The 288358-nt window shown below is 40.7% G+C and overlaps 13 protein-coding genes across 22 annotated transcripts in view; 7 read left to right on the plus strand and 6 right to left on the minus strand.

Moving 5' to 3' along the window:
- Positions 1-11095: 11095 nt before the first annotated feature.
- Positions 11096-73965, plus strand: LOC119546686 (glycine, alanine and asparagine-rich protein). 2 transcript variants are annotated; one of them, XM_037853162.1, is made up of 7 exons: positions 11096-11498; positions 11561-11823; positions 12629-13756; positions 68996-69547; positions 69680-69880; positions 70529-71231; positions 71990-73965. In XM_037853162.1, the coding sequence occupies exons 1-7, from the start codon at positions 11096-11098 to the stop codon at positions 72439-72441; spliced, it is 3702 nt and encodes a 1233-aa protein (XP_037709090.1). In that variant the 3' UTR covers positions 72442-73965. The 2 variants fall into 2 exon arrangements, with proteins under 2 accessions (XP_037709090.1, XP_037709091.1); XM_037853163.1 differs by lacking the exons at positions 11096-11498; positions 11561-11823; positions 12629-13756 and adding an exon at positions 43608-44263 and having other exon boundaries at positions 71990-73956.
- LOC119546688 lies at positions 15144-16407 on the minus strand. The gene is made up of 2 exons (XM_037853165.1): positions 16259-16407; positions 15144-16204 (listed from the first exon to the last, which is right to left on the minus strand). The coding sequence occupies exons 1-2, from the start codon at positions 16313-16315 to the stop codon at positions 15272-15274; spliced, it is 990 nt and encodes a 329-aa protein (XP_037709093.1). The 5' UTR covers positions 16316-16407; the 3' UTR covers positions 15144-15271.
- LOC119546687 lies at positions 16493-17983 on the minus strand. Its single transcript, XM_037853164.1, has 2 exons — positions 17830-17983; positions 16493-17774 (listed from the first exon to the last, which is right to left on the minus strand). Exons 1-2 carry the CDS (start codon positions 17884-17886, stop codon positions 16812-16814), a joined length of 1020 nt encoding a protein of 339 aa, XP_037709092.1. The 5' UTR covers positions 17887-17983; the 3' UTR covers positions 16493-16811.
- Positions 73966-74731: 766 nt separating the features above from the next.
- On the plus strand, positions 74732-76025 carry LOC119547862. The gene is made up of 2 exons (XM_037854894.1): positions 74732-75062; positions 75141-76025. The coding sequence occupies exons 1-2, from the start codon at positions 75048-75050 to the stop codon at positions 75501-75503; spliced, it is 378 nt and encodes a 125-aa protein (XP_037710822.1). The 5' UTR covers positions 74732-75047; the 3' UTR covers positions 75504-76025.
- A 93-nt stretch (positions 76026-76118) lies between these two features.
- On the minus strand, positions 76119-77894 carry LOC119546315 (mucin-2). Its single transcript, XM_037852514.1, has 2 exons — positions 77886-77894; positions 76119-77831 (listed from the first exon to the last, which is right to left on the minus strand). The coding sequence occupies exons 1-2, from the start codon at positions 77886-77888 to the stop codon at positions 76119-76121; spliced, it is 1716 nt and encodes a 571-aa protein (XP_037708442.1). The 5' UTR covers positions 77889-77894.
- Positions 77895-78327: 433 nt separating this feature from the next.
- LOC119548546 lies at positions 78328-96595 on the minus strand. Its single transcript, XM_037855840.1, has 7 exons — positions 96137-96595; positions 82360-82789; positions 82154-82296; positions 79698-81911; positions 79330-79467; positions 79060-79267; positions 78328-78998 (listed from the first exon to the last, which is right to left on the minus strand). The coding sequence occupies exons 1-7, from the start codon at positions 96236-96238 to the stop codon at positions 78688-78690; spliced, it is 3546 nt and encodes a 1181-aa protein (XP_037711768.1). The 5' UTR covers positions 96239-96595; the 3' UTR covers positions 78328-78687.
- A 4611-nt stretch (positions 96596-101206) lies between these two features.
- On the minus strand, positions 101207-154637 carry LOC119546515 (dual specificity tyrosine-phosphorylation-regulated kinase 2). Of its 2 annotated transcripts, XM_037852841.1 has the most exons (11): positions 154169-154637; positions 150027-150031; positions 142159-142223; positions 137020-137067; positions 115173-115386; positions 114400-114754; positions 113060-113232; positions 112720-112997; positions 105766-105904; positions 105529-105700; positions 101207-103397 (listed from the first exon to the last, which is right to left on the minus strand). In XM_037852841.1, the coding sequence occupies exons 5-11, from the start codon at positions 115194-115196 to the stop codon at positions 102367-102369; spliced, it is 2172 nt and encodes a 723-aa protein (XP_037708769.1). In that variant the 5' UTR covers positions 115197-115386; positions 137020-137067; positions 142159-142223; positions 150027-150031; positions 154169-154637; the 3' UTR covers positions 101207-102366. The 2 variants fall into 2 exon arrangements, with proteins under 2 accessions (XP_037708769.1, XP_037708770.1); XM_037852842.1 differs by lacking the exon at positions 137020-137067.
- A 42244-nt stretch (positions 154638-196881) lies between these two features.
- Positions 196882-266971, plus strand: LOC119546396 (laminin subunit alpha-1). 3 transcript variants are annotated; one of them, XM_037852641.1, is made up of 16 exons: positions 196887-197960; positions 212945-213267; positions 221763-223654; positions 224287-225101; positions 258034-259393; positions 259520-259775; positions 259841-260237; positions 260330-262017; positions 262075-262827; positions 262889-263171; positions 263233-263383; positions 263442-264099; positions 265005-265623; positions 265683-265816; positions 265900-266128; positions 266313-266971. In XM_037852641.1, the coding sequence occupies exons 1-16, from the start codon at positions 197543-197545 to the stop codon at positions 266465-266467; spliced, it is 10131 nt and encodes a 3376-aa protein (XP_037708569.1). In that variant the 5' UTR covers positions 196887-197542; the 3' UTR covers positions 266468-266971. The 3 variants fall into 3 exon arrangements, with proteins under 3 accessions (XP_037708570.1, XP_037708569.1, XP_037708571.1); XM_037852643.1 differs by lacking the exons at positions 196887-197960; positions 212945-213267; positions 221763-223654; positions 224287-225101 and adding exons at positions 238161-238886; positions 245668-246821; XM_037852642.1 differs by lacking the exons at positions 265683-265816; positions 265900-266128; positions 266313-266971 and having other exon boundaries at positions 196882-197960; positions 264238-265145.
- LOC119546397 (mediator of RNA polymerase II transcription subunit 22) lies at positions 206426-212657 on the plus strand. 4 transcript variants are annotated; one of them, XM_037852647.1, is made up of 3 exons: positions 206426-206839; positions 211914-212000; positions 212055-212657. In XM_037852647.1, the coding sequence occupies exon 3, from the start codon at positions 212112-212114 to the stop codon at positions 212532-212534; it is 423 nt and encodes a 140-aa protein (XP_037708575.1). In that variant the 5' UTR covers positions 206426-206839; positions 211914-212000; positions 212055-212111; the 3' UTR covers positions 212535-212657. The 4 variants fall into 4 exon arrangements, with proteins under 4 accessions (XP_037708575.1, XP_037708574.1, XP_037708573.1 ...); XM_037852646.1 differs by lacking the exon at positions 206426-206839 and adding an exon at positions 209313-209451; XM_037852645.1 differs by lacking the exon at positions 206426-206839 and adding an exon at positions 209313-209451 and having other exon boundaries at positions 211914-211980.
- Positions 266972-267242: 271 nt separating the features above from the next.
- Positions 267243-272776, plus strand: LOC119546673. 2 transcript variants are annotated; one of them, XM_037853132.1, is made up of 10 exons: positions 267243-267536; positions 267590-267927; positions 267987-269091; positions 269147-269904; positions 270075-270884; positions 271018-271652; positions 271742-271896; positions 271956-272166; positions 272215-272322; positions 272383-272776. In XM_037853132.1, the coding sequence occupies exons 1-10, from the start codon at positions 267290-267292 to the stop codon at positions 272750-272752; spliced, it is 4737 nt and encodes a 1578-aa protein (XP_037709060.1). In that variant the 5' UTR covers positions 267243-267289; the 3' UTR covers positions 272753-272776. The 2 variants fall into 2 exon arrangements, with proteins under 2 accessions (XP_037709060.1, XP_037709061.1); XM_037853133.1 differs by having other exon boundaries at positions 267243-267533; positions 272383-272752.
- A 511-nt stretch (positions 272777-273287) lies between these two features.
- On the plus strand, positions 273288-287101 carry LOC119546502 (non-lysosomal glucosylceramidase). 2 transcript variants are annotated; one of them, XM_037852818.1, is made up of 7 exons: positions 273288-273691; positions 281263-281532; positions 282921-283519; positions 284741-284996; positions 285054-285427; positions 285489-285722; positions 285784-287101. In XM_037852818.1, the coding sequence occupies exons 1-7, from the start codon at positions 273435-273437 to the stop codon at positions 286641-286643; spliced, it is 2850 nt and encodes a 949-aa protein (XP_037708746.1). In that variant the 5' UTR covers positions 273288-273434; the 3' UTR covers positions 286644-287101. The 2 variants fall into 2 exon arrangements, with proteins under 2 accessions (XP_037708746.1, XP_037708747.1); XM_037852819.1 differs by having other exon boundaries at positions 283002-283519.
- LOC119546503 lies at positions 277970-279866 on the plus strand. The gene has a single exon (XM_037852820.1). The coding sequence runs from the start codon at positions 278158-278160 to the stop codon at positions 279733-279735; it is 1578 nt and encodes a 525-aa protein (XP_037708748.1). The 5' UTR covers positions 277970-278157; the 3' UTR covers positions 279736-279866.
- The window catches only part of LOC119546504 (transcription termination factor, mitochondrial), a 1517-nt gene continuing 249 nt past the window's right edge, over positions 287091-288358 (minus strand). The window contains exons 1-3 of the mRNA XM_037852821.1: positions 288107-288358; positions 287467-288047; positions 287091-287408 (exon numbers count right to left, since the gene is read on the minus strand). The exon at positions 288107-288358 is cut by the window's right edge and continues 249 nt beyond it. Coding sequence (XP_037708749.1) covers positions 287169-287408; positions 287467-288047; positions 288107-288358 — 1073 coding nt within the window. The 3' untranslated portion in view covers positions 287091-287168. The remainder of the gene's footprint in view (positions 287409-287466; positions 288048-288106) is intronic.

Here is a 288358-nt window from a genome sequence, read left to right on the forward strand (position 1 = left end):
CACATATGTGCAAATGTGCGTGCAACGAGTCGCGTACATAGGACCTCCCCCCGCATTCCTCACTTACCTCATTACAAGCGAAGAATACATAAAGTAAATGTCAAAAGCGACACACAGATACTCGCGCACGCACACAGATGCACTGCGTCGCGATGTTGCCGATGCCCTTGTTGTTGTTGTTGCTGCTGCTGATTGAGTTTGAGTTGATGATGAGTGCAAGTTGCGACCCCGACCCCGACCCCTGGCACCCCGTTCACCCCGTTTACCCCCCTTCACCCGACCATTCAATACAGCGGCCTACCTCAATATTAGCACACACACACTTGCACACAGCAACTCCATCACTTCGCTAGGCTGCACAGGGAAAAATTAAGATCCTATAGATAAACTTGGCGTATCTGAAGATCACATTTTTTACGCTTCAACACTTCACTCTAGGTACACCAAACAAGTAAAAATGTATGTGCAAAAAGGAAAGAACGGATCCATATGAAAACTTGCCAAATATAAATAGGAAGCTCACCGACTATAAAATCTCTAGAAAATCCATTAATTTTGGATAAGATATAAAACTAGTTATATTAAATATCTGTTTATTTTAATTTTGTTTAAATCTATATAAAATATTTGATTTTTTGTTTTTTTTTTAATTGTAGTCCTTGCGAAACGTACATTGTACACCAGAAATATAAAGATTTCAATGTGAAAGTATTTAAAAACAAACTTGATTCTACATAAACTGCTTGATTCTATACTAAAACCGTTTAAGCCGTAGTATCAACAAAATATTTCGTATAGAATGGGAAACAGCATAGTTTTAATGTCAGCCTTTTCTCATAAGAGATTGTTGTATGAAACTCTGTAATTTTTCCAAAATTTAAAATAATGTTAAGATATTTAAAAAAAAGAGGAAGCTATTTTGGCAAACCGAAGATTAGATCAGATAATTACATGGATATGTTCAAAAACGGTGTTATAATTTGTGCCTATTAGTTTCCGAAAGTTCGCTTAAAGATACATGCTCATAAAATGTTGTATATAACCCGCAGTGTCCGTACTTCTATCTTTTTTGGTGGCAGTGGCAGATAGTGGTTTGAGTTTTAAAAGTTCTACTGTATAAGAAACCATATCTAACTTTAAAGTAGGGAAAACCCAACTAACTGGACCTGAAAAGGTAAAGGAAGAAGTTTTGCAGCTGCAGTATTATATTCGTTAACAAGTATGTAAATTTCTTAATGAACTGTTTCTGCACCAATAATGGTATTTATTCGATGGTGCAAAAGAATTATATAGTCATTGGGAAAATAAGGGCATCTAAAATGAATCGGGGTGCCAGAGAATATTTTAAAAATAAGGAATCAATATATTAATTTAAGTGGTCAGTTATATCACTGCATAAATTATATGATAAGTATAATATTTAAATATTATAAGATCCAGATGATTGTTTCTAACTTTAATGGTGAGTCAATTGCATTCAGTTTAAGACCCCAGACATTTTCCCTCCGTGTAAGTCTATGTGTGCTGGGGGTGTGGGGCTGTCCGCTGTCCGGTTCTTTTGTGACTTCGTGTGCATCTTGGCACAGTCTCCAGCCCCCAGCTTAGCCCCATCGACCCCCGCCGCCCCCTGCTGTCTTGGCCATCGGACTTGCACAATAAGCACAAATTACGAGTACGCATTTCGCCCAAAAGGGAGCGGCGGGCAGGGGCGCCGGGTGGAAGTTACTTAGGAGTTCAAGGGGGGCTGTCCGTGGGGGTCAACGCCGTCGTGGTCGTTGGGTCTTCTCGGGTGTCGTTTCTTATGGCAAAATTTATGTGCAATTTTAATTTATGCATTTGCCGTCACATTCTGGACAGTGTGTGCTGAATTTAACGAGGTTTAAGAAGAGTCCTGGTCTTGGGTGCATATAAGAAGGTGGAGTTGGTTCCGAGAATTCCGGGGGGAATGTTCTACGACTTGCACTTGAAAGTGTACGACAGTTCCTTAGATTTGGTTATGTGATTGCACACAAAAATGTATTCTTGAGAAATTGGAGCTTATTCCCTTCCTTTTAAAGCATAATTTATTTCACATCCTTGCAAAGCGGCTTTTATCTCTTTGTAATTTATTAACAGTACTGATATTCTTCGTGTGGGGAAAAAAGTAAATAAAATAGCTCAAAGCATTTCCTTTTAAATTCAGCAGGGCCTAATTAATCAACATCTGACACCTGGAAAATATATCATTTGAAATACTGTCAAAACATTTAATCTGTTGATGGGAGTTTTTGGATTTGCACTACTAAAACTTAAGAAAGGGGAAATAAATATATTTTGTTAACGATAAACTTAGGTCACCAATAAAGTAAATAGCGACTGTTGCAACAAACATATATATAATGATGATTTTTAAAAATATTTTTCAATGGTTTAAAGACACAGAAGCTTAAAAAAATTAGTGGTATTACCAAAACTGGACAGTTGTATAAGAATGGTTTTTTGCACTTTAAACGTTTAAAAATTCTACAAGTTATTGACAAGGATCTATTTTGTTTACCTTTGATTCTGTCAGATATAAGCTTATATAAATTCTAGCATTAATCGTCAATCAATTGACAATTAGTCTAAAAATCGGTTTCCATACTTACCTCCCAATTAAATATCTCCGGTGGAACTTTTTCCAAGGTATATTATTGAAAAATAATTTTATAATATGCAGATTTTTATATCGTAATGACTATTTTCTTATGATTTTAAGGTGAAACTACCAAAAAACAAATGTAATTCATTCCATCTTAGTGCCCACCAACACGCACTCACGCACACACACACACACCCGAAGGCTTATGTAGTGCAACGCACTTTGTGGTACATAGAAAACTGTACCCGGCACAAGGCACATCCTAATTATATACAGGACGCCACAAGAAGAAACTTATATGTGCCTTATGCCTGGGCCAGTGGTGCGGTGAAAAACCAAATGAAAATGCACCTCCCAGCCACCCAAAAAACACACGCACACTCGCACACACACACTCGAGTGTGAAATGCAACGTCTAAGCATATGCAGTATATTTTCACAAAATGCAAAGACAATGCAAAAGGGGGGGTGGAGCGGAGGGGTGGGCTTAAGACTTTCTTCGAGTGGACAGTGCGAGTTGCAAGACAAACATAATGAAACATTTTTGGACAAGATGCAGCCACCTCACCTATACATACACGCAAATGTCTAGAGATGCAGCTGCATTTTGTGTGCTTGAGTGTGTGTGTGCTGGGTTTACTTTACTCATTTGCAATGTTTTTGGCAAAATGTAAAATTGAATTATTTAAAATTTAATAGAAAATCTTTGACTTGCTCAAAAATACACACACAGCAACACGCACAGCAGCACAAGCGAATCCTGCTCTAAAATATATGTGAATATTTATAGAGAGCCATAGAAATATGTTTTAAGATTTGCTTACGCAAGGTAGGAAAACTATCTCGGGAAGTTCGTCACATGGAAAACTGTGTTTGGACAAAAGTTTTCATATTTTCACTACTTTTAATATTTATAGATTTGTTGGTTTTACGAATATCCCCTTTGATCTTGTCATCTATGGATGCAAATATTATATATAACAACACATGTAATTAATTCAAGTTCTATTTAAAAAAGAAACAAATTGCTTTTGCTGAATTTATGGGCAACATTTTTTATGCATCCCTATTTCATATACAGATAGATAGATAGATTTTTGTTATTCCTAGATTTGTTGGTTTTACGAATATCCCATTTTATCAACTAGGGATAAACATATTTTGTGTACCAAGAGATGTAATTAATTTAAGTTCGATTTAGAAAATCAAAAATTTGCTCGTGCTGAATTTCTGGGCAAATGTTTTCATATATCTCTATTTCTAATATAGATAGATAGATAGATAGATAGATCTGTTGATTATACGAATATCCCCTTTGATCTTGTCATCTAGGGATACAAATATTTTGTGTTCGTGCAATTAAATCAATATTTATTTATAAAATAAACAAACTTCTTTTACAAAATTTCCGTACTTGTAAGGTATTTAAAAATCGCATATTGTATTTTTTGTGCACTTGTGTATTAATATATATTTTATGCTTCACTTCACCCACACAGATGCGTAGGCACACAATCTCTGGCACACACACACACACACGCACACTGGCGCACCAATTTAGCCTCAGAAACATCTTGAGCTGGAAGAGCAAAGTCCAAGATGAAGGACTCCGTCCATTGTCCAATGTCCATCGAAGCCTTATGCGCTCGTAGGCCTTGTTATCATTTCGGTAATTGCATTTTTGTGTTTGTCGTTGTTGTTGCCATTGCACTTTGATGCAGTTTTTGCATCCTCTGCGAATTCTCTAAGGGGTTATTCTGGCAAAACTTTCTCAAGAAAACCCAAACCCCAGCTGCAACGGGCCATAAATTGTGGACCTGCTCCCAAGTTAGGACCGCCCTGGAAAATGCATACAATGTATTGCACACTTTTGTGCATCACTGTTTCTAATTTCGGACGGGACAGAATGGCATTAATAAATATGCACAGCATGCATTATACGATGGAGTGTCCAGCAGGAGCTTTGTAATTTATTTTATGATAATAATATTTTTTGGCCTTATATTTTCCTAGGCCAACCATCAACAGAGCGCGTCGTTTTTAAAAGCAATCCAAATTTGACTTTCAGCTGGTCCTTTGACAAAGTAGATAAATACGATTTAATAGTTTCAAGTGTGGGATTGAAGAACACCTTCTTTTTATGCTGATTTGTTAAAAAAAGAGCATTTTTAGACATATTTTAAATGGCTTGACATGGTTTGAAATGTACATAGAAAAGAGGAAATAAAATAGGGAAAATATGAATAAAATGCTAAAGGAATAACACAAAACAAAATGTTACTTTTTTTTTAACTTTCTGTCATTAATGAAAAATTAAAATGTTTAAAAAATATAATATAAATGTAAAAGTTAGAAGAATATTTTTTTTAAATTTTTAATATGCATAAAGCAAATGTTTGTGTAAAATTTACCAATGTGGATAGTTGCGTAACTGTAAAAATAGTTCAAAATAATTCAAAATAGTAAAATATATTACTTTTAATTTTTAATATGCAAAAAACAAATATTTGTGTAAAATTGACCAATATGGATAGTTGCGTACTGTAAAAATAGTTAACAACAATTAAAAATAGTGAAATATATTATATTGTTGCTTTGGTTACTATTTAACTACCATAAACAGTAAATTGTGTATATTTTCTTGTTGAAAGCGTAACTATTTCGTTTGTCAAATTTACAATTTGCTATGTTGAAACCATTTAACTATTATATTAGCCAACTTAACCTAAAAGTGTTTATGTTTACATTAATACACTTATTTGATTGATTAATTTCTCTGGCCAACAAAATTAGAAATGAAAAAATTCCTCAAAACACCTTCCAAAAAAATAATTCACGTACATTTTTCATAAATAAATTTCTACAATAGCCGCTAAAAGAAATGAAGCAATAGCTAAAATGCATTATTGAAAACAAAGGACATTTTTTCTGGGCTTTCCGCCGATTTTTTAGTTATTATAAAAGAAAGCTGATTGTCTTTTATTGAGCTGGCCAAAACGCGTTAGAATTCATTTGGCTTTGTATATTCGATTGGACTCCCTGGTGGAGTTCGCAGTGCGTGGAAGCCTCTCGATAAATTTCAATTACTAACCCAATTAAAAAATGTTGTGAGCTTTTAGGCGAACAAACAGTGAAAAAGCGAAACAAAAAAAGCGAAATAAAATAATAAATATAGGCATACACAAAAAAAAGGGAAATATTTTCAATATATTTGAGCAGAGCTTAAAAAAGGAGGAAAAAAGGAGACGACAATGCGAGTGAAAAATGCAGCAACAGCGGCTCCAACCATTTTTAATTTATTTTTTACCCCCCGCTGCTGTTGCTGCTGTTGTTGTTGTCGCCCAGCATTTGCCGACATCACACATACGCACCATTGGCCCCAGCGACTGTCCTGGGGTTTTTTATGGTCACCGCTGCCGTCGCCGCTGCAGTTGCAGTTGCCGTCGCTGCTGCAGCCCACCGCTCACCCTTGAAACACCCACCATCCACTCGATGGAGGCAATCAGTGCACCTATGTACCCTGATCCTGGCCATCCTGGCCATCCTGGGCATCCCCGACATCCCCGACATCCGCGACAGGACATTGCTGGCCCGTTTGCTTGCACGCGCTTTCGCATTTGGGCATCTCTCTTGCTTTTTGTTCATTTTTTGAGCGTTCGCTGGCCCGTCATTCGAGGCCAATGGTGGCCGTGGTCGTTCGTGTTGGAGCGGTACCGGTATATATTTTTATATATTTTATTTTTCATTCGCGCACGCATGCAATAAAACTTGTAAAAAACGCGCTGCCGCTGCCCTGCCGGGGAAAAAACGAACAAGAGGTAAATAATGTACAGGCGAACGCGAATCTGAATATTTTTTGTGCATGTGTATGTGACGCTGTGCATGTGTGTGTGTGTGTGTGTGTGTGGGGCAGAACGGGGGTTTGGGTTTGGGGCAGACAGATGGGCGGCCAATGCGTTGCATACTTTTAGGCGCATCGATGCATCCTTACAGGAGGTTTTTTTGGGGGGGGGGGGGGGGAGGGAGGCAGGGACAGCATTTTTTGCTGCATTTGGGGCGTTGTCGGTTTTATTCGTTTTTTGTGCGTGCAGCGGCTGAAATAATGCGCTGTACTGGCACTTTTGACAACAACACCAATGTTAATGATAACAATAACAACAACAACAACGGGAACAACAAATAATTGAAGCGCTGGCAGCGCAGCCAACATTCGCCATCGCCCTCGTCCGCTGCAGGTTCCGTTCGCTTTGTGCGCTTTTTAAATTGCAACTGAAATATGCGTTAATTTATGTTGCGTTGTTAAGCTTACACCCCCCGCAGCAGCAGCAGCAGCAGCATCTGCATCCCACACCCCCCCCATTTCACCCCCCCACGTCAACTCTTTTTTTGTGCGTGAAAATGCGCCTTCCCTTCGGCGTATAATGCCACTCCGCAACCACCCACCGCCACCCCCTTTTAATGCCTCATTATCTGCCTGTCGGAACCGACAACGAATCAGTTTTTCCAGCTGCAGCCCCCAACGATCCCCAGCCCTCATTTGCATTCCGCCAAAGGAATTATATAACCCCTGGTTGCCTTTTGTTTCCTCTTTTTAAATCTCTAGAATTGGCGGCAACAATTTAATAGTTTGCCAAACAATCCATTATTATCAATATTGATTTTAGTTAATTGAACCAGAATTCTTGGTTTTCAGAACTCTGGTTTAATACTTGTTTGATGGCAGCGATTCAGCTGGATCGATAGAAAGTAAGGGTTTTATATTAGGTAAAGGGCATATCGGATAATTTAAATCAGATGGTAAAGCTATGGTTTCTTAATTTTTAATTTACTTGTTATAATTGTGTTCATTTTGTTGCAAATGGGATAAAAAGTATAAAAGTGGGGATCGCACATTCAAATTTATTTTTAAATTAGTTAGTTAAGTAATGGCTATCTGATAGGCGAGGCCCCTGACTAAAGCATAAAGAAAGGGTTTAATAATACGGAAAAAGACATCGTTGATCTTTTAACTCAGATAGGAAAACTAGTCTTAAAATGTTTAAATATATTGTTTAAAATTGTGTTCATTATGTTGTAAAAAAAAGTATATAATTGGGGATCACCCATCCATATGTATTTTCAAGTTAGTTGAGAAAGTAAAGGGTATCTGATAGCCGAGGCTTTCGACTGAAGTGTAAAGATAGGGATTAATACTAGGGAAAAAGACATATCAGATCCTTTAAATCAGATATTAAATCTATAGTTTTTAAATTTTAAATACATTTTTTGTGATTGTGTTGATTATGTTGCAGATGGATACTATAATAAGTTCAAAATGTTATGAGGCATATTTATTTAAAAGTAAGTTAGGAAAGGAAAAATCCCCGTTGATAGCATTCCTTCTTGATTCGTCTCCGCTTTGAAAATCTTGAAAAATAACCAAAAATCTTACCCCGTAACAGGCCATTGAAATCGGAACAGGCTTGGGATCTTTATCCTTTCCCATCAGAAATAAAAACTCTCATGATGGCAAAATGTGTGGACTTTTTATTGGTGTCCTTTGGCACAGCATCGGCAGCAAGATCACTGGAATACTGAGGCAAATGGCAAGGAGTTCGGGAAAACAGACAAAGAAGTGACCAAAACTGGACATTATCTTTGCCGAAAAGCAGGGAAAAAGAGTGATGCGGGCCAAATCATCGGCGAACATCAGCTGGTGTAAAGGGAAACCCACCCCGAGAATGAGGTCCAAGTGACCAGCGGAGGCTGAGGAATGACCAGCGGCAAACTGGTTGCTTTTGCTCCGAAGACGGAAGGGGTTGATCGTCGATTGCTGATCTCGATGCTCATCTTGGCCGGGATGTCAAAGTTCAGCGGCAGTTTCGGGAAGCTGTTGTCCAGTTTGGAAAACCGGCCTGCTTCTGGGTACGAATCCGTTGAAATTTTGATGTGAAAGTTCAGCAAAACGAAGGAGGGAAATCTTATAAAAGTTCCGTGTCCTGCCACAGAAGCGGATGACGATGAGGATGAGGATGCGGATGCTGGCTTCGAGCGTGAGAAAGTTTCCTTGGCGTAGCCAAACTTGTTTGCCTCTAATGTCCTGTCGCAGATGCTGGTCCTTACTGCTGCCTCAAAACCAGTCGCTCGCTTTGGATCAACTACTTAGCCGGGGAGTCTATTTATTCATGCTATTTGGTCAGTTGGCTAATTGCTAACCAAATGCCAAGCAACCCGTCCCAGCCAGCCAGCCAGCCAGCCAGCCAGCCAAACATTAGCTCACCAAATGGGCAAAAGCCATCCATTGTTTGTCTATAAGTTGCTTCGGTAATTGTCCCCGAGCGGAGTCACCATTTAACTTCATCTGGCTCCTGGCGGATGACGAGATGCTCCACCTTATTAGCTTAGATATTCCATTAGGCGCATCGATTACTCAGACATGCATCGATTTTTTCACAACTGACTGCCAATTTCAATGCATAGGCGATGAGGCCACGGCCACTAATGAACCTCGCCTGTCCAACCCCTCATTTCGGAGGAGCTGGGAAATTAAGTGTTTTCGAGGGCTCTATAGTAACGCTGGGTACTTTAAAAAATTATACAAAAAATGCAGGTCAATTTAACCAAAGCTTCTTACTGTAAAAGCAATTTACGACCCAAACAAAATTGTTAAATATCAAAACAGAAACAATATCCTAGTTCTTTAAAAAAATATTTATATATTTACTTTATATTTCTAGCAAATTCTATCTAAAGAAGCTTAAACTGCATCTATAAGGTATTCTCCAGTATTATCATACTACATTTATGGGACATATTTTCACATTATAAGCCCAAAACAACTTTTTCTTCAATTATAAAATAAATAATGTGAATTACGTTGCATATCTCAACATTTTAAGAGTTTCTAGAAGTTCGTTACAATAACCGGCTATCCGCATTTCAATAAATTTATGCAGGCTGCCCGAGATCAACCAGTTTTTGGTACTTTCAATATAATTTCTGGCCGGGTCCAGTAATTAAGCTGAACCCAAGCACTCAGATGCTGAGATGCAGACAGAAGTCACAATAGTTTGGCCAGGCAGATAGAGCCGGTTCTGGGACAGTTTAGCTGACCAATGGCATGACAAGATAAATTTGGGTTCATAAAAAAAAGACAAATGCTAAGAAAACCAAGATAAAGAAGAAACACCCCTAAGAAGTAGTAACCACCTCACAAGGACCATCCCATGGCCGAATAAGATTTAAAGAATATTTTTAAAGCCTGCTTTTTGGCGCGTATAATCAGCAGTAAACTGAAACATTTTTCTCTCCTTCCCCTTTCAGAAACTTTGCTTACTTACTTTCATCTTTGGGACAACACTATTTTTTCCGCACGATAAAAAAGTGCTATTAAGTGACGCAACTTGTGACGCTTCGTTGGCAATCTCCGCGCAAAAACAAACCAAACAATTTGCACTTGAAGGGAGAAAGCAAAGCAACAGGCGGATGTTTGGGAGGATGGTAGGTTGGTGGGTGGAAATTCCGACCTCTAAACGTCATTATCCACTTTTTATTGAGTGAGGACACGACTTGTTTCTTCTTTCTTGGCGCTCTGAAACCGCCTAAAAGTATGCTGTTAGAAATGCAAAACCTAAGCGACCGTTTAGGGGTGAGTTTTGTCATCATCTTCGGGTTGGTCTAGCTCGGCAACAAGAAGTTGGGCCAGGATTTGCTGGCCAGCGGTTGCGCAACTTATTGAGGTAGGCACTCCATGGTTATCTGCGAGATGCTCGGGCATGTGAGGAGCTTGTTCCGAGGGCTGTCTGGCTTTCGGGGCTGCAGTTCAAAGTTCAAAGATGCCCGGTCAACCGGTTTGTATCTGGACCAGCCTGTCTTCGACTGGACCTAAGGACCTTCCTCGGTGGCCAAGCATCCGCATCTCATCAAGATCTTCTCGGCGGGACGTTGATCAGTTGGCCAGTCAGTTGTGTTTGAACTTTCATTCGGTCGCGTCGCGCTTGCTGTTGTTCATTTCTTTATTGGCTTTTAGTTATTTGTTGAGCCAAAAAGATTTGAGCCCTTGTTTTTCGTTTTTGTGGGATTTCTGTTAATTTTTGATATTGTTAAAGAGAAATCTTGTTTTTGTTAACTTTTCGTTGACTATTTGTTTAAAAAAAAAAATTGTGTTGGAAATTATCTAAGCCCGTGCTTAAACATCAAAAAGTATGCATTTTAAGTACTAAGTTTTTATACTTTTCTAAAGTCGTTTATGATTTTGGTGTTGTCTAGTGACTGTGTAAAATTCGATAAATAATATTACTTAAATATTGCAGGACTTACCGAGAAATCCCACCAAACGAAGAATAGAATACAGCTGAAATTCCAATTTCATACAAAATTCTAAACCTAATACCCCATGATATTGATTATCGCTTGGACTTGGCTTTGATATTGCGAGTTTTTTAGTCAAATAAAAAGTGTGTGATTGAGTTGGCCCTCTAAGAAGACATTCGCATCATGGAGCACTCGAATGGTAATCGTAAGCCCAGTACAGATCAGCCCGAGTCACCTCATCCACAGTCCTCGGCGATGATGGGCTCGTCGGAGGGATGGAGCAGCAAACGGAAGCTCTATGCCATCGAGGAGCGCGAGGAGGGCTCGCCGGTGACTGTGGGCAAGGCGGAGGCTGATCTGGCCTACGATGCGGATGTGGACGAGCTGGAGCAGCTGGAGCAGCCGACAGGTGAGCGGGAGATCATCTACGAGCTGTTCCAGCCCTGGGCCCTCAGCACATACGGCGATCAGGCCAAGACCAAGACGATAACGCTGCGCAAGAAGGCGCGAATTCTTAAGGCGCTGGAGGGCAAGGAGCACAGTCGCCCAGATAGCTCCAAGTTTCGCTTCTGGGTCAAGACAAAGGGTGAGTGTGGGGCGGGGGGGATGCAACCCTAAGGAGATACTCATACTGATTTTCCCTAATAGGCTTTACCACCAACCGGCCCGATGGCTTTGAAGAGGCTCCCGGCAGTCGGCGACGCCTGAAACCCCTTCCCAGCTCAGCCATCCTGTCGGATAATCCCGGCGATGTGGACCTCTTTGCCGCATCCACCAGCAAGGGATTCGGTCGCCGGACTTACCGCAAGGTGGCCTGCGTGGAGGAGTTCTTTGACATCATCTACAATGTGCACATGGAACTGGGGGGCCGCAGTGGAATGCACGCGGGCCAGAAGCGCACCTACCGCATTGTGAGTGTAGCGTACAAAATATCATGAAGATTGAATATTACATTTATTAGTTCATCTTAGTTGGGCTTATTTTACGCTCAGATGCAGGACTTTAAATGGAAAAGTTCATTGATTGCATTCCCAAAAAAATTAAAGCGCCTATTTTGGTGATTGAGGGACTACTTCTATTAAACTTAATCATTTTTAAGCACACCTTTTAAGAAATAGGAGAGTGCAGGGTATAGTGTAGTGTAGAAAGTATCACAAAGATTGAAAATTGCATTTATATAATGGGTTTTCAAATGCTGAATTTTAAATATGAAAGTATCTTGATTGGAAATCATAATAGCTGTATAGTGACAAACGATTCTCTTTCTGCATGTCACCATTCCTAAAATCTTTTCTATCTAAATTTCAAAAGCAGGAAGTTGCTGACCTCTTTTGTCCTCTATAAACGCGAAATTTAATTTTGTCTATACCTATTTAAAAGTTTTAGGGTGTGATGACGAAGAGATGAATTCAACAAATTTAAAACTTAATTATTTTTCAACACAATATATAGCAAGATTATATTAATAGAATAGAAAGATAATTTCAATTTTAAAAAAAGGCCCACTTTAGCTGGAAAGAAATAATTAAATATTATTAAAACCTACTGAGTTTGAAACAAGCTGAGAATAATTTTTAAAGATTTCTCGGAAATATCTGCAAGATCATCTTCCTCTACACTCTCCAATAATTATCTATGTTAAAAGAATTTATTATTTTTAAGTCACGTTCATTATCTTTATTTTTCTGTAACCTTGTTCTATTTATCCCAATGCAGATCACTGAAACCTACGCCTTCCTGCCCCGCGAGGCGGTCACCCGCTTCCTGACCATTTGTCCCGAGTGCAAGAAGAACCTGCGACCCTCCTCACCATCGGGGGGCGGAAAGGACTCGGACCTGGCCGGCAACGAGAGCTCCTCGGAAGTGGAGAACTGCCTGAACTATTCATCGCACACGGAGAGCTCGCTGGAGGCGGGACCCACGGCCAAACGCCGTCGGCACTCGAGCGCCGACCTCAAAGTGGTTTCCGGTGGCTTGGGCATTTCTGTGGGTGGTGCCGCTATTGCCAGCAGCTCCAGTGCCACTCAGCTGGATGTCCTGGGCACAGGACCGCCCCAAAGCCGCAGCCCCAAGCCACCGCAGGCGGTACAGGCGGCTGTTGAAAGCACGCCAAAAATCCGGGTCAAGACCCAGTTGCAGCGTCCGCCGAGTCCGCTAGATCAGTCCCCTGCTGCCCCGAATATCAATCTCCAATCTCTAACCCAATCCCAAGCCCATCCCCAACCCGGTAGCCAGTGCTTTGATGTACAGCTGCTCAAGTCGCGGGATAATCTCCTGAGATACTATGACTTTATGAGGCGCTTCTATGCCGGCGAACCGGTTTTAGCACCGCCCATCTACGGCAGCAGCCTGTTGCAGAGCCTCAGCTATCCAACAACCACCGCCATCTCAACCGCGGCCACAGCAACCCCTACTACCCCTACCGCCACCACCTCAGACCCTGGCAAGATGCTGGCCCCTCCCAAGGCCGCATCGCCGCCGATCAAGACCTCTCCGGACAGCTCAGTGCGGGCACGATCTCCTTCCCTTGCAGATTCCACAGCCAGGCCTAGGGAAAATCCCCATACCCCAATAAATCTAACAAAATCTATATTTTCCAGCCTGAAAACCGGTCATCCGGCATCCACATCGACCCCGGTGCAACTGAAACTGGAACTGCCCAGTCCGCCGAAACCACTGCCGGAGCTTCGAATTCCCCAACTGCGAGGATTGCCTCCTGTGGAGCTATCCCTGCCCCTGCCACCGTTGGATTTGGAGCGCCTGAAGCCCATCACCTCGACTTACTTGCAGTTGACACGCAGCATGGGACTCAGCGATGAGGATGCCTTGCGGTTCGACAACCTGGTGAGTAAAGACTTCAAGTACTCTCTTTAGGCTTAAGGAAATAATACTGAATTGAGAGCTGATGATAGTTTTCAACCCTGTTCATTAGCCAGGAAACTATCCGATCTCATATGAGCAATCAAAGTTTAATACTAAATCAATCAATTTACTATTACCTTTTCTTACCATTCTACATTTTATTTTATTGCTGATAAAGGTACACAAAGAATCAGTATTTTTTATTACCCATACTTCCTATTGAATCTATTATATTACATTTAAAAGCCCTTGGCGATTTTAAACCTTTATTACGTTCTCTCATGACAAAGTTTAAAAAAAAAATATTTGAAAAATGCATATTACCTATATATATTTTAATATCGTTATTGACCAGCAAATGCAAATAAAGAATACGCCAATATTGTTTAAATATGTATGCTTGCTGTAACATATTTTATGCCAAGTTGAATTTCATAATGGCGCCCAAGGGCAGGCAATGCTTTTTAATTAGTTCGAGCGCCGTGCAAACATTTTTTGCTTCATGTTTGGCTTTAGCTCCCGTACTTAGACTTAAGAAAAAATGCTTTTAATACGTTTTCATACATTTGATCAAACAACAATTTTTTACTAATCTAGTTTCTCTTTTCTCTGACATGCTTGGCTTATAAATGTAACCCAACTAATGCAATGCTAACGAGCGAGAAAGACAATGACAGAAAAACAGGATACACACCACTACAACTACAACCAAATCAACCATGACCAAAATGCTTTCGGCCACCAAATGCGTTTTGCAATGAGCTGCGCACAAAATTATGCAATAGCCTTTTTTTATACGTATTTTAATCATTTTGCCGTGAAATTCCAATTGAATTTCTCGTTCCGCGCTTCCCCTTTGTGTTTTTATAATTTTGATCTCTTAATGCTTGAATTATTTTTGGCTGCAATTAATTTTTTCCTTTGCTAAAATTATGTTGTTAACCATGCTTAGTCAACTAATGTTATTATTTTAATATTATTTCGTTGATTTTTTTATTATCCCAATTATATTTTTCCCTTTCTTTTAATTTCTTTCAGCTCAGTTGTTAGCGAAAACAAAAAAAAAATTGTTTGTAATAAATTAGCTATACAAAACTATAAATGCTTTTTTAATTAATTTGGCCAACGATATGAAAATAAAGAATATTTAATGTCCCAAAATGTATACATATATGCGAGTAGTTTTTGAACAATTTAGAGCGCTTTGTAGTTGCTTGTATATATTAATATAGATGAAAACATAAGCAGGTGAGTCAACACATATTAAACTATAAACAAAAAACAACCTTATCAATTTCATACCTACATATGTATATATTATATATTTATAAGTGTAATATTCCATCTAAAGATTGACTCCGACCTCCAATTTTACTGCCTGGGTTTAGCCCCAGCTGATAAGCTTTTTATTGAAATGCGTTTTGGTTTTTCAAACATTGTTTACAAAATATTCTCTATTTACTTCAGAAATTTTAATATAACTCTTAAGTGCCCGATTTACTTGGTGGGTTGCTGCTTGGGCTCTTCTTCAGGGCCTTTTACTGTGCTTAGTACATATCTCACAGTCAAAACTCGTCCATTCTTATCCACAATCGTCTTAACCAATTCACCATTTACATTTTCAATGTCCGACGCTTTTAGATCAAGCTTGGCCAAATAATTATCGATCACTTGGTCCGTTCCGTCATCTTCTGGAGGGGGCAGGGTGGGAAGTGGAACTAGGGTTCGCTGTGTGGTGGGGTGGTCTACTACGGGTACGTAGTAAGGTGCCCTGTGACTTGGGCGAGGGGTTGGTCCAGAATTGGAGTCAAATGGACCAGGACGGAATGCTGGAATTGCTCCCGTGGGTGGATTCTGGGCAAAGTCGGGGTTAATTGGACCCGGTTCCCTGGATATATCGGGAAATAGCTGCTCGAACACATTACTTCCCGGCACAACTCTGCCTCTAAAAGTTCTAGTTGTGGTGGTCACCTTTCGTCCCAAATTATCCACTTCAGTCCTGGTTTTGACTTCCGGCGTCACTCCGGCCGGCACCTCCCAGTTGGGAAATATGGAAGGCCTGGATAAGCCTGTGCCAAATATATTGGTATCGAAATTATCTATTCCAAAATTAGATTCTCCTATGGGCCGACGCTGGCTGACGGAATTTGGCACATACTCCCAGTCCTCTTGGGGCTTCGAGCTGGAATTGTCCTCTAGCCTGGCAGGCGCTGATCCCTCTACAACCCGCTTCCTTGCAATCGATTTGCCATCCAGACTCAGTTCAAAGGTCTCCGAAGTCAGTTGACCGGCGTCACTTTGCTTTCTAACAACCAGCGGCTGCCTGGTGCGCCACAATTCACGCAAGCCAACTTCATCCAATCCAATAGTCTGGGCCGCATATATAAGCTCCTGACTGGGTTCCCCAACTGCTGCTGTTGTTGCTGCTGTCTGTAGAAAAAATTTGATGTCACCCTTGGATTTTTAGGTACTGCCATGACCTACCTCCAGTTTTAGGAGCAGCAAACTGGCACAGATTGCCAGAAGATGAGAGTACTTCATTCTCGTTCTTTCCGCTACACTTGTGATCACCTCGATTGCCTGAATCGAACTAATTTGAAATTACGAATCGTCTGAAATTGCCAATCCTATAGGCAGTGGCTAAGCAAAGGTTATCTATAGGTTTTCCCACAATCTCCCTTATCATCGAGTGCAAATATAATAGATTTTCCCAATATTTCAGTTTGAGGTAGAACCAAAATTTATTTGAGAAATTCGTTAAAGTTAATATAAATTTTCAAGCTTCTCGGGTAATAAATGTCCATTTTTCTGTAAAGTGGATGTTGACTTAAAATACAAAAATATTCAAAACATTTCAATTTAAAATGATTTAAAAAAAATATTTTTAGAGTTTCTTTGCAATACGTTAACAATAGACAGTTGGGAATCCATTGCAAATAATCTTTAAACTGAGTTTTTTTCTCGAGCTATATCATAATTATTTAATAGATGTACACTTTGTTATAAAAACAGATACGATTTTAAAGAGGGAGTTTTTCTAATTGGGACTACCCTCTCTACCTTTGTCATCGCTCAAGGCAAAACTGACATTCAGAACTCTGCCTTGCTTATCCACGATCTTAGTGACCAGTTCCCCATCCTCCTCCTTGATGTCCGCGACGGTGACGTCCACCTTTGACAGGAAATCATCGATCACTGTGTCAGTTCCATTTGTCTTGGGAGCCAGAGTGGGCAGGGGTACTAAGGTTCGCTCCGTTAAAGTTGGATCTGGTGACGGCACCCACAGGGGACTCGAATCGTCGAAATTTGGGGGTGCCATCGTGGGACGGGGAACCAAAGATCGAGGAGTCGTAACTGGGTTGGGCATCCATTGATCAATATCATCGGGTCTATTCGGATTACGTTCATATGTGTTGGGCACATTTTGAGGGGGAATATATTGTGGATTCCGTCTGTTCAAACTGAAATCATCGCCGGGTGGTATATAAAGTTGGTCACGGCTCGGAATATATATGGGATCTTCTTGAGGAGGACTATATTCCGGCTTTGGTTCGTTTGGTCTCTGACAATTACAAGGTAGACCGGGAATTTGCGGGATAAACTGATTGGATCCGAAAGGAACAAAGTTTTTAAAAATGTTAAAGTCAGGGAAACCATATCCAACTGGATTGAGGAAGGGATTATTGAAGACACTGGCCAGTCGACGCAGCTGGTTCGATACAAATTCGGCATTTTCTTGAGCTTGTGCAGAGGCAGATGCTCCCACTGCCGGATATGTCCTTTCTCGTCGTATTTCCGTGCTCTTTAAAATATTTCTTCCATTGGGACTCAATTCGAAGGTTTCCGTAATCACCTCACCGGGATTTTTTTTTGTTGTGACAATATACGGCGATTTGGTGCGCCACATTTCATTTAATATATCCTCGGTTAAGTTCCATACACGGGCCTTGGAGTACAGAGAAGGGTCGATTCCACGGTCAGTAGCTCTGGCTGCTCCCATCTAGAGGAAAAAATTGGTTTTAACTAATGAGAGAGTGGGAAATCCAATTACCTACCTCCAGTTGGGAGAACACCAGGCTGGCGCAGATAATTAGAAGATTAGCGTACTTCATTGTTGATATTTCCCGGGCACAAGCAACCACATTGAATGTCTGGTTCAAACTGAACTTGGTTCCGTGAGCATAGCGCACAAACGCCGATCGATGCTGATCACCCTTACTTATAAATAAAGCTTTATTCTTCACGAGTCACGTTTTCAGCTTGTTATTTAGAGGCTATCGACTTGTTGAGAGCTACTTTATCTGAATGGGGTTTTTGCCATGAGGACTTTAATTATTAAGTCTTTATCTTAACGAAAAAGGGAATATCTTTTCAAAAATAAATCTGCGAAAGATTATGTAACATAAGCAAGTTAGAGAAGTTCTGAATGAACTGTGCATTTTTTAACAACTTTGCACGTCTGCTATTCGTCGATAGAAAAGACCGGTTTTTTGCAGTACATGTTGCAAGCTTACACATGAAAAACAAGTCAGGCCGCTCTCGACCTTAAAATACTCATCATCTAACTATTGCTTCGTACTCAGCTAGTAGGTAAACTCGACCATTTAGTACTGCGAATATATGTACCATTAATAGAATCTGATTGACTCAAGATTTTAATTTGAAGGGGTATTTCTCTTCTTAAAACTCATAATAAAACTTCTAGGTTATACCCGGGTATTCAAATTGCTCATCGGCATCTATTAAATTATATTTATGAAGCTGTGTACTTTTTCATTGCAAAGCCTACAATCTCAAGTTATAGATAACGTTGAACAAGTTTTAGAACTACTTTGCTGATTAAATATACATTCATTGCCAGTTCCGTAAATATGTTCTTAGTAATTACAAATTTAAGATTAACAAATATTTCATTTCTGGGAACTTAATAAAATAAAACGTTTGCTACTACATTTTATTACAGCTTTAAAAACACTTCATGCTATAAACATAGGTAATAGCTATTCAAAAGACGATTTATCAAATTTGTTGTTCATAATTTAAAGTAGATTAAAGGCAAATATGGCACGAAGTTCTCAAAATTAAAAATGTTGTTTTTTTTTATTATTTGGGTGTACTTGAAGTCTCTAACTCTTGTTCTTTGCAAAGTAAGCAGCAAACCAGATTACACCGAAATTAAAATCCTTCTAAGAACTAAGGTTCCAATAACAGTATGACAGACACGTTATCATGACATGGTAAAAATAAAAATGTACCCATTGGTCCTTCGCATTTCGGTGGGAGTGAGTCTGCTGATGGGGGCTGAGAAAGGATATTGAAGATGTAGACCCACCGATAGGATAGCATTAGGGTTGGGGGCCACGGTCCAGCGACGGTGGCTAAAGGGTGCAACATCAGGACCGGACTTCAGTCATGGCCATGCAGGATTTACGCTAAAAAGACGCCATAAACCTTGAATGCCAACAGAACGGAGGAAAAAAAGGGACCGAAATTGGAATTTGATAGACGCCCGGTTCTCCGGTCCTCTGGTCCTTGTCCAGGTCCCAGGTTCGTGGCCCCGTGGCTGGTCCCCGTCCTGGCCGGAGTCCTTGCTCGGAGCTCAGAGGCCGTTGCACGTATCCCCAAACCCTTTTCGTCCTTTTCCACGGGGGCGGAGCAAGGAAAGTATTGACGACTTTTTAAAAGGGTCGAACGTTGTCAGGGATAAAGAAGGGTTGGGGTTAGAGCCCGGACGAACATGGCTTAGGGGGTGAGGTGGGCGGAAGGACCAAGGACCAAGGACCGAGGCGCGTGCTATAAACCAACCGATTTTAACGCTTTGCAGGTGAGGCCAAGCGAGGCGAAGGTGTCTGTGTTTGTGAGTGGGCGGTGATTGGGTGGCCGGCCAAAGTTATAAAACTTTACAGTTAACTAGGCTTGGCAATCAAGCTAAAAGCAAAGGCGTCGTCGTCGTCGTCGTCCTCGTCCTGTTGCTACCTCGGCTCCTGTTTGCAATCCCGCCTGGCGCCATCTAGCGACAGTTGCCGCAGTCGGGCGAAAAAACAAAAAAGCGGCAACGTGCCCCTCTAAATGTGGACAGGTCAACACCCACTTGACCGTATGTGGGTGTGTGTCCTCCGAGTCCTCGTCCCAGCTGGGTGAGTCAGTTTGGGTCCCTCACACCAGCTATAGCACCCCATTCCCAAGGCCTCCACCACCCAAAGGGTTTGGCTTGACCAATGCTCCGTGAGTTTGTTCAAATCGCCTTTGTTCCAGTGTTTTGTGGGCTGATTTTTTACCCGTTTCGTTTCACAGATATTGTCAGGTCTACTTCTGTGTGTGATGAAGTCCAATTAGAATTGCGTAACTGAAACTGACTTTTAAATGCTATGAAATTTATTCAAATACACAAGCCCCGCGATGGATTTTAAATAAATTGAATTGAAATGTGATACACTCGCATAAAATCTACAAAATGTTCATAAATGTTTTTACAATTACATTTATTCACTAACTATTTTTGATTAATTATTGTTAAGCTATATTTGGGTAATGCAACTTAATCCGCGTAATATAAACTATGGCATAACAAAAAAAATGAAATAGCAGATAGCTTTTGAGAACATTTGTGTTGAAATACTTATATTTCCTATAAGGGCTGAAATGGTATTTGGATTTTATATAACCATTAAGACCCAAACAGTGGTCCAGAGTTTATGTAAATCCCACTTTAGTGTTAGGGGACTGGGGAAAAAATTGGAAGCCATCAGCTATGGGCACGCACCCACCCCCAGGAGGGAGTCCTTCCGGCAGACCCATGGCCACACACCCAACTCTAACCGAGGGTCCCAAGTCCCAGGCCCCAGATCAACCTCGAAAACTGGGGACCGGAGCTAGCGACTGTCTGTCAGTCGGTCGATGGGCGGAGGACGGAGTTTTAGTGCCTCTGGAACATGGGTCGGGCACTTCTTCATTAATTTTCATGGCGGCACAAGAACAATGCCACGCCCCCAACCGCCCCCACGAAGCGGAGGAAACAGAAATGTTGGAGCGGCGAAAGCGAAAAAAAGTTTCTCCAGCTCGGACCAAAGTTGTGGGTGTGTTTTGTGCAAATGAGTGAAGGTGGAGACGCGTTTCTCGTCCTTTTTGCTTTGTCAGTGTCTGTGTGGGCATATCTCTACGGCTCTCTGTGTGTGTGTGTGTGGGTTGATTACTTTCTGTTTAGGTGCCCGTCCAAGTTGCCACCCCGGCAAAACCCCAACCTTACTTTCGAAAAGGGACTTCTGAAGGCAAAAACGCATTTTTATGTTTGCTCGCCCGCCCGTCGTCTAGCGGTCCTTGGTCTCTTCCCCATTTTTTTTTTATACCGTAAGCAGGATGCGAAGCCCTTTTTCTGCGCCCAGCCACACCCAACGATCTACCAAAAACAGGGGGGGAGGGGAGGGGTGTCTGCCGGGCAGGGACAATCGTCCCAACCCCATCGATGTCTGGCCTGGGTCCTGGAAAAATTGCAATTTTCGCTGAGGAAAAAAGCCAAGACAACGTCTTGGAGTCGCTTTGACATGGCCGGGGACCAGTTACCCCCTCTGCAAACCCCTACCCTAGGGCTGCTCTAATGAATTTCCGTCCAGGCAACTGGGCAGCATCCCTGGTAAAAAGGGAAAAAAAGTAGAAAGCGAAAAAAACAATTAAAGTAGGATTTGGTTGGAAGAATGGGCAAACGCACCCATAATCATAATTGCGCGCCCGAAACTTGTCGATTCTTTAGGACTCCTTTCTTCCAACCAACAATCGACCCCTTTTCCCTTTAATTGTCAATCCCCCTTTTGCTTAATTGTCAACAGGGCTCCCCAACTTGTTTCCTTTTCAAAGCTCTCTTGTTCTTTATTCAGGGTTTTTTGGAAAATTTTCACTTGCTTTTAATTTGTCAATTCGGTTGGGGCATTCTACCCGGTTTTTCTCATTTTTTTGCGACTACTCTGGGACAATTTTCCTGTTTGCTGATGAGTTGTCGAACACGGTGGCAATTACTTATTTTGGCTAGCCTCGAGACTTGCGTTTTAATTACTTGCTGGATTTGAATAAGTGCTGCGTTTATGGCAGGGATTGAAAGGAGCTTCCTTTTGGACCTGTTTAGTTTTCTTCTTCATATCCACCCTACTTCTTAGGATTCTTTCAAAGCTGATTAAATAGTAGAATAGGTATCATTACTTTAACAATTTAGGTTGAAGGAGTTGCATTACATTTCTTTTACATATATTTGTGTTAAAATTATTAGAACATTTTATCATATTGATTATTTTGGAGTTACACAAAAATTAATTTTCGAAATTATTATTATTATTTTTATTATTATTATTTTTTTTTTTTAATTATTTTTTATATAAAAATTCCATAAAATTTGTATAGAACATTTTATCAAAAATAATGAAATAATATTAGAGGAGGTAAATGACTTTTAAACGCTATAAAATTATTCAAATCCACAAATCCCTCGATGGATTTTAAGCAAATCGAATTGAAATGTGGTACAACTCGCATAAAATCTAAAAAGTTTTCATAAAATGTTTTTACAATTACATTTATTCACTAACTATCTTTGATTTAATATTGTTAACCTATATTTAGGTAATCCGCTTAACAAATCCGCAATATAAACTATGGCATAACACAAAAAAATGAAATAGCAGATAGCTTTTGAGAACATTTGTGTTTAAATACTTATATTTCCTATAAGGTCTGAAATGGTATTTGAATTTTATATAAGTATTATCTGTTTTAAAAATAATTTTTTATTTATTTATTTAAAAATTCCATAAAATTAGTAAAAAAAATTTTATTAAAAATAATGAAATAATATTAGAGGAGGTAAATGTACGTAATTTTGACTTTACACCAAATGCCAAATTCGAAACATATGTACTACCTGTTTTAAAAATTCTTTCTAGATATTTACTTAAAAATTCTATGAAATTGGTATAGAACATATGATTTACAATAATAAAATAATATTAAAGGTGGTAAAATGTTCGATTAGGCCGAGGACGCTCTGATTTGAAGGACTATTCAGGAATCGTCCTTTGATCTTATCTTCAAACTCACTTTCCCCAATCAGAAGTCCATCCATGTCAGAAAACAATTTGACTCCAATTACCGAAACACTAAAAAGATGTACCGAAAAGTGGAAAAGGGAAGTGAAAAAGAAAATGTTCATCGCTACCGATTGAACTTCCGATGCAACGAGAAAGCAACAATGTCAGGCGGCACGAACGATGACGTTGATGGCAAATAAACAAAAGATTAAGCCCAGACAATAGTAAACAAACCGCATCAAAGTGGGGAAACCGGAAGCGACAAAAAAAAATGGAGACAACAACAATCAAATAATGAATTCCTTTGGCAAACGACAAATTGATAAATTAAACGGCACTTATGGGCGGAATGTACATGTGTGTGAAAACCGGAAGAAAGTGGAAAAAGAAAGCAAAATAACGGCAAGGACACGCAGTGCAAAAACAAAAAAAAAAGCAGGAGCAACAACAACCGCAAAGTGCACGCAAATTGAGGCGGTAATAAAAAACAACATAAACAAGCAGCGTCAGAAAATAAAAGCAGAAATAAAAGTCAAAGGACTCGCTTCACAAACACACGTCCATTATCTCGCTCGCACTTACACTCAGAAGCACACACACACACACATGCACATACACACATTCGCATACAGGCCAGACGAAAAAAATAGAAGCAAAACAATTAACGTCCTTGACGAAAATGTATTTTTTATTTCATTTTATTTTGCCGCCATCGAAAAAAGCTAAAAAAGAACAAGTTGAAAAGTTGAGCCGTGTGCGGCATAATAAAAGCACAAAAAGCCAAGCGACCAAGAAAATTATCCCCCCGGAAATGGTGAAGTGAGAGGGGTGAAAGGGGGGCAGGTGGGCGTGGAAGATGCACAAAAGAAGACAGGAAAAAGCAAAGTGGAGGCAAAACAAACAAACAAATAAGCAAACAAGTTGAGAGAAGCCGACAATGGGAGAGAGCGGCGAGAGAAGATGATGATGTTCATAGCCTAGAGGCTACTATCACACACACACACACACCCAGTACAATCACTCACACACACATGGGCAGCGGAAAAGAAATGCGAAGGCAAAAGTGTTTGGAGGCGGCGGCAGACAAAAAACAAGCAGGACGAACTAGAAAGCGAGCAACAACAGAAAAAAGAACCGAATGACAATGGAGGAGATGGAGAAGCAACAGACACAGCCACCTGTTGAGTCATCGCGCTCACACACACACACACTCAGGCAGGAGAGAGTCCTGCAGCTCAAGCGGAAATGCAAATAAACAAACACGAGGCGAGAAACGAGGACGAAAAGGAGCAAAGAGAAACTCGCGACGACGACAACGACAACGAAAACGACGATGAGCGGCTTTGCCATTGTATTGGTGGGCCGCTCTCGCTCTCTTTCTCTGCCCAGCACACACACACACACACACAGCCATCCATGACTTTGAATAATATTATGGAGGATCCCGACTTTCAACACTCTTTTTACCATTTTTCTTGGCCATAAAAACAGCAACAAAACAGCCAGCAAAATAAAAACAAGTAGACAATCCAAAAAACAAACAGCAACAGCAACAGCAACGACGACGGCCAAAAGGATGCAAAATTCAACGAGCGAAAGTTACCAAAGGAATTTACGACTTTCGGCGAAATCAATTCGAAAGTGGAGCAGAATCAGCAGACAGCAACAACAAAAGGATCAAATAATAAAAACCAAAGCCAGACAAAGCGGTGCTGCATGGTAAGATATTCCTTTTCTATTTGCATATTCGACTAGGGGATAAAGGATTTTCGCAACGCAGTCCTCTCTTTTTTTTCGCATCGTTTTCGTTTGTTAGCGAAATTTTTTGATTTATCAGTCGAGTCAGTTTTGCGGTTGACGCGAAGTCCTTTTTATTGGTGCATTTGGTATGACCGATTGATTGGGCTGTAATTGGTTTTTATTGAACTCAAATGGCGCTGAAAACTGCGAGTGCAGTAGAGATTTATAACATTTAAAGATTGTCTCGCTTTTCATATTTCACCAAACCATTTAAAGTTTGATGCTTAATGTAGCCCAAAAATAAACGAATAATTAAATGGAAAATAATTTTGGAAATCCGCTCTTAAGACTGTGCAATTAAAGTGGTTTTCCTAATTGCCTTAAATCCCAGTACAAAGATCAAAATAATAAGAGCCGGCAGTTCAATCGATTTTTGTGGAGAGAAAAGGATTGAACATTTGGGGTCCCCCCCCCCCCCCCCCTCAAAGATGCCACACGCACAAAGATGGATGCAAAGAGCCCAGAACTTGAATTATATTTTGCAACTAATTTATAAACTGAACACATCTCCTGCTCCGCTCCAACCTGGTCATGCCCTCTCGCTCTCACTCCCCCTACGGCGTAGACAATTCGAAGAAAATGCATTGATTATGCATGCGTAAAGCCCAAAACTCAACTGTAGATGCATAACTCTGGCCCGAAACCCAGTCCTTTGATCTATCGCACTGCCAGGAGAAGTGGTGGCTTTCAAGTAAAAAGATAAGACAGCACTATGCAGACCATCTCCCTTCATCTTATACCATCCTGGCTCTTTTCCGTCTGCTGTCGTAAGATTTTCCCAGTCTCTAAAATAGCATTCAACTCCCAGCCATCCAGCTATCCAACTACCCAACTACCAAACTACTCAACTACCGACATGTGCTGCTGAATTTTCTTCAAAATTTTGCACTCCCTGGATCCTTTTGTGTGTTCGTCCTGTGCAAATTAAAAGCATTTATATATGTATGTGTTTGTGGGCGACCCCCTGGGAGAAATTACGTCCCCACAACCCTTTCTCCAGCCCTTTCCCCACCCAAACGAATTATGCACAAACGACGTTCGTCCAGCATTGCGTATACGTAACACCCGACCAAGTGTGTGCGTGTGTGTGTGTGTGTTGATTAGATTTTCTTGCAAGAAAACTGACCAAAGAGTTTCCCATACATCAGTTGACCACACACACCCACACACACACACACAAAGGCACGCACACATTGCCATTTATATAGAAAGAGAGAGATTTGCACTTTTGCTTGTAAGAATTTTCGGTGACTCGTGCAGTTGTATGGTTGTATTTTAAGAAGCTGACCACACACTTACACCCAGCTCACCCACAAGTGCATATGCAACACCCCCAAGCACACACACACGCGCACACACACACACACACTGGCAAACCGCATGCAGCTGCAACAGCTTCCGTTTACCACCCTACTTGGCCACCCAAAAAGTTTTCGTTTTGCTTTCTTGGACTTTGCCTAATGCACATTTTTGCATTTTGCTCTAGACAGAGTCGGCATGCAGATTGCTAGAGCGAGAGGGTCTAATTCGGAAGTTTCTTATTAGTGAGCGAGTGAGAGGGAGAGCGAGTGCGAGTGTGTGCGAAGGCAAGGGTCAAAGCGAGACAGATATAGGTACGAAGAAAGTGCACTAAAGTTTTTGGGTGCCGGGCATAATGATTCAAGACCTGGTTTGGGGTTCTATGTGCATCCATTGCTGACCGGGCACAACAGAATCCCAGTTTTTTTCGCTTCCTTAACCACAATTAATTGTTATCCCAATTCTGAAGGCCACCAAGGACTGGCAGAAGAAAGATGATCTCTAAGAATCATCATGTTAAGGCAAATCCTAATTTTACCATTTGTATTAAATAGATTTCAATGACTAACCTATAATTAACTAATGACACAATCATTAAATAAGAACTATATGTATTTCACCAGTACTGTCTCAGGTCATTTGAAGAATTTCCATTTAATTGGTTAAAAACTCGTATCCAAACGAAAATTAATGCCGAATTTCGCATAAATACCAGAGAAAGCCTATCAAAAAACACAGTAAATTGCTCATTTATGTATAGAAGTTGCCACACCCCAAGCACCCAGTTGCATTTATTTTCGTTTGCAAAATCTTAAGACATTCGCAAGTACCACAATATCTCTAATACGAAAAACCCACACCCATTGAAGGCCGAACCGAAAGTGATACATAGAGAGCGAGCGAGATGGGCTTAAAGCTAGAGCGAGACCGAAAAATCGCACGTGTGTTGGTCGAAAATTTTAATCAAAATTTATCTTAAGAAAAATGGATTTCCCCCCGAGTGCGTGGGTGGGTGAGTGTGCGAGTGAGATGACGGCTAAAGCAACAAGGCCTACAAATCGATAGGATTGCCTGCTTTTAGAACTCAAGATTCCTGCTGGACCATTCGAGAAGAAAGCTCCATAATAATAATTGTAAGAAGAACCCAGGGTCTGTTTATCAGGATAGGTAATGGTTTCGAAAGCAGGCAGTCCTTAGCTTGATCTTGGACATCCTTTGGGGGGGAGGACACGTACAAACCCTGGGATTGTCTGATTGGGACAGGCGGGAGGACTGTGACTAGTGCGTAACTCACACCTACTTCCAAAGGGTTGTCCTGTAGGGTTCGCCAGGTTGGTCAGGGGTTATGGGCATGGATATGGTTCTGGTTCTGGGTCTGTGCGTGTCGCCTTTGTTCTGCGATGATGCATCGTCGTCATTATGATTTTCCATATATTGTGCGGAGAGCATTGGGCGTGGGTCTTTGTGTTTGTATATAATTTTCCACATATAAATATGCACATGGGCCCCTGTCTCCTCCACGCATCGACAGTACATCCGTTCGGTTTCCCATCCTCCCACCCAATTTCCCACCCGCTGTTCATCTGTGTGTGTGTGTAAGCAATTATGTGTGCTTTATGTTTGTGTACTCGATTCTTTTTCGCTGGTTGTTTAATGTTTTTATTGGATTTCTGTGTACAGGTTTTTAGCGATGGGACGCTGACAGCACATATGCCTATACGGCTATTCAATTAAACGCATTAACTTGATTTTCAATTAACTTTCAATATGACCGCAACAAGAGATTTTTCATGCTCTGCTCCTAGAAATGATGGGGAAAGATGACGCGAAAAAAGCGCTCATAACCTTTTTGAATTATTATTGTGATATCATACGATATGCGCTTATTATGATTAATAATGTGCGAAGTGGTAGATCAAATAGATCGGGGCTCTGTAAAAATACACAGCACCCGATAAATATGAAGTTCAATCATTTATAAATTAGTTATTCATAACATATCGTATCCGTCATATGTTATTCACACAGTATGCTAAATATATAAAAACTCGATCATTTTATTGACGATTTCCTAGAAAACAACTAAATTTCCTATATGGTTTCGGTTGCTGTGATGTAATCAGTAAAGTCTCGACTATTTTAGTGAAATTAATTTCTGTATCCCAAGTAATAGCACACCCCCATTCACTCCCCTTCCGAAATTCTAAGCTGCTTTCTGATTCACATTAGCATGTGATTCACAAATGACTTGGCACAAACTACTTCCGTATATATATGTAGGTGGAACTTTCAAAGAAGAGTAAGTTCCCATCAGCTCAACCCTTTTGCGGGCCACCCCCGTGTCTTTTCCCACCACCGAATCGAGAAATTTCACCGCTTTTCCAGCATTATTTCCATCAAATACTTGAATGTTTTGCTCGAAAGCCAAACACAATTAACTGAAATTAAACTAGGCACAATCTCAGAGCGAGCAACCCTTACCGAGCACGCTACCGTTCCATCACTTATTCCACTTTTGAGCCTTTCTCTTAGCCCTTTATCCCTGCACCCTTCCTTGAAGGTTTCACCTGCATCTTGGCTTCCCTGCACCCCATCTCCAACCCCTTTTTCCACACTTTTTAATCACTCTGTCACCCCTTTTAAACGAAGCAGAGCAGAACCCTTTTTCTGTCAGGACAACCCAAATGCAAATCAGACACATTTTCCTACCCAAAGTAAGAAATTTCGAACCCAATGTGAATTAAAATTGCGACAGTTTTTTTGTCCAGAGAACTCGTTTGTATACACTTATAGGGAGTACATTAAATTTTATTATTGTCCTTGTTGCAGGAGTTTAGCTTATCAATAACGTGATAAAATTTTTGAAAATAATGATCTTGGTATATATATACATTTAAAATTTTATTCAATACGTTGAACACATTTATTAAATCCCTTTTTAATATAAATCAAGGTATAACTAACTTTTTTCTTTTAAGTAGCGGTTGCTCTATTTTGAAATGTATAATCAGGGCCGGCTTAGAAATTCATTTTCACATCCAAATATGGTTCTTTACAAAAATGTGTAACCAGTCGAGGATCGCGGAAAAACGGATGTCTAAAAAATTATTTCACATATAAACTTACGTCTAAGTATACTTATGTATACGAAAGTAAAAAAAAATGCTACATATGTAAGCAATTTCCAATCAATGATCGAGGAAAAACGAAGGTTTAAGAAATTATTTCACATATAAACTGACATCTAGTATACTAATATATACAAAAGTTAAAGGAAATGGTACTTATGACGCATTTATTAATTTATATGAACCTCATCTTGAAAATGCTGATACACCAATAATAAGAGTATTAAAAGTCTCAACGTTTTAAAAGTTTTTATCATTTTTTTAGCTCTACACTTTAGTATTTCGTTGTCACTTGGTTTTGGAAAGTGAAATGTGTTTTTGATTAGAAACGCACGGCACATAAAATCAGAAGGGACCATGTCTCGAGCTGAAACTACGGGCAGTTCCACCCATTAGGGGTCGCCCCCAGCATCATCAAACTTCATCGCACAAGTTTATCCCCAAAGCCAAGTTCCTACCGAAAAGCAGAACCTCTACCTCCTTGTTGTTTCGGAAGATTTTGCGCCTTGTTGTCATGACGGCGAAGACGAGGGGCGCCAGTCACCCTGTAACAGCCCCACTACCCTTCAAGTACCTCATCCTATCGTGCCACCAACCTCCTCCTATCATACCACCCAGTGCCATGTGCCGTAAGCTTTCCTGCTAAGCGTAAACTGAGCTCGCGTCACCAGAATCGTTAGCGCCGCCAGGAGGGAGGATGTCTTTGTATTATTTTCAGCATTTAATTTGTTGCCTGCGACGACGAGGATGCGAATGGGCGAGGGGCTGGGCGTCCGCGGGAGGTTGAGGTTGGTTTCAGGACGACGTCACCATTTGGCCCGTCGCTGTTACTTTGTTTCACATTTTTCGTGCCCAAAAATAAAATAAAAATGGGCAAAGTTGCACCCCCACAACCACCTCCCTTGACCCAAAGACCACCCCTCGAATCGTTTCCAATGTTGGACGCTCGTTTGCGCTTATGTAATAACCTCGAATCTAATTACTTTTTGACAATATCGTAAGAGAAAGAGAGAGTGTGGGAATAGTCCACCCAAGGCCGAAATCCCACACCATCCCACTCAAGATTTGGCCAGGGTTTCCCCTCTTTCATTTTTATCGAGTATGTAGTCCAGGCGGCCTAAGGGGCATAATTGAAGGACTCAACATGCAGGAGCTCAAATAATATTGCTATTGACATTGAATTGAGTTGGTGGAATGTCCGTAATGTTCGTATACCTAAGTGGCCAAGTTTCAACATTCATTTTGGAGGGCTAAGGCCTGATGACTCGTAAGATAAGTTAGAGGCCATCGAAGACTTTTTTGATAACAATCATCCTCCAGCTAACCTGTCGTGTTTTTTTGCGACTGCTTTCAACCCTGCCATTCATTTCGTGTCTTACTCACATTTTCACTGCCTTTTGTAGTCCTAATTTCGACATCATCTTTGCCATTCTAGAAAAAAAAGCACCCTTGCCAATTTATCGCGTCTTCTTCAAGGTAAGCTGAACCCCATTCAAACTCTTTTTCTTTCGACCGACAACCGTCATTTTATGCAAAACAGCTGGCGAAATATTCGAGGAAAAGGTAAGGGTATGGAAAAACCCAAGCCGAAATCCTCATGAAAAACGGGCGAGCTAAGGAGGGTGGCTCAACCCACTTTTTAGGCCTAAAACCAAACTTTTTTTTCTCGTGTTGGCAGGGAAAAGTTATGAAATATATAAAAAAAAGTTGAAGAAATATTCTGGGACTTGGGATTGGGTGCTTAGAGGTGAGCCGTGCGGTATATCCTTCATTAAATCGAAGAACAAACGAGCAGACGAGCACAGCTGGAGCTGGGGAACACATGTACCCGGGGTCCGGATTCGGGTCCAATAACCTCGCCCCTGCACTTGGCCAAAAAATTGCATAAAAAATAATGATCAGTGGTTTTCCATTAAAAAACATATATCAAATTGTGAGTTTGTGAGGCAATATAGAAGGAAATATCATTGTTTTCATCATCAAATTTTTTTAAGAAATAGCCTTTGTATTTCAAATACCAATTGAGGATTTAAACAGCAGTGCATTCCGTTCCTGTCCCCGGGTTTCTTTCATTTTAGTTTCCCATTTCTTTGCTTGCCCCTGCCTCAAACTCCAGCGATGTGTGCGACCCTCTTCAAATGTGTTGCCTTTGCTTTGGCCAGCCATGTGGCGCTGCTCCTGCCACAGGGTTTCTGAGGAGGTGGAGGACACGAGTGCCAGGACGAAAACGAAGACGAGAGGGCGTCGAGGACGTCGACTGACCCCCTCGCAGACCGATGGACTCCCACCCACCCCAGTGGCTGCAACAACGTTTCAAATTCAACGACAATGATGATGAGGACAGAGTTGGGCGGGCTTCAGTTGGGGGAACGATGTCGAAAAAACTTTTTCTTGGCATTTGTTGAGCAGGAAACGAGCCAGGGACGGGGTGGTTTGGGTGAGTTTTGGGTGGTTTTTTGGGCGGAGGAAATGGCATGAGGTGGATAGGGAGGTGGTTCTCTGGAAAAAAGGCGGTATGCCACCGTGCTAGACGAAGACTGCTCTGATGTGGGCTGGGCCCTGGCCCGCCTTGCCTTTCCCTTACTTTCCTTTCCGATGGGAAAAGGGAGCTGGCTGACTGACGAGCGCGCGTTTTCATTTCGTCTTCGTGAGAGTGTGGGCCTGCACTGGCCGAAAAGTCTATCGAAACTTAAGAGTTTACTCTGGCAATGTAGTTCGACTTACTAGCCAAATTTTACTTAATAATTTCAAGAACTACATTTAAATTTGTCTATAACATTTTTGGTAAATTTGCAGTCCCGTTAATATGCAAAATCTTATCGTTTTAGATAATTTAATTTGTTTTAAGGATCCCTTGGTTTAATAGACTATATCAGATATCAGATAAATATAAAATTAAGAAGTCAAGCTTCGTATATATTATAAAAATTACTGTTCTAAAAATAGCTACTCAGAAAACTCTGTTATCAAATGTACCCTACTATCTAAATTCTTTATAGGTATACCCATGAGCGAATCCCCGGGGGTGATATGGGGGGTAGATCTCCGCCACTAGGGTAAAAACGTATATGTAATGTGTATTTCATTCCAAATTTTTGATTTCTACTTAACAAATCCGCAACCAAATTCTATACCATACATTTAACTGGACTTGTGATCTTGTGATGACAGGATTGCACGATTTAAGTTTCGACTATCCTACTTCTTGACCAATATCATAATTACAATCCTTTTCTTTCTGTGTGTTTTTCTTTTGCCCTTTATTTTTTTGTTCACTGGAGTTAGAAACGCTGGGAGGGGGCTGTATTTTTTTGGGCAAGGCCGCAAGGATCTGCCAGGGGACCCGGGCCAACCGAGTGTTACTTCGAGTCGAGACCCTCTGGCAGCTCGAAGCGTTCGCTGGGGGTTCGCTGCGGTAACCATGTCGCCTGATAAGACACAATGGACATATCAAATTGTGGCTTAACCCATGTGTGTGTGTGTTGTGCGGATGGGGGTGTGGATGGGGCACAAAGGAGACCAACTTTGGGGCGCGGCAGTCAGCTGAAATATAAATGGAATTTATGGGTGGCTGTCCTAAACCGAGCGCCTTTGCCTTGCGCGGAAACCCCCGCACAGGAATGGAGCTTTAAAAAGCTGTACCGATTTCAAATGCTTTATGTATATCAAATACAACTTTGACCAAAGCAAAGGGGGGTTCGGTGGGGGGAGGAGGAGGTTCTGGGCATATTAGGGGGCATGGGCGTACCTCCAATCCATCAACTGTCAGTTTGTGGACGCGAAATGCCGTGGAAAGCATAATGCGCGTTACATGAAATGAGTTTTGATGTGCGGCACGGGTTGGTTCGAGGGCCCATAGCCGTGGGCTCAACCTAACATAGTTATCCTTTATGTGAGTGTGATTGTATGTGCTTGTGTGTGTGTGTTGGAGGGAGCCAGCTCGCTTATGGCTGTGTGAGTGCAGCGGGGGACAATTTAATGGCCTAGGGTTATTTGGGAATAGGTTGAAAACAAAGCGCTGGTCAAACACAGCCAAAGAGGTCGGGATCGGAAGGGGGGCCCAAAAACTAGGCACCCCGAGCAGAAATATTCCCCAACCGAAAAGCGGACCTGACTGTAAAAATAACGAACGGAAAAAGGGGGAAAAATATACGCTGCAGCACAAAGAGCAAATGGTAAAAATTAATGCAACACTGGGAATGGTATCTGGTGGGGACTTTGGCCAGAAGCCAGAAGCCAAGGTAGAGACAGGAAGGGAACTGATTGGGATGGGTGGCCTGCAGCACCGTTTCGCTTTCTCCGCTCCTTAATATCAGGGATCGTCCGCTTCGAAATGGGGTTCCTTCTTCAATCCCCTTTCACACCAACCACTATCCTGACTTACGGCGATGGCAGTCCTGCAAGGCAGCACGGTGGAAATCAAATGCAGCCAACTTATGTAACACAATTAAAACTTTATTAATTGTAAATATGTAAACGACATAATCGAAGCGACGTGTAATACATTATAATGGATAATTTGTTTAAACTGATTACCCGATTTTGTCTTCACACGTACACATTCTGACCCAAAAGTGTTTTAACTAATTTCTAATTAACTTTTTGATTAGTTCTAGACAGTTAAAGTTTTTATTTGATTACGAAAATGGATTGCGAGCATATTATTAAAAAGGTGTTAGAAAATATAAGTGGTTCCTAGGATACTTTTATTTTTTGATACAATTAGATGATGCAATAGTTTTATGTAGTAAAATAGGTCCGATCTTAAAACATAAAATATTTATTATTTTGCTTAATTATCCCTATGCTTCATTATTATTTTCCTTGTTTCATATTTTTATTGGAAAATGCTGAGGACTTAATAACCTGCTGTCCCCACGGTGCCAGCACGGCAACCACCCACTCACCGACATCCGCGGTCCTCCCACTGCCACTTCTAAGCAACCCCTCTCGACCACCCACCCTCTTATGACGATTATTTTTATACCATTTTATACCCCAACCCAGAAACTTTTCCTCCTGCCGAAATTTCAGCGAGTGCTTTCGCCTTCTCCGTCGCCGTTCCACTCGACCCTCCGAACATTTTCCGAGCTTAGCGCAATGGAAAAGGATTTTTGGTCTTTTATTGCACGTCAGACTTTTTGGACCGCTCGCAGGACTTCTTCTGCTGTCCGGGTGTGCCGTGTCCTCCCCTCCATTTTGGCCATAATGCTGCAGAAGCAAGAAAAAATTTAACGTTTATTGCTTGCGCCAATGAGCTGGTTCTCCTTTGGATGGAAAGGATGGTTTTCCCCAACACCCAACTCACCATTTCCATTTCCACTTCCATTTCAGCTTAGTCCTTTCGCCTTAGCGTTTGGGGCGCCAACTTCGCCCCTTTCGTCTCCGTTGCGACCATGGCGATATCCTCAGTCCCCCGTTTCCGTTTCTCCCCCCGCCACCAATCCTTTTGGGTAACCCCCTTCATCCCTCTCCACAACGATTTCTGTGCCCGTTGCTTTTGGGGTTTTTCTTTGGATGCCTTTTCGTCCTTTGGCTGGGAACCGCCATCTTGTTGTTTTGCTGAAATGCGAAGGACATTTGATGTAATGATGCCTGGAGGCAGCCACCACTGTGTCTATATGTGTGTTTGTGTCTGAGGGATCAGCTCGAAGAGGTCCTGCGTCCTTTCCGCAGGAGCACCCCCGAGTCGCCAGCCCGCTTTGTTTGAGTTCACTTAAGTTCAACGCTTGGGTCCAGGTCCTCGATTCCCGTTCTTCTCCGCCAACCTAAACCCATTCTACTGCAAAGTTCTGATGCTGCTGCTGCTGCTGCTTTCATTATCCTTTTGGCGTATCCTTGCCCCGACTCATGTGGGCGTCTTGAGAGCCGTCGCCAAGGCGCAGGGAAAAAAAGGTCACGGGACTGGGCTGCTGGGACAAGGAAAGCAGAATAAAGCCAAGAAGGTGGAGAGGGGTGGCTGAAAGGACAGGAAGAAAGCAGAGTATGGGTCGAAAAAAATAAGATGAATTACTTCTTTTGGCCGCAGCGCCAATGACCAAACTGATTCTGGCAAACACCCCCCGCACCTTGGATGGGAGGGGGTCCTTCCTTCCCTTCCCTGAGCCCAAAAAACTGGACGACGACCAGCAGACCCTGGCCGGTCATCAATTTTCGTTTTGGCCGCAGGAAGAGGAGGACAAGAAGCATTCCAAGAAAGCTGTCCGCTTAGTTTTTGCGAACACTCAGCGCGGGGTGGGGAAAAGGGATTTGGTGGGATGGTAAAAATGGTAGGAGGGTCAGGATCCTAGGCAACCAATGTCCAGTTTCCAGCGAGCATCAGCAGCAACGCTCCGAGATTAGATTTGATGGGTTTTAGGGTGCCCCAGCGCATGTGTCCCATCCCGGCTCATCCTGTTCGGTTCCCTTCGGTCCCGGTTTCCCCCCCTTTTTCACTCTCTAAGTCTCCATCGCATCGTCTTGACTGGCTGGGAGATTTTCGAGGGATATGTCTTACGCCATTATATGCTCCGAATTTTTTTTTCGTCCCGTTTCCTTGTCCTTGCCGCTGGCATGGTACACGCAATTTATACTTGTATTTCATTTTGTTCGCTTTTTGTTGGTTGTTTGGTAAGAGTCTGGAGAAGTTGGAGTATGTGGGGGAATAGGTACAGCTAGGCGTTGGGGAAATACGGTTGAAACTCCCAGTTTTTTCAGAAAGAAATAAAATCTAAAATTATGGTTGGACGAAACGCCGTCGGTAATTTATACAATGATTGAGGGCGGCTGTTTAGCTACTCAAAATGATCCCATTTACAATTTTAAAATAATACCACATTCTTTAACAATTTACAAATGTTCAAAATAATGGTCTGATCTGCTTTATAAAACTAAGAGTAACAAAGGATCTTATATAGCTAGCTGTTGGGGTGATTAAGCAATTACGTTTTCCCATCAAAAATATTTCAAATTTAATTTTCCCTTATCAAAGGTAATTAGGAAGTACTCCATACATCTATCATCATAATATCTGTGTATCAACAACCTAGACTTAAATATTAATTTGTAATTTCAGCACTGGGTGGCTGAACTTGCCACTTGCCAAAGTATATCTGTCTAATGTGCATGAATGAGCGCACAATGATTTGACGAAAATTGGGCAGATCTTTTTACTGCTCAACGGCTGTTTGCAAATTTAATGCTGCCCCCAGAATGTACAGAAAATACTTTGCACAATCAATGGCCGACCAATCAAAAGTTGAACGCAATTAGTCTAAATGCTTTTTGCAGGGAGAGGCCTGCTTAAGAGTGGAGCTTTAATAAACATATATTAAAATTTTAGTTATTTATGTAAATCTCAAGCGGGTTGACAAGGCAAGGCAAAATTCAAATCTCAAAATATATTCTCCATATTATGTACAGGAGATATCCCAGAGAATGAGATATACCCACACACCCACGTCTTGGAAAATTAAATGGCAGGCACATAGGCCCGGCGCCCGAACCTTTTGCAATTATTCACATATTTGAACAAAATTTTAAGAAAATGCAGCAGCAACAAATTTTCCAATCCCAAAAAGACGTTGCAATGCCTGGCCATTCGCCTGTTGGTGGAAGCGAGAAGGTAAGCCGGCCTGTGCGAGGAGAGCAGCACAATCTGGCAGGATCTTAAGAAATTGCACAAGAAATTCGAAGATGCAGTTGCAACGACTGCATCGTTGTAGTTGTAGTTGTAGTAGTCGTTGCAACACACCAGCTTCCATTTGAGGGTCTTGCAGGGCAACCGTGCGTATGCGTAATGTGTTGGAAGGCGCCTAAAACTATGCAAAAGTCGGCCTGTTGTTGTAAGAGTGTGGGTGCAGGCCCCAACTTTTGTGTGTGCGTGTGTGTGTAGGCCCGAAGTGAGTTGCCGAAAATGCAGTCGAAGAATCAGTCTTTTGGGGCCGGCTGGGGGTGTCGTTCTGTTTACTTGACATTAAGTGCATGGAAAACTTATTATTGCAGGCTCTGACAAGCACAAAACGCAACTACAACATAAATGCACTCTACAGCTCACACACACACACACACACAGAGACACAGGCACACACACAGCTTGTACATAAAAAGATTTGGCTTGCAAGTAGGCCTAAAGATCTTGTTGCCAAGAGGAGTTCCGGAGCTCTGGTCTCTCTCTTTCTCGCTCTATTTCTCGGCTACGAGTTTCATTAAATTTTAAGACAACTTGGCTTTTTTGTTGTACATAAGTATCGGGCAATAGGCGTGCATATGGCCATGTATTGGCCGAAAAGGCCCAAGAAAACCCACACTCGGACATCATAAATTTTCCCAAAGAGTCGGGCTTAGTTGGAAAATCACCGAGCATGCTCGGGGGTTTGGGGGAAATAAATGCACTTTGCAGGGGCGGGGGATGAGCTCATGTGGAGGGGGGGTGGTCCTTGCATTTTCCAGCCCCTTGTGCAGTCGACGCAGCTGCAACTGTCGTTGTCCTGTTTCGGGTCCTGAGTGCTGAGTCCTGAGTCCTGCGACCACCCCCTGTCGTCTTTAATGCATTATTTTGTGTGGCAACACTCAGCGGTAATAACCTCGAGATAAACCCACACCTGCCCCGTTCAGCCAGGTGACGTGTGTAAGATGCGATGAGTGTGCGAAGTTTAAGATGTCGTCCATATCTTTGTATTTTCGGACTCTGTCTCTTTCTCTCGTCCTCAGCGTGTGCATCTTGCCACTGGACTTGATTAAAATTGATTGAAGCAAATAAATGAAATTGGATTTTTTATGTGGGCACTGATGGCTTGGAAGAGCTGCGATTCGCAATGAAATCAACCAAACCGATTCGGTGAAAGATTTCTAATTACATCTATCAAGCAGGAGCGAACAAGTTGCATTTGTAGCTTGTAAAGAAGATGAATATCTACAGCTTTGCACTGAAGTACTGCTTTTATAATAATTTTAAAATATTTTTCAAAGCTACAAAATTATTGTCAAGAATCTGAAAGTTCAACTACATTTCCTGTCAAGACCAAAAATAAATCTTATCCTTAATAATATTTATTTATATAAACTTCCTAATATGTTTTGTGGTTGGTCTTATAGCTTTGTTATTCCGTCAATCTCCAGAGGATGTGGGCATTTTTGGGTGTCCTCTTTAATAAATGGCACCTCTTTAATAAATAGTACGTGCAAGCCTATAATTTTAGACCACACCCACATGTGTGGGACTTTAAACTGATTAACAAAACATTCGAATGAACATAGAGTCCATGGTGGCAGTGGAATATATACCGCACTCAACTGCTTAGCCTACCTCAACAAAACGGGCCAAAACAAGCAACAGACCAGCCAATGGAACGCAAGCGGGCCATCACACCACAATCATAACCATAACCGTGGTCTAAGCGGGGGATCCACTGCACCACAATGCACCACTGTGGCACCCTGTGGGCCATCGCGAAAAAAAACCCTTAACCCCTGCTCGCCCCGTGCAACAAAGCCCATTGGCAATTTTTGGTCGAAGCGTCAAAGCAGAAAAAACATCGACGGACACAATAAAAGTTTTGTAGGCGCGTGCATAGAAGAAGGATTGGCAGGGATGTGCAAATTTTTGGGGCAGGAGTATGTCCCTTCCCCACTCAACCCATTGCGTTTGACTTTTTTCTATAGCCCCGCCGCCTGGATGGCGCAAAATATTTCGATCAGGCGTAAAATGTGCGCAAAATTCAAACAGCATTTTCAGCTGAGCGTTTTTTTTTTCCTCTTTTTTTTTGCCTAGTAGCCCACTCTTCTCCTGCCAGGTTACCCTATTTTTTGTGTCCATGTGCATGCCTGTATTTTATTATTTATTATGACCGCACATACACACACACACACGCTTGCATGTATCCTTGCAGTTTAGTGTTGTAGTTGCCGCGGCCAAAAAAATATAAACAAAATGCATTGCGCCTCCCGTGAACCTTTCCGCTTTCACTCCTGGTCAGAGAAAAGGTGAAAAAAAACACTAAAAATAAATTCGAATAAAATTTTTGTTATATACAAAACTGAGCATGTGTGCGAGCAGGACTTCTGTGTGTGAGTGTGGGATGCATTTTAGTTTGCAACTGAGTTGGGGTAGCCGTAAAAAGGGATGCGATCTCTATTCAACAAAACAGGCTTGCATCGTAACTGCATCGGAAGAATAAAATATTTTTGGAAGGTTCCTTTAAATACAGTAACATGGTATTTGAGTTGTTTACATATCGATAGAAAATATTGAAAAACATTGCATACTACATTATATTTTTGGGTCACATTCTGCCCAAACCAATCTTAAAATTATAAATACCTATATCTATAAATGTTTTTCAGTTAGTTTTGCTTTGTAAATAAAAAAAAATTACATTTAGGTATATTGTTTTCCACATGAACCTTCTACAATTTGGGTTTTAGCTAACTGCATTCCTGGTCAGAGCCATCCCGCTTGCACCATTTTTTTCCAGGGGGCTTAAGTGGCAGATTTTTAATTGAATTGGCTGCAGTGGCTGCTGCACTGGCCCTCACACCAAAAGTTGACAACGAAACCCCCTTTGGTTTCAGATTTTTTTAGCATATTACTAACCATTTGTTTTTTGCATTAGTTTTTTGTCAGCTGCTGCCGGGACTAAGGAGAAAAAGAAGCGAACAAACAAATCATTTGACATTTTATACATATTCCATTATATATCCGCAGATGCATATATGCGTGCACATATAGCAATTCTAGGAATCCCCCATCACGCCCCCTCAATAGAAAAATAGAGGCGACTGCGCATTTCACATTTTACGCTGGTTTTATTTTTTATGCAGAGCTGCGCATTTTTGCAATTTATATAAATATTTTATATATTACTTATTTTACACATAACATATTTTTTTAGCTGATTCGCAATTTTTTGCCATTTGGCGCTTTCATTTTGTGCGCTATATAAATATTTCATTAATTCAACTTTTTCTATTTTTGCCTCTCTATTTTTTTCCCGTACGATTTTATTATTATTTTATGCATTTTTGATGAAATAGTTTTTGGATTTTGTGCAACTAATTTTATGGCAATTTTTTCGTATTTATTTTTTGTTCAGCCGGACAGCGTAAAGGGGCTCCGTGGGCAGAGAGGTAAAATCGCTTGAATTTATGCGGTAGCCAGTAGCTGGCAGTTTTAAAAGATTTACGGCATTTACGAAGCGATTCTGGCCATAGGTTTATTATTTCATAAATGCGTTTTGATTTGCCCGCCCTTCTCATCCCGCAACAAAACGATTTAAGAACGGGTTAAAGGTGTGATGAAGGGGTTTCCACACATCAATTACCTTTTCACTCGGTCAGTTATCGTATTGGTGGACCAATTTCCATCAAATTTATTGTCATTTCATATTATGCCTGGCAAACTTAATTTATTTTATATTTTGGTATGCACTAATAGATAAATAACAAGAAGTGGCCAAAGCAATCTAATTTATTTGATAAATATGGAAAAATTTCAAAGGTGTTTTTTACTAATATCTCGTTTTCATAAATGCTTCCAAATGCTTTAAATGGGTTCTTAAATTAAGTTGGTCGTCGAAGTTGGAAAATTGATTTTTTAAGATGTCCCCAACAGCTGAGATCGAATTACTTCCTTGAAATTTCCCTCGCCAAGTATTTAATTAACTCAATTATACGCCACAAACCCACTTGAGTATCGATGAGATAAACACATAGATATGAATGTTAATGAGCATACCAACAAACAGTGAGACAATGGAGTTTCATCGTATTTAACCTATTTACCCAGACAGTGTCTTCTTCGCCAGCAAGTGAGCGAGCTTTAATTATGCATAATCTAAATGGTCAGTTGACGTTAACACTTTGACTTTCGTAAATCGTTGCCACGCAGGAAATATGTAAATAAAGGTACATAAATACGATTCAAAAAGTGGAAGTGGGTGTAAGAAAGATTAAAGGTGTCTAGTTTGGCTGATACTTAACCTATTCATTCTATTAAATGGAAAGCAAACATTTTAATAAAAATTGGGTCTAGCCTTAGCAAAATTAAAAAACAATTGTCCACCCTTAAACTTAATGTTCTTTAAATTATCTTACAAAATTAAATTTTGGAAAATGTCTATAAAATTTGTTTAAAAAGTGTTTACAATCAGCGACGCTTTGTGTTCATATCGGTTGCTTAGAACTTGTCAAATGTATCGAATCGAAACCACCACAATCGCCCTAATAACCGTAATAATGACCATTAAGGCGATATACGGTTAAGATGCGGTGTGTTCGTTAGGGTCAATTATTCTAGCCACTGACGACTGCTGCGGACATGCTTATTTTGAAATTTGGATGGACTTGGCCTGTATAATATGTTCTCATAATTACCTTTGGGACCTGTTGCCCATAATTTATTATATTAGGAATAAAATAAAAATAATAGTCCGTATTCCTCACCTGAAATATTTTTATACCCGTTACTCGTAGAGTAAAGGGGTTTATTAGATATGTCAGAATAAATGTAACCGGTAGAAGGAAGCGATTCCGACCTTATAAAGCACATATATTCTAGACCTGTCGATCTAGTCACTAGCCCGCCTGTCCGTCAATTTAGCCATGCAGATTCTAGAGATTCTTGCGCCCAAAACTGTTGACCTCAACATTTTGATGGTAGAATAAAAATGTTAACTGAAATGTATTGGATTTGTCAATAGCTATCGATTGACCTACAATAAGTTTGCCACGCCCACTCGAACGCCCACAAACGCCCATAACGCAAAAAACCTCATTGGTTGCATTTTGAAAGATTTTTTAAAAGTGTGAATTGGATTTCTATATGTTTATTTATAACCGTCGACAAATCGATCAATTCAAACTATTTATGAAGAAGTTATAATAATAAAATGGTATATTTTTCTATAGGGATAATCTTATCGTCAAATTGTACTAAACAGGTACTCAAACGCTCTCCAAATACACATACATTTTTTCGTCATCCCCACTTGTAATTCGCTTTGGGGTTTTTAATAAATCGACCAAGCACTTCAGTTTAAATCAAAGCCACAACGGTGAAGGCCACCCCCCCTTTGTTTTTCCCTGCTTTGGTAACTGCTCGAGAAATGAGTCAAGTTTTATGATCGTCCCATGGAAACCCTCGAAAAGCATTGAAATAGCGACGGCAATGATGTCGAACCATGCTGGCGACGGATCTCTCTTCCTGTTCAAATAAACTCCCTATAAAGCCCCCCCCCCCCCCAGGCCCCGCAAGTTGGCCATCGCTCTTGACCCTTTTTGCACTCAACCCACGAAAACGGCAAACAGTTGCCCGCCGCTTTTTTCCTCCTTTATTCTTTTCACAAACTTTACGCTGCCCATGGTCACCCTCCACCCACTGAGCCCATCCACCCACTCCATCCTTACCGTTCTGGCAGACAAGCGACAACAACGTTGTCCACTTTCGCAACACCACCCCAACTCCAACCCATCCCAACCCCCCTCCCCCCTACCCTCACCGCCTAAAAGAGCGAGACGGCAAACCAGCGACAGGACGAAAAGGACGAAAGCGATAGAGAGAGAGGGGGAGAGCCGTTCGGAATTCATGCTGTCCATGCCAACAGCAACAACGTAGCCGGCTCATATATTTTTCTCATTTATTTTTCCCGGACCCACTCCCAATATTTTTTGTGCGTTTTTCATATCCGAAACGCCGACAACCACCCATCCCATCCGCCATCCACCATGCCCCATCCACCATCCACACCATCCACAAACCGAACCCAAACCAAAAACCCACAGCCATCACCTACCCCATTCCAAGTGGCTTTCCCTTTCCCACCCCTGGCGGCGATCCAGCCGGCCTTTTTTTTTTTTGCGCCATGCCGGCGAAAGACAACAAAAGCAACAGCCATCGACCCCCCTTCAACGCCACCCCACCTTACACTTGGCAACAAAAAAAAAGGGAAAAACAAAAATAATTGCCGCCTCACTCCCACTGGCGAGCACCCATCCCATTCACAAAACCGTCGGCACTCAGCTGTTTGTCAACTCATCTGCCGCGCCGCCATCCGGCTGATTCCACCCACCCACCGCCCACTCTGTGCCGCTCTCTCTTCGGCTGACCCACCACCCCAAAAAGGCGCCCCCCCCATAAAACCCCCCCTCTACGGCCATGGACAGCGTGGTTCGTTGACGTTGAGCGTCGCGTTATCGGCGTTTCTCTGTTTTTGTACTCATATCCCTCTGCTCTCTCAGTGGGGTGTTGAAGAGGGGTGGGGGGGTAGAACAGAGTCGCCGTCGCAAGGATGAGAGGGGGGGTTAAGTGTAGTAGGGGTGGGGGGGGCAGCACAGAGTGTTGCACACTTTTCGGCGTTTCGCCTGCACACGCACTTTCCGCTTTTGGCGGCGTCCCACATTCCAGTTTCGTCCTTGCTGCGCAGGCGCTGCCACCTAAGGTCCTCTCACTCTCGCCTCTCTCTTTGGCGCTGCCGACGTCGACGTCGCAGGACGACACGGGCGGGCGCCTCGGCTCAAAACCCACTTGGCCATCTCTGTTTTGGTCAGTCAGCAGTTGGCTTTCGTCGTGTTTGGTTCGCCCCTGGAGGAAGCGCTCTGAGCTTAGAACAAAAACAAACCAAAACAAACCAAATCAAATCGCAAATCCTTAAAATATAACACACACACACACTCAACTTGAATATAGAGTTTTTCCTAAAAATCTCTCTACGAAAAAAAAACTCCGCTTTGAAAGTGTGCCAAATCGCGTTCGCAACTGGGTTATTCAAAACTCAAAAACTGTGCAGATTTCCATAGAAATCCCAAACCCCAGTGAACTGTGTAGTAAGCTGCTTAGCGCTTAGAAAAGAAAAAAACCCGCCAAAAAATCAGACAAGTGCCAAAACGTTGCAGCGAACCCAATCCGCACAAGTGTTACAAGTGTGTTCAGTGCTAAAGATACCAGCGCGTCGAGTTGCATCCTAAGCTGCAACTTTGATATCGTCGCATTTTGGCAGCGCCTGCTTCAGTTCAATTGTCTGGTCTTCGGGCGAACACCTCACTCCACGCAGGCCATCAAAAAAACTGCCAAAATTCCGAAGAATCCGAGGAAAACACCAAAAACATCGACACGTACCGCATCGGCAACCGGTGGCGGTGGGGGAGGTGCTGGCGGAGGCGCCACCACCAGCACGAAAATGGCATCTAAAAGAAAAGCCTCGGTGTTGCTGCACAAGGTGAGTCTGGGTTTTCTTAATGGGTTCTAAATATAACTATGAGGGGTAATAGCTGGCGCATCAAAACTTTTTTCGAACCACCAATGTGGCCCACTCACGAACGGCAATTGAACTCTTTCGTTTCGGAGGCAGGATGTAATACTAATTGAGTGTAACAGTTTCCTGCTTCAGGATGTCTTTGTTATTGCTCGTCCTTTTCGGTTGATATGATAGTGCTTCATAATCCAATTATTATAACTTGGGTAACCTCTATGTCGATAAAATATTTAAAATTAAAATCATAAAATTAATTTACAAAGCCTTAATGGTTAGTTTAATTTCTTATTGCTTTATAGAACTATAAATATTAAAGTTTCCACTAATCATCTAAAAATAATCATCTAATCATCTTGTGGCTAACGCCTTAATTTATAAGTATGCTACATGCTTGTAGCGCTGGGATAAAAACAATCAAATAAATAAAATAAAAAAAATAAAAATACTTTCGGATTCCTTAAAAATTATATATATTAACCTTCAACCAACAGAAATATAAAATTCTTAAAAACAAAATTAAAACCCATAGCTAACTGGGTCATAAAAGTTACTCAACCAATATTTGATCATGACATTTCAAAAATGTTCTTAAGACTTAAATATTCTAAAACAATAATTTTGATCTACTCCTCATAAGGCACGTTCTTATACTTGAATTGCTTATTGATTTTCTCGAATAAAATCACAAATATAAGTAAGATCTATTTTTTGGATTGAGCAATACTTGGGTAGTTGAAAGCTTTATGATTCATTGATCTATTTGGTTCTTGGTGGAACAGCTGGTCCTAAGAGGGTCTCACCTCAATTATCTATGTAGCTTCTTCAAATTCTGTAACAGGGCTTCTAAGGCGAGCTGGAGGGCCCATCTTACATAGACATTCTCAGACCAGCATGAGACCTTCTTTTTTCTTTCACCCGCTTTCGGCAAGTAGACCAATATGAAATCAATTTGCCCCCCAACCCAGATATTGCCTTTCCAAGACTCACCGCAGACCAGACACATTTACCCAGCCACAAAATAAACAGATCGAAAAAAAAGACGTATAAATGTGTAGGTAGCGAGTGGGTGGAGTGCAAAAAGGGAGCGGAAGAAACGTAGACAGTTGCAAAAATATTGCTAATACGCCGCGTAGGCAGCTATTGCAAAAGAAAAACCTGCTCATAATGCTTTTTTGGATCACAAAAATAAAAAAAAGCCCAGATGGTTGGGGTGCTATGCCATTAAGACGGGCATGGAGGCACTCTAATGATATACGTGGGTGTCCCAGTGTGGGTCTGCTCTCCACATACGTGAATGCTCCTTGGTACATAGAAGCGCGAATTGTGTGAGTGTGTGTGTGTCGGTGGAGGAAGAAGGGGAAAGGGAAAGGTAAGGGAAGAGGGTGCGGTAGTCAAGTAACGACATTGGGGTGTCTGGCTTAGGGGTATGGACTACGGCTGGGGGGCTAGCCTCCGAAAATGAAACGAAGCACACACGCACACACACGTTCACTCGGCAGCACACCCACACCCACACCCACACCCACACCCGCACCGTCACCCTAATCTCTCCACCCACCCACCGTTTCACCCCCTTTCCCCAACCCCCTCACACCAAAAGGGCGCACATTTGCTCTGCACGGTAATTCATCAAATGACGAAGACGCAGACGAAGGCAAAGGCACAGCAGAAGTGGAAAATGGGTGCGAGGATGGCGGGCTTACTTGGGGCGCCACAAAAGAAGTTGCTTCTTGGGTGGAAGCACCCCCCAAAATCCCCACACCCCCAAAACCACCGCATCCCGAAGCGCCACCCGCAAGACACACACTCACACACACACACGGCAGACACACAAAGCGAGTCCGGCGAGTGACCAGCCCTCCGGTAAACTTTCTTTGCCTGTGTGCGAGGGGTGAACAAATCTCAATTCTTGCGGTCCGGGTAGCGTTACTTCAATATAAGGGTTGCGAAAAGTTACTCAAGGAAAGGCAGGATACTCGATTCAATGGGATAGATTGAATCAATATGATTATTTTCATTCTTAACTTTTGGATGAGGGATAACTAAAAATATTATTTCAATTTAAGTTTATTATAATCCTAGTGCCACAAGTATACCTACTTATACATGGACATATATTGCTATAAGTTCCAAAGCTTATTTTGTAGTTTGTTTAGAAAACCTTCAAGAAACCCTAGTTGAAAGTAACGTCGTTTAAAGTATCATTCACAATCGTTTTTAATCAAAATTGATAAATTGGTTCTAAAAAATAGTTTATTTAGTAAATATAATTGTTTAAAAAATTCTGGAAATACAAATTCTGCGACAATCATATTTTTTTTACCTTCAATGAAACATAACCAGCACAAAAATCAAGGAATTCCCCTATCGGTACTATCATCTCTTATTTATTCCTACAGATAATAATAAAATTGCATATGACTCCATAATCATTGAACATAATCACTTAGCAAAGGTCACCTAGGCTTCGTTTAATCCGTAATAATTCCCGCATTTCTTGCCAGTTTATTGGCGATCCAGTTCCCTTCCCCCAATGGGTTCCCCACCTCCTCATTACCCCATAAGCCCAGCATGGCCCCAAGCCGGCGGTGAAAGCAGCAAAAGCATTGACTTTTGTATATAGCCAGCGACATTTGTATATAAATAGTTGAATCACCATGTATGTGCTTGTGTTTGTCAAAGGAAACCCCTCTCCATTGGAGCCCATCAACCCTTTGTGGGTGGGTGGGTCAAGATTTGCGCCTAAGCGCACATAAGCTGCCGCAGGACAGCGTGTGTGTCCAATGGAATAGAGCGTCTTTGTGTTTAATTTGAGTCTCTAAATTTTCCGGCGGATAAGTTAAAGACTTTGTGGAAAGTTTGAAGATTCCGCCGGCCCCCACTCTCGCCTGGCAAAAGCAAAACTTGTAGTGCTGCTTAGCTGTAATCAAACATGATTCGGTACAGCCAAAATGGTAGTCAGTCATCAGCCCATCATTGAACTTTTTGCAACGAAGGGGTATGCGTTAGAGACTGTATTCCTGGTCCTGATTCCGTTTCTGATCCTGATCCTAGAGCTGTGGCACATCTCAGCATTAGTGTCGCAGGCAGACAACGTGCCAAGCGAATCGAAGACGACGCCAACTTTGGGTGCGAGTTTTGGGGGAGATTCTCGGGTAAAACCAGTCAATGTCATCAACAACGGTCTGGGGACCGGAGTTAAGTCGGGGGATGGAGATAGCAGAGGAGGTCCTGCAGAAAGGAAAGGAATCCGGGGCAGGGGCGGCAGATGGAGCAGCATCTTTTAAGACATCTTTCGACTGTCTTGACTGGCTCTGGGCCTCCACCTCGGTTAGATGTTACGGAAAATTGCTTACGGTTTTTTGCACACTCTCTCGCACACACTCGCTCGTCTACAGGGTAGCACACACATGAACGGAGAATGGATGGCATTGGATCGGTGGGTTGGGGGTTGTGTGATATGCCATCATACAAGCAGACAAGTTAGACAGCCCAAGACCCTCATCTGCTCAGCCATTGCTCCAAAATAGAAATAGATGACAAGAACACCAAAGAAGACAGGGCAAGGGACCCTGGGTGATTGTGGATGGGGATGGGGATGGGGGCAGTGGGTGGAGTGCCGATGGGTGGGGAGTGGGACTCGATTGCGACAACGACTTTGGCTAAGGGCAACGACAAGCTCGACGGCTAACGTGGGTTCCAGGGATAAAACACTGACAAAACCATTCAAATCCTATTCCAAAGACAGAAACTAAGAACATCTTTCGTTCCTTACTCAAAGGTTTTTGAATTATTTCTTCGATAAAACATACAATGATAAATGTATTAAACATTAAATATTTTTATAGTGTTTTTTACAATTATTTCAGTGACTATCTGCACTAAAAATAAGAATTTATTACAAAAGTCATACGAAATTGTTGCTTGAGAATACTTTTTTACCTCTAACATTTTCATTTGGCTAGAAGGCCTTAAGCCGAATGAATAAAATTGTTCTCTATCTTGATGTGTTATACAGCAAAACACATTCGAGGCTATTGAAACCCGATATGTATTGATACTCAACCACCCAATAAACACATTTCTCTCAGTGGCTCCTCTACACTCACAAAAGTATGAGCCATCAGCTTTGGACCACCTTGAAACCCGCTCCTTTACCCAGTAAGCTAGAAAAGGAAAAAAAAACCGAATTTGCCACCCACCTAAAGCGAAACAGACAAACCCAGCAACCTTTACACTAACACACACACAGAGGCACAGACCCAGGACGAGTCGCACAAGCAATCTGCCAACTCAACTCCATCTTGGCCAAAAAAGAGGAGCGGATGGGGATGGGGATGGGGATGGGATGCTATGGGATGGGAAGCTATGGGATGGATAGAAGGAAATGAAGAAGGCAACGATGTATTTCAGCTTCAGCCACAATCAAAGTTGCTTCACAAGATGGCAAAAGGAGGGTCTGATGCCAGACTTGGCTCATCCCCAGCTGCAGATAGAGATAGAGGACCAAAAAGGGAAAGAGAAATGAGTGCCACATCCCACACACACACACACACACACCGAATCCGCACACTCACAGTGGCACACAAAAACAATGCCAAAAGTTTCTACACAAGCGCCTCGACCTCACCTTCATTCCTAGCTGGCTCTCAATGTTGCCAAGCCAAAGACTTTGCCTTGGCATGCATGAACCCAAACCCCCAACCCATCGACTTTTCCCTTATTTCTGCCCCAAATTGTATGCTACACTTTTCGTAGGCACAAAACCCCCTCCCCCTCCGTAGAACAACCCACAACCCACCCCTATGCTCATGTGTGTGTGTGTTTGCGTCTTCGACTTTGGCTTAGTATTTTTGGTTAATTTTCTTGCAGTTTTAGGTTACGTTTTTGGCTTTTACCACTGATGCCAGCTCCTTTTATGCCACCCCCTGCCCCTCCGCAGATCCACCCCTCGGGCCTTTCACTTGTGAAAGACGTTTGCTTAAAAGCCACCACACACATCCACATGCTCTCTGCTTTCACCCCCGCCCACTCCCCATTTCCCACTCGTGTTTAGTTAGTTTGTGATGGTTTTTAGTAAGGGGGACGACTCGAGAACCGAGACATCTTAAAGGGGTGCCGGAACACACACACACACACACACACACACAGGCACACACATCATGAAACCGGAGTCAACCCAATCCCCTAGAAGCAGCCCCTTTTCCCGCCTGTCGCCGCCAGGCAGCATTCGAATGGAACCCACGTCATGTTGCTGCCGAGTCCTGCATCTCTCCCAGAATCCCCCCGCCCCAAAAGGACCCTCCTGATTCCTGCGCCAGCTTACCCTTCATTATTTTCCATTTTGCCACTGCTCCTGCTCCTGCTGATGAGCTAAGCCAGCATCTACAAATTTTTCTGCTCTCTTTGGCTCCGTCTTTGTGCGCCGGGTTTCATCAGCAGCATTTTACATTTATTACTTGGGACGAAACCCCCATTCTGCGGGGTTTTTGGCTTAATGAAAACGAGGGAGGGCCAGGAGCAGCAGCTCCTTGGTCCGGCAATGGCCTCACGATTGATGTGCAGATGGAACACACACAAATACACTTTGGGATTGGTAGCTCCTTCTCCTCCTGCCACACCCACAGGCAGGCAATAGCCTTTACCCAAGTCCTGGCCAGGACTTCGCCCACTTGAGTGCTCAAAACGCCAACACGAAACGATTCATCTTCGCTTGCTTTCGGGCGACACCCAGCCCAAAGTCCAAAGTCCCAAGTCCGTAGAACCCAAGAACCAAAGCACCCGAACCCAAACCCAAACCCCCTCCCCCTCCAAAAAAACAACCATCTTTTCGCTTAGCCAAAGCGCTTGTCTTCATTGTATTTTCTTTTTACCGACTTGGGCCTTCCAATTTTTTGCCTGGTAAGATTTTGGGCTGCCTGGGGAGTTGGAGGGCACAGAAAAAGAAGCGCTCCTTGCTCCTGGCTCACAATAATGCCAACGATGGCCTGGTCCTGTCCTGTCTCCACTTTCATTCCCCGGACATAAAGAGGATATACAGAGGACGAGAAAAGGGGGGGACGGGAAAAAAAGGTTTCCGGTTGCGCCAATGTTCCTCACTTCCTTCGGACAGAGATGAAACTCAAACACAAATTAGAGAACTCTGGGGCCGGACTCGTGGGCAAAAGTTTCGAGGCACAAGATATTGGAAAAAAATTTATGCATAGCCCCCAACGTAATGAATGAATGAGGAAATGGCAAATGGAAGCTAAAAAAAAAAAGTGAAGAAAATGTAAAATAAGGAATTCGTTAGGGGAACTCGGGACTGAGTCGACTTTAAAATGGTCTCTCCGCCATTCTAGCAGGGGCTAATCATATCAGCCCTCGTCTAGCCAACTGAAATAGACAATTAAGCCGTAGTCACACCTAGAACGAAATGGGCCACCCAGCCAAGGAGCAAGTGAGGCCACTTTGATATCACGACTGCTAATGAAATGCGCCACGTAACGTGGCCTGGCAACTTTCTTGCCAGGAGGGGGCAAACTAAAGGACCGCGCCTCTCGTGCCCCCTTATCGAATTACTCAAGTCCCTGAGTTGGACCCCCCTTAACTAGCGCAAGTCAGCAACATTTCAGCTGCTCAACCGAGAACGCTGTCTTGTACCCTTTCAACGCTCTCATATCGCACCCTTGCCACTCCTTCTATTTTTCGTCCCCCTCCACCCATAAACTTCCTACCCTTTGAACGTCCCACACGGACCCCAGCACTACGAAAAAAAAAACTAGAAATGATGAGGGGGTAGATCTATCCTACAGGGCTTTTTATGGGAACGTGCGCTTTACTTTCCACTACGAAGACGTCGAAGAAGAAGGACTCTAGGTTGGACAGTCGGTGGATGGGGCATCCTTGAACACCACTGTCCTGCACAGTGGATAAAGTTCAGTTGGAAGCAATCTTTAACCATATGAGCCGATTCTGATTATTTGAAAATTTATCCATTTACTTTTCAATTATTATGTCTTTAGCCAGTTCAATATGTCTTCTCATTCTTTGAGGTTATAATTTTTTTAAATTTTAGATGGAACTTATAAAACTATCTGATGACTTGAAAAATAATATAGTAATATTTTTAAATTATTCAATAAATTAAATAGTTTCTTCTTACTATTCACCCACAACTCCGATGACCACTGTGTTCTTTTGGCCTGCCTTGGTCTGTCTTTGAAGCTCGATGCTGACGCAGAGTTTTTATTCCACCACTCGACTGCTCCTTCCTCGAACAGGACCATCTCCAGAACCCCTGCCAGCGACTCCTTGTCCCACACGAACACCATCGCAGGGGGATTACAGCCAGACACACACACAACCTTAGCCTAACCCTTTTGCTCGGCCATCCCTTTCCTTGCCCTCAGAGCGCCCCTTCCATTAAAAATCCCCCCCAGCAGGAGGCCACTCCCTTTTGGCTACCCCAGGACGTCTGCTTACTTTGCCAGCGCACTTTTTATACAAAATTTTTTTACCCATCTCCCGGCCCGCCGCCCGCTTCTTACTTAAACCCCACCAACCACTTTCTATGTACAGCTCTTTTGGGGTGTGGAAGTGAGGAGCCTTCCTCCCCCCCCCCCCCCTTTCGAGAGAGTCTCTTGGTAGCGGAAGAAGAGACCGCTCCCGACTGACTCGTCCTTGCTCATCAGGCTTCTACTTCAGTCCCGGTCCTAGGCTCACCACCCCCACCCCAACCCACCTACTTCCCACGCTTGTCCATTTTAAGTTCGAGCCCTGCCCGTGGCACTCATCCAGCGCCGAGTCCTTCAGCTCCTCAGCTCCTCAGGTCCTTGGTCCTCCCAACCACCAGCTATCCGCTTTTGATTCCACCAACCCAACGAACTGGGGGCCTGGCCCTCATTTATTTTGTACCCACGCTGGCAGCAAAGTTTGTCTTGCGTTTCGTTTGGGTTTCCATTTTTTAGATTATTCCTCGCCGCTCGCTGTCCAATGTTCCTTCTATTTTTTCGTCACCCCCTTCATGGCCACCCCCCATCCGATTTCTCTAGCCGGGACTAACGAGCATGTTACTCCTTGCCTGGCCAACGTTTTTCACCCCAACCCTCGGAGCTTTTATTATTATGCTTTGGCGCACATTCCAGCTGGCGGAGGAAAATGGCAAAGCTGTACCCCCAACGATATCCGCCCGGTTGCCAGGACTACTGGCTTCGCAGGGGTTGGGTGAAGCTGAAGGATGGACGCAACGATTGCTCGGGAAAAGTTGCAGTTGTCCGAGTCGCCGGGCTCTGGCCATATAAAATAATAACAACTAACTAAAAATCCGTTCGCTTTAGCTGCAAAATCCTTTTGTTTTCCAGACCTCACTCCAAACGGACCCCCCTCACCAAAACGTCCTCGAAAAAAGTAGAGCCACCCGAAAAACTACTGGGGAAAAAAGAATATAAATAGAAAAAATGTTTGCCCCGCTCGAATTCAATGCAAAAGTTTTGCATCGCCGTCGAGCTACCCACATAAATTCCGAGCCCCACCCTCTTAGAGAACCCCCCCCCTTTTTGGCGTCTGACTTTTTTGCGGCATGGGTCGAAAGTTTATCAGCGCGTTTGTCTGCTCCCATCGTACGCCAGTTCCAGTTTCAGAACCCCGCACCCCCCCAAAAAAAAAAAAGAAATCCCAAACTCGACCGCTTGTTTGTCTTACTTTTGACCTCTATAAGTGAGGAGCAAGCGGTGGGGGAGGGGAAGGGGTCAAGACGGAGGGATAAGGCTGAAAAACAGCCGATAATGATGAATGGGATGGCAAACGAACGAAGTTTCGGAAAGGCTTGTAAATATATCAATTAATTAAATGGATTATATAAGAGGGGCCTTACCATTCATACCTTATTAATTGATCTCCCACATATCTTCTTAAGGATCAGAAACACTCGTGCCAATAGCAGTATCCCATTGATAAAAAGATTTAAGCAAGGCTTGTTTTAACTATAAATATATGTATTCAAGGACTCCCTTAGCTTAAAGCGTTTTAAAGTTATAGTTTTTGTAGCGCAATATCATATATTAAAAGTTGTGTAGACCATTTGTACTTATAAAGATACTTTGCTTTGTACTTTTGTTTAAAAATTGTAGTCCCCTATCTTCAACGTTTAATAATGTTTTTGGCAAACTATAAAAGGCATTCGAACTAATTTTGCAACATTTACTCGTCTTCTCTTTTCAGGTAAGCAAATCAAACACAAGCTATTCCTCCTCAAAATAGTACGAATTCAGTTGGTCTGTGTTGTAAGTGCATTACAATTCGAAACTCCCATTGTCTGTGCCAGTTTTGATAAGCCCAAAATGGTAGTGCCTACCCACCCCCCTCGCTGAACCCCAGCCATTGGGGCAACTTTTGTGTTTAGTGCAAGAATTGCAGGCAGTGCAGGCAAACCCATGACGATGAAATGAAGTTTTCCCAGCCACGCGCAACACAAAATGAAAATGAAAATGAAAAATGTTCTCGTACCTTAAGCAGCTTAAAATTAATTTACATGGCCACGGGTGCTTGTAGGAGGAACCCGCCGCTTTGCTCTGAATGTGGAACTGAAACCGCGGATGGTATGGTATGGGGGCGAAAAGAAATAAACCTTCGGTGCACTGGCATAGAATTATACATTTGCCGGCGGAAGTTGAAAGTGGCAGTCGCGCCACCCATGCAACGTGGAGGGGTGCAACTTACCGTCTAACCTCAAGGCCCGAACCCTCTGAAACCCATCAGAAACCCCATCCTACGACCCTGCGAGCACTTAATAATACGGTTTATTAGCGACATAAGCACATCCGCTGCCAGTGCAGACATTTTAATTGGTAGGCGAGTGCATGGGTAACATAAAAATTATAGTCGTGCGGTGGCAAGTGCGGTGGGTGGTGGGCGGTAGTGCGGTGGTTGCCGCGGGGGCGTGGCCCCAACAAACAGTGACAGACAAGCTGGCAGCAGTTAGCAGGAGGGACGTGGCACGGGGCAGCCTCCGAGGCCGGGGCAATTGAAAAGTAGGATATACACTTCAATCATTGGCAGCCTTTGTCTCTGCCAAAGGATCGCCAAGTGGAGCGGCCGTAGAGTGGGGCACGCGGTTATGTGGCGAGGGCTCCGCATTGCCACAAATTAAAAACTGCTGCGTTTTTTAATCAAAGCTGCATTAGGGGGCAGCCACCGCTCCGCGAATAGGGTGCCCAGCACTGGGCTACAAAAAAAAAGTTTACTACCTACTTTTGAAAAAAGAAAAAATCGGATCCGAATGTTTTATACAAAAATTTCCTTTTGCCAAAGACTGGCTTAATAAAACGACCCTTTTCCGCTTTTGTAAACTTGATAGCATTCGTAAATTTTTTACCATTTTGCTTTTACTTCTGTACATTGATATCATTAAAATAATATCGATAACGTTTTTTGTAAAGTTTACTCACGTTTTTTTTTACCTTATTTATACTGGTGAAAATTTGCAGCCGTTTAATTTTCGATTACAAATTTTAAAAATGTCTGTGTATTTTTTTAAACTTTTTTTAACGGATGTAAGTTCTGTCATTTCTATAAAATCAAACAGTAAAATATATTTTCCTTTCAAACGTACTAATTTACATTTTTAAATAGTTTGGTTCGTTTTAATGTTCGGCGAATTATAAGAAACCTTTTTTTATTTACGATTACTTTTAAAAATTGTGTGTTTTATTTTCACACCGTTTTTAGCCGTTTCTATAAAACCGAAATTTAACCAATAATTTAATCAAACAAATCTGACATTTTCTTTTCGCAAAGAAAAATAAAACAATATTAACGGTTTAAGTAATATAATATATTAATAGACTCTGTAATTATTAATATTTTCTTTACCCTTGTTAGTCATTTAAATTACATTAAGTAAATCTGTCTCAGTTTGAGTTTGGGCTTGCTTTCGAAAATGAGGGAGTTCGTTGTTAAGGATTATAATGCAACGAAATATGTTGCCATTATGGCTGCAGCAGCTTAACGGGCCCCACTTTGTTTTCCGCCCGCTGCAAGACCCTCGAAACTTGGGAACCCTTCTTTACTTTACTGGATTGTAATGGAGGCTGGGGCGCCGAACAAGGAGCTACGTCTGGGGTGGCAGACGTACGAATTTTCCACATCCCTAAATCGCTAATCTGCTACGCATTTTTGCCGTACCACTCACGGCGCGCCTTCCATTTGCCTCCTCCTCCAAGTTTTGTAATAATTTCGTCCTCGTCGGGCGCATTTTTCCCTTTATTTTTTTTTGCACCCGAGCACCAAATCGGTAACTTTGAGCTGGAAAGTTTGGGAGGCAGGTCGAGAGGGTTTCGGGATCGGGATCGGGCCGGGGTTCGGGTTCGGATCTGGACTTGGGTCTCCACCCAAACACACATATGTGCGCGGGTGCGATAAGGCGGCAGAGAAATTGAAATTGTTACCATTTGCGAAGGTTGCCGCTGCTAGACGAAGAGAACGAGGACGATGACGAGGACCGAGGACCGAGGTGTGCTAAACTCCCAGCGGGGTGCCCGGGCAGGTGGTGCCGCCAAAAAGGACGAGACCAACCCGACAAAGAGCCCCGGAGTTGGAGGACACGCGAAGGTTGTAAAACCGCCAACGCCGCCGACGCTGGAAATTTTGTGCTGCCAACTTTCAGGCGCTTTTGCTCCAAACTCAAGTGCGCTTCGGGGATTGTGTTCACAATTTACGGGTTGGGCGGGGTGATGGGTGATGGGCCATGGGCGGTGGTTGTCTGGAGTGGGGGGCTAGCTGGAGGTCGGGAAACTTCCTATGCCGAGTTTTGAGGCGTTGTTGATTATGTTGGCGCCGGCCATCGAGTGCCGCCTGCAGAGACGAGAAGTTTGGCGGGGCCGTGGTTTATCCTCAGCTTCTGCAGACAGGACTTAAATTCATGGAGTACAGAATCAGCAGTAAAAGGAAGAGGGGCACGGCTGATTGAATGACAGACAGAAGGCGTATGAACGATTCTAGACATTTCACGGGTTCACAAAACAAAAGTCAATTTAATTCGAATTATATAGGCCTTGAAATAAGTTCATTTAGTTTAGACACAAGTTCATCGAAAGTATTTAAAAGTACGCAGATTATTTTAAATATGCTTCTATAAAAGAAGAATTTAATAAAAATAATAATTGTTATAATTACATTTCTTATAAAGGACTACTTAACTTATTTCTTAATACATGGTTTAGTTTTCTCAGGTGGAAACTATGTAAGACATGAAATGAATTCATTTAGTTTGGAAGCATACAAGGACATAAAAATTCATTTATAGTACTGAGATATTCTAATATATATATTTCTGAAAAAGAATAATTTAATAATATCCATAATATCAATAACTTGATTTTTACAAAGCACCGCTTAATTGCTATTTTTGAACACATGATGTAGTTTTATGAGGTGGAATCCATAGAAAATTTAAGAGATATTTTGAAGAATTTACATAGTAATAGATCCCCATATGGTACTTAAAAGTCCCAATACCAAATGATATGGTACCTTAGTACAGTTTCTGGAACTTTAACTTTTAGTTCCCACACTTCTTTTTACCAATTGCCCCGAACAAACCTTTTTGGTAAATGAATTCTCAAAAAGTAACCCTTTCCGGACATCTAGCTGCGATCTAGCAACCACCCTCACCCCTGGAAGCCGAAAAAAAGCCCAAGCCGAAATTCTCTTTCAAATTAAGTCTCAGACCCCGCCACCCTTGTGCAGCTACCCCTGCCCCAATCTAGAAACGATGGTGGGAGCCAAATAATAAAAAACTTTTTGCCAGAATGTTTGTTGTATTATCTGCTGCCCGCGGGGAAGAGGGGGTGGTGTTTTGGGAACTGCCCATTAAGGACGCCCATTTTTACGAAAAATATCACCAGCAAAAAAAGGATATTCCTAAGGCCCCAGGGGGAGGCGGGGCGAAAAAAAGAGGAAAACAGAGGGCCCACGTGAGCTCATGCCAGCAAAACGTTTGCCGCATCTTTTGGGATTTCTTGCCTCGTTTAAAAATCATTCAAGCAGCAGACACCGCCACCACCACCAGAACCCAATCCAACTGGCCCGCTCAAAATTCAGACAGTGGCACAAATTGTGTCAAAAACCGTTTGCCTCGGATGGGATCGAATGGGTGGGCGGTTTGGGTTTTGGGTTTGGGTTTTTGGTCTGGGTCCATGGGCTCCACCTTCCGTGAAACGCTTGTTTGGGCTGCGCATTCATTTTTATGTTTTTGCTCATCCAAAAAGACCCAAAGCCATCCCATCGCCCCCGCAGCCGGGGAAACTTTGACGCCTAACGAAAGAGGCAGCAAATAATTCATCATTCTGCCTTCAGACTTCAGAGCATTTCCTCTGCCAAAATCCCGAACCCAAGAGTTAGGAATGCCACGGAGCAGCCTTGTGCCAAGAAGTTTCCACCTCCCATTTCCACGCCGCCCCCAAGCGTCAAAGAGGAAAATATTATTTGGAATGGTTTATCATCAATTTTATGTGCGATTTTTTCCTCTTCTTTTCGTTTTTTCTTTTTGTTTGCGATTTTCTCTCTCGGTTCTGCCATATTCCCATTCCCATTTCCCGACGACTTTGGCAGCATCCCCTTGGTTTTCCTGGAAATGAGTCGCCTTCCTCGGGCTTTAGTTTAGGGAGAAGGCCACTGAGCCACTGCGACTGTCTTTGCGAGTGAAAATCAACTGAAATTCGATTTGATTATGATTTGTTTCGATCGAAGGCGATGGCCTGGTTGGGGGGAAGGGGACACTAGAAAGGGGAACTCATCCACATCCGTTTGCAATGAAAATCGTGATGGCTGAAGTTGAATTTGATTTTTCACATTGCTTGGCATTCGCAGAGGGTGCCCCTGCCGGATGGAATACGTCCAATTGACGGCGGAGGAGTCATCTCGACGCTTTAATGGATTTCTCTAACGAGGTTTTGTTTTAATCGAGAAACAACCCAGACCCAGTCTGAAAAACCGTCTGCTAACAGGGGTTATATAATTGCTTTAAGGTTTATAAATATCACCAAAGGTATGCAGATTTGTGTTAAAAAAAACCCCATGCCACTGTGCCCTTTATTTTTAAGCCCGCCTTGAGTGCCCTTCCCTAACATTTTTATTCTCAATGAATATTATCATTTAAAATATGACATACCTACATAAATTTCGTTGGCATTATCCGAGTGTGTTATTTTCTATAGTTTTAAAAAATAATTCTTTTGCAAACTGACTGATATAAAATGTCAAAAGCAGAAACCACATCAATCAGCACTGTATCCATCACAAAATATTCGCTTTATACGAGTATTTACGCGTATATTTATATAAACGAATTGTTATTTTTCCTGTTTTAGTTATTTTGATTTTTGTTTAATTTGGCATTTGTATTTGTTATGATTTTTTGGCTGCGCATGCATTTAGTTTGCTTTAATATTTTATTTATTTAATATTTAATTGAGCTGCACATAGCACTATTCTATTGTACAGTTGGTTACATAAGTCGGTGTATACATTATTTTTTATCCCCACGACACAACGCAAAAACAAAAATCCATACAAAGAGAAATGAAAGAAATATTTAAAACGCTCGATTGGGGAAAAAATTTAAATGTTTGGTCAGGCGACGCTTTTTCAGGCATTTGCATATTCAAATAATTTTTTATCAAACCTATATATGCACTGAAAAATAAATTCGAATTTCGTATGAGTGATATTCAACATAAAATTGTTTTTATCTAAGCTCAATATTAAAAGAGCGAGTTATAAAGAAGGGCTGTTTGGAAAAGGGGGTGCGATTTCTACATTTTCTTTCTGTGTATGCACACATTCGAGGGTGTACATGAATAATGAAATCAAGGGAGCCGGGGAAGGCTACATCACAGAAATATTCCGACCTGCATTAATAAACAAAGCTTCCGGCCATTCAATGCATCAAAAAGATGATAAAGATATATTACTCAAAATATTTATGTTAATTAATTTTAATTCTGGAAAACTTATTTTGAGGGTACCGTTGAAATAGATTTTGATTTAGATACCAATTAGAGGGAAAGCGAAACCTGTCTTTAAAGCTCCCCCACCTGTAAATCAATAACAGAGACTAATTAAAAGTTATATGCGAATGCATAATTGATATATTTATTTACCAAAACCGTAAACGCCATTATAATCGGTTAGGTGCCACCATTCCGAAACTCTTCTGCTTCCCCCACTCAGATTATGATAATAAGCCCAAGGTGGGTCACGTTACACGATTCACGACCATTGTTCTGGGGGAACTCTCCAAGCCAGCTTAAGTGTAGTCGATTGCTGTCCTTTCTCGCATTTCCCAAACACCCAAACACCCAAACACCGGAATACCCAAACACCCATGGGCATGACATTGGGCTTGGTTTTCGGTCCACCTTGACTGCCGTTTGGCTTTCCCTCTCACCCAAAGTGACAAAGTCTCGCCATCTCGTTTGCCGAAAACGATGCTGTTGGCCTGCTGCACACATGGCGTATGCGGAATGTGCGTGAGGTGTGGATGCACTGGGCCATAGATTTCACTTAACTGCAACGCAGTGCCGACGTGCAGGTGTCGTCAACAGCATTCTGCACACCGCCATCTTCATATCATCATGATGATGAGAATTCATATGCAAATCCAAAGCGCAAATCATCGTCGGAACTTGGGCTCACATCATCAGCAGCAGCAGCATCGCCACTAGATGTCTTCAGAAGAATTTAGAAATGGCTTTGGAGGGGGCTTAAGTAAGGCAAGCCAAGCATTGTAAATAACTCAGCCAACAATAAGCGACAGTTAATTCACTAGGAATCTGAATATTGATTGCAATCATTAGTCGAAATTAGGCTAAAACCTTTTTGGAAGACTTCCACGGGAAAGAGAAGCTCTCTCAAACCATTAAATTAAATCGTTGTCTTTTCATCTGTAATTCCCTCATCTGTTAATGATATAAAGTTGAATAAATCAAGTGCAGATTCATGCATATGACGTGGGCTATAGTAAGTTTTTGGAATAGGTAAATATTCATGCGCGGATCCACGGGAGGATAGATCCCCCCACTCGGATTAAAAAGTATATGCAATAAATATTAACCAAATACTATTTGTTTAAAAAATCTATTATATCGAATTTGGTGGCGGTAATTTGAAAGACAATTATAACCATCAACTCCAACATTTTTCTAGGTTGTATAAAGGATAAGTTAGGATAAAGTATACTTTTATTATAATTCATTATGTAATGGTATATCCAGTTTTGACATATCATTCTTCTGGCCTTGTAATTCCCGGGATTCCCCTAGAAAAATAGAAATATATGTTCCACCATAAGCAAAACCTTTGTCCGCTTTTGGGCGATTCACACACGCAGGCTATCCACCTGTCAGGATCCCCCTGGCCCCTCCTACCCTTTACCACCCCCCTAACCAACTGGGCTTGTTCGGCTAATGCATTGACTAACGGGCACATCATGCGTGCAACTTAGGGGTGATGGTGGGGATTGTGATTTGTAGGGGTAGGGGAAAAAAAACTGGAATGCGTCCGCCATCAGGCGCAAAAACCAAAAATAAAATGCAATTTTTGTTTGCTGTCCGAAAGGGGGGTGTTGAAATTATAGCAGGTTGGGGGTTGGTGGGGCTGGTGGGGTGTGTGTGTGTGTGGGCCGTGTGTGTGGCATGCCCCACCAACCCGGTGGGTGGCATTAACTGGGCAACAACCCAGCGAACCTACAACGCAGCCAGCAGTAGGCGTGCATTTGCGTGGTGGGCATTAATTGTGATGTCTGGCCGGGTCCAAAGCCTGGGCGGATGAGATGAGTAAGTAGATTTCCTTGTATGTGAGCCGGCATTTTTTCAACACCCCCCCCCCCTCCCCTCTCACCCCTTTGGGAAATCGGTTCCACGGCCTCCTCATTGATAATAATGCCACCGCGTTGCATTAACCCCCCCCGATCACCATACTTCCTTTGGTTTTTTTTTAGTCGCATCGGTTGCTGTTGCATTCGTGGTAGTGCTCGTCTCACGTCGGCTGGATACGCGCTTTTATTTTTCCTTTTTTTTTTTGTTGCTCATTTTTATATGGGTATACATATATACATATATATTTTTGCATGCGTAATATTTTTACACGCCAATACAGATGCAGTGGAGCCTACCGCTGCCGCTGTCCAGTGAGCGGCGAGAGTGCGTCGGTGTGCGTGTGTGTGCGTGAAAAAGGACCAAAAAAGCTCCGCCTTTAAAAATGTGTGCGCACCAATTGCCATTTGTGTCTCTGTGTTTTTTCTCCTTTTTCCTCTCACGCATAACGCACGCAGTCCGCTGCAATCGCTGATAAGCGTGATGCACCACCACCCACCCACTCACAACCCACTGACCACCTCCCACCACCCACCATGCACCACCCACACAGCCCCCTACTGCCCTGTTGTTGCTGTAAATGGGGAGTACAAATAAGGGAAAAAGTTGGGAAGGCCGTTACACAAATGGCAAGTGCAAAAAGGCGTTAAAAAACGGCAACCGAAGAAATGTTTTTCTCCTCTAGTGGCTTCGGTTAACTGGTCCATATGGGGCATCCCCGAGCATATGCGGGGTATTCTTTACATACTCGTAGGCGTTCTTTTTTGTATTTTATTTACGCACCTCTGCGACAGATTGCTGGTATGGGATGGTGTTGTTCGGGGGGGTGTTCTTGAGTGGGGTTTACGGGGCATATAGGATGGGATGCGGTTAAGTGGCCAGGGGAAAAGGAGAGAGGGCTGTGCGGTTGCGGTCGCCGAAGGAAGCGGGCATCAATGTCTGACAATATTATGTTTCAATTTCTGAAACGTGTTGCGACGATAGGGGGCGTGTAAAAAACGATATATAAGAACAGGGATAAATTACAAATGAGCCGCTTCAAAGGAATGGCGGAAAACGATTTTGCCTGTCAATGCGAGAAATTTGATTCTATTTTAAATGGAAATAAAATAATTTCACTGCCGGGGAAACAAATTTAATGATAACACAAATATGTTTTAAAATGTTTTTAAAAAGTAGGCAAACTATGTTCCTATTTTAATTAAACAAAACAAAGATATACTCTATAAACTTATAAAAAACACTATTACAGTATATTAAAATCAAAGCATTTTAATGCTTATAATTTAAATATAATATATGTAATAAAATTTCCTGAAACCTTTTTCTTTTTATATGATCTTCGTTCATTTTTACGAACTAAAACTTATTTATATTTATATCTCAGTCATATTTTATAGACCTACAAATATTTCATCGGTTTCACCTTGAAGATATACTTACTTCTAACCAAATTACGTTCTGTTTGTAAATGGTACTAAATCTCAAATTTATTTACAAGTTTGCTAACTATAGTCCTGGTTCTATTAAAACTTATTTTCTTCTACTAAATAAAAATATTCTTTTGTAACTTCTGATAAGTAGAACACATTATTTATGATATATGTATGTTATAGTACGTCTTGTAAACTCATTATTTTGATATTCTCTTCTTTCATTTTGGCAAACTAAAGCTTTTTTATATTTATTTTTTACAGAGATACTCATGGTTTTCACCTTGAAGACTTACTTACTTTTAAACAAATAACGTTCTGTCTGAAAATGACACTAAAACTCAATAGTCAAACTGTAGAACATAAAATATAAACGCCACATTTCCTAGCCCAATCCCATTTTTCGACCCAGTCAACCGGCTGCCTCGTCCTAACCACATCATAAACTAATCAGACCAGACAAGGAAGGAGTCCTGCCCACTCCCAATTCGATTTTGTTGCGAAAGGACTCCCTGCTTTCAGCGGCTTACTTCGCGTTGGTCAACAAAATGTTGCATACTTTATGGCGCTGTGCAAATAATATTCGCGTGCAGCATAAAAAGCGACGGCTGCCGCCTTTGTTGTTGGGCGATTGAGTGGCATGTAGCGTTAGTTACAGTGGCCCCGAAATGTATGTAACAAGCGTAGCGATTACCCGCCCCCTTTGGCGCCCTACGCCCCCCGTTTTTTTTCCAAAACCCCCACCAACCCAAAAATGCGATCTGATGTGAGTAACTTTGACCCGTTTTGTGGCCAGCAACGCGAGTTGAAACGGGAAGCGAGGAAAAAAATCAAATCAAGTGCTCGATGGGAACGATTTTTCCATTGCATCGCTCGTTTTTTATTTGCTAAATAATGTTGCCTACCGTTTGGGTGGGGCAAATGGAAAAGCAAAACATCATCAGTGCTATCAAATGCGAAGGGCGGAAAAGCCAGAGGCTGCGCCTGGGGGTGGACCAAAGCAGCACCATTCGCACACCCTAAATTTACACACAAATGCAATCGGCACTAAGCCTGCTCCCTTTGTTCTCAACACACTGCTCCTAATGCCCTTTGATGAACTATGTAACTATGTTTCACTGGGGTCGGAATAATAATCTCATAAGTAGGTCTACAAATTAAAGGTATATGGCTACTTGAATTTTTATATTTTTGGTTAGTTAAATTATAAAAAGAGTTTAAAAAGTGAGTGTATACCATGTATGGGTTATATCTTTCTCGATTATCATACAATTTCACCTTTCTCTGCAGCTGCATTTTTTGTTGCCAATTGTTATTGCACTTTGTTCTTTTCTCGCGGCAAGTGCAAAGCGTAAAATAAGTACGATGCTGCCACTCCACTCACTCCAGTACTTCAGCCCACTCCCACATCACCTGCAGATGCACTCGCTTTTTAGCCAGAACAGTTGCAACAACAGTTTTCAATGACCCCGCTTCTGAACTGCTCCTCCCTTGGCTTTTGTGCGTGCGTGGCAAAAATAAAAAAAAATAAAATAGAAATTTTAACGGAAACGAGAAAATTTTATAATAGCGCACACAGGGCGTATGAGTGCTGGCAGTTGCCATGGCACCAAATATGCATATGATTCGAGAACAATAGACTGCCGAGATATATGTGCTATTCAAAAATATTTAGATTAGGGTCAGCAAAGGGATTTTGGAGTTATTTCCAAAGTGATATCTCTAAGTTACTATGTATTTTCCATTAGAGCTTTTTTTTTCTAACTATGAAAAATTCATTTTTAATCATCCTACAGCCTTTAAAAATCAATGTGCAGCTTACCCAGCTATAATCCCCGTTTTGGACTATCAAACTCATCTGTTATTACCTGATTCATAACACGCCCTTTGTCGCCTTTTTGGGCGTTGAACAAATAAATAACTTGCCACCCTATACAAATACCAGAGTCACAAACATCCTATGTAAACGCACACATATCACTTATGTATATCGCTTTCAATATTTCATATATATATGCGACAGGGTATTTGTTGTGAGTTGTTACGCTCGCCGCCCATTTGATGGCCCAGCCGATGGCTAAAACCGTGGCTGGTAACTAATTTGAAACTGTCCCGATGCATCCGACCCAAACCATCCGCTGATTTTTTCTATATTCTCAATATATTTTTTGTATCGCTGCACTGGGCTCCATCACGTAGAATGCAGTTCCAGTTCCAGTTCCCATGTTTTGGGACCCACACTTTTTGTAATTGCTTTGACCAGCGTAGATATTATTTTATTGTAGCACTTTTTTTCGGGCTTTTATATTTGCTTATATATACACATATATATATGTATGTTCTATGGCGCAGTACATGCATTAAATGCATTCGAGGGTTGCAGCTGGATTTTTAACCCAAATGGAAAAGAAGCACCTAGGCATCACTGGAATAGGAACGTCGACTGGAATTTGTGCAGATTTCCATTGCCCATTTTTAGGTTATCACAAAGTACTTTTTCATATTTCAGATGGTACAGACGGTACTCCCTTGACAACCCTCTAATCAAGCTGAGGCAACATCTTTCAATTTCTTCTGCCAATCAAGTGCCCTGCAAACCCTTCTTTGACTACCGAAGAGCCGGCCACAAGAATTTTCCTTAATTAAACGAAACTGGTATTGGGAACGAGTCTGTGACTGGCCAAAGACTTTGGGTCCGGGGCACTTGCAACATTTTTCAAAGTCCAAGACTGAGACGGAACCGGAAGAACTCCGTCGGGTGTCTTTGTGAGTGCATGCAGGCCCGATTCTGGGATTTCGCTCGAGCTGCTCATGTACGACTTGGGCTCATCCCAGGCAACCTTGACTTTGCCGGCAGCCCTCTTTGGCAAGTAATTTGTTTTGGCCCTGACAGCAGCCCACGAGGCGTATGAGTAACACCTGCCAGGCAGGAAAGCACACACCCACACACGCACGCACTCTGGAGGAGTGGCCATAAATCCTAGCATTTACTTCCATTTCAAGTCTCGCCTGGGGAAAGGGGGAGAAAGTTGCTTTTGAAGTCGCTCACAGAAATTTGTAACCCTTTTTTGGTAGCGGCCACAAGATGGGAAGATGGCAGGAAGCTCCTCTAAATATCAGAAATATGCGGGCTTGTGGCATCTTAGTAGTTAAAGCAAAGCTACGGGGGGAGGCAGGGCCAGGGGCAGAGTTCAATGCAGAAGGCAGTCCCCAAAACTAACAGCCGATGAGATGAGGTGGCACAGGATATGATGGGGCATCAGGGGGAGGAGCATAAACATGTGCCAGCCTAAAAGCAGACTTTGACTTCGACTGCGTCTGGAGTACAGCACTACAATGCCGGCAACCTCTAAGCACACGCATAATGAATTACCACCCATCCTGCGTCCTTCGTCCTGGCTCCCCTCCCTTTGCCGCCAACTGCCGATGACATATTTCTCCAGACAGAGGCTGCTTGTCCCCTCCACCACCGAGCAGCGCCTAAAAGGCAGCTAAGAAAATTTGCGTTTAACTCATAAGTGCGTGAAAGGGTTGCCAGGACCCAAGTCCCAGTCGCCCAGTCGCCCAGCCCCATCCCTACCAGACCATCCAGAACAACATCCCTGCCAAGGGGTTGCCTCTGTGCACTGTCAAGGAAATTGTAGTTTAAATGAAATGGAAGTTGCTTTTATCAACGGCAAAGGAGGTGGTCTGGGGGCTTAGGGTTTCGGATTGGGAATGGAAATGGTTTGCGAGTGGGGGCTAGTGTGTGTGTGTGAGCTTTCTTAGAAGTTCTCCCCTGGTGTGCGAGTGTGTATATAAATTAAAATGCCTAAACATATGCATTAGTTTTTGTCTCAGTCTCACACCCCCACCAATGTGTGTGTTTGTGTGTTTTTTAGAGGGGGTTTGGGGTAACTCCAAAGTTTTTGTGGTTACGACATTGGTTTTCGGGGGAGGTGCGATCGGGGATGCTTGAGACAAGCCCTGGAACCGGGTGGTTCTTGGTTCTTGGGGAGTGAGCACGAGGCGAACTGTCAGTCTCGAGTCGGTCTCGAGCTGTGGCCTGACAACTTAGTCTAATGAGAATTCAAATTCGAAACCCAACTACGCAATCGTGCTGAAGAAATTAAAAGAAATTGCACATGATGTGCGGCTGTGTGTGCCTGTGTATCGAACTGTATGATATATATGCAAACATGGAAGGCTCTAGGTAAGAAATCAAATATTTGTCTCACTTTCTGGCCATGGAACAGAGAATATTTGTTCAAACTCGACTCGGCAGACGAAGAGTTAAAGAAGATTGTATGGGGCTGCATGGGAAAAAAGGGTCTCATGATAATTAACTTATAAATAAGGAAGGTAGGGTTGATAAAGGTAGGGTAGAACATGGTATACACCTGAACAAAGTGTTACCCATTAAAGTTTCTACATACTTAGAAGTCCGTTTTTTGTCACTGCTAAAATTCCACAAATTATACGTACCCCGGAGAGCCAACAAATTGATGTTAATTAAGACTTAGAGTCCATTCACGTTTAAAGGGAAAAAGAAGGAAGCCTCAATCTTGATGGCCATCCACACGGAACACAGCTTCATTTGTGCTGCCATTCCCAGTCCCAATCCTCAATCTCAGGACACCACCATGGCCCCACCTAAGGACTGTGTCCTTCAACCACAAAAACCAAAGGAGTGCGGAGGAAAAATGCTTGTGTGCCGGACGGCCAACGTCTTGGGCGAAATGTTTCATTAGAGCCATGTTGCCCGCAAAGGGGCTGGTCGGGAACTCAACCCGTAAACGTAAGCCCACTTCCCCCTTAAGTGACCCAAGCCCCGGCCCACTATACGACTAATTTCCAGTGCACAAAAGGCGGACTGTGAAAAAAGGCAACCCCAAGAATGGACAGCCGGGAAAAGGGAGCAGATTGAGGGTGAACCGGACCTGTCCTGAAGATGAAAGCCGGCAAAACTTTCCCCTTGAAGCCCGGTCTGGGGTTTGAGACGATTTCTTTGACGTTGCGTCTTTTTTGCATTCTTTTCAATGCTCTAACGAACTTCCAACTGGTTCTACTTCTAATCATTGGGATTTGGCATATCGAACAAAGTCCCGAAACTTTGAGCTGCGGTCTCCAAAAAGTTCGCTCTTCGCTACCTTAAATAAAAATTATAAAAGGAAAATGGTTTCACATAACAGAAGGGAAAATCTCTTCCGCAAAATTACGTTTAAGGTTAACATTAATAGAGCATCTTAATAATTTACATATACCAAACAGATAATTAACGAATTTTTAAAAAATTAAAGACGATTAAATTCGAAAATTAAATACAAAACTTATATACAAAACAATACACATTTTTAAAATAAGATCACAAAAGCAAGGATCGTTGTTTTTCAGTGAAAATTGGTTCTCATTAATGGAACATTTTTAAATCGTCTTCTAGTGGGAAATTCGATTGGAAGTGATTTCTCTGACACTCCTGTACAAGATTACATTATAATATTGAACTAAAATTGATATTATTATTATACCCGTTACTCGTAGAGTAAAAGGGTATATTAGATTCGTCGGAAAGTATGTAACAGGCAGAAGGAAGCGTTTCCGACCCCATAAAGTATATATATTCTTGATCAGGATCACTAGCCGAGTCGAGTTAGCCATGTCCGTCTGTCCGTCTGTCCGTATGAACGCTGAGATCTCGGAAACTATAAGAGCTACAATACTGAGATTAGGCATGCAGATTCCTGAGATTCCTGCGCAGCGCAAGTTTGTTTCAGAAGAGTGCCATGCCCACTCTAACGCCCACAAACCGCCCAAAACTGTGGCTCCTACAGTTTTGATGCTAGAACAAAAATTTTAACTGAAATGTATTGTTCTCATCAATACCTACCGATTGACCTAAAAAAAAATTTTCCACGCCCACTTTAACGCCCACAAACCGCCCACAAACTTCAAAAAATCGTAAATATGAACGCGGATATCTCGGAAAATATCAAAGATAGAGAAACGGGATTTCAGATTTAGATTCCGTAGGCTTGAGCGCAGCGTAAGTTTGTTACGCGAATATGCCACGCCCACTCTAACGCACACAAGCCGCCCAAATCTGTGGCGCCCACAATTTTTATGCTAGATAAAAAATTTTAACTGAAATGTATTGGTCTCGTCAATACCTATCGATTGATTTAAAAAAACTTTGCCACGCCCACTCCAACGCCCACAATGCTTAAATCTGTCTACCGCCGGTAGGTGGCGCATTTGCTGCTTGCATATCTCCACTTTCCTTTGGTCCCTTTAGCTGAGTAACGGGTATCTGATAGTCGAGGTACTCGACTATAGCGTTCTTCCTTGTTTTTTTGCTGTACCTGCCTCAAGGAAAGAGTATGATAATGGAACATTTTGCTTATACCACCTTTTTCGCTTCCTTTTCTTTCCAGGAAACTATTCCGGCAACACCGGTCGTGAGCACCGACACCGCCGCCAGTGTGGTTGGTGTGGGCGTAGGAGGCGTCGCCGGAGGAGGGGCAGGAGCTAGTGCAGCAGGCGGAGCGGTGGGCACCGGCGGCCTCCTGGGCGAGGTGGTCAGCGGACTGGGCGGTGGCCTGGTCAGCGAATCGGAGGCCTACGCCGGTCTGATGAAGGACGCCGACAAGTTGAAGCTGATGCTACTGGCCTGGAACTACCAGAACTCCACGGCGGTGCGAAATGGGACCGAGGGTCCCGACCTAAGCGTGGTGGGTGGTCTGTGGGCCCAGTACCAGAACGCTTTGGCCCAAAATGCGGCAGCAGCGGCGGCGGCCAGCGGCAAGATGGACAGCTCGCTGTCGCCGGTGCCGCGGCAGGATGCCCACTCGCCCATGGAAACGCAGGACGAGACAAACTCGTCCGGCCAGAAGGAGGAGGACGAGGTGTCCGAGGACGACTCCGACGACAAGCTGGACGAGAAGCTGGCCACCACACACGATCCTGAGCGGCTCAAAGCCTTCAATGTGAGTAAAGCGTGAGCTGTGAGTGAGCTCTGGGTGAGCGGCGAATGTAAAGCCAAGCGTTGCCAAAGATTCGCCAGACATCTGGTCACGGTTCTGTGTGGGCTACTACAGCTTCCCCTCCGCCTCTTTCAGATGTTCGTGCGACTGTTCGTCGATGAGAATCTCGATCGCATCATACCCATCTCGAAGCAGCCCAAGGAGAAGATCCAGGCCATCATCGACTCGTGCGCCCGGCAGTTCCCGGAGTTCAGCGACCGCTCCCGCAAACGAATACGCACCTATCTGAAGTCGTGCCGGCGCAACAAGAAGACCCGCGACGGATGGGAGAATACGGTGAGTTTGGAGTGATTAACTCAGTAATTTGGTAATTGGTATGATATAATAAGGGACTTGAAAGAAAATTGATTTGATCTTTGTTTAACAATACCTAAATAATAGATTTCATATCAAAGGGCAAAATAATCTCACGCAGAAAAAAGGAAATCGTAAGGGGGAACATAGTTAAGAGTCAATTCTAAGTAATTTTGCTCAACTCATGTCTTAAAAATCACTATTTTTATGGAAATAATTGTCAAAGGTTATAATGTAAAAGTATATTTATATATTTTTTTAGCAAAGATGTACTAAAAACTATGAATCCCAATTCAAGTTTGACACTCCACTTCTGCAAAAGAACCATTCTATTATTTTTTGTTCGAAAAAAATTATAGTAGCTATTAAATTCTCAGCTTTCTCAAGGAGCAAAATAGACTTTTCCACATATATTTGCAAATATAATATATTTTAAAGAAAGCAAGGGTTTCTTAAGAAGTCGTACTAAGATATGTACCAATTCTACGTTTTTTGAGCACACATACATTTTGAAAACTCTGCATTCCCTGAGTTTATTTTTCAAGGAAACTCGTAAATCAAACGTTTTTATGCAAATGCGACGAGTACATAACTGAATTTCCAAAAATCTAATGTGCCCTACTTTTCCAGACCCGACCCACTCCCGCCCATCTGACGTCCGTGCAGGCGGAGCAGATCCTGGCCATCGCCTGCGAGAACGAGTCGATGAACGCCAAGCGGATGCGCATCGGCCTGGAGCCCATCACGCATGCCGTTCCCGCTCCCGGAAGTGCGGTGGCCGCAGCAGCGGCTGCAGCGGCGGCCGCAGCGGTGGCGGCTGCCACAAGTTCGGGCGCCGGTGGCACCATCACCACGACCGCCGGCAATGCCACCGCGACCTGCGGCATGGGCGGTGTGGCGGACGCCGCCGGACTGACCAGCGTGGCGGCCTCCGCCCTTCCGTTCGTCAGCGCCGTCGGCTTCGCCCGCTCCACGCCCAACTCGGAGCACGCGGACGTCCTGCCCTTTGGTGGGGCAGTTGGCACTGTGGGCGGCAGCGGGGGCGGTGGTGCCGCCGGCGGAGGCGGTGGCGGGATGAGCTCGGCGCGCAGCTCCCCGCTGGCCCTCAGCTCGAATGCCAGCGTGAGCGGCGGCGCCAGCGTCACCGGGCTGACCCTGGCCAATGGGGCAGGTGCCTCCAACGGCGCCGGACTGCCGGCCAGCAGTCCGTACACCACGGACTTCAGCTCCCCCTCGACGGCCTCGCCTTTCGTCGCCGCAGCAGCGGCCGTCGCCGCCGGCCGGGCTCCCAGCTATCCCGGTTACTTTCCCGGAGTGGCTGGCCTGGGAAATGGTGAGTACATATATTCTTAAAAAGACAAGTAAATTTAGGGACCAGTTTAGGTGCGCCTTAAAGCAGAATCTTTACTAAATATTAAATGAACTAATTAAAGTTATTATTAAATAATGAAAAATAAAATTTAAACTAATTGTGGTCAGACATTTTAAAATTTGCTGTCTTCTATAAAAGTAGGTTAATTTTTAAAATTCACTTCTGATTATTACAATATATAACTTTATTACATATATTCTCGATCAATTAATAAAAAAGTAGTAAGTCCCTGAAAATTTCAAAATAACAATTAAGATTATTAATTTCCTTAAATGAAATCTTAAGTTGACAATGGCTTTTTTTATGGTGAGGGTATTATTTTTCAGCGAATATTGTATCTTACTGCTAGGAGCACTTTGCAACATGGTTTCTTCTACATAAATGTACTCAGTGAAGGTGTTTTGAAAGATTGCATTAGATTATCACATCCGAAAGCTTTAATAAATAATTAATTCAAATAATTGAATTTTGGTATAAACGCATCGATATAACTTTAACATTCACCCCGTTCAGTTTGTTAGAGACAGGATAAGAAAATTTCTGCATATTTAACTATAAAATCGTTTTTTCGACTTATATCCCTCAAATTTATAAACCCTTATTTTCTGAAAAGCTAAAAAATGTATAACATACATTAAGGGAATATTATTTTCCTTCCTTTATTCTTTTTAAGTAAAAGTTTTATTTTCTAAATCTAAGTCTCTTCCTCTCCTTTCCAGTCACGCCCACCGATCTCTCGATGAAGCCGACCAGCCTGTCCAGCGGCCTCGGCGGCAACTTGGTCAGCAACAACAACAGCAACAGCTCCGTGGCCGGCAACATCAGCTCGCAGCTGAGTGCCGCCAACTTGGCCACCCTGAGCAATGCGAACAACAACAACGCATTGGTCACAGCCACCCAGCAGTTGCAGCAACTCCAGCAGCAGCAACAACAGCAGCAGCAACAGCAGCAGCAGCAGCAGCAACAGCAGCAGCAGCAACAACAACTACTGGTGGCCGGCGGCGGGGGCATGGACGGGCAGTCCGTCCGAGCGCCGCCCATCCTGCCGCACAAGCTGAGCGCCAACGAGGTGACCGCCGCGCGGCAGGTGATATCCGCGTACCGCGAGAGTGCCGCCTTCCTGCTCCGCACCGCCGACCAGGTGGAGCAGCTGCTCGTCCAGCAGCAGTAGGCGTGGCCCGGGGACCGAGCGGGGTTGTTCCTATTTTAAATTAAATTTAAAATGAATTACACACACACACACACACTACAAACCAAATGAGACACACACACACAGACACAAAAGCCAAACTAAGCGAAAATAGTCAAACCATATAGCGCAAAAGCAGAGACGGGGTTAAACTGGCTCACTGGATGCAGGGCAGAACCATATGTAGTTAAAGAAGTTCGTTCAAACAAAACATTTCAAGTGTTTTTTCCTCCAACTACGTACAGCATATTTAAAATAGAACTTAACGATAAACAAAAACCAAATGAAATATCAAATATCACAACAGTAAAATAGTAGAGCTGCTACAGTTAGCTGACTTGGTTCTAGCCAAAATTCGAGATATATACTTCTTTGAAGCCTACGATTTCGGTTTCCATAGGCATTAAAAAGTATCCACTCTTCGGATGGTTTCAATGGATTCTTCCGAACTCTTCCGTGTACTTTTCTTCAAACTAATTCCTTGAAAAAAGATCGACGTTAGATACAATTCAGATAGCAAGGCGGCTCTAGTAAAAAAATAAAACCAAGCAGCAGTTCAACGTACTACAGTGTCTACTAAAAGTAAACCTACAATAGCCATACACAAACACTCGCATTGATTTTGTTTCAACTTTTTATTATCGCATATTTTTGGACTCTCGTCCTTTGGAGAGCCGCAGATTCCGGGCCCGATTTTAATGTGCGCGATTTGTTAAAAAAATTTTAAATATAATAAATAAGTTGAAGTATTGTTGTAAATTTTAAGAAAAACGGATAAAACGAAAAAAAAATGAGAAAAAAATCGTAAAACTATGAGAAAACACAGGGTGATACTTTGAAAAATTATTACAATGCATAAGCTAAAAATTAATAAAAGAAAATGTAAAAAAAATTTATGGAAATGAAGTAAGGCATAGATGTTGGTAAATGTGTATTTAAAGTTTAGAAATTACATTTGTATACTGTTTCCAGGATTTATTGTTCTTGATTACTATCAATTGAGTTTGTTTCTTATCTTATTTCCGTTTTATTAAGTGTATATAATTTTAAAGTGTTTATTCTGAGACCGTTTAGGTTTAACTGTTGCTTTTTACTCACATTCGATTATTAAATAGATACGGAATAAAATATTTAAATACGAAATAGCCATTCATGTTTTTTGCAAATATAAATGTGCATGTAAAAATAAGAAAACACTTACACAAACACAAAGAAACACATGGAACATCGGTATGTATGAGAGATCCGCTATGCAAGGCAAATTATAGAATTTAATTATATAAATTAATTGCTAAAATTATTTAACCACAAATAATTATTGACTAAACCTAAATAAATACTCCAAACGAACTTGATAAATGGCTTGTAAGCAGGAGAAATATTTATACGGAATACTTAAATATAATGTAATGTGTGGCATTTGCATTGAAGAGTAAACTAATTAAACTAACACGGGGGCAACACAAATGAAACAAGACATTTTAAAAATCGAATTAATAAAGAATTTATGAGAATTATATGTACATTAAAAAAGGTTGAATTTTCATGGGGCATAATAGCGGCTTATATTTCATTTTAAAGGCCAATTTATTTTTGTATACATAATTTTGATAAAGCTAAAAATGCAATTTTTTTGAATCAAGGCGCCAAGTGTTCTTCCTTTTCTCGATTTGTAACAGAAATGTTAAGAAATGTTAGAAAACGTGCAAGTGCTTCAGTCGACTTCCGCAAGAGGTCGCTAGACTGAAGAGATTTATAAAATATGGTTTGGGTCTAGGCTTTGGCATGACCCCTAGTACCGCTACCGTCCGCTAGGTGTCGAGGCGCTAGCATGTAAATTACATTACGAAAGCGACATCTATGCCCTTCTAAATTATACTCACATATAGGTGGCACACGAAATCTTTTAAAAGCATTATTTTTTGCATATCAGGAATCATTTCCGACCTCATAAAGTATGTAAATTCTTGATCAGGATCACAAGGCTAGTCGATCTAGCCATGTCCGTCTGTCCGGATGAACGCTGAGATCTCGGAAACTATAAGAGCTACAATACCGGGATTAGGCATGCAGATTCCTGAGATTCCTGCGCAGCGCAAGTTTGTTTCAGAAAAGTGCCACGCCCACTCTAACGCCCACAAACCGCCCAAAACTGTGGCTCCTACAGTTTGTTAGTCGAGGCTGTAGACCACAGCCTAGACTACAGCCTTGTTTTTAAATTGGTAAATTAAAAGTACAACAAAATTAACATTATTACACCCAAAAAAAAAACCAAAAGTATACACTTAATAAGCGTTGTGTTAAAAGTATACTAAAGTTAGTATAAAAATGTAAGTATTAACTCAACACTAATTAGTTTCAACTGTATACTTTGTAGTGTAAGTGCTCTACCAAAGAGTATAAAGCGTAAACCTGTAGTGTTATTTTTAAACTAGTCATTAAATAGTTTTTAATGGTGTGAAACTAGGACAATAGCGAATATTCGAACATATATTTTGGTGTAAAACCAGGACAATAGCGAGTATACGAACACAGAAAATGCTACCGGAGTAGGCGTTGTTTGACGCGTTAATGATGATTGTGATTTTATGCCGAGTCAACATGTAAGTAAAATATTTGTTCTAAAATTAAAAAAAATCAATATTATATTGTCCCTGTTGGTAAATATTGTGTATTTTCAGATGCAAGTGCTTTGCGCACGCGTACAGATGCATACCGCGAAGGAGCTAACGAACTCGACGTACCGCCTTTGTGCTGTCAGAACAGCGAGTGCCTTCCGGACGATCTCGGACGACGCAGCGCTCGTCATTGCCGGCCAAGTTCCCCTATGTGAACTGGTGCGGGAGCCACAGAACCAAGACCGAGGTGAAGAGGAGTGCCAGGATGCAGAGCGTCGACAACTGGCAGGCAGCCTGGGACAACTCCAGCAAGGTGGCTACCATTGCGCTAGGCAATACTGCGGTGATACCGCGCAATCACGGCCCCTACTCTTGTTGCTTGTACTTATTTTAGTCTGCATATACGTGTTAGGTAAGGGAATATAAAAAAAAACACGAAGGAGCTAAAAACATGTGTTATGTGTGTTGCGCAAAATATGAATATTTGTGAAATAATAACAAAATAATATGTGAAATAGAAATAAAAGAAAAACAACATACAACTTGATTTTATTGGGTTTGGGATACCACGAAAAACAAAATAGTATAAATTTTATACTACAGGCAACGGGGAAATCGTATAAGTTTTATGCGAAATAGTATCAAATGTATACTAACGATTTCGATAAATAGCTTAAAAAGTATACTACGGCCCTCTAGATTAGTATAAAATGTATACGAAATAGTATAAAACGGAGACTACATAGGATAGCTTTTATACTAAATAGTATAAAAAGTAAACTATCAGCATAAATTTCAGTACACTGAGTGAGTATAAATTGTATACTCGTTAGTTTCACTTTGATAACTTCGAAAGTTTCAGTTTAATACTTTCGGTGTCATAAGGTTAATACGCATCTTATCAAGATATTTTTGACACTCAATAGTTTAGTTTTAATGTACGAATAGTTTAGTTTCTATGATCATTTTTTTTTGGGTGTAGCAGAATCATAGAACTTATTTTATATTGAAGAATACAAATTATTATTATTATTATTATTACTATTTTCCGAAAAAATTTGCGAAGGGACGTGGTAAAGGTGGGAGCCGAGGAAATGCTGGAAGTGGAGGAAGGGGCGGTACAGGTAGTATAGCAATCACTGTTGAATTAGAATTAGGTAAGGATCCGAGAAACGGAAATGGCGGAAATGGTATCCGAGGTGGAAAGGGAAACATTGGTGCCCTAGGAGTGATAGTGGTAGTTGTCGGAGCGGTAGTGGTTGTTGTAGGAGCGGTAGTGGTTGTTGTTGCTAAAGTAGTGCTTATTTCGGTGGTTTTAGTAGCGACTGTGGTTGTTGTTACTCCTTCAGTGGTCGTAGGAGCTAAAGTCGTTGTTGGAGCGGTAGTGGTTGTAGTTGCTAATGTGGTGTTTATGCCTTCGGTGGTTGAAGGAGAGATAGTGGTTGTTGTTATTTCTTCGGTGGTTGTAGGAGCGACAGTGGTAGTTGTTGCTAAAGTAGTGTTTATTCCTTCGGTGGTCGTAGGTGCTACAGTGGTTGTTGTTATTTCTTCGGTGGTCGTAGGAGCGATAGTGGTCGTTGTTGCTAAGGTAGTACTTATTTCTGTGCTTGTAGGAGTGATAGTGTTTGTTGTAACTCTTTCGGTGGTCGTAGGAGCGATTGTGGTTGTGCTTAATTCTTCTGTACTTGTAGGTGCTAACGTGGCTGTTGTTACTTGTTCTGTGGTTGTGGAATCGACAGTGGTTGTTGTTATTTCTTCGGTGGTCGTAGGAGCGATAGTGGTTGTTGTTGCTAAGGTAGTACTTATTTCTGTGCTTGTAGGAGCGATAGTGTTTGTTGTAGTTGTTGCTAGAGTAATGATTATTCCTTCGGTGGTCGTAGGTGCTACAGTGGTTGTTGTTATTTCTTCGGTGGTCGTAAAAGCGATAGTGGTTGTTGTTGCTAAGGTAGTACTTATTTCTGTGCTTGGAGGAGCGATAGTGTTTGTTGTAACTCCTTCGGTGGTCGTAGGAGTGATTGTGGTTGTGCTCAATTCTTCTGTACCCGTAGGTGTTAACGTGGTTGTAGTTATTTCTTCAGTGGTTGTAGGTGCGATTGTGGTTGTTGTTGTTTCTTCGGTGGTCGTAGGAGCGATAGTGGTTGTTGTTGCTAAGGTAGTACTTATTTCTGTGCTTGTAGGAGCGATAGTGTTTGTTGTAACTCCTTCGGTGGTCGTAGGAGCGATTGTGGTTGTGGTTAATTCTTCTGTACTTGTAGGTGCTGACGTGGCTGTTGTTACTTGTTCTGTGGTTGTGGAATCGACAGTGGTTGCTGTTATTTTTTCGGTGGTTGTATGAGCGACAGTGGTTGTCGTTGCTAAAGTAGTGTTTATTCCTTCGGTGGTCATAGGTGCTACAGTGGTGGTTGTTATTTCTTCGGTGGTCGTAGGAGCTAAGGTCGTTGTTGGAGCGAGAGTGGCTGTTGTTGCTAAAGTACTACTTATTTCTGTGCTTGTAGGACCGATAGTGGTTGTTGTTACTCCCTCGGTAGTCGAAGGTGCGACTGTGGTTGTGGTCAAAGTTGCTAGTTCTATTGTGGTTGTTGTCAAATTTTCAGTCGTAGTCGTTATTTTATCCGTCGCTGTACTGGGTTTACATCTTGGCCGTTCGGGAAAGAGTATGCAACCAATCGATTCGTTTGCTGCTGTGGTTTGAGTTGTAGAAGAGGTTATTGAAAGTGCAGTCCAAAGGCAAAGGACCACAATTATGCGATTGATCTAAAATAATTAAAGTTTGTAATACATTTCCAAATCATGCAGGGCCGATCTTACCATCTTGAATTCTTTGGAACCACTGAAATTTTGAAATTTGTGGGAGCTATTTATATGAAATCTGCACTTCAGTTTTCTCTGTTGCTTATAAGATAACCCAATGGAATGCACTTCCACTCCACCCTTATCAAGTACTGACTAATTGTAAAGGAAGTGCACCTAAAACAGTAGTAAGATAACGCCAAAAGGTAGAAATTTGAAATTTATTTGATTCCTATTTGCCTTAAGGCAAGACATTGTAAAATGAAAGTAAATAAGGCAAAGTAATAATATAGTCAAATAAAACAAGGTAGAAATATTTAATTTTTCAATTGAAATACGGAAAGTCATATGTCTCCCTACCATCAGAAGAAATAAAACGAATATCAAATTATTTCTAACTATATTTTATTTATTTTTACAGAATTTTGTAAATTAATTTGCATTTGATTTAATGCCAAAAATAAATTATATGTGAACTTAGCATAGATCCCAATCAGATTCCACCTCTCTTGGTTTATTTTACACATTCTCTGCTCCTTTCTTAAATTGAACTATTTATAATGACTGTTTTATGAAGGCGAAAAAGAAACAATACAGAAAAGTTGATGAAAGCACCGAATCATTGCGTATATGTCTTATACTCGCACCAGTTCTATAATAGATTGTAATTTCTCAAGTCCAATCTAGGACTTTGGCAAGATTTCACTAACAATTTTGGATGTGGTTGATGAAACTCCTCCTCGCTTAAACTAAGTCTTAAGGTTTAAACAATAAACTGCTTGAAGAAGGCCCGCTGAGGGCCCCGGCAGCTCTAATCTCTTCACGCTAGGACACCATCCAATGCATGAATCACTCCGTTGGTGGCTGGAATGTTCGATGTGACCATCTGGGCATCGTTCACCTTAATCTTGCCGGCGGATGTCTTCTGCAGGATCACGGTCTTGCCCGTGGACAGGGAGTCCTTGACCTGGTAGAAACGCATGCCGGCGGAGAAGAGAGCGCCGGGAACAATGTGCTTCATGGCAAACTGCTCGGCGGTCTCTTTGTCGTTGTAGAGCTTCTCCAGGGTGTCGGAATCCAGTTCACTGAAGCTCTTGTCCACAGGAGCGAAAACTGTGTAGGTCTTAACACCTGCAAAGTGCCATAGAGTGTTAAGATTTTTATTTTATTAGGAAGTCCTATTTTTTCCTACCCTTGCTCTGCAGCTTCTCGGAGAGTCCAGAGGTATACAGAATCTTGAGGAAATTGCTAAAGCGACCCTCGCGATCAGACTGTAGAGTCTGAAGAATATCTCCAACTGGCAGTGGGAACATCACGCGATCGACGGCGTGAGCCACTCCCTGTGGGATCTTGATGTCCTTCTTGTTCAGCACAACCATGGCTCCGTTGATGGTGGTGAGCTGTAAGGTATGTATAGAATTTTAGTTCTCCGATTGGGAAACATGCCCGCAGCTTATCTTACAGTCACATCGTTCCATTCCTGGTCATGCATGTTGTACTGATTAACTCGCAGCTGAGTTCCGGCCAGGGACACGCCAGTCATCTCGTCCTGCAGGGTGGCAATTTCAAAGGCTCCGGGAATCACATGGTGGAGCAGCAGCTGGGGAAAAATAAGCAATATAAAAATGTAAATATATTTGATTTTCTATAATAGCAAGTCCCCATTTTTCTTTTCCTTTAGGTGTTTAGGTATTCTTTAATAATTTACGACTAAAACTAATAATTTTTTTCATTGAAACTATATTAAGACTTTGTTTTCTTTAATTCATTTAGTGGTTATAATAATGAAATCTATACCACAAGTCCAAGTATATTTTAGTAACAACTTACCCCGCTCAGCAGCCTGGGATTGGACTGGAATTTCTCCTCGGCTCTCTCTGGTCCGCCCAGCTGAACCAGAAGATTCTTGAAGGCCTTGTCCGTGGGCACGAAGATGGTGTAGGGCCCAGTTTCGTTGAGAATGCTGTCCAGGCCCGACTGCCTCAGATACTTGGCCATGGCAAAGAGACCGTTGGACTTGAGGATCTGAAGAAGATCCTCGCTGGGATTGGACAGTACGGAACCGGTTGAAGGACTGGCCTGAGCCGCCTTCTCAGTGTTCTCCGTCTCCTGGACGAGGGCATCGGCATATTGGGGTAGGGGTGGCAGCAGCTCAGAGTTGCTGACCACATCGGACAACCTCTCCGTGACCACTGGCAGATGGGTGGAGACACCTTCCAGATATGGAGAAACCGACACCGTAGATCCACCGTAAATGGGAGCTGGTGTGGTGCGGATCAGACTAGCCACATTTCCGAGGCTGGTGCTGCTCTCGAAAACCAAATTGTGACGGGCCGTTGTGGGGGCGTTGGTTGTGGTGGTTGTTGTCGAAGTCCTCGATGGGTGGTACTGTCGGTGGTTGCTCGGAGTTCCGCGGGAAACAAAAGGTGTGGGTGTTGTAGTCGTCGTGGTGGTTGTTGTGGTGCTCGTGGAAGTTGTGGTTGGTGCACGGGTGGTCTGGATGATTTTGCCACTCTTGATCTCCACCAACTCATCGTTGGGCAAGGTCAGGCGGGAAACGGAAGGCGGCAGCTTGATCTCTCCGCTCCTGATGCGCTCCAAAATGCTTTCCACCTCGGAACCGGTTTGTTTAGTCTCCTTCTCTCCATTGGCCTTGACTCCCTGGATCTTAAAGCTGCCATCGGTCTGCTCCTCGAGATACACATAGGTGGCTTTCTTCTTGGGCGGCAGAGTTGGTGGTGGTGCTGCCGTGGCCGGAGCCTCTGACTTCGAGCTCAGTCCCTCGATCTCGTAGCCATCGGGAATGAGTCCCCGCTTGGCCAGCTCCTCCAGGGACGGTGGGTCATCCGAATCCGAGGTTATGACTGCCGAACTGGCAATGCTGTTTGCTCCACTACTGATGCCCTGGATGTCACCGGCACCACCGCCATAAAGGGCGGCCAAACTGGACAGATCCACTCCGCCGGGCAGGGATCCAGAGGGCAGGGTGTCCGACTCCTGGGGATCGGGTGATCGCAGAATCTGCACCTTTCCACCGCCGGGCAGCTCGAGGTCCTTGCTCTTGCTGGGCGCCACATCACTCAAACTGAGCTTGGCATCGCCACCCAAAGCCTGTTGGGCCAACAGTGTTTGCAATTGCTCTTGCGAGTACGCCTTCTGTCCCTGAACCAAGTTGGGATCTGTGGTGCGAATCACCTGAACCCTCTGACCATTGGGCAGTACCAAGTCCATCTCATCGTAGGTCTTGTTGCCGGTGAGTGGTTGTTGTGGTGCCTCCGACAACGCGGCCTTCAGTTGCTTAAGCAGATCATCCCGGGCAATGGTCTTCACCGGCTTCTTGCCCTTCGCACTCGGATATTTTCCCAATTCCGATTTCACCTGAGCGTAGATATTCTTCTTTGGCGTGGTGGTGGCCTCAGTGGTTGTGGTTGTTGTCGTAGTGGTTGTTGTCGTCGTCGGATGCTCCTTGTAGTACTGTTGCAGGGCACTGCTGAACTGATTGTACTCCGTGGGATGGGCCACGGGTCTTCCGCGGGCCGGTGCCGCAATATAGGGTGAGTTCTGGTAGTTTCCATTGTGCTGGGTCACAATGGTCGGCAGGATGTGCTGCTTGATCTGGTGCTGTTTGAGCAGGAATTCCTCGTGCTGCTGACGCACCTTGTTTTGCGACTTTTCGTACTGTTTGGCCACGAATTGCTCATGCTTCTGGATCAGTTTTTGCTTGTACTCCTGGTCAGCTGGTTGGGCCTGGGGTTGAGCTGGAGAAGGTGCATTTACGAACTGGTGCTGGTACTGTGGAGGTTGTTGCTGCTGCGGCTGCTGCTGCGGCTGCTGCTGGAAGGTTCCCCTGGTGGGTTCTGGGAATGGTGTGGCCTGAACATTGCTGAAGATCTGCGGCACTGGTAGACCCAACTGGGGAGTCAGCTGATATTGCTGCTGGCTGGGCTGTGGCTGGTAGTTAAACTGGCTCTGCTGCTGGGGAATCGTCTGGAATGTGGGCACTGGCGCCTGGCCGGGCAGCTTCTGTAGGAGGCCAGTCGTAGGCTGTAGGGGGAAAAAGGAGTCCTGTTAAATAACTTATAAGTATAGAATCTCTAAGTAAACATCATATTTTAACATATTTAGATAACTTTTGACGCTACAAACTGACGTTTAAAGTTAAATGCTTACATTCCTGGTTAATACTGCAGTAAAAGACCACAAACTCAACATTGCAGCCCTTAAACTCGGAAGTTTTCCAATGGTTTTGTATATATATATATATTAAGTCACCTTTGTTTTCATACCTTTTTCTGTGCTAGAACTTGGGGTCCGAATTGCTGGGGTTGCTGGAAGGCAAACTGTTGCTGCTGCTGCTGCTGCAATTGCTGTTGCTGGTAGGTTTCCGCTGATGGTTGAGGTGGGAAAGCCGTGGACTGCAGACGGGAATCTGATGGATATAAAAGAGGGGGTTATAGGTTTAAGATCAAGAAAGATCGCGAGTTTTGCGTACCGAATTGCTGATGGCGTTGCTGCTGTGGATGTTGCTGCTGCTGATGTTGTTGCTGTGGCTGTTGCTGCTGGGAGCCGGCAAAGTTGCGTAAGTCCAAGAAGTTTTGATGATGAAGATCTAAGCCAGCGGCGGACGGGGACAACTGCTGTTGCTGCTGGGGGAATTGTGGAGCGGTCTGCAGTTGGTTTTGGGTCGAACGTTGGAACTGTTGATTGCTGTGGGGCTGATGTTGCTGCTGCTGAGGCTGCAGTTGCTGCTGCTGCTGTGAAAACTGCCCGAAGCGATGTTGCTGCGGCGGCTGCTGGTGATGCAGATGCTGACTATGTTGGGCGCGGTGGGGAATGGGCAGCTCCACGCCCGCCTGGACAAAGTTTTGCTGATTGTACTGCTGCAGATTCAGCTGACGGCGCTGGGAGTTGTGAAAGGGCGGCTGCAATGAGGGCAACAAGTGAGTTACAACTTTCCATGCTGGTCGTTGCATCATTCCCGGCCAGTGCAGAAAACCAGCTTCGGCTCGAGATCTCTCGACAGTTAAAAGATAAGTCAAACACTGAGTGAACGCTCCTAAAATGGACATGAACCAGTTTCCCAGGCGCCTGTAATAGCAAACTCCGCTCCAATTTTGCAGGCTTAAACTAGACTGAGTGGCTGGTTTGGCTAGGGGGTCCTTATTGGCGGGCAGTCGGTCAAGTTGAAGTCCATAAAAAATGGCAAACTTGTTTCGACGACTACATACGTATTACGGAAGATGAAAGTGCAGTCACAGCTTGGCCTTTTCTCATTTAAATGATTGCAATCTCGGTCATAAAAATGATTGCCCAAGAAAGTTAATACCTATCATGCCAAAGATTTCAAATCCGAGTTCAGCATAAATTTAAGCGGTGAATAATCTGTCTAGATAATGAGGATCTCATGCTTCCTCCCAATTGGAGTCTGCTCAATTCACTCGGTAACCCACTTGTATTGTTTCCCATCTGCAGTTGTCATTAGTGTTTCTCTCTCACCGACCGACCTGCTTATACAATTTTGCAGACCGTCTTACCCGAACTACCCGTCTATACTTCATATTCCTCATATATCTTATATACCTCTTATACTTCTTGTACGTATTGCCAATTGAGGGGCCAAGCAAATGGTCAGGCATCAGGCCATTGTTTACCAACAGTTATTCAACACAATTTCCAAAGGAGTAGATATTGTATGTTTTCTGTCTATTTGGGCTTATGGCTAAACTGCTGTATGTATAATTTAATTGCGTAGGTAATAAATCTTCTTTTTTCTCCGGGCTCTGTCGATGCCAGATTGAGGCGTTATCAGGCTACTCGAACCCTGACTCTTTCTTTTCGCATGGTAATTATGTTGTTGCCGCTAATGCCGCACCTCATCATGACGCGATGTTGTTGTCTGATGATGCCGTCAAAAGTTAACAGTGGATTATGCAACCTAATCGGAGGGGGCAATGATTAGGTTGGGGAAAAGTTCAGGGGGTTCGGTACGAGCAGGTGAATGAAAGAGTTAAGGTGCTTGCTTGTAATGGAATAAAAGCTTACTCAATTACAAACTCAATCATTCTTGGCTTGACGATATTTTCCCAGCAATCACTTTGAGACAGCCTCAGCCAATCGGAAAAGAAAATATCCAATGCCTTGTCATGCATCTTCATCGTAAATTTTCCTTTTTGTCTCAAACCACAATTTTCTTTCTTTTTGAAGATGACTTTTCCCTACAAATTGCCTGGCTGGTGAAAACGTCAATCAGTCATCAATCAAGTGCTAAAGCAATCAGCATCCCCTTCCCAAAAGCCACTGAACCCCAGTCCTCATAGGGCCATACGTATTTCTCTTTCAATTTCTATCCATCCGCAAGTGTTCAACATGTCGATTTCGTGGTTTAGCGTATTCATTCAACATTTTCACGGCGCTGGCATGCAAAACGCTTTCGTTTTTGAACACCAGCAATCGATGGCAACTGTTAATACGCCGCGCATGCGCACCGAAATTAACCCATTGATGGCAGGTGGTTGTAGCTGTCACCAAATGCCACCGCAGCCCACGTGCTTGATACCCAACTGTTTGCCACTGGGTTGAATGTGTCAAATGACAGACATCCGGAATGTGGGTGTTAATCAAGAGTCAGAAATCAATAAACATTGCCAGGAAACATTAATCACTACAGTGAATGAATAATGGGACTTTTGTAGGATCAACTGAGTTTTTAAAATCGAATAATATAACTATTTTTAAAACCATTTGAATTTAATATTAATAATAGTTTCAATTATGTGTAGATAAATTAATTTTACTAAAAACATTTTGTAAATTAAAAACATTACATAAGATACATTACGAACGAATGTTAAACGAACATCTTCTGAAAAGGATGTCTTCTGAATTTGAAATTACGATCTTTAGATAGAAAAAAGCCTACACTTATGAGGGGATTATTGGAGAATACTTACATATATTTAAATTAAAGGTAGATATCTTAGCCTAACACACATCAATTTCCCCAAATCAAATGCAGACCCGAAAAAAACATTAATTTGTTAACAACTGAAATATTGCCCTAGATAAACAAAGAAAGTTCCATTAAAGCAACAAATGGGGCTGGGCTCCCACAACCAACTCCACTTCGTTACGTAAACATTTCCATTCGAGGGCTGTCAAATCAAATGAGCATTATGCTAATCGAAGATGATATGCCATGAGATAGCCGGCAACAGGTAGAAGTCACTGCATTCCACCGGATCGAAACCAGTTTGTAGAAACATTTTTTACATGTTCACTGGGGCGTTGTGATCCCTGATGTATCTGTCAGTTACATGACTCCGGCTGCCGGCTAATTTGTTAATAATTCATAATTGATTTTTCATCACCGATCGGGTCTAGGTGGGTATTACGGCGTTTCGGCCAGATAAGATACAAAATGAAAGCGAAATTTTGGAAATTTCTTTTCGTTTTCAGACTCTCGGTTTCGTTTCGCAGTGAAAGTGACTTGATATTTAGTAAGCATTTAAGCCGTTTATGTTAATTAGAATTTAATAGACTGAGCCGCCAGACCTTCAAGCCTTCAAGAAATGGTGCGCTAATTAACAGTCACCCAAAATCAGAGGCCGTAAATTCTTCAAATCCCAGTTGCGCAACAGCCAGAGGTATCTGCAAGATGCTTCGAGAGTCGCACAATTCACAAGTTTTCCAGTTTTTCTTTCGGTCATGTCAATGGCCAATGGCATCCGAGCTGGCCTCGTTTTCCCCGATTGCCTTTCGGATTTCCTGTCTGCCCCGCAGTCAACCAAAGAAAAACCAAATGCATTTGCCTTCCAGTTTTGCACTGAATCTCTGTTTGTTCTTTTTACCACTCTTAGTCGCTTGTTTTTGGAGTTTTTGGTTACAAGTTTTTGGCGATTCACGGAGTTTCAAGGTTGTTTTCAGATCTGAGGATCTTTTTTCAGAGGCGATCGAAGACATGTTGTGCAATTTGTGTTCTGACCATAAAAAAAGCTGAACATGTCAGATGTCAGTTTGGGCATCAATCTAATGGCTAATGAGGCTCTATGTTTTTGGGATAATCAAATTTTCTTGTATCTTGTGTTAGGAAAAATGCAGTTTACATGTGCAAAATTAAGTAATTGGGGCAATTAAAATAAATTTGTTAGGCACTTAGCTTTATTTCGATGTGATTCATTGATTTTAAAAGCTAAGTCTAAATGATCGAATGAAAATCTGAAATCCTTTGTATATTTTTACCAAGCCTTTAAAGCGTTGCAACATCCTAGGCCAAAAAATAGAGGGTTTTTAAAGCTGGAATAAATAAGTGCCTAAAATAGATTTATTATTGGGCCGTCATCTACATTTTGCGGCTCATTAAATTGTTTGTCTAGATTATCATCGCAGTCCATCTTGATCTCAGTTAAATCTAAGAAATCGTGCTCACATTATTTCCACATCAGCCTCTCAGATCAATAAAGTCCAGATCTGAGTGCCTCACCAATTCGATCTTGTGGCACTAAACAGAACTGGTTAACTTGAGGGGCAACCTCTTATATTCCCCCTGTTGACAGTTTCCACATGGCGGCAAATGTGCATAATAAGCTTTTGATGGCAGTTGATGGCTTAGTTTTGTGTGGCGGCTGTGGCTGCTTGTTTCGTTTTTTTTTTGGAGAATTGGTCAATCCATAGACTTGGCAATTCCCTTTCACTTTTCCGGACTATCGAGAAATGACTGCGATTTGCAAAGATGGCCCAAAAAACAAAATAGGCGAACAAAATATTTCTTTGGATTTCCTAAAGGCATTTTAATTGCCAACAAAATAGCTTGCTGGCTAAGCAAATAGGTAATTAATTTGCGGCCGCACAAAAGAATGCCCGGCAACAATAGCAACAGCAAAAAGTGAAATTTACATAAAATTGTGTAATTAACTGAGGTAAATAAGAAATTGCCTGAAGCGGGACTTTGGCCAACACCTACAACAGACCAGAAAAAGAGGGCCAGACACATGAAAGCGAAAGAAGCCACCGGCCACCGAATCACAAAAACAGTACAGCAACAATGAAGGGATTCCAGGCAAAAGCCGCCAGCGGTTAAAAAACAACCGAATTGAACAAAAACAAATATTATTTAACCATTTCTTGAGAGCCCCAGAAGAAAAGGAAAAAAGAAACTTGGTCAGCTCGGTAACTCCTCGCGTACGTATCCGCAGATAATATCGCTGGAAATACTTCACTCTTACAATAGCAAGGGAAAAGTGCTTGAAAAACGGTCTACAAATAAGGCAATTTACCACAGAGACTCCAAACTTGTCCATATTTGCGACCTATGAGGTCTGGGCGATTATCTGGGTTGTTACTTTATCGGATGATAAAGAAATAACTATAACTATATAAAGAGTTTTTTTTATTCATTATAAAAAGGTATTCAAGCTTGTCAGATATATAGGGATAATAAAGAGAGGCTTATAAAGTCATATACTCGTTAAAAATAAGTTTTAATTCATTTATTAAAAATAATGTACGGAAACGAACCGCTAGAGTCATATTCCATAACACGCAACTTACAAACAAAATTATATTTTAAATTCCAAGACAATTTGTATCTTTATTTAAATATATCAGCAAATTCTGATCAATTAATTACCTTAATTGACAAAGAGGAAATTAAACCTCTTAGTTAGCCATCTGCTTTGCTTGCCAAAGAGTCAATCAACTTGTTAAATCACTCTCATATTTAATTTCGAAACTTCTGCCGTCTTTTGGGACTCCAACAACTGTTTATCCCAGTTAATTCGAAACTTTGCATCCACAAAGCTCTTCAAGGATTGCATAATCGCTTGCAGCGAGACAAAATTGTGAGTTAATGCAATTGCAAGTATCTTGGCGCTTCAAAACTTGAGTGGCATACAAATTTAATTTAATTGAATTGAAAAAGCAGGCAAATGAGTTTGCGAATTAGGCAAAATGCCAATGGCAAAAGTTGCATAAATTCGCTTCCTGTTAAAGTCGTTGTTTGTATCTGTATCTCAACGCCCACACAGCCCACACAGCCCACACAGGTATCTCAAATCAACGGAATGCATCCGATGACACTCCAGTTCCACTAAAGTTGTTCATGCAAATGGAAGCTCTGTTCATATACCTAATTTGACACACTCTGACACTTTTTACGAGCAGCCAAGATTTATTATATCATTAGCATGGCCAGGGGCAGCATCTGCAGTTTCTTTGGCTGCGGGGTATCTGCCAGATACTTAACTGAACTAACCAAATGTAATTTAAATAAACCCACTTCTTTTTTGTTTTGGTCTTCGTTTGGGGCATGAGAAAATTTGGGTTTATGGGCCATCTGCTTTAGGTAATTAACATGTTCATATGGCTAATTGCAGCGAGCTGAATTTTTATTGTGCACTTTGGTAGAGTCTTATGATTTTCGGATGTCGGTCTTCAAGATAAACAGCCACATGAGAAATCTTTCCCAAAAAGGAAGGTCACTCATTAAGTAGAAAGTGAGAACTTAAGCTCAGACTTGTCTAAAATAAATGATTACTTTTTAACATCTTACTTACTTGAATGCAGGCAGTAATTTATGATTATTATGCCCCGTCAATCGATCACTATCAAAAGCAACATCTTTTCAAACAAATAACTCAATTTTCAAACTCAACACACTTTTAATTTCAGAAACCACAATATCAGCCGACTAATATCATACAATTATTATTTGCAAGACAATCGCCTGAAAGATCCTCATAATTATCAAAGGCAAATTGCGTGCCAGTCGGACATAAAATACAAACCTCTAAAAATAATATTATTGTTGGAAATAAATTTAAATAAGCTGCAATTTTTACTTTCCAATTCAATAAGTTTGGCGCACGCAGCTAAGCGAATTGCGTGCCATATATCTTTTATCTTTTGCCATGGCCAAGATATTTTTCAGGTAGGAGTTTGGCGCCCACATCGTCGAAGGCGAAGAGATTTATATACTCCGCTTTGTTGATGGACAGTAGCGAACAATCAAGAGAACCGCCGGAAAATATTAAAATTTCGCCTTTGAAGAAAGGCGTACCAGAGATTTGCATTTGCAAAATTTCGTAACTCAACTTTGCCGTGAAATTTCATTGACAGTGCCGCCACACCCCCAAAAAACCTTTCCACGCTCATCAACCGCCAAAGTTTGGAGCCTTTGTTGAAGTCATCATTTGTGCAATTTTTCTCCTTTTTATTCAGCTGTCAGTGGGCATTTCAATGGCGCCAATACAGCAATACCTACAAAAGTCTTAAATGCGCATATTTCTTCAAACTCTTGTATTTACTTTAGTGACTTCAGAGCCATTGAGATGGGATTGTTTGTCTACTCATTTCCATGGGCTGTCACTTGAATTGAGCGCCTCGATTTCAATTGATTCAAAGTCTTAAGGTTTTGTCGCGTTTCTTTGAGTTATATGGGTCAGGCCAATGTTTGGTTGGATGGTCTCTGGGCTTCGACCTTGGCTAGCAATTCAGGTTGGCAAATTGTGGGAAAAGTGTGAAGCTATAAGGTCGTGATGGGCTGAGGTGACTGTTTTGACAGATGAATTTCAAATAAATATTGGTGCTTTGGTAATCTCCCGTCACTCAACTCCAACTAATTAGTCACTCCTACCACCTTAAGATCTTTCTAGCGATCCAACTTAACGCCTGTCTAATGCTTTAATTAGATATTAGCATTGCCTGGGATTCCCAGACATGCGATTGCATTTGGAGTTCCAACTTCCCCACCATGTCATTTGTCAAAAAGGGGGCGCCATTGTTTTAGCAGCGGAATGAAAGGTAAAACTTTTGATTTTCTTCCACCTCATGTTCAGTTGGAATTCATAATTTATGGGTTAGCAGTGCGCTGGATTCGAAAGTGAAGTTCTTATGATTTTAATTACATTTACCAAGCGGAGGAACCAATTAAGTCATTTTCGGATTTTCAGATTGTATCGCAGCTAACTCGTTGGTCTTGGCTCGCCAAATGCTCACATTGCTGGGTCTCGTGCCCGGCTCTTTGGTCACGCAAGCTCAGTCATTCCGAGAAATAGACCCCATGCAAATTATGGTCTCTAGGGGGTCGCGGGGTCTTGGGTCTACGGTCTGCGGTCTATGGTCTTTGGTCTGGCAAATGTTTCGAATTGCCACCGGCTCGGAATAGTTGGTAGCCGGAGTCAGTAAACTGTGTTTGCTGCAGTTCGTGACAGTTTTTAGCAATTATCCGGATGGGCCGGAACGCGACAAAGTCGCAGACCCATCTGGTAGGTCGACTGACCATTGTTTAGCGGTTACTAACCCCACATATTGTTCACTAGCGGTTTGGCAGCCGTCTCTTGGGGTTGCTAAAAGTTTCTGTGCTGATCAATAGGTATTCCAAAATTTCTACACCCCAACCAGACCTATTTCTGTTTTTCTTTTATATTTATTTTTGTATTTTTCTCAAAGAAATCGAAAGCTCAATGCATTTCGGCTCGCATGCCCATCTGATGCACTCAAATGCGCAGGCAAAGCCGCAGCGAAATGAGAAGAAAACGTTCCGAAAACCGCCGAGCAAATTAAAATTTATTTTTTGCAACAAAACGAAACACTTTGGGTGCCGCGAAGAAGAAGCGAATGGAAAATGCAACTGAAATGCCAGCTATGGAACTTCTGCGGTGCACAAAATCACCGAAGCTTGCGAAAAGTGTTTTTCTTTTACTGCATTTTACTTCATTTTACTGCAACTCTTGTTGCGTTTTCTTCACTCCATGCCGCCAATGAATTGAAAGTGGCTGACAGAGGCTGCGGGAGTTGGGCCGCCCGAATGCCGTATACGTTTACTTAAATACTTAATACTGCTTAGGGTACTGTACTGGGGTATTCGGTCTGGTCTGTCGGCGGCGATAATGTGGCATGAAGCAGCCAACTGAAGTGCGAAGTGGGTTGCCGCAAGTTGGGGGCGTGTTCGGACCTGACAGGTACTAAGCAGAGTATCTCCCTCTCTGGGGGCTTTGACTTCCTGCCCAGGGAACCCCTTGAAGTGGTAAAAAGTGCCCAAGGAGTTGCATCAGCAGTGGGTAAATATAACAGCCTCGTATGCAATATTTACCATGATCATTAAATTTTAATATTTGTTTTGAAAATTGCACAGGGAAGCACTTCGGGTTCCGCCTCTCTATGCGATTCTCAAAAAGGTTTCCTAACAAGTCCTCGCAAAGATCAGACCACGCTTGTTTACTTCAACGAAAAGAAATCATATTCACTGTTAGGAATAACTCTTATATTTCTTTGATATTTTTGCATTATTTTGTTTCTTTCAGGTTCCGCCTCTCTATGCGATTCTCAAAAAGGTTTCGTTACCTATCCCAGCAAAAGATTTGATGTAAAAGGAAATGAATGTGTAAAAAGTCAAGAGTATTCCATGATTTATTAAAATAACTGCATGACTTATAGGTAAGATGTTACGATAAACCATATTTACTTTTAGGAAATACTCTCACATTTTAAAATATTTCCCATAACCCCTAACCTTTTGGTGCCCCACCCGAGGGATTTTTGCTTACATACCAGACAAAAGTAAAATTGTTATCTTCACTTTTCCATTACACGATGCCGAACCGCAGTAATGTCATTAAATAATTTCGCTGCGCATTTGCAGTGCTCAAAAGCAGAGAAATAAAGTGCAAATCGATGGACAAGTTTTCGGTGCTTTGGGGCAAAGCAGGCGGCTCAAAAACTGTGACTCCCACCTCGCCAGGCGAAAAGGAAAAAACACACACACACAAATTATGCAACTCTTCGTCGGCCTGGCTTGCAACATCTCTGAAGAGACCAACCCGATCCGATCCGCTCCGCACCGATCCGAACCGACCCGTCCAACAGTTGCAGATGCCATTGCAGCAACTGCTGCGGCAGCATCATCAGCTTGTTGTTGGAAATCTTGTTTTGGGAACTGCAACAAACGCTTCTTCATTTTCGCGCAGTAAACATTTCGCCCCAGACACAAAGCCACAATAAGAAAACGAAAGTGCAGCAACATCGGGCCATAACGGGTTGCCCAGTTTGAACCGCCGTTGGGCTTGGCTATTTCTTTAGCCATTGCTATTGCTATTGCTATTACCATTGCATTACGTGCGGTTGGTTCCTCGCCGAGGATCGTTTGACTTTTGGCCATATTTGCGTTGAGTTATGGCGAGAAAGAAGATGCAGCTGATGCAAAACCGGTTACACGTGGCGTATGAGTAACGCGGAAGTTGACACTTGCTGCACTTGGTACTGTCGGTACGGCAAATGTTGGCGGTGGGTGAATATTGCCTTGATATATTTACTGTTTGCCGCCACATACCACGGCTAATTGCGGCATTCGTCAGGCTACTCGCCACTTCCAATTCCTATTTCTCGTCGCATGCAATTAGGCAACAAAAAGAGCGCTTTGAAAAATCCCATTTGGTTTTCTGCATCTTGGGCTTTTTTTACGGTTGGCCAATCCAAGTGACTTTTAATGGCCTGGCAGAAGAGAAGCCATCCATCCGGCCGAACTGTCAATATCCAGCGATGAGTTATGTCGCCGAGCCCTTTTACTTTCTTTTCCCCATCTCGGACGTCATTTTAACGATCCCCACCAGTTGGCATGTGAAATTATTGTTTATAAGCAATCCCATTTTTATTTTTCACTGAGCTAATTTCTTACGATCGCTTCCATGAAATTATGCGGAACCAAGCCTGCGGTTTACTGACCATGTTAATGGCTTAATAATTGAGAAGTTCGCTGGGGTAATGAGGAACTATAGAAAGCGCAAGATGCCCTGGATGACCCCATATATTACAGCGGGAGAACAGATATTCTTGGAAGAGATTTTTGGCAACAGCTTTTACTTACTTTTGTTTTAGTTTTTCTATAATGTGGGTCTCAGAACTTGGAAAGACCTTGCTGTCAATTAATAAAAACATTTTACCAAATGTTTCATTTACAACGCGAATTCTTTAGATTCGTAGAGTCTCGTGTGCAATAAAGTGTAAAATCCTTAATGGCAAAGTCTTTTCTCTGCTTTACGGTCTGCAAGGTGGGAAATTGTAATTCAAACAATTTCATAATGCCGCTTATATCACAGATGCAATTACATTATTCAATTTTGTTTACCAAACAGCCCTTTCGCTCTCCTCTGTCCAATCAGGCATGACACTTTGGTTTCATTCACTTTTTAGGCAATTTTCCCTCCTTCAAAAACCAAATTGATTTAATTCTCAATCACCTCGAAGCCAGTTGGGTGCAGAGCCAATCAAATTAAATCAAACCAGAAAAAAACACCAAAATAAAGAAATAAGGCAAACCGAATCGGACACTCACTGTCCCGTTGTGATTAGCGTTCAATTATTTTATTTGTTTGTGGTTAGCAGCTGGAAAGGCGATCTCAATGGGATTACTTTTGATGCGATCCGATTTAAAGTGGCGCCAGGCTAATGGCAGCTCATTACTTTCCTAAAGTGGGAAAATTCGAGGGCCACAATCAAAGGCGATTGAGGTGCGATGATTGAGGCCCTGAGCTGGATTAGCTCTTCAGCAACGGCAAGTGCCTTAATCATCTTCCCTGCCTTTTTCTCACCACTCGCTGATACTTTCCTGTTCTTTCACAAAAACAACTTTCATTTTTCAAGCTTAATCCATTAAAAGTTTGTCACCTCTCCGCTTGGTTACCGAAATATCTTTCAGATAAATATGCAACCGAACAACAATATTTGTAAAGATCTCTCGATTGACCCACTTTCCATGCCTCGAAAACGGACAGAACGAAACCAACTCGCAAAAAAAAAGAAATTACATTGAAATGCGACTTCTTATTATGTTTTTGCTTTATTTTTTCTGATGGTGGATGTTGTTGCTGCGGCAACAAAAACCAAACCCAAAATGAACAGGTTGTAGGGCCCCCGTCACAGAAATATAAAATTATTGCGCGACGCAAGTCAATGGGAAATGTCTGTTGTATTTATTACTGGCTCGGGGCTACGTTTAATCGAAAATGATAAGCGGGTTATACCATGGGAAGCTTAATGTGAGGGCATTTATAAGTTGTCTTCGAAACAGAGAGAGTGAGATTTATATGATGAGCAGCAATTCAGCATGGATTTTCTAGCAAGTCATATTTATAGATATGTTGAGAGCTTTGTTAATGGTGTGTGGCATTATTATGTTGTTAGTGGCGTTAGAAAGGCATTACTGAAATAAAAATATAAAATCAAATAGTTTTAATAAATGATAGAGTTCTTTTAAAGCATATAGGGTGCACATAATATGTAGCCTAACAAAAGTGAAAGCAAGGCGAGTAAAGTAAACATAAATATGTTAAATAAAAGCAAAAGTAAACAACAACAAAATACGAAACAACCTGGCAACAATTTGGCAGGCCCAGAAAAACATGTTCGCAGACAGCAAATCGTTGTTTCTGCCGGGATGCGGATTTCTGTGAGGAACTGTGGCTGCTGCGCCTGCGCCGTGAACTGTGGAACTTGCGGATGGACATGGACGATGGGCAACAGATGGTACTGACTTCCAGTTGACTGCCCGGCTGCCAAGTTTACACGACACAAAGACACAACTGCAAGCGCTACGTGAGGCAATATATACAAAATAATAAAAGTTCAAATTAAGCAATAGCAAAAACAAAAACTAAAAAGAAATTGCACATCCACCAATAAGCCGACAAATCCCGAAAAACAACAAAAGTCTCTCAGGCCACTGCAACTTGAACATCGACCAGTTCCTGTTCATTGCCAGACAAAAGGAAGATGATGATACTTTTTTTCTTCTGCAGGTTTTGTTGTTTTGGCCAAATAAAAAAAATTGTTAAGATGCAATCGCAGGCCATTGCCACAGCTTATGTCAATAGTGAGAGATGATGTTGGCAAAAATCTGGTTCGAACACGTTTTTCTTACGTTATGGAAAATATTGTGCAAGTTGCCGAAAAGGAAATTGGCAAGTCCACCGATGCACGAAAAGGTTAAGGACAAAGCAAGCCGAATGATGGTTATACTATAATGCTGGTATTGTATCAATACAGTTGACTTCTTTTGTTCACTAATTGACTGCACTTACACTCCCCAAGTAGTTGCGATGATCAGGGCTTTATAATCTGTCTTTCCATTCAACCATAATCCCATATCCAAACATTGCCCGCAGCACAAAACAACATCAAAATAAATCTTTTTTACGTAATCCAAACCTCAATTATAGGCATTAGTTCATCCAAAAATAAAGCTTAACAACGGAGAAAAAAAAGAGGAGACAACAGAGCTGTTGATTTCACATCATAAATTGCTGTGGCTCTTGGCCAAAACTTTTTGGGCCTCAGTTTTAGCCGTGAAAGTGAAAACTGTAACAGCGGATGCCAAACATGATCCGATTACATCAACATAGGAAAATCAACATAGATTAGGGTAATCAATTATCTAAGAGACCTTAAACTTGGCACGAACCAATGAGAAGTTCTGAAAAACCCAAATGACTAGACAGTTTTTTTTTTGGTTTTAAAATAAATTTCGTCTTTGAGATGTTGAGAGATGGGTTTTCTTTTCGATACTTCGTTTCTTGACCACTCCAAGCGAACAGGTTTAAACGTTGTCCCATGACTTTACGGCTTTTACTCTTCCTTTGCATCTTCATTTAATCGAGTCCCCCCACCCGCGACTCGGCGAAAGATAAAAATATTTTTGTGAAAAGGGAAAGTTCATTGAGGCGTTGAAAATCGTTTTCGTTTTCAGTTGCGGTCCTAAATGTTTTAACAATTAATATTGAAATTCCAAAACATATATTTAAATAATTGCATTCTTAAATAGGTTGTCGAGCTTGGGAACTCCAACTGCGATCAGCTGGGGGTTATCTTGTCTTGATAGAAAGTCTTACGCAAGTCTGGGGAATTTCTGAGATAGACGCTTTTAAAAATGTTTGGTTATTTGACATATATTTATACGAGTACAACTCAAAGCATGGCAACTTTCTTCGGCCAATATCTGAAAACTGTGTCAATTTGGTCGGGACAAGCGAAGAGTCCACAAAGCCAGATTTGACAATGAATATTTGCATATGGTTCAATGGAAATGCAAATTAAGTGATAAACATTTTTCTCTCCATTTTTATGATTATTTGGCACATATTTGGGGTGACGTTTATGAGGCATTGCCTTTGTCTAATGGAATGTGGAACACCAGCAATAGGGCTTAAAGTGGAACAACCCAGTGTCGACATAATGAAATATATTTCGAAATGATTTTTAGATCAATTTATTTCCTAACTTACCCCATTGTGAAGCCCAACATTGGGTGGTGGTATAAATCCTTGTGCATCCGCAGCGACCACCCACAGGCACAAAGTGCCCCACAGTGCCAATAAGACTCGCATGGTTCACCAGGGAATTCCAATTCGTTGAACTATTATTGTTTTTTCAATTAATCAGATATCAATGCACTATTTTCTTTCGAAACAAACACGATACCGCTGGAAATATCCAAGGAAAAAAGAGGGCGCGCGAAATGTCAGAAATGTCAGTTATGCGACGCGAAGTAACAACACAAAATCCAAATCAACTTGGGACCAAGTTATTTTCGTTACGTTTTCTATTTGCTTTATGCAAATGATGCAGTTTTCTGTTTTCTTCGCTCTCGGTTTAAAAAATTCCGTTAGCGTTTGAGCCGCGTTTGGGGACTTTTCAAGAGGCAAGTCTCTTTATGGTGGCAGCCGCAGACACGACTTGCCTGGCAAAAGTTCGAAGCTTAACTGAAGATCATTAAACGTTTGGTAACAATTTAAGCCAAGCTCGCGACGAAGATGCCAAAAAGCCATCGCAGTGGCAACGAAGACGCCAGCAACATGCGCACATCGGCAACATGTTGCACGAAGAGTTTTAAAAAAGACTTCGAAGAGAAAGCCAAGAGCAAAGAGTTGATACGCGACCGAAAGAGAAAGTGTTGCGGGGCTTTTTTTGCTAGCAACATGAGGAAATGGCTTGCATCTTATCAATTTACCGTGAATCAGAATCACTGGCTTATCGAATCCAGAAATGGCATCGCCGAAACTTAAGTCGCTGATAGCCAATTTCCACCTGGCCAGCGATTGTGGCCACAACCACGTAGCTCACTCGGAAGTGGCGATAAGAACCCGGATCGGTGGCGTCCGAGAATTTGAGCTTTGGCCAAAATAATTTTATTGCATTGCACCATTTAAACCAAAGACGTGCGGGTCTTACATCTCCGGTAATTTAACTTGAGAAGCCGGCGATTTCATGTTCATTGGCGCATTTAATACTATTACTATGTTTTTTGTAGACAAACAACGCGTTCATAGACTGATTCATATTTGTATGGTTCGGGCATGATTAATAATGCTGAGCTGGAAACTCGCTTGGGTAATTTGTCTGGCGATTCCCGCTGAGATCGCATAAGGCGATCCACTGAACAGCACCCTGATACCTTACATCACAGCCCCTTGGCAGTGAATCTACATATTACGCTTAATTCGATATCTTAATGGAGAGGCACCGTGTGAGCTCGAGATCATCGGATTAGAAGAACACATTTATCATTGGAAAACTTCAAACTTGGGGGCGACACATTAGTTTAATAGATTGGTTAAAAAAGTCTTCCCAACGGAATAACACAAGTAAGAGATGTCTTCCTTCAAAGGGTGTGTAAAAAAAGTTCAAGCTCTTTTATTATAATTTTTTGAATATTTGTTGATATCTTTCATACTTAACTAAAATATATATAACACTATCGATTATTTATTTTAATTAACAATTTTAAATTTTATTTAAAAAAAAATACCCAAGATATCGCAAGTGTTTTACTGAGAACTATCTTGAGACTGTAATAAAATCTCTAATAAATCTCTATTTGTTATATGTAATTTCCTAATACTCCTTTACTGATTCCCTAAGCTTAATTGATCTCGAGCACCAAACTTTCCGAAAGAAAAAAAACTATTTTATATCAGAGAACCATCAACAAATTATTGCATTTTCCGCTTTCCACTCAATTACTTCCAGGTCGTAAGCAATTCGGCAGCGACTAATCAACTAATCCATCAATCAACTCCCCAAATAGTCATTTCATCGCCGGTTTTGATAAATAACTTTTCACATTCCGGACGCCCAGGAAAACAAAAAGCAGTTCCAAGGCCAATTATCTGAGGCCCTAATGCAATTCTTAAAGACCCGACCACAGGTACCTTTAAGTGGCGATTGCATAAGTGGCAAGCGCCAGGGAGCTTATCAGGTCTTTGGCTTCTTTGTTCCATTCACAGACCCCGATAATGACCCATGATGATACTAAAGATCGGGGCTCTCCGTTGTCCAAGTCATCTCTCCTCGGGTCTTTTGTAGTGCGTGCTTAAATCTTATTTGATGGCTTTCTTTGTTGACCGATCGGGCTGTGAGAAAAGACTCTCTGCGCAATCCCCAAAATCGGTGGAAAATATTTTCACCTGTTGCCTGATTGAATTGTTTGCGCAATCCGTAGAAAATATTAGCAGGAAGCTAACCCCTGGTCAAATCCATTTCTAATTACCTGATTTTAATTTCTATCTACTTATTTTCTTTGCCATTTCGGTCTTTCTCTCTGTATATCCCCCGGCGTGCTCGTGTTTCTGTAATTACTTCCCACACACGGCGAAAACTGTGAGTTATAATTGCCAATTTCGCTTGTTTGCTAATGGTTCACCATTAAAATTTTGAGCACCAGGGTCAGAGACAGGGCAATACAAGCGCCAGTGGCAATAGGGATCTTGTCTTCGATCAATTACAATCTATCGAAAATAGTGCGACAAACAAGTAGTGTTTCCAAGTATTTGATTGAATAACTCCATATAAATACAGTTTATTATTTTACTATTTTGGAAAACAACTTACCAAGGGTGTGTTTAATTACTACAGCCTTGCCTTTGTTGTACAACCACTAAGCTGACCTCTGATAAAGACATTTATGGTTTTTGCAATTTAGTTTTATGCCAAAAAATAAACATAAATTTTGTGGGCAGCCGCTCCTTCAGCAAATAAAAATCGTAGTTTTAAAAAAACAGATATACATTGAGCAATACACAAAGATTAAGATGATCAAGGCCTACAGAATGGTTCTTAGCTGCACTGAGAAACGACCAAGAACTATAGATAATTTGCCCTTTTAAAGTCTAGTTAAAATCTTGATGAATGGGTAACCAAAGACAGTTGATGTATGTGCCCAAGATTAATAAAAAAAAACAAAAGCCATTGCCTTACGGACGGACGGCAAAAACTGAAACACCGAAAAAAGACTAAATGCTTTACAAATACCCAACAACAAAACGCTCGAGGGGAAAGACTTTCACCTGGCGACGAATGATCAAAAGAAGCAAAGAAATGTATGAGGAGAAACAAAAACAAAAATCCCAGAAAAAGGCAGGCAAGTTAAGGCAGAAGCGGCCTTCGAGACAGATGCCATGGACCCGAAACCGAAACCAAAAAACCGAACCCGACCTGCGATGGCCTCCACCTGGCAACAACAAGTGGGCAACCCGACGATCATGATCATGATCATCGGCATCAGCAGGCGCTGAAGAAGCCACCATCGTACGTCAATAAACCTTTGACTCAATGACGCTTACGGTTGCCGCTGCCTGTGCTTATCACTCGGTTCCAGACCCTCATGGGGAATTCGGATTGTGGTCGGTGTGAACTGCGATCGTGAGCTGGCAACTTTTACTTTTCATTCAAGAATGGGTCGGGCTTTGGGATTAAGTCACATGTACACATAAGGCTGAACCACTGCGAGTACTTAGAATTCTACTTTCCCCGAAGTCTGACGACTCTTTAACCCCCACGCAGGCACTTGGGAATCAAAAGTGAAAACATAGCATTGAGCATTTGAAGATGTCAAGTTTTAGGACAGGTTGAGATCTTCAACTCCGTCAGTCTTCTTCAATGCTCAAAAGTCCGAGTCATTGAGGATAATCGTCGACAATTTGTTAAGCAACTATTGACAGCATAAACTAATGGTTTAAGCAGATACAGTTATTAGTGAGGGCCCTATTTAAGCTCAATCACAATCAATCTACAAAATATACAAATATTAACAACTCACACAAAAATTGGCATATTTGTTTTCTTTCTTTTTAGATGGTGTCGGAAATTGCATAATTCGTGCGAGCGGCCAAAGATTCGATGAATTAATAACAAAAACTAAATGATTGCAGAGCCCTCGCGGCAATATCAAATGGTGTCACGTAGATCATTATACCCAACACCAAAATTGGGAAAGAGGAAGATGCCGGGCTGATAAAATTAGATTGTAAATAAAGTCCATAACTTTTTGTTACCTATAAATGCTTCCGCTCGGGATAAAGGATAATATAGATCAACTTTCTTTTGATTTTGGTTAACGCTGAAAATAGGGGACACCTTGTACTTTACTTTGTAAAATATGTTATCTTATACAAATTAACTAAATTCCACAAAATATAAATTTAAACTCAATAAATGTCTCATTTTTCATAACCGATATGTAAAATCATTTAAACATTTACTTACATTATATTTGACGCCGTTTTTACAGCACGCCTTTAAGTAGGCTGTATCTTATTTTTTAACAAAAATCTACTGTTCACTAAAAAAACCTAAGAAAAAAACTTTAATTTATTTTAACAAAAATTAAAAAACCTGAACAAAATAAAACTTTTTAAAATCGATTTTTTGTATATATTCTTCAATCGTTTTAATCAAGAAATAAATTCCGATTTTTAATATAGAAATGGAACCCCTTAAAATAAAACAAACACATTTTTTTGAGTACATAGTTTTTTTCATTTATTCGTTTTTTTGTTGTAATTCTTGTAATTGTAATTGATTACATGTTGTTTTTCTCGATCTATACAATTAATATGCGTCATTTATTTAAAATTGATATATCTGTACGTATATTTTTATAATCATAATTTTATCATTGTTTTTAATTAATACTAAACGTTAAATTCGAACACACTTTGTAAAACAAGTTTTGCCATTGGATTTGTTTTTGTTTTTGTCAAAATCTATAATAAAACACATAAAGAAAGTATCAGAGATAATTACGACGAGTGGCAGAGAAAACATTTACAAATAATACGAAACAAGCTCCAAAGGATCGCAGCTGTGTATATATAGGCTTAGGTATTGTAGTCCTATGTGATATATATCCAAAAGTCATGAGCAAAAATTGCAATTTGTGTACAGTGATATCTAACTTACAGGATTACAGGTTACAAACTTCGTTCAAATTACAGTCTGGATTCGGTAAGCGTTCTTACCCAGCTCAAGTTCCTACTAAACTATCCGCCGTCTTGTTTCTTTTTCAATACACAAACTTTAATTTGAATAAAACATTATTTATTTATTGTGTTTTTGCCTCCACTAATACGGTTTACATAGATGTGGCGCTCTACAATTATTGTATATTGGGTTGGTTTATTATTCGGTTGTGATATTGGCCATATTTTGTTTCTCTATCCGTCTAGTTTTAATAGATTTATAGTTCATTAAATATATGTGTTTTCATTAAATTATGACATGTATTCCGTGTGGATAGGGCTGATAGATGATAGTTAATTTATTTCCATGCGGAGAACAAACTTATCTTGCATTGGTAGACTAAGGAGTTGATTTGCTTCAGTGTGATGTATGATGTTGGCCATCGAACCTCCAAGATCTTAAACTACGAATACAATTACAGTTAAGATATAGATACATTTCTGTTTCGCATATGTAACTAATAACAGCCTTGATACTGTTGCAAAAGACATGGAAGCTGTATGAAATTGTTACAAATTTGAGTCGTAACCCTATAAATATGTATGTATCTTTGAGTTCGGGTGAGTGGGATGCGTTGGGTGAATCGTTACAAATGTTGTCTACAACTATGTTTAGTATATGCAATATCTAATAAACTACATCTAGGTTATCTTGTTCCTTTGAGCTGGCTTCTGTTTAGTTTTGAATTTCATTTTTTTTTTCTTATTATCTTTGTAGTGTTGTTCATGTTGAATACGGTGTAAAGGGATGAATTGCAACACCTTGTTAGTTGGAGGGAAGAAAATACTTTTCGGGATAGGTTTGTGGGTGTGAATACGATTGGGAATACCTTTAGCTATGGCAGTAGCGAAATAAAATAGGGTTGAGGAAAACTAAGAATACTGCAAAGTGGACTCTGCAAAGAAAGGACTCCCTCTTAGCTGGTTGCAACTATTTCGAGTGGGCAGGGATTTCCAGGAGCAAGTGGGTGTACAACAGCATTGCGCTCGCATTCAAATACAATTCACACACGTCTATAATTCCTATATAGCTTACATATAACAATAACTACAGCTAGGTGCGAGGAGGCCTATTCCCTCGCCATCGCCTACGCCTACTCCTCCTCCCGCTCCTTGACATCAGCGCAGTGCTGTGGACGCCACTTCTAGCTCCAGAAGTCCATCATGTTGACCAGCTTGCACTTCTTCAGCTCCAGCTTGGTCGGCCTTGCCCTAAGTCAAGCCCGTCCAAAGATGGCCCTGTCGGAGACATCGCCGGTGGACTGTGAGTGCGACATGGCCATGGTGGCTCCTCCCGACGACGACGACGACTGCTGCTGCTGCTGCTGACCACCCGCTCCATGATGGTGATGGTGGTGCGTGGTCGTGGCAATCGTGGCCGTCGACGCATTGTGGTGCGTCACATTGTGATGGTTGTGCGCCAGCGTCGAGCTGCCATATTTCGAGGCCATGGCACCCACAATTCCGTTTCCGGTGCCAGGCAGATGCTTCCTGGTGGCCGCCGACGAGACATGATGGGTGCTGCCACTGCCGACGCCTCCATAGATCCTGTGCAGCGAGTACTGCTGCACGGACTCCAGATCCGAGACGCTCGACGTGATCTTCGAGCGCACCGCCACCTTCTGCATGCTGTTGTACTTGTCGCTGGCACTCAGCTTGATATCGGGCAGGTGTCCATTGGACTGGGCATGACCATGGCTCTGGGCCGGTGGCTGCTGTCTCGACTTATTGGTGGTGGCGATCGCGGCATTGTGCACCGCCGTGGTGCTGGTTATCGAGGCCACCACGGGCCCGTTGGTGCCCGGCGAGATCTCCGAAAAGCTGTAGCAGGAAGACTTCTGGGAAACACTGTTCAGACCGGAGCTGGACGAGCTGCTCGACATGCGGCAGCTGCGATGGCGACTGGAGGTGGAGGGCTGCAGAAACTCGTGGTGGGCCGCCTCATCGGGCGTCATCCGCTCCGCAGGATCCCATTCCAGGCAGCGCTGCAGGAAGTCGATGAAATAGCGGTCCTGGCAGTGCAAAATCTGTGCCAATGACTTGCTGCCCGGCGTCCTCTTGCGTCCCTTAGTGTTTGTTATGCAGCGCGGTGCATCGCGGGAGTCGAAGAACAGGCGGCGCCTCCTGGCCACCGAGATGAGCACCTTGGGCGGCAGACCCAGCACCTCCATGATGCAGGCGAGCTGCTCCACCTCGTTCTCGCCGGGAAAGAGTGGGAAGCCCGTGTACAGCTCGGCCAGAATGCAGCCTATAAAAAAATCGGTGAAGGGAAAGGTTGACATGTAATTAGTATTGATTTTCGGTGCTTGATGGGGGGCAGCAATTGCTGCAGTCATTTCCGGCGGTCAAACAGGCGCATTGACCTTGACTTTGTGGCAAACACGTGTCCCCTTCTGACCGAGATTATTTATCTTCTACTGCACTTTCTAATGGACTTTGAGACTCTTAGTACTGGCATGATGGTCAGCCAAGGAGAGATGTCACTGCCAGATGGCATAACCAAGGCCTTTGACTGACATTTTGTGACTCAATAGTTTTCCTTTGAATAGTGGCCATTCATCGCAATTTTAGTAAATGGAATTGAACACCACAAGCTTGATTTTGTGCCCCAAAAGGTGAATAAGCTATCAAAACTATTAGAGTTAAGTAAGCTAACTTACTTAGAACTTTGTGAAACAAAGCTTGATTAAGTTTAAAGATGACCAGAACTTTTCCTAAGATCGAGTACGATTCTGTGAACATTTTAGCAAAAGAATTGCCAGAGATGGACCTTTTATAATTTAATAAGAGCGATGATAGCTAGGCAGGTACCAAATATATATGTTCTATTACTCAAACTCTCAACAGAGTAGGTTTATTTTAAAGCTGGTCTGCTTAGCTTCCTGCCAGCAATCCGAAATGTCACCTACCAGAAATTATATATACATATTCTATGCTGTTTAACCTGCATCTGGGACTTTACCTCTCCCCGAGACCTCATTTACGTAATGAAGCTGAAGGCAATCAAGCCCACACATATCTATTGCAGATGGCCCATTCTGTGGGGGCGTCGAGTTTGCTAAGAGCTCACATCATTCAACACGTAACCCATTTCCATTGCCTACTATACTTACTGCATATGCTCTGGGCACAGTAACTCAAATAAGTAGAGACCCACATATAGAAACCCAAGACGGGGGATAAAAATAAACTGAGCGGGCTTTTATTAGGGGCCAGAAATAACAACCTGCCACCGCAGGACCTCACGTCCGTGCGCACATTTAATGAGTCCTTTGTTGTCGACGGGGCTCACGATATTTTGCCGCTGCTCCCGCTGCTGTTTCTGCTGACCGGACGTGGCTGTGGTCGGAAATGGGCGCTAAAAGGATGTGCACGATGTGGCCGGGAGTGGCTAAAGGTCCGGGCTGGGCTGGGCAAAATTATTGTATACATAAACTTCAAGTGCGGCGGCGGCACTTGTTGAGTGTGCCCCTTGACCCGCACCTCCGGCACCTCCGTCGATATCTCATTGTTCGCTCGGATGGAGGAGGTCCTTTTCCGCCTTCGCCTTTGCCTGTTGCTACTAATTGGCCTAGTGCGTGTTCTTACACTTGGCTGAGCTTTTCGGTTTTGGCTAGGTCAATTGAACGGGCAAAGTGGAAGCTCCTTACTTAGCGAAAAAGTATCCTGATACGAAGAACTTGGTAGTTTTTTTCTAGTTCATTTTAGAAACTCAAATTAAGAACTCAAGCTTTGTTGAACCATTAATCTTTGCTTGTTCAAGAGATAACAAGCTTGAAGTATTGAAAACTCAGTCATTTTTCTTATAAAACTTCAATGTGAGTTGATATATGATATTCGCATTTATAGGGTATCATTTTAACGATTAAGCAATGAAAACTTAATATTGAGAATAATTATTTCTTGAATTTCTCTTTCCTTGAAAATTCGCTCGAATCGAAAAAGTGAAAAAAGACCAAGATACCGCATCTAAGTAAGAGCGAAACCACAATATTCCAAACTCTCCAAAATAGGAAAAGAGAGAATGTGATACGCCCCGCATCTAGATGGAATTTATACTCAATTTAATAATCAGATCTTCTCAATTTTTTTTTTCTCTGTGTAAGTTCATTTCTTTTTTCCCCCATTTTCTTCGACATAGCTTATGCCCTACAAACACAGAACTTGTCCACGTGCAATATAACCCACAAATGTTTAATATTTAATGCTTCCCACCATTGCCGGGGATATTTATAGGGCCAACGTGTGTGGGCCATAAATTTGCCTGGCAAATGCAGGGCAAGCATTTAAAATTTCATTGCAGCCTGCACATGTTTGCCAGCCCACTTGGGAACACGACTGGACAGGATGTTTTTAATTAAAAGTGGGCACACACTCACCCAAGCTCCACATATCGATGGCGGTGCCGTATTGCAGGCCGAGAATCACCTCCGGGGAGCGATAGAACCTCGATTGGATGTACGTGTAGATTTTGCGATCCACGTAGCATGAGCTGCCAAAGTCGATGACCTTAATAGAGCTGCTACCACGCTGTTTGAGCAAGATGTTTTCCTAAAATTCAGATTATAATGTATTGGTTCTGGGGGTAAATATTCCAATAAATCCAGTGCACTTACCGGCTTGAGATCACAGTGAATGATGTTTTCCTTGTAGAGCAAACGCAGGCACTTCACAATCGAGTTGCAGAAGCGTCGTATGAGACTCATGCTGAATCCATTGTAGTTGTTCTTCTTTATCAATTCGTACAGGTTCAAGCTGTAAGGACAAGGGAGAAATGTTGTATTTAGTAGTGCCAGTGCAACCCTTTCTGCAAAAGTGCCTCGAACATGAGTCAGCGACAAACCCCCATTGGAATCGCAATCGTTGACAAAACAAGGGACACTCTCGCAAAATGGAGAACAAAACAAGGAGTCAAGTCAAATGCCGGCCGCTTTAAGCCCTTCGATGTATACTATAATACCGGCAACATGCACTGAATTAATTCCCATTGCATGTCGGGCTCGAATTTGGGCATACAACGATAACGTTCTACGTCAGCAACAACAATATCGACAATGTCAGTCATGAGCAGTCAGTCGGCAGACGACAATAGAACGTTACTGAAAATGGTGGCACATCAAGCCAAAAAGAGCTGCCAAACGATGACAACAGTGGAACCAGAAATTGTCTTTATTTTAAACTCAAAAGAGTTGGTCTTAAAGATACAAGAGATATTTTCAACCACACAATAGACCATTTTCCAAGTATGGTAATTATAATATAGATATATCCTAGAGTTAGGGTAGAACTAGTACGATATCTAATCTCATAACTAGAAATTAATTAAATAAGCCATTTTTTTAAAGTGGGTAATCTTAAAAAGACTAGACATATATTCCATCTCTTATTAAACCATTATCTAAGTGTTTTGATAGTACGAATTCTAATCTGAAAATATAAAATAATAAAACAAACCATTTTATAATATTCTTAATAAACAAAATTTTACCTAATGACCTGTTCAACTAGATTCTAACAAATTTTGCTTAAGTATGAACGTTTATACTCAAGTTATTTGCACAACAGTTTCCTTTATGTACTATCCATTAGACAAAGACCACTGTTTAAACACCCCTCCTTGGATTCCAAAACTGTCCCCTGACTTTGTCAACCCTTTCGCTGTTTTTTGTTTACTCTGCGATTTCTGTGCCATGTTTACTGTATTCGCAGTTTTTGCATTGGCTGTCGATTAATTAACTGATAACAAAAGGAGTTTCATTGCCTCAATGTCAATGCAACCACAGAAGAGGCAAAACCCCAAGATTACAGCCGGTGGGTGTAATATGCTCGTTGATCAAAAGTTTGGTCAATTGTTGTTGCCAGTGTTTTTGGGAATCGATGATTGATGACTTTTGGTGACATCCGCAGAGGGAAATATATTTGCCGCCTTGCCCTATCTATCCAATAGATTTCCTCTCGTTCATCATCATAAAGATCTCAATTTATTGAACTCGCTTTCATTTCCCTTTTTCTCTCCATATAAGCTGTTATATACATACGGCTATCAATAACTTTATCGCCTGCCATGAGTAGTCCTTTGACATGTTTGACCTATATAAAAGAAAGTGAAAGATGGCCAAAAGCAATAACTGCTTTCGGCATAAAAGGACTCAGGACTTTTGCGTGGGAGCAGATGAATCACAAAATGTTGCAGGTTAAAGCTAAGGAAATGTGAATATGAATTTTTGGTAGCCTATTTGTAAACAGAAAATATTATGAAATAATATTACCCCTTCTCTAAAATCCATCTCTGAATTCTAAACAGTAAAAATGTAAAGGTAATGGTTCACAACTTCTTATTTGCTCTTTTAAATCTTCGCTTTTAAGTGCGAGTGACTTTCAACATTTTAATCGTATCTTGAGGCTTTGAGCCATGTTCTACAGCTTGTACATGCCGTAATCCAATTTAAATTTATGTCAGCATACGGAAAGGCCAACACACACTCACTCCCAAAACCGCCAAGAGTGTTTAAAAGCGCGCTAAGCTGATTGAGCTAACAGAGTGTCAAGGACGTTTTCTCGTCGTTTTTCCCCGACTAAAGCCACATAATGGCATGAATGACTGTCAAATCGTTGGGAAGCACACAGGCTAGAAGGAGGGAGGGGGCGGATACACTCAACGACCCCCTCCACAGACCGCAAAGGTCACGCGGCTTTTAATTTGAAAACTTTCACATTGCAACTGGCGCCTTTGAAAATGCCAAAATAGCAGGCCTTAAAGTGACGGGCTTTAAGGAAAGTCTGAAATATTGATTTTGCAGCCATTCAAAATAGATGACGAGCGGCTGTGGAAGGTATATATAGTATATTCTTTTGGCAAACAGACGAGTCTATAACAAACCAATAAGAAAATCATCAAAATGTCATAATTTCAATCGGCGAATCGGAAGAGTGTACATGTGTATGCTTCGAAGTCTGCATATTATAACTGCATTATGACATGCCACAGCCAATGCCAAAAGTCCATGAATCTGCCATGAACTTGAGAATTGTTTTTTTTTCTTTTTTTGGGACTGCCTGGGGCGTCTTTTTCCGGCCCGTTTTTTTCGTGCCGAAATTCCGCTGGTAATTTGATTGATTATTTGCCCCTGCGACGATGCAACTGCAACATGCAATTGTAACGAGCCACTAATGCCTTGCATTTAGCACACCAAAAATGGAACAAAATATTACCAGAGGCTAGTGAAAGTGAATTCGGATAATAAACAAAAATAGGAAAATCGGATGACGCCCCCAATAAACAAGATATAAAGAGCTAAGCTTGAAGGTCTTCATATGCAACTTATTTCTGATGGTCCTTTAAATCTATACACTAATTTTTCGGCTATATATTTTTTAAATAGCTGAGACTGTCAATTGGCAGAAAATAAACTTGTCTTCGTGTCGAGCATGGTGTGACCTTTTTTTGTGTGAGCCGGAAAGTAAACTTTTTCGTTGCTTTTTGGGCAACTTTTAGCATAAATTTGAAATTGGTTTCCCTGCTGGTTGAAAGCGAAAAGAAAGTGCCATTGATTGACAAGTGAGTGTGGTGAGGAAAAGCTGTACTGACTACATTTGCATAACGAATTTCAACGTGTCACTGGAGTTAAGAGCGGAATTAATTTTACTTTTCGCTTATCAATTTCAAAATATACCTTCCCGAAAAAGTTTGATCCCAGAGGGCTACCATAGTGCCACATTTTCTTCTCAATTTTGTCTTAAATAACCATAAATATTCAGAGTTAAGCGGCTTAACCGAAATGCTGGCAAAAAGCTGCCTTTGAATTAATGATGCTGTCCCTGGCTGGGACGTTTGCGACCTTGGTTTCCATCCCAGTCCCAAGGCCTGGCTAAATTTCTCCACAAAATATCCTTTTTCTGCCCGTCGTCGTTGTGGCATTTTAATTAGTCGACGACTGGTATGACAGCCAGCTACGTAGTCGAACCGTAAATAATCACAGAAATGCAGAAAAATATCCTGACACGGCCGGGGAATGCGGAGTGGACCTAGGGGCAAATTTACCTTTTAGTGGATGATAAATGACTTGGCCTTGGCCAGGCTAACTGGCTTCTATCTGCCACCGCGACGGGCGTACAGCAAAACAAACTTAATGCTTGGGAAATGTCAATTAGCAGTAATTACTGTGCCCTGGCACGGCATAATAATAACCTACATCAACATCCGCGGAACAGCTGACACCGACACTAATGTTTATTCTCCAGGTAACTCAATCCACGAACTCGTCCTTGCCGCTCGTCCCTAATTGCAATTTACGCGCGTTGAGTGCAAAAATTAATTAAAAAGAACAAACTTGCAGGACCTGCTCATTTGCATGACCACGCCCCCTGCTCACGCACGCCGCATGTTGCATTTTAATTAAAAATCATTTCGTCCTGCCGCTCCTGCGTCCTTTTTCGCCACATGACCAATGCCGGCGGATTGCCGACGACATCCTGTCAGCTGTCTATGTCTATGTCTATGTCACTTGCGCGTTGTCGGTGGGCATGTCTGGAATAGTCAATTACATGCCTGATGACAGGCGGTCACATGCTGCATCTGTTTGACATTGATTGGCTTTGAAATGGATAGAGTTGGGGTCCTGAAGTGGGTCACCAGGTGTATAAAAATACATTGGTTTTTTACTGAATTTAAAACTGCCTGAAAGTTTTTATAATTTATAGAGCAATTATTATATTTCATATTCATAGCTCGCAGCATAAAGCATTTAATATAATTTATAAAGACCATAGCAAGAGACCTTGACGATATTTATGCATTGAATCTCACAGATCTAAGCGTTTTATCGATTAAAATACTTATTTATTGGTAAGTTTTATATTGAGTTCTAATTAAAATGGTTAAGATAAGTATAATTGTTGTTAAAAATAATACATTTTCCATAAGTCGCAACATATAGAGTTAAGTTGAATGAAGTAAATCAATAGACGAGAGACCTTGAGGATATTTATGCACTCCATCTCAAAGACTTAGGCCTTTCATCTATCAAAATGTATGTCCAATAATTTATATTCCTGTTAATACACAATACACCATAAGATCTAAGATCTCGTTAACTTTTAAAATTGATTCCCAGACGATTATCGCCAGCATGATCTCGTTAGGAGCCATAAAAATTGAAATTAAATCATGACACATGGCACAGCGAAAACCCGCCGAGTTGAGAGGCGAAGCGAGTGACATTGGAAACTGTGGAGGCTTTCCTCCCGGGCAACATTAGCTGAAATTTATGTGCTTGACACACACCCACAGAGCCACACTCTTTCACACAGGGCGAAACTTGGCCCGTAGTCTGTTCTCTTGGCCAAAAAGGAGCAGCGTCATTCTCGACGGGACAATATGCTGCATAGTTATGGGGGCCCGGAATGTGTGTTGGCTGTCTTTGGCACTTTGGCAGCACTCATTTTATCGCTGTCGCTGTAAATTATGTGGCTCATAATGCTAAAACAAGACCAAAACAGCCGACTGAGAATGCCACCTGCCAGGGTCGAAGGTGGCAAAGCACCCAAATATGGTAGTTCTGTTGTATGTGCTGTGTGCGAAATGTGTCACTTGGCGTCAATTTAGTTCCTCCCATCCCAGGATGTCCTTTTTGCGAAATAGAGTCCTTGAATGTGTCTGGCTTTTGTGTGGAGGTGAAATAAGTGTGTCACTTTGGGGACACGGATTAGGTTTCATATTTGCAGGCACACTGTGGTGTCCATTTTCCTAATTAGCTAATCAGATTGGGGGTAATGCTCGCCTCATTTGCACAGCAGAATTCAAAAGAAGAAATTAGGACACCACAGTGTTTATCACATTTTCAGTTTTTTCTTTGATTTAATTACTTTTTCCCCACTTCTTTCAATTTGGCCTAATCCTATCAGGCAAATTAAATCATTACGTCGGAGAACATTTTACCCCTCATGGCATGGGCATGCAAATAAAATTGCGTGCAAGTAAATTTAATTACGTAAAACTTGCCATACAATTTGTTTACTCGTTCAAAACAAACTTTAAAACTTGCCGCTGAGTTGTCAATGCGGTTCGGTTCCCCATTTTCCCCTGGTCACTTGCAGGCTAAAACTTTGTCCGCTGCGGTGAAAACTTCTTTAAATCTGGATAAAAAAAAAAGTGGGAAAACACTAAGTGCGCACTCCAAGCAAGAAACGGAAACGAAAAACAATTTTGCGGCTAATTAGTCGCAGAGCAAATAATTAATTAAATTTGTGTAGCTGCCGTGAAGAGGGTTAACGATTTAAGGATTTAATTTTGCCTACCCATCGATTTTTGACTGTCGCCTGCAAATTAGGATTATTCTGATGGCGTGCCACTAACCCATTTGGATTTAGAGACCCGAAATCGGTTCTTAAAAATGTCAACTCTACTACTTTTTTTGCCTGCAATTAAGACAAATTAGTCGTCCGTCGGCTGACGGAAATGTCAAGCTCAATGGGAAGAATGGTAAGCATTTATTTTGGAGATGGGGTGGTTATAAGGAAACAACTTACAAGACCGCCGACCTTCACCGTTCGCTTTCTTCAACTTTGACTGTTGCATCGCGTGTTGCTTCCGCCTTCTTTGGGATTTATTTTTACCATATTTGCGTTGCCTGCTGTCTAAACTTTGACATATGCAGTCAGTTTTTATGCCTTCCCCAGTGCAACCCTATATTTTAGTCAACACCTGAGCTGCTCGCCGGATTTCAATGCTGCCAATCAATTAGATTTCTGCCTATACACACACTAAAAATACAACCAGCCCCCAAACACAACAGGTTTTCCTCCGGGCAAAATAACCCGTAGGTGTGAAAAACCAGGGGGTGTGGAAATGCATTTTCCTGCGCCAGCAAGTAGGCCACACAACATTCAACATTTAAATTGAAATTGATGGCCAAGCGGCGTTTGCGGTCTGTTGGCTGTTTCGATTGTGTCTGCGTCTGTCAGTTGTTTGCGCTTTTGTGGCAAGTAAATTACTACCTCTACGGGGTAGGAAATTAAATAGATATTTATATTGGTTACCAGGAAAACATTCTAGTATTAAAGAATCTATCCACAGTCCCCTATCCTCACACCCATTTATAAATTAATTTGAAAAAAACTCGTAAAAAGAATTATGAAAGCCACTTGAGAGCATTTGTGGCGAAGCCAGGATTTATGGGCTTACGAAATGGCAAACCAAAGTCATTGGATACGCAACGCATACACAAGCCAATAAAAGTTAGCTGGAAGACAATGAAAAAACCTGCGGAAAACGCACATATGTGTGCTTGAGGGGCAAAAACGAGGGACCAACTTCTCAAATCGCAATGCGTGCTAGGTACTTGGAGCATGGAAATTAATAATAGCCAAATTTGATGGCCAGGAATCACGCAACGAAAGTTGGCAAGCAATAATTGGCAGAATGTTAATAGAAATGCGAGTTATACGCGCATTTAATTGAAGACAGTAAAAGCCAACTCCAGTTTTACCCCGTGACCGGAAAAAAACAAAGCAAACGCAATTGACGTCAGCAGGAGTTAGGAAATTATGATAATAAATTCATGGTTACTTACCTCATCAGCTCAAAGGTGATGCACAAATGCTTGCGGAAATAGGTGTAGTCGAGCATGTGTATAACATTGTGAGATCCATCCGCATCCTTTTCGCGCAGCTCATCGAGGATATTGAGTTCGACGACGGCCTGGTTGAGGAAACGTTTCTTGTTCCTTATGATCTTAATGGCCACGTGTGTGTTGGTCTTGTGATCCAGCGCCCTGATGACCTGGCCAAAACTGCCTTTGCCAATTACCTCCAGAATCTCGTAACGGAAGGCTATGTGATCGTGTTCGATCTGTTAAATAATGGAATTCCCGTTTAAGTGTGCTCCCAAGTATATTTGCAGACTTTACTTACGATCTTGTAGTTGCCATTATCATCATCATAGCCCATATTGGTGGTGTTGGCTGTGGGGGCGGGTTTGTTGTAGTTCTTGCTGGCATGCTGGCCGAAATACCAGACCTCCTTGTACACCTTAAGTTCCTCGAACTCCAGATCAGTTAGGTAGTTGCGGAACTTCTTTACCAACTCTGTTTTATAAGGAAATGAAAAAGTAATATAATAAAAATTAAATACAATTAAAAAATGTAACTCAATTAAAGGTTTTACAAAGCTGTGTTTTTTAAACCACTCTTTTAATAGATTACATTAAAAAGTTTAAAAGCTTTATATTTTTGTTTTTATTTGCATCCACAGCTGCAATTTAATTTCCGTCATGGCTAAAAGCATTTTCGTGCTTACTACTCTCCACTGAAACAACTCGTCCTTTTACACTTTTTGTAACCAAGTGAACAGGTAATTGAGAATTTTCCCATGTGGCAACTGCCACTCTAAAACCCTATTGACCCTGACCTCAATGGCATTTCGCTCGTATTTTTTTTTCAATGTATTTAAAATTAATTAGAGAGCTGGGGAATGATGGAGTGTGGCCACCAAATGCCTGGAGGGTGTGCTCAACTAATTGGCATTGGGCTGCAGCGATGCAAACCAGCAAACGCACAAAGCATCGCCTTTGGTGGCATTGGTTTGGACATCCTCGCTATCCCAACGCCATGAAGGGTAAACCCAACCCACTGAGGGCAGCTACACACTGTTTCAATTTTAACTAACTATACATTATAATAAAAACCCATTTCATGTTGTACATTTTTAAACATTTTTGTAAAACTAAACCATTATTTATAATAGATCAACCGATATGAATTAAAGACACTTAATCGATTTCATAAATATTTGTTTTTGAAACTAACATTTTCGAAGTTAAAATCCAAGTCTAAGCATTTTTCACTCGTTTTGTATAAATTGTGTTTTTTTCTATTTTAATAAAAAAAGTTTTCTTTTAGAAATTAAATATTAACATTTGTGAGGTCTAGGCCGAAACTTTTTCTATTAATTTTGTATAAACTTGAAATGTATTCTATTCAAAATACCGACATGATCCCAATATTTAAGTGATATACCTTCCCAGTGGCTTTGTCTCCGCAAAATATATAATAATAATATAATATATAATACATAAATAGTTACAACAATATAATTTTACTGTTATTAAAAAATCTTTAAGTTAAGTTTAGGTATACCCCCAGATTACTTAGATAAAGGAATAGGGGACCTTTCAAAAGGACATTGAGGTTTTGTTTTTGTGGAGTCGTATTAAGCCCAAATTAAAGTGGGTTAATAGAGACGGTTCCGCTCACCAGATGGCGTCATTGGCGTGTTGCATTTGAGCTCGGCACTTCCTGTGCTGCTGGCCGAGTTTCCCGAGCTGCCGCTGCCACTGCTGCTATTGGACTTTGTGGAGGAGCCGCGCTCGTTGCCGCCATTGCTGCTGTTTGTTGTCGATGAGGAGACGGGTGATCCAATGTTGTTGTTGTGGTTCCCATTGCTGTTACCATTTCCATTTAGGGATGTCGTCGTCACCGTGGTCTCATTGGCAGCCACATGGTTGTTGTGGCCATCCAATCGGCGCGAGCCATTGCAGAGTTGTGGCAAATCCAGTCGAGAGCCCGACAACCGAACATCCCGTCGCAGCTTCTCGTTGTCCAGCTGGATCTGTAAAGGAATCAGGAAGATTACTAACATACTTTGTACTTTTATGATGTGAAACCATGGCATATAGCATACTTCCAGGCAGCTAAAAAGATCTGATTGAAGAAGCTGATAGCCCGTGACTCTGCGACGAAAAAACAAGCCTACTTTCTGGCTGAATTCCCTCTTTACAAAACGTTTGCGTATCTTTTTCCATTTTATTTTTGTTAATTGTATAGGCATATTTCTTTAGTCTGTTGCTCTCTCTTATACTTGTTCATAGAATATATTATTTATACAAATATATCAAATATTATCTTGACACTGAATTCTAAACTTAAAATCTCGGAAAATAATAAATTTTGGAAAAACTTTTGAACTTGAAAATCTCAGCCTATTAACAATTTGTTTACCTTCTCCTTATTTTGGAGACCATACTTACCGGCATTTCGCATCGATCCAACATTGTGTCGACTTCGCTGTGTTGTCGATTTTATCCAAATAAGAAACGTATCCACAAAGAATAGTCACCCTGAGCCTTAACTGCTTAACTGGTTGAGTTGTATCTCCTCTTCCGGCAAACAATTATTGATAACTTTCGGGGTAATATGTCTTTGGGGCGCACATTTGCATTTGTTTTGGTTGTTGGTTGCCAACTGCAAAGAGGTAAGAAGGTAAAGGTCTATTAGAAATGGACGTCGCAAGTCTTTAAACCCTTGACTTTTAACCCTTTTTCGCGGTAACTAACCAAAAAAGGAAGTCAAAGAAATATTATAATAATAAATAATATAGAATCAGCGGGCGATGCGCATTCCAAGTGCACACCATAAATAAAACGATAAATGGTAAACAGCAACGCCCCCGAAATATCAATGACATGCCGTAGCGCATGGGCCATAGGCCATAACTAACTCAAAATGCCGGCAACAAGAACGCCAGTCCATCAGTTGCCAGTTAGCAGTTAGCAGTTAGCAGTTTTCATTGTCAAGGCGGGCGACGACAAGCGGCCTCATCAAAAGACCCGAAAACTTTATTCATATTTTCTCCACAAGGGTCGTAAAGAACCAGTCGTAATCGTAGACCCCCGAAAAACCCTACCCAGTTCCACAGTTCCCATTCCCCCAAATCGCAACGGCCGGCTTGGCTGACAGGCATAAAAGCTCGGAAACCAAAGTCATGGCCAATTATTGGCCTTTTTCTCTTGCCCTGTGTTATTTTTTTCCTTTCTTTTGGCTCTTTGTGCATTTGACAGTTTGAACGTTTGTTGTAAGGGATCCCAAGCTCTACCCGCACTCAATATGCATAATAATCCTAACCCTTTTCGCAAGACCAAAGCCACCCCAAGTGCAGCGTGAAGTTCAGTTTGTTTGGGAAGTTTCCTTATGAATAAAGGCATAATGAAAGCAGTTTTTCGGATATGCACTGTAATGAAATTATGAAAGTTTGTGGTGGTTTCCACTGTTCCTTAGTATTACAAACTTATCATATCAACAGCTATACATCTGCTTTAAATAAAACTTAAATGTTATAGTATCATAACCAGTTCCTTTAACACTTAGAATCACTCGATTTTCTCTCACTGCACCCTAAACGAGGTCCCAAAAAATTTGTGGTACCCCTGACAGTGGTAACCACTCGACCAGTATCTATTTTACTTAACCATTTTGTCTACCATTTTATTTTCGTTTTAGCTGTCTCTCTCTATATCTTTTGCGGTTTGGCATGCTCAGTTGAATTTATTGGCTTTTAAAACTTTTGTGTCATAAAATCATAATTTACAGCATTCGTTTTCTTCATCAAACTGACAGTTACTGTGATTTTTGAAGGAGTACAAAGGTGGGGGTTGAGTTCGAGGCTTTCCTATAGATTTCGGCGTTGTCTGCTTGTTAAGTCGTTAGCTCTACTTGTTTCTTTTCCCTACTTTTGCCGAAGTTGAATGGAGTTACCTGGTTGGATACCAACATCTTACTCAAACTGTCTGTAAATAAATGCACTTTTTGGGTTTGCCATTTTCCGACTTTTTGACTTAAGACATTTGTGCAGCAGTCCAAGAGCGACTTAAAGACCAGTTTCACATTGTGTCTGCTCAAAGTTTGATAAGCGAAAGTTTTTTGAACCCAACTTCGAACCTAAGCTCGTGGCAAGGTTGAACCATTATGACTAGATTTAGAGGCCCTTGAAAAGGTGTCGTTGCCGACGGTCAAACGTGCGCATTGTTCTCCCAGATTCAAATGACAAATCAATTGAAACTGTGCGGACAGTCAATTGTAAGTATCTCCAACAATTACACGCCCCAGCAATCGAACCATTTATCGACATTTTATGACGACGTTTCTGCTTTTGCATTGATTTCCAATTGAGAAACGTCAAGATCGTTGGGGATCGTTTGTCATTGCTTTGACACCCACCCGATGTCTGCAATTTCTATTAATGACACTGAATTTCAAATGTCAGACTCAATGCTGTACTCTGTGTTTTTTCTTTAATCTTATGTCTACGAAGATGTCTTTGGGTTGATTTGGCATTGAGATTTTGCATTGAACAAGTCAAATCAAACTTCAGAAAATTGAGAAACCTCCAAACGTCAGATCGATATCAGATCCGATTTCAAATCGAATTGGTCAATTCAAAGTGATATCCCACTGATTTATGTCAATTGCCTTCTTAGTCATCTTAATCTAATTGCGGAATTTTGTTTAGGGTCTGAATGCTTAAATGAAAGTTGACCCCCTGAACCTCCTTGGAAAAGAAAATAACAACCGCTTTAATTTGGTAAGCACCCATTTTATTTCTCCCCATTGCATAATCCACTTAGAGTCCGCTCAACTAATTTCGCCTTTGATGATGATGCTGCTGCTCCGCTGACCCAAAGCATTAAAACAAAATATTAAGCCATTAATTTGAAATTTCTACGCCAAGTGTCGGCAGACACCAGAAAAATAAAAACAAAAGGAAAATTGGCCACTCAAAGTAATTGAGTTGCACTAAGTTAAGATTACGTTGCCTGTCTCCGAAATTAACAGTCTCGAAAGAAAAAAAAAAAGGGGAGAGAAGATGGCATGGCTGTTTTGGTGGCAATAAAAATGTCAAGAAATTTATGTGAATAATTTGTCAATTTATTACCGAGACTTATTTTGACAAGTGCGGGAAAATCATTTCAATCTAAAAAACCGTAAAACAATGTATCCAAAATTGTGGATGCACTCACCAAGTGCAATTTGCTTTTCGGCAAACCAACTTCCCAGTCCGCTGAGGCTTTTATTTTTATTTTTTTAATGTTTAATAAATGTCAATTGCTTACTGAGGCGGTGAATTTGTTTGTGCTTTACTGTTCGTCAGCAAGGCAAACTTTGAGGAGGAGAAAAATAAATAAAAACAAAACAACAAAACGTGACATTTGGTTGTTGACTTTTGACACTTGCAATCATTTTGGGCAGACCGAAGCGGGATTTATATGCAAACCCGTTGATTCGATAGATCTTCATGTAAAGTAAGTTCTTCTCTCACATTTTTTATTTATTTTTTTTCTGATGCATTGGAAAAACCTTACCTTCGATGGCAGCTGCAAAATGTCAGACATTGTTAAAGGAGTGCTGCCATTTGTAAGCTTCGTTTTGGGGGCAGTGTCAAAAAAAATGAGGATGCCACCGAATTTGGTCTTCCTCGGCGAAATGCCAGCGGGAATTCTGGCAACTCTCGGCTTTGGAATCTCGATGGCCTCAACGTGTCAATAAGCTGTCAAAAATATTTCTGGTTTGATTTATTGAAATGTTACTTTGATTTCTTGACGCCTCAAGTGCCGCTTGTCAAAAAATCCCTGTCCATGATGCATACAAAGCAGAAAATTTTACATTCAAGAAATATTTTTACAAATATTTCTCGACTGTCCGAAGTACTGACTGCCCGTAATGAGACTTGAAGACATCACGTCTAGGGTTTTTATTTTATAGTCTTACAAGCGGCACATGCATGAAATCGAAAACGACTCGAATCTATTGTTCAATCAGATTTTATTGATTCGTCTGTCTGTGGCCGAGCAATGCCAAGCAATTTTTGACACTTTGAAGTTTTGGGGGTAAGAAACACATTATGGGGCTTTGATCTTTGGGTTTCATGGAATGCCTTAGGAGATTCTAAAAAACAGATGCCAGAGAAAATACAATCATCGTTCTAAATTTTTAAGCTGTTTTAAACAATTAACAGTCTATGATGAGCATTTTGTAAAATGATGAAGTCAGAAGATTTTTGATAATATTGTTTGTATAAAGCTTAAGAAGATGTTATATAATGTTATGTATTAAAAAATTATTGTAAAAAGCTTGGATCTTTTTTCCTTTTTTGACAAGAAATTATTAGCGTTTAAACTTTAAGTTAATTTCGCAATCACTCGTAAACGTAATATCACAACCGGTAGTCTGCATAAATGCCTCTAAAGGGCATGCATGTCTGCTTTAAGCATGCCCATCATAAAGTGCAACAATTTGATACACATTTTTTACAGCCCAACACTAGACATGCATGTTAGACTTCAATTTTTCAAGAAATTCGCAATGGTTTATATATAGAGCTATAGAGCTACTGCTTCGATTCGGTTGGATATTTGGCACACGTGACCCAAATGGGCGTTACTCCATTTAATTATGTGGCACACACCAAGAAACGAGAAAATACATAAAGCATCATTTGTCAACCGGCAAAATTTCGGTTAACTATTACCTCGCGTGGCCCAGAAAGCCAAAAGAGCCAGCCCACGAAAATAGAAAATAAATAAATGCAAAAAGGAAAATAGCGCCAGCCCAGCCAGGCGACATGCTATAAACATTTTTGTTCATTTAATTTCGCGCAGACATGAAACATAAGTGAAATTCATTTAGTTTTCATTATTACGCTTATTTTCGTACGCCGAAAGCAGGCCACAAATTGCATGCACCTAATTTGGTTAGGGCCGCGGAATGCCTTTTCAACCGGCCATTAACCAGCCAACTATCCGTACAGAACGGGCCCCCTAAATGTGACCTCATAAACCATTGACCCACTAACCCCAACCCTAAGTAATGACCCCGGGCGCAAAATGTCAACAAATCCATATAGATTTCAGCTGGAGGGAGTCCGAATGGGGAGCGGAAGTAGCAGCGATTCCAGTCGGTTGGTTGGATAATGTGATGGGTTACCAGAGGGGAACTATATGGTGGTCAGTGCTACAGTTGGCATAGGTTGTTGGGCTTTGCTGAACTAATTCCATCTTTAACTCTACGGACTGTAAATAATTTCATTTTCACTGGTGATTAGCTTATTTAAAATTTGTCAACTGTTTTAAATTCTTCATGATATAAATATGAAAATATAAATTCACAGAATACAATACATTCTAAGAATGGACTCCTAACCATACAAAGTAACATATCAAATATGAGATCCTATGGCATTAGAGTACACCAATAAAGTATCATATGATGTCAAAGCTTTGGACCTTTATAATATTAATATGATTTGGTATAACACTTACTACTGAAAAAACTATCTTTAGATCTTAACTCTTATTTTGATATTTCAGATATTTTAAGGAAAATATATTTATATTACTTTTTTCAATTATATTTTATAAGATGGAATATTGCATCATCCTTTTCATAATCTTCTCAGTGTTATATTCGACTTTCCAACTATTTTTATCACGGAAAAAACTAAGGTTCCAATTCCATATATAGCCCATACAAAAAAAACAAAAGCAACAGATGTCATAGGGCCTGGTTGTAAGAGGTGTGCGCCTGACATATAAACCCTAATACCGCCACAACGACACTCAACAATGGCCAACCCCCGACTGTGAAAAGGGCCAACACTGCGTATGGGAAATGGTGGTCAATGCACTGTTTAAATCGGAAAAGCTCCCCAGCCGTAACCCCCAAGCTGGGGTGCCAGTGAAAAAAAAGCAGCCATCCAGTAGGAAAACAGATAGCAAAAAAACAATAACCATTTTAATAACTTCCGTTCTAGAAACACTTTTGACTGGCTATCGAATGCACAAAGACAATGGTTCGAAATGGGGAGCCTTTGGGGGGAATTGGGACTGGAAGGCGAAACAAGTGCAGGGGGCTAACGGATTTTATTGCCCATGTTTCTGGGCATTATGCTTTATTGGACCCAACTGTGTGGCGGCAGCAACAATCGTGAAATCGCTTCAAGTGGCAACTGCCCGTTTTTGGGTGGAACAAACTGGATCGCCGGAGTTTGTCGCTTTTGTTGTCGGAAAATGACAATTAGCCGTGTGTTTTCCTCCATTTCTTTCGACTCGCTCATTTGACAGTTGACTGCATTTCTCTTTGCCCACAAATGCAAATGGGGAATGGAAAATACAAAAGAAATAAGCGCACAAATATAGATGCATTCGATGTTGATTTTTCGTAGCTCGTCGCGGAAGTCTTCGAATGTAATTCCAGATTGAGTAATAAACATCCAAGTATCTGTGTGTAACAGCTGCAAGCGCATTGCAGATTTTGGTTAATGGGTCTGTCGACGTCGAGATGGAAAATGCAGGAAGCGAAGTGAAACTGTTACAATCTGAGTCGAAATTAGCCGCGGGGGATTGTTTGTTTTCAAAATAGAGTTAACAATGATGAGAGCGAGCTGAGAAAGACGGGGGAAATCGGGCGGAGATTGAGATCCCCAGTAACCTTTCGACTTTGATTGATAGGTGGATGTTGCCTATGGATGGCGAAGTTTCTATTCATTTTGGGATATGAACTCCAAATGCCATTTATAATACTTTTACTTCTAAAGAGTCTGATCGAAGTAAATTTAAATAAATACAGAGAGAATTTTAACGTTCTCATCTGAGTTGAAAATGTTCTTAAAAATAGATCGTTGAAAATGTTTTCTTTGTACTTGAATCAAGTTGAATTGGCGGTATTTACATTGCTTAACTCAACAACTAACTATTAGTCCATTCAGAAGCTTATACTCATATGAAGTTGTTAAATACACTCAATTTAACTATTCTCTACTCACTATTTTGTTCTAATATTGAGAACTAACAAGGTTTTAAGAACGAATGTTCTTAGTTCAAGAACAATGTACTTGAATATTTCCCTCTGTGTATTTTTTGATTAATAACAACTTTCAATATGGATTAGATTTAATTTCAAGACAAAAGTTTTAAAACAATCATAAGTAAATCATGTAAAATTCATTACAAAATCATTTTTAAGCAGTTTGAGTGGCTGGGATTATGTGCCGCCACTTTTATCACCCTTTTAATGCCCCCCTTTTACAACCCGAGATAACAATTACTCCAAACACATTGCCATATGCTTGTCATAATTTAAAGACACCCCAAAAAATAAAAGAATCTTTGCCACTTATTCAATTCTCGGTTAATGGTCTTCGCAACCTTGATGTTCATTAACCCACCCAACCGCCTCAAGTTCAATCCCAAAGCCTCGGGGCAGGCCAAAATAAAAGAAAAACCAAGAGCAAAAGATATATGAACTAATCAAAATGTCACACTTTCCATACAGAAAGCGGAGAAAAAATCTGCTGACAGCTGACAAAACCAAAGCAACCAAAACCAAAAGCCAGCAACTACAAACTATGGGTTTTGGTTTTGGTTCGGTGTGTCTAGTTTTTTTTTTGGGCGGGGAAACGGGGCGTTGGCGCTTTACAATGAGCCATGGAATACTCGAGCAATTGCTGGTGGGTCTTATGGTGGGTCTGCTGGGTGGTGCAGGGTGGTGGGGCTCAGATTACAGTGGACAGGGGGCCAGGAAAAGAGCCGAGCGACGTTGACGAGTCGCGACAATTGCCTCAACTTTGGCGTTAATGAACATGAGCACACTTTGCCAAAGCGAGACGAGAGTTTTTCATGGCTCAAGAGGCCCCCTTCACGCCTCTCCATCGCCATTTGCTCTATAACCATCCCATTTCAGGCCCGATTCCAAGACGGCGCAATGAATTGATGTGGCTACTTGCCATGGCGACGATGATTATGATGGGATCGAGACGAGGCGGGAAAAGCGTAGATGCGGGGAGGCCAGTACTGGTCCATAATTTGTGAGTGAAGCAGCGAACAAAAAGCATTTTAACGTTTAATAATATGAAAATAATTGAAGCAATTATTAAAAGCAACATACACAAGTGACAGTGCGAAGGCACGATGAACGCAATTAACCATTTTGTAGTTGCTTTATGCGACAATTGTTATATAAAGGAAAGGAGAGATCGTGTGATAGCTATAGCATCGATAAGTTTAATTAATTCTGAAACATTTATTTTTAGGGAACTACCTGTCAACATTTTTTTATTAATACTTCTATCAATCTTTATTTTTCCTCCATCCCGTATGATTGCAATCCAATGTACAGTGGTCGGCATATGTATTTTGACAAAATAAAAGTTAAGTATACTCATAACTTGAATTTACTTCTTGTAAACTATAGGCATCAATGGAAAGGTAATTTCAATGCCGTTTGAATGATACAATACATTTCTTTACCCATTCAGTACTTATTGAAAAGGACAAATTTGTGTAAATCAACTTTTAAATTTTTTTTAAAAACTTTTTTCTTCGTCTTGAAAACTTAAATTTTTTGATGCAAAAAGTTTCTTCAAACAAAAACAATAGTAACTGCAAAAAGAATTTTTCAAAAATCATTTTTCTTATATTTTTTATGAATTTTTGAAAATGCTTAAAAACAGGCATTTGAGCCATATTTTTCTCTTTTTCATACAAATTTTTTCCGACATTGTCACCTTCAAAAAATCATAAAAAATATAAGGAAAATGATTTTTGAAAAATTCTTTTTGCAGTTACTATTATTTTTGTTTGAAGAAACTTTTTGCATCAAAAAGTTTAAGTTTTCAAGTCGAGGAAAAAAGTTTGAAAAAAAAATTTAAAAGTTGATTTACACAAATTTGTCCTTTTCAATAAGTACTGAATGGGTAAAGAAATGTATTGTATCATTCAAACGGCATTGAAATTACCTTTCCATTGATGCCTATAGTTTACAAGAAGTAAATTCAAGTTATGAGTATACTTAACTTTTATTTTGTCAAAATACATATGCCGACCAGTGTATGTCACTGATACCTTTTTATATACCGATTCAGCCCTTTGTCTGCCCTTCGGTTAATGATATTACCTCTGTCACTTGCTTTTGTGGCCGATTAGTTAACCAGATCGACTTACCTGCCTTTAAACTAGCTCAACTACAGATTTTTACCCTCTTCCTCTCCAATCTCTCATTCTTGCAGTTACTACTTACTGGGAAAAGCAGAAAACTAAACCAAATAAGTGAAGAAAAAAACACAAACCACAAGCAGAAACAATTGACATTTGATTGACTGACAGTTGTTTGTCAGTTTTTTGACAATTAGGCGTCAAAGTGAAATTGCTTTCGATTTCATATGAAGACGGAGACAAATGCCCCACAATTGCCTTGAAAATTGATTGGAAAATTCTGGGACTAGCCTTGATTGCCGTGGAGCTATTTTTAACACAAACCATGTTCAGTTTACTATTTTTGCCGCTAACCAAAGACAAAAAACAGAGAGAGTGCTTACCCGAAATTGGGTCAAAATTCTCCCACTTGGCATGTGAAGTGAAATGGCAAAAATGACGACGAACCGACAAAGAGAAAGACAAACGGTCTAAATTTGAATATAAAACTAATTAGGGGTTGTGGGCAACAGTCTTCTAATAAAATTATCAAGTGGTCGGCGATCTTCCATCGGCAATCATGATTACCCTCATCGTTTGAGAATGGGGATTTTCGTGAGCTCAGCGGAAAGAGGGGCTTCAGAGTTCCCAAGAGACCATAGCATTGAACCAGTTTTTGTTTGCCCACAGACGGTTCATTATGAAGATAAACACATCAATCGGCCAAATTTAATAGTATTTATTTGGTCTTCCTATTTTTATTGCTAATTTTCACAGCTTGTGCTTTGCTTTATTACATTTTCGAAAAATAAATAAAAGAAAAATATTGGTTGGATGACAAACAATATGGGATCGTGTGAGTCGGCTCTTGTTTATAATGCCAAATTTAGGGGTTCACTGAACCGAACCGCTTGTCGCGTGGATTTGAGTAGAGGTAATTAGTGACTATGGCATCTGGTCTGAATTCCTCTGATGCCGATCGATCGAACTAGTTTATTTTCCAGAATCCAACTGAGTGCTGGTGTACAAATAAATGAGACACATCAAGCTGCGGCTTCAAAGGCATCGATTACGTGCGGAGAATCCGTAACGAGTTCTCAGACAAAGTGGAAGCCACAAATTGCATGGCTTGCACACTAAAACCATTCACTGCACTTATAAAGTGGTGGGTGGTTTTTCTTTTTGGCGGGGTGGAAAAAACATCTTCTCGAGTGCTGCTGCACCTGAGCCAAAAACACCCACACGAAAAATCTATTCGGGGAGTGTTTTTTATTACACTCTTCAAGGCAGCCGGTGCGGTGGTGGTAAGCTCATGTGCTCAAATATTCAGGGACAAAATAAAAATGCTTTCAGGGGATTTTATTTTAAGCATCCCGAATCCATTGTTTCCGATCAGTTTCCTTTTTTATGTTTTGTTTACGCTTGCGGCCATTAAAATGCGCTTTTATATCGCGGTTTATGGCTAAATTTTATTTAAATCTGGTCCGTTTCCGAGAGTTTTTCGTTGAGGCTGGGCAAGGTTTTTGCTTTTATGCAACAGCAAGAGAACAGGCGAATTTCTTTGTTTACTTTTCGTGTGCGCGAAGAATCATTAAAAACTTGACCCAGTTTTGTGGAGTGAGTCAAGCCCGTGCCAATTTCTTGAACTTTGGCTATTTCGGTTGCATAACTCGCACCTGGCGTGCACCGATAACGATTGAAAATTGCGATTTCTATTCCGATGACCAACCACTGAGCTCAAAGCTCCGGCTTAAAAAGCCCGACTTTGCCTTTGTTTCTCATTTGTTTGCCAGCCAAGGCTGTGGCAAATCCATTCACTCGCTTTGCCTTTGCAGTTCCAGTTGCAGTTTGGGTTTCAGTTTTTCGTTCATCTTACATCTTTTCAACAATGAAAAATTGGCAATCGTCATGAAAACCAAAAAGAAATACGAAAAACCAAAACGAAAAAAGTGCCAAAAAGCCCGCGAAGCGCAAAGCCATTAGACATGCAATTCTCGAAAGTACAAGTAATGTCAAAGTTGTAATTAAAACACGTTCGTAAGTAAAACTGTTTAAAATTTGGACAGATCATCGCGATGAGGCAACCAAAAAATAAATATAATTACTTGACACGCTCCTAAATGGTTGAGCCTCAATTGTTGGCTATTACGGCACTCGAGATGAGCTCCGTTATACAACTCCCGAAAGTGACATTATTATGCAGGCAAACTATTCATACCATTTAGGCTAAAGTCAAACCATATATCATTTTAGGCGTCGGGCCACTCAACGCAGTGCAGCATCGTCAGAAAACCACAGCTCACAAAAGAAATACGAGGAAACTCGTAAATAAGAAATGTCACAAAATTTCCATTTGAAAGGCTTTCTTTGGGTAGAAAAAAAAAGAGGAGGTAAAATAAAACAGCCGGAAAGTGGAAGTATACATATAAGAGCGGGCTAAAAGTCAAGGTCTGTCAACTCTTCATCGCTGGAACATTTAAGGCGAAATAAATAAATCACAAAGAAAAGCAATGAAAAGCTGAACAAAAATGGAAAGTAAATGAGTCGGGAAATGTCTGGCAGCAATTCAATAAAACCCAAAATTTCCACAACGGAAAGTGCAAGTTAAAGGTCTGTACATTGATTGAAAGGGGAGAGTAAATACTTAATGAGAGTCAATGTCTGTCAAACTATTTGTGAAAATTCATTATGAAGTTGTCAATTAGAAGAAGAGAAACCTTTTTCAAACCGTTGTTAAATTAGCCAAAGTTTTGCTAATTGTACTTGAGTTGGGGGGACGGAAAAGAGGGGCTCTGCTAAAATCCCTAACAAGTTGCTGGCCAAAGACGAAGACCTGAACTCCTGGGGTCCGAAACTTGCTAAACTGGCTTCGGAGGCTTTAGCTTCTTTCACATGGTCTTCGATTGCAGGTTTTTGAAGATCATGGTCCAGCGAGCTAACAACTTGTTGTTCCCCTTGTTGTTGTTGTCGCCAAACGCATGTAATTGTTGTTGTTTTTGGTTTGTTGGTGTTGGCGTTGCACTTAAGTGGCTAAAGATTTTTTAAGGTTAATGCACTTGAGTTCGTTGTCGCTTCTTTGCTGACCAAACTTGGTTGCCCGGTTGAAGTTGCAGTTGTAGTTGCAGTTTAGTAACTCCTTTCGTGATCTTGTCGCAATTTACATTTTCATGCACCAATAAATGCGTAAATAATAATTATCCGTTAGGCTCTGCACATAAATTGCCAGCAATTTGCTTTTGGATCTTGTTTTCATGTTTTCTCTCATGATCATTTTTTGCGGCTTTTGATTTTGACAAATATTACGCATACGCAACGTTGCACATGCGACATGCAATTCGGCACTTTCACTTACTCACATCGGATCGGCTAATTTAGCAGAGAGATTATTCAATTTGTTATGACAAAGTGAGAGAAGGCGGTCTGCAGAAAAGTCCAAGTCAAGTTTAACGACATTGATCAGAGATGCAAAACAGCAGGTTAAATAATTTGAAATATTTCATGTATGAGTCAAAATATTTGGTTACAAGTCTTTAAAGATATTTTCCTGACTAAATTTCTGCTGAAAATAAAACTAAACCACAAATTGATTAGCATGAAATCGTTTTGCATTAATTTTGCATCACTTTTGCTTGTTTATTCATACAAATCGTATAATTCCAACCACCGAAACGTGATTTTATATGCAAATAAAAGTATTTTTTTTGATTTTGGCGTTTAAATGGGTCAGTGCTGTCAGCAACCGTTTGATTTGGGTCAAATGTGCCCACAGAATACTAAACAAACAGTCTTTTTTCGGCAAAGGAAGAAGGAAAAAAAGAATAATAATTATTATTACCATTCGCATGGCTATAAAAACACACACAAAAAATAATAACAAGAGATCGTAGAAACGAGAGAGGAAGTGGTTAATTAATACTCAAGACAAGAGAGCTGGAAAAGCTTCTGGGGAGCTCCGTTGCTCGGATCTGGCAAGTCGGGTTTTTTAATTAAAAACTGGAACCGCTTGGTTCTTCGTTTTTATGTGTGGCCACAATTCTTTTTTATGCACGGGTAATTTGGTTACATTCGAGCTACTCCCTCGAGGGTCATCAACGAATTTCCTATAGATGCTACATAAGTAGGGAATTAATGGACCATTGTCGGACTCTTCGTTGGGTGAAAATAGTTTGAAAACATCTTTGGTTGCATGTGGCAACTTGGCTTATTATTTTATCAACACTTACATAAGCTATAATTGTTTTTCTTGCCCATTTCGCTTACCTGAAATTAGAAGAAAATAAATTATAAATTAGTAAATTGGTATTTTCAGTTTATGTAGATCGTTTTATTTTGAAAGCACATTTTGTTGTATTACTTTTCTTTCCCATTGCAAAGAATTTGCCATTTCCGTCATTGAGCTCATTAGGAAGTCAGTTCGCCAGCTACTTTCTATTGATTAACCCGTTTAGATAGACTTCCGCCCATTTCCTGTTTAGTTGCATCTCTTGACTCGATTTGTATCCTAAAAGTTGCCTATCTGTCTGGCCGCATAACTTGAAAACATCCAAGAAACCAAGCAGAGCGTACTGCCGGCATTTTAAGGGCAGCCAGGGTCGTCATGGCTATTTTTAAGTACCTGTGCGTATTTCTGCCCAAGTTTCTAGTTCTTTTTCGCTTTGTTTTCCTTTTGGCATGCAATAAATTTGTGTTTTCTGGTCACTTGCAAAGACATAAAAAAAGGAAACACGCTGACAGCTGTCAGTGTCTGTATCGCGCCGTCGAAAAGCATCTCAAAGATACGTATAGCCGAATCCGAGAGATTCGCGCACTCGTTTGAATTGATTTCCCTGCTTTATATCCGCTACAAATCAAACTGCAACTTTCCAGTGATTGCGACAAATGTTTTCACTTTCCATTTCCCAAACAAACAGCCAACGCATTTGACAGCCCCGCCCATTTCCTTGGCAATTCAATCCAACTGCAATTGATTGATTGATGCACTGGCGCGAGGTAATCAATTAAATATTAACTGCCATTGTCAATCAGTCGGGCTTACATCATTCGGAGTCGCATTAATTACCAAGACGAGCCGTGACTTTAATCAATCTGCAGTTGCATCAGTGGAGCTAAGTCAACGAACCAACCCAATTTCCTATCAATTGCCGTCAGTTTCTTTTATTTTCCTTTTTTTTCATAACAACAAAAGCAGCTCTTTAATATATAATAGACAAGATCGAGTTGAAAAAAATAAAACCAAAAAAAAAAAATATTGAAAAAGTGGAAGCCTTTGATTTAACCACTGCCTGCAGCCACGAGCATGGCCAATCAATTTTTCTGTTTTTGTTTTTATTACTGCTGCTGACCATTGACCAGCACCTCGACATCATCGGTTCGAAGCCGCTGCTTAATCATAGTGGAGCAGAGCCAAAATCCCATCCCATTCCGACCAATCTACTCTACTCCAAGACCAAAACCAAAACCAAAAGCAAGTCTGCAAGTCGAACAAGGAGCTAGCTTCATTGTGCCAGCAGCAGCAATTTTTTGCAGTCCGTGCTGCATGCAGAGAAAAAAGTTGATATGCTACGATGATCATTTTTATAAAATTCAGTATTAAATATTATCAGATATAGATTTTAAATTAGGAAATCCAAAAAAATACCATTTTTTAGTATCAAATTTACCTTACAGATAATAAATATTCCATGCTAATATCATGATCCTTACTTGATTTTTTTTCTGTGCAGCAACAGTTGCCATGTTGTCGCTGCTCCGACCATTGGCAATCATTGAATCATTTCACCCTTTCCCCGATACTCCTCCTCCCACAAAACCCATCTATCTATCTATCTTTTGTGCCATCTATCTGAACGCCTGCTTTCGGTTCGATTCACTGGCTCTGACCTACGATAAGTTTCGCTCTGCGCCTGATTATACTCGTAAAACTTTCGTATCTTTCAGCCAGGGCATGCATAATTGTCTGCTTCGGCATTTTGGTTAGCATCTGAGGTCTCGTTTTTGTCCATAAACCTTTTCTTTTGTAGGTCAACGGGGTTGAGTTTGGTTGAGATATGGCTGAATTGGTGGAGCACCGTAAACATTTTGCATTTGTAATTGCAATTAGATGCAAATATGGGCGGGTAGCGGAACCTATTTTGATCACAGATCGCTTCGGTTAAGTTTACATTAAAATAAATTGGAAAGTCTAACAGGACTTGTTTTTTCTAGACAGCTGCGGCTAATACTTTTTACTATATTTTTTTGATGTTAAATATATGATTTAATTATGAGTTTCAAGACACGTTCTCTTGCGTTGCTTACTAATTTTCCATTTCAAATTTCCTCAACCATTTCCTTTCAATTGCACAGCAATTAGCCCACTTATAAACCGCCACCTGTTAACCACAAGCAAATGTTTCTCAATAATCTGAATAAATTGCTCAAGCAATGAGAAGATTCAGCCAAAAGAAGCGTCTGCATTGACTAAGAGCTGAAGCATCTAAATAGGTAAAAATAGATACAAATCACAGGCGGACTAGATATTCCAGGGGGCAAGAAAATTAGTAAACAACCGGGGAGGTGGCACAGTCGGACGTGGGGTTACCTGATGTCTAAGTAAATAAATACGAGTGCGGCAAAAGCGGCGGGATGGAGTTAAGATCGTGCGGTGGCCCCCAAAAGATCGGCCGTTCGAACCCCACACACATAAACTATGTAAGCCAGACGCCAGCGAGACCGACCCAGTGACCAAGATATATGCTGGTCTAGAGAGGATGAAGCTGAAAACGAGGTGGAGAAAGGAATTCACATTCCCCGCAGTGTAAAAAATTTATGAGAATTTTCGTTTTGCCTCCCAACGAACACGTAACGCGGCGATAATGAACGATCATCGTTCATAACAGATCTGATATCTAGAACGTGCGATTAATGGGAACAGTTTGGCTGCCTGGGTGCTGTCTGTGAGTGTGGTGTGGCGCCCCCTGGCGTCGAAATTGTCATTGCATTGAAAATGAAAAGCGCCTGCGCGAACGAGTTTCGGGTTTTCCACAAAGTTTTTCCTGCCGGTTTTTGCTTTCCTATTTTCGCAGTGAAATCGATATCGACGATGTGTGTACGTTTTATAATTTTCCCAGTGAAATTTTCTTCTTGCATAGATGCATCTTCTGCATCTTTAACTGCAATATTGCTTTTTTAGTTTTGCTGCTAGTTTGCTTTTGTTTCTGTTCGCTAATTAGCGCTTCTTTCTGTCTATTTGAACTGCTTTCCAATTGAATTGTATTTTTTCATCAAACGAAACAATTTTCACGCGCCAATTCCTGGCATTGTTTAAGCGGCACGTAAGTAAAAAGTTTTATATTTTTAGAAATAAAATGCGAACAGATATGCTCAACACCTAAGGGGATTTAGGGGATTTAGGGGATTACAGAGGAAACAAGGGAGAACGCTATAGTCGAGTACCTCGACTATCAGATACCCGTTACTCAGCTTAAGCGACCAAAGGGAAATGGAGATATGCAAGCAGCAAAGCGAGATTTAAATGCGCCACCTACCGGCGGAAGACAGATTTAAGCGTTGTGTGCGTTAGGGTAGGCGTGACAAATTCATTGTTCAATAGAATAAGTTAGCCGCGCACTTTGCTCTCTCTGAGCGCCGGCAGTGCTTTTCTCTTTGCCGCTAAGTTCGGCCGGCAACTATTTACATACACACACATACACGCGTAAAAACATTTCGCACTGTCTGGCTCTGACGTCATAGCTTTTTTTCTTGGGAGGTTTGTGGGCGTTAGAGTGGGCGTAGAAAAATATTTTTTTTGGGTCAATCGATAGGTATGGACAAGACTAATACATTTCAGTTAAAATTTTCTATCTAACATCAAAACTGTAGGAGCCACAGTTTTGGGCGGTTTGTGGGCGTTAGAGTGGGCGTGGCACTCTACTGAAACAAACTTGCGCTGCGTAAGAAGCTCAGGAATCTGCTCGCCAAATCTCAATAGCCTAGCTCTCATAGTTTCCGAGATCTCAGCGTTCATCCGGACAGACGGACAGACGGACAGACGGACATGGCTAGATCGACTCGGCTAGTGATCCTGATCAAGAATATATATACTTTATGGGGTCGGAAACGCTTCCTTCTGCCTGTTACATACTTTCCGACGAATCTAGTATACCCTTTTACTCTACGAGTAACGGGTATTAAAAAGCTCAAATAGAAAGAAATAAAAGTATATATGCTGACTAACGTTAATGGGAACAGGCTAATTTTTCTCAACTAATTATTAGTCTTATTAGTCTATTTGAAATTATTAACTAAAGAACATTTTCTAACGTCTTATATTCATTCTCCAAATTGGTTTATTAAGACAACAACTTCCTTTGGGTCAGTACATCTGGGCCCATCTGGTTTCTTCATTTCTCCAAGAATGTAGACAGCACTTCCATCTATCAGCAGTAGTCAAGTTGTAAATTTTCAACAAATTTGTCAAAAATGCCATTAAGTTGCTTAAGGGTCTCGAAACACATTTGCATTCAAAAAGAACTTAAACAGCATGTGGGACAAAAAAAAAGAAACCCGGAGGGGCCACACACAGTAACAGCAACAGTCCAAGCAGAAACATAAACAAAACCGCCGCCAATTTATGACACTCCACAAAACACTGACAAACAAAAAAAAGATTTCCAAATGCAGAGAGTGAACCCCCTCAAACTAATTGCATTTCCTGTCGGATTCTGGGGACGGGGTACTTCCACAAAAACGCATAAATTAACAACAAGCACAACTTCCGATAGACAATAGAACAAAATAACATGGAATAAAATGGAACAAATGAAGCAGAAGAGAAATAACAATAAAATAGGGGAGAACAATTCGAATTCCATTCATCCCAAAGTGGAACCAGAGACTTCTATTTGGAACACATTCCAGTCAACTCGAGGGGAGTTGTCAGAGCCGTTAAAGCGTGACGAGCGGAGTTTTGACTGCAGTTCTGCCCCCCATCAGTTTCGATCGTAAATGACCGCCAGCACAGGGGCGTACGTGGGGGAAGATGAAAAGGGGTTCAACTTTCCCCAAACATGCATTGCTATTATTGCATTATTATGCCCGGAAATGGTATAGTATTGTATAGTATGTAATATTTTTGATATTATAATAATAATAGTTAGAAACTCCAGGTTTGTGATAATTTTAAAATTACCCCTACTACGAACTCAGAACCCCCTCGTCGGTTCTGCACTATAGATATCCCCACATGCTGCACAACTCCATTGGATCCCAACGAAATGGGAATGTTAATTAGTTCTGCTTTGGCTTGTTTATGTTGTTGTCTGTAGTTTATGTTGCTTAATTTTAATGCGCAGTGTAATTACATTCCTGACCAGTGTTGAACCTCAACTCCTTCGCAGCAATAAAAACAAGACGAGTGTGTAAGACTCCAGACCATTTTTTATAACCCCCTAAGACTACCCAATGACATTCAGAACGGATGCTTTAATATTACACCACCAGCGATTTCCAACAGTTTTCTAGCTAAAGTCCATAAAACGAAGAATACTTTCGAATTGAGAGTCATTAGAAGTTGCTGAAGCGTATAAAAATGCAAAATTTGCATAAATTATATGTTGTAATTGGTAAAGGAAGGAATAAAGATTCATTAAGATTCGTTTACACTTATGAGCAGTGAAGCGGTAAAAACGATTAAAAAGTCTATCTCATGGAGTTTTGTAATAAAATGTATAATTTTAAGACTACAATAAGCCAGGGAATGTCAATGCGGTTTAATAAAATACAATACTCTATAATTATTTGATATATAAACATCAAAGCTTATTAGTAATTCAGCATGTTTTGCGCCTTTTGTTTGCAATCACTTGATAGCATAAGGCGTTACTTTTTCCTGCCTTGATTTGCAATTTCCTGTTTATTATCCAAACAATAATAATAAACTGACATAAATTTATTGCAATGAAAAATATGACGCATATATCTGTGGATTATTATGTATTTTTTAACTACTCATGACTTAAGAATCGAAAGCCTTGACCACTTGCCAGTCGAAAAGACCTTCGAATGCAATTGCAACGTCATTTTTGCAGCTATTAGCTAACAATTCGATGCATGCAAAAGGTATATAAGTATCTCGAATTATTTATAGTTTTTTCGCTCGCCTTATCTAACCCATCTGTTCTATATAGAATTACGCGTGGCACACTCACAGCATCCATCGGCCAACGAATTTCGTAATCTTCTGAGAAAAGTGGGTTGACTTGGGTTGGTTACGTTTCAGTCGTCTGCTTTTCGATTAGTGTGTCAGTCTAAATATATATGTTCGTACATTGTTTCGCTGCATTTCAATTGTGCATTTCATTTGGGCACTACAATCTCAAGAGATCTATGCCAATTGATCTAGAGATGGACGGGCAGGTGGGAGCTGTGCAGAGCCAAACGTCGAACTGTTTTAGAAATGGGTTCTTATCGCCTTAGATATCTTCCCATGTGAATTCGCATTAATTTGTGGGAATGAAACGGGCGGCATTGAGTTGATGATTTTTCGGGGGTAAACTGAAAACAAAATACACAGCAAACTGGTTCTAACATTGTAGAATATTAAAAAAAGTGAATATATATTTGAGGAACAGCTTTTTTATATCTCAGACCCTAAAATATACCCATAATTTTTACATGGTAACTTTTTACAATCTCCAGATTATAACTCATAGAGCATTTCAACTTCGTTAGTTCAACATTTGGCGACGATTTCCATGTGATATCTTTTAGCTTAATTGTTGCTACGTGTGTTTTGAGAAAAATGTTTGTTGTCTTGGGGTAATTGTTGCTTATTTGCCTGCTTGCCTGCCTGCCACTCTGCTGATCGTTTGACCGATCCGTTTCGCTTGGCTGTTGTATAATGTCAATTACTTGTGATTTACGACAGTTTAATGATAGACGGCGATATAAACTCATAGGTTGCATGCGTTGAGGGTTTTCCAAGGAGAGGAAGGACGAGGGGCCGTGTCGAATCGCATTCACATAATAGCTGCTACATGATGCGAGCTTAGCATGTGATGGATGCGATATTTCAGCGCTCGAATGGTGTGTTCTTGTGCCCAGTGTTGCATGTAATTGGCTCATAAAACTTTGCCCAAGAAAAAAACAAAAATGAGAGAGAATAGCCTTTGATGGACGCAGAGAACCGCAACTTTCAAAAGGGCAAATCGATTAGGTGGCCAGGCTCACTTACATACTTAGATGTCAATAACTTTTCTCATCAGTTAAGAGTCGAAGAACGTGTGTGACGCAATAAAGTTAGATGAACCTGAACTTAATCTAAACACGATGCCTCATCATTTGATTATTCATGAGACAAGTCAAAAACTTCAGGTGTTGGTGGCTCTTTCAGTCGCACTAAATAGCAATTAGCCGCATAAGGAAAAAGCTTTTTTGATTTATTTTGCATTTCAAAGCTTAGCTAAGTCCCCTATTGGGATAACGAGTTTTTGAAGAGGGGGCGCCAAAAATTTCACTTTGAGATACTGCAAAAGGCGGAATCTTTAAGCCACTAATCAAGTGGAAAATTAAATGGAGGGTGGTACGAAATATTAGTGCAACGAATTCAATATACTTTTTAGCAATATGGAAAGATAATTGATAATCCTAAATTTAAATAGGTAGGAAGCTAACTGTTGTGTGGAAAGTCATTATCATAAATTCATAAAATATTATATTATATTATCATATTGGTGTTATAAAATAATATTATGTAAGTCATAAATCGGAATACTAGATAAGATAAACAATAAGTAAATAGGTAACTGAGGGTTTACAACTTCTTTATATGATATGCAAAGCTACAACATGAGTATGCCAACAGGTTCTGTTTTAGCAAGGTGTTTCACCTTGTTCTTTTTTCCCCGTGTCTCTATAGTTGTCTCTTTTGGGTTCTAAGCTGAGAGACCGACTACCGAAAGGGAAACGAACTCATTGAAATTCTTGACAGACTAGATGCGCGAACTGTTTGGGATAACAAAAGAAACACATCAAACCCATCACGGGATAGAATTAAATAGAAAGGGGAACCATGGAGAGCCGTCTGTTCCTAGGAGCTATCCTCTCCATATGTGGGCCACACCTCCCACTTTTTCCGCCCCTTGACGCTTTCCCTGTTTTCCATTTAAGGCGCCGCCAATAAGCCCACTAAGTCCATCGCAAAGTTAATTTCCAACTGGCTTGACACACAGTGGGCCACTAATAAAAGCAAAATATTGCCAAAGTGTTGAGCCCCATAAAGCAGAAAAGTTTTAATTAGAAAAAAAATATCAGAGTATTATAAAGGGAAAAACTTTTTCAGCAAAAGCTTTAAAGTTTTTTGAAATAAGAGGGCGTTGCGAGGGTTAAAATAGGACCAAGGACCTGGGACAAAAGATAGAGTTTGTGGCAAGTATCTGCCAGTTGGCAGACAGTAAAGTTGACACATATTGGAGTGCATTCATTGTTTTTTATCGCATACAGGAAGCCGGGAGAACTCTACTCGGGGTTATTACACTCCCCAGCTGGAAGCTTCTGTCAGCCAGTGAGTGCACTGATTTGTAATTCTTCTTTTTTTTTTATTACAATTCGCTTTCTATCTCCGATTCATGTGTTTATCAAGCCGCAAAGTTACTGGCTGATTAGAGAGTCGCGTCGCGTCGCGTTGTCGTTGCCACTCAGAAGTGGGTCACCGATTTGTAGACTCTAAAGAGGCGGCACTATAAAAAGTATCACTTTGCGGCAGACACACATATTGATAAATCTTTGGGTTGCATTATGCATTTGGTTTCTTTGTACCAGTGGGCGACACTTTGTTGTCGCTGGTTTTATGGAGGAATTTACGATAGTTGTAGGAGTGCTGATTCCATATCAATCAATCGTTTTCGTAGCACTAGGTTAGTGGAGCAAATGGGGCAGAAGAGGTACTACATAGATAACGTTGATGTTGATTGGAGGCTAATTTGAGATTATTGACTCGGCGACCAATGACCCTTGTTGGGGATTTCGAAATGCCGGCTTGCGCAAGAACTTTATTAGCCATTCGATACGCCCCGCAACAAAATTCAATTAATTATTATTTTTGTGTTCCCTTTCGGGCAACATGACACTCCAATCGGACTGCCAAAGTTCAACTCACCTTGTCCAAAAACAAAAAGGTTTACTCTTGCGCAATTTCTCAAGACGTCTGCAAAAAACGGAGGGAAAAACATACAGACTATGGTTAGATAAATGCCAGACAGAATTACCATTCAAATAATAATAATTATTTATTACAGTCGTCGAGACAACTTGTTTTAGCGAGGCTATTAAAATTAATCAAAGTCGTTACGATACAACGCAGTGCCATGTAGGAGATAATAAATTGTGGTACTTATTCTACCTGAACCACATAAACAAAGTGCTACCAACAACCACCGGGAACACCCACCACCGACCAGGCAAAACTTGTCAACTGTAGCGCAAGACAATCAACAAAGAATGCATAAATTAATATGCAGAGAAAACCATGAAAAAACCGTCTATAATATGCCTCGGAATGATATCGACTGCGATGACGGGCCATGTAACTACTGCAAAGTATCATAAAAGTCGGGCTTATTTACGGGGAGGTTTGTACGTACTTATGCGTAGAGGAGGGAGTTCTGTTCTATAGGCAGACTAATTTCATGCTCGGTGGCGCAGTATCTTTTATAATTGATAGAGGTTGGGGCACAGCCAGTAAAAGCAACTTTAACCGAAAGTGGTTACATGATATCACAGCCATCACAACTTGTCAAGTGCCAGACAGAATTTCACAGACTGAAGGAAAAGTTTGCCAACTTTGTGCCAGTTAACTTTCATGGAAAACAAAAAGGATGTGACATTCAAATTAAATATGCTTCGAGTATAATGGTAGTTAAAGTTCTTTACTTGTTTTAATTTAAAAGAAACCTTTTAAAAACTGTAAAGGAAATATGATATCTAATGTTCCATTTTCTCCAATTTGCTTGCTATATAAAAATCATGTAATGGTCTGTGACTCTATATATAATAGTTGTGATTCGAGAAATCCTAACAAGCGCACATACAACCCCCATTAAGATATCTATTTTATGATCTCCATAACAATCACTTACGCATTATCGCTCCTCTGACGCACTCACACTACATCTTTCTCCCTTTCTCCAGTCGTAACCTCAAGTTCATTAGCACCCATAGAACCCCTCCTATTAAACTAAACTCGGGTAGTTACTACAACAAATTGCCAATCAACTTTGTCGTTGTCCTCGTCGTTGTCGTTCGTTGGCCCCAAAAAGGCGGACCAACCACCACCCACAATCCGCAATCCACCCTGCTGTAACAGCTGATGACACGCACTTTGCGTGTTTATTTAATAAATAAAAATTTGCATAAATTTGCCAATGTGAGCGAACGAATTGCAGAAGCCTTGTTGACATTTCTGCCTCGTTTGTGAAGCGTTGACGCAAGTCGAATAAAAATCCAAGCAAATTTATTCAGCTATTCCTCATGGAGTCTTGCAAAAACAAAGAATAGAAAAGGATTCATTGCGCTAGATAATCTAAGTATAAAAGTATACTGACATACAATAAGTCATAAATGCAAAATGGTTATATTTATGAGCAGCTGAAATGAGTTAAAGCTCAGCTTAAGATAAATATCAAATGACAAGCTATATATATTTATGGTGCTCTGACATTTTGGGTAAGTTTAAGCATGATAATTCAAATTAATACGAGTAATTAAAATCTTTTTTAAGTTAGTAAAGTTCAAATATTGTACTTTCATAATGATGCTGAAACTTAATTCTTATTCTCTGTTAATCTGGGATTATTACTTACATATCAATGAGTTATGACTCAATCTCTCATAAAAGCTTTTGCACATACATACATGCACCTATACTCAAAGAATTAATCTCGACTTAGTGGAGCACTTCCCACAATCCATTAGCCCCATCGGAGGTCTGTTCTTAAGCCGTGTCTTCGATTGCCTTGAACCCAGCCAAGCCCCAAGTCTTGTGTCAGCTCGAGTTTCTTCGCAGCCAGCCACTCATCATGTAAGCGATCAATCCCCAACTGCTTTGCATCATAACTCAGACGAACTAATAACCCGCCATCAGATTTCTCGGCGCCCCGCTAAAGTGTAACTAATATGCGATCTTTGCGATGGCTAGACCGTAGTGCCTTTTGATTAATGGATGCCGCTACTGTTTTGGGAAGGGGAAGAGTGGTTAAGACTTACAAAAGCATAGAAATTTATGCGCCTTTTGATTCGAGACGCACGACGATCGCAACCATGGATCAGATCTCAAAACAAAGAGAAGAGCCAGAGGCGCAAACTACAAAATTATAGAAGATCGAGTTCTCGATCTCATTCTTGTTCGGTGTGGGCTTTCATTTGGCTATGGAGTTTATCGAGATTGTGTGTGTGTGTGTGCGCCTTAAACGGCCAATCTGCAAAGTTGAGCAAAACCATTTATCTTCCCCTCGATATCTAAAGTTAGAACCAAGCTGGTTTCCTTTCCCCTGGTCAAACTTAAGCCACAATTAGCGACAATCATTTTTCATTTGTCAGCAATCAGATAACCGAGTCATACATACATACAAAATATGACTGGTTAACTGGTCATTATAGCTCAGTCTCAATGTCAAGTCAAACCGAACCAAAACATAGTTCTGTTTGCCCAATTCACAGTGCAATTTTGTATCTTACAGATACACATAATAGTTAAGCTCTTGTGAAATATTCGTTATTATATAACGGGTTTTCTCTCTTTTGTTTCTTGTTGCTCGCTTCGGAATAATTATGCCAAATATTCAAATAAATTATCAACTAGAACAATTGGGTTGGGGAAGGGGTTGGGGGGTTGGGAGAGGTTGAACAGCTGCACAGTAGCTAGTAGATTTTCAAGCTTTTGTTGTTCACATTGTTGCACAAAAGTTTTACATGATAATAAATTTAGGTATGCGAGGGTGAGATAAAGCTAGAACTGCGGGGCTATTCGCCTTTTCTTTCCTATCTTCTACGAGGGGTTTTGAGATGGGACTATTGTTTGGCGGCTTGGCTTACAATAAAGTTAGAACATGCATTTTGCAGGGTGTCGGCTTGTCAAATGACAAAAGCGCACAGAATGCGTACTAATGGATATAAATTAGATTACAGAGGAATTCAGAACGAATAAAGTGAGTTACTTAAATGGATTAGTGAGGGAAAAATGTTATAAGATAAAAATAAAATGAATTAGTCATGAAAACTAATTTTATGATAAAAATAAAAATAAGAAACATAGGTTATAGGTAATTTTCAAGTGCCTTTTAACCTGAGAATAAATAAATAAATAAAAATATAATAAAATAGCACATTTTTGTTTATAAAAATATGTTTAAGCCATTTCGAAGTGTACTAAACTAATATATTCTTTCATACATCGAAACCTGAAACCTCTTCAAAGATAATTAGCCATGCCCATTTCCGGATATTATCTTTTGCATATTGAAAAGCCTTCAAGACACGCTATTAGCGTAAATAATAATTCATATTCATTATGGCCATTAGCCATAAGGCTGGTGAATGGAATAGTTTACACTTGTCTACACTTGATTTTTCCTTGTCTTTCCCCCTATTTTCCCCATTTACGGCATGGAATTTTTCCGAGAGGGGCCAAAAAGAAAATGCAAATGCCTGTCGAATGCCAAGCAGTTGCCTTGGGATTGGAGGTGTTTTCTTGGCACTTGATTAAAATGCAGCGACTGCATTTCGATGGCCATAAGTGCCACTGCAACTGCGATCTATGGGCGTTGCACTTGTGATAATTCTTGATCCGGGAATTGGCGGAAGTTTCATTATACTCAACAAACAGCTGGTGGGTGCGGTTTGAGAACTCTATACCTATTTCATACACTCAACCCTCTTTTCTCTTTTCTTTTGTAGTTTGCCGACCAGCTGACATATCAAATATTTAATCATCGCATGTTTTACCTTAAAATTTATTCTTTTGCGGTTTGTTTATATATATATATATTATGTTTTTTTGCCTTTACGATCGCTTCTCGTGTGCAATAACCTTGCCAGCAAAAGCTCAACAAACTTGACATGGCAGCATTTCACACAAAAAACACTGGCAAATCGCAACAAAAAAGGAATAAAAAGAGTCAAAAGCGCCATCTAAGATAAGTTCGAATTGGCTTTATTTTTGATGTTTTTCGTTTTTTAAACCGATCTTATTCAGCGCGGCAAGCATGAAAAGTGGCTCATTGAATTGCTCTTGTTTAGCTCGACTTTATTGTATCCACATATGTTCGTATTCGTACTTTACGATGTTTACATTTCACTTTGTTTGTTTGTTGCGATTTATTTAACTTCCTAGCCACACAAGGCTGAGGTTGACTTTCACGCATCATGAAAACGTCCGTCTCGTGTTGAATTCCATTTCATTACCTCCATTTACAGTTCTGTATTATTTTGTAATTCGAAATCGATTTCGCTTGGCAATTTGTGTGGAAGTGTCTGAGCAACAAGGTTGTTCGTTTACTCATCAAGCTTTATGGTTTTGTTTTACGAAAGATCTTATCGCAAAGGGGTATCAAATGATACCATGTAATAGGCTACGATTTCAAGTGGAAGGTTCTTTTTAATAAGAACTTTTACACAAAGAAATAATCTAGAGTGGTTTTGATAGAAAAAATTGTTTAGTTTTCATATGTACACATATAGTTTGGCTATAGAAATATTTTTTTAAGCCATATGTTCAAGCAATCATATGGGTATATTTCCTGAAACTTTTTTTTCGAAACACCACTTCCGCCTGTTCTTTTTTAATGAAACTTTTTCTTATCACTACGGCCTGCTTCCAGCTGTTCTCGCCATTTACATTGAAATGGGCATGAATTGATATCGACAAATGGTCACAAAGCAATAAACAAAGCTGTGATTCCATATTATCGTTTGAGAGCATATTGCGCCGCCATCAAGTCATAGAAATGCGTTGTTTATTCAGTATTTGTAGGAATTATCTAAAAATGCAATAAATCGCAATTATTTTTGCATACATTTTTGAAGCCCAAGATAAAGTCAGATTGAGAAAAATGAGTCTAGTCTGAATGAATTCACTTGTTATTCACTGCGCAGCTATTTGAATTTCATTAACGCGCAGTAATGCTTGAAAAGCAGTTTAATCTTCGACAGTTTATTTGCATAAAACTCAATCCAGTAATGCAGAAAGTATGTTAGAATATTAGATATACAAAATATAAAAATAGATTTGGAAGAAACTTACCTAAAATTGCATAAGTTCGTACTGAATAGTTTCCCACAATATGTTCTTATCAAACATAAAGATTTCTGTAAAGATAAGAAGTGAATTTGATATTAAGGAACAGCGAATTAATCAATCCAAATTTATATATTAATAATCCCTTGCCACCCGAATTGTCGACCCAGTTATGTCACTTCTATGATGACCCTGTTGTTACTGGCAGCACACATGTTATCTTTTTACAAACAGTATCCCAAAATAAACAATTGTAAAATTACTCCGCATTTAAATTATGAAATAAAACCAGTAGAAATTCCGTATATATACCTAATTCCATCTACACCTTATCGAGGTGCGTGTCTGCAGCGTAAATATTTGGCTGATAAGCAAGGGGTAAATCAAATCTCCGGAATACCAACTTGCCTAATCAGTAATTGGGGGCGTATGTGAGTCAGTGCTTGATAGCATGTGGGAATCCAATTTGTTATCACTTTCGTTGCATTATTCATAACATAAAATATGCGTTGCTGTTATAAGTTAACTAGTTTGTAGTCAGAAATCAAAATAAAGTTACTCTGGAATGCAATATTGTAATGTAAATCCTTTGTGATTGTAATAGGCATTAAAATTGTTATGGATTATCATTTTAATACTCAAAACAATCCATAAACCTTTAATAAAAATTTTTTTTAATGCGTTATTAGTGAAATAAACATTTGTATTTTTATTTTAGAGAAATCCCACAATAAATACGTTAATCAAAAACTGATTAAGAAACATAAGTACAACAGAGGAAAAGCTAAAGACAAGCAATAAATTAGCAACTTAACTTCAGAGATTACCCCTCCTTAAAAAAGGCAAAAATCGAAAGGGTCGACGGACTGGGAAACATTTTGCAAGGCTCACAAATCTTGAGATCGTGTTGGGTCCGGTGTTTATTTGCTTGGCTGTGAATCACGTCGGAGATCCAATATATTGCGTTTTGTTTCGTTTAATAATTTGCATGCTTGGGCAATTTTTCATTTTATATTTACTGAGCTTCCTTGAGTTCCACGTATTGTTTATGTTTCGATTGCAGCTGGCAAAGTCCACCAAGCCCCTAAAAAAAAACTAAATTCAGAAACCCAAAATATACCCAATAAATTGTTGATATCCCGTCATTATTACTTTTAAAAAAAAATATGATAAAATATAATTTTATTGCTTTGCTTTGCATTAACTGATTTGTGGAACTTAAAAATAAAAAACTATATATTTCCTCTTTGGACAATGTGGCCTCGTAAAAATCGGAAAACAAAATTGGCAAGTGAAAGCGCCAAACAAAAAATGGCAAGAAATAATACGATTCGAATGATAATATTGCTCAGCTTGTCCAGCATCTCGGGAGCTGTTTCAGTTTCAGTTTATTTTGATTTTGAATCTATTTTATGGTCGAACCAATGGATTTTTGACTGTTCGCATAAAGTGAGGCACGTAAATAAAGTCGATTTGAGAGCCACTCCGATTGCTGGTCGTAAAAATAATAATAAATCATTGCCATCAATCGAAGACGTAATCAACAGTTGCGAAGATCATTAAGTGAATATTATTATTTTGGTTTCAAATTGCTCGCCGACACTTTCACACTTGCACTGAAAGATATCTGTTACGAAACAGTTCTCAAATCCAATTGACACTTTGGACAATGCCAAATCAGAGCGAACTCAAAACAGACATGGCAACAGTGTTTGCCAAGACGGAAAATCCAATTAGTAAAATTACATAGAGTCAGCAAAGCGCGTAAAACCAGAAAGACCCCGACAAATAAATGTGCGAGCAGAAGCGTCACTTATCTACAAAGTCCCAGAGACTCGAGGAAAACCCGAAAAAATAAAAGGCAAACGAATAAACAAATCTCTTTCAGTCGTTTTGCGTATTGAAATATAGTATCCTGTAGATACAAAAAAAAATATATGCTGTCTGAGCGCAGCTGTTAATTTAACAACAGACAGACGGGGAGAAATATGATTAACCGCAGAGTAACGATACAAAATGGGTGTTGCAACTCGCAGACCAAGTGTGCAACTGGCAACTGCCAAGAAAAACCAAGCCGAAATTGCATGATTTTTCCACTCATAATGAAACCGAAAGCAGACAACAACTGCTGCGAAAATCTCCTCAACTGTTTTGGCGTAAATTAACGTAAAATACTCGAAAGCTGTTAGGCCAAGACAGCAGACACATTGTACAGCCCCCATGGAGAGTGAGTTTGGAGTGCGGATTGGAGTTTAGCCTAGCTGGCAGCACACCTTGATTTACCTGCGCACAGAAGTCTAAAGCTCTACCTACCTCTATACCACTACCTGTATCTCAATCTCCAGCTACCGATCCCCCAAATCTGGCCAGCACGATCATTATGAGGAATGAACAGCATCTAAACGATTATGGTTTGGCGACTGGCAGTAGTTAAATTTGTCGCTGGCGTATCTGCCATCTAAAAGGTATCCTAAGGTGCTCAAAGCACGTGCAAGCTGGCGATCATTTTGATGGAGATAGCCAAGGTAAGGGAAGTCATATAATGTGCACTGAAACCATTAAATACTCTGCTTTTTAACTAAACAAGTCGATTTGGATAAAGGAAGGAAGGAAAATAATTTTTTTTTGAGCGAGTAATTAACTTAAAGTTTAGAATTCCAGTTTATTAAGTTGTGCATTAAAAATTAAAAATGTAATTGCTATTTATAACCACTTATGACAAAAATGGCCATATTTTATTCAATCCATTTTTATTATTATTTTACTTCTCTTTATATATTTATGGTGTTTAGTGACCTATTTTGTTTTTAATAATTAAAAACACCATCATTTATTTTTTTAAGTATCCCATTTTTTATTTTATAACTTTTAAAAGACTTGATCATTACCATTTAACAATGAAAAAATACATATTTTTTATGTTTCTTAAAGATTTTAAAGCAAAAAAATGTTTGAAAGTGCGGTGAGTAAAATGTATAAACTCATTAACAAAGTATTTGATTCCTCATTACCAACAGCCAACGAAATCGAACAAAGATTGCCCAAAGAGCCAAAAAAAAAGATATATAGAAATAAAACAATTTGTTGCCTGCCTTTCAGCAATTTCCAAAATACATTTTTATCCAAAAAGAAACTGAAGAAATAAATGTTAAAAATTATGGTGCGCAGCAAAAACAACTTTTGTGTAATTATTTTATAGTTTGAATTTCTTTGGCTGCCCCTCCACCTCCATTTCCACCCACTTTGACGCCTATCGGCGAGGTGAATTGCGAGTACGCCTACTTTTTACATCATTTATTATGTGGGCAAACTAATAATGAATGCGTTTTGGCCCAAAGGGGGGTAGATTTTTGGTATTGGGGGGAACTGACTAGAAATATTGCATGTTTTCTATTGGCACGCTTCGCTGATTACTTCTGCGTTTGCCAAAGCACTCGGCTGCAACCAAAAACACCAAATGTATGATTCAATAAATCTCTCTTTGAGTCCATGTTTCGGCTTAAGTAGCCAACTTATGGGTAGGATTTTTTACCCACAGATACACTTGTGTATAGTAGTATACCGAGTATCCGTGGGCGTCTCTACCATTTCGTGAGCTCGATGAGTGTCAAGAACTTGTCTTGGCCATAAAGAGAAACCGGCAGAAATGTGCACCAAATGCAGCAGTCAAACAATTTTGATTTTAGTTTCAGTCTTTTTTTTTTGTTTTGTTTTGCAAAAAGTTTAACCAGTTTCCCCACTAGTTGACAGTTGGCAATTGAAGTCTTTTTATGGCAACTTGCAGAATGAGGAATACGTTAACTGGCTGACAGCCAAATGGAAGAGTAGGCCGCAGCTCAACCAAAGGTTGCGATCATGGACCATGGAGCAGTTGGTGTTTTGTATTTTAGGAAAATAACTTAAACATGATCTACTAATTTTATATTCTCGAGAAAAAAAAAAAACCAACAAACAAAGGACAAAGTCAATAAACTTTGGATCAGGTTAACCATCCCACAATAAAAACAGTGCAACCATAAATCCCGCTCTCAGAACGGGTTATAACTGATTCTGCACCACGATCTCCAACTGATAACCCCCACAATACCAATTGCAGGTAAAAATTCTAAGCCTGGCAAGAATACAAACAAATCAAAACTAGAAGTGCAGCAATAAATGAGAGGGATATATACAAAAGCTATAGTCGCAGACTGAGGCGACTTTCAACAAAGCATCGCCTATGAACCTGGCAACCGGTTTGGCTCCTCCATATAGACAACAAGCAAATAGTGTAAAAAGCACAACCTGAGAGGCCATAAAGCAAACGAGCGAGTCGCAAAGGGCAGGCCGCAGAGTACACAGATCTCAAAAAGCTTGGCTTACACGTACAAGTGATTAAATATCATATACTGCTTTTTTACAATTTATTTTTTGTATATTTTGATATCAAAATCGTGTGATATTAATATTTTAACATTCAATTTATACACGTAATACTGATTAAATATCAAACTGATACTGTTTTGGTTATTTTGATACCATAATCATTAATATTAATATTTTGAAATATTACTAAACATTATCTACAAAATATTATCATATCGTATTAATACATTTTTCTCTGTGTACTAGTAGTACTGAGAACTGCGACCGAGACTTGAGCCAGACTTGAGATACTCGCACTTTTGGGGTAGATACAAAATCGAGTTTCTCCCGCTCCAAGAGAAGAAATCCAGGAGCTTCGCGACGGAGGCTCGGGCCTTTTGGTCAATGACTGCCGGAGAACCTCGGTTGCCCCCTTCTGAAAACAGTTGACTTGACCATCATTATCATCATTCATTTTTCATGGCTGAGTGCCTGGCAGGCAGTTAGCTCTGATTGTTTACAGCTGCCGTAGTACAAGTTAAAATCTAAACTGGTTTTCCGCCCAGCTGTTAGCTCCAAGCCAGGGTCCAGAAACTCAAGAAACCCAAGAGACCCAAGAAACTCAATATGCCCAGCGCACACACAGGATGCAGACGGTCGTCAAGTGGCTTGGCTGGTTGACCAAGGAGTCCAATGAGCCGATTTGCGAGCGGGTGCGGTTGGGTTTGACTTGACCCAAAACGCTTCTCGAAGACACCGTCGTGTTTTTTTTTTCGGCCCGGTCTGCGGGCATGAAAATGATGAAATTCTCGGGTCTTGTCTTTGTTCTGCCTTTTTTTTTGGTGCTGTTGCAACTCATTATTTTGCGGTTGAAGAACCAACTTTTGTTATGGCGTTCAAGTGCATAAACATCTTCCTCTTGGCCTTTTTAAACGGTAAACGATATATACGCCGATGTTGTTGTCATGGCATAATCTCCAAGGCATTAATACAAGTCCGCAGTCTTAGTCAGAGATCTCCAGTGAGATGAAAGCGGTTGGGTTCTTGTGGGTGATGAAATGTGATGATCGTATTTGCGGTCACCGAAGTGAGTGGGACAGAAAAAAGAAGCTAACGGAACACAGTTTTTTTTTATAATTTATGGATGAGTATGCCAGAATCGGAAGGTAAAAATACAGTGCGTTTCAGAAGAAAAAAATAAATTTAAATTAAATTTGGGGGTAAATATTTTGGTTAAATATTTGGGCGACTAAGTATATCTTAATTAAGTTTATAATATTACTTGCAGCATTTACAACATAAGACTTAAAAATAATAAATACATTTTTTCGACAGTTTTTTTTTTATACCTATAAAGAACCTTTTATAAAAACGGTCAGACAAGTATGATACGCAATGCCTTCCAATGATAAATTATATAAGCGTTTCTTTTTTCGGTTTCTCTTTAATTGAAGTTTGGGTCAGTCGAGGAACTTCGTTTCTTTTCTTCAGCGTCATTTCCATTTCTGTCAGTTATAATTAAAGTTAATTTACAGCCCCAAAAAAAAGTAAAGTCAAAATTTTAATTAATTATGAAAAGCGATGATAACGAAGTAGAATGAAGTTTAATTATACAATCAGCTAATCAAATCACGATGCTGAGTCACGGTTTCCGAGGAGTTTCACTCATGTTTGGAAATACCAATTACACTTTCTGGAATCTTGCTGAGAATATCAAATCCAAACCAAGCACTCAATCATATCGATGCAAGCCCACAAGCCCGGCTTAAAATATGCAAGTTTTTCAATTTACTGTGATTTCCATATTCTTTGACAAATTTCGTTGCCAGGCAGGGGGAAAAACTTAATTAGGCGTTTCTCTCTCTTGTTTGCCAGTGGGCAGCCTACTGCTCACCTGCCTCCTCACCTGGTTTTCCTCCATCGAAAACGCCTCGTTGAATGTTTGAGCAGGTTGTGTAATCTTTTGAGCTTAACTTACAAAAACAAACTTGGACCTGACACCCTACTTCGATGCTAATGGCAATTTGAAAATAACACAAGGAAAATCTAAGAACTTGCAATAATTACATAGTATTTTTTAATAATATTTATAAAATATGCAAACATTAAATATAAACTAACGATACATAAATACCAATTATTCTAGCAAAACATACTTTGCAGACTCTTAAGGTTAAACCAAACTTAAAACAACTCTATAAAAAGTTTAGCCCAAATAATAAAATATTCCTCGCCCCGTCTAGACAAAAACCAATGCCAATCATTATTATCTTGCCAAGGTGTTAACATTAGAAAAAATACAAATAAATAAATAATTAAACAGTAATTACGACATCTAATCGGTTGACAGGGAGAAAATGCAAATCACCAGCTGCGACATGGAAAAAAATGTTGACTAATTACAAAGATTCTTACGACAAAAGTGTAAGTGATAATTAGAAAGAGGGAGAGAGGCAAAAGCGGGGTCTGGTAGACAAAGCGTCGATAATTAAGAGTTAATTACAGCTTTTAAAAACATTTTGCGATTTCACTTTTTCAAATGCAGAAATAAAAGGAAAAACGCTTTAGACTTGACCCACATATCAACAGAGTGAGTGGTCCGAAGAGAACCGAGAATCAAGTAAAATTGAAAACCGAAATATCCAAAGCACTTGGGCCAGAGTTTACTCATCGAGTGCGTTACGCCCTCGTGCGTATTTCTCTCACGACCAAGACCCAATTTTCGATGACAAAAAGAAAACGAATTCTCATTGAGACCCCATATTGAATGTCTTTGCGTGGTCTCGATTACAAAGGCAGAAGCTAAAGAGCAGCCAGAATATCTAACAAAGATCTTGGCGACAATAATGAAAAAAAACAACCGAACATGAGTATGTTTCTATAAAAACTCTGGCCTCAAACACGCAAATCTCGTTGGACTTTTGCTTATGTATCTGCCCACTGATGGCAGTGCACTTGAAGTAGTTCATCACCATGTTCCACCCACGAAAATATGAATATTTTAAACATGGAAAGTCCATCGAAGGCCTCCTTTCCCTTGTCAACATTATCTGCGGTTTAGCATTGGGGGAAATTCCTAGAAATCTTATATGAAAATACAAATTTAACATTGAGATTTAGATACTTAACCGTGTTAAAACATAATTGGTTGTCAAGTCAAAATCTTTGTTTTTTTTCTCTGTGGTTTTTGTTAATTAAATAAGTGCGTGGATGATGTCGTCTCCATAATCAATTTCAATTGAAGGTGTCAAGCTGGGCCCAACTGAAATAGAAACTGACGTAGGCCGGCTTAATTGTTTGCCAGTTGGAAATTCGCCCAGAGAAGGTTATCTGTGCGATAGAATTTCACAGAGTGGGCGTAAAATCAAGGGAGCTCATTTAACCGAAATTAGGGCAATCAAACTGAATATTCTGATTTGCACCGAACCCAAGGGCAATTGCTATTTAGAACGCTTACCCAATTCAAAGGAATTTAACTATTATCCCATCATCAGAACCTTAATCACTGTTGATTCGACAGGTTGACTCACCGAAACTGCAAATAGAAAGGGAAAAGGGAAGTTAAGATCTTGTTCATAGTAGTTTGTGATTAATTGTTTCAACAAGGTATTCAAGTGCTAAGGGAAATGCCAATTTCTTTATTTGCCTGAGATGTATTGTTAACAAGTCACGCGTTTATTTTAACTTGGAAAAAATGTATTAGTTTAGTGTGTGAAATAATACTACACCAATCTTGATTATTTCTATGGCGATTTATCAACTAGTTCACTGTCTATCTAGCTCGTTTATCTATCTTATCTTTCCCAGATACCTTATGGAAATTAGTAATTCAATTTACATAGCCAGTTTCTGAGTCTGGATAAAATATTCGCCAACAAATTTATTCCCAGCGACACATGCTACTAGCAATTAACAAAATGTTTTTATTCATTTTATCGTTATCATGCTTGGAGATAAAGGAAAACTATGGACTGATAAGAAAATTGAGTGTTTGAGAAAAAGAAGGCAGAGAAAAAATCTAGAGAGACGCAGCGGAAATAGCACGCTTTGAACGTATAGCAAAAATCAGCTGATTTATTTAGAAGCTTGAGCTTAGGCTAGATCAAGAAACCCTATAAATATATGTACGTATACTCACATAAAAACACAACGTGCTCGGCGTTTACTAACTATATGCGAATCTTTCCTATAGAAATGCTCAGAGAACTTTGACGCACTTCTCTCCCAATGCTCAATGCTAAATTTAACAATAGAGAAAAGCTAGATGTGTAGAAACCATTTATTATTTTGCGTGAGTCTCCCCTCACAAGATTTTGTTGAATAACCAGCTGATCGCATAGTCTCTCAAAGACACCTGCTCTTATTGGCTGATTCTTCAACTTCGTGGGGATTTTCTCATGGGATTCATCTCAAAATTCATTGGAACCATAAAATTTGTCACCCAATATAGGCATATGTTAAAAACCACTTTGCCTTCAGCTTTCTTCAACATTATTAAGTTTATTTTACTTGATAACAGGCCTGATTTCTCATCAATGACGTAGAACGATTAATCGAAATCTGGTTTTTGCCGTATGCCGACTATTATGTTGGGTGATAAGACGTGTTTATCTGCTATGGTCAAATTCAATTATTCCCTGACTACAAACAACGGTTTTTTTGTGACTTTCAGTAGTCTATCAAATTGCCGTCAATAAAATGCCTATTTGGTAAATAGAACTTTGGCTCTCCAGTTCAGTTATGGTTTTCTATTTTATTCTGATAACCATAAGGGTGTGTGTTTAGTCATTGGTCATGTGTGCATGAGTGTTAAAATATAACCGATTGTACTTCAATGTCGAGTATCTAAGGACGGAACTTTTTTTGTTTACTTAAGAGGTTAAGATTATTTCAAGTACTCGACTTAGTTTGGGAACATCAGATTGTGGCAATGACCCGAAAAATAAACATTCTTCGTGTAGGTTCGTTGGTCTCAACATAAACAACATAAAATAGTGTAGGATATAAGACAACCTAATGGAAATGTGTAAATATTTAATGGGATTTTATAAATTGATGGATAAACCAGTATGTTAGGGTTATAATATCGCTCCTTTTGGTTATTGTAAACTTTCCAGCTTCATCTCATCTGGCATGCTTCACTTATTCTTCGTTCTTAACAGCCACTCAGCATTTTCAGTTTGATAGTTTTTCTTTTTCTTTATTGCCACATTTCATGCAAATTGGTTTGGCCCCTCGAGGTTTGGCTGGGGTCACCTAACGGCTGTTTCATCGCTGTTTATTTGCACAGACCCGAAAACTTACTCGACTTCTCTTGAGACGAGGCCGCATAAACTTTTTTTTGCGCACTTCATAAAAAATTGCGCAAAACAAGGTAAACAATGAAGAAAACTACAAAATAAATACTTATAATAATAACATTTTAGGGTCCGTTAGGAAACCCCTTGTGGGGCCAATGTGGGTTACTTTTTTATGACACTTCACCCAGGCCGGGTGAGGGATATGTAGGTATGAAGATCCATATGCAAATATGGCTACCCGGCGTAGGAACCAACCGAATCACACCTGAGGGCATCGCATAATTGTGTCGCTGTGAGTGAATTTCATTAGAATTTCTGAGCAGGCTTTCATCGGAACGAGCCAGCACAAAAAAAAATCCATTTAATTTTCTGCCCCGTATTTGCATAAGTTGATGAGTTTTGCCTCTTTGTTGATAAATATGAAATTCAAGTTTAAGAAACACGCAACTAAAAAAATCTCTTATCCAATAAGGAACTACCTAAACATCTTATTATAAAGAGGGTTTAAAACATAGATACAATACTAAGTGATCTTAAAGCATTTAGTTTTTAAAAACCTTCAAAACATTCAGATTTACTATATACCAAAGAGTTCCACAGCCATCAGCATTTGAATATAATTAATTGCGTTTCTCAAATCCAATTAGCACCCAAAGTAAACTTTCGAATGCTGAAATGTAAAGATCATTCGATAACCTTCTCATGGAAATGAGAGATGAGTTTCGGAACACGAAATAGATGGTTTTTTCGGGGCTGCCGGCAGACAGAACATCACCTGAGTGAAATGGAAAGCTAATAGCTAAACAAAAACATACAAAACGTGTTGCAAATTGTATGCAGGCCCAGAAAAAAAATCTAGCGCTCTGGACACGATTAACAAACCCGAAAAGATTAATAACAATGGCTAAGAGACCTGAGACAACCACGCGTTGATTAGCCGGCCCTAGGGTAACAAACAAAATTAGGAAAGTATCTGAAATTTCACAGCATCATGTTTCTCTTGACTTGGTATCTCAATCCGATTTCGTGAGTTTGGTCGGCTTTAATGTGAGCCAGCCGATTTTAATCTTCATTTAGTGCCTCAGATCGTTATCGACAGCTGGAATCGCAAATGGCATGGCATTATAAAGTGGTCTAGTCCTCAAAGTTCTTCGATTTGTTTTTTTTTTTCAATCGCCTACTCGCTTGTATTCTTCTCTGTTTTGTTTTCCTCTTGTCGATTGTTCTTAAAATATGTTTGACTTTGAAAAGCAGAGGCAAAAAACAAAATTAGAACACGAAATCCATTTATGTCTATCCTCGAGCAAAATCTTTCAGTAGCCACTCGGGGCAAAAGGTCATAAAATCGATATTAGCTTTTAAGCATACAATTTTTATGGTATTTTAAGTTCATAAGCGTGGGATACGAGAGATTTTAAAATAGCAAAGTTGTATAGATTTCCGTACAGTTGATAACAGGTGTCATATACAAAGTCGCAGTATTAGTAGTGTTCTTCTCTCATTTTAAATACTAATCTCATCTGCCGGCTGAGGTGTTACAGTTTTGTTTATAAACATTCGAGGGCTTTTTAAGGGAGATTAGCGAAATTCGAGTGAGCGCAAACATTTGTCAAAATGTGTGATATAATACCAATTATAATACACGATGATTGTACATTAACTCATGCGATAATGTACACTTGATGTCAATGTACTTGGCGAATATGTAAGGCAAAATTAATTCATATTGTTTTAAATGAGATAATTAGCATCAGCTGAGATCGCTACTGAAGATTAGCAACTTACTAACAAAATGAAAATACATTATTGAGGTTTTTTTTCCTGTTAGTATTCTTTTTTATTTAGATTAAATTGTATCAGAAATTTTTTCACTTCATTTAAGAGAGATGTTTTGGAATATTATCATAACCAAATTAGATATTACTAGACTATGTAGTTCCATAAGCCCCTATAATTTTCCTCCTCTTTTCTCTATGAATGATTTCGTTTATTTGAAATTTTTTCTTTTATTTTTATCCCTTAAGTATTCAATCCCCTTTGATTTCCGTCACTTTTGTGCTCGGATTTCAATTGCTTGCCGCTCTCATCTCAACTTCTATTATTGCCAAGGACATTATTGCAAAAGTTCTCATGCACACACACACACTCTCAGATTCGCATCCTTGATGCTGCACAACTCTCGCGCTCTCACTCTAATTTTCTCTCGCTCGCTCTCTCTCGTGTGTGCGACAAAAAACTTCGTTTTCGGAGTTTGTACATAGATCTCTCACATCTCTCGCATTATTGTTGCTTTTTTACGGGGGTTGGGGAACCGAAAACTCCGCGAGTGTGTATACCTCTATGACAGACCAAAATTCACATATAATTCGTACCTTCTTTCGTCTATCTCCGGATCTCTGTTTTGGTTTCTGGTTTTCTCAACTTATTGCACACCAAATCACCGATTTTCCTGTTATTATTTGTTAAACTGTTAAACACTTTAGCATCTGTGCTGTGCGAAATGCTAATTATTAAGATCAGAAAACTTTAAGCGGTTACTTTAATTTTTTGCAATTGAATTGGATTAATTTAGCGGGATTTGTGTTTGCTTGCTACTCCATTCAAAAAATCGCGTTTGCCTTTGATTTACCGTTGCTGCGACGAATTTCACTTTCGACTCGCGAGCGTTATGAGTTGGATGTATTTTGGTTGGGTTAGGGATATTTTTTATTCGACTCCGATTCCGAGTTTTGAACGCCTGCAGTTCTCCAAACGAGCCTCAAACAATGCGCCCGAACAGAAAAAATTGAACCTCGCTGGTTTTTCCAACTCGTCCGCTCCGCAACCGCACAAGCGCGATATTTTCAACCGAATGAACGACTCGAGTCGACCAGAAAGCAAACGCACCCCAAACAACAGTGATGACAAAGTTTTGGCGATAAAATAATACTTATATCTGGTGGGGATAAATTTTATACATTTATATCACTGTATTCCTGAACTAACTTTAATAATAGAAACCTTTATAGGTGCAGAAAAAGTTATACCGGTTCATGTTGTTTCCGATTGTCAGATTAGGAATCCATTCACCTTATTTGTGCAAAATAACGGTACTCTTCTTTTATTTTATACTTAAACATTTTCTTATCAATTTATTTAAAAATTGCGCCATAAACCAAACATATTTTGAAGGTTTTTATCTGTCGTTATAAGATAAATTTTAATCTGCCAGCTTTTTCTTATTAGCCTTCTAGCTTCTTACCGCTAGAAATATTGTCATCACTACCAAACAAAGGCATAACGAGAGCGGAGAGAGAGAAAGAGAGCCGCAAAGTAAATGAAGAGAGAGAGAATGGAGAGCGCCTTGTGTTTTTGTTTATTGTTGTTGCCTTTGCTGCTAGCGGGTTTACTTTTGTTGCTGTTTCAAACGACGAGGGATTGAGAACAAAGCACAGTGGGTCATATTGGAAAATGTGAAAGTAAAGCTCAGCTTTTAGGAAACAAAAACAAATTAAACTTTTTAAAGAACATTTTACAAATCAAAATCATTATGCCATTTAATGTCCTAAAGTTTATCATTTTGTTGATGTTATTCGTCCTATTATTAATATTATTATAAATATCAAACAATCAATTGTTTCCCTTCCCTGAATCCATGCCTTTAATGGAAACAGCCACTAAAACCATAATATATTGAATAGTAAAGTCGTGGTAATGTCAATTGCCATATGTGCATCCTTCATCTGTGGTGGTTCTCACTAACTTCCCCATTAGAAGTTCCACCCCTGCAGCCAATTTCCCAATTCAGTCAACAAACCACAACAAACATGACAAAGCCCACATTAAATATGAATTACCATTAGGCAGATCGATCATGTTGCATGCCGCAATCTCCAAAGAAACCACCCTCATGGGTGTGCGTAATGACAGCTCATTACTTGGTTATTTCAGGGGGAATGCGATACATGAAACTTGAAACATGACAAGATACCCGCATTCGACCGATGGCCATTGAAATTGCATTATTACGAGGTTGATTGGCCTTCGAATTCGAATTCCACCCCACGGCTATTGACAATTTTAATTTTCCAAAGAAAATCGCTGATCTCGAAAACCCAAAAGACAGTAACAGTCTGGCAACTCTAAAAGAAAAAGACAAAATGCAAACACAACTTCATCTGCAGACTCTCTCAAACTAAGCAAACACAGAAAGTAAAAGCAAACAAGCAAAGTCGCTCTCTCTCTCGCTCTCCTGCTGTTAACAGCGCTGCGGGTGGTAAGTCACACTGTTAACTCAACAGGGCTTCTGGTATCAACAGCTTTGTTTTAAGCGATTCCAAAATAATAACATAAATAACATAATTAATTACTACAATTGATGTATAGCCGGAATTGCTTTGGCTTGACATTTAGCAATCGGTGCTGATAATGCGCCAAGAAGAAAAGAAAAAAAACTGGGGGTCTCGCAATCTTCTGCGGCTCATTTCAATTCTTATCAAAGAAAAAAAAGAAAAACTCAGAAAAAACAACCAGCGATCGCAATAACAACAACATTTTATTTATTCAAGTTACAACATATGTATAAACAGCTGGGCCTAAAAAACCTAAAGTCACAAGGGCAAGCCAAAGTTGATATACCCTTTATAAAGTTTCTTGATAAAATAATAAACATATTCTTCATTAATAATAAAATAGGTCATATTGCACCGTTTGATTTTTTTTAATGAGTTAGGATACAATATCCAAAATCTTTTCTTTAACTGGGAAATTGAGAGAAATTAATAATACATATGTATCTGCTTATATTTCAATCGTCTCATAAAAATTAGAACTCTCCTTAAAAGTGTATAGGAAAGCAAGCCCAAGAAAACAAGAAATCAAAACAAGTCCACAACTTCACCAGAGAAAAGATCAGCAGTGAAATTATTGAGGATGCGCCTGGAATATTTATCGTACAAAATCGATGATAAACGCGATGAAGACATATGGTTTAGCCGACTTTCCGTCGACATGATGGATCGACACGCCTACATAACGAAATGAGGTCTGTCTTAAAGTCTGGGAAAGTAAAGAAAACTAATCAAGCATAAGAGCTTGAAAAGGCAATTTCAGGGGAAGAAAAAGAAGAAGATATTTTAAGCATTTAGAGCCTGATTATAACTCAAATAAACCTTCTTTTAATAGACGGCTATACTTTGGATCCTTTTGTAGATTTGTAAAAACAAAGAAATACTAATTTCCTAGTGACACAATTCTCACAAAATTCTTATCACTATCCGAATGCAGCCAGTTGCAATCCCATTCCAATTGCATTCTATCCAGAACTCTCCCACAATTCATAATTGTAGTCATCTTGGGGCTGCCAGAGACCTGAATCTTTGCACATCAACAGATCCACCCGGGCCAAAAACGCAACTTGAATGATAAGTCAAAACAGCAGAAAAAATGTGTAAGAAAAACTTAAAGACAAGCAACCACTTCCATTAGGGAGATACTGAGGGAGCTGCAGGCCCCAGAGCAATGTTGAACGTTTTGGACATATCTTTTGCTTACAACATTTACGACAGGAAGAAATCCATCAACACGATTCTTTTGGCCTAGGCCTGCCTTCGGGCCAAAAGACTTTCCACAAGAAAAAGGCCGAGAGAGAGAAAAAAAAGCATTAAATAAAAGTTGCATTCAACACTCGCTTTCTTTGCGAGTCATGTTGTAATGGTCGCTGGAGGGCCCGCAGACGACTGGTCGACCCTTTAGCATTAGTTAAACCCTACACTTACAAAAATTGGATAAAAAAATTATCATATATACTTAAGACATTTAGTGTTATAAAATATAAACTCATGTTATTTTAATAACTAAATATTATTATAGACATTTTTTATTAAAATGTATCATATATTTTTGAAAATTTAAGATATTAAATTAGGTTTTAAAACAAACTTATCTTAAAGGTCTTTAATATTTCAACTTTTTTAAAATAAGTAAGGTTCTAAAAACATTATTTTGATTTTTTTCGAGTGCGTTAGCACCCCATCCTTAACCCCCTAAAGCACATTTTACACTGTCACGGGAAATTGTTTGTTTAACATGCGCGGCGCGTTTAAAATTACATGATGAGCAGCGTTTATCAAAAAAAAAAATCCTAAAGAAATCAAAACAACCAAATGGGTGTGATGCATCGGAGGGGGGGTTACGGATCAGGGTGTATGGGGCCTGTGCAGCTGCATTGTCTGTGCTTCATCTTGCAGATCCTACGCAACTTTGTGCCTCCACTTCATTTCTTCCTCGATTACAAGTATATTTAGCTGCCTGTCTGGGGTCGTCGTCGGGGTCTTGATTCAATCGAACGAACGAACGACGAGACAACGATCCCCCTTTTGCTCCCCGCTGAAGACCCACGCCCCTGGGCAATCATTGGCGCTGCGATCCAAGTCTTGTCTGGCGACCTATGCTGATTTCTCGGAAATAAATTATGATATTTCTTGCGGTCATTCGATGATGAGTTGCCATTGTCTCATCGCCTCTGGAAACGTAGAAAAGAACTTCTGGCTTCTGTTGATTTTTCCACGGATACCTCCCACTCTCTTAAAGTGAATGGTAGACGGGCGGTTTATTACTTAATTGGAGCAATCGGAGGAATATTATAATTGGACCTCACTGCAGTTTTTAAATATATGGTTGAAAAGGTGAAGAAGGAGGAACTTCAAAATTAACAATTAGTATTTATGGTCTTTAATTTAAAAGGCTTCTTGCTCAGTCACCCAATCATAATTCTATTTTTAAAAGGGTATGAAGTGGTGAGAATATTTACTATTAATTATTTTTAAGTCGGAACCGGCTTAACTTTATATATACAATCCTTATAAAGCAATGTTCTAGTTCTATAGTAATAGTCCACAGTTAACAAGCAAATAATTTAGTTACCCTAATTACGCTTTACATCACAGATTCCATTTCAGTGAGTCAGGTCTGATATCCACTGAAATTATAATGGGATAATTAAAGCTCATTACGATCAGCGAATGGGAAAAACTTTGCCAAAAGAGTCCGTCTCCAGACAGTGTTCCACTTCCTTGGCTCTGGCTCCATAAATATCCGAGTCGGCTGCGGAACGTAAATCTTCATTTAGTCTGGTTTGTTCCGAACTTTCCCTTTCCCCGGCTCCTTTCCAACTCCCCCATACCGTAAGTTACGCCCTTTGTGGATAGTTGCTTGAGCTCAAGTAAAAATATATTTTCCCGCCACACCGCAAATGTTGACAATTAATCACGAAATGTATGGATACGGGTATATGTGATTATACAGTACGTTTCAAGTCGATAAGTTCGGCTGTAAACGTTTTTATCAGAGGTTTTAGGAAAATACACAAGTTTTACATTACTATTTTCTTTATCCAATCGATACCCTTTAAAACTAGAAAGTGGATTTAAAAATTAAAAGAAAAAGTTTTCTATAGAACCCATAGAACCTATAGAACCCTCTTACACTTATGTGTTTCAGTTCCGAAACGGTCTGTATACTGGTCCGGTCCATAATTACAAGACTCGAGTTCCCCCTCCATGGGGCCCTCCCCTTCGCACTCGCAGACACACCCATACTCCCCATCCGCACTTGAAGACTTGAACTTAATCGGCTCTGAAAGCGGAGATAAGACAACCAAATCCCCCCGTAAATCCCCCGGTTCTCATTATCAAGTAACGGTTAATGTACGCATAAATTAATTATTTCACAGGGCAATCAAATCCGAAACTCGTACCCAACCAGAATGTTTATTGCCAGATCCAGAACCAAAACAGAAATAGAAATGAAAATGGAAAGAGTAGCTCAGCGGAGAAATGTTTTGGTAATGTAAACAAAGATCAAAGTGTTGGCGATAAGATTCTCAATTCTCCATTTTCGATTCTCGGATCTTGAATCTTTAATCTTAGTTCTATATTCCTTAACGAATCTCAAGTACCCAGAACCGGTTAGGTTGGAAGTTCATGACAGCAGCGCATCAAACATCAAGACCCCGGTCAAAGTCCAACCATGGGAAATTAGTGAAATAAATCAAAATGGAAAATGGTTTTTAGGATGAAATATGTAAAAGTTCTTTGGGGTAATGAGCATGGTGGGAAATGTTCAGAGGGCAATAAAAGAAATTCCGTTATGTGTGGCAAGTTGATTAATTGCGAGTCAAATCTAGCCCTCTTCAGAATGGCAATCAAAAAATGTTCCAACTTTGACTGCAACTACTCTTCAAGTAGCTACTCAACCAGTAATTCGATATATCATGCTTTCCGCACATCATGAGTGAAGGGGTAGTAATGTGCATCGTCTAGTCTGCGTTGATATGATTTTTTACGATTCGTTGCTATCACAAATTGAGCAAAAAGAAGATATAACGATTTTATGGGGCAAAATAAGATTGGGGTTGCATAAAAATGCAAGTGGGTTAGGATTAGGTATTTGTTATGATGCAGTTTGGTCAATAGACTAAAAATGCTATACCACTATATACTATACTGCACTATACTTCACTAAAGATTAATGTTAAACTAATTAATAAATAAATCCAACAATCCAAATCCAATATTTCCAACCTTCGAACTATTCCTGATCTTGAAAATGTTGAACTTAAGTACACACATGTGTGAGCGCAAAAATAGTCTTCACCACTTGACCTACATCTGTGCAATTGGCGTAATTAAAACCTTCGAATAGAGGTCTCCGGTTTACAGTCCAGAAGGCACGAACAACAAGTGCGACCCAGACATAGACCTTACACAATCGCCGGGGAGATCAACGAAGCGATCCCCGAGCACCGACCCACATACCATTGAAAGGCCGAAAATATGAAAATAGGAAAATTACTACATTTTCTCGGTACGAACAACATAATCGCAAAGTAAGTGAAATTTTTTCAATTCACCCAAGTTGATTTGCGTCATCTACAAAGGTCGCTTTCTGCACACCCTAATGGGTTAATTACGGTTCAAGGGTTAAGCTGGCAAAGGTTTAAGGCTTGCCACACACATCTCTTTTTGCTTTTTTCATTGCATACCTAAATATTTGGCTTTTTGCCTGCTGACGGACTGGCGTAAACATGAGAAAAATAGAATGCATCGTAAAGTATTCTTACTTTTGGGTTGCATTCCTTGCCCCTAGAATGGCGTAAAATTAGCCTAAAAGCGCATAGAAGCCTTTACTCCCACGGTTCGTTCACTCAACAACTCGGAAACTATAAAATGCACGCGTTGCAGTCGAAGCAAAAAAAAAAAACAAAAGATTTTTCCACAAGCTCGTGCAACGCGAACAGCGAAAGCAAAATACATTTTTGAGGCACGCACTCGGATGAGCCAGATGGTTCGAAAAACTTTTCCGAGGCAGGAAAAGTGTGAAAATAATGGCGCCATATAGGGGCTGGCGATTATGATCTAAGCAAACTTGGAAGAATGTAAAAAGTGCAAAAATAAACACGGAAGCTGGGTATTTTTTTCGGGGGTTTTCTTTGGAATGAAACGATAGAGCTCTTTCATCTTAAGTATATCATCTGCATTTATTCCATCATTTAATGTATAGCTATAAAATGCAGGTGAATAATACATTTGTAATGGAGGAAAATTTAAAACTTCTGTGGTGATCAACTTCTCAGTCTTAAGGTAAAAATATTCCAGTGATTTAGGTCGCATTGGAAAAAGGGTAAGAGAAGAAAAGTCCAAGCCAAATGCTAACCCACTGAATTTATGTGCATTTTAAGAGCTTTGTATATCAATTGCAGAGTGGGGAAATTGGAATGCGAAATTCACTCGAGAAATGTAGCAACAAATAACGACTTGAAGAAAATTGTTGCGAAATGTATTTACAAGTTGATCCACCTTTTCACATGGGTGTGTGTGCTGGACAACCTTGAACTTTAGCTAGTGGCAGGCAGAGAATCAACTAAAAGTGACCCAACCTCACGCTCCTAATGAATACCCATTAATTTTAATGTGCACTCATTTGGGGGGCTTTTGGGAAGGGAATGGAATGAAATGGAAGGTTTAGCAGCACCTCATCTGGAATTAATGAGCTGCTACTGATGCATCATCAGAATCCGAAGGGGGAGTCTCTCCACCATTCACGATATCCATCTTGCGATTTAGCTCCCAGTCAGTCTGTCTTTATGTCCCTCGGTGTTTGCAAATGTCAGGCACTCAATCACGTGCGGATTGCCAAGATGCGACGGACTAAATGTGGGCAAATCGAGGGACAAACCAGCAGGACCAGGCCTATTTTCCGACTTCCTTTGGGATTCATCTGTCAGTTGCAGACTACAGGCTGTGTAGAAATAGTATAGATATGCAAAGCCAGCTATAGATGGATGTACAGAGATTGGATGGAAAGAAAAGGATTAATGGCATTCAGTTATTACTAATAATGTTCTTTTGTCTATGTTGCGGAATTTATACCCAAAGATTCATCATCTTGAAATAAATCTTATAAATTGAGAGTCCTTAGAAAACCTTATTAGCTAATACTAATTATCTCTTAAGTTATTAACAATTGTTGATTGAGCTAATTTATATATAAAATATATAAGCTAATATTAAAAATACGGTTATCCCCAAACCCTTAAAATTAATATACAAAAGGTAAAGTCCTTAATTGAATTCCACATAAACTCATCTTATAACTTAAGTCCCCAAATGAAATGATACCATTGAATTGGCCATCTCATTTATAATCATAAAAGCTGTTTCATAAATTTTCAGGGAATTCGTTTTAATTGCTTTTTAAGAATCTCTTTATTGAGACACTTTCTGTTGGCCAACCAAATGAAAAGGAAAATAATTCCTAGAACGCATGATACACCTGACAAATTGTAAGGCAAACAAAAATACTCAGAAATACAAGAGAAAAGCTTAAGATGATTCAATATATTTGAATACGCTTTTTCCGTTGTTTTCATTACAGTACGCGGAAGCCGGTTTCGGATGAAAATAGCCACACGTATATATTTTTCATGATATATTTCACATTACTCAATTAATTTTGGGGGAGAGCCGAACGGGAAATGTGCCAAACAAAGCACAAGGAAATGGGAAAGCGGCGGGAAGGTCAGCAACCTGAACCCGCGGGGAGATTCGCTTTTGCCTATTAATCAACAAGTGGACGACTGTGACATGTCCAGACAGGCGCGGCTCACACTTCATGAATCCACGTTCGACATTGTGAGTAATTCATAATATATTTTATATCTTATATACTATATTTCTATCCAAGCAAACAAATAACTCTCATGGGGCTTTTCGAGTCACGCAAAAGTTTTGTCCAACTCAGAGTCGTTGAACGTCGAAGGCGGAAATCACAGAGAGTTCGATAAAAAACGGAAGTCGTCGCATTGTTAAGGATAGCCAGTAAAAGTATCTTATGGATAGATTGCATGCCAGCAAAGTGCTGCGAAAAGAAATGCCCCGTCCAGGAGTGAGAAACGAGGATTGGGCGATCGCCCGTTGAAGCTACAAGGTTTGCGTGTTCAATTTTTCCAACTAAATTAAATTATTAAGGAGTCTGCAAAGGCAATTCATTGTTGGCAATCACACACCAAAGAGGGGAATGCTCTATCACAGACTTTTAATTTCTTTCGATTTTTTATACTGACATTCCTTTAAAATTGTATTTTAACTTGAAAATATAAAGAAATTTCTCCCATATTTGGTATATAAAATATTTGTTATGATCTTAATTTAATCTTAAAGTACCATATCAAATGCTTCTCATAAGAAATTAAAATTAATATCTTAATAAAGAACATTGAGGCATAGTTCTTCAGTATAGAAAACTTCACTTTTGTGATTTTTTTATACCTTTATTGTTACTATTATTTAATTAGTTGGAAAACTACTCATTCATGGTAATACCCTGTTATTTATTTAACTTGCCGCCACGCTAACTGCAATTAACAATCTTTGTCCAGCTGCCAAAAATATATTTTTAATGTTGGAAATGCCCCAAACACCGTTTACCAAAATTATTAGAGTGCGTCAACACCGGCACAACATGAGTAATGGCCAATAGATGATCAAATTTGTTGTTGCTGCGACGGCATTCGTTGCCCAAAAAAAAAAATATGTGATCATTGACCGTCACGCCCGACGCCCCAAAAAACGCTTTCCAAAATCGTGTGCCGTTTGTTGAGTGGGTGCCAAATGGCTGGGGAATTGCGACCAAGAGGAAAAGAGTTTCGCAGAATAAACTAAATGAGATTTGCCACCCGAGATTTGCATTTCTATTGGCATACTACAGGTTACACAGAGATACAAAATCCCCGATGGGAGTGCGCCATGGAAAATTAAATTATAATAAAAAGAGGCAAATTTGCCGCGAATGTGAATAAACTTTTGCGTTGAATTGAAGGCGGAACGGCGGCGAACGGGGCGTATGAGTGACGACGATGCTGGCGAATTTAGCGAGTGTCGGCATGTTTAGATTGAAATTAATTGATTGGGGCAAGCGGGAAGGGGCAAATGTTCCCCAACGCGTTGCCATGTGCGGATTTATAGCCACGTTAATAGTTCACACACAAATTATATCGGCAATTTCTGGTTTGACGCCACGGTGCGAAGTGTAGCAGATTAAGATAAATTACAAAATGAATTTTCGGTTAGATAGGCTTTTTGTGGGGCTAATTTTTGTCTGTCAAGTAATTAAGTTTTGATTCTAGATTCGACATGGCAATGCTTTTAATTTATTTTAATTGGAAGCATAATGTTATGACAATATTTTAGGTTTATTAAGCGGATGGCATCACCTATAAATGCTGGGCACTGTCAATAATTTATCTGTTAAAATATTCAATAAATATTATTCCTTTTTCACAAACATATAGTAATTCGGGTCTTAAAACCAATTTGTATCTTTCTGCACTCTCAGTTCTTAGAGATAAGATGAAAATTCATGTTTAAGGCCACAAATGGCCATTCTCGAATTGTCAAGCATTAGGAAAATAGCCCCAGGCTCAACTTAGAAATCCCAAACAGCAATCAACAGCCTTCTTTGACCAAAGGCATAAAAAATATATATACAAGAAAGTACTTATATATAAAGTGTAATTCAGACACACTTTATGTATCACTTTCTCCTGTTCCAGACGCAAAGTGCTTTCCACATACACACAGAGCGGAGAAAAGGAAAAGAAAGCCAGAGAGGATGGCAAGAGGGAGCGATGTCCTGGCAAAAAGCCTACGTCAACGGCATCCAGACCATGTATCCCGAAAATCCTGGCAGACAGCTGCCTGGATGAGTCATCGTCGACATTCGTTTCAAAACAGGATACAGACCGCCAGACAAGTCAGCATCCCACATTTTCAGTGCTACAACATTTTAGCCTAATTAGGCGGAAACTTGGCAGTACTTTCAGTTTCACAAAAAAAAATATGGGAAACTGAAATGCTGAAACCATTTCTATGCTTTAGCCAAAACCTCAATTTCGGTCCCTTTTTAGACATTTTTTGCCCACTGGCCACGCACATACATACCTCCCCCTAACTTTTCCCATCGTCTATTTCATTCCGTTTGTCTGGGGGCTCCTTTTTGGCATCCTCTGCTGACTGTAGTCTTTTAATTTTATCGATTTGTATCTACCACAATGTTGTTCTTGCCACCGTCTGTTGGGAGTCCTTATAGCTGGTTTTTTTGGCCGCCAAATGTGTTGGGTGAGGTTGGGAAAACGGGATGCCAGGGTTGCTGGGGTGGTTTGATTACGACTGTTGGACCATACAATGTGCTTTTTATTGGCCATGGGCAGCCTTGAGTAAGCAAACAGGAAAAGCAAAAGGAAATGCTTTTATTTTAGCTTGGCTGAGGGGATTTTGCAACTTAAAATGAAAAACAACCAGAGCAAGAATGTATCATCTTAATCAACCACTAGTAGTTTTAAATCAGTTTTTAAAAGGAAAATATAGAAATTTGCCTTTATAAAACCTTTAGCTGGAAAAACAAACTAACTAGAGAATCATTTTAGCTGCTTTGACCTTTTGCGGCTTTGTAAATAATTGAAAAGTGCGAATGGGAAACCCTAGATGGTCAGCTGACGGAACTGTTGCCTACCTAGATGGGCTAGGGAAATCATAAAAAAACCTTTTTGATGTACCTACACACCAGGGCATCCTCGAGGGAAAACTCAGGGAATTGCGATGGCCTCGGAAAATGTTGAGTTCAAGGGGACGTCACTGATGAAGTTCTTATGCCCGCAGCAGCATCCACAGCTGTTCGCCAAAAAGCCGAAGGACACTCACGGCGTATGCGCAATATGGCCTCTCTCTCCCTCTCTCTCTCCTTCTCTCGCTCTCCCTTTCTCAAAGTTTCTCCATTCAAACTGCATCTCTAAGCACTCAACAGTTATGCAATGTTACCAACATTGCGTCTCTGTTACCAGCAAATCTCTGTGGCTGACAATAACATTCTTCTCACTCACTTCCCATCATCAATGACGTCAGATGGGTGCGCAGTGGGGAGTCTGTTATACAAGAGTTGGAATTCTGCCTCTGACACTTACTCAACACTATGACGTCAATGTGGGACGTGGAAAACTCAAATCCCTCGATGGTTTGAGCCTCCCACACAGCATCGGTTGGCAGAAAGTCTAGCAGGGATATTTATAGCCTGTAAGAGAAGAATTTTAATAATTGATAAACTTTTATGATTGAAGGTACTGTGATCTTATTAATTGGAATTATTATTCAAAGCTTCATATTTTATTTTGTGGGGTTCTCCCTCTTTTTAATTATTTAACAAATTATTTTTACGATGAGTGGACTACTACTTTTGTGAGAACTTTTAAGATTTCATTTCGTCTTCTCAATAAACATGAATGAAAGGCATTTTTTAGAAAACTAAAAATGTGTTTTCCGATTTTTGTTGTATTCCGCGTGAGTAAAAAGATATTTTTATACCCGTTACTCGTAGAGTAAAAGGGTATACTAGATTCGTCGGAAAGTATGTAACAGGCAGAAGGAAGCGTTTCCGACCCCATAAAGTATATATATTCTTGATCAGGATCACTAGCCGAGTCGATCTAGCCATGTCCGTCTGTCCGTCTGTCCGTCTGTCCGTATGAACGCTGAGATCTCGGAAACTATAAGAGCTACAATACTGAGATTAGGCATGCAGATTCCTGAGATTCCTGCGCAGCGCAAGTTTGTTTCAGAAGAGTGCCACGCCCACTCTAACGCCCACAAACCGCCCAAAACTGTGGCTCCTACAGTTTTGATGCTAGAACAAAAATTTTAACTGAAATGTATTGTTCTCATCAATACCTACCGATTGACCTAAAAAAAAGTTTGCCACGCCCACTTTAACGCCCACAAACCGCCCACAAACTTCAAAAAATCGTAAATATGAACGCGGATATCTCGGAAAATATCAAAGATAGAGAAACGGAATTTCAGATTTAGATTCCGTAGGCTTGAGCGCAGCGCAAGTTTGTTACGCGAATATGCCACGCCCACTCTAACGCCCTCAAGCCGCCCAAGTCTGTGGCGCCCACAATTTTCATGCCAGATAAAAAATTTTAACTGAAATGTATTGGTCTCGTCAATACCTATCGATTGATTTAAAACAAGTTTGCCACGCCCACTCTAACGCCCACATACCGCACAAGCCTATGGCGCCCACAATTTTCGTGCTAGATAAAAAATTTTAACTGAAATGTATTGGTCTCGTCAATACCTATCGATTGATTAAAAAAAAACTTTGCCACGCTCACTCTAACGCCCACAACGCTTAAATCTGTCTACCGCCGGTAGGTGGCGCATTTGCTGCTTGCATATCTCCACTTTCCTTTGGTCCCTTTAGCTGAGTAACGGGTATCTGATAGTCGAGGTACTCGACTAAAGCGTGCTTCCTTGTTTTTTTTATATTTCTGAATTTCATAATAAAAAGTAATGAATAAATCTAATGCCAGAAAAACAATCTCAGAACAACGGCTATATTCCGAGTTTTAAACAAAGGCCATAGAATAACTACTATAATACTTGCTTATAAATATAATTAGTAAAAAGGTTTCTTTAAAAAAAATGAAAATAGAGGTTTATGGGAATTTTGGGTAGGAGAGCTAAAAAAAAATAATTTCATGACTATTACTCTTATGCAGATTAATTTTAAGCCTGTTATATTTTGTAAAATCGTATTTGTTACTTGCAGTCTCTGGTTTCAGCAGTCACCTTACCTTACCTTAAATTGTCAAAATAAAAATTTGAAAAACGATTTTTCCTATTTTTTTCTTAACAAATTTTTCTGTAATATGATAATAATTGTTCGGAGCAGATCGCCAGCGCCTAGTCATGCGCGCATAGGTGTACGACGGCACCTGCATAGCTCTCTGCTTATCTTTCGCCTTCTTTCTTATACCCATAAAGCTGTCGCTTATCTATTCAGCAACTACTTTGTAAGCCTGCATATGTCTATATGAAGAGCTTGGAGCCAAGCTTTTTATACATTCACAGTCCGTCTGCCGCTCCGAATAAACGCTATACATTTTAATATAACCTATTCGTGCGTTATTAATTATAAATATAAGGGTGGCATATTTGTTGTCTTCCCCACAAACATTTGGTGACCCCGACGTGATAGCAGTTTTATCGGAGTCTGCAACTCGGTCTCGCGATTGTTTAATATAGTTTAAACAAACGCTTTGTTTCGCTGTCGTTTTCGTGCATTCGGTCACAAACATACGAACATACATACATACATATGTGCATATAAAAGTGCACAGCCGGCCGTTGGATTTTTTGTACATTTTGCGCTGTGAAAAACACCAAAACTGTGTTGTGCAAATAATTCTTAACAAAGTGAATTGCATTTAATCTTTGTTAATAGCGCATATTACATATATATATGTACATATAGCCATACATACATTCGTTTGCCAGTTACATAATCCGCTGTTGCTAGGCAGGCAATTTATCGACAAGAACAACAACAACCAAGTTAAAAGTTCCGGTGCATCTCGGCGACGCTTGTTAACCTTCACGTTTTCGCGGCAAAGGGTATACGGTATTTTGTGCCTCTAACGCGGTCGGACATTTTATTTTATTTCATTTTCATTTCATTTTTTTCCATTCTCGTAATTGAAAAATGTCTGATACGGAAAACTCGGTTCGGGCTCAAAATGAATCCACAAGTGACGTCGACTACTACCGAGTCAAAGCCCAATCTATTTTGCGGCAAATGAGCTCGATGAAATGTTATTTAAACGCTGATGCGGTTAATCAGTTTGACGAAGCTGATTTGCTGGCGCGAATGGAATGGATCAATTCTTTAAACCAGGCATTTGATTCTGCGCAGACATCGTTGGAAAGACTGGATTTTGCAGAGATCTCAAGCGACCATCGGATTGAATTTGCTGAAGTCTTCATGGATGTGAAGGCGAAACTAAACCGAGGCTTGGCGGCTCATCGCAAGTCACAATTGCCGGCTTCAACCGCTGCAAATTCAACATCTATTGACATCACTAATAATGCGGATCTTTCTTTTCGATCTAGGAAGCCTCGGTTGCCAAATTTGGAAATTGCTCGTTTTCATGGATCCTACTCTGAGTGGCCGGATTTTCTTGCGACTTTCACTACGGTCATCGGAAATGATGATGAGCTAAGCGACATTGAAAAATTACAATATTTGCGTTCGAGTTTGGGCGGCGTGGCTCTGGAAACCATACGCTCGCTCGAACCCTCGAATGCGAATTTTAAAAAGGCTATGAATTTGCTGGTTAATCGATTTGATAATAAAGTTTTACACTTTCAGGCACATGTACAGGCAATATTCGGTTTAAAGGGTGTCGAGAAGGGATCTTCGAAGGGTCTTCGGGAGCTGAGCGATTGCATGAATTCGCATCTGCGAGCAATTCGAACCCTGGCCAATACGCAACAAATTTTGGATGGACTTTTAATTCACATCGTCACTCGGAAAATGGATCAGAGGACGCGGGAAAAATGGGAAGAGGATTTGTCAATCACTGAGCTGTCTACCTGGGATGCTATGGAATCGTTTTTGGAAAAGAGGTGCAGGATGATGGAAAACTTGGATCAAGCCTTGGTAACTCAAACACCAGGCCAGCAGGTGGGAAAAAACTTGCACAAATATAACCAAAATACACTTATTGCTTCTGCTACTAACTCAAATCATTTGACATGCCTATTTTGCGATGCACGGGATCATTATTTGCCAAAGTGTTCTCGATTTTTAAATTTGAGTCCGAATCTTCGATATAGAGAAGCAAAGAAGTTGCACCTCTGCCTCAACTGTTTGCGCAAGGGGCATAGTTTGCAGCAATGCAAGTCGACTCACTGCAAGTATTGTCGCATGAAGCATCATTCATTATTACACATGAACCATGACCCATCCGCAACATCAACCTCATTTTCATCTCCATCATGCGATCCATCCTCGAGCTCTCAGCCATTACCATCTACTTCATCAGCATTAGTATCATGTTCGCATACATCATCGCATCCTGATCATCATATACCAAGCCCTCCACCCAAAACCTTAAATATTTTGCCGATCGACTACGTGTTGCTTCCAACTGCTATTATCTACGTTAGAAATAGAATTGGAGCATTCATGCCTTGCCGAGCAATTTTAGATTCGGCCTCCCAGCTAAACTTCATAACCTCTCGCTTAGCTAGCCAACTAAACTTGAATCATAGAAGATCGCAAACGTCGATTTCTGGGATAGGAGAATCTTCCATGATCTCTGATAAGACTGTCGATATTCTTGTGCAATCACGGGATGCAAGCTATCGTGCGGCATTCACAGCGGTTGTGACTCACAGTATTACTGATTATCAACCCCATTTCAATATAAATGCAACATCGTGGAGGATACCGCAAAACATTTCACTCGCTGACCCTAATTTCAATCAATCACAACGAATTGACCTTTTACTCGGCGCTGGGTTGTTTTTCGAAATAATTTCTATGGGACAAATTCATTTGGATAGGGCTTTGCCAACTCTTCAGAACACCAAGCTTGGTTGGATAGTTTCTGGAGGGTTATCATCGAACATGCCAACTCATAAGTCGGTTTTACAAGCCAGCATCAAGGACCCAGCTGATCATTCCGATGACACACTTTCCGCCATTGTAAAGCGATTTTGGGAAATTGAGGACTTCACTTCGTCTAAGCCATCTTTGTTGTCGGAAGACTTCCGATGTGAGCAACTTTTTAATGAAAATTGCATTAGACTTGGAAACGGCCAATACTCTGTTCGTCTCTTGTCCACTTCCGGATTCGAATCTTTAGGTGATTCTTATTGCTTGGCTCGTCGTCGTTTCAAGAGTTTGGAAGCTAAATTAGATAGAAACCCAGCCCTGAAAGCACAGTATTCAGCATTTTTGAGGGAGTATATCGATCTAGGTCACATGTCTCTTGTAACTAAGGAACCGCCAGAAACACAATTCTTTTTGCCCCACCATTGCGTACATAAGCAGGAGAGCACGAGTACGAAGCTTCGTGTCGTTTTTGATGGATCTGCTAAAACAACTTCTGGTAGCTCTCTGAACGACTTACTTCTGGCAGGACCAACAATTCAACAAAAAATCTTTAATATACTGCTTCGCTTTCGATTTTTTAAAGTTGCTCTTTGTGGAGATATCTGCAAGATGTACCGTTGCGTGCGTGTCTCGTACCCGGATGATTTCTTGCAGTGCATCGTTTGGAGAGAAAGCTCCACGGAAGAGTTGAGTGTTTTTAAACTGAACACGGTGACTTACGGAACCAAGCCAGCTGCCTTCTTGGCTATAAGAGCCATGCATCAACTCGCTTACGATGAGGAGGAATCATTTCCTATTGGAGCAAAAATTGTTCGTAGAGATTTCTATGTGGATGATTTAATATCTGGTGGGGACTCAGTTGAGGAGGTGAGAGAAATTCGTCGTCAGGTGAAGGAACTACTGTCGCGAGGCCACTTTCCAATTCGGAAATGGTGTTCGAATGAGTCAGCAGCCCTAGACGGAGAGTCTGAATGCGACAAGGAGCAGTTAATCAAATTTCACGATGGATCGGATGTCGCCAAGGCATTGGGACTAGTCTGGGATCCATCTTCTGATCAGCTCCTATTTCATTTTTCTCAACTGCCAACCAATCAACGACCCACTAAGCGGGTTGCATTGTCGACGATTGCCAAATTCTATGATCCACTCGGTTTAATAACTCCTATTATCACAAAATCTAAGATTTTTTTGCAATCTCTATGGAGTGCGAACGTGGATTGGGATGATGCACTGCCAGAGCCCATTCTTTCGTCATGGGGGGAGTTGACCTCACAGTTATCGGTCGTACAGAACTTAAAATTCCCACGATTCGTACTGCAACCAAGGGCTTCCGTTGAGTTGCATGGATTCTGCGATGCTAGCATGTCAGCTTATGGAGCGTGTCTATACTTGCGATCGGAGACCAATGGAGAATCGAAAGTCCATCTGCTCTGTGCCAAGTCAAGGGTAGCTCCATTGAAGGCCTTAACAATTCCAAGATTAGAACTTTCCGCAGCGCTTTTATTGGCTGAGCTAATCGTAAACGCCAAGGAAGCCATAGATTTCGATTGCACCTTTCATTGCTGGTCGGACTCGTCCATTGTGTTGGCGTGGATTCGGCAACCTCCGAGGGAGTTTAACGTTTTCGTATCAAACAGAATCGCGAAAATTCAGGAGATGACGAAAGACATGTCTTGGCATCACGTTCCTACAAACTTGAACCCGGCAGACGTCGTATCGCGAGGATGTACCCCAAGAGAATTGTTGGAACATTCCCTTTGGGCTAACGGGCCTCCATTCCTTCTGCAAAGCTCGTCAAATTGGCCGTCCCTGCTAGACTCAGTAAAGGATCTTCCAGAGCGCCGTTCTGTGGCTCTAATTGGGGCCGTTTGCATAGACAGTTCATCAAACTGCAAATTCCTCAACTCTTTCGATAAGTTGCAGCGCGTATTTGCATACATTTATCGATTTATTTCAAATTGCAGAGCTAAATCTGCGCCGTTAAAAGGTCGACTTTCGGTGGAGGAGATCAACTCTGGAACTGTACTTCTTCTGAGGAGCATCCAACAGGTTAACTTGGCGAAGGAGTATGGATCTCTTAGCCAGGGCAAGCCGTTTCCACAGAAAAGCAGGCTGGTTTCGCTTAGACCTATACTCGGCTCCGATGGGTTACTTCGCGTGGGTGGAAGGCTTCAGAACGCAAACTTGGACTACGACACGAGGCATCCGATACTGTTGCCCAAGGATCATCCAGTCACCAAGGCGATCATCGTTTATTATCATGAGAAATATTTGCATGGAGGATCGCAGGCGCTGCTTGCCGCATTACGGCAAAGGTACTGGCCGATTGGAGGCCGCAAGTTCGTCGCCAGCGTTATCAACAAATGCGTCCGATGTTTCCGAATGAAGCCTGTTACTTGGGAGCACGTCATGGGTAGCCTTCCCGCAAATAGAGTGCAGCCTAATCCAGCGTTTCATACCACAGGAGTGGACTATTGTGGGCCATTCTATCATAAAGCAGAGGCCAGAAATAAGGCACCCCACAAGTGCTATATCGCCGTCTTTGTCTGTTTTTCCACGAAGGCTGCTCATTTGGAAGTGGTCCAGGATCTTACGACGGATTCTTTCATCGCAGCGCTGAGGAGATTCATCAGCCTTAGAGGCAGTCCGCGTACCATTTGGAGCGACAATGCTACAAACTTTGTCGGTGCAAAGAGAGAGCTTGCCGAGCTGAAAGAGCTCTTTTTGAGCGAGCAGCACACAGCATCGATATCTTCCGTCTGTTTAGCTGATGGGATCGATTGGAAGTTCATCCCTCCGCGTGCCCCGCACTTCGGTGGTTTATGGGAGGCCGCTGTGAAGTCAGCTAAATTTCACTTCTACAGAGTCGTCGGTGCATCCATTTTAGCCATCGATGAATTAAGAACTCTTGCATATGAGATTTCTGCCATCCTTAACTCCCGTCCACTCTGTCCAATTTCAGAAAATGCTGAAAGCCTTGAGGTGCTAACACCGGCGCATTTCCTGAAGGGTTCCAGCTACACTAAGTTTCCTGAGCCTGGCATTACTCATCTCCGCGAAGACCGCCTCAGCAGATGGCAGCGGGTTACCCAGATGCAGCAACATTTCTGGAAAAGGTGGAGCAGCGAGTATTTGTCCCTACTTCAAGAGAGGAGCAAGTGGCGCGTCGAAACGTCTAACATCAAGGTTGGACGCATAGTTTTGCTTAAGGAGGACAACGTTCCACCCTTGAGATGGCAGCTTGGGTGCATCCAAGAAGTCATACCCGGCGGGGACGGAGTCATCAGAGTAGCTATGGTCCGTACAGCTACGGGTCTGATCAAGAGAGCCGTCGCCAAGCTAGCCGTTCTGCCCATCGATTCCGAGATAGTTGGAACCTTACCTCTTCCAACGGGGGGAGTATGTTCGGAGCAGATCGCCAGCGCCTAGTCATGCGCGCATAGGTGTACGACGGCACCTGCATAGCTCTCTGCTTATCTTTCGCCTTCTTTCTTATACCCATAAAGCTGTCGCTTATCTATTCAGCAACTACTTTGTAAGCCTGCATATGTCTATATGAAGAGCTTGGAGCCAAGCTTTTTATACATTCACAGTCCGTCTGCCGCTCCGAATAAACGCTATACATTTTAATATAACCTATTCGTGCGTTATTAATTATAAATATAAGGGTGGCATATTTGTTGTCTTCCCCACAAACAATAATATTACTAATTATATTATAAAACATAAAAATCCGAATAGGTACCATAACTTTAAGTTTCTGGATAAATGTTAATTAAATAAAGTAAACAAATACCTTTTTAATAATGTAAACAAGTTGATCTTAATGTAAAGAATATGACAATGAGCCATAGCATGATAGTCATATTTTTCACCTTGGCGATCGGCAACAAAGAAAATATTTTTTCTTCGCGCCTAAACAAGGGAAACTGACGAAGCAGCCGCGAGTGGAAATCAGTTATTGAGTTGCCCCTCATGATCTTGTTGAGATATTGCTGCCGCTGCAACAACAATGAGTGCAGTCATTGACTGACAGTAACAACAGCAAAAAAAAGCAGCATCATCAGCAACAGGCACACTAACAACAACAACAACAGCAACAGCAACTAGAGATAATAACAATAACAAAAGGCTGCAATTGTAAACAAAACGCACGCGCCATCGTCAAGAAAAAAAAGAGAAGTACGAGTAAATCCAATTTTGGTTTTTGCTACTTCAAGACGAAAAACGAAAATTTCACTGCCTCATATGGAAAATTTCACTTGCACGCTTGAAAAAGTGCAGTCTGAAAAAGGGGGGTTTTTCAGAGGGGTTCCCACAGCTGCTGCGACCGTCGAGTGCGGTAATCAGAGACTTTCAGTGGCGGCGAAGGGGGGCGATCCAAGTGCAGTGCGTTTTTGTTTATTTGTCAGCGTATCTCACTCTGTATGCACAGAAAAAAAACAATGCTTAAATAATAAAAGATTACTCAAAAATTATTATAAATATTATATATACATTTTTTTGCTTTTAAAATACAAAAACGTATGGCGAAAAATGTAAAATATTTTCTAAATAATGTAGTTACTTCAGAAACCAATACGTTTTATCAGCCTTGCTATTTCGTAACATATTTTTAGTGGAAACCTTAAAAGAATCTTAGATTGAAAAAGTATTTATCAACCTTTAGAAAGGGTTGATATTCATTAATAAATTATTTCATTACCACAAAAAATTTGTATTATATTTTAAAAAATTTTAAATTCCAAAAATTTTTAAAAAGGTTTACTCACAAAGCAAATAAAAGGATGGGTTCCGAATCTTTAACAGGTTTTCGATCCTCTTTGCCAATAAAATTGGAAATCAAAGCGAGTAACTAGACAATTTCTAAATATTTTTTAAGTACGAATTATGAATTATTTATACAAGGTAATGTTTTCTTTCAGTTTGTCTATTTTTCTCTAAGTACAAAAATTTCTCTCTGTGCATCTCAATCTTCTTCATACGTTTTGGCACTTTCACTCTCCAACACCTCCCAGACTTTGGTCTGGTTCGCTTAGTTTCGTTTAAATATTACGTTATGTTTTGGGTCGGTTTGCTTTTTGTTGTGTTGTCAGATAAGCGCCATTTGGAAGTCGGTTTTATTTTAGTCTTGGTTTCTCGTTCCGTTTTCTTGTTACCGTAAATATAAACAAGAAACGAATGCAACACATGGAAATTGAATTGAATTTCGAGTTTATGTGTTGAAGTTTAGACGGAGACTAGTGGAATCGGTTGTCTGGTGGCCAAGGTTCAAGTCTTCTCGCATAAATATTCATGAAAAAGTTGCATTGCAACGCTTTTTAGTGGAGAAGCAGTGGGCGACTTTTGATTGGATCGATTTGAATTACTGGATGGGTTTCCATATTTCTTTGATTGGGGTTATGTAAGGGTTAATCAATGCAATGATGATATTGAAATGAAGTTCAACTGCCCATTTGCAATCTTATCAGGAGCTTATCTAGATATCTTAAAACGTTTTTAAATTGATTACCCACACAATCTAAAATGTGTAGGTGGCATGGTGAAATGAAATATTTACTTTTAATACAAGATTATTAAAATAAATAAATATTGTATTTTTTTAACCCATAAAGAATGCTTTTTCAAAAGGCATTAGGTTTGTATTTTTAAAATAAATTAAGATTGAATTCTATCCTATTTATTAATTCGATTATAAACTCTGTATTTAGCCAATTTATCTTACTACGCATTACCTCAAAGAAGAGTATATCTCACGCTTTCTTGGCTTTCCACACATTACAGTTGACCATCTGCGGAGGTCACCCACCAGCCAACTTATCCAAACAAGGTGAGGCCCAGCCGCATAATAAATCTGGAGCAATTTTCCATTGACTTGCATTAAGGTTAATTCTGTTTATTGCCTTATTGGCTTACGAACAATAAACACAGCCGGCCAAGGAAAGTCTGAGCAACGCGAGAAGGAAAATAAAACCTTGCAACGATAATACAAATTGCACAAGGCAATCAATATGTGGCACCCTTCCTTGGAAAATCAGGGGGTTTCACGGAGGATTTGCAACCAGTTGAGCATCTGGGTGCCACATGGTGCCACCGGTGGTACATGGTACACAGCTTCATTCAACTGTCAGCGCAATGAAGTAAAATTGCGTTTAATGCAAATCTGCGAAACATTTTTCACCCCACTCCTAAAATCGATTAGAAAATAGATGCACTAGATTGCAAAATATTTTTCCACCCAGCTCAATAAACAATATTTCTAAATGCAAGTGCAACCTCATAGACATGCGAAGAGCATTCAAAGTGTTTCTGTCAGACCAACCTGACTAATGGTCTCCACGCATTTCGGGGGCGAACGATTTATGTGGGGGCGTGGTCGCTGTCAAACGGCAGCGTGTGAAAATTGTTAACAAATTGCGGTGTCGAAAAGCCTTAGAAAATAAGTTTTCATTGACCCTATATTTAGAAAATATTTATAAATATTTCTATCTGCCTTGCTTGGCTTTTTGGTGGTTGAGAAAATGCATTGGGTCGGTGCACTCAAAAGTGAAATGTGTGAAAAATTAAGACCCATTTATCTTAAATTTTGGGTGCCACATCTCGTTGGGGTTTTTTGTCTTAAATATTCGGCGTGGGAGGAAATTTTGGGTTTTAATTGACAATTTCCTGGGCTGAGTTTGACTAATGGGATTGCCCGGAAGAGTATCTGTCATTATAAATTTCTTATGAGTGTGCTAAAGCGCTATATTGAGTTTATCGAAATGTGTTTCAAAATACAAATGTTATTATTAGATTAACCAATCTTGTTAACCTTCAAGGAAATTGTATAAAATTTATTGAGGATAAACCAACAAAACCCAAGGGCCATCTTTATTTGCTCTTCTATATTCTACTTTTATATTTGATGTCTTCCATAATAATTCACACAATCATTGACAGATCGACAAATAAATGAACACGAGTTCTGCCTGCTCACTCAACACCAATTTGGGTCACCACCAGCAAAATTGATAACAATTTACACCTTAATATGGAACACTTTTTGCAATTAACCCACTTTGGAGAGGTGATTCCGTGCCTGGAGCAGCGATCCTCCTTCTCACTCAACTCATTGCGGGCTGGGGTAATTTGTGAAAATTACGACTTCCCATCAGTCGGGCATTTTATTGTCTTTGTTGTTAATATAACATTTAGGCTACATGAAATACTTTCGCTTTGTAACACCCTTTTAAAGGGTATAAAGATTTTAACTAAAGGTTTACGAATAAAGAAGTGAATAAATATTATACAAGCACAAAACTTGCAAATCAAAAAATTATTTAACTCTTAGTTAATATAGAAATCTAGTTTGTTATAAAAATCAATCAAAGAACCTTAAACTAAAAAATTTATTCATCCATTAATTAAAACGCAATTCTTATAATATGTTTATAAATCTGTTCACAATTTTAAGACCATTTTTCCTATGGGTATTTATAGATCGACCTCGAAAGCGTATTTTCTTTCCGGTTTTGCTTTCATTGCTTTGATATTTCTGCTTCGTTTCGCACTTAATTTGTACTTTGCTTTTTCGCATTCTACTCACACGCACTTTCTTTCACAAAAGCAGCCCACTTGTCTTGAATTCAAGAGCAGAAACAAGACCCATTACGAGACATTACGAGACGAAGAGTGTCTTCTGGCACTTCCATCTTCCAGCGGTGCTGTAATTTCGCAAGATTTTGTAATTTGCGCATGCGTCAGGGCGTCGGTAACCCGGTTTTCACCGTTAGCCGGTTAAATCTGTTGCTAAATTCAAAAATAAATAACAAATGCGAGCGCACATACAATTTGCGTAAAGCATTTTGCGTTCGCATCCGATGAGTAATGGGTATCTGATTCATTTGGCCGGCGTCGCTTGTCAATTTTGACAGCTATTCCCATTGTGTGGCTTTTTTCTCGACCGTTTTGTGGAGCAAGGACGTAAAACCCGTCGATTTGGCCAGACCTTGTATTTCCTGCTTTCACCCAATGTCTTTTCTTTTTTGGCCCGCCCCCACGTGCGCAAGACGACCAAATTTGGTTAGGGGGCAACTCGATCGCGGTGTCTGGCCAAAAGAAAAAGCCCCATTAAAATAAATCAACTCTTTTATATGCCCGAAAGGTGTGTAATCGAGGCGTGAATTGAGGCGACTTAAAAAAAGGGGCGGGATAATGACCATAGGTGGCTGAGGCTGCCAAATTCAATTTGCATTTGTGGCAGCTGAACTTGCATATCAGCATTACCACTTGGGCTCAAAAAGGCACTAACTCAAATGGGTTTTTTTTGCTGAAATACGATCTAATGTAACGATCACACGTAATGCAAAACAAGACCGCGAATTCTTCAGAACAGAGAATCCAATATTTATGAAAAGTCATAGATTGATGTGTGAATGAAACAAGAACGCAAATTCTTTATAATAAGAGGAAAGAGTCAAATGGTTAGTTTTTTTAATAGTATCAAATTGATATAAGTAATATTAAATTTATTATCCCTCAGACTCATTTTGAATGCCTCCTTATTATTTCACTTCACCTCACATATAATTTCAGAGAAAATTCTAATTGCTGCCACTGATGGGTTTCATTTAAGGCTCTTCTTTTCTGAGAAAAGCACTATAGAAACATCCTTTCTTTGGCAAAAATAAACGTTGTTCTCACCTTTCCAGCAATTAGATATCAACCTTCTCGAGTACAATACCCTATCGATTTTCTTGAGGCGGCGACAACATCCAGACGCAAAAACAGACACTTGGCCGGGGACTCAGCTTGCAAAGTCAAACTAATCCGCTTAAAAGCCTCGATTTCCGAGCAGAAGCTGAAACAGAACCAGAACCAGAATGGAAACCAGAAAATGAACCCAGACAACGAAAACCTGGCGTCGACTGGCCATTTGCGATTGAGGCGAGAACTAAGCTCCGGCCGTGCGGATTTGAATGGATATTGATTTCCAGCTGGGGAAATAAATGAAAAGCGACTTGGCCAAGAAAGATGAGGTGGTGAGCGAGGTAAATGAGGTGGCCAGGAGGCACGTGACAACGCAGGTGCCAGACATGTGATTGTATCTCATAGAGGGTTAACCCTCTAAGCACCGCAAATTAAACGAAGATAATGTGAAATGTGATACATATAGGATTGCTCTTCGCATAGGTAAACATTATAGGTGTTGTAAATGCTTGTAAATTAGATTATACAAGGGTGGTCAAAAGTATTTTCACAAAAAAAAAGTTAAATATATTCATAATTTGAACTTACATCTTCTTAACTTTGGCATCAATGGAAAGGTAATTTAAATGCCGTTTGAATGATACAATACATTTCTTAACACATTCAGTACTTATTGAAAAGGACGAATTTGTGTGAAAATGTCCTTTTTGAACTTTTTTTCTCGACTTGAAAACTTAAATTTTTTGATGCAAAAAGTTTCTTCAAACAAAAATAATAGTAACTGGAAAAAGAATTTTTCAAAAATCATTTTGCTTATATTTTTTATGATTTTTTGAAAATGCTTAGAAACATGCATTTTTGCCATATTTTTCTCTTTTTCATACAAATTTTTTCCGACAGTGTCACCTTTAAAAAATCATAAAAAATATAAGCAAAATGATTTTTGAAAAATTCTTTTTGCAGTTACTATTATTTTTGTTTGAAGAAACTTTTTGCATCAAAAAATTTAAGTTTTCAAGTCGAGGAAAAAAGTTCAAAAGGGACATTTTCACACAAATTCGTCCTTTTCAATAAGTACTGAATGTGTTAAGAAATGTATTGTATCATTCAAACGGCATTTAAATTACCTTTCCATTGATGCCAAAGTTAACAAGATGTAAGTTCAAATTATGAATATATATAACTTTTTTTTTGTGAAAATACTTTTGACCACCCTTGTATACTTTACTTTAGCAAATTTTCATGGTTTTTCTAGGCTAACATTTAGCTTTAATTTAACTTGCTAACGGAAAAACAGCTCTTAGTACCTAATATTAAACTGGAAATTTGTGAGATTGATGTTATATAAGATGGCATTGGTATATGTTAATATCATGTAATGTAAACACTTGTTGTACATTTTCTTAACTATTTAAAGAAACAGAAATTTAATTAGTATGTTGAAAAAATATAAGACTCTGGTCAGGCCGATGGTGATTTTACAAGCTGTTCCCATGTTTCACTATCAAATTTTGTTTGTATTTGTTTGGATTCAACCCCGTCTTTATAATACAAATGTTGATAGTGTAAACCTTTAATTGTTCCACTATTTATTATTCAAGTCAACAATTAGGTTACCATTATTTTTGGCTTAGGCTTCATATTAATACATACCTAATAAATACGGAGACTTAGGAATCAAATAAAATCCTCTTTCATCAGTGAGCAACAATTAAGTAACCATAATTTTTGGCTTAGGCGTCATATAATAATTAATAATAAATATGGAGAGAGATCAAATTAAAACCTCTTTCACCAGTGCATGACCGCTTTTTTGACAGGTGATTAATGGGTTAATGTGTCTATTTTTATGCGCCCAGCTGGCACTAAGTTGGCTTTAGCTGGGCCCGGGGATAAGTGGCCAAGAGGCTGGCTAATCAGGCCCAAAGCCAGAGCCATGAACCACCAGCCACCCAAATGCCCCACCCATCCGCCGGTGACCCACTTGAGCATGCACCGCTCGTGACATTCGGCAGGGAAACGTGCAGAAGCGACGGGAAATCGACAAAGAGACAAACAAAACACCAAAACGTGCAGAACGTCACTTTTGAGCCGCCTTTTATTTTGCGAGAGATGCGTCACAGCGAAAAGTGTTCGAGAAAGAAATGTGCGGAAAATCAGGAAATGTAAGCGGTGAGAAATGCGCATTTAGTACCGCATCGCACTGCAAAACGCACGATAGACGTTGAGACCAAATATAGCTAAAAACAGCAGCGTAGACAGCCACAATGTTGACAATTGTTGGTACTGACAGTTTGACGTTTTAACTCACGCGCCAAACGTCAAACGGCAGCAACAACACAATGGCCACATCCACAACTATGTATGCATTTACAACAAAACAGCAATCTAGGCAAATCCACCGAGCAGACAACTCAATGAGCCATTTTGATGGACACCTCCGACGACAGCTACACGGCGAACGAATATATTTGACAATTATCTATGCCTGATTTCTGCAGCATTAACGGATCGATAGTGAAAATAATGCCTAGAAACAGAGGTCAACAAGTTGATCTGTCAGCTCCAGTCGGAAATAATTGTTAAATAATATTGTTATGTTATTTGGGATGGTTCAAGGTTGTCTTGCTTGTTTGTAGTTTGACATTGTTAATGGAAAAAATTATCTATATTCTAGAACATGAAGAGGAAATCATTTTAGATTGATTAAATGTTTTAACTAATTGAAATATTATTATACCGTAATATTATAAAGGTTCTTAATCCCTTTAAAGGTATTTAAAAAATGTTCAGGCTTATAAAATGTTGTGAAAATAAAATATTGTTTTTATTATTCTAAATGGAAAATGTATCTTGATTCTAGAACAGAATGTAACTAGAATAAAAAATGAATCATTTTATTGAGGAAATGCTTTTACTGATTAAAATCCTATAACACCATAATATTAAAAAGTTTCTTAAACCCTTTAAAGGTATTTTAATAATTCTCAGGCATTTAAAACATAAATTAAGATTTTGTTATTATTATTCTGAATGGAAAAATTATCTTTATTCTAAAATATGAAAATAAAATCATTTTGCATTGAGGACTTGATTTTACTGATTGAAATATTTGTATACATTAATATTACAAAGTTTCTTAAGTCCTTTAAAGGTATTTTAATAATGTTCAGACTCAAATAAACTGCTGAATTTAAACGAGTTTTTAAGATTGTTCATATTTTTCTACAATATTGTACACCTCTTATAAAGTCATACAAATTTCGTTAGAGCCAGAACTTAAAAAGATCATAACGTTGCATTCACAATGCACCATTGCCCCAAATGACCCACGTTTGATAAAAAATACCTAAACCAATGGTTAGGAATGGGAATGAACATGAGAATATTTGGTTCAAAGAATGTGACATGAGTCGCGTGCGATTCGTCTCGATGATACTTTTATTATTGTGTCTTGCCAGCTATCTGCTTTTTATAGTATAATTGACACTCTCTGTCCAGAACTCATAAATTAATAGCAATTGGCGCAATGTGCAACTGTAAATTGCTGGCTGACCAGTAGAGAAAAGAAAGAAAGATGCAACGACCCGATCGGAGATCTTTTTGTGTGGGTTGACTACTTATAAATAGAGGAATGCCATGGGATGGAAAGGCATTCGGTTCATCATACGTAGTTAGAAAGAAAGTCGAGTGGAAATTAGTCGGACAATGGAGGCTGCAAGTGTAAGTGAGTTGTGTAAATGCAACCAGGAAGAAATGTCTAGCACTTTGTTGTGGTCTCAGTGCAAATTATTCAATGGTGGCAGAATAATAAAGAGATCTTCTGTGTAGGCTGAAGCTTGCAATCGCAATAGTTGCAAGACTTTTTCAATTACAACAATTTTAGCACATATTCTTTGGTAAACAGTTCGCATATTAATATTCCTTGGTACTAAAGTCTTTTTTTATCGTCAGTAATTACTACCTTTTAGTTCCCGCAATTTTATTACCGTAGTTCTCACATTTTAATGTAATACCACAAATTTTGATTACGGCTTGTTAACTTTTCAAGAACCCACGGCAGCATTTTCGGAACTTCTTTTGCGTTTGGTAACCCGCCAGTAACTGAAGTGGAAGCCAATTGTTGGCGGTTGTTGCCTCCGATTCGATACGTATACGCATTATTCACACAGAAATCCATTGTATGCTTAGGACAATGACGACAGCAGCGACCTAGAATAGAACAAACATATTCCATATAATTGGCTGAGCGTGTCAGTTATTACATCACACAACAAAGTACGTATAAAAGGGAGGCTCAAAGAAATCGTAAACCTCTGATGTGAATTTTCCCTTCCTTCAGGATTTTATTTTCCCGCATGTTGCATACTTTTAGGAAGCGAAGAAAATTTGCATTTTGTGCGTGCGTCAACAGAATTTAATTTGATTTATTCTGCGTTGCGAAAAAGTTTTCTTACTGCCGCAGCAAAAAATAAGAAAAGTAAAAAAGTTTGGTTGGTTCATTATTTATGAAACCTGTTGGCAAAATGTTTGAAATTGATAGATGAATTGTGCCCAGAAGTTTGTAGGACTGGTGTGTAAAGCTGGTATTTTAAGCGTGCCCATAACTTTAATAAGTATTCTAAATATTTTAATAATAGCCCTGAATGAGTATATATAATGGGAAATATTTAAATATATATTTCCGAAGTTACTATAAATTTATGGGTGAAAATAAAAAACAAAAACTTCAGTGACTCTAACACTGTCAGAAATAGATTTTTCAAAATGTTAACTAAGTTGTGTCTAAAATTTTATATATATGAACCGATATCACCCCTATAATTGACCATAGAGAAACTTGCCTTTAACGTCTAATTAAAAATAACATTATCTGCTGCTAAAAGTATAAAGACTGCCTTGTAAGTATTTTGTTGTTTCGGATCCTTGGACCAATTTTGAGCTCAATACAATTTAATCTTTAATAACAAAAAGTCAATAAGTTTAGTTTATTAGCTTTATTTTCAGTATTAACGGAGAATATAACATCCGTTTAAGAAATAATTAAAACATGAAATACAATTTCAGTTTAGTTATCTCTAGACATCATTGGGATCGGGTATTGAAATTTTCCATCTCTGGTTTCGCAGGGAGGCCAAACGCATCCTTCCACAGATCCATAGAGGCACACAGCAATTATTACAGCGAGTAAAACAAATGCGAATTTTGGCATTTTAAAAAATAGAATGATGGCACTATCGTGTTAAAATTGTTACTGAGTTATTTGTCTGTGCTGTTCTGCTTATATAGGATCTATCTGACGTCAGGGCGCAGAATAAGCAGAGGCGGAGTAAGGGGTGCAGATAAAAACTGCTTTAATTATAATTATAGTTCAATGATTCATTTTTAAAAATTCCAGGGGACTTTTATTAGTTTAGTCTAAGTAAAATAAAAGGTACGGATATAATTGGTTCTTGTAAAATAAATTATTTTTTTTCTCAGTGCCCCTGTGAACGTTTTCCTACCTGAAGAAAATTTCTGGGTGGCTGTTAGTCCCCTTCCCACACGGTTACGGCGTCTCTGAACTAGGTATTCAAAGTCCGCTGATATTTTGAGTGAACGCAGTTGCTTATCAAAAAAGATTTACGAGTGTCCTGACCTCATTAAATCCAAAAATTTGGTATATTTCCCACCGAACAAGATTATTTGAAATACAAAAGGCAACAAAACATATTAAAACTTATATGTTTAAAATATGTTTATTATACTCAGAGACTTATTGGAGCCAACGAAATGTCAAAATAAAAATTCGTTGTTTATGGTGCTTAATATAAACGTAACATTACAATTTTTGGGAGATATAAATATATATTTTAGGAAATATGTATGTACATTTTCGGATATTTTCGGATATCTGTTGATCAGATATTGATATAAAAATATATATTTCTTTTTGAATAAGTATAGTCTTTTTGAAAAAGAACGTAGTCTGCGGTTAATGCTGAATGTCCCTTACATATTTCCATGAGGTTTTTTATGGAGCATACTTTCAGGCTTACGTAAGACCAACAAATGCAATGGCTCTCAAACTGTGTTGCTTGGATTAGTCTATTTAAACCAATAAAAGACTATCGTTAAAGTAATTTAACGTATCTTAACATTTTGTTTTTTTGTTTAAATAGAAAACGTGGTTTTAAAAAAAATTATACTTACTTATGTTTAATGGAAATCAGAACAGGAAGGGTATCTTTAGACTTACAACGGAATCTGCCTTGTCCTAAAGAGAGTAGGTAGTTTCCTTTTACAGTTCTATAGAGGCTAACAGTAATTAACTCGATGAGCTAAACTAAAATAAATTAAGTTCTGTAAATCTCTATATATATAAATATATATTTTAACAAATCAAACTCATTTTTATTTCAGAACTATGCTGCCCTTCTTCTCAAGGTTTTTTCTAAGCCCCAAGAGGAAAAGGTAGGATCTGCCGCAGAGTCCCTGGAGACTAATTTGCATGTAATTTGTTGACTCGGCACCTTGGCCCTATTTCACTCACATTTTTTTTACTGCCACAAGATAATCGGCAGCAAGTCAATATTTTGTATTCGGAGTGCCAGACAGATGGTTATCATGGTGACAACAACGACCGAGCCAAATTGGACTGCAACTGGTGCTCCTTGGATTCCTTTGAGCCAACAACTTTGCATATTCCTGGGTCTGCAAAAAAATATCAAGTTCATGCTGTGCGCTGTTTGTGTTACCTGATCTCCATTGTTGGTGCGGAGGGGATCATGTCTTCTTTTGGGCAAGCTTAATGCAAGATCATTGGCCCAGTTGGCAACCAGAGCTTATGGAGGATCGAACCCGGTGGATCCCACTGATCTGTTTTCTTTCCGTAATGCGGAAGCTACTGTTTTAGTGTTTACCTGCGAAGGTGTCATTGTTCGCTTCTTGGCCATGATTGATTGGATGGGAAAAGTCGGTTCTCTGGCTTTGTTTTCAGACTGCAGATGTCATATCTTCGGTGTTTGTTAGGGTAATGAGAAGCGAAATTGTGTGGGTGGTGTGCAAAGCAGAATATAACTCAAGGAGATCCTGAGATTTTGACTTGGAATTAAGAATAAGTAAAACTAAAAGAGAAAACTTTTATAATTTAATTCGAAAAGGATTTTTTTAATGGACTCATTTTACGTATAAAGGTTGTTTTACAAAATATGTATAAAAATATACAAGTAAAGAAACTGTAATTTATCCATGCAATCCTGTTTTGGCCATATATTTTCTCCCAATTATTTCGGAACTTATTTGTTATCGATCTCCAGACTTTCTGCTTTCTCCACCTACTTCACACCCAAGGAACCGTTGGTTTGCACCAACCCACGTCTGAAGTTTTCACCGCACTCGCAAACTAAACGCTCTTGGCCAACACTTTAATACCTTTAATTACGCCCCAAATATTATGGCTACCTCTTCATAACCGATATGCGATACAATCTGGTGTTTAATCAGAAAAGTAAAGAAAATAAAATGCAGCCAATGGATGGGGAGATGGCAGGCCGAACTGCGAAGAGGACTGGAATGTTATCAGACGCCTGGGATCGGAGCATGCGCCACAGCCACAGCATCTGGAAAAGCAATTACACGCCGTGTAAGAGTAGCCGACTTACTATATATATATACATATATATAGTATAAGGCCCACTACACCTGACAATGTTGCATATGTGCTGTCTCGGCTTACCTTGAACCCCATGCTTTTGCCACTGAAACTGCGACTTCAACTGCTGCCGTTCGGCATGCAAATTGTTTCCTTAATAGACGATAATGTATTCCGTGCTAATTTACAGTTTACATTTCGCCATTGCTGCCCACGCGACCGAATCGTAAATATTCTTTAGTTATATGGTGTGCTTTCTTACGATCTTTTAATGGCTCACTTTACGCTTAACAGAGGTATAATATTTTATAGGCTGAGCTGCGTGAGCTGTGTCTAAATATTTATTTGTAGGGTCTGTTTATTGATATGACTCATTGATATCTAGGATGTGCGATGAAGGTAATCCACAAAGAACTAAGAACATATATAAAGTGCCTTTTAAATATTTAGGTATCTTATAATATTATATTATTCTTATTAAAATGTTGTTATAGCAATTTATTTTCGGAAAATTTAAATACTTACAATGTGGAATTTACGTATCCATTTAATCCCTTACCTTTTGGTATTCCTTATATTTCAGTCATTTGGAACCCCCCACTACCTTGTCATCTCACTGGCATATCAGTTTCCAAACAAACGTTAACCCATTTATGACCTCGATTCATTATTGGTGTGTCTAACAATGGCAATTAATGGACATGCAACACAGACGGCAACATTTGCCATGCTCCAGCAGACTCCAAACACAGAACAGACAACTTTATTAGCTTAATTAAAACTCTTCAAAAGGTTCATCAGAGCCTAGGGGGCCTAGAGTAGAACATAACCGAGCCGAACCGAAGTGAACCATTGGTTTCGCTTCTCTTGAAAAGAAAAATGCGTTGAATGCCGGCAATTTAGCAACTTTACAGCTCCACCGCTCTCTGGTCAGACCTTGCAGCTAATAATGGAAGCCTATCCCGAGTCCGTAGTGTCCAGTTCAGTTCGGTTCCCAACTCCCCAGTTGAATGACGTTTTACTTGATTGCAGTTAATTTTTTTCCCTCTTTCTCTGTCCCAGGCTCGAATGCAAATTCCCCAGCTCCAGACCCTCCTTTCACCCCTTTTTTCCCTTGGTTTTTCTCTGGATTTCTGTGGTCTTGTGGCGCTGAAGAATCTGAAATCCAATTGAAGCCACAAACTTTTTTTTGTGTCTCCCTGTCCCAATCCCAAACGTAGAGTGGTCATAATAAAAGGAATTAAGTTGTAAAATGTGGGGAAAACGTGTTGAAAGATTTTGAGGCCTAAACGAATTTGCATGCATTGAAATTTTATGGGCCATTTACGGAGATTTTGTTAAAGGGTTTAGGAGCTTAGAGCTTTTGTATTTTTTAGAACAAAAGTAAGCTTAGGTTATGGAATGATTTGATAAATGGAACTTGTGCGGTATGGTATAATCTTAATGGAATTAGGTTTTCTTATATGATTTTGAATGTTAGAACGGCGAAAGAAATGTTTGTTGCATAACTTTTTTAAAAGCGTTTATGGATTAAGTCATGAATTTAAATTGTAAAATAATATATAATTTACAAAGCTAATATTGTTCTTTTAAAATCTAACAAGCCCTTCCTTCGGAGCAGTGAAAAATGTGAATTTCATGACTCTTTTATTGCTGGCCATTGCACCGCTCACCATTGAACTATTGACCTGAATAGTTTTCTTCAGTTGCCCACGAAGTCGTCAAGCTGATGACGTCGATGCTGATGATGCAGTTGTTTCGATGATGACTCGGGACTGATTTCAGCATGACTTTTGGATTGAAACATTTCGCCAATCGTCGAATGCAAAGGTGACAGCCAGGTCAGGCCAACAATGGGAGGAAAACCCAATGAAAGGAATATGAAAATGGCTCTTTGATAAACCAACTCAAAAGCTGGCCAATTTGCGAGGCCAATTAGATGGAAGGACAACTTCCGTGAAGAGAGAAGGAAACCCGTTTCGGGCGAGAAGGAAAAACGTGTTCTTTCCGACCAATATCAATTACACAATGTGGGGGCTTGTAAAAAATTAATATTGTATCAGGCAGCATGGGCAGAATTCTTCGGGCCTAACTCGCTTATCTAATAGAGTCATAAAAAAAACCCACACACACCGATAGCTCAGCTTATTCACTAGCTCTAAAGATTTACCAATAATGCCGACCAAAAAATAAAAAGAGGAAAACCTTAAGTACCATTTATGGGAGCCAACATTTTTGTGGCAATTAACAGCGTCAGAGTTCGATGCACAATTAAACGAAACTGTCAACAATTTATCTTCGACGACGTGACTTCCCAGGAAGACTTTTGCGCCGCCTTAACGGGGAATAGACGTGGCAATGAGTGCCATGAGTGGTATGGACACTGGGCACTTAAAAGTAAAAGGGCCTCTAATTGGCACCAAATATGGGGCCAGAATCTTAGCTCAAGGCTGAAGGAATTTCCCTTGGCCATATGAGTTATGTCAAAATGTGACAAAATGCGTGTAGTTGAGCCTTTCTCCTTTCCCGATAAATCCCCCGATCACATTCCGGTGCGATTGCCATTTAAGGTGTTCATTAGTCGCAGGTCGTTGGCAAAAAGTATGACCTACGGGCCAAAAATGGTTATAAAATCTCATCAGCCTGAGATCACAGAAGACGAAGATCATCATTATCGGCCATCGCGATGATGAAGGCAATGATAATGTCGACGATCGATCAGAGTCCAATCAGCTGACTATATATATATATGGATTTCTGTCCTTGCCTTTGTCTTTCGGTTGGCATAACAGTAAACTCTTTTCACCAGCTCCCTCGATTGCCAAAATTGGCCTGTAAACTTGTCCAGTTCGAGTACGAAAATTAAGCGATTTTCGTTGTACAATTTACATTTTGAACCGATTTTCGATTATTGTCTGGCGATCAGTTGGCTCTGAAGGTGTTATGCCCAAATACCGAGTAACTTTCACTTCTCTGACGAGCAAGACATGCCACTTGTGCCGCAGGACAAAAGGCTTAAATAGCCTCTGAAATGTGGATGGTATTAAGCGATTTGTTTACACTTAAGTGGTTAGTATCAGAGTTACAATACGTAGCTATCTTATAAAGTTTAAGTAAAATGTGTAATTAAATCAAGGGAAAATTAATGTTTTCTATTCATAGTCTCCATTTATTTTCTGGCAAATAAATTCCCAAAATTAGAATTTTTAAACATGTAATTTCCTAAGTGTACAGGTAAAAATAAAATAAGAATTTTCGAATTAATGGCTTTCGGTAGCTAAAAGCCAAGTTTCAAGTAGACCGGTGTGGGAGTCGCCAGCAAGTGGCGTCTGGTTAATCAAAATATTTAAAACAGCATCCCTGCGGGCAAAAGACTGGACCATGAGAACGAGTAAGGGGACTATAAATAGAGGCAGATGGTAAAGGATGAGCCGCATCTTGTGGCCCAACTGGCTTTATGAATTATGATAAAAAATAAAACCGAATGGGGTCTCCCTGCTGCTCCTATCCCTTTTTTCTTCTCGTGACCATTTCATAATATTGCATTAAACAATATGCAAGTTAACGAATGCGCTTAATCATCGAAACCAGGGGGAGAATGTCGATCCGAGGGAGCGGATGAGAGGGGGGCGTTGAAATGACTTTGTAATTGCGCATGCGCGACATGCCCCAAGTGGCGGCCCCTTTATATCTGCCTCGTATTCGTATTTTTCGTATTGATAATGCCTTTTACGCGGGCTGCATTGATTGGCCCCAAATCACAGCTCCCCCTTCTGGGGGCATCTCCATCGCCCTGGATCTGGGGTCTCAATCCGAGTGACCCACTAAACGCAAAAAGGTTGCCCACATCTCGTCACGCAACATCGAACCGTTCTGGGCGTGATCTGGCATTTCCCTTTCGTTGAGTCGAGCTTGGATGTTTCTAAAGCCATAAAATAAATATATATCTCTGGTATTAATAGTTTGGTTACTGTGTGCTAATATATGTCATTAAGAGAGATCTAAGCTAACTTTATACTCGGTCCGCACAATGAGGGTTTGAGGGTCAGGGTTTCAGGTTAGCTAAATTAATTTTAATGAATTTAAATACGGGTAAGCGAAATATTTTCTTTTTTGTTATATTAAAATATTCGGAAATAATTTAAGATTACCTTTTGTTATCTAAAATACATTTTATTTTGGTATCCCAAGCTATTTCACATATATTCGGTTATTCGGTCCGCACAATGAGGGTTTGAGGGTCAGGGTTTCAGGTTAGCTAAATTAATTTTAATGGATTTAAGTATGGGTAAGCGAAATATTATCTATTTTGTTATATTAATATATTTGGAAATAATTTAAGATTACTTTTTGTTATCTAAAGTACAATTTATTTTGGTATCTCAAGCTATTTCACATTTAATTTTTAGGGCTCTCGTAAAACATGTTCCAAATTATCCACTGCTCCCCACATAAAAATGCGTGACCTAAGACAAACATTTTTACCACACTTTAAACACTTGTGCTCTTCGCTACATGACTACGCATAACAAACATTCCTAACGATCTTGCAGTCGAATAAAAACGAAATAACTCCTTCCAAATATTATGCACAGACGCAACCTGCCCCAAAAAGTTCTTTCCAGAAATTCCTTGGAAACGACCAAATTATGCAAGCCGAATAACTAATCAAGTGAGGGTAGATGCATCTGGAAAAAAGGAGAAAATAAACTTCTTAAGTAGGCACTCGAATCTTTGGGCACTTCAAGAAAGAAAACATCGACCACCCCGTGAGTTGAAAATGTGTTCACTAATTTTTCACTGGCTCTACAATAGGACGATGTTAACGCCTGTTTTTCCCAAATAGAAATTAGGGGTTCATCCAAAATTTACGATATTTTAAGTGCCATGCTGCGTTTTTCGATATTGACACTTGGCTCGTTTAGGTAAGGTATATAATGAAGTTTGGGTCTTATAGCCCCTAGCTGTGCCGTAAGCGGCGCTTTGAATGCAGCTTCTAATTAGAGATTTTTATGGGAAATTAATTTGTCCACGCCTCTTGAACAATGCTGTAAAATTAAGTAATAGTTACCGGTCAGGTTTATATTTTTTAGAACTATTCGGGGTTGAGATGAACCTCAAATATGCCGACGATTTTATGGCCTGAAGTCTGCTTAAGAGGCGTTAACTTTCGGTAATTCGATTAGCTAATCCTTTTTTCTGGGGATAACATAGTTAATCCCTATTTAATGAGTAAATATAATATCTTATGGGTGCATTGAAATAATAAAATGAAAAATAATATATATTTTTGATGATGTAAAATATGATGATGTAAGAATACGTCGTAGACATAAGTTATCAAAAATTAAATGGGTATTTATGTTGCGTTGATTATTATGTAGTGGATAAGAGATCTCCTAAAGGTTGTGTTCCCACGCCTCAATTGAGTAAGCTATATCGTAACTCATCGTTAATTTTTAGGAAACCCAAAAATCTTGCAAGGCATTTCTTTTTTTTTTAACCCAGCAGAATGGCTACCTTATGGTCGCGATCGTACTTGAAATGCCTTGTTAGCACTGGGACAGCACTTCACCCGCAATACGAAAAACGTTCGGCAATTTACATAACAAGACCAGTTCCCAAGGCAAAAGAAACAACAACTGGAAAAGACAATCAGTGGCGCTCTACAAAACTCCCGAAAGCCTGTCAACGCATAATCCATCGAAAGCAAAACGGAGGGACATGTGAGATAGTTAACAAGCGGGGAATTGTGGTGGCAACTACTAGAAACAAACATTAGGGGGGTTGGCTGGCAATGGGAATGGGTATACGGGTATGCTATATGTGTGTGGAGACCCCCTCTGGACGATCGAAATCAATTTGGCGCTTTACCACACGAACATGCCCCACACCCGACACGCCCACCCGTCCGTCTGTCCCACTGTCTCACTGTCTATCTCCATTCGGAGTCGCACAAATGCCCCACAGGAATTGCTCCAAACAGGCCTGGCTAAAACGGGGTAAAAACAAGTAAGAACTATGTTTGCCATGATTTCAACTAAAAGATACCCGATACGCTGTATTAAAATATGTATTTTCATTTACTTCACTGCGATTTGCTACATTTCTGATTTTTCAAATCTTTAATTTAAGGTTAGATATATGCAACCCATGCATGTTTATAATAGTTCTAAGTCTCAGAAAACTTTAGTGACATTTCATATCTCAATTTTAGGATCAAAATGAAATTTATTCCAAAAGGGTGTTATGTGTGATCTATTATTCAGATGGTAAAAGAGCGTGTTTTAAACTTTAAATAGATCTTTCCATGATTTGATTTGAAGTTGTTAAATGTATAAAATGTTTCTTAAGGATGAACTGTACTCCTTAAATGTGCAGTAGAACAATTTCTTAAGCACTGTATTTATTTTTGTTCTGTACAATATACCCCTCAGTTATGAGAGTACTGGGTATCCTAGTTTAGTCCGAGCCCGAGCAGCCACCTAACTCTAATTGGGCATAATTTAAATTCCGCTCGTGAGCGCCATGAATTGTATTTAACGTTTTGGCGCTTCCCCAACTTGGGATTTGGACTCTCTTTGGGGCAGCTATAGCTGGCTCGATTGGCGGTAAATTTCATTTGATTTTATTTGGTTTCACTCGGCCTGGCTACCGATGCAAGGCGGTAGGCCCAAGGAGTCTAGATCGCCGACGACGATCCTCCTGAATACTTCCTTATTTGTTTCCACCTTTATGTCCGTGAGTGTGTTTGTTTTCGATACTCCGCTTAATTGGTTTTGCGCCTAGAGCTGCCTGAAGACCAGACCCACACAAAGATTTTGGGGGCGAGCGAGGCTATTGATAAAAGTTCGATGCCTCAGTTTTGATTAGGAGGCGGCTATTAGAAAATTGAATGTACGTTTGTATGTGGGATTGGCTGCTGGCCTGACGGTGTGTGAAAGTCGTTAACAAAAGGTTGCTATATGATTTTTATCCAGTAAATGGTTTCGCAATTGCCAGAACCTTGCAAACGATCGTGCAGTTTTAGTAGGTCGATGTGAGGTGAATGGATGACTGGGTAAGTGGAAAATAATTTCCTAAGCTTGAGTATTAGGTGCATAAAGCGGATGTAAGTACATTCTATACAAAAAAAATTAACAATAATTAGATATTATCATTTTATCTTACAACAATACTAAGAACTGTTACTCAAGGTTCTCGTTTGTTCTATCTCACGTATCAATTAATATTATGTAATAAAAATAAAATCCTTTTCAATCGAAATACGTACCCCTTCATTCCTAATACTTACCCACTTATTGAGTAATCAAATTTCAAAGTGATTGCTAACAGGAAGTCCTGTCTGTTGTTTGGAAAACATTCCTAACTCAAAGCAACCTTTCCATTCCAGGAAATCCTTTTTGGAACCCGACGGCCACCACTTCTTTTTGTATAATCCCAATCCCTTTTTTGGTGCACTTGTGCCAAACAATTTGTAAGCCATCATTTCAATTAAGATGCATAAATCACGCCGAAATCAGCAGCCTCATCAGGGCAGCAACGGCAACATCATCACCACCGCCATGATTATCCGCCGCGTACACATCGTTATCCTCAAGTACTTCGGGCACTTAAGGCCGGGCATGCGCACAACCTGAAGAAAAACCCTTTTATTTCCTTCCAGTCCCTCGTCGGAGTTCGTTTCATTCGATGCCGCCTTGGGTTTGGGCCTTCGATTCTGTTAAACGAACCAATTTAAACGGCGCATCGACAATGGATAAAGTGGCAGAAGTGTGCGGGTGTGTCTCAATCCTTTCCAGGGGCCAAAGGGATCGACGATTGCAGCTCTTTTTAGTCGGCTCGTGAAACTGCTGTTTCACGCTTCACCAAATGCTCTTCGAGCCACAGCAGCTGTGGAGGCATCAACAAATTGCAGCAGATACAATGCAGAGATGCCAACAGTCCTGTTCTGGATTCCACACTTATTTATGGGTTTCAAATTTAAATAAAGTAAAGGGAAACGATCCTTATTTGTGGAATGAATATTTTACAATTCGGAATTTCCAAGAAGTTTCAAGAAATCAATTTCATTTGATTTGATTGGGAGTGCACACAATTTTTTTCTTAATTTAGACCCAATCATAAAACATATCTTTAAGAAAATAATAATCTAAATATAACCAATTAATATAGACGATTTTCTGAACAACTAGTTCAATATTTACAAAGTGAATTGAGAATTTAATATTTTATAGAAAGTTTAAATAAATTGGTGAATTTAAAACCGAGAACACAGCTTTGCCCACACTTTTCCCAGCTCTGAGCCCTGAGAACCGGCATATGGAACGCAAACTTATTAGGGAGAACGAGGTATTTATGTGAGTGCCACACGATTGGGCTGCAAATAACCGCGGGCAACATGAAACGTGCGCCACCGTAAAACGTCCAATGAGTATCGTCGTATTAGCAGGAAATATCTTTGAGGGCCTATCTTTAGGATGCATTCGAACTGGCGTTAAGTGCCCCAATTCGCTCTACTCACCAGGGGCTCATTTCACCTGTTGAAATGCCGTGACGACGTAACAAAGGCACCGCAAGGATAATCGGAAATGACCGTAGGACATCGAGGGTCTGAACAAAGTAGCGGCGAAAAGGTCAGGACTCTCGACTCAACGCGAAACTGTCAAAACTGATATAGAGTGGAGAACATGTGGCGAAGGCTGGAAGGGAAAACAAGGGGCAGACAACAAGGATGGTTCAAGTGCAAGGTGCTCGCAGGACTATAAATATTTTTCTTTGGCACGCCGGGAATTTCCCGATTTTTACCTTAGCCACTTGCAGCCTGTTACCTGCCAAAGTCAAACGAATTGGCTTGCAATATCCAGTGAAGCAACAGGTAAATCACCGAATGCCTGCCAGATCTTAAGAGAGATCTTAAAAAAGGGCTAAAGAGAGTTTTTTTTGTGCAAGAGAAACCCACATTTGTGGATCGTATCTTGCCCTGATAGAGATGTTAACGATGCAGGTGATAAGCCGGCAATGAACTTTGGAAATGCTACGGGAAAATGGTAGGTGCAAAAAGGGTTATATGTTCAACTTGATTTATTTGCCCTTTTATAAAAAGTACAATGTATTAAAAGGGAATACTTTTAAATCTCTGGTATTACATATTATTTCCTTTTAAGATACTTTGAAGATGATTATATATGTGCAAATGCACTTCGAAAACAATTAACATGTTAAAACAAAATCCACTTTTGTGAGAATACATACATAGAGAAAAACAGGATTCTAAGACCTGGTACTTAGTTCCCAAAAAAGCATTGCATACTTTTGAACAAGAATTCCAATATGTTTTAGAAACAATCTTTATCACTCAGTTAACAGTTTCCCAACCTCCTCTCGAATGAAGGCCATAGAGTTTACGATCGGCCAAGATCAATAAAGTCCCTAATTAGAACCCATAACTCTTTCCGAGGTGTTAGATTTCTTAGAAGGCTAGTGCAACTTCCTCGGGGCTCTGCACATTTGTTGCCTTGCAAGGTTATTTTCGTCTTTCACTTCTTACTTGTAAAGATAAGGTTAAAAGAGCTGATATCGCAAAAAATATAATGGTATGATTGTAACATTTTATATTCATCCTTTATACTTGCAAGAAAACCCTATCAAAATTGCTTTAAAGGAACCCAACCTCGAATGCGATCCACAAAGTCCACTCACTCACGGATCTGGTCTGAAGTGCAACTCTCTGCGATCAGTTCATGTTTGGCGGTCGTTTGCGTAGGAAGCAAGACACGCGACGGGTCCCGAGTGCTGCGAGATGGGTGAATTCTAGATGATAGTGCCATCGAATAGTGCGGCTGCTGCTCTGGGCGATTTATTTATGTGTCATAAAATTAAACGGCAATTATGCGATAAGCCACTGCTAATAAATAAGTGAATGCGAATTTCTGTATGCCATTTCCGAGTTAGCCCGCAACGCAAGATCGAACGTATCGGGCTCCTTTTTTATTTTACACTTTTTCACCACTCGTCGAGGATACGAAAATAGCTGCCGAGAAAAATGTTTGCTTGTCGCTGAGCAGGAAATGTGTCTGAAACAAAAATAAAATTAAATAGCGCAAAAATGTTGAAGTAGCAAAGTTACAAAAAGTCTACGCAAAATAGAGCAAAATAAATTGAAAGCAAGCAGATTCGCAAGAGCAAATGCGTAAAAAAGTGGAAAAAAAATTGCGAACGGAAATCGTAAATGATTTGAAAAAGAAATAGTAAAAAAAAAGAACAATCTGTGCAGTGAAAATAAGAAGATTATGAATGAAAATACCAAGCAATAAGTGCCTGCATTTCAAGAGGTCTTATTAAAAGAGCAGAGAAATTAAATCCAAGTTCAAAGTCGATCGGAATAAAATATGTGTGTTTAGTGATCGTTGAGTAATATAGTTGGTTCAGTATGCAAATCGGAAATTTTGTGAAATGGCCACTTGGCCTGCTTCTCATCTTGTTGGCCATCCACTGCCAGGCCAAAAGGCAGCGGAAACGAATGCAGGGATTCTCCAGTGCCAAGGATCTTCAGGACTATCGCCTGCCGCTCAACGACAGCTCCTTGGAGCTCCAGCAGAACATCGTATCCTGGACAGGAACACGTATTGCAACCAGTACCGAAAAGAAGAAGAAGTCTCAATCAGCCCAATCATCGAGGCGGCACAAAACCAAAAGTGGCCTGATCATTGAAAGTAACATTGCCGACTCGGATTCGATATTGGCCAATGGCTCCTCTTCGGAACCCGTCACCAAGAAGAAGTCGCCCCAGCGTCGTCGCAACGGAAAATTGCAGAAATCCGGCGGAGCAGGAGGAGTTGGAGGTGGAGGTAAATGTCTATAACTATGGATGGGGTCTTCTAAATATGGTTCCCTGATCGATTGTGCAGCACCAGAAGTTGCTCGCATTGCTCGCCTTCAGTTTCCTGGTCGCTGGTCGTGTTTCTGCCATATTTGGCCGCTCAAGTTGAAAGAACTTTCATGTGAAAGTTGTGACAGGAGGAAGAGATTCTTTAATTTTTCCTGAGCTGCTCTTTATTTTTCTTCTGTTTTTTTTTTCTTTACTGAAATTCTATACGTTATTACGTGAGAGGTCCAGTTATGGTCCGGCAATGTTGCAGTGGTTGTCGCCCAGGTCTTGGCCAGGTCTGTTGGCACATAGTTGCCCTGGCCTTGTGTTGCCTTTGTTGTCGTTAGTTGGAAGTAAAGAAAAAACTTGGCTTTTTGTTATGTGAACTTTGCCTATTAGGAATATGAATCGGCTCGTCCGCTCTAACCAACTGTGAGATGATAGATCTCTGGTTATGGCATCGTGAACTCTGGTTAGTTGGGGGAAAAACAGTCAAAGTGTGTTTTTGAATAGCAGGCATAGGTGCAACAGTTCACTGAAAGTTTACCTCCTAAATTAAATACTGTTAAAAAGCATATAAGCTTACAAACTTTAACTTAAATGTCTGTAGTAGCTAAAACTTTTTATATTTTTTAAGGAACTAATATCTGTATTAATACTCGTGAATAAATAAAATCAAAACTTGGTAAAAAACTAATAGTTATATTCGCAATTTAAGATCATTTAGATATTTAACTGAGTATTATTAATAAAGACTCAACTCGGTAACATATGTAAAAGCTATTTTCAACATAGAATAATGAATGCATTTTTTAAAAATGGATAATGTTATTATTATCCTCCCGGTTCATCTCATTAAAATTAATCATAACATAAATTTTAAAACAAATTACTTCCTTTGTTCAACAATTGGTAAGGCAATTGAACCGATAAACATGGTGAACAAAAGCGATCAACAAAGATGAATAGAAATACAATATGCGCATGTTTACGGCTAGATGTTCTATGTAACCCTTGGAGATTGTCCCCGAGCGTGTGTGTGGGTCCCTGGGCACTTGAGGGCATTTGTTTGTCGAACACATGACCCCGAACCGCTCAGAAATAACAGATTGAGGATTGAGGACAACAATAGCGCCAGGGTCTCTGGTTCTGGTGTAATTGTGGTCGATTCCGAGAGGCGATGGAGGTGAAGTGTACTATACAAGATGCCGTAACTAGGCATCTGCAACAATGGTCGATTGTTAGGCAGGTCGCCTTTTCCCTGGAGAGGATAATTGATGGAGGCATGCGTAGCGCACCGCCTTCTGGAATGCCTCACGCGCTAATGGCAACATATGTTTCCCAAAGAACCCAGAACCCACACACATGGCCACAGAAAAAGGGTTTATTAAAATATCTTCTCCACTGCCATGGTTATAAAACTTAAGTGGCTTACTGTGTCGACTTCTGCCTCACTTTTTGTCGTTAAAATTAGTTATGGAATACAACAAAGCTAGAGCAAATTGGTTCTGCTTCCAAGTTGCGTGTGGAAATATTTGGATACATTTCATTTAAAAGCTGCCTTAATCACTTCTTAATGCCTTAGTGTGGTAAACAGAAATGGCCGATGATTAGCCTAGAAAGATAATAAGATAATATTATGTGAGAAAGAATTTGGAGAGACTACGAACCAAATGATAAGCATGTAATGCTTAAATGCTTAAATGCTCACTAAATCTATTCAGATAACTAAGCTTAAAATTGCAATTTATTTAATTGAATTTACTCAGAAAAGTCTCTTTTTTATTTGATCTCTTTACCCAAATTAAATCTTCAGGAAAATGTCTACCTCAAAAAACACTAGCTAGGGGCAACTTTTCAATGTGTTGTCAGTTAAGTGATTTCCTGATGCCATAATGATTGCAAATCAATTCTAAATCATTCGATTGTAAATCGATGCAATGAAACACTTTTCAACAACAAAGCCTTGAAGACATAAACGCGAATTGATCGAGCAAATTATTGCCCAGTTAAGTCGCATTTATAACGACCGAACGAGGCGATTGGCATTAATTGATTGATTGGCTTGTTTGGATTAGAGAAAACGAAAGTTTTTCAATGGCGAAATAGGTCACAGATACAGATACCGAACAGATCCGAAAGATACGAATGAATTGGGTTTTGTGGGATTGTCGGGTTGTTTTCCAATCAAGCAGCCAGATACTTGGGCAAACACGCACACTTTATCAGCTCATTAAGTATCTTGTGGATACATTCTTTACACTGGTAGCCATAAGTCATGGCCAACTCAGATCCCAGCTGCTGTTTGCTTTTCGCTGTCGATCGAAAAGTGTTTGAGAAAATGCATTCTTCATTGATTTTTCTCTTATACGTTTATTTCGTTTCGCCTTGCTTTATTTTTTGTTTGTTTCTTGTTAACTGCATTACACAATGCTCAGAGATGAAAAGCGCACTTCAGTGCCCATCGGCTGCTTCTGGAAATTTAGATTTGTGGGAAAATGTTCAGCGGTCGGCTGTTGCCTGTTGTCATTGAGTTTTATTTGTTTTTAATTTTTTATTGACATGTGAAGTTCGTAAAAGTTGAGTGAACTCTGCTTTATAGTTGCTTTTCTATTGCCCGCGACTGAAGCGTAAAAAGCAAAAGTATTGATCTTGAAGAGGCTTAAAGGAGTTGGTCAAGAGTTTTTGTGGGGAAAGGAAATACACATTTATGATGAAACTAATGCACTTAGATGATGAGATGGGTGGGAATATTTCACCAAATTTGTGCTGTAAAATATGTGCTAAGATGGACAATTGTTTTACCAAATTTATGTTTGAAGTGATGAAAATGATGAAAGAATTTCTAGCCGAATTCCGCGGTTTCTTGTTCAAGATCTACGACTGCAAAGTATTCCCTTTGTAACTCAGACTTGTTTATCGTTTATAAATCTCTCATTCTCACCTGCATTCATTCCTAGGACCCCACTTCTCTCCCTTTGTTGTCCACTTGGCCCTTTGTTGTGATAATTTATTTAAATGCACTTTATAGATCGACGAAGTAACACCTGGCCGGGGCCATAATTTGCGCTGTCTTAACGGAAATGCACAAAATGATGGATGCAGCAGGCAGCTGGCCAGCAAAATAAATGCAACTTTCGATGGTTCGGCCTACACTCAAAGAAAGCTTCCCCCCATTTAAATCAACACATGTCAAAACTGAGCCAAAACAAAGGCCAGAGCGATGGGAAAACAATTGTTGAACTCATTAAAACCGAACAAAAGACCGTGGAGCATTGTTCTTGCTCTTCGGGTAATTTGATATTGAAACTTAATATATCTTTCAAATATTTCTGTCCCAGCCTTTTGAAGTAATCGGGCACTCCGGCCACATCAAGTTAGAGTTGAAGAACCATTAAAATAGTTTTATAGACCACAAAACGGAACACACCAACTAAGAAGCCCAGAAACTCAGCATGTAAACAACGCGAACAAGAAGAACTGGGGGGCGTTTGTAAACAAACAGTTCTGTGGACCAAACAAAAGGAAGTTTAACACCAAACTCGGCTGACCAACAGACGCCACAAATGATCTATGGAAATTCGCCTCACAAATCCTATATCAACATGAGCGAATCAAAACGATTTGGAGTTTACACAAGTGGAGAGCATTACTCTTTTTGAATTTAACCCATGGGATAGTACCAAAAAATATAAAACAACAGAACACAACAACTTAAGGGACTTTGAAGTGGTCTACCTCAAAAACTCTCCCGTGTTTGCATTGGCCATAAATTAATGTTATAGACCAAGTTTTGATAAGACATTGACGCCGTCTGCGAGGCGGCGACGTCCACAAAAACCCGGGATAAAACTAACAGCCACAGAGGGAACACTCGTAGAATGATGACGGCCACCGGAACATTTAACGGGTCAGCGGCTGTTGATGTGCAGTCACACGTTGGTGGGTCAGAAAATGGTAGATAGGATGGTCATGGGAATGGGTGGGGAGTCGGGAGTGGGGAGTGGGGGCCACAGTCTATAAGCAGGGGCCTTGCACAGAGTGTATAACAAATTCGAAGCTCGTTAGTGCAGACACTTGAGATAAGAAGACGAAGATGGGCGAGCGAATAAATTGTTTCTAGTTTTCAGATTGTTTTCTTCTGGAGAAAATGTGGGTCAGTTCGAATGGGATTGGAGGGGAAGCAGCTGCAGTTTCTATAGTTACTAAATTAAAAGAAAATAGTTATGGTTTCTTAAGTAGTGAATAAATAAATATAATTAGGTACGATACCACATTTCAGGGAAAATTAAAAACAGACTTTTTGTATCTTGATTTCTTATCATTTAGAACATATTTGTTTTGAAACTACACTATCTAGCTCTATTTGTTGAAAACGATTTAAATAATAGTAATACTAAAATATTAGTAACGATATGATTATGTCAGTGGAACCATACCGTAAGTTATTGGAACATTTCTTATAGAATACCCACAATCTCTTTGCCGCTATCATTCACAAATAAGCTCCTCACCCATCTCAACAGTATCGGGGTGACAACCAATGGCATATATCCCCGAATGATCAGCAGGTTGAATGGAACATTTTCATGTTCCTCTTGGTGAGATATCTTCTGTCTTTATCTGCCTGCTTGTCAATACTTTCGAGACAGATAAACGATCGTTGATCGAATGCCACGGCAACTGTCATTGAACTTCATTGATAAACGCCCTTAGGGGGACAAGTAAGACTCCTCAGTCTGGAACAAAGTATCGGTTTGCGATGCAAGTGATAAGCTAAACACATATACGATATCCCCCGAAAACTACCCGTATCGGTTTTCCATTTCTACCTGTTACGGTGCAACGTCTCCAAACGTCGAGCCTAATGACCTTATGTTGCGGTGTAAATATATCAATATCAAGCCCCTCCTTGTCAACACATCCAATTTCCTTCCCCCCATCAAATCCCAATTCACACTCCCCAGAACTTTGGCAGAGATGAAACGCTTTTCGCTTCTGGGAAGGGAAATCCCTGCTTTCTTTTGCCGGAATCTCTTCTGAACGGAACCAGGGGAAAAACACTTGAAAGTGTTGTGTAAATATTATAGAGGGTAAGTCGGGTGAGCTGTCAGTCCCCTGGACTAATTATGCTTTATGTTCGTGCTAGAAGAAGTTCTTCTCCACGTCCGTGGAAGTGAATGTTTGGAAAAGGCTTTTCTTTGAGGTGATTTTGGTGTTTTTCCTCCAACTAATCTTTCTGATGAAAGCTTCATTAAAAATGAGGTGTCTCTGGTTGATCGTCATGTGGTCTATACCTTTTACAGTGAAATGGCACGGGATGTACATAGTTCTTATAAAAGCAAGTAGGACCACCCGATCGATTGATAGAGTATAAACACTATTTTTGGGATCCAGGAAGTAAAGAGCTTTGGTGGTTTTAGATAGTAGGTATTCCAATTCTCATAGATGGGGTGTCGATGAATTGTACTTCAAAAACCCTGATCCAGGTTAAAGCCCAATGATTGGTTAACCCTATTCAACTCTGTTTAATTTATCTGAGAGACACCCAGACGACCGCCTCAAGTATCTTTTGTTGTATCTTTAGTCTCACTTGTCTGTATCTTATGCACATTTACAAATGTGCCGACAGCCAGGGACAAGTTTTCGCCAATCTATTTTGAATGGAGTAGACGATGGACAAGTGAAGGCGCAACGGTGGCTCATCCATCAGCAGACTGGGTTCAGATCCTGGAACAAATGGGCATTTTTGAGGGGGGGCACCAACTGACAGACAGACAGCTGCCGAAACGTGCCTCCGAACATGAGTCACGCGTAGAGTGTGAAAATCTTGGGGCAACCACCTGAAAATTGCGGTAACGCCCACTCGGATTTTCCGCAAAACACTTGCTGAGTAATGGAAAAAGAGAACTACTCTGAAAATACGTTTTCCACACACGTTTAAATGCCAAAATCAAGTTGGAGTCTGAGAAACCAATGAAACGACAAAACAAATTGTCTGTAGACACGCGTTGCCAACATACGCTGAAAGCTGGAATCCTAGAAGATCAGGTTCGGGCTCGGATTCGCATTTGGGTTCAGGTTCAAGTCCCCTGGCAGCTTGTCTTCCTGGCTTACAGTCTCTGACAGCTCGAAAGAATTGAAACATTTTGGCATTGCCATTGATTAGTGTTCTAAATAACGCAGGTCGGGACCAATCAATGAGAAATTGTCGCATTGCATGCAAAGTGGCCAGGAGAATCTGATCCGATTTAATCCAATATTGGAGCCTTTCGGGGATTGGGATCAGAGAAGGCGACGCGACACGATGCCTGACAAATTGCTTAATTAATGCGATTCGAAGGCTATTTGTTGATGAAACCAGTTATTGGCATTTTTTTAAATGAACATTCGAGTTTACCTAAAATTTTGGAACGGCGGTCGGTATGCTATAATTGTATTGCGGTTTTTTTGCCATCCTTGAAATAATATTTACGAGCTTTCAGCTGGCTGCCAAAATATCTGTTTGCTAATTATTTTTGGACTAAATTAATGTGCATTTTATGTGCAAAGTTAACAATGCAACTAAACCGCAAATCAATCACTTTTATAATTTATTCGCTTTCAAACTATATTTTTCTTGAATTATGTTTTAAAGCATAATATACTATTCATTTTTTAATTGGTAGATCAATGCCAGCTTTTTAAACTTTGACTAGCTTTAACATTAAGATATCAAAGACTTTAAGTTCCCATTAAATTTTGGTATCTCCGTTAAGTTTCCTACTTTTCCAATCACTCGCAATCGTAACCATATTGGATTTGCAATTTGCTTAACCAAAATTGTTAGTTTAATAATCAACATCGCATTGGCTTAACAACCACTCCACTCAATTCGGCTTGAAAATTTCTCAAGCATTTTCGCATTCAACTTAGGAGATAATTCCACAGCAGCTTGTTCAATAAAATCGTTAATTGCCACTCAAATGGCAACATTTTTTGTGACGCTGACGCGACAGGATAAAGGCTTATCAAATGGCAATAACACAAAATAGCCTGGACATGGGATTTTTCCTGAGGCCAAAACTGGTTGGATGAGTAAGTCCGGCGACAAGGCGATAAAAATTTGTAGTCAAAATGAGAGATACGAATCATCAACAGCGTCAGCCGACATGCAACGTAAACAAGCGAAATTAATGCAATTTCTTCAATGTATAAACAATTAACCAGCTCTTGGAAAGGGGTCTTGGTGACTTGTGGTCCGACTGGGACCAAACAATTGACCAACTTTAGACCGAAGTGGCCAAAACGGTGGCGGCGCCATCAAATGGCTAAAATGGCGCCTGCGGCGCGATCGTGGGTTGACTTCCCCATGACTTGGTCGGCGCCTTTTTACAACCAAAACTAACGCGCTTACGGACCATGTGCTAATTAAATAGTTTACAAGTCAACTCTGATTGCCAGGAACCCAGTTTGGCTGCCGCCCAAAACTCCGCCAGAGATTTATTGAAGTTTGTCCAAAAACATCGATTCGGGGCGTTTCAATGTTTTTATTATAAAACCCGAATGGGACAGCTCTCTTGCGGGTAAATGATTTGTTTATTGCCGATCGCGTACAGCGTGTGCCATTAATGGCTGCCATTTCGAATTAACAGGCACTCGATGCCTGCGGATGACCGGACGACCCAGTTAATGTCTGACTTAACTGCCGGTTAGGTCGTTAAAATAGACAACATGCCATTAAACAAGTAGTAATGAAATTATGGGTTGTCTGACAAAATCGGTCAAAGGATATCAAAATTAGAAGAAAATTTGATTTGAAACCTTAAAGTTTTATTACCAGGAACGTAACATTCGTAGATTTTAAGTTTCAGTAAATAAAAAGTATTTATCTTATCTATTTAAATGTACATTTTTAATAATCTTATAATTAAAAGATAATCGTTTTTAGCCTGCTCTAATGGTAATATGTTTTAAAACATCCTTGATTTTACAAGATTTTGTAATAAAGTAAACCATAACTATTTTAAAATGGTAATGGTAAACCGCACAAATGCAGAACAATCTGACGTCATCTTGCATTCATGCTTTAATCATATCTCGTTTCCCTTTTTGTGGCCACAAAGAATTCCACAACTCCACCTCGACTTCCTGTAGTTTCCCTTTTCTGCATTTTGCATTTCCTACAGCAATAGCCCAATGCCAGACATAATCTCAGTCTGTCTAGACAGACGACAATGTCGGCGACACAACTTGTCAGTCCCTGTCCGCTCGAAGGGGAAGATGACTCAGAGTTTATAAATTTAATTATGACATTACTTATTATGCGACTCTCGCCTTGGCCTGGACACAGAAAAGAAAAAATATAGGAGCCAACCAAGTTATTAATAATATCTGACAGCTAATGACAAATTAACAGTGCACAAAAAAAATATCTGAAAGTGATTCCGAAAAACCTCCCCAGGAGAAGTGTGGGCGACTCGTGTCTCCTCGAGGGGCTTTGCCAGATATCGAATATCATAAAGCTCACCCAAAACCCACTCAGGCGTAACTAATGAGTGCGATATGAGAGGAGACCCCAAAAACCCCAAAACCAAGCCGATCTCAAGATCTCGTTTGCGCATGCGCAGCATTCGGAGCAGTGTTGGTTAACGTGGGGCAAACATTGACTGGGAAAACGAAGCTGAAAATGCATTTCGAGTGATTGGCAAACACACGGTGGGTCCATTTGTCCACCTTTCCCATCTAATGGCCCCCAATGCTTTTTGGCTAATGGCTGAATGGGCCTTTCAACGCCTTTTCGTGCAATGATTGCAAGTGGATGATAAGAGCTTTTGACTCATAAATCGTGATAATTATCTCAGCACAAGTGCAGCGGAGGTGAGCTCACCTTAAGCCCCAAACATTTTAATGTTTTCGTGGAGCTTATTAAATTATTAAGTGAACCGCTACACGAAAAGATTTCGCAGGCAGCTTACACAATTCTGATTCCCGATTAGATAAAAGTTGCCAGCCTCTTTGGCACTCGAGCAAAACAAGTCGCTTAATTAAGAGCCAAACTTAATGGTTGGTCGGGAATTCTCTAATGTTATTATCTTTGTGGGCAACGAAATATATTAAACTACTAAATTTATAAAGCTAGTTGATAGATGAAAAGGTTTTCCATTATTCACATGTTATTTTTAAACCAAAATATCTGAGGCATTTAAAATAACACGCCTAATATTTATATAATTTTATATAATCAAATGTTAATCCTAAATATTATCTGAAAAGTGAACTATACCAAAAATAATTTTGTTACCTTAGATATTTTTACTACACTATAAATATTTACACTAGCAAGCAATTCTTAAAAGAATCTCAATTTGTGAAGTCTACATTTTAATATTTTATTTCAATATTTATAAATTCAAATGATAAACCCAAGTATTGCCCTAAAAATCTATATATTTAATATTTATGTATCAAGAGATTCTTAATAGAAAAGACACAGTCTACATCTTAAGATTATATTTCTTCACTTCATCGGGTGAGCACTGTTTTCTGATATATTTAAAAATTAGATCAAACCCGATTGTGTCAACACTTCATATGGAATTTCACACGTACAAAGATTTCTGGTAAACAATTTCCTTTCCTTTCGCAACCAAAGTTCAAATCAAACATCCGCAGAGATGAAAGGGGAATGTAGCTGCAGGGCTTAAGAACTTTTCACCTGGTGTGTGGCAGGTGACAATTTCAGTCGAACTTTTACGATGCTCGATGGGCGGGTTCTAACCGTATCTTTGGGGCTGGAGGGGACGGTACTGGTTTCGAGTACTCGAAAAATTAATGTACCCGGTCGGTGTTGGCAGCCAAACGCTTGACTTGTCCTCTGAGGTTCGGGAAAAATGCATAGACAAATGTCAAATATTTATTGAAAACAAACAGAACTGGCTAACAAACCAACAACTGACAAACACGACGATGGACATGGGGTTTTCGTCTTGGCGAGCTGCGTCAACACATTTCCAAGAAAAGAAATAAAATGAAAGGGGGGGCACCAAACTGACCAGAACTGAAGATGTTTGGTCATGCATCGGTGCAGCGCAGCGTTAAAAGCCGGGAAACAGTGGGAACCGAACGGGTTAAGATTGGATGGGATGGACATGGACTCACGGATGGATGGTTGGTTGGCTGGATGACTCTGGGGCCAGACGGATGCCGAGTTCTTGTTGGGTCCCGTCAGTGGGTGCTTCAAAAGCTGCTGACCGATGGTGAGAAGAACACATGCTCGGTCTGTCCAGCACCACCAACTCTTTCTACCAACTGCCAACTGCTGGATACCGGCTACCGGCTTTTCCTGACGTCTTCAAGAGGCATCCCATCCAGTCCGAGTTCTCGGATCCATGTTCGAGTTGTGTTTTAGAAAAATATTTATCCATGCCCGGCCTGGTCGGCCTGGTCGGCCCGACGATCGCGATGATGATGTTCATCTATCTTGGGACAATGTGGTCGATGACTCCGCTGGGTTATGCAAGTAATGCTTGATTTGGTATTGAAGACTGGTAGCTGCCACTCAATGGAGTTCGTTGTTGTTTGGATGACTCACAACAACAAGCGCGACGTGTGGGTGATGCAATTAGGGGGAAATGGTGTTTGAGGAGCTATGTTTGCAGTTTCCCATTTCGGGGTGACTTGGGAACTTGGAGAGGTGATGATTGTTCACAACTTAATTGAGTAGACTTTATTAAAAAGATAGTGTTATTTGCCGATAATACATTCTAGGTATTTCCTAATCGTTGGGTTGCTAAATTGTTGAAAGTTCAACAGAAAATTTGGGAAATTGAAGGGACAACCTTAAATGGTTCCTGTTAACAGCTGTGGTAATTCTTACAATTTTTTGAAAGTAATAACATGAAATATTTTATTTTTTATTTTGAGTTACTGTCTAAAATTTTTAACAAGGTAATATGTACATAAAATACCCTTTCTAATTTGATTTTAAAGTAGTGCATAGTGAAAATACCTAAATTTTACAGAGATTCCATGGCTTTTTATTAAGGTAGGGTGATTGCTATGGTTTCCCTCAACTGTTGAATTGTTGAACTTTTGATCAGCCTCGAGGTTGTTTAAATGCTGAAATTTCTGGAAATGGAATTCATCAAAATTCAACAATTTAACATTTTAGGGAATTCCCTAATTACTCTGGATTATTTCTCGATGTTTTCCTAAATATTCGATGATTTAAAAATTGTGTTTGTTTTAATTATCGATTTTAAATATCGATGCATAAATTATGTTTGCCAGCCCTATCCTTATTTCTATTAATAGAGATGGGAAAATATCGACGCTGCCAACATCAAATTGTTATCGACTTTTGATCCAGCTCTAACCAAAAGTCATAAAGTCGAATCATTCTACAATTTTCGGCGAATTGGCTCATTTCGACGTGGTCAATCCAAGTGCAGTGTCAAAAATATACCTACATATTTGGTGATCAATACTGGGTAAGTATAATCCTTTATGAACGCACACGGGAAAAAGCAAAGAACAGTCAGGGGAATTCTTCGGCGCACGTGCTTGTGCAGTTTAAAAGCATTTCACTGTTCTGCATTTTATTCATATCGACATGGCGCACACGGTACAGAAATATTTCCACTATTTTCGGACGGGCTGCCGGGGATTTGGCTATCTGGGCCCCATGGGGTCGGTTCCCTCCCAGCCATTCTTGTTTTCCTTCTGGCCAATTATGCACACAAACAGACAGCTGGAGGCAAAAATTACAGTGGAGCGAAACGGGGCATGGCATCTCCATCTCCTCCATATCCAGCTGCTTATTAAGTCGTTGCAATTCGCAATCCAACTTCAAAGATGGCAATGGAAATTAACCAATTGCTGGAATAGACTAGCCGGCTGTTAAGGTAATCTCCAGTTAGTCAGCCATTCGAGTGCTTCCTGTCAAAGTGAAATCCTCCTGTCCAATCAATTCTGCCGACTGCTTTGCATAACCAAATTGGCTTCAACTTGCACACAAATAATGATTTTCGGTAGCTGAAAAAATGCATATATTATTTTATAAAGAGTAAACCAAAAAAGAAGGACGCCGTGAGGAAAGCAAACTTTATGAGTTTTGACAGCCCGCTACTGAAAAAGAGAATGAATAACCCGATGGATGGTTGGGGAAGCAATCAAAATTACGGCCATAAATAGGTTTCCCTGGAGATTGACCCCTCTTGACTTTGAGGACTTTGTGGAGCTCTTTTGGCAAACGGCTCAATTACAAAGAGGGCGACAAAGAAAAAAAAAAGAGTTGAAGACAAAGATGATGGGCCTCGAGTTTATACACATATATACCGACAAAGAGGCGAAGAGCTCTTGAAATTAATTAAATATTTAATTATATTTTTTAAAAAAGCCTGCCAAATAATTTAAACTTGGGCGAATTTAATAACAAAAGAATGATACATGATGTGTCAAGGGATCAACTGTCAAAATTTAAACAAGTAAAAGCCTACCAACAACAGTTTATTTCTTTAGATATACCATCCTATGAAATCTGTTTAAAGTACCTTAACTATTTCCAGTTCAAGAAAACCAATTAATTTTAACAAATCAATACAAATAACTTCCCGCAGTCATCAATAATTGACACCAGACATGCCAGCCAATAATAATCTGAAATAAAGTGAGAGTATCACTTTCACTTTGAGAAAAACTGAGAAAACTAGGCTTACCAAAAATTGATTTAAAGCGATCCCAACAAATGTTTTCTTCAAGTCAAAGCGAAAACCAAGAAACACTGCTCTGGGCAAAGTTCAAGCATAAAGTGTTAAAAGCGTGAAAGAAAAACTTATCGACAGCTGTCAAAATCGCCCAACTCAAGAGGAAACCGGCAAATGGCATTTAAATGTTTTGACAAATGACAAATTTGCGGTAGCCAAAAGCAGGGAAAAAGAGAGAAGTTAAATAACTGGCGACTTCAGGCTGGAGGTGGCCTTTTCAACGGCTGTTCGGAGTTATGTATAGGCCTCTTAGCTCCCACTACGCCCCTCCGATACTCCCAACCCCCCACAAAAATATATTCACGTTTTCCAGCGCTGACAGCTTAAGTGAGAAAAGTATTGCTGATTAAATGTTTTGACAAATTGAATGCGCCACAAAAAATGAAAATATTTATACACTATTAAAAGGTCTTATACAAGTTGAGATTGGCACTGGCAAGACATTTTTAGAAATTTTTCAAAATAAATTAAAGTGAGTAATACATTTGCTTTAAAATTTGCAATACTGTTTCATTGCCTATTCTTCCCTCACTTAACCCATTGAAACTTCAGAGACCAGCCTGAAACTTTTCTCATTCGACCAAAACTTTTCTGTTGATCCTTCCCTATAACTTATGTGCCATTTTGCTGCAATTACGTCAACATTTTTGTCTTGTTCACAAAGTTTTGTGTTGACAATTGCCAAAAAAGCTGGGCAGCCAAAGGAAACAACTGCAAACAGCAGCAGACTGCAATTTGGAGCTACCAAACATGCAAATGGCATACCAGGTCAACATCTGGGCCCCAACTACAACTCAAACTGCAGGCTGCCGTTTGTTGTTGGTCAGCGATAAAGTTTATCTCGAAAGTTGCCCAGCTTTTGGTCATCTGGGCACCGTGAGATACTTGTACATTTTTCATACAATCCAGCCAGCCAGTCAAGTCAACCAACCAATCAATAATTCTCATGGCACAAAGTTCAGAGCAATCCAGAGCAGCTGCCCCAGTAGGTGATTTATTGGCAATGTTGTCTTGAGGGCTTGTTCTCGACTTGTTCGGTTTGAGCAATTTAATTGATTGGCCTGGGAAAAACTGTCAGAATTTGAATAATGGAGCTAAGGAAGCTGATTTCGGCTGTAGCGATTTGATTTGTTACAATCTCAAGTAAAGCGTCTCATTAATCGATTTTTGATTTATCTCGTTTTCAGTTCAATTGAAGACCTTGAAGAATTAAACATTTAAGAGACTTAATTCAAGGGAATCAAGGATATATCGGTTAGTTGTGGAGCATTAAGGTTGTTAAGAAGAGTATTGTATTTATAAATTAATTAAATGGTTTTATTACTTAGCTACCCGAATTAAGATATATTAAGTACAAGAGAAAGTTGGCGAAATAAGGCAAGAACATGGCAAACACCCCGCAGGCGAAGAATGCCCTCCTGATGTCCTTCAAGTCCCAGTTGTCATCCGACGTTCGCAGCATGTTGGTAAACTTTGAAGAAATCCTGAAGATGGCTTGCAGGGATAGAAACGGTCAAATTCAGGAAACCACTCAGTACGAAATTGATGCTCTGGAAATGCAGCTGCGTGCCGCCAATGTGGTCCGTGCTGCAGATTCCCTGATGAAGCTAGTGAACGACCTCAAGGAATACCACATTCTGTATGATTTCCCGGGCATCGACGAGGAAATCAAGAAGAACTGTGAACTAATACAGGCCAAGACACTCGAGTATGACGAAAAGATAGGCAAATTGGCCCAAGATATGGCCGATGAACTGGTTGCCCTGGAGGAGGAGTTCTATGAGTACGGCAGCCGCAACTTGGATTAGTCTTATTAACTGGACTACTACCTAATCTGTTAGGGATTTTCTTTTACACTGACAACGATTTTTGTATCTCAAAAGCATATCATTTTAGAAGACAAATAAAATAACCCCCTAAACTACTTATTATTTTTGTGTATTTTATGTTTTAAAGTTTTGGTACTTATAGTCGACATTTTATTGATTTGGTAAGCAATACACCTGTTCACAACATAAAATAACGAAGAACTGAAAGTTTTCTTACTTGGAGAGATTTGGCGATTATGTACTTCGTAATCTTTTGGATAAGTGATATGACTAGCAATTTTAGAAATTAAATAAATGGTATTTTTTAAAATTATGTACATTTATAAAATTACTAGCTTATTTGTATCTCACTTTGATGTTTCACTAAAGACTATACTGTCCACTTGCAGCCCTTCGATTGCTGAAAACCGACGACTTGTACTCATTTAGTGACTCCGGAGGCCTCTATCCGCCGCTCTTCAATGTGATTCCCCGGGCTGAGATATCCGTGAATGCGACATGCGGCCAGAACGGAGCCGAGGAGTACTGCAAACAGGTCGGTGCCAAGCCATGTGGCATCTGCAATGCCCATTCCTCGGATCAGGCCAAGCAGCGCTCCATACAGTCGCTAATCTCGACGGTCTCAGGACTTGAAGAAGGCTGGTGGCAATCACCGACTCTGCAGGGTGGCCGGCAGTTTGAGTATGTGACCATCTTATTGGATTTGAAGCAGGTAAGACAAACTTGTGTCAAATGGAGACCCATCTCTCGTTCAACCCATCCAAAATTGTCGGGCCTAAGCTCTTGTGACAGACGAGCTGTGATCCAGTTTGTAATTAAGCCGCTGAGTTGTCACTCATTTACAAGCGATTTAACGCCGGCTCCATGATCCATCGCTAAACATGCTTTGGTCTGTCCCATTGGAACTTTGAAATATGATCTTCTCGGTGTTCGGTGTTGGACAGAAACCAGTTTGATGCCTATTCAGTTCTAATGCTCAAAATGGCATATATAAATTGGTTTTGATGGGCTCTTGATTAAGTCATATTGGTTTACATACAGATATTCTGTAATATCCACTTTCTTGCAGTTGAGCAATTTAGACTTTCGTTTCCGCAGTTTTTCCACATTTCAAATAAACTTTGTGTACTTTCTTCAGTCCTTTAAAATTACACAAACAGTTTTTCTAAGATGATTTTAAAAGCAAATTTAAAAGACTTACCCAATTAAAATAGCTTAGACCTCCCAGAAGGCGTCTGTTACCATATTTTATTTCACACTTGCCGCGGATCTTTAAATCTCTATTGGGTGCTAATCGTCCGCCGATAGTGTTAATTGGAATTTCAAAGTGCACTCGAGCACAGAATCCCTTCAGATCCACACTTCTCCCATCGACCCTATTGGCCAATAATGTGCTAAAAACGGAGAAGGAATGAAACGGAAAATGTATATCATCTGTTTAGCATCAGCCGACACAAAGTTGACATTCAAGTGCGGCTTGCACTCGAATCTTCCAGCAGATATATCAATGTTTTGATATAATTTCCCCACTGCCGTATACCATACACCATAAACCATATGCCACGGGACCGGACCATTCCGGCACACAAAGACAGAGTATCCCGGACCCAGGCAAAGGCATTGAGTGTGCACTTAATTAAAACGAGAAGCAGCCAAGAAGGAGGAGCAATATCCACAGACTGGAAGTGATTTAAAATTAAAAACATTGTTTTTGCATATGCCTTAAAGTATGAAAGATTTATGACAGCCATGCGTTGCTCTCGGAGTTTATTAATAAATTCCTGCACGTCTCTTATACAAAAAGGGGACTTTCATACAGTAGTATTTAAATTGGTCTCTTCACTTAATTAATTCTGACAATACTTATTACTAGTTGCCAAACAGAATCCAAATATAAATGGCAAACCTTTTATGGCATCTGCTTTAGTCTATGTATATGTCAACCGCTTGGTCGTATTTTTTTTAATGCAATTGTGGCATGTTCTACATTTTTGGTCAGACAACGACCACAGAGTTTATAGGTTCCCATGATTTTCCAGATATGGACAGAGCGGATGCCGAGGGAACGAAGTCAAATGAGGGGCATGTGTCAAAATTTACACGCTCTCATTCCGTTGATTTGCTTGAGTGACAAAGAATATTCACAGCTTGTCTGGTATTTTGAAAATCGTTTCGTTTTTTATGTTTTTGTTTTTGAAAACAGTTTAAAAGCGGAATTTTTTAAGAATTTTTCAAAAGTTTCAGACTTTGCATTCTTAAGACCTTTAAAAATCAAGGAAACAGGCAGTTTTGTGACTAATTTTGTTTCATTTAAAATATATATGAAGATAGGTAAAACTTATGATAGGTACTTTTTATTTACTTCATCTGATGTGATGGAACTAGCTTGTACTGTGATCTAAAAAACTAGTTTCTTCTTTACTCCTTGCCGTTCCCCAAGTATTTTTAACAGCTGCCATCGGTCCCATTCAATAAGCATCAACACAAATAATTCTCCCCTAACAAGTTCACTAATTAGCTACATCTCCACAATTAAGTGTGTTGTGTGATTTGGCTGTGAAAATATCTTAGCATTTGTCACAACTATTTAGAAACACATTAGAGAGATCCCCCTCTGTCTGTTGTTTGTTTCCCAATGCCAAGCCAACCGAAACAGAACACGATTTATGACCTCAGAGGGAACTTGACATTGACGTTGGTCTGTCTATCTGTCTCCCCAATGGGCGACAAAATCTTTGGGACTTCCAGGCTTCAGCGGATTCTCCACCCCGGCGTGGATTTTAACAATTAGACTAATCGAGTGATTTACAACAACAACAGCCTCGGAGACAAGATAGAAACGACAGGCGTGTGTCAACGATTTGACAGCTTAAAATATTTCTCTTCGCGCTGGGAAAAAGGCGACAGACTCGGGCAGTCCTCGCAGACCGGTCAGAACCGTAGACATAGCCAGGGATTGTCCGTCCAAATGTCGCTTTGTCAGTCAGTCAGTTGGGCAGTCAGCCATCCAGTCTGTCAGTTTGCCAGTAAGCAGTCTGTCAGCCTGTCTGTTCGTACAACAATGTCTAGATTTATGCTTGAATGGCTTTGGGGCGCGCGTGACTAATTGAAAGTCTAGCGAGAATTCTACGGACAACTCGGCCAGTGGCTCCCAAACTGTGACTGCAGTTCGGCAATGGAAATGTTCTGAAAAGGAAAGCCATTTCAGCTTGAATAAATCAAAAGATAATAGTTTAGAAGAGTCTAAGTTATTTTCTTAGCTCAATAAGAGTTACATAGAGTTTTAAAAAAAATCTATTTTATTTTTTTTTAATTTAATTAAAGTTGTCTAGCTTACACTTCCAAAACTTCTATCTGATCTGACCAATAATTTAGTATATATAGTCTTTGAAAGCTAAGTGATTCAGGTCGTAGAGTCAGTATTGGGTACTTGGATGGTTCCTGAATGGGTACTTCTCCTTGAAGTGTTTGAAAAAATGGTCTAGGTAGAAGAATTTTTGATATATTTAAAATGTTTATTTATATTACCAAGCAAACCATCATGTAAACTTAAAATATCTTTCGAAACGACTTGTTATTGGACCAAAAAATATAAATTTCATAGGGCATAGCCATGAAATTTAATCGAAGATAATAAATTCCCAAGTTCCTTAATTCTGATTTTATAGCAATAAAATGTATTACCCAAAAAGTCTAAACCATAAAAATATTTGGCGGCAAACATCATACCAGTCTTACAAATACGAGTATTTCCAATTTGAAATGTTTAATGTTTGTTGGTGTGTACATTTTTTATACCGACATTTAATTGCTTCATTAAATTTAGCCAAATTTGGCCAATGGAAAAAAAGAAATAAAATGCGAGGGGCCGGTCATTTGGCATCGCTATTGGTTTCGTAACTGTAATTCAAATGTTTGACAAGTTGTTGCAACATTCGCAGCGCCAACAGAAGCAACAACAACTGCCTGCCGAAGGAAACAAATGCAACAACAACGAGCAAAGCGTGTTACAGCCACGTTCGAGACGCATTTTAGGCACAGCAATTATTTTAATGGTCAATTTATTTATTTGTTTGGCCTGTGATTTTCGTTGCTTTTTTCTCGACATTTTCCCTGAATTTGCCTTTTAAAGAATGCTTCCTCAGTTGGTTGCATTTGCATGAATTTCCTGCATGGCTTTTATTTTTTGGGTCGGGGTCTTAACGTGATTGAAGCTTCGCTTGAATTGTTTTCATGTCATTTACCAGGAAGCGGATTGTATTTTTAATGGCCAATGGCACAGGGCGTGCAAAAGTAAGAAACGAAAATAAGTAAGTGATGTAAGAATTCGATGTATTTAAATTAAGGTTGAAGAGCTTCACCCTCATTAATTTTAAAACATATAATAATCAAGCTGATGACATAAACAAATAAGGGTTTAGACGATAGGTGGCGTGTTTATATGGTGTGCAATATCGGAAACCGCAGATTTGCTTCATGCATATCTCCATCTCTCGCACACCCCGCAGCTGAGTAATGGGTACCTGATAGTCGAGTTCTTAGACTGTTAAAATTTGTTTAAATTAAGGTTAAGGAGACACAACCCCATCATTAATTTAAATAAAATTAAAATAATTAATCTGATGCTATAGACACAAATATTTGAGCTGCACCCAAAGAATTATTCAAAACCACATTCCATTAGCATTTAGAGCATGAAGCTTTACATTCAATGTAAGCCTCACACCACAACTGCTACTTGTTCAATTCGGATAATACATTTTTATTTCTTAAAGTCCAAACAAGTTATTCCAAACTTTTTTCATTCTTTAGCCGCATTAATGCGCCAATTTTCAGAGATAAAAACTTGCAGCAGACACAAAACTTTGCGATTACTTCAGTGCGAGCAGCCAAAAACACGTCGGAAAGTCTGAGTGAACGATATAGGGAAAAGTAAGAAAATGTGCAAAAATATATGGGAGAAACATGTCTGCCATGTGGGTTCATTCACCATGTTATCTAAAAGCGTGCCAAAGCGAAAAATCGGACAAAAAAGTAACAGATTCTGTTTCTTCCAATGGGCCACCTCCACACCACTGTATAATTTGGCAAAAAATATGCTGAGATAAAATGCTGTCTGGCACAGAGGCCCAAATAAAACTAAAGGCAAGCCCTAAATTTGTTGTCTTTTATTTTGTTCCGTCTCACTCTGTCTACTTCAATTTTTTGGTTGTTTATTTTTAAAAATTTTACGATGAGTTTCCACGTTCTGTGTGTTTTTTGGCAATTAACTGAGCGTCCGTGTTGGTTTTCCTTCTTTTTTTTTGTGCTTGGGCGCAGAGGAAGTTTCCTGTCGGTTATGCCCGATGGATTTTCTTCATTGAGCGATAAATATTTGATTGCCATAAATGTTAATTCGTGTAATTTACGACATGCATGAGGGAGCCCCCCACTTGCCACTCAATTTCGTTTATCAACTCAAATTACCCCGCTAAGTTGGTATCCCGTATCCATACCTCTCGTTCCCACTGAATATTTTAGCAATTTTGTTAGTCTCTCTTTGATTTGGCCTTATCAGTTGACAAGCATCTGGTAACAGGTTCCAGTGCATAAACAATAACTCACTCCCTCCGTGCAGGAGATTCCACTGACCAAATATTTATACTAAGAGTGATCTCCATCGGTGCGTTGTAAACAAGTTTGCTGTGTGTGCCGTCAATTGGTGGAAACTGATAAAAACGTCAAAGTGTTACCCCTGAGGCCTTCACCTGCCGCTTCTTCGATTGCAATCTACAACGATTTTCACATCTCCACGGGTTGGGGCAGAAGAAGGCCACGACCACGAGGTCTTTTCATAGTTCGCCTCCTTTATCTGGAACTTGTTTTGGCTCAACAGGCACCAGGAAGTCACTTCGGGAGCATGGCTTGCTCTCGAGCTGATTGCAATCAAGGACCTGGACAGATATTTGATGGGGACAACATAATTCACTAGAGATACCTTATCGCCTTAACTCGAGTGTGTCAAGCTCAGTGGCTCCTTAGCGAGCAATCGGAAGTACACTATATGCTTCCAATCCTATAATCGAAACGGCCAATGTGGGTGGTGATTAATCTTTATTATGTGTATCAATACATAAAAATAAAGATATTTAGAAAGAATTAGGATAGGTAAATTACTTTATTGTATTTACTTACGACCAATAATTCCCAACTACTTACATATTTGGTTAATTACAATATTACGTATTAATTTTGTTTATTATATAGCATATTTTATTGGTTTTCTAAATATTTTTAAATATATTGTAAATATTTATTTATAAATTGTATCTAGATAATTGTATATGTAGATAATTTGAACAAACTGGTATCCAAATACGCGACTTTTCCGTTGATTCGCACCTTAATTTATATTTTAAAGCATTCAAAATTCAACTTACATCGCGATTAGTTTAATTTAATATTTTCTTGTTAGATTGTGTTGCAATTGAACCTTGTACGCATTTTGCAAGGAAGATATTAAGATATATAATAAATATGAGACTTTTGCTCACTTTTGTTATTTTAGACAAATAGTAAAACTACTGAGTCGCTATTAATAATATGACACATAGCTATACATACATATATTTTGAGCTTCAGCTGACTAAAACTCCAAAGTATTAGGAGATCTGTTTCTCTCTCTCTCTGTGTTTGAAAAAAATCAACATTTTAAAAAACTTTGAAGGACATATTTAGTTTAAGGCACATTATCAGAATGCCACGATGAATTTTAATTGAATTTTAATACTGCTAAAATAAGTGCAATACTTTATAGATTATGGTATAAAGAAAACCTTTTTAGGGTGCAGTTTTCTATATAGCACCAGCGTCTCTCTGCCTCCACCTCCTTTCCTTTCCTTTTTTTCTCATTATTGTGAAGATAGACTTTTGCTTTTTGGTATACTTCCAAGTTAGGAACCGTAACCAGTCCGTAAATGAGCAATTTTTCTGTTCAACAATAAAGCTTTGTAAAGTGTTTTTAATATTATTTTTAAGGAGTTGCCATATCATTGAATAAGTACTTGAACTTGGCACCTTGGGCGGACATGGCTTTTGCTTTGAAAATTTTGTAGTCGTGTGAAATATTTGTCTGTTGGTCGGAAACTGAAATGGAAAATGCTTTGCTCTTCTTATTTATACTTTTTTATATCCTTCAACTAATCCCTTTTAATTGCCATTTATTGAACCGACATCATCAATTATAAATTTTATTATTCCAATTATGATTTCTTAACCATATGTTAGTCCTTGAATTTATACTAATACCTTTGGTACGTGCGGAATAGTCAGCAATTAGCGGAGAATGTGATGCACTTGGGCTGCTTCAGCAAAAACTTGTCAGTTAACTAGAATGTCAGTGGCTCCCTGAAAAGGAAAATCCTAAAATCCCTTAATCCCTTAATCCCATCGAACAAATATTAGAGGAATTAACACAGAGAGTAAATATAAAGGCTAAAAGATTAAAACAATAGTGTATGAATGGATTTATAGGTCTTAAAGTCTCTGATGCTGTTACACTCATATCGTAAATTTTTGGTTTCACTTCCACATCCCCTATTTAAATCCCCTTACAGATTTATTTTTCGCCGGTCTCTTTCACTTGTTCATTTTCGTAATCTTATCAGCTTGACAGACGCCGTTGTTGCTGTAATCGAATACAGGCGGCACTCAATAAGGAGAACGCACGCATGCGCACACCTCCTTCCACTCTCGCTGGCATTTGACTTCTTGTATTTTTGCATTTTATCAGCCTTGGAAAATCGGGGAAAATGTGTGTCTGCTGCCGATGCTGATGCCATTAGCTACTTAGTGAGTTGTGGGTAAACAAGTGGCTTTGAAATTTGATAGAGTTGTTTTTGAGTAGGTGCTACAGGGCAATTGCTCTGCAGATATCGTTTTCTGACTTGTCCGCGGATTTGCTTTGGACTCGCGATGACTAGCGAAAAGCTAAAGGAAAAATTAAAAAATAATACCAGCCACATATCTGGTTAGATGGCGCCATGTGGCTGCTCTAAGTCAATGCGTCGTAATCAATTATACACCTGGCCACACCTTCGCCACAAGTCGCCCGTCGGAAAATTCAATTGCATGCCTTTTATTGATTTCTCATTTTGGCCTGCCTTGGTCTTTTTGGCCACCGATCTTCGATAGGCGCAACATTTTCAGCGTCTCGAACACGCGACGTTTTTGGCATTTCGATGTGGATTTGATATTTTTTATTCCTTTTTTTACAGCATATACGATTTTTCCAAATATCGTTTGTCAGCTGGTGCCGCCGGCCACGTTCAAAAGGAGCCACAGTTGGGCGGCGGTTTTTGTAGGGTTGCGGTTGGTTGACAGTTCGGGAAATTTATGACGCAGCGATGGCAATGTTGGGTTATAAGATTTTGCCAGTACCACACGGCATTAGCGGTGATATGCAGGCAGTTTGTTGGTAGTCACAGATGCAAAGATATATGCCTGCGACTGGATAGAAACATCACTTGCTGACAGAAACACTGACATTTGGGTGCGTAGATAATTTATGGCTCATTTGCCCATTGGCCATTAAACCGAAACGCCGAGGTGTGATGGCAGTTATGTTTATGGTGGGAAAAGAGGTTTACCCAAAGATTAAAAAAAATACTTTTAGTTATGTGGGGTATGCGATAATTAAAGAAATTTATCAAATGGGGATATCATATATATAATTTATCATATTATAAAAGGCAGTTAAAATATGAAACCATTTAATATATAATAAAGCTAAAAACCTTGCTTTCGATTTTAAACAATGCATCCCTGTCAAAAAAAAGATAAGCTTAAACATAAAACTTTATGGTGGGAAAAGAGAATTACCAAAATTTAATCAAATATATTCTTAAACAAATTAGGGTATAGTTTATTACATAAGGATAGAAGCCTGCCATTCATCTTATAGAAAGCCTTAATGAAGGTTTATCAATATTATCAAATATGTTAACCTAATTTTTGCTTCGAAGCAATATATCACGGCTTTTAGCCAATGTTTTCCTGTTTATTCCATGATTTTTGTTTTAATTTTATGAAAATGTATACTTTTAAACAATTGTGGTTTATTTTTTATTGAAGTTATGTTATTAAATTATATCAAATGCTTCTGCCCTACTCTTGAAAATAAAAATATCTTATGCATAAACTGATGTGATATTTACTTCTCTTTCACAGACCTATCAAATCTTTTCGGTGTGGCTAAAGTCGGCCAATTCCCCTCGTCCAGCTTCCTGGATACTCGAAAAGTCCCTGGATGGCATTAACTTTGAGCCCTGGCAATACTTCGGGCTGAGCGATGCTGACTGCCAGAGGCGATGGAACCTATCCGGACAGAGTGGCAAATATGTGTTCCAAAACGACACCGAAGTTGTGTGCTCCACTCAGTTTTCCAAACCGGGTCCTCTGGAGAACGGAGTGCTGCATGTTTCCCTGCTGAAGAATCGCCCCGGAGCCACGGATCAGAGTCCAGACCTAATGAAATTCATAACGACGCGATATATAAGGATTCGGCTGCAGGGCATGCACTCCACTGCCAATCTCGACAATAGTTTGGACTGGCTGCTGGACTCGCCGTCGCTGGAGAAGCACAGTTTCTACTCGCTGTCCCAGTTGAAGATCAGTGCCCGCCTGGATTGCCATGGCCATGCGAATCGCACCCAGGAATCGCCAGGAGATCCCCTGCTGCAGTGCATCTGCCAGCACAATACCTGCGGTGATCAGTGCCAGCAGTGTTGTCCTCTCTTCCAGGACCGACCTTTTCAGTTGGGTGGAGAGTGTGAGGTCTGCCAGTGCTATGGTCATGCCGAGAGCTGTTCCTACGACTCCTTCCTGGACAAGGGCATCTGCCAGAGCTGCTCGAATCACACGGCTGGCAATGAGTGCGAGTTCTGCGAGAGTGGATTCTACAGGGAGCCGGATGCACCGCTCACCGAACCCTGTTTGCCCTGCTCCTGTGATCCTGCCCGCTCCACGGGAAACTGCCAGCCGGATGGAGGTGCCTGCTACTGTCTGGAGGGCTTTCAGGGCCCAAACTGCGAGGAGTGTGCTCCGGGATACTATGGAGACGAGTGCAAGCGCTGTGAGTGCGACGAAAGGGGAAGCCTTCCCTCCAAGGGATCCTGCTCGGGCAAATGCCAATGCAAGCTCAATGTGGAGGGCAACACCTGCTCCGAGTGTGCACCAGGATACTTTGATCTGAACGGAGAGAACAGCGAGGGTTGCACCAGCTGCTGGTGCTCCGGGGTCTCCCAAACATGTCACAGTGCCAAGCTTCAGACCCTGGCTTTCGAAACCCTCAACGATTGGAAGTTGACCGACATTCAGAGAATGAAACCCATTTCAATACCCGTCGATGCCGAAGAGAACCGATTGATCTTTGCCAATGAGCTGGACGAAGTGGAGGCCATCTACTGGCAAGCTCCGTTGGGTTATCTGGGCAACCGGTTGACCAGCTATGGAGCCAGGCTGCAACTGCTTCTGTCCTGGGTGGTGATGAGGGGCGATACGTCGGGAAAGCCCACCACGGGGCCCAATGTCATTCTGTTCGGCAAGAACGGACTGAAGATTGCCTTTGGCGATGAATCCCTGGAGGGATTGCTGGTCAGCCTGAACGTAACCCTGACAGAGGAGGGCTGGTATCATGTTCCACCCACGGTCAAGGACATAAAAACCAGGCTGCGGCGAACTGAGGGCGGTGACTACCACGGAGAGTCCGTGACCAGATCGCAGTTCCTCTCCGTTCTCGTTTCGCTCGATGCCATCCTCATCCGAGCAGCCTTCCACACAGATCAGGTGGAAACTTACCTGGAGAGGGCTGTCATCTATTCGGGCGGCCTGGAGTTGGGCGGTGAGTCCTCCAGCCGAGTAGAGCAGTGCCTCTGTCCCGCCGGCTATACAGGGCTCTCCTGCGAGGGCTGCGCCTTTGGCTACAAGCGAATCTACGAAAACACCTCGGACCACCAAATCCTGAGCAAGTGCATCCCGTGTCCCTGCAACGGACACTCGAACTCCTGCGATCTGCAGAGCGGAAATTGCGGCGACTGTATGCACAACACCTTTGGAGATCGGTGAGTAGGAAAAGAAATACTTGCTTTGATATAAAATATTACGGCCTATAAACATAAATTATACCTAAGTACCCTTAAATTACAATTTTCTAAAATTTCCAATAATATTAATTTAATTCAGTTGGCTGTGTTTAGAACCTATGATTTTTCTTTGTTTTTAAGATGTTACAAATGTTTTCAAAAATTAAGACTTACAAAGTACCAGGAAATGTTGGGACTATAATTATTATGAATATTTTTTTTAATTTACATATAGAATTATAGACTTAACTTGAGTGATGCCAAACATCTTTTTTTCATTGTGTTTCTAGGTTTTATGGTATCTGGGAATAGTAGCAGAAAAAAAATTTAACTGTAGCTTTAAGTAAATAGCCCAATATATTTTATTTTTATGTATATTTGTTATTTATTAATTTTTAAGATTTCTAGTTACTTCAATTTAAAAAACAGTGCGGACACAAACCCTAAAGAATTGTGGTGAATAACAATACAATCAACATTACAAATTCCACAGCCAGCAGAGTTATAAACCCATGTTTGGTGTCCCCACTAACTCACCACTGCAAGCCAGGGCACACACCATCAAGCCGAGACTCGACTCCGTTAAAAATTCAAATTCTTTTATTTTTCAGCTGCGAACGTTGCCAGTTGGGTTACTACGGGAATCCCCTGCAGGGAACCCCCAACGACTGCAAGCGATGCGCCTGTCCGCTGTCCGAGGACTCCAACAACTTTTCGCCCAGCTGCCAGCTGAAGAGCTACAACTACATGGACTTGAATCCGCAGTTCGAGTTGATCGAACATGCGGAATACATTTGCACCCAGTGTCCGGAGGGCTATACGGGTGACCATTGCCAGGTTTGCGACGATGGGTACTTTGGCAATCCCCGCCAGCTGGGGAGCAGCTGTCAGCGCTGCGATTGCGCCGGCGGACCCTGCAATGTGACCACTGGCGAATGCATCACCTGTCGCGGGAACACCGAGGGCTGGCACTGCGAGCGCTGTAAACTGGGCTACTGGGGTGATCCGGCCATGGGCTGTGATCCCTGCCATTGCCATCCGGAGGGATCGGAGAGTGGACTGTGCGACAGCACAGATGGCCAATGCCTATGCAAACCCCGCTATGGAGGTCAAAAGTGCGATGAATGCGATGTGGGCTATGCCAATGTGGAGCTGCACTGTCCAGCCTGCAATTGCGATCCCCTGGGCTCCCTGATCCCCGACAGATGCGATCCCCGGACAGGACAATGCCAGTGCAAGGAGGGAGTGATGGGAGCAAAGTGCCATGAGTGTCAGGATGGTTACTTCGGCATGAATGCCGCCGCCGATCGAATGGATGATCTGGCCGCCTTGCGTGAAAGCTCTGATGGCGATGACGATGATGATGTCTGGGAATTGGTTCCAGATACCGAAGATCCCAACAACGACTCTGCGGTGGCCTGTGAGGGTAAGTATCCCAGATTAGAGCTCAAAGCGTAGCGTCTAAGAACAAAGGAATTCCTCGGAATGAGTTCACTCTCTCTGCGATTAATCGGATGCACCTATGAAAAACAGATGTGCCAGAGGTGGGCGAGCAGTCCATCAATAACTCGGAAAACATAATTAAATTGGTGCTCTACTTTGTGCCGCTAAGTGAAGCGTTTCGGGTGCTCCGCATTGGCCTCATTTCAAAGAGCTTAATGCACAAAACAGTCAAGTTCTGGGTGGGAAGTGCATCTGTTTCTGGGTCCAATAAAATGTAAGATCGCGTGAGGTATTATAAGCATATTTCAGACTTTTTCCCTTGTACTAATTATTAAATCTGGTTATTCTTACAAGTATGCAATATTCATTAGATATATCATGCATCTTTTCCTTTGTAATGGTTATAAAATGTTGTTATATCTTAAATGCCTTTGTTGTATTTTAAGCACCTTTTCCCTTATAATGGTTATTAAATCTTGTTCTTCCAACATTCATTAGTTATATTCAAGTACCTTTTTTCGTTTAAAGGTTATAAAGTCTTGTTATATTCTATATATTCTTCTAACAATGCAACATTCATTAGATATATTTCAAGCACCTTTTTTTCTAGTATTGGTAATTAAATCTTGTTTTATTTCAAATATTCCACCAAGTATGCAACATGCATTTGTTATATAATCAAAACTCTATGCATATTAAGCTTTGCTCAATTATCTCCAAACATAAGACTCAAACATTAGGCCACAAAATTACAATTTTTCTTGAGGCCATCATCGCTTCAAATTCAACTCATCCATCATACAAAATGCATTACATACACTCTATTGTAATGGGATATTTTTGTTATCCAGTTCTCCTTGAAGTCGGTTTTTCTATCTTTTTTAACACCATTTACAGACCGGACAATGGGCAAAAACCCGTCTCAAATAACCTCTTGGTTTGTTATGAAAACCAAAAGCGGCTGCCTAGAAGATGGCCTGGTGGGTTTATTGAGTTGTACTTGAACAAGAACTCGGATTGCATAACACCCTGAATGGCTATTCTTTTTATTTAAATTTACTTTTGTAAGCGATATTCTCTGCGGTTTTTTTTCTTGTTTCTCGGTTTTCTAATTGTTTGTCAGTCATCTCTTCGTACTTTGGGTAGTTGGCCCTTGGCTATTCTCTACCTTTTTTCATCTTTAGTGCGGTTTTCATTTATCCACAGTCATTCTACGAAATTTATGGCATTTGGGACTTTACAGGAGTCTGAACTTCTAGTGCTTTTTGTCGACCCAGTGATGGTCCTAACAATAAATTTCATAAGGTTTGTAAAGAAAAATGTAGTAGACCTTTTAAATGTATTGCCTTAAAATGTAAACTTCAAAACAAAACTATATTTTGTTCAAAAAATACATCAAAAATGTATAACGAAAACTAATTTATTTAAAAACGTTTCAAACTTTCTACAGTTTAGCGTTTATAATAAAGGCCTCTGATCATTCACATTCAAAACTAGCATTGTCATTTTTACGTTATGTAAGAATTTGTCACATTAATATCTTTTTTATAGTACCTAGTAATACCAAAGCACAATGGTTAAAAAAAATAACCAACCCACGCAATGGTTAAAAAAATCTCAAGAATTATCTTAGCTTACAATTTCTGATGATCTGAACTAAGAAATTGTTTTATGAAAAATTTATTTCCTGTCACATTCTATTAGAATTGTAAAGAGCCCTTATAAATAGTTTTTAAATATGGAAAAAACTAAGTTGAAAATGGCGATAAGGTCTATAGCTGGCAACTAAAAAGTAAGAATAAAATTCTATTCAATACTTAGGAGCATTAAAAGACTGAACCCTAAACTCTCGGCATTAACGTTAAGTAGACTCAAAGAAAACGCCCCTGGCTATAATTCCACATTTGTATGTTGACTTGGCCAGGCACTTGGCCGCCGGCCAAGAAAGAAACCTCTAAAGCCACCATTCCGAACAGTAGCACGTGCGTTTGGACTTGAGCTCGCTGGGAATTTATAACCCACGCATAAAATTGTGCAGCTATCTAAGAAATTAAGCAGCAAACTGCGAGATACATTTAGCCGCTGGTCATATTTTGTAATCAGTTCCATTTGCCGCTCACCAAGCAGCAGCCGAAGCTGCTTTTAAGGCAGACACACTTTTGTGTTGACCACAGACTCCGGCACAGACTGCATGGAGCCACGCTGGCCTGGTGTCCAGTTTTCAGACCAAGCCCAAGAGCCAGCCAAGCCAAGCCAGGCCAATCCAATCCAACCCAGCCACTTTGGCAATTCAAGCCGAGCGGCATATTTTCATGGGGCTGAGGCTCTAGTGCATTTGCTGCTGTTGTTGTTGTTGCCGCTGCGTTGACATTTTTATGGACATCGGAATGCTCCAACCGCCGACGACGACTGACTCTCAGGCGGACCCCGAAAAAAGCCATCGAAAATCGTGGCCACTTTGACTTTGCCCCCTTTTTGCCCCGTTTTTAGCCAACTGATTAGCCAAACAATTTCAAATATTTGTGTTAAATAACTTGACAATTAATTGCATTTCGTGGATGCGGTTGCGTTTGTTGTGGTTTCGATGGGCTTGGTTACTCGCATTTGCGGATAGGGGCTCCAGTCCAAATGAAGTTATACGATTTGAGAGCACATTTTGGTGCGGCATTGGCGGCGCCTTCAAAGGAGTTGATGGGAAAATGGATATTGCTATAAGTATATCGAGGAGAGGTCTACAAATATTATTGCAAACCTATTTTTGGCTAAAACAAAGCATTGGGTGTATGGAAAATATGAGAGACCTCTAAATATTTTTAGAAAAAATAATAGGTATAATGATTTGGTAAATCTTTTCTTAAACAAATTTATCTTAATCACTCCGCAACAAAAGCAAATTTAACCACAAGAGCAAACAATTCGAAACGACTCAGCTGCTAACTAGGCCTTGCAATTACAAAATTGTACTCGCCAAAAAAAATGAAGAAAAAATGTAAGTGGCGCAGTATCTTTTTCACAAAGCTGCAACAACGATGAGACTGAAAAATTGCCATGAAAAAAAAGCATCTTTATAGACAAGACGAGCCACGACTTGCTGGACAGACGGACTGTCCAAGGTAATCAAGAAGCGTCTAAATGGACAAAATGGAGCAACAACCACTGGTTTTTCGCTGTCAACGCATCATTCGAAATGGGGCATGAGGATCCGATCCTCGGAGGCAATAAATTTCAAATAATTTCCAAGCACGGACCAACAAATGTGACATAAATCGTCTGAGTAACGGTAACGGAAGCATGCAAAGCCAAAACATTGACACTAATGAATGTGGCCAACACAAATGTAATTGTCGAATGACAATTTGTTTACAATTGCCAATGCAAAACCAACACACACAGGAATTTATTACTTTGATAGACAAAATCGTATAGGGATTTCGACGAGGTGATACCCAATATATGTTTAGATATACATATAGTTATTTATAATTAAATCGATACCATGTCAAGAAAACTAAGGTATTCTATTTGGAATCAAAAACAGATCGATTAAAGAACACTGGATTTAAAGTAATAACTTAAATATACACATAATCTCACATAAATATGAAGAACTTCCAAAAAATGTAGTAATCAGATCTCAATAATTTATTAGATTTTTTAATCTTGTGGGAACTCTGTAATAAAAATATAAAACCAAAACTCTAATACCCCCATCAATGGTATAGTAAACACCGCAGAGGCTTTCAAACTGTAACCGGGTCATTATCGAAAACACTTTTTGCGGAGACGGGGCAGCAGAAGTTTGGCATTTTGATTTTCTAATTTATGGCCCAGACTTTCGCTCCAATCGAAGGCCTGTGCCTGTCTCTCGAGTGTGCCCCTACCTCTCCTAAGTCGCCACAAGATCCCAAATTGTATCTATATCTAGTTGCCTGGTTGCCATGTTTCGCTATCGCCAGCGTCCATGTCGTCGTCTGCTTCTCCTTTTTGGTCGTGGTGTGATTTTAATTGCTCTTACAAATGTTCTTCGTCGCGCATGCGCCGCAAACTTTTCGAGTGCAAATCTATGTAGCCCAGCTTCAAGCTGGAATTAGGCAAGACAAAAGCCGGAGATTTATAGCCAGGCAGCCATATGTTCGAGAGGGAATTCTGTCCTATTTTTGGGGATACTGCATGCAACGTTTTCATTTTAGCCAGCTTGTGTGGGTAGAGGCTTTAGAAAGTCCTCATGTTGGCTAGATTAGAAGGCTACTTTGGGCCCAAACGTTTGCAGAAGCTTTTAATACACAACCTAAAATGTTTGAAATATAATTATTTTAATTTAATGACTTTGCCAGTAAAAAATCGAGTAATATACCAATAAGCCACATAAACCACTGCCTCTCATAATCACTATTAATAATCATAAATGCATTTCGAGTCCCATTTTGTCAATTAACACTTCGCATCACTGCCACTGGAGTAAACAATTGGCTTAAGTACTGTAGCCACTAATCATTTTCCTCGGCGATTGCAAAAGCTCCACAATCAGTAGTAAAATGCCACCCATACGAAAAATCCATTATAAATAATCTTCCAATCGTTGACCAAAAATATTAATTTGAAAATAATATTCTCGGAGATACTTGAATGAAACCCCCAGTCAAGCGCATACAATAATTAATAAATTATTTCCAGTCAATAAACTTTTCAGTCCCCGGGCATTGCAACATATATTTTCGTTGGGTCTGCAACATGGGGATTTTGTGATTTGGTGAGGGAGGGGGAAAAAAGAAACCCGGCACCCCGCGGATGAGCAAGCGCCGCACCAAGTCACTGGACTCGCTGTGGAAGTCGCCCCATGTCAGTTCATTAGGGTCAGCCAGAGAATGGGAAACTCGGAGTACGGAGTCTCTGTCTTGGCGGTTCATAAAAATTAGTTGGCTATAAAATTAGCCTGGCTGTGGAGGAGGGTTTTCAATTCTCGTAAAATCAACACAAATTGAATTGCACTCCATTCATGGAAATCAAATTGCGTTCGCCGTCCAATATGTTCATACTTTATTGCTGCCACATTTTCTGAATAGAAATGGAATTAAAAATGAAAATAAAACGCCAAACTCAGTTCACCGACTGTCTATTAACACTCGAAAATTAAGGAAGTGAGAAGCAGGTGCGAGCCCTGTACAAATATATAACCCTCTGGGCAGGTGAGTTTGGATTTCGGTGTGACTTTTAGCTGCTCGTAAACAGAAAAGTATCTAGGAGATGCAAATGTTCTGCCAGACAGAAATCTTATTTGGGGGAGGAGGGAATTGAGTGCCAGTGACAACAAAGTGCTTTCAGTGATGGCTCCTGGGAAGTTCCGATTTCTATGGCATACCCATAAAAAAGGATTGTGTGGGAAAAATATCTTAAAGATGGGAAACTTTTCTTTTAACTTTGTATTATGAATGGTAATTAAAAGATCTTTACTTGTAGTAGGTGAAAAAAATGATGTTACTTAAAGCTTAAATTGTTTTACCTATGTTCTACGCTGTTTTAAATTCATAAACTGCCAGAAATGTCAACGCCGTATTTCTAAGTTAAGTACTTTTGATACCATCTATCACTACTTATCGCTGGCACATTTTATGCCCACACGATCATATCTTTTCCTGCGCCTCTCTAAGTTATTCCCCTTACTTTCTGGCCAAACTTTCCTTGTAGGATCTTTAAAATTCGCCATACTTTCTCCAGGGGCAGTATGTATCAGCAAGGAACCTTCTCTGAACTAAATGACAACTCGTTGGACTCTGAATCTTTGGTTTTTAGCCCGAAGACATGGCCACAAAATATTTTGGTCTTGCTTTTTTGGTTTGTGGCTTCTAACAGCACATTGATTGATTACAAAACGTGCGCCAAGCATTTTCACGGCAGCAGCAGCAGCAGCCTCAGCAGCAACAACAAGGTACGGCAATTGTTTTTCCGACTTTTCCACAATGGCATTTTCTTCATTTGCGCCTAACAATGGCATCACTTTGTCACGATTTCTGCGCTCACAACTAACAAGACACACCGGCAACATGTTGCTAGCGTTGGATTGGATGATGGTGGATCTTGGATGTTGGATTCATTGGTGGATCCATTGTGGCTGCTACCATTTAACGTGGCCGTGGCAGCCGCCGCCGTTGAATTATCACCGCGCATGTGTGACTAACCTCCCGAGGCGGTGGACAACAAAAAGCCAGGGATCTCAAAGCTCTGAACTCCGCCGTGGTCGCTTTTTCGGCTCTTCTCCAGAGCCTGTCCACGGACACCAAAGCCAGCCAACCTGCTGCTGCTGCTGTTAATGTTTTCCTCAGACCCAGTCATAATTTCAACTGCCAACCGCTGAATCCCAGCGAGGAGGACGGGCGGGAGATTCCTTTTTTATTTATGGAAACGGCAGATGGTCGCCCCATTCTCCTCCTCCTGATGATGTTGCCGCCGTGGCTACTGTGGCGGCTTTGAATTTTGACCGTCAGCAGCGGCATGTGGCACGTTAATGATCTTGTTACCCTGGAGACTCGACTCCGTTGGACCCTTTTGCATAAAACCATTGAACGAGGTGTGCAACTAACGAGCGGTGGCTTCAGCCCCTGTTCTCAGCTTCAATTTGAAAGCTACGAGGTGTGAGATGATGAATCTGTGAGTCATTAATAGCTGGGAGGAAAGTTCTTTACACAGAAAATATGAATGGTGTCTGGGAACTTAACAACTAATTGTATCTATTTTTATGAACATCATGTTAGGTATTACTTTTCCAAAATAAAAACATATAAGACAGGTTCCTTAAATAGTGAATTAATGACTAAACTACCATATAATTTCAAACAATTTCAGAAATGGGTGCTTTACGGAGGTGGAATTCCATCACAGCGGACGTAGTTATTAACCCAATTATTATTATGACCACATTAATCACACTTCCCTTAACAAGTTCTAAAAATGTACAAATAAGCATGGTGAATTTTCCCTATAAAATGATCGCCTTCATGGCAGCTCCCCTTTAGAACTTTGATCATTTATAAGGCAATGCATTTCTAACGTGTTTCATGCTTTGGACGATTAGCACATCCCATGTTGCGGTTTCACTTGAATTTGTTTAGACTGCTGCACTTCCGTTTGGCGGCTGTGATTTTGTGTGCCAGCTGCTGCTGAAGTCATCTGACTATGAAAGACCCACAACATCATCCACATCCACATCCGAGATTCAGATCCAGAAACAAACAGACACGACACGTCATCAACTTGACATTTAAATTGTGCTCCTGATAAAGTTGCCAACATTTTTATGACACAGCCAGGGGAAAAGGTGGGAATATAGTCACGGATACAGTCCAACAGTTGGACATTTTGTTGCAACAGCACACAATGCAGATCTCTTGGTCGACCGTCATATTCCCATGGAGTTTTGCAGATCTTCGTGTGGTCCCAGAGAAATATATATCACGGCAGACAATTAATGTCAGCTGGGGTGACAGCTTTTTCTTTATTCTTGTCTAAGCTTTCACATGGAGATGTATCTTAAGAGATTTGCCTTGTAAACTTGTTTTTGGGCACAAGTACCAAGGCTATTTTTCACTTACTTTATATGTATCCTAAGAAACTATTTTTATAGTGAAAAAAGAAAGTTATATATATCATTGGCTGTTTTCCTTGATTAATATATACTGATAAGTAATTACCCAAGTTTCCGTTAGAACTCTTTTGTAGTTTGATCAATAATGGGATTCCCATAGCTTGAGTCATTCGAAAAAGTTTTCTAGTTCCCATTTTACGGTTATTAGAATGCTTTCAACGCATGTCAAGCACATTAAAAAGTCGTAAAATCGTATACTAAGGTAGTTACTTTTAGTACACACAACGCTGGAGAGCTGAAAGTTTTGCTGTGCCATTAGTTTTATATGTCCGGGTGGGGAGAACTACTCCGGTGATCGCCGAGACATGTCAAATGCATTTAGATAGTGATTGCATTTTGGCCCAGAGCATGGCTTCTTTCTATCTCTTTTCTTTGGTGGGCGTTACCATCTCGCGGACTTTCCCGCGATGCGTCCAATCAATCACCATTTCTCAGGCTGCACGCAAGCCAAAGTAAATTCGAGGCGTTTAATCAATCCGGCCGTGTAAATAGTATGCCTCCCTCGATCCCCCAGTGGGATCCCAAAACCATCCCACCATCCTTCATCGCCATCCGCCTCGTTGCGTGTGTTGACACTTGAAAACGTAAATCACAAGTGCAATTAACAAGGCAAACGGCCAAGATCGTCAAGCAATCCATTTGCAGTTGGCATCGCCAACGGAAATTGTTGTTTGCTCAATAAAAGTAAATTGCAATTAAACAAAATTGCTAATTTCAATGATGACAGGCGCCATAAATTGGTGGCTGTTTGGGCGGAATATTGTTACAAGATGGTAATGGATACAGATAAAGGCAGAAGAGGAGCTGTGGACTTTTCATTTTTAACAGTTGTCTATTTCGGTAAAGTATCCAATTTAAAAAACGATTACATTTATGGTGCTTTAATTTACAAGTCGGTTTTAAAAACGTTTATACCTATGTTATTTTAATTAGGAAACTTCTGTTTTTAAATGAAAAGGTATTTTATTTACAAATCCATTTAATACTACTTTAAAAGTACTTAGCTATTGTATTTTAATTGCTCTTACTTATCTCGCCTAACCACTTTTTTAATCTTGAACATATATTTTTAGCCAAAATTTCGGCTATGATAAACTTTCACCCCATAGCAACACGTTCTCTCACTACTTAAAACAAAGATTTTGCCGCCAATTTTAGCAAGTTGAAAAAAATCAATTAAAATCAAGACGACAGATGCCGTCGCACCAAAAAAAACAAGAGAACCGCAACAAGCAAAGCCAACATTTGGCCAACGTCAAAATTTAATGCATTTGCACTTGACACGCAAAGGAAGTTGCAACAGTTGCAACGGCGGCGATGCAACAGTTGCAGCCACCAAAAAAGTTGCCCCTGGCCAAAAAAACACATTGGCTAAAAATGGGGAAAAAAGAGGAGAAAAGCTGGCTGTGGAAACAAGATCAAAAGGTCGAAGATTGCGCTAACCCGAGGACGCCCACTTTTTCGCACGCTCCACGCCGGATACGCGGATACGTGTCCATAGATAAACATGGTGGATGTGTGCCCGGGTTTAATCTACAAAAGTGCCTGGCGAGGCTGCGGATGGAACACCGAACAAAGAGATATCCTAGGGGGCGATCAACCTCGGAGTTAGAAATTGAAAAACTCTTAGAGCCGCCGGTGAAATTCTATCATCAACAGGCGCTTTGGGTTAGAATCGAATGAAAATTCAAAGGAAGGAGGGATTAGCAGTTAGGGTTTATAAAAATATCAGCTCGTTAAAAGAGGGTTGTCATGTGGTGTGCTGAAAATAAAAAGCTTGAGAAACATAGCTTAGATGGTGTTTTATAATTTAAAGTTCAATGGATTTCACAAGAAAAGCATTAACCTTTATGAACCTCGATACTTTAGTTTTATTTTGGTGATTTTTCAATCAAATACCTTATTTAAATTTCTTCATGTTCATACAATGAATATTCTCCATAAATGTCCCTTATTGTAAGTTCGCTATTTCAAGCAGGTGCCACACCCTATAATATATACTTTTAAAGAACTCCTGACAACCCTGGTGAAAGCCATGCGTAGCAGCCCATTCAGCTGGTATCTTCCTGGACAGGCCGAAGCCAAAACAACCAATAAATAGTATCAATCACAAATGATCGCAAACGAGGAGGCCTCGGCTGCACCCAGCGGCACTCAGCTGGCCAAACTTGCAGCTGTCTGTGGCCAAGGAACCTTCCCTCCCATACCCCATCCATCCTTTTGCGATCTTGGGCTTAGCACAACAAATAATGATTCATGCGAGAAAAGTAGCGGCAAGAACAGGTTCCAAAGTTTGGGGAGAAAGGGTTGGCAGACCTTGCACCGAGAGCCGGCTCCAACGATCCCATACCATCCCATCCCAAACGATCCGATACGATCCTTTTGCGGCACATGTGCAGTGCATTGGGACTCCGGCATTATGGTTCAATAGGTCAACGATGCGTTGAATGACGACCGAGGACTCCGAGAATGGGAGGCCGTAAAAGAAAAGATCATTGCATGAAAAATTACGGTAAGGCACGTCAATCGTCAAACCGATCTACCAAACGAGCCATGTAATGGACCTCGAGAACGAGAGTTCTCCTGGAGAGCAGGAGTAACTGGAACGTATTCCAAACTCCATAACCGATTGCGATCGCAGCAAATCAGAGAAAAGTTGTCTTAAGCGCGACTCGCGTCCGTTCTTCTTCTCCAATAAGCAATGAGAAATGGGGAAATGAGAAATGTGTGTGCTTGTGTGTGTCGGGACCACCAAGGGGAATTTGGGAGACGAGATCGACGCGAAAGGATGGGGTTCGGTTCGCAGTTTGTCAAAAAGATGTTGGCGTTTTGATAATTTGCTGCACAGCTTAGAAGCCTATGTGTAGGATTTCCTGTTTGCGACCCAAGTATTTTCTCCATTTTCCTTGTTGTTTTTTTATAGCTTTTCTTTCACTCTTCTCGCGGGACCGCAACAAATCTGCGGCTGATTTAAATCTTTGCATTTACTCTTTGTTACCTTGCAGTTAGAGGTTTATGAGATATGCACGTAGGGGTCTGCGAGTATGTCAGATTTTATTTGATATTTTACTAGGCCTGACTTTGAAATTTCTGGCGTAAAATCTCTTAAGTGATTTCCTCGTTAGGTTTAAGAACAGATGGGATTGGATTATATTTTCTCTAAAAAGTTAAGTATTTCAATGCTATTTTCTAGCATCGTGTTCAAAAATTGGTAACCTTTTGAAAGAAATGAGAACACAAGTGCAACCATTTGACCTTGTTTTTCTACTTCACCCCAAAGCAGTGGCCATGATTTCAGAAATGCCTTTACCTATTTATAAGCATTTCTTATGGGCTTTAATTGTTTCAATTGTAATTTTGGTGGGCTGCCGATAAGATCAACAAAGTGCTTTATTTTCGGCTGCACTTCGGCACGTGTTGCTATGTAGACCAGAGCAATATCTGGTTCCAGATCAACTCCCCCACCATATCAATCCACTTCTGGATTCGTCTGAAAAACACACCCTAACAATGTAGCTGTGGGGTCCCCTAAGCGCATTTAGCATACGTAATTTTCATCCATGGATGGCTAATTAAGTTTTCTGCGTTGTCCGTAGCAATTCGGCGGAAAAGAAATCACTGAAATGTTAATACCAGGCTTTTCATTATGCGGCGCTCGTCCGATTATAGCCCATAATTTAGAGCAAGTTTTTCGAACTTTTCCAGTATTTTGTCTTTTTGACATTTTTATAGCTCACTTAGGCGGAGCCTAGCTAATTGGTGACAAAAAGGTTACGAAACCCGACGAGCCACATGTGAACCACTTTGGCGCAGTGATCGTTTGGCTCTTTAAAATGCCTGGCACGTTTCCAAGACGATTTGCTATATTGGAAAAAGTAGCCGACCATCAGAAGATCGAAGAAGAAAGGAAAGAAAAATGAATTTTCCCGCTGCTCTCTGCACACAGAATGCGGACACACGCAGTGGACTCGAAGTTGGACTTGAACCGGCTGCATTTTTATTTTTTTTGCCATTTTTTATATATATAATTTTTTTATTTTTTTTTTGCTCAGTGCGGCGGCAATTAAAATATTGACAGTTGTGTTCATAAGAGAGGAATAATAATTTGAGTGTGTTAGATTTCAAATGCATAAAGCTTATGGCCATCATTTGTCGCGGGCCCCTGCTGTGGGTTTTTGGTTCTGAATCTTTGGCTTGGCCAGAAACGAAAGGTTAACGCGACATGTTCATGTGACAATATCGGGAAAACTGCCGGCACAACTGCCGGTCCGTCGAAAGTCCAGACTGTCCCGTCTGAAGCGCATAAATAACTGCGTTTGTGACATGGAATGTCTGTTTCGACCAAGTGTAAAAGGCCCAGTCGTAGGCCAGATCTCACTGCCCGCCAGTCTGGCCATGTCTGGTGCGGATTGCCGGGATTGCCGGAGTATCTCAGCCTTGGTAGCTTAGTAGCAAGGTGCGGTGCCCATATGCAGACAACCCAAAAGCTATTTGTAGCTTGTAGCTCGCTGGCTGATTATGGAAAAATTGCTAGATGTTTTCCTTGAGTCGGTTTCTTGTTAGAGTTTTCGCAGCCTCGTCTCTAGATTCTTCATCTTTTACTTTTCTCCATTGCATCATGGGGATGAAGAAGCTACTTCGAAGAATTCAGTGGGTTGCAGTCGGATACATAATATTTTGTTGGTACATAATGGCATTTGGTTTAGATCACTGGGGATTTATAGGCAATCGCAGATGCAATCATCTCTGGTTGAGGAAAGACTGCAAACCGAAAAAGACTGTTTAAGTACAGCAAACATATAAAGACCAAAAAAGTAAATTATGTATTATACTGCTTTTTTTAGAAGTGTTTTTAAAGGATGAGATTTCGGAATAGAGCTTTTTAAAGCAACTTTACCCTCCAATATAAATGTTATGCCCACGTGTGAATTTTTTCTCGGTTTTCCGATAATACTTTTGTAATACCTATTTTGATTTTGAATATTGGGCTTGTCTGTAAAAGAAAATTATTCGTACTTGCAACAAATGTTGCTAAACTTCAGCAACATTCTGCACCGCTTGCAACATGATCAATAACTTCATACCTTTTTTTCATCTTATCGGAATGATTACTATTCAGACAATATACAAAATCCTAAAATATAAACAAGTATTCAAATATAAAGCGAGACAATTGTGTAACCCTAGGCAAAACCCCAAGTTATAATAATCTACTCCAACAGGTGAAAGATCCAGAGCTCCAAAGAGTATACCCGGCTAAGAGAATTAAAAGGGAGTATTTCTGGCGAAGAGAATGTAAAGCGCACGAAGACTGTTCGGGTTTCTCCACCGAGCGGCAAGAAAAGACCCCAACATCGCGATGGAAACTCGAAAAGTCGAATCAGTTGCAATGGGACGACGCGCGCGTTTGGATTCATGGAAATCGGCGGCGATCGCGATCGTGGGAAATTGTTAAAGCCCCCAGTGCAGAAATAAGTCCGAGGAAAAGACTGTTTTCCTCTGTATTTTGTATTTTTCGGATTTTGTGTGTTGTGTGCAGTTCTAAAGAAATGGCAAAGAGGAGAAAAATCGATTCAGCACTAAAATGTTGACATTGATTTTCGTGAATTTCGATTGATTTCCACCGGTTCGCCGTGCACGTTCGGTAGATCAAGCCAGGCCAACAACAAACAGGGAGTTGGCTGAGAGCGATTGGACGGATTGATTGCTTGATTGATCTATTTTTGCACTTGATTTGCGACGCACGCGCCGTGAACGCGACGTGACTGGCGCTTCACTCCACCTGAAGTTGAAGTTGCAGTTGAAATCCATGGGCCCCACCTCGTCCACTTTTCTGGCCCCCCAACACCACCGATTCGCCTTTTGTCGGGGGCAATTATGTTGATTTGTGCACCGCATCGTCGATTTCCCAACGTTGATAACGAAAAATTTGCAATGCAAAGAAAGAAAATTGATTTGATGATCGCCCATCTTGGCGCGATATCGCTTGATCGTGACACGCCCACTATTTGATTATAGCAAATGTGTATGTGGTTTAAAAAAAAAAGTGATCATTAACCAAAAAAAGAAATCAAGAATTTATTTAAGTGCCAATACAAAAATATATATTATGTGAAAAAGCCTAGCAAGGTGAATAATAGTGAAAAAAATTTTATGTGATCCTTCTATGTTGCAATATTTTGGAAAGGAAATTATATTAATATGATAAAATGTTGAAATTAAAAACAAGCTTTGACATTGTTTTTAGACTACTAGAATTTTATTTCATGGATTGAAATTAATAGTTGTCTTTTACCTGAAAAGATTTATTGAATGTTTCCTATATATTTTGATGTGGATATTAAAGCCCTTTTAGATTTTTTTTGCCATATGAAACTTCTCTTAAAGGTTCAAATTTTCGATTTAAAGTTACCCAAGGCATTATCTTGTTATATTAGACGCCTCTGCGTTTATGGATTTACATTTGTAATCACCATCACATGGGGTTTAGTAACCAGCTAGCCAGGCTAAAGAGACAGATGGCAATAAAAGCTGCTTAATTAAAAGTACAAAATCAGTGAGTGGAGCGCTAATAGCCGAAATGATTACGCAAAGCCACAAAGACCCATAACTCATTAGCCGACGCCCCAGAGGTCCATATTCCTATTCGGTGGTAGCCCAGCCGCTGGTCTTGCAAGTGATGATTGGACTGGGACATCATGATGATTAATGGGTTGCAGTGCTGAGAGCAGTGAGCAGATTTATGGATGAACAGCGTGGACTTTCTTGTTTCTGGTTCTGGGTTCTGGGAATGCTAATAGAGTTGCAACCTGGGGCGAGGCATTTTGGCCCCCTTTATTTCCATTTCCATTTGCTCTTCGCTTTCCCTTTCCTTTCCCCGGAAACATCCACAGTAGTTGCCTTTTGTCTAAGAAACTCTATTTGCCAAGCGGAGTACAGAATAGATAACATTTACAAGACGCTTTTCCCTCTCAAGATGAGTTTTTCCATCAGCGGACTCAAAAGATACTGACTGAGGCAGTTGGTGAGTGTTTGCTTTATGATAAATGTGGAATGTGGCTCTTTAAACTTAGGCAAGCCCTATGTCACATTTAAATGAGTCTAGGTCTATAATAGCAAAACCTAACGCCTTTTTATATTTACGACCGGTGACTCAAATCCCAGGGTTGGGCGCGTGTTGCCAAAAATAAAGAGAGATCGGTAGAGGGGTAACCATAATCAAAAGGCGGTAATCCAATTAAACGGCTCAGGGTCTCAAGACCGGCTGACCCAATTAGACCCGCTCCTCGATCGATCTGGAGGATCGTCGTCGTCGTCATCGTCATCGGTTCGCATCGCATTGAACTTAAAAGCGGCGGCGCCTGGCCATTGTTTTCCTACTTGGTGGAGAGCCACAGCAAAAACAAGTTCTTAGTCCCTTAATAAAAGATCGCATCGGGTTCGATCTAACGGCCGCCCTGCAAGACTCTTGTTCGGCGTTTCAAATTGTAGATCAAAGATCAAGCAAAAACCAGAGAGAGAAACCACAAACGAAAAATGCTTAAATTGGCATACCAAACATACAGAAAGGCCTGCGGGAGTTCGAAGTTGGGGTACCCTATAATTTGGTTCTTGAGAAAAGAAGCGATCATAAATGTGATCCTCAGTTGGGTGATGAACATTCATGTACGATCACATACATTGAGAATGTGGGAGAGAGTCTTCATAATTCAAAATCTGAATCTTCTTAGCTTCAAATTCTTTGTATTGGTTTTTAGATATAATTCACAAATTATGGTAGGGTTAGGTAATTTCAAGACTTATATAAATCAAAAGAAAAGCATTTTGGAATTAGAGTGGAACTATTTTCTTCTAAATACATTTTTTGACATTTTTTGATATAGGTTCTTGGTTTTGCTGTTCAAAAAACTCCCTAAAAGGCTATAAATCCCGATCGCGATTTCCTTGGCGTTTCTCTTCAAGTGATTGCTTTAAATTCCCTGATCATATCGCACTGGAATCGATCAGAGGACCTCCCACAAAAGCCAAGGCAGGCACATAAATCTTAATTGCTGATCAGTGGGGGCTATCTGACACACACATTGTGTTTGTCCCACTCGAAGATCATCTTGTGATCTCATCAAAACCGTGCATTTGGCACATTTATATTCCAGTTTTCAATTGTTTACTCAAGTGCGGCCAGGCAGATGGCAGTTTGAAAGTTGGCATCTGGTGGTCAGTCAGTCGGGACAAGTGCAATCAAGCTGCACAAGTGCCGTGGCATATTGACTGGGTCAGTCAGCCCGTAATATGCATATGAGTGCCACTTTCTACACTCTATGGGAAAAGTCCCATGGCCCACGATGCACACGATTAATCAGATGGCTCGGCTAAAACACACACAGGCCCTCTCGGAGGCGGCAGCCACGATCATTGATTGTTATCGAAAGAGGCATAAACTGACACAAAGTCAAAGTCAAAGTTAAACAATGCAACAGGCTTGAACTCTGGACCAGACGAACTTAGCTAACTCTCCTGAAGAGCCAGCTTTCCGATCATGCTGTGTGCGATCTTAACAATCAAGATCAATATCATGCATTTACAATGTACAAATATTGCCTTCTCTTGAGTCTCGTCTGGTGGAAGACTCTTAAACGCTGCCCTAGGGTAGAAAATGGCAAAAAACAAGTCGATGGAAATAAGTCTTTGGTGTAATGAAAGTCAAATACTCTGAATTGGAAGGAGACCAATTTATAAATATACTTTATATTCCTTTTAAAATGATTTGTATGTGATTTCATAACTCAGTATTCTGAATATACATCAATTTAAAATTAGTTAAATATTTTTTTATCAGATATATTATTAATTTAAGATTAGAAAATGTTGTATTATACATTTACCTGTTCATATTTTACTAGATGGAGAATGGTCACTAGACCTTTTCAAAATATTTAAAATATTTTAGAATTTATTTACATACGTGGTGCAATCATATGAACATCTTCGTAACACCTTCCTCCAGAGTATGCCGCATATTATGTACAAACAATCGATTGTGTTAAAGTTAGAGGAAGGAGAATGTTAAACAAATTAGCCTGAACCTAGGCCGGGCCAGGAGGAATGTGGATGAAGCAGTCATTGGCTGGCCGGAAAATGCTATAATTATGCAATTCCTCAAAGGCGCTGACGGTGGTCCCCTGCATCCTATGCACATATACCCGTCACCCAGCTGTCTTTATCCCCACTCTCCTCGGGTTGGACCAACTCAGACATATAATCTGCAAACGATTCGCGTTTTGGGGGCCTCAGAAATTATTGACTAGCAGTCATGGGTTGAGGCCTTCAAGTAAATTGCCGTAAATCTTTATTTGTGCAGCTACTTAAAGACCGTGCCCCGTACTCCCCGAGAAACTCCAAGTCTGTTTAAAGCAGGAGTCGGGGCCTTAGGCTGGGGTTAACAAGCCGCCAGCGATTAAGTCATTTCTTATGTCGGTTCATTATTTCTATTTTCCTTTTTTCTTTTTTTTCCCCCTACCCATTGCATGCGTAGCTACTGGGCTTGTCTACCTCCCAGTTTCGATCCCCATGGCCAAATGCATTGCAATTTTTCTTGGTCTAAGCCCAAAATTTAATGTTACGTGTGTGTTGTGGAAACTCGTTTTGCCCAGTTGATTGCCATTGCAACTTTGTTAGTAAAACATTTCGTAGCTTTTCGCATTTATCTTGACAATGAGCGCCTGGAAAGTGTCACTCGGCTCGGCTCCTTCGAATGTGTTCTAATTAGACGTGACAATTCTACGTAATTAGGCGGCGGGTCGTCTTCACACTTGAGTGCTTTTCTAGATGGTAAATCGAGAAGGCAGAACCGAATATCGGATTTCTACACTTTACTGATTTGGTTGTTTAGTCGGATTCGATAATGCGTATTGACACTTTTGCTCCTGTGTTTTATTCAATGGTTACTTTACTTGGAATGCATATTCTAATGTTAAAATGTATTTTTATTATTTAAAGCACTTTTAAACAAACAGTAAAAAGAAATTTAAAGTCTGTAAAGTCTTTAAGGGAGCTTAAAACCCTTGCTTTTGGTTTAAACCTTTATATTTCCTATAATTTGTATTTTCCTTGCAAGCGCTGGTTCATATTTTGACCATATATGGTTATAGGTAAGCCTTCCGCATTCTTTTTTAGCCAAGATTTTTCACCTGTTTGCCAGTTTGCTTTCATCCAGCCATCCATAACTTCATTAAATGTAACCCACTTATAGAATCTGTTGAACACTTCGCACATGTCCAAGTGTTCACAATTCACACCACAAAAACCCGCCAACGGGCCGGGCCACTGGGGGAAACTCATCATTTAACGCCTTCATCTTTCCACCGCTGAAAGCAAATAGAGAAAATGTGGAAAAGTGCCACGGAGTATTTGAATATTTTCCAGAGCTCAGCCACTGGAGCAACCACCCGCTGACCCGTTTGATCGGACTCTCAACTGCTGGACATGGCCACATGTTGATTCGCAGATGGAAGTGGTCTTTGGCTTCGCTTCCTTTGGTCTGCGGTTTTCCAATCTTTATTGCATAATTGCAATTGAATTGTTTATCGAGTTTCCATTTCGTTTTTCACTCCGTAAATTTGAAAATGTGTTAATGAGTTAATGTAGTGCCCCGTGGGCTACCAGAGATCAGCAAAAAAAATGTGGTCCATGTTCCGTCATAAGCCCTCCTTATGAAATATTTATTTTTGTTACAATTTTATTTCAGCAGAATGAGGAAATGATTATCTGGATTGGTTTGTTGTTGATGAGCTTAAATTATACGGGGGCTGTTTATTTCCTTTTTACTAGATTGATTGTGTAATGATGTAGGACATTATATATCCATCGTGACACAGCAGGTGATTGGAGAAAGGTTATCTATAATTGAGAATGAGGTCATAGAAATGGGGCTAATATTGTTGAAGCTATAATGAAGTTCTTCGATCAATTGATTTTCGTTTTGGGATCCATCGCTTGATCATTTAAGGCCATCAATAGTGTTGATCAGCGTTAATGGTTTTTAAAGTTTAGTTTATCTTTCTACATATCTTAACTTATGTGAATATGCTTCAAAAAAATCTCTATGGTCAGCAGGGATTGTAAACAATTTCCTTGTACACTTAACACAAGAGTGTACTTGATGCGTAATTACATTCTTAGCTATTCTTAACTTTCTTCTCATGTATTCCCCACAAATTCCAATCCCTTCTCTTTTCCCCGACCAAGGACCAACCCATGTCAGAAATTATTGGAGTCTTTCTGGGAGACAGAGACCCCTGAACCATTCGAAAAACTGGTCGTGGCCCGCCCGTCACATTCAATTAGGTCCAATTTGAGAAATAATTATATACGCACAGAGTTCTGACATTTTTTTGAAAAATTTTACATTAATTTGGCACTAAACTGTCAGATGTGGAATGCCATGGCATTCAAATTTACCCCGAAAGGTAAACGGCCCAGGTACTCGTAAAACGGTCCAAGAGTCGAAGCTTTTGAACAAGTTTTCTTCAAATTTAATTGTAATGTGAGAAATTTAAATTAGGTAGCCAAGAGGCTGCTCAAAAAATGAACAGCAACATAAAGCCAAAAAACAAATAAAAAGCCCAGACTCTGACAATGACTAAGAGACCTCAGAAAGCGGAAGATGACCAAAGAAAACAAAAATTATGAAAAAATGTTGCTCTTTTTTCAGTGGGGTTTGTTCAGAGGAGTAGAAAAAAAAAAAGATCAAATAACTGAAAGCCGCTAAATTTTAAAGGAAAACAAAAACTTGTTCACTTATTTGAAATTTTGTTGCCTTTTCAACTAATTTTCCACTTGTGGATATAAAGAGTGAGATGAGGTTGCTTAGGGTTCAATTTATGTATGGATTGTTCATTTCGCTATTTGTCAGTGGATATTTGATTATTTACGATCCCCTATTCATCAGTGGATTTCGGTTTGCGTCATTTGGTTTCTGGGTTGGCTTTTTATAGATCAACAATACCAAACAAAATCGCCAGGCATTTTGTTGTTCACAGCTTAACTTTTTTTATATTTCGCTTTGAAAATTTATTACATCACGATTTCAAATTGGTTTCCTTTACTTCACTACATCTGTGGGTTCTTGAGTTGTTCGAATCGTTTGTATTTTTTATCTGCTCGTGTGTGTATATTCTGTATGCGAATTTGTTTGCAGCTGGGTTTCCTGGAAAATATTTATTTCATCTAGCGGATGCTTCAGTTCCCGCAACAGTGTTATGGAGATCTCTCGCCGACTCGATCCCTTTTATAATGAAGTTTTCAAATATAAGTTTATGGGATTTGCCCAGCAAATTTATGTCGTTTTCTGTGCAATATTTTTGTTTGGTTTAATGCTTCCTTATTTATGGAATAGTTTGCATCGGTCTCAAGCGACCCATTTTTGCATAGAACTCCCACTGGTATTGGGCCAAAAGTTTTCAAGCTGTTTATATGTTTCTTGATCTGCGGCCCCTCGAATTTATGAGCAAATAAACACCCAAGAGAGTTCTACAATTTGTAACACGTTTGTTTAGAGTCTATGCTATTTTTGTGTATCTTTACTAATTAGCTTGCACACCCCACATCAACACATCTGTGAACTGCGAACTGAAACTGTGAATCATTATTTGTTTATTTACAAATTGTCAAATGTTGTTTCATTTAAATAAACATTTATCACCAGCTGATAAATTAGCTTTTGCAATGTGGCTTCAAAGTTTGTTTTTAAGACATTTTACGAGGTGTAATACTGTTTCTAAGCTAAAAAAAATTAAACACTTAAAGGAAAAACATAGAAAGTGTGGGATTCTTTACAAAGTATTGCAACTGTCGGTTAAAAAAGTAAAGTAAAAAATATTCTTCTACAAATTAACAAATTAAACTCATAAAGGGGTTTTCCGTGCAAACGAAATATTTTCAAACCGTGTCAAGCCGCAAACGAAATGGGACCCATGCCTAATAGGCTAAACTCATTGAAAATGATTAAATACTAATTTGGAAAACTCGCTCAAAATCCGGGCAAACAAAAGAAAATGTCAGCGTCTGACAAACGAACTGTCAAGATGTCAGATGCGTCAATAAAGCCACGTAAATTACAAAAACATCTGCGGGCAGCAGTAAAGCCCCGTCGCTTTACAACAACAACATTGTTGCACCTATGCGTCTATCTATTATGCATAACGCAAACGCTGCAGCAGCAGCAGCAACACCGACAGCAGCAACATGGCCAGCCCGAGGGCAACATGCTGCAGCAACATCACCAAACCAGTGTAAATAGCAGTGTAAATATCAATATAAGCAGGCAATTCAATGAAATTATACAAACGGCAACGGCCAGTGCAACGGCCAGCAGTACCGGATCGGTTTCGAGATCGGGAGCAGTAACTTTTGCATCAGCAACGGCGGCAACAACGACCATAACTCCAGGACGTCGAAAGCTGCGTCGCAAGTTCCAGACCCAGCAACAACATCGCAATGTGACCTTGGGCAGGAGGAGAAAATTGCGATTGCATCCCTACCACCGTCGCAATTCCACACATGCAACACGAACCACAACGGTGGCAAGTGTCTCTGCCACGGCAGCAACATTGATACCAAAGATGCCCCAGCAGCCCTTCAACTATCACACCCACCTGCACTCCAGCTTCCAGCAGCAGCAGCAGCAACAGCAGCAACATATTGCTGGTGGGAAAATTACCCAACAGCAGCAACAGCAACAGCAGCAACAAGTGCATGTTGTTGCCGTAACACCGCGCCCGCTCCAGAGGCAACAGCCTGGATTTGCCTTAGTGCCAGCAACTTACTATCAGCAACACCAACAGCAGCAGCAACGAACATTGCTGGGCAACCTTACCCAGCAGCAACAGCAGCAGCAGCAACATCTCCTCCTACAGCCGGCCCCAAACATTTTGGTCTACAGCAACTTGGGCCCAATACCACCCTGTCCGCCGGGCCTGCTTTCCGGATCGGGAATGCCGGTCTATACGCAACAGCAGCACTTTATACCGCTGCGATCCACAACGACCCCGCGGCCCCGACAACTTGGTAAGCAAATCCTCGCCAGGCTCAGGCGATTCCTTGGCCAATTATTTGTCCTCACTCCTGGGGGAGAGATGTAGAGAGAGGCCAAAAAGGTGTTAATTACGCTAATAAAAGCCGCATTCACAGCAGTTTATGGCATTTAATGTGGTTAAATGGATGCCAAGTCCGCGACTGGCGCCTTCATTGCCTTCATCGCCTTGTCCAAGTCGTGGTCCAATAATTACCCCCAGCGGCGGTGCGCATAGAAAGCCCGCCTAATTGGTCAAAGCAATTGACTTCAATTTTGCGGCAGCAGCAACAGCAGCGGGATTTGAAAGGTGTCAGAGAGGATTGCTATAAAGCGGTAAAGATGCGGTACCAGTTTCGTATCGAGCCAAGGGAATACTTTAATTAAGTTATCCAACTCATTTACGACTGGCATTAAAGTCGGACTTAGCCAAAAAGATGTTACCTCTATTTGTATAAAAAAGTATTTACAAAAATGATAAGCAAGTAGTGTTTCTAATCTCTGCCCATTAATTTTTCATCACTTTTCAAATGCCAGTACACAGTGTGATTAATAAGTCCCATTAGAAAATACAATCAACAGCTTGTCAAACATTTTCCTTATCACTACCAACTGTCAATATTTCAAATGTATACACAAATATTTTGATTACAAGTTGTTTTTCTCAGTTGGTTGTTGTTAATGGTCAAGTATTAAGCAAGTCTGTGCTTCGAATCAGTTGACAGGCTCTCCACTAAACGAATATATAAAGTAGTTGGCTTTAAAAAAAAGATTTTAAAACTCGTTCAAGAAATAGATTTTGCAAATGCAGGTGGTTGAGAGATGAAGAAGAAAAATCAATTGAGCAAATTATAAGTTTCCCGCATTAATTTTTATTGATTTTCTCTTGCCAATGGTTTTTTTTATTTTATTTTTTTTGGCTTATGCAATGAACTCACTCAACAAATTTGCAAGCAAATCATATTACACACACTTTAAAATGCATAAAATCTGTAAGTTGGTGTGGTTAAATGTTTTGCGAAAGCTTTTACAGCCAGCTACCGCGCGAATTGATAGATTGTCCCTGGTGGTGGACACACATTTGGCGCCTGCCTGGTCGGCCTGGCGTTCAATTAGCATTTCGGATAGGAGAGGCATCATGGCATCATGGCATCCCTGGTCCAGACATGGCCCCAAACCAGCACGAATCTGGCATTATGTGTATCGAAGCGGAGGAAAACAGTCGCTTGAGCGAGCCAGTTGTGGCCGCCTTTAGGCCATTTTTGGTTATTGGTGTGTAAAGTGGCGCCCAGCAGGAGGCTCTGATGACATTCTCCCCGCTTTTTGATCCGATGCCAAACGGGGCTTGTTCCATTTGCTTTTGTAACGCCAAAACATCTGAATTCACAGGGGACAGACGCCCCAGCGAACTATGCAAATTTTCGACTTGCATGTGAATTGAGGGTTCATCAATTATTCCCTCGGTTATGAATGATTTATTCAAGCCTTGAATGCCATGAAGCTGATGCAGATTAATCAATCAACTGATATTATATTGCTTTAAAATATATGGCATTTTATCGATCTCTTGTTTAGGCTGTGCAAATTTGTGATTGGTTTGAATAAATTTACTATCGAAACATAATTTATAATAATAGCTTTTGTTTAAGACAGTTTGTTTTATTAATATTATTTGTGTGATTTGTTAGGCTTAAAGTTACTTCAAAAAACGGCGAAAAATCTGACAAAAAAAAAATCGAACCAAATAATTCTTACTAAAAAATCCTTGGTAAGATATATTTTATTTCATTTATTATAGCTTTGCATTGTTAGACCGGTAACAGCTTTGCGCCTGAAATTTGAATTTCAGTAGTGATCAACATAAGGAGGTTCATATTATTTCCCTAGGCAGTGTTGAGAAAATAGTTTTAAAATATTATTTTGTAAACTAGTTAATATAAATATTGGTTTTGTAATTTGTAAAGCTCTAGCCACATTAAAACCCTGAAAGTTTAGGAAAGGGGAACATTGATAAGTACTAAAATTTAGATATGGTCTGTTATATATTCCACATAAACGGGAACGTTTAACTTTTATGACCTAGATAATTCTCCGTTCAGTGGTTTGCCACAGAACACCCAGACTCCCAGTAGAGGAATGAAAACCGCATCAAAATCTCACATAGTCATTAACATAAAGGCATGAACGAGCAAGCAAAGGTAAAAACAAAACAAAAATCAACTGGCTGGTTAGCAGCAGCAAATATTGACATTTCCAGAGTCTTAGATCTTCTAGCGCGACTCAAAAGACAGAAAGACTGCGATGGAAATTGGGGGACAGACTGAAACACCTACATACATCGCAGGAGATCATGGAACTGGCCAAGTCAAATCTTACCGCACACAAAACATGTCGCGGGCAAAAAGGCGATTTTTTAATTACAATGAAACGTGCCACACAAAACAAACAAACAATGCGCTCGCTAATTGCACATAAAGCCCAAAATCACAGACACAAAATAACCACCAAAAAACATAAACAGAAAACAGGAAAAAACAAAGAAAATTCAAGGGGTGGCCAGGGAAAGAGGTTAGTTTCGGAGCTAGAGAAATACTGTAACAAAACTTGTTGTTAGCCAAGCAAATGGACGGATAAACAAACCCTAACAACAAACAAGCAAATGAGCCGAATGACAAATGCAAGTGTCAATCTTGTCGGCTCAGACGCAATTTCAGCTCGACATTAAGCTGCCTTTGCTCACAAACTTTGAAGCCTACGGCAGTTGAATTTGTTGAAATTTATGGATCAAAGTTCAATTGGTCGAGGGCCATTTGTTTGTGTGTGGTACCTGAACCTTAGTGTTGTGAAACCCGAGATTGGAAACCATTTTACTTACTCTATTTTGCATTTACAAAAATATGACTGGTACACAAAAAAAAATATGTAAAGCATAAGAAATCCCACGAAACTTGATTAATTACCAAAAAATATGCCTCCCACAATCAGTTCTCATAGCATTTCAAAAAAAACAAAACAAAACTTAAATGGCAAAAAGCCAAGTTCAATAGCCTCAGACAAAAATAATTTAAAATTTTATCTCCTAGCATTCATCTAACTCATAAAAAACATTAAATCCCATATTTTTGGGTAGCCAGCTTCTGGGTGTTAAAAACATTGAAGCAAAATATTACGGCAGTTTCGGACATTTTTTTTAGCCGATTGCACGCCTGATAATATTTATTATTCAATTTTCATTAAATCTGATTATGGGAACTTGTTTCATGCTTTTTTTGGCCGCCTTGCCAACGGCTGAGTAAATCGAAAAAATGCAGGCAAATTATTTTTCTGACGCTTAAATTAAGCATTAATTTTGCAACGGCAAAGACTCATAAATATCTCAGCGAAAATGTTTATAAAGGTGTTGCAACCGAGAAAAATAAAATCCAAATTTATATTGAAATGCTTTTAACTATTTAAAGCTTGATTTATCGTAAAATGTTAATTATATGTCTAATTAGTGAACTATACAAAGAGTGAAAAGACAATAAATCAGTTTCCAGTTAAAAGCTAGATTACAGACCGGAAATACGAAACCCAGGGCAGCTGCCTTTTGTGGTTTCTCAAACGGGAATCGAGGTTAATCAGAGAGAAAATTAAAAAGTGGCATGGGTAAATTTCACTATTTAATCTTTTCATGGGGCACCTCTGTTTAAAAATGTAGTTTACGAGTTCAAAAGTCTGTGGAGTATTTCCAGACTTCAGCTTAAAGTCACGTTTTTCATATTTATTTGGCAGTTTCGGTTGGAAAACAAATCTCCCACAACGTGTGCCAGGTTGTCTGAGGTCAGAAACGACAGACCAGGTCCAAAAAAACAACAAAAAAAACCGAATAACCAATGGAGAAATCCCGCAGTATCAACACTCCTGCCTTGGCGCCTCTTCGGTCACTTTGATCTATGCACTTCAAATGATTTTGTTGCCGTTGCCGTTTCAGTATCTGAATCTGTATCTGTATCTGTCTGTGCCTCTGTTATTGTTTGTGCCGATGCGTAAACAACGAAGCGTCGGTTTAAATGATACGGCAACTTTTTCTCCCATCTGAAGCAGGCAAGAAGTTGGCACACAACATGTGCTTGAGTTTGCTGAAAACCAACCCAGAGGGAACTAGAGGGAGATTCACCATATAAGATGGACGAGGGGAGTATTAGGGACGCTGAAGCTCGGAGAAAGTGACAGTCTGTGGAAATCTGGAGACTGAAGGCGACATGTGCCCATCCAAATGGATCTCAGGATGGCTTAAGGATTATAAAAACAACTTACGATTTTTCTTAAATTTCAGAAACGTATTTCCATTAAAAAAAATGTTAAGAACAAGATACGATTTACTTTGAGAAGAAGTTATTCTAACATATCATTTTAATTGAATTGGGGTTTCGCCATATTTGTGCTTAAATTCCTAGGATAAAAAATGATACTCAAGACCTAACTTCCGACCTAATTGTCTCGAGATATTTCCCCCACCCTTCCAACTCTGACCTCAATCAACTTCGGTTACCGCTTCTAATGGCATGAAACAAATTTTGCGCGCTTAATTAAGCAATTCCAATTAAAATCAAAGATATTTCACTTGGATTACGCCCACCAAAGCGGCAACACCCACAAGCACCAAAAAAAAATGAGGCAGAAAAGGAGAACTGAAACCGAAAATCACATGTGTATTACTCCCAATAGACTTGTGTACTTTCGCCTATCAAAAGCTAAACGCAGTCAAAAGTTTAGCGCACTCAAATTGCATTTCCTGTCACTTGGTCGAGATCGCTTGACTGCTCCTGCCCCGAATTGGCCCCTTCTGCTCCGGCTCCTTCTCCTGCCCCTCATCCATGCTCCATCCTCCTGCCCAGAGCACTGGAAATGGGTGTGTTCACCGTCTCTTCGGTGTCCGGATCTCTGGGCTGCCTGGCTGTCTGGGGCGGTTCGCATGGGTACATGGGACATGCAAAGTTACCTGTATGTCAGCCCCAGTATGTGGGAGTGTCCATAGGCGTGTGTGTTTCCACAGGCCGGCGAAACAGCATCAGATTCAACTTCAACACCAACACCAAAACCGGCATTAAACTGAGGCCAGTTACTGTTACATGACACACGGTGTCAAAATATGAACAGTAATCCAAACGATACAAAACATATTTGCAGAAACCTATTAATACCCTTGCTTGAGATTAGGTACCCATATATTATTTTTTTGGTATGTGATTTCTAACATATGCCTAGAAAAGCATCGACTGCAATGTGTAACGAAGTTCGATTTTTTAAATGATTTTTAAGTCTAAAATTAGCTAAAATATTTCTACTTGAAAGAAAAGATTAAATGATCCAAATTAATTGGATTTAATAGCTACCCAAAGGTATAAATTCTATAATTTTCAAGTTTGTGACTGTTAAACTATATGGAAACAAATTATTTTTTACTGTCATTACTTTAAAAAACTAATTATTTTTATAACTAGGTACATATTTTAAAAACGACCATCATTTATTTTTTATGCGTCTATTTAAAGAAACTACTTAATCACCGTTTCCAAAATGAGCGAACAATAGTTAACATTTTGAACATTAATACAATCTTTTTAATTACACAACTTTAACATAGAGGTTTCCGCCCCTTCCAAAAACAAGTAATCAAAAAAGACTGTGGCTACATAAATGTGTTTTTGGCTAATTGCAGTTGGATTTTAATTACAACTGGGCTGCACTTTCGGCTATTTTTAATTAACTTTTAAGGCCCGCACTTGAAACACCCTCATACGGAAGGCCTGCCGAACTAATCCCTATCTTTATTAGTCACATGTATCTCTAATTTTAAAAGCAATAGCCATCAAATACGTAAGCCGCACTGAAAGTCCAGACTCCTTTGTGGGAATTGTGTGGCTAAATTGAAAATGCTGCTGGCCAAAACCAAAAAAAAATACTCGATAGCGTGCCAAATTCATTGAATGTACGAGTACCTAGTTTTATTTTGATCAGAGGAGTCCAAGGGGCGGCAAATAGTTTTGTTAATTGAAATAAAATTCAATTTGACGTTTTTATGGCATGTGGAGATAGTTCGGCTAAATACGTGAGAAGCGGTTGGAGCAGATGCGAATTGCAAATCTGGAGTGTGAAAGTTGTTAGAAAGAGGCAACCATTCGAATCGCTTCTTTACGATTCATTTACGATGTGCGATTGAAAAACACCCCGGGAAATCTGGAACTCATATTCATTGATGTTTAATCGCTTTTATTATTTATTCATCGTTATAGCTTATCCTAACGGCCTCGAATTTCTGTCTTCCGATAAAGTTTAAATGTGGGACTACCGAACAGTCCGAAAAATGTTTATTCCATTTTACGCCTTTTTAATTTCTTACTCAAGTCACCAGCTGCATTTGTTTTTTGCGGTCATGAGGGGGGCTTTTAAGACAAGTGGCAAGTGGCCATAACATTTATGCGCTTGCACATATTTAATCCCCATATGCAAATTTGCATATGCGGGCTCAATTTTCCATACCATAAACTTTGGTATTACCCACATGTAGGTTTTTCTCTGCTCACACTCGAGATTTTGCAATCCACCAAAATGTAGAGGCGGTCGTCAATCCGAAATGCTGTGACCTTTGCCAATGCTTGTCAAACTATACGCTGCATGATAGATTGGAGTTACCTCAAATGAATGGCACATTAATTTGCATTTAAATGTGCCAAAAATATTTCTCGCCATTTTCAGCATGTCATTGACTAATGAGCAAGCCGCCGAAAATATTGTAAATTACAAGCAGCAAAAACGAAAACGTTTTTGCAACTGCAGGAAACATAAATAACAAGTCCCAGACGAAATGGATTGCAGTGGTGGTTTCGCTATAGGCACAGCAGCACCAACTTGGATATGAAAAATATGAAAAACATGTTGCAAATGTCACATTCGCATGGCTATGAAAACCGATCTGCGAGCCAAATTTCAGGCGCACCCCCCTTGGAAGCACCAATTTGAGATATATATTTTAGTTCGAATGAGGCGTTGGCGGCTTTTCAGGCTTCAGGGTATTCAAGAAGTATTGAATACTATTGCCAAAAATACTTGGTATCTGATTATATTTTATTTTTACGAATTTAGAATTTTGAAAATATTATTTTACAAACATATATGAAAGAGCATATTCATTTCGGCTTTGTCACTATTTTTTTATTTTTAGCTGTGCGTGTCAATTTATGCACATTAGTTTTGAGTTAAAAATTCAAATCTGCTTTCGGCACATCATTTGAAGTGTCTTCGTTCGGAAATGCTAGCAAATTATTTGCGCAAACACTTTGCAATCGTGCGCCTCAAGTGATTTTATTTATTTTGTTTCAATTTATTGCTTTTTCTGTCGGTAGTCTCTTAAGTTTTTTGGATGCCATTTTTTTGGGCTAGACGATTGTTTATATGGAAATGATAAAAGGATGTTTGGAGTGAGCCATAAAGAATTTTTAGCGCCCACATGGTTTTAATATGGTTGTTAGCTTTTTGAATTGCTTAACAAAAACTTTTTATTACAAGAATATTTTCAAAATCTTTTAGTGTTATTTAACTTTGAAGATTTATTAACAGTTCTTCCGCTACTTTGATCGATCCGTAAACATATATTTTCTTAATGAAGCAATAGGACTTTAAAGATAGCAATCTTGAATACAATTTTATATCTCAATCAATAAAACTTCCGTTTCCGTTCATTTGGCTAAACGATATAATAATCACACTTGCCAGCCGCAATAATCTGCAACACGATTTCCCCATCTGGCCAACTCGATTCGCAATGAAGTCAACAAAGCCAACACGGCTCAGATATTTATAAATTGCATACGCGATCGGGCCTAATGTGGCCACTTTAATAGACGCCGCCACTTATCGGGCGCCGCTGATCCAAACACCAAGAGCCAGACACTCGGAAACCATTTATTATAACAAACAAAATGCTATAATTAATTTTTTCTATTATTTTCTCAAATACACCCCGTCATTACCGAGAAGTTGGTGGCCAGAACGTGGCCAGTGAGGAGTCAAACCCAATTTCCTGGCCAACTTAATACTCGATTAATTTACGACGGGCACGAAAACAATTGAGTTGGAGGCTGAGCGGCTGGGACTGGGACTATTATGACGTGCCGGGCCGAGTTCGATCAAAGAAAGCATAAATAATGTCCCGACAGCCGGTCCGTTCCGCCGAGGAGTAGAACTGGTTCGGGATTTTGTTGGTGGCCCGCACCGAAAATTTATGCAAACGGGTTAATTAACTAAGGCTAAAAAAGAGCAGGAAAAAATCGACGAAATTCGGAACGGCTGTTAGGAGGCAGACATCAGCCGGGTGGTCCTCCCCCATCCCACACTCCAATTACTCTCTCCTTCGTTTTAAATGTGGGTCAACAGTGGGCGGCTAACAAGCCAAACAAAAGCCAACTAACCGCATTTGTATCCATCATTTTCGACAGTTTAAATGTCATTTTATATATATAGAAGTCGTCGGCAAGTCAGTCAGTTGGTCAGTGAGTCAATCATTCAATTGAATGCCATTCATTCACTCACTCATTCGTTTATTGATTCACTTATTTATGCAGTCAGTCAGCCAGCGTGTTGCCAACAGATTTTATCGCAGTTGCCTACAGACGCTTAATTGCGGCTTGATTACTTGTGGAAGTATCGAAATTCAATCTTTAATTCAATCTTTTATTGATATGCTCTTTTGGGAAACTGGGAAACTTAACAGTATTTATTAGTATTTCATTTTTAACATATATTATATATCTTCATAATAGGTTGAAATTGGAAATATGTTTAGAAAATACTTAAAGACTTCTCACTTTAAAAATCATTTAAAAATTTTTTGTATCCCTCTTACGTCTATATAAGATTAATGATAATTGATTGCCATCCATCAGTGTTTTTTATAACTTTTCATTGCTAGCATGCATTACGCATACGAAATGGTGTCCTAGAGTGCAGTGAGCTTACCCATAAATCATTTAATCAATATTTTGTCGTGTCGAGTCTAACATAAGGTATGTGGCCCGCAAAACACGTGCTCCAAATTGAAGCTCAACAAGTGAGCTTAGAGCTCTTGCATTTTTCTGCAATTCGTCCAGTCTATTATTTTTGGTAGCGCTCAAAAGCAAGAGACTTTGCAATTAAACTGTCAATTCATTGGTATTTTCAGAATTATTAGTATTTGATTGTTAATTTATTGCAATGCATTTGATTTGTGACCGCGTTGAATGACCAGACAGCTTGGTTATTGGTAGTCGCATTGTGTATAAGCCATGTTGTGCAGTGGAAATGACAAGCCCCAAGGCCGCAATTGAAGTGAGACTAATGGTTGTAGCTTGATTTGGTGCTTAGAAGATTAGATACGTACATAAAACATAAAAAAGGGATAAGTCTTAATCAACCGCCAATTTTTCATGCCATTCCCAGCAGACAAGGCAAATGGCAATCTATCAATCCCCAACTATACCGCCCATGCAAATGTGAAGTGGAACCCTAAATTTTACGCACATTCAAGTCGAAGACCGTTAAACGAACGGAAGTACTCTTAAGACGGCCCACACTCGAGATCCCTGACCACCGGACCAGTCTGGCGATCGGCAGCCAGAAAAGCGAGATATAACTGAAGGGGAAAAACAAAAACAGAAAACAAACAAAACGTGCTCATTAATAAAAAATCAAAGAAAACAAAATTGTCAATAAAACCAAAGGCCCGAGAGAGAGACTAACAACCTAACGACCAGAAGAAACAGACTCAAGACCCACGCAATAAATCTCCAGTGGGTGTGCAAGTGACTCTCAAACTGTTGTGGCATGACAAACGCATTTTCAACTAAAGCAGCCAGCATAAGGCCAAAAACGATCGAGGAGCAGGCGAAGAGTCGTGATTCCCATTGTTAACTTTAATGACATCATTTGCCCAGGCGAAACATCTGAATGGCGTCAGTTGATTGAACTTTTTATTGGTGGCTCCGTCTGAAGGAGTCGACTCGTAGGCCTTTCTCTCGCCACTCATTTCATTCATGAAAATGCAAATCCCCCGAACGAACCGAGCTGCCAAGCACTTGACAGCTGCACTATAGTCAGTCTTGAGTCTTCAAGTCCCAGCCATATGCCAAGTGCCTTAAGGCGCAGCTTCCTTCTCCCCCCCGCCCCAAAAAAAAAATCTTCAGAGACTACGAAGCAGCTTTTGAGTGGATCTACTATCACCTATCCTATCGTGTCGCGTGCTAAGCTTGTTCATATTTCCATACTTACATTGGGGATACCCTAGGATTGGTAAAAGTCTGTTGCCAATCAGCATTGCATTCAACATTTTATAATTTTATTACAATATTATCAAAAGTACAAAACAAAAACATCATAACATACCTTATCGATATCCTTATTTTTGTCATTTTTGTCATTGAACCATTACTTAGGTAGTTCTTAAAGTAAAGTTTCCATTTCTTATTTATTATATCAAAAAAGAGCAATAATTTTTCGGTATTTCAGTATCCCAATTCTCATCCAATTTTGCATGCACTTTTTGCCCATATTTTAGCTTTATTTTTTCTGTACAGATCGTGCAATCAATTTGAAAAGTGTTTTTGCGTTGGTTTTACCGGATTTATGAATGAATTTATTTTCGTATATACCTCCTGCCTGTCCACATACTCATGTGCTTGGCAGACTTGTCTGGCTTGTTCCGACGTCGTCGTCTCCCACAGTTTTTTTTTTTTCGGGGTCCAACGTCCGCTGGTCCGTCGTCGCATTTGTCGTTTGTCGCCCGAATAGGAAACCCAATGCAAATGTGGGCGGATTTTGAGGCGCTGCCTACGCGCAACCCACAAACCCACCAACTGGCTAGCGGGTCTGGTGGGTCTAGTGGTTCGATCTAGTGGGTCTCCGCGCACCACTTGGTGGCTGTTTAGGTGCAGTTAGCTGGCTGCCACTGACAGTGACGTAGTTGTGGCCCAGTAACCCAAGACGGGGAAAGCTCACAGGAACGTGATTAATTGGTACTGTCCAACATCGATATTGATTCATTGATTATATCTCTATTTTAGAGAAATAAATAATTTAAAATTTACTTAGAAGATCTCGATTAAATGTTATTGAAATATGGACCTTAATATATTTAAGTTTATATGTTCTAATAACTCTGAATAATAAGAAATGTATCTTTTTTTCTTTCAGAATGTCACTGCAGCAGTGTGGGATCCCTATCTTCGGACTGTGACAAGCGAACTGGACAATGCGCCTGTCTGGAAAATGTCACTGGAAGGAGGTGCGACAAGTGCCGAGCGGGTCACTGGAACCTCACCGCGGGTGAGGGATGCCGGGATTGTCGCTGCGATCCCCACGGTTCCCGGGGACACGAGTGCAACCCGTGGACGGGTCAGTGCGACTGCAAGATCGGGGTCGGAGGTCAGCACTGCAACGAGTGCACGGAGGGCTTTTATGGCTTCAGCACCGAAGGTTGCCAGCGCTGCTCGGCATGCAGGTCAGAGGGTCAGGTGTGCGATCCGCACAATGGCCGCTGCATCTGCCCCAAGTTCACCCGTGGCCTGGGGTGTGGACAATGTGTTCCGGGCACTTGGGGCTGGCAGGCACGACGGGGTTGCCGGGAATGCGAGTGCGATCACATCGGCTCCATTGGTCAGCAGTGTGCCACCAGCGATGGACAGTGCCAGTGCCGTGAGGGATATGCGGGCAGGAACTGCAACACCTGCTCCGTGGGTTACTTTGGCTATCCGGAGTGTCGGCGATGTGGCTGCGATCCAGAGGGATCCTTCACCCAATCGGATGGATCCATTGCCTGTGACTCGAACGGTCAGTGTCCGTGCAAGTCTCTAGTGGTGGGTCTCAAATGCGACACCTGCATGCAAAGCACCTTTGGACTATCGGCCCTTAATCCCGAAGGCTGTACCCGCTGCTTCTGCTTCGGACGATCCGGCGAGTGCGAGCAGAGTGATCTGTCCTGGGGTCACATTCGAATGCCCGAGTCCCGGAATCTCAGCATCCAGCAGATAAGACCGCAGAACGTACCCAGCACGGATTACGAGTACATAGTGGTGGTCCAGATGGAGGGCAGTGGTTTTCACCGGGAGGATGCTGAGATTCAGCGCATGAATGATCTGAGCTTAGTGCCCAAATCCACGGGGAATGTCTCCATCGGAGCATATGGACATTTTTACCATCCTCTCTACTTCCAACTGCCACCTCAGTTTTACGGAGATCGGACAAGCAGCTATGGTGGCTTTCTCTACTTCACTCTAATCACCGAGGGTGCCCATAAGCCATTGGAGCGAAATGTTTTGGGTCAGTACCCACTGGTTCAATTGCACGCCCATTCCAAGTTACTGCTGGACTTCTACGAATACGAGGAGTTCGAGTACTCCTTGAATGTGACCCACCGTGTACCACTGCACGAGTCCTTCTGGAAGTACCACCACACCAGCCAGGCTGTGGATCGGAACACTCTGATGGCTGCCCTCCAGAATATTCGGCACATCTTCATTCGTGCTTTTGCCTTTTCCGATTTTCATGAAGTTGTGTGAGTATATCTTGAACCGTTGTACCTTACAAAATGTAAACGTTTAATAAAGATAATTCTGGATCAAAGTTTTCGAGATAATGAAAAGGTTTCCCCAATGTATAAACCTTTGTTTTTATTTTTCAGCCTCCAGAATGTTCACATGGATGCGGCAATCTATATAAAGGGTTCTACAAATCTAATAGCCAAGGGAGTGGAACGCTGTAAATGTCCCAAGCGCTTTGCTGGACTGTCTTGCCAGGATCCGGGCAGATCCTTCTACAGGTGGAGGAACACCACCGTGGTGGAGAGTGTATTTATTGAGGATCTAATAGGAAGATCAGCTCCCTGCCATTGCAATGGCCGCAGCAGCGATTGTGATCGGGAAACTGGAGTCTGTCAGGTAACTGAAACTTACTATGTGAACTGAACCCAATTTAAACATCTCACAAATGTCTTTCTCCGCAGAACTGTCGGGCTAATAGTGGCGGTGATCACTGTAATCAATGTGCCGAGGGATTCTACGGCGATCCAAACTCGCCGCACGGCTGTCAAGCCTGTCCGTGTCCGGAGACCAACAGGAACTTTGCCCGGGGCTGCAATGTGTGGAATGGAGAAGTCAGTTGTGTCTGCAAGCCGGGGTACACAGGACGATTGTGTGAGCGGTGCCAAGCGGGATATTTCGGAGATCCGATGAGGTATCCAAACACTACTTGCCAGCCATGCAATTGCCATCCGGATGGTATCCGAGCCGAGGGCTGCGATTCAGAGACGGGAAGATGCTACTGTAAGGAGGGAGTCACAGGGCTGAAGTGCGACAAGTGTCAAGCGGAACGGTTCCATTTGGTGGATAGCGGATGCAGGAGTAAGTCAATGTGCCAAGTAGATCTAAAAAATATCAAAAATAATTTGTCCTTATATTGACAATACATTTAATTATATTTTTCTTATCGACAGTTTGCGACAATTGCACCCTTCTGCTCTTGGACTATGTGGAACTGGTGGGTCACAAGCTGCGTCGCGGAATGCACAACATGGATCTGACCGGAATTCCAGCGCCGTATCGAAAATTATCACAATACGAAAGTGCCTACGATGATTGGAATGAACGCCACAGGGACTTTAGCCAGGCCAAGAGGCGCCTTCAGGATTACGATTCCGCCGACATCCTCAAGCTCGAGGCGCATGCCGAAAATCTAAAGTTCCAGTCCCGCAAAGCAGTGGCTACTATAGGAAAACGGGAGTTTGCCATCAAATCGATGCATGACGATGCTGTGGCCCAACAGCACATTGTTGGCTCAATCCGCGAGGAGATTCATCAATCCTTGTCGGATTTGCGAGGCTACGGAAAGAGTTCCCATCATCTCAGCCTGCCGACGGCTCTGAAGCAGGCCCGTTTCTATCTCCAGGCCATTCGGGAGCACGACCAAATGGTCCAGGGAATCCGCAGCACGAACGACTGCGCCTGGCGGCACTTCTACGCCATGGGTAATGCCTCGGATGCTGCGTTCGACGAGAGTGCCCGCTTGGAGATGCTCTGGAGGGATTTGAATCAGACGAATCATCGGGTGGTGGACATGCGGCTGCAAGTGGATCGCGTCCAGGAGGTGGAGAGCGAAGCGGAGGATGTACTGGAGCATGTACGCAACTTGAGTGTCTATGTGGGTGAATCTCACCAGGAGCTGAATGACCTTAACCAGCGGATTTCCGAACACCTTGATCCGGGCTATCTGGAGCAGGGCGAGGGCTTGGTGAGGCTGACACTCCAGCGGCAAATCCTGCTCAATGGCCATCTCAACCAGCTGGATGGTTCGAGGTTGGTACTAAATACCACCCTGGGTGTGAAATCCGAGCAGCAGAGGGAGGTTCGCAAGCACTGGCTTCCCAAGGCGGAGAAGCATGCCAATCACCTGCTGGCTCGATCCAATGAATACGCCCGTCAGTTCCAGCCCACCAGGAATGGTGCCCGCATTGCCATGCTGGCCAGTTCGGCACACAGTAACATAACCAAGGCCATTAACGATGCTCGACAAGCTTCGATTTTGGCAAAGGTTAGGGTGTACGAGGCCCAGCGAACTCTCTATCCCACCGATGGCAGCTCCATGATCGTTCGAGCCCAGCATTCGCTGGACAGATCACGACAACTCCAGCAAGAAGCCCTCAAGCAGATGCATAAATCCAATGTGCTGAAGGACAAACTGCATCGACAGGAGCAGCAGGTGGAGGGCATTAAGGCCACCATATACGATTCTGGCCACCGCACGAACAACATATCCGGACAACTGCAGGGTCTGTCAGAGGGTTCAGCCCGTCGGCAGGCCAAGGAGGGCCTAGAATTGGCTGAAAGGACGGGGGAACAAATGCGAGCCGAACTGCGATTGGCCAAGGAGATGCAGGAGTCTATCCAGAGCATGCGGAACTCGTTCTCCAATCTGGAACCCGACTGGGAAATCAAACTGGGCATGGCTCAGGAGAACATATCGCTGACCCAGACCAACCTGCGGCTGGCCAACGTATCACTGAGTTACCTGGAGCAGCAGGCCGAGAAGGAGCAGCAGGTGTTCGAAGTCTGGAACAACAGCATGGCCCAGCAGCTGCAGAGCCTCAGAGATCAGATTGCCAAGGCGAGGCATGCGGCAGAAGCGGTAATATAATTATACTTTCCACTTTACAATATATTTAATTAAAGATCCCTCTTACAGATCGATGTCTCCCTGGAGTCCCTGGGCCCGAAATGCAGTCGTTCCTACCTGCCCGCTTCGTATGGCTTGAGCACCTCGAACAAGCTCCGCATGAGCTTTGCATTGTCCAATCACCTCGAGAGTTCTCCGCTGATCCAATTGGTGAGCAGCGAAGGACGTCACATCACACTGGAGCTTTACAAACGCCACGTGCGCCTGGTGTGGAATCTTGGAGGCACAACAGCCACCGTCACACATCCCATGGTGGTGCAGACACGGGATCCCAAGTATGATGACGCTTGGTACCATGTGGAGGCCAATAGGACTCTCAATTTGGGCAGCCTGATGGTGCGTCGGATGAATAACTATGGTGAGCTAACTCCGGCCAATCCGGTGACCATCACTGGATCCACAGACACGGAACGCACACGTTTCTATCAGTCTCGAAACGATCGCATATCGCTGGGTGGTTTTGCATCCAAGGATTGGCAATTCACACCGGGACTCAATGTGGTGGTGCACCAGGTGGAGGTGGACAACAAGCCGCTGGGTCTGTGGAACTTCGTGACCAGCGAGGGCAGCTGCGGGGGATCCATGATAGGGGCTAAGGAGTCCTCCGCCTCATCCACTGCTCGCCATTTCAATGGACTGGGCTATGCCCAGCTGATGAAGACCCGACCGCGACCCACTCGCAAGAATCTGTTCTCTGTGCAGATGACCTTCCGTACGCTGGACGAGAATGCCTTGCTCTTCCTGGCGGTTGATGACAAGAACGTAAGTGTATCCCACTAATTTGTTAAGTTCAAATGATATGTTATTATAAATATAATTGTAGAACCGCTCGGTGTCGGTAACTTTGAGCCGGGGTAGGATCATGTTCCGCATCGACTATGGCGACGAGTCCAAGCTGGAGATAAACACCACCAAGAAGTACAATGTGGGCCAGTGGATCAAGATAGAGGCTGCGCGAGAGTTCTCTGCCAAGCGTAGTACTGAGAATGGAATGCTACGAGTAAACAACGATCGACCTATTTCCGGAGCACCCACCCTACCCGTAAACATTCATCTGCTACCAGATCTCTCCAAGGCAGTCTATTATCTGGGCGGTGTTCCACCAGGTAATTCTTTGAACTCTATTCTAATAGAATATGCTTAAATAGTTACTCATTCTTATGACAGGTTTCACCTCGGGCACCTCCAAAGCCCCTGGAGCCGACAATCCCTTCCTGGGCTGCATGAAGGATGTCCAGGTGAATGGCGAGACCTACGATCCTCTGGAGAGTTCCAGCATCTATGGCGTGGAGTCCTCCTGCAAGGAAATGATCACCAAGTCGGTAGCAAACGTTAGTTGTAATAGAAATATTATCTAATATATAAATCCTTTCCAGGGCCGGTTTCTCGGGCAATGGCTACTTGGAGCTGCCATCACAGTCGCTCCGAAAGCGCTCCAATACGGCTTTGGTGTTCCGAACCCTGCAGCCGGACTGCCTGCTGCTCCTGGCCGCCTATCCGCCTGAGGTCCTTGCCGACTACGATGCCAAGGACATCAAGGGCAACTTCTCCATTAGTCTGGTGGATGGCCAATTGCATGTGTGGGTCAATTCGGGACGCAGCTTTGTCAAGATGTCATCGAACTTCAGTCAGATGAACGATGGCGAGTTCCATGTGGTCAATCTAATCAAGACGGGTCGCAAGCTGGAACTAATGGTGGACGATGAGCTGCAGGAGACCCGCAACTTGAATGGCAATCCCACGGTGGTCAGCCTGCCGCGAGACGCAGGAGGCCTATATATCGGAGGAGCCCCGCCCCACGAGAGCTATACTCCTTTGGCGCCCACCTTTGTTAACCTAGAAGGAGCCATTCGGGATGTGGTGTTCAACAATCGAACCATGAACTTTAACGATGCCCTGACCTTCTCCAATGTTCAGATCGGACGCAATGGTCCCTTGATGGGCAGTCTCAAAGGAGGACTGTACGATGTCCTGCTGAAAACGGAACCCATGATTGGAAAGAGTTTTACAGCCTCGCCTGAGGGCTGCAAGCGGGTAAGTGTATAAAATGTTCCTACTTCTGGATTGGTTCGGTTGGGATTAAAGATTTTATTGGGTACTGTCCATCTACTGCATGTAAATATGTGGCTACCTAACTCTGTTAAACTTAAACGTTTCTTTTTGTTCTTATAGGATTTTAGTTGCTAAGCAATTATGTCAAAAGCGACTACGCTATAAGCTTCAAGCGCTGCGCTTCAAGAAAGCTCATTTGTATACTAATTTCGCCTAAAACAAAAACAAAAGCTAACCAAACAAGCTACTCTATGTGGTCTACATGTGGATTAATATAACCAACCATCATCAAAGATATAACCTCAGTTCTTGCATTAAAGGCATTGGGAAAGTGGGCCCATTAGAGCATTATTATGACAGAGATTTTATCTATTCAAAAATCCTGTTAAGAATATGTTCATTCTTATGGGCAGACTGATTTAGCTTTAAGCTAGCGCATCCTGGTCCACAGATAACTAAAACCTAAAATGAGCCATATTCTTAGTTAATAATTATCTTTTTAAACACATTTGCAATTTTGTATATATTTCATACGACTTTTTGCTATTCGTTAAGCCTCAAAGCTCAATTTAGTTGCTAAGATTCACCATACTCATATCATACACATCACTCATCAACGCTTTGTGTACGTTTTTGCTTTCATGAATGTATCATACAATTAACATTTGCTTACTGCAACATGGACATTTAATTGTTATCACATTTACCTAAATAAAACATTTTTATAACCAAAACAAACGATATCATGGCAAAGTTTTTATTTTATAACTCATAATCGCTGAGAACGCAACGCAAAAGCTCAGAAACTAACACAAAGTCGTCGGGGTGAGTTGAGTTCCAATAGGAAGAGTGATAGTCCTGGTCATGATAGGATTGCTCTCTTGCAGATCGGCAGCTATTCCTACGAGCCGAATGCCTTCAAGTTCGGGGACGACATCTATAGCTATTCCCAGCTGAAATTGCCGGAGCGTCACTTCTGGCAGCGGAACTTCCACCTGACCTTCGACTTCCGCTCCTTCTATCCCAATGGTATGCTGTACTTATCCCCGGGCAGTAAGGAGAAGCCCAAACACTATGTGGCCCTTATTCTCAAGGACGGACAGCTGGTCCTTGTGGTGCGAGGTCGTCGGCGCGAGGAGCTCCAGCTGACCGCCAAGCTAAACGATGGCGAGTGGCACCGGGTGACGATTAGCTGCCAGGATCGCAAGGTCACCATGTCCGTGGAAATTGGGCGTACCGACCAGAAGACCTCCGCCCAGATGAAGCTGCCCAAGAAGATAGGCGCCTCGCAGTTACTGCTGGTTGGCGGTTTGCCACAGTCTCCGGTCAAGGTCTCATCGGAGATGTATGTCCGCCTGGAGCCATTCAAGGGCTGTCTGCGAAGGGTCAGCATCAACAACAGCACCCAGGATCTGGCCCGACCCGGCAAACACTCCAATGTGGGTCAGTGCTTCCCTACGGTGGAGAGGGGCAGCTATTTTCCCGGCGATGCCTATGCCATATACAGTGAGTTACTACTAGGTCCAACTTGGATAAAATATAACTTTAAATTCTTAATCCCGTAGAGAAAAACTTTAACGTGGGCAAGTACCTGGATCTGGAAACGGAATTCAGAACTTCGGAGCTATCGGGAATACTGTTAAGTGTCTCTGATCCAAATGGTTTCCCAGCCCTTTCGCTAGAACTGTATAATGGCAATGTAAGTTGAACTGACTTAAGTGTTAGAACTTTTTAAGTAATACTTTTTATCTATATTTTATTAATTTATTTTTCCTTTGGTAGATAATATTCTCCTGCGATCTTGGAAATGGAGTGCCAATGCGTGTGGAATCATCTCTGCCCTCCAAATATGCCTTGTGTGACAACAAATGGCATAATATTTCGGCTCTATACGACGGCGAGCAGATTGTGTTGAGGATCGATCAGTTGCCAGCCGTGATTAGTGTGGGAAATCAGAGGACTGCAGGGAAAGTGCAAACCCGCTCTCCACTCTATATAGGCGGGCTGCCAGGTAGGTCCTTAGATCAAATTTAGCTTAATTATTGCGTGAACCAAGTTTAAAGAGTATTCTTAAATAAGACACATACATTAGAAAGTATTAATAGGTATATAATTTATTTATAAGCAAAGTTTCATATATAACCAACACTTTATTTTGAATTTGTGATACAAACATGGACTTATCTCCTTTACAGAGACTGCTCCCAGTGGATCCCTGATGTCGCGGGAGAACTTCAAGGGTTGCATCCGGCACGTGTCCATCCGGAACGAGCGACGGGACTGGATCGACATGGAGGACCTGAGGAACGTGCTCCTCAGCGAGTGCCTCGTGTCCAGCGATGATAGCTGAAGATCGGTTTCGAAATTCCGGACCGCTTTCCGAGCGCTTCTGGTTCCTGTTGACGCCACACCAAAACTTTTTCCAAATGTATTGTGATCAATAACGAGTTTAGAGCCAGTTATTTATAACCCTTCACTGCCATATAAGTTAGATTACTTTAGGATTAAGTTTACTTATTTGTACATTTAACTACAAATTTAATTGCCAGTGACTGCATTTTGTACTTCGAAATCTGATTCATAATTTATTTCGCCTAATTATAAAGTTTTTTATTTTTTCCATTATTAATTTTATGTTTCAAAAGAGGCTTTAGGTTTGTATTTCATTTGGCATACAACTTATTTAAAATTTGTGTTTAACGAATCTCCTGTTTGTATAGTGCGCAACGAAAATTACTTAAGTAGCTATAAGTTCCATTATTTTCATATGTAAATAGAAATGCCATTTAGTAAGTATTCATCATAGCACATACATATGTACATTTAATATTCACATATTAATAAATTAAATAAAAAACCCCTATTATTTTAACTAAACTTTAAATATAAATTGTGTCTATGGGAAGCATAAAACATTAACATCGTGGGGGTTCTGCCTTTTTACAATGCCTATCTTCCAGATAAATATTTAATAAAATAAAACAGAAGTTAGGGATGTGAGATTTAAAATATATATATATTATATATATATATACTTAAAAATTGTTTATAAAATCAGTCATTCTTCAGTTAGTTCTTAGCACTTCTTCTGGGAGTTTACTTTCAGAAGCTCGGATCATAAGTTTGTAGACTCTCCATACAACATTACCTACATATTTTTTTGTACCACACAATGAGTATAAGCAAATCCAGGCGGAGCACCCGACGGACTCGAAGATCCATAGCTTCCGGGGTCGATCTCCTGGGCCCCTATATCTACTGCGTCAACTTCTACGACAATGGGTTAAAGGCGGTGCGTGATGAGTTCGTGAAGCGGGTGATAAGCGGCACTCGTCGGGCCGTATTCGTCATCAACTTGGATAACGAAATTTTGGAGGCCAACTTACGGTTTGAGCGAAAGTCGAGGGTCAATAAAGGTGGTAAGTTTTAGTTTAGCCACTCGACGAAAAAGGTACTCAATTATGTCTTTTAGGAGGTTCCCTAGATTTTAGGGCGTTAGATCCGGTTAACATTGCGCTGCAATGCATTGAAAACTGCGTCGAAGAGTTTGATAAAATAACCAAGAAGATCGAGTCCGAGTCAAACTTTGATCTTCACGCCTATTGGCAACGTAATATTCCCGCTCAGCTCAAGAATCTAGTGCCCAAGAAAAAGGCTGGTGCAGAGACCAAGCGAGGTGAGAATACAGCCAGGCCCAAAACGGGCAAGACGTCCAGCGACAAGGTGCGCCTGGAGAAGATCAAATGCTCCTCCGTGACAGCCAAGGAGCACCACAAAGTTGGCAAGGGAGTGCCGGTGTCCAGGCGAGAGGTAAGCGATGGTATGATATGATATCAAATGATATTTCATATCTCTTTTATCATTACCAGTACATCAGAGACAATCCGCTCTTTACAAAAATGTTGATCCTAATAGTGGGTCAAATGGACAACGAGTTCTATAAGAGTCTGTTGGCCTACGAGCAACCGCTACGGGCAATTATTCACTTTATGCCCGAGGAGAGTGCCTACGATCAGCTGGTGCCTCGTCCTCGGCGGGAACAGCAGCTCCAGGAGGCACTGGCCAACATCCAGAAGGACATCCACTCCCTGCGCAAGAGGACGCCCTCGAAGCCGGTGGGCATTTTCCAGCATAAGCTGCCTCAGATGTCCGCCTGCATGGCGGCCAAGTTCACCGACGATGTCTTCGACCAGCTGAGCTGGTACATGTACGATGTGGAAACCCTGCGCGAGTGGTACCGCATGTTCTACGTGGAGCCTTACCGGGAGACGAATGTTAAGATGGATCCCGCGCTGTCGCTGCTGGAATCATTCCACATCGTCGAGTCGCTGAGCATCCAAGGGCATTATATCAAGACCCAAATGCCAGTGTCGCGGAACGATGATAGCACTGTCTATTTGTACATGGAATCGCTCATGACCACCTTTGGCAATCCCAGGGAACTGATGACCGAGACGGAGGTTCTGCTCCTGGCCAATCCCACGCCATCGGTTCAAACTCGAGTCCTGGACAAGGTGAAGGTGTATGCGAACTCATTCAAGAGCATCGTTAAGCTGAACAAGAACGATCGCATTTTTGTGGAGCAGGCTAATGGGCTGCTGTCTAACCTAATGTCCTACATGGACCAATCCCTGATGCGAAACGTCTACCACGGCTGTCTGGAGTACAACCTATTGCGGCGATACTTCACTTCCGGTTATATCAACCACTCATTGGCTTGTCAGCCGTACAATGGCGAACTGGAACCGATCTATCTGCCCAAGTTTGCCGAGCTCTATCTCACGGATGACTCGGTGATGCAACGCGTCATTCAGCTGGTCAAGGAGTACGATGACTTTAGCGTTGAGGAGGTGCAGCCCAATGTCCATCTCTACACTTTCCGTCGGTCCCTAAACGAGGTCTTCGAGCAGGAGAATCAAACGGTCATACCCACACGTCTTTGCTTCAGGGACTTTACCCTTTACGAAATGGAAGGTAGATAATAAACAGGTGCTATTTTAATCATTGTATGTATTTTATTTAATTCCAGCTTTTCTCGACGACTTGGTCACCCCGCAAAAGTTCAGTGAGATCACTGAAAGTTATTTATCACACGAGACCCAGAGCACCGAGATGATTTTGGGACACGACCCGTTAATGGTCAAGTGCAATGAGGACAACGGTCGTGTGGCCATTGATCCCAATGTCTTTATCAGAAAAAAGTCGATTAAGGGGAAGTTGGCTAGTAACAAGGAAAAGAAGGAACAGGCAGAAACCCGGCCTGTCAGTCGCAAAGAGTCAACTATTGGAGAGCTTATGATGCCATCGCGAATCACTAGGCACTCTGGAAAGGCAACGGCAAGCGAAACACATGGTTCCGTTTTACAACCAAAAGAATCTACAGTCGACACGAAGCAAGGATCACATTTTTCCGTGGGACTAGGTCGAGGTCATCCCATGCTAGACGGCTATAATTTGGACGACACCCGGCAGACAATCAAGTCCAAGACCTCCAAGTACTTCTTTGAAGAGGGCAGGATGATGCTCTATGAGGAGAGATGGAACTTCCGCCAGATGAACAAGTGTCTTGCCCTCGAGATTGGTGGCCAGGAGGTGCACTTCCGGAGTGCCGACGAGCCCTTGGGAGCCACTACAGCAGATGCCAATGTGAGGATCGTATCGAAGAACGGCATTAGTCTCCGGGTGATGGCCAGGAAGATCGAATGCGCCAAGGCGGTGCTGAACTTTCCCAACGGACTGAGCACTTATTGCCATGACACCCACACGGAACACCTGTGGCAATACCAGGTCAGGTTATAAGTTCACATGCTTCATTTCCAACTAAACATAGTAATTCTCTCATATCAAAGTGATACGCCCCGCATCTAGAGAGAATTGAAACTAAATTTCGTAAAAATGATCATTATATCATATCATATCATATTAAAAACTAAATATTACTTTTTTTCTCTGTGCAGGATAACGAACTGGATGAGAGTCGGCGTGTCTGCACACCCTATGGCTGTGTGATAGTCTTCTACCAAAGCACCGACACCATTTTGATTATGCGATACAATGGGGAGGTGTACCATCTGTACAGCTTTACGGAGGCCGACAACGAGGAGGAGGAGGACCTAAACTCTGAGTTCATCAATGCCTGCTCCACGCAGTCCGCCTACTCCAGTTACCAGCCCATTCGAGAGCCCAAAAATAAGAAGGAGAGAAGCCGCGACGGTTCGACCCAAAAGAATTTGATCAACCGCAGTGAGGGTGGAAGGGATACCGTTCTGCGGCCATCAACTCAGAGTGTCGGCTCCAAGATAACCCAGAAGAGCCTGGGCTCCAAGGGATCGAATTTGGGTAAGCGGAGGAGCCGGCAGCTCAAGGAACAACAGGCGGCCGCTCTATTCGAAAGCATCAAGTTCGAGCTAACCTATCTCAACTTTATCATGGCTCTGTATAAGCTAAGCTATCGACACCTGAAGTTGATCACCTCGCTGGGAAGCGTGGTCCATGTGCAGCGTGATGGTAAGATCTGGTGCGGTAAACCCTACCGGAACACCGAGTGGCATGACTATTTCGCCAACGAGTCCTATTCGATGCGAGACGATGGTGTCAAGATGATCTGGACGGTGGGAGAGTTAAGGTGTTATCACCACGACGGAACCGTCATCAATTCCGGAACCATCGACGGCTGGGACCCCGGCACGGATGTCGATGAATTCGACATTGAAATCAGTTCAAGCAGCTCTCACGCCAATGCAGTCACAAGCCAACTGTTGCGAAAGGTTGTATTTTATCTTAAATAATTTTCATTCGATTGTTCAGAAGAACATTTAAAGATATAGGAAGATTTTATCCTTACCAATTTTCTAGTTATTATTCGAAGATATTGAGTAACCTTACCGTTTCTTTTGACAGGAGACCATTTTTATCAATGCTCCGGATGGTTTGCCATTTACAGAAGTCAGTCTGCACTCTTCATTAAATGGGGAATCTAGAAGTTTAAGCCATAGAAGTAAACCTTTATCTAACAAGAGCGATATCATGCCTGAGGAAGAGGAGGGGGAGATTTTCTTTGAAAAAAGCTACATAACTTACAGGCCAAACAGTTTCTTTATAAACCACAAAGTCTATGCCGGTATCCACTTTTTGTTCAGCCACATCACCGATGTGGATCTAAACCTTGAGACCTCGATCTTCACCTGCGACAATCTCAATGTTCGGGTGTTTAAAGATCGTGTATCAACGGAAGCGCAGTACAATAATCCACCCATGGAGACTCCATCTTCTGAGGCCGATTCTGATGAGTGGACAAAGGCTAAAATTCGAAAACCATCCGAAAACCCCGAAACAGATGCTCCTTCTGACGAATCACCCTCCCCCACCAGTGGCGAAGAACAAAAGCCTGAAGGTTTTGAGCTGATAGAAACCACATGTGTGGAGGTTGAATGCGACAACCTGGCTGTAGCTTTATTTGAGGATCGGGTCACTATACAAACCCACCTGCGAAAGTTTGGATGCGACGAAAACGCAAGGTGTGACCTACAAGTGCGGTAAGTTAAAAATTGCATTACCTTTATTAACATTTTTGTTTTATTTATGTTTTCTTACTAATCTCTTAATCGACATTCAAATATTCCAGTGACGATATCGAATTAAAAGTACATTTTGCCGAAAGTCTGTCAACAACTTTTCGAAATTGGGTTGACGAGCTAACCAGTTTTATCAATTGCTTCTGTCCCAAGCGGCGCACCCTGTATTTCCTGGAAACCCAGTACCCATCGTGCCAAAAGAAAGGTATCTTAAATATAAAATATAATTCCTATTTGAACACAACATTCATTTATTTTTGCTAGGATTTGAGTTGATGAAATCGGTGCCTTCTCTGGGAAAATATAATTTCTGCTCTGGCAACTACTTTATAGATGTGAACGAGCTGACGTCGGTGAATGCGCAAATGAAAAACCAGTATGATTGGTTCGAAAAGGATATGCAGAAGTTTCCCCGCTTTCAACTTGTGAAGAAACCGCCTCCGCCAACCGAATTTCCTATGGTTCTGAACACCAGGTAATGAAAAGATAGTCGGGGATATATTATAAATTGTATATACTTTAGAATATATGTGCAATTACCTGCTCAACTTGCCAACACCGATCGGATCCACCAGTTTGTTAGCGCGTTCGACGCAATCAAGTTTAGGAAGCAGCGGTTTCGCTTTACGGAGTGAGTTATAAAAAGAGTTTTGTTTGACTAACTTTGTTATATGTGGCTCAACCTTCTCAGGGCTATTCTTTTTCACTTGCATCCGCGTCTACGTCTCCTTGTTCAGATGGAGATTAGCAAGCGCAGTTGGAAGAGTCATCACGCCGAGCATCGTCGCCGGATGTTCATAGAGCAGCAGCGCCTTAGTCTCTACATGGCCATGCTGAAGCACAAGGTGTATCCCAACTACTTCCAGTTCAGGGACCAGTTCAACTCGCATGTCAGGAACATCGAGTTCTTCGAGTTCATGACATCCAAGTGCAGCGAGAAGGCCCATCCCGAGGAGATTGTACTCGATCCACCCGAGGAGGCAAGTCCGCCACAATCAAGCAAAGCCAAATTAAAGAAGAACAAATGTGTCTGTCCCAAGTATCTCAAATCCCTAGATTAGAGTCTAAACTTAAAAAAAACGAATTTTTTAAACTGATTAAAGTGATTTAAACGATGAAAAATATGCATATTATTACCGATTTACTTATCATAGTTGGGAGAAACTTTCAGGGCTAAATTGAAGGAAGGAAAATAAATTAAGTCTAATATAAATGTTACAATGTCAGTTATTTAAAGATTTCCAGTTTCAGCAAAGCATATGAAATTTTGTATTATTGGCTTAAAGTTTAATAAGAAAGATCCAGAAAGTCGAACCTTTTTATATTTTAAAGGCTTAATGTGTATATATTTTATTACATATTATATTATTATATTTTAAAATACAAAAAACATTAAAAAATATTAATATACTAAAAGGTTAATCTTTTTAGGCCACCACAAATACTTGTTTTCCCTGCCTTACCATCTCTACCCAGAAATTTGAAATTGGCGCTTTGTTTCTTTTTCACCACGTTATCGAATGGAGCTATCCCCACTTATTCGTTTGGCATTTGGTTGCTATCCCCACTCGGTCATACCGAGTTCCTCAGATGTTGTTGTTTTTTCGGCTGCTCCGGTCGCGCGTTCGTGCTGCTCTCGAAATAAATCAGATATAGGCGAAATATGAATTAAAAAGTCGCCAGATAATAAAACATAGTTCCGTTCCCAACCGAACACGCGATCAACGAAACCGAACTCTCGAAATGGCAGAACCTTTGGCCACGGAAACCCAGGCGCTGGGCAATGGAAATGCCAATGGGAACGCGGTCGGAATCGCCGAATCCGCCAGTGCCGTCTTTCAGGAGAAGATGAAGCTCCAGCTGGAGGAGCCCAACGAGGTGACGGCGGTGCCGAAGTACGGACTCAAGCTGAAGTTCGACCATGTGTGGCCGGAGCGGAGGATCCAGAATGCACGGGCCTCCATAAGGCAAACGCTGCCCATGGTGCCCCTCGTCTGCAGGTGGGATATAAAAAGCGGTCTAGATTCAAACAAATATAGACTAGCGACCCCTAGAGGTCCCCTAATTCCTGGAATTTTTGTGTATAAGGTGTACATTAAAATGCAGTCAAACGAAATTTAGAAATAAAAGGGGACTTAACCACATATATATTTCTTTAAAAATATGTACACCTGTTACTCATAGCACACCTAAGGGCTTATAACGTATAGTGGAGCTCTTAACTAGACTGTTCTGTTCATATTTAAAAAAAAAGTTTATTTTCTTAAACTGGAATTTATCAAGCCTTTAATGCAATTTAAACTATTTTAGTTATATACAAAATCTTAAAAATTTATAAATATCTTGTACTAAAAAATTCGTATAAAATGATATATAGATAGATTTCTATTTTGAGCATGTCCTGTAAATATCCCCTGATTGCAAAAGTAACAGTGTATTGCTTTTTGATGCTGGGGTATGGACACCTTATCCATCATTAATTAGGGCACAATAATGGGAAATCAATATATGGGCCTAATAATACCTCAACAGGAGTGACATCGAGCCAGTCCCTTGCCCCTCTCCCATGGCCTTCGCTTTCTATATCTCTCGTGCGTGCCAAATATAGCGCCAGGTCCTGGCCAACACACACAGAGACACAGTCGAGTAGGCCCCACTCATAAATTGAATTCCATTGTGGTCCCCGTTGCCAACTAAATGACATTAAAAACGTAAGCGCAAAGGACTCGGGGTCTCAGAGGACTCGAACACGTAAGGACTTAGTACAGGAAGTAAGAAAAAAGGTTAGATTATCATGGCATAGATAATTTAAAGGAATAAATAATTCATATTTAATCAAAAATGTATAAAGGAGTTCTATATACATAAGTGCACAGTTCGTATGGTCGTATTAATATTCAACAAAACTAAAAAATTATTATAGACGGGGTATTTAAAAATAAATTAATCGCATGAAGGCAGTAAAAAAATATTAAATTTTTAAAAAATAGACCTTAACTAGCCACTTCAAAAGGTTGTACATTTTTTATCCCCACTACTCACATGCTACAGATCGACTTCAGCATAATCACTACCTTAGGCGGTTCCCTATTTTGTGTCTCCACCAAAAAAAATCCCGCATAGCTTGGCGCCACAATGTTTCCTTTGTCCCACCACCCTGCTCCATTCCTGTCTGCCCGCATTGGCGCCACGTTGGGCGTCCTGTTTGCGTGTCCTAGCCACATTTTCAGAGCCACAAACGAAAGGACTCAAACACACAAATACAATAGTTAACTTTTCAGCTCCCTTTTCATAGTTCGCGCTGACTGACGTTCTGCTAAGCCCGCATTTTCCCGTGTAGTTGTCCAAAATCACAGCATTAACTGACCCAACAAATGACCTATATCACAAAATGTAAAAGGTGCAATGAACTTGTGGGTCAGTCATTAAATCATTGCTTTAGTTATTCAATTTACACATATATGTATTTAGCAAGCTTTTCAAATTCAAAACCTGCGGTAAAAAGTATGACTAATTCTGATAGTAATGTGTATGACGTGTGCGAAAAGGTTAACTTTTTGTCTATGCCAGCTTATCAGTTCATTATAAATTTTTCCTTTCTGGTTAACTGATAACTCTTATTTATGCACTTTAAATGTGATAAAAAAAGTGAATATTCTCTTTTAGCTAATAAAAACCTTACTTAAAGATTTATTTTTAATTTTCTATTTAGTTTTCATAGAATAAATAACAACTACTGAGTAAGAAGTCATGGTTTTATTCAGCAAAAATATTGGTGTTTACCCCTAAAAAGATAAAAGTTAGTCTACTAGCATAAAATAAAGATAAAATATTTTAGCTGTTACTACAAATACCTTATCACAATATGAGAAATGTTATGTCATGCTCTTGGTAGTTAAATCTTTACTTTTTAGGTCAATTCCATAGAAGCTTATCAAAATTCGTTAATACATTTTTAGCTAAAGTAAAAACTAACCTATCTCAAGACATTTAAATTCGCACTTACACATTAAATTTCCTTTGACTAGCTATTGTTTACATTTATTTTTGTATTTGTCACTTCAGCTGTGTCAACATTTTAAGCTTTTATAGCTTGATTTAATTTTTATATTGTACAATAGTATATACGGCGAGGCGCGATTAGAAAAGCCTCATCAAGGTTGACTAAGCGATTTACCAGACTGAGAGCGTTCTCATAAAGGCTTGATAAGCATTTTAAAGCAACCCCCTAACATGTTGTGTTTATCAGTGTGCTTATACTGTCGCAAATCAAATAAAGTACTGTATTTGACTAATTATTATCAGCATTGGGTATGATATATGTACCCTTAATTAATCATTGAAAATTAAGCATTACTCCATAAAACAAGATGTGTGTTATTTTTGTTTCCCCCTTCACTATCTCTTCACAACACCTCCAGGTTCCAGTTCAATGTATCTTTGATGACACAGTTCCTGCAATTTCCTTCTTCCTTATTGCCAACTACTTTTCACACAATTTCAATCCAAGTTAGGGGAAAATACGGCGCCAGAAAAACATACATATATGTAGTAAATCCAACTGCTATTCCGAACCACCCATCCAGCCTGTCTGTCACACATCAAATGCTTTTGGCAAGCTCCCAAGGCGTGTGCCCAATGTACTCCACGATTCTCCTTGGGCGAACTAAGACCCCTCATCTCGGTTCTACATGTCTTTGGAACATCTCCAGGATATCCTTATAGTACATTTTAAAAAAATCTGTGAATGGCCCTGGACTCCTTCGAGTCATGTGCACTCGTAAATGGATAATAACACAGCTCGTTTTCCTTTTATTTTTCTCTCATCGCGCACTCAAATCATATGCCCATCCAGACGGAGCACTTTTCGTTATTGTTTTCTCGTGTCAGAACTGAAAATGTTGTGGCCAGATGGAAATCTTATACGAGTCGTTATAAAAACGAATTCCCCTCAGAGAAAACATTTTGCTTTGAAGCATTTTCCCTTTTCCTTCTGTCTTTCAGCTTGTCACATTTGGTTTATTTTTGATGCATCTTCCAGAGTTTGCGTTGCCTTTTTGTTCGGTCTGTTTTTTTAGATTGGAAATGCATGCACAGGAGATTTTGTATTAATAGAGTGTTTCCATTAAGTTCCAAAAACAAACTGGGTATTCCTAAAACTAAGGGAAAAGAAAATTCTGATTATGGACTGTATGACGTCCTTAAACCAACTAAAGATAGAGTATTTCTATTAAGTTCCAAAGATAATATGGGTATTGTAGATTCCAAAAATTAAGGAAAAAGCAATTCTTGTTATGGATTGTATGACGTTTTCAAACCAACTAAATATAATTTATTGTCTCTAAAGTGTCCCCAACATCAAGCAATAAACCCCTAGGGCCCAAAAGTGTCTTTTTATGATATTATATTTAACCGCTTTGGCAAAGTTGGCAAACAAATTAAACTTGAGCAATATGTCAGCTTAGGTCAAACTAACATAACTAATTCCCGAGACGACAACAAAGTTGTATATTAATTTCAGGCAGCAATTTATCCAGGTGCACGGACTACGTCAACTAACTTCATTAGTTGTTTGCCACAAGCAATTTGATTCCCGTCCACTCCTCCCCAGTTTTCCTTCTCCTGCAGATTCTCTTGACCCACGCTGACCCGAAAAAAACTTTTCTCCAACAATTTTGCAAATTGTGTGGAACAGGCAAGTTTGTTACACAACCCGAAAAAAGAACGAAAATACATAAAGCATGGACTTTTCGTACGGAGTGTGGTTGAAACCTTAATTGGGCGTCTGAGTTTCAGTTCAATTAAAAAACTATTTACATGTCAGAAAAGGTGCCCCTGGTTAGCACTTGAAGATCAAAAAGGAACCTTATTTAAGCATTACAGTTTTTAATTTAATATAATATATGGGAAATCAGAGGGAAATGTATCTCATCTTATGCTAGGTATATTCATTTATATGCTCCTAACATAATTGTATTAATTCCCTAACTAGTGGTTAGGCTTAAATAACCATACCTTACCAAATTTTAGAATTTAACAGATCACTCTTACCATCCCTTAAAATATCGTAAGCTGATCTAAGACTTTATTAAATATAAATCTCCAAGGTATTATAGCACTTGCTTCATTTTTGCCTAGCATACTGGATATATTTTTAATAAATAAATAAATAAAACGTCTTTTATCCAGGTCGCCATGACACTAATAAAATAAATCTAGTAAGTTGGGCGAAATCAAGCCAGTGTCATAACACCTTTCGTGAAACTGGTCTTACTTTTCCATCAAGTGGGCTTCCAAAAGTCTGTCTAGCCAGCCCTGCTCGTTACCCTTCTCAGTTTTCAAGTATTTTATTGAGTGAACGTTGCGTGGATTTGTTGACTTGAAGACTTTTCGAGCTCGACGCTGGGGAACTGGCAACTGGCAACTGGTGATCCGATCCTGGCCAAGAAGAAGCTGGTGAATCACGATGAACCGTCACGAGGGCATCGTGTGCAAGGGATGCGCCAAGGAGTCCTTCCCGGGCAGATGCTATCGCTGCCTGACCTGCCGCCAGTTTGACATTTGTGAGGATTGCTACAACAATGACTTCACCACCGGCGAGCATCCGTTCGACCATCCGGTGATGTGCATCTTCACGGCGGCGGATGTGGAACTGTACTTTGCTGGCGAGTACATCAGCAGCGATCCGCCGCAGAGCTATCGCTGTCCGTACTGCAAGAGCTGGGGCCTAAACGAGTCCACCTTCCTGGAGCACGTTTCCTCCATGCATCCGAATGCCAATCCGCTGCTGGTCTCCACCATGGTCACCCTCTTCGAGCAGCAGCAGGCGGCGCGCCTCTTCCTGGAGGACGAGCAGTTGGCCTCGATAGTCGCGACTGCCACATCGCGCAACGATCAGATGCGACGCACGGTGGGCTCCCTGGAGCTCTACCTAGTGCCCCTCAATCGGGATGGCAGCTACCAGAAACCAAGTGGCAAGGAGGTAGCTACTCCGGCCTCCAAGAGCCGTGAGATGTCGACAAGGGAACGGATCTTGCGCGTGACACGCCGAAATGGTGGTCGGGTCCTGGCGCCTTCAAGATTCCCTCCAGCCCCAGCATCAGCAAACAGCTCTACCCCTGAGATACCAACGGATATCGAAGACGATATGATCGCCATTGCGACCAATCCTCGCCTGAATTGGATACAACGCAATGTGGCGGCGGCCTTTGCCCTTTCGGAGGCCGGATCCAGCTCCAACTATGATCTTCCGACCACAATGGCAGCCCCTGCCCAGCAGCAGCATGCTGCCCCAAGCCTAGAAGTTGCAGCAGCAGCAGCTGCAACTGCATTTGCAGCTGCACCCGTTGCCGCACATCCATCCATAAACGAGATAATGCGTTTCTATCGCGGCACTGGCCTTCAATTGTCGCCGGAGCAGGCTCCCGCCCGAGGCAGCCGCTCCAGGCCCGCGAACCCAGCTCCTCCAGTGGCCAGCAGTGGCAGCAATAGCCGGATTATAAGCGTTTATGGACCCACTGCAGCTTTGGCACAGGGACCAAACAATTCTCGATCTCTTTTCATGCCCCCGGAATTCTTTCCGCGTGACGAGCGGCGTCGGTCGGCCAGGTTGCCCACCTTTCCGGGCAATACCGGAGGACTCCAGCGACTGGGAGCCAATGTCCGTGCCTTGACCGCTCGCAACGTGGACTTCACTGATCTGCCACCGGAGGAGAACGATATGGCCGACTACGAGACCCTCTTGCGCTGCCTGAAGGAGGAGCCGGCCAAGGTGGTCAAGCAGAGGGAGCAGGAGCGCAAACGCTATCTATGCTATCGCTTCCTAACGCCCAGGAATTCCAAGCGTCACCACGACCACTTCCTGGTGCTGCGTGCCGAATTTGTATCCCAACTGCTGTGCTCCACCCTATTCGAGGAGGATTTCCAGGGAGTCTCCTTTGCGGCCATGAGAAGCATCACCCCGAAACGAAAGATTCTTTCGGGCAGCGAAATCGCCGGCGCCGGCGATGCTGAGAAGAACCCTCCTCGTCCTCCTCCCCCATGAATTATCAAATCAGTTTTCTGTACGATTTGTACCATTTTGTATTGGTTAAATTTTCTGTTTATATCGAGATAACTTTGGTAACTGTGGCTCTAGGCGCCAGTAAATTTATGGCATTTTTGGATTATCTTTAAGATAGACTGGTTCGCAATTGTTCAAGCTTTTTGTATGTCCATAGGTTTAGTTTGGGAACATGGTTCATTAAAAATAATAATTAATAAATTAAAATAACATGATAGAGCAGGATTTAAAAAACATACATTTAATTACCATAGCTCTAGATAAGATTTCCCCCAAAGAGCTCTTCAAAGCCCCAACCACTCGGAAAACTGCCACCCACAGCGTTTGCACTTCACAGCAGCACTTCTCAGAAAAAAAACCCCTGCACTTTAATTAAGCTTAATTAAAAAGTCAACAGGCTGCCTGGATATCCAAGATTTTGCTCAGGGCCTTGAATCACAGCAGTTTTTCTTGATTTGCAATTGGCCAGCGGGAGATTTTCTAGCTTTTCAATTAGCCCTTTCATTGTTGTCGAGTGATTTTCCTGACCCCATAAAATGATGTAAGTGAAATAAAAGCCTTATAATCTGCAAGATGAAAATGTAATTCTTTAATTGAAAATAATTGGATAATTGAAACTGGAGCGCATCTGTGCGTAGCTTATCTTGTTGGGTGACGTCAAACGAAAGTTCCTTTGAGACTCAATTGAGTCCCAAGCCACCTCCTCGTCTTTTCTTCTGTGGCAATTATGAGGGTTGTTGAATACAAACCCTGCTGACAATTTTATTTAAATCACATTTTAAAGCAACATTAAAAAAAAGGAAGTTCATTTTACAAGTATAAAGTATTTACATAGATATAAATATATATTTGTAGGCTTTAAAACGAATAATTAAATATAAAGTCTTTAATGACGCATTAACATACATTTTTCATCAAGAAAGAAGGCGCGTCTATTTGTTGTGGGCTCTGAACAAAGTTTGCTGAAGGTGCGCTCTTACATAGCACAACGAATTTTATTGTTTAACCTTAACATCTGATAAGAAACCCCTAACTTGCCATTGAATATTTTTTAAATTATTTTTGAAACGAATGTATTAAATTTAAACAAAATTCGATGGTAAAAACCCGAATCGATTGCCATTTGTAAATCCGTATACGATTTCTCAGACTTTACACGGCTCATTAAAGTGTCTGTCCCATTGGCTTTCGCAACATTTCCGTATGGCTGACAGCATTCTGGCCATGCACTTGACTTTGGCAACCCGAGACACCCACTGACCTTCAAAGAGGGCCTAAAGCAGCCCCAGGGGAGGGCAAAAACGGAACGTTAAGCTGTCACTGCCACAAATGCCCTGTGTGCCTCTGCTGAAAACTTGGGGTTTTCGGGGGGGAAAAGCACTCACAATTATGACATCATCGGGGTCAGGGCACGCAATTGGATTGGGATTGGAAGTGAGAATGGAAATGGGAATGGCAAGAACATTAGCTACAAAATCTAACTTTGTCTACTCTCTCTTCTTGCCATAGATATGCGGCCTACTACTGGAAAGTGTCGCGTGAAGGTCGCCGGGTGTACATGGACTACTATTATATGGAGAATGGTAAGCAGATCTATGGAGTACCTATCGGTGGAATCGGAGGTGGCACCATTGGAAGGGGCTATGCCGGTGAGTTCTGCCGTTTCCAGATGCGCCCCGGCATCTATGAGTACAATGTGGTCCAGGCCAACCAGTTCATTGTGACCATCAAGGATCCCAAGGGATGCACCATCTTTCAGAGCCTTCTCTCCAAATGCAGGTGAGCATACATTTTCCAAGTCGATCTATCTGTCATTCTATATCTTCCCTATCGTTGCAAAGAGGGTTTTACTTTTCCAATGTTATGCACTTTTATTTTCCTCTCGTATTCTCTGTTTACTATGCGTGATTCGTGTTGATTGCATGATTTCAATACCATTTCTATTCTATAACTCCCTCACTCGCTCTATAATATATATTACCATTGGTAGTCTTTGACGGCTTTTAGCTGCTATTATTTTTATTGCTAGTTATCTGTTTTAATGGGTTTTTTCTGTTTTTCTCACTAAACATACATAGATAATTTTGATGTAGGCTAGCCTAGAATTTTGATATATTGGCAGGTGGGTCAACGAACTTTCTGTTCATAGCATGCCAAAATTGTAAGGGTCATTTGAAAGGGAAGTTATAAATTATAACTTTCTTAATAAAGTGTCGGGTTTTTTTTAAATATTTTTTAATATTTTTAGATTCATTGTAATAATATGAAGTTCATTTTTGTCATTCCACTTAATCTATAATGCCTATTAATATCAACATTTCCACACTAGACAAAGGCTTTGTTTTCTTTGACTCTACCAAAAAAACGTACACCGAAATAAAAAATGAAAGACAAAGGGGTTTTCAAAACACTTGATAAAGCTTTTAATTGTTGTTCTATACTAATAAAGTTTGTACATTACCAAACTTGACAAAAAAGTATTGCTACGGACTCGTGTGGTAAAAGCATTCTAGGATACCCTTTTTAAAATATTGCCAAAGACACAAAATATTTCTTACGTATCGACAAAGTCATAGGTCGACTTTCCCTATAAATGTACTTTAATTCTTACTCTTCAACACACCCTACTGCTTACTTCCAAACCAATACTACCTTTCTAATGATCTTTTCTACGATTCCCATTAGTAACATGTAAATATGTCTCCACCTTAACCCTTTAACCGAAATGTGTGAGCTTTCTATGACCCTACATCTCTTCAAGTGCTAACCCCCCACTCACCTTAAAAATAGGTGTCGGTTTACATATATGTTCCTAAAAAACCTGTAAGAAACAAAACGTGTTTCAAATAGAGATTACAACTTCAACATTAAATATTTTTCTCTAATTCTTGATACACACATAAATCGAATTATTAAACACGCAACTCTTATCGACCAAAAAACTCACCGCCAACAATCACCACATGGATATGTTAAACGTACAAACCAACCGATTCGGGGTTATTTTGGGTTATCTGGCGCGACGACAACGGTTTGATTTGGAATGGTATGGAATGGTGGACGTTTTACCTTGGCTTTCTTATGCACTTTGGTTACGATTTGGTTTTGCTTTGTTGCTTTGCCACTCCCGCGCCATCACACATACACCATACACCACATCCATCCAGCACCAGGGACAAGAGCAGCAATCCGGATGCGGATACCGATCCGGATGGGGAAAGAACTAAATGTCAACTGCCCAATTGCAGCAGTCGCGCCAAGCAGCCGCTGAGTGCCTGGCACTCGAACATCGAGGACTCCCGATGCAGCTACACGGGACTCTATCCCCGCTCCTGGACGGAGTACGATCTGTCCCACTATGGGGTGCGTTTGACCTGTCGCCAGGTGTCGCCGGTTATTCCGCACGAGTACAGGGACTCCAGCCTCCCCTGCGCCGTCTTCGTCTGGAGCGTGGAGAACGTGTGCGATCAGGAGCGCAAGGTGTCCATCACGTTTAGTTTCAAGAACGGCACAGGGAACAAGAAACAGGATGCCGAGGGCGGTGCCGAGTCGCAGCTAATCAGCGAGGGCAACGCCAAGGGCGTGTCCATCAGGCAGAAGATCGCCGATATGCCCTGCAGCTATAACCTGGCGTGCCGAGTCCTCCCAGAGATCAGCATCACGCGCTGTCCCCAGTTCGATCCCGCCGGCAACGGGGAGCAGCTGTGGGGGCAACTTAAGGAGCACGGCCAGCTCAGCGAGCAGCCCACCTCGGAGTCCCTAAAAAGTGAGTAAAGGGTCTTTTATAGTGGTATTTTAGCTCTAACTATGGTTGTCAATAATCCCAACAAAACTTGGAAATGCCCTAATATATTTATGTAAATTAGAAATGTATTACTTCAAAATGTATTCATAGTTTTACCTTAAGCTTGGTACTTTACTTAAGACTTGTTCTAATTTATATAAAACTGATTAAAGTTCATCCGAGTTCATACCAAATCTTAATCGGAACGGATCGATTAGTAATCGTTTAGTTGTGCGGATCCTTTAAAAATATTTAATATTTTAAATTACTTAATCAAAAAAAACGTTAACCATTATAATGAGCATTATTATAAAATAATGACGTTTAAAATAACTTGTTTTTCCGATTATTAGTGAAATCATATTTTTATTTATAGTTAAAATTTTGAAAATGATCTATACTTTTCTAAAGAATTGCTCTAATTTGTAGAAAACTTATCAAAGATCGCCGGAACTCATTTAAATTCTTAGCGGAAATTGATCTATTTAAAATTGTTTAGTGTTGCGGAACATTTAAAAATAATCAATATTATAAATTACTTAACGAAAAAACGTTTACCATGAAATTGATCAAGATAAAATATTGAAGCTTAAATTGTTTATTCCGAAAATCAGTGATATCATGGTCTCATTTATTATCATTTTTTTTTAAATTATTATCTCTTTATAAAAAATCAAGTTGATTTTTTTATTATTTCCGTTTCATGTTTACAAAGATTTTTGTTTTATTTCCTATAAAATTACAAAAGCAAGGCGGAGGAAATTAAACATAAAGAACTCTTCGTTTTTTAATATTTACTCTTGTTTATAAAAAACTGATCAAAGTTCACGCGAATTCATTGAAATTCCTCACCGTATCTGATCAATTAGAAGTTATTTGGTTATGAGGATCATTTAAAAGTAATCAAAATGTTTAAAAACTTTTTTTTCAAAATTGTATCACAACGGTGATGAAGATAATAAGATAATGATGTTTAAAATAACTTGCCCTTTCCAAAAAACAGTGATATCATGTTCTTACTTATGATCAATATTTTTAACAATTATCAATATTTCTGAAGTGTAATTTGTTTTTTTTGTTGGAGTACCCTTATTCATTAACACTATATTTATTAAAATAAGGATCGATGGAAAATCTAAGTTAAAAGAACTTCATTGGGTATATTAAACTAACCATACTCCATGAATTTCCCCACCCCTTCAGCCAAAGATATTGGCGTGGCTGTCTGTGCCCAGGTGGCCCTGAAGCCAATGGCCTCGCATGAGCTGGAGTTTGTGCTGGCCTGGGACATGCCGAAGATTCAGTTCCCCAGGAAGATGCAGACCCACACGCGCTACTACACCAAGTACTTCGATGACAGCGGCGAATCGGGTCCCAAGATCTGCGAGTATGCACTGAAGCAGTACGCCACCTGGGAGCGATTGATTGATGCCTGGCAGAGACCCAAACTGAATGATGAGTAGGTTTACCTTAAGTTCAGTTTCCAATAAGCTTATATTAATTCAATACAATTTAGGACCCTTCCCGACTGGTACAAGTGCGCCATATTCAATCAACTTTACTTCATCTCGGATGGCGGTACCATCTGGTTGAAGTGCGACTCCTCGCTGGGCAAGGACTTGGCCTACGATGATCCCCGGCTCGCCTATGGTCGTTTTGGTTACCTAGAGGGTCACGAATACCGCATGTACAACACCTACGATGTCCATTTCTATGCATCGCCGGCCCTGGCCCATCTATGGCCCAATCTTCAGGTCAGTCTGCAGTACGACTTCAAGGATGCCATCGCCGCCGAACTAAGCGATACCCGGAAAATGCTTTACGATGGCAAGGTGATGCCCCGCAAGGTCAAGAATTGCGTGCCCCACGATCTGGGAGATCCCGATGAAGGTTAGCTGAAATAAATCTATTGTCAAAAGTGTATTTAATAAGAAATTGATTTCCTTTCCAGAGCCCTTCACCCTTATCAACTGCTATAACATCCATGATGTAAACGATTGGAAAGATCTCAATACAAAGTTTGTCCTACAAGTCTATCGGGACTACTATGTACTCAATGAACTGGCCCAGGCCCAATCCGATAATGCCAGCAAGTTCAGCTCCATCGAGTTCATCGACAAGGAGAGCTTGTATGAGTTGTACAGCCAGGACAACAAGCGCAAAAATTCTTCAGAAGAAAAACAACGTAAGTTATTAGGACTATTGGGATTAAACATTTAAAATAACTAAAATTAATTCTTCTTTAGAGAACCGCAAATCTGCATCGATGTACATCAACGAAACCAATGGCAAGGTGTACCTAATGGACGCCATTGGCTACTTGAAGGCCATGTACGGACCCTGCAAGGCCATCATGGAGCGAACCATTGAGTACGACAAGGACAACGACGGTCTTATCGAGAACACAAAGATGCCGGACCAGACCTACGACTCCTGGGTGATGGACGGGCCAAGTGCCTACTGCTCCGGACTGTGGTTGGCTGCTCTGCAGACCATGTCGGCCATGGCCACCATCCTGGACCAGCCGAACGATTGCCTGCGCTATCAGGATATTCTGGAGAAGGGCAAGAAATCGCTGGAGGAGAAGCTCTGGAATGGCAGCTACTATCGCTTTGATCTCTCACACAGCCACCGGGATACGATTATGGCCGATCAGCTTTGCGGTCATTGGTATCTGAAGTCTTGCGGCTTCGACTACGAGATCTACCCCAAGGAGAATGTGCGCACTGCCCTCAAGAGGATCTATGATAACAATGTGATGGGTTTTCATGAGGGCAATATCGGGGCGGTCAATGGCTTCATAGCCAACGCGGGCGAACCCACCAAGCCGGGTCACGTGGACAACAGCAACATCCAGGCGGAGGAGGTGTGGCCAGGTGTGGTTTACGCCCTGGCGGCCACCATGATCCAGGAGGGTATGTACGAGGAGGCCTTCCAGACAGCCGGCGGCATGTACAAGACGATTTCGCAGCGCATCGGCATGAACTTCGAGACGCCGGAGGCGTTGTACGGGGAAAAGCGCTATCGTTCCATCGGCTATATGCGACCCTTAAGTATTTGGTCTATGCAAGTTGCATTGGAAAGACGGCGCGCCCAACGTGACTAAATCGAGAGTACAATCTAATCCAAAGTCTACACAACCAAAGATATTACTAAGCCAGCACAAAAAATATTCGTAGCTTTTAGTTTGATTCTTCTGTCGAGGTTGAAATTGTAACGAGCTTATTGAACGGGCAGGGCAAGTGGGTGATGATGAAGATGATGTCTGAGATGGTATTCAAATTTATAGCTTTATGTGTACTTTTAAGCTGGAATCTGTTGGCGCTTACTCCATGTCTTCTCTAGCTATAAAGCCAGTCACAAATCAAACTGCTACTCTCTGTTGAAGTACAACTACGCAATGGTATTCAAATGGAGCACAATTCGTATTTAAATGTTAGCTAAGCAAAATATTTAAATCAATTATAACTGTTTTAATTATGTATGTCTTAAGAAAGTATTTCAAAGTGTAAACCGTTGCTGTCTGCAATAAATGTGACCAAAGAGTCAGAAATTAATCGGGAATATTACGTTTTTAATTAAAAAAAGGAACATTTAATTGACTGCAACTCAAATCTTTCAACCTCTATTATTATTCTGAAGCAGCTTGCGGATCTCTTTTTTGGCTGATCCAGTGCTGCAAAAACTTGTCGTACTCCCTGCGGCTGCGACAAAGGATTACAAGGGAGGAGGGTCTACAGCCGTGGGATTTCAACTCCTCCATACGTTCCTTGGTAGTTTTCAGGCTATGGCACAGAATGCGAGGCACTTGGGCGATCTCAAATCTTGTAAATTTGGCCTCATCGAGTAAGTAGTCTAGCACCTCCTTGATCTGAATGATAAAGTGTTATATTTATTAATTATGTTTGTGTAGAGAAGTCCTAACTTACCTTTGTCACCCGCACAGTGTGCACCTGTGGATGCTTGTCCATTATTACTTTGGCCTCACTGGCACTGAAGCCCAGACGATGAGCCAGGTACTCCACCACGGAGGAGAACTCGCCCAAAACCTTTAGTTCATCAAGGGAAAGCTTCAGAGAGCGTTGCAGTATGGGCTCCGGACAGCGCACCATCCACGGCATGATCTTGTCCTTCTTGGCTCGCTTGGCGCGCTCCAAGCGCAACTGAACCGACTTTGGCGTATAGCGAAAGGCCCACAGATCCTTGAGAACATTGATGGGCGACACATTGTAGTCGATCATGTGCTGCAGGTTCTTCTCAAACATCTCGTAGGGCATCTCCAGGATGAAGAGCCGCTTGCACAGGTACTTGGTCACGAGATCGGGACTGACCTGCAGCTTTTCGCTGATGTAGTAGACGCGATTTAGCTGTGGCATCGTGCTCCTCTCGGAGTTGAGGGCGCTAACCAGTTTGCGGAGCCGTGGCACAGTGAGGCGCAGGAAGGGCACAAAGTGATTGATGTCCTTTATGTCCATTGACTTGATTAGCTGTAGCTTCAGTTGCAGGCGCTCTGAAAATGTTAGTGATTGAATCCCAGGAGTGGCTGACAAAATATGTATGTAGACTCACTGTCGTCCAGAGACAGCAGCCAGGGATACTCCACGAAGCTGCGCCTGCTCACCCCCTCCAGCTGCAGTGTGTCCAGGGTCAGGGCCAGCGATCTACTGCGGTAGGTGCGGTGCACCAGCTCGTCGCTCATGATCCTCTGCAGCTCGTCGTCCGTGAAGCGAAAGCGTTCTCGCAACGTTTCCATGAGCACCCGGGCCTTGGTGCCCGTCTCGAGATCCTGCCGATAAGGCACATAGTCGTTGTCCGCCTCGT

The sequence above is a fragment of the Drosophila subpulchrella genome, chromosome 2L (assembly GCF_014743375.2).
Source record: "Drosophila subpulchrella strain 33 F10 #4 breed RU33 chromosome 2L, RU_Dsub_v1.1 Primary Assembly, whole genome shotgun sequence".
NCBI lineage: Eukaryota > Metazoa > Arthropoda > Insecta > Diptera > Drosophilidae > Drosophila > Drosophila subpulchrella.

Bases quoted from the DNA above. Each gene is read 5' to 3' on its own strand.
- LOC119546686 (XM_037853162.1), top strand. From the start codon at position 11,096: ATGGAGCACTCGAATGGTAATCGTAAGCCCAGTACAGATCAGCCCGAG. The intron at 69,881-70,528 runs GTGAGTTTGGAG...CTACTTTTCCAG, and splicing joins GCGACGGATGGGAGAATACG to ACCCGACCCACTCCCGCCCA. The intron at 71,232-71,989 runs GTGAGTACATAT...TCTCCTTTCCAG, and splicing joins AGTGGCTGGCCTGGGAAATG to TCACGCCCACCGATCTCTCG.
- LOC119546688 (XM_037853165.1), bottom strand. From the start codon at position 16,315: ATGAAGTACTCTCATCTTCTGGCAATCTGTGCCAGTTTGCTGCTCCTA. The intron at 16,205-16,258 runs GTAGGTCATGGC...TTTTTTCTACAG, and splicing joins TGCTGCTCCTAAAACTGGAG to ACAGCAGCAACAACAGCAGC.
- LOC119546687 (XM_037853164.1), bottom strand. From the start codon at position 17,886: ATGAAGTACGCTAATCTTCTAATTATCTGCGCCAGCCTGGTGTTCTCC. The intron at 17,775-17,829 runs GTAGGTAATTGG...TTTTTCCTCTAG, and splicing joins TGGTGTTCTCCCAACTGGAG to ATGGGAGCAGCCAGAGCTAC.
- LOC119548546 (XM_037855840.1), bottom strand. From the start codon at position 96,238: ATGCGAGTCTTATTGGCACTGTGGGGCACTTTGTGCCTGTGGGTGGTC. The intron at 82,297-82,359 runs GTACGCAAAACT...TATATCCATCAG, and splicing joins GCAACGCCATCAGCAATTCG to ATTCCCGTCTGCAGTCCACG. The intron at 79,468-79,697 runs GTAAGTTGTTAC...ATTTTTCCCCAG, and splicing joins ATCCCAGGCTGCTGAGCGGG to CTGCTGCTCCACCATGTGAT.
- LOC119546515 (XM_037852842.1), bottom strand. From the start codon at position 115,196: ATGTTGGATCGATGCGAAATGCCG. The intron at 113,233-114,399 runs GTGAGCGGAACC...CTTATAAAACAG, and splicing joins CACGCCAATGACGCCATCTG to AGTTGGTAAAGAAGTTCCGC. The intron at 103,398-105,528 runs GTGAGTGTGTGC...ATTTTTTTATAG, and splicing joins CATCGATATGTGGAGCTTGG to GCTGCATTCTGGCCGAGCTG.
- LOC119546396 (XM_037852641.1), top strand. From the start codon at position 197,543: ATGCAAATCGGAAATTTTGTGAAATGGCCACTTGGCCTGCTTCTCATC. The intron at 259,776-259,840 runs GTAACTGAAACT...CTTTCTCCGCAG, and splicing joins GGGAAACTGGAGTCTGTCAG to AACTGTCGGGCTAATAGTGG. The intron at 264,100-265,004 runs GTAAGTGTATAA...GCTCTCTTGCAG, and splicing joins CGCCTGAGGGCTGCAAGCGG to ATCGGCAGCTATTCCTACGA.
- LOC119546397 (XM_037852647.1), top strand. From the start codon at position 212,112: ATGGCAAACACCCCGCAGGCGAAGAATGCCCTCCTGATGTCCTTCAAG.
- LOC119546673 (XM_037853132.1), top strand. From the start codon at position 267,290: ATGAGTATAAGCAAATCCAGGCGGAGCACCCGACGGACTCGAAGATCC. The intron at 269,092-269,146 runs GTAGATAATAAA...ATTTAATTCCAG, and splicing joins TACCCTTTACGAAATGGAAG to CTTTTCTCGACGACTTGGTC. The intron at 272,323-272,382 runs GTGAGTTATAAA...CAACCTTCTCAG, and splicing joins CAGCGGTTTCGCTTTACGGA to GGCTATTCTTTTTCACTTGC.
- LOC119546502 (XM_037852818.1), top strand. From the start codon at position 273,435: ATGGCAGAACCTTTGGCCACGGAAACCCAGGCGCTGGGCAATGGAAAT. The intron at 281,533-282,920 runs GTGAGCATACAT...ACATCCATCCAG, and splicing joins AGCCTTCTCTCCAAATGCAG to CACCAGGGACAAGAGCAGCA. The intron at 285,723-285,783 runs GTAAGTTATTAG...ATTCTTCTTTAG, and splicing joins TTCTTCAGAAGAAAAACAAC to AGAACCGCAAATCTGCATCG.
- LOC119546503 (XM_037852820.1), top strand. From the start codon at position 278,158: ATGAACCGTCACGAGGGCATCGTGTGCAAGGGATGCGCCAAGGAGTCC.